General features: G+C 34.2%; 5 protein-coding genes and 1 long non-coding RNA gene across 9 annotated transcripts in view; 3 read left to right on the top strand and 3 right to left on the bottom strand.

Annotated features, from left to right (window-relative positions):
- The window catches only part of LOC149416728 (phenoloxidase-activating factor 3-like), a 19057-nt gene extending 7621 nt beyond the window's left edge, over positions 1–11436 (bottom strand). Inside the window, exons 1-4 of one of the 2 annotated variants that reach the window (XM_089640916.1) lie at positions 11081–11436; positions 9557–9717; positions 8071–8251; positions 616–915 (exon numbers count right to left, since the gene is read on the bottom strand). In XM_089640916.1, the coding sequence (XP_089497042.1) occupies positions 616–915; positions 8071–8251; positions 9557–9717; positions 11081–11135 (697 nt within the window). In that variant the 5' untranslated portion in view covers positions 11136–11436. Of the gene's footprint in view, positions 1–615; positions 916–8070; positions 8252–9556; positions 9721–11080 lie in introns of both variants that reach the window. The other variant, XM_089640915.1, reaches the window with a different exon arrangement.
- A 20739-nt stretch (positions 11437–32175) lies between these two features.
- On the top strand, positions 32176–33392 carry LOC149416727 (uncharacterized). The gene is made up of 3 exons (XR_016303381.1): positions 32176–32525; positions 32612–32683; positions 33021–33392. It is a non-coding gene; the product is annotated as an uncharacterized LOC149416727 (long non-coding RNA).
- A 26889-nt stretch (positions 33393–60281) lies between these two features.
- Positions 60282–110209, bottom strand: Cbs (Cystathionine beta-synthase). Of its 2 annotated transcripts, none has more exons than XM_089640914.1 (11): positions 109643–109795; positions 109083–109223; positions 103371–103477; positions 100710–100877; positions 94259–94440; positions 93364–93603; positions 89485–89617; positions 88593–88767; positions 83092–83226; positions 81018–81208; positions 60282–60855 (listed from the first exon to the last, which is right to left on the bottom strand). In XM_089640914.1, exons 2-11 carry the CDS (start codon positions 109211–109213, stop codon positions 60749–60751), a joined length of 1569 nt encoding a protein of 522 aa, XP_089497040.1. In that variant the 5' UTR covers positions 109214–109223; positions 109643–109795; the 3' UTR covers positions 60282–60748. The 2 variants fall into 2 exon arrangements, with proteins under 2 accessions (XP_089497040.1, XP_089497039.1); XM_089640913.1 differs by lacking the exon at positions 109643–109795 and adding an exon at positions 109997–110209 and having other exon boundaries at positions 60284–60855.
- A 7760-nt stretch (positions 110210–117969) lies between these two features.
- LOC149416723 (RNA helicase aquarius) lies at positions 117970–286313 on the bottom strand. Its single transcript, XM_089640622.1, has 27 exons — positions 286158–286313; positions 285714–285814; positions 284212–284368; positions 283235–283442; positions 281917–282109; positions 280931–281084; positions 155505–155618; positions 153563–153666; positions 151289–151400; positions 146215–146428; positions 145794–145842; positions 143057–143292; positions 141873–142090; positions 141429–141598; positions 141176–141307; positions 140325–140462; positions 139571–139662; positions 139037–139235; positions 136875–137064; positions 136408–136532; positions 134908–135068; positions 134231–134498; positions 130032–130203; positions 124177–124347; positions 122048–122245; positions 118937–119116; positions 117970–118212 (listed from the first exon to the last, which is right to left on the bottom strand). The coding sequence occupies exons 1-27, from the start codon at positions 286251–286253 to the stop codon at positions 117970–117972; spliced, it is 4395 nt and encodes a 1464-aa protein (XP_089496748.1). The 5' UTR covers positions 286254–286313.
- On the top strand, positions 168794–252466 carry LOC149416725 (G protein-coupled receptor Mth2-like). 2 transcript variants are annotated; one of them, XM_089640912.1, is made up of 9 exons: positions 168794–169056; positions 237589–238000; positions 239949–240161; positions 241181–241296; positions 242616–242694; positions 243959–244119; positions 246057–246201; positions 246368–246460; positions 246997–252466. In XM_089640912.1, the coding sequence occupies exons 2-9, from the start codon at positions 237597–237599 to the stop codon at positions 247199–247201; spliced, it is 1416 nt and encodes a 471-aa protein (XP_089497038.1). In that variant the 5' UTR covers positions 168794–169056; positions 237589–237596; the 3' UTR covers positions 247202–252466. The 2 variants fall into 2 exon arrangements, with proteins under 2 accessions (XP_089497038.1, XP_089497036.1); XM_089640910.1 differs by lacking the exon at positions 168794–169056 and adding an exon at positions 231652–231905.
- Positions 260947–276759, top strand: mthl5 (G-protein coupled receptor Mth-like 5). The gene is made up of 8 exons (XM_089640909.1): positions 260947–261378; positions 261829–261967; positions 263069–263267; positions 265556–265853; positions 268511–268589; positions 271425–271618; positions 272311–272446; positions 274193–276759. Exons 1-8 carry the CDS (start codon positions 261147–261149, stop codon positions 274449–274451), a joined length of 1536 nt encoding a protein of 511 aa, XP_089497035.1. The 5' UTR covers positions 260947–261146; the 3' UTR covers positions 274452–276759.
- Positions 286314–288358: the final 2045 nt, after the last annotated feature.

Here is a 288358-nt window from a genome sequence, read left to right as displayed (position 1 = left end):
CGTTAGGTATATGGAATCTATCAGCCTTTAATCCAATGTCATGCTCCAAGATCAAAGGTTTTATCTATCAAGCTTATGAACCTGTGATTGGGGATGCTTTCGTTAGGTATATGGAATCTATCAGCCTTTAATCCAATGTCATGCTCCAAGATCAAAGGTTTTATCTATCAAGCTTATGAACCTGTGATTGGGGATGCTTTCGTTAGGTATATGGAATCTATCAGCCTTAATAATCCAATGTCATGCTCCAAGATCAAAGGTTTTATCTATCAAGCTTATGAACCTGTGATTGGGGATGCTTTCGTTAGGTATATGGAATCTATCAGCCTTAATAATCCAATGTCATGCTCCAAGATCAAAGGTTTTATCTATCAAGCTGATGAACCTGTGATTGGGGATGCTTTCGTTAGGTCTATGGAATCTATCAGCCTTAATAATCCAATGTCATGCTCCAAGATCAAAAGTTTTATCTATCAAGCTTATGAACCTGTGATTGGGGATGCTTTCGTTAGGTATATGGAATCTAAAACTTTAATCATCTAATGTCGTGCCCTTAAAACCGAAAAAACCTTTTTCTGTCACTCGAATTTATCTGTGATGGGGGATGTTTCTTACTTTTCGTTAGGTCTATGGGATGTGTCAACCTTAACAATCCAATATCGTGCTCCAGATTCATGCCTTGTTGGGTCAAGCCGATGTATCCGGGGTGAGGAATGACCTTCTCGATGTAGAAGTCTTCTACCTCGGGAGCACAGTACTCCGGAGTGATGCAGTCCTTGTCTGAGGAGATATCATGCTCCCCCACCCTGACCCCCACTAGCTTCACCTTCTGTAGCTTCGTGATGCAGTGGGCGGCGGTGAGGATGTAACGATCGTTTATGATGGATCCGCCGCAGGAAAAGTCTCGAGTAAATTCTTTAATGAGAATAAAACCTTTTAGCTTTAAAGTAATATAAATACATCGTAAGAGCATGGCTTCACCACAGTTTGATAATGCCTTCGAAAGGCGAAACAGGTGTCGCGCACAATTATGTTTTCACAGCAGAACGTTTGATACATATCTATTTCTCAAATGTAATAATAATATTACTAACAACTGGAAATCTACAGATTAAACTTGATAAAAATAAATATATGAAACAATTTCCTTAACTTTTTCTCTGATTTCGTCAGTCACTAACGATACAGTAGGACCTGGGCGATCGTCATCTTCAAGGGACTCTCTTATTTGTTTATTTATTTATAAATATCGATTATTCGAGCCCATCTTTTTATTGTTGCAAGTATTCCAAAGTAAACTGTTAAGATTGCAACATTTGTAAATGTCACTCTATGACATTCACCAGAAATAAACATGTAATTAAGTCACTTTATTCACTCAACAACACACCTGTAATCTCTAAAACGGAATGTAAAGAAATTGGCGTTTACCTTTATAGTAAACTTATATTTAATAAGCAAATTGACTCAATCGTTCATAGGTAGTATAAAATGCTTGGTTTTGTCCTACGAATAAGTAAAGTTTTCAGCAATCCACGTAATGTTATATTTTCCATCAGTCAGAAGTCCAGGGTTTTCCAATAAGAGGTGTTATTTTGATATTCAAAGAAACTTTTCCCGTAAAAGATCAATGGTTTCGTTGCTTGTGTGGCACGTGCGCCATCTTGTTAAAAGTAAACGTTGTCCAGATCAATACCATCCAATTCCGGCCATGAAAAATCATTAATCATCTCTCGATAGCGAAATCCATTCACCGTAACTGTTGCTCCAGCCTCATTTTCGAAAAAGTAAGGTCCAATGACTCCGCCGGACCATAAACTGCACCAAACAGTCACACGTTGAAGATAGATAGGGTTTTCAACAATAACTCTTGGGTTTTCCGAGCCCCAGTTGCGACAATTTTGCTTGTTGACGAAACCAGCGAGGTGGAAATGGGCCTCATCACTCAAGATGATTTTTCGATGGAATTCCGGATCATTTTCACGCATTTCAAGGACCCAATCAGCAAAGACACGGTCAGAAAAACTCAACAAATTTTTATTAATAAAGTTATTTATTGTTTTTGTGTTTAATTCGTAGAACTCCATTTAATTTTTTAGAAATTTAATTTAGATTAAATTTGATAATATTATTATTAAATTCTGCAAGTGTTTTAGTTTTTTTATTATTGTGACAGCTGTTTCGGCTTACAAGGCCATTTTCAAACTGTGGCTAGTCCACATTGAGACGACGTATTTATACTATTTCAAATGTAAATTTTGAAGGTGCATACATTGATTTATTACTGGTTAAACCGGGCATTAGATTAAATTTACTTGAACAATTATAAATCAATAAACGAACGAATGACCCAAATTTAACACTAATTAATAAAGTACGGAAAATAATTTACTCACCACTTCTCAGTATTTTCACAAAACCACGGACGTATATAAGGGGGGGGTCTTGGGGGTCCGGACCCCCCCCATTGCACCGCGCCGATTGTAGAATACGATAGTTTCTTAAGTCCGCCACAGTGCGGGGAGCGGGGGAATGGGCAGTGCCCCCGCCGCGGCGCGCCGCCGCCGCCCGCGTTTCGGCCGCGCGCACCATACCAAGCTAGAATCTAGTTTAGTCTATTTTGTCTCTTCGCGTTGCGCAGTTGTCAGTTGTTTTAATACAGAAAGAAGTGTCGCATTTAAAAAGTATGAAACGATCAAATCAGGTATCTCTTTTGAGTTTTTTTTCTAAGAAAGAGAGACCAAATCCCAATGAACTTTTATCAAAAGACAATGTGGAATCCTGTCATATTGAAGAAGTAGGAATAAATAGAGCGGGGCCATCCACAGATACTGATGACGATGAAGTGAAGAAAGGTAAGTCTCTTGTTTATTTTATTAGGAAGGAACCCAGTTACTAGAATTTTAAAAACTTTTATCCTGCTCTTATTTTTATTCCCAGAGAATTTCTGTAAACAAATGTTTTTCCGTGAGCATAAAATATTTGACAAATGGTAATTTCAGTGTATATGCGACGTGTACCTAAGTGTTATAAAATCATTTCGCCTTTTAACAGAAAGAAATACAATTATATTTAACTAACAACTAACTGGTGCCCGCGACATTGTTCGCGTAGACTTAATTTTTAGTTGAAAATTCTTATTCTTAACATAACTTTTTAGTTTATGAACCGATTGGAATGAAACATAGACTAAAATGTTAAACAAAACCGCATACAAATCGATTAAGCCGTTTCTGAGATTAGCGTGGTCAAACGCACAGACAAACAGACAAAAATTTTAATACCTATTTTATTGACCTCAGTAACATAATTATAGTGCGTATGAATTGTTTTTTTTTTGTAAATATTTATGTACTTACAGAAACGGAACGCTTACGATTTAATTATAATATGGATTAGAGTATTAGAGTCACAAATTATTATTATTATTCTTACAATTAAATATGACCAAAAAGCTGTTTGAAGATGGGTATGTGCTGTTGTTTTGTTTTAGTCAAATATGTCTTTGTTACAGCCAGGATGGATTTGTGTTCGGCTACGTCCGCAGCCGCAGCCAGGACGGGTTATGATATTGCGCTCTACGTATGTCATCCTCCAAGCAATGACGAGGAAAAGCTGAGAGCATTAAAAGAGCTTTGGACCCCTCCGGATACATTTAAATTTCCAGTCACTATCACTGGTAAAAAGAAACTTTCTTTTCAACGCCATTGGACTACCAGGTACTCATGGCTTGTATATTCAAACGTCATGCAGGGAGCACTTTGCAAAGTATGTGTTTTATTTGGAAAAAAGCATGGCGGTCGTGGTCAGCAAGAACTTGGAGCCTTGGTTAGTAAGCCATTTACTTACTGGAAGAAAGCTTTAGAGAGCTTTGATCACCATGCAGATACTAAGTATCATAAATTTGCTGTTGAGCAGGCAGCAAATTTTGCAAGGATCATGGAAGGAAAAACGTTTGATGTTATAGAGTGCATGAATGCAGAAAACAGTAAAATTGCCGAAGAGAACAGAAAAAGATTGAAAGCCATTGTTGAAACAATTATTCTTTGTGGAAGGCAAGAAATAGCACTAAGAGGAAGTCGTGATTTTGGAGAAATTGGGATAAATGAACCCGAACATAATGATGGTAGTTTTAGAGCACTTCTTCGTTTTCGTGCGCGATCTGGCGATGAAGCACTTAAAAATCATTTACTAACACAAAACATTCACAGTAGAGCCATGTATACGTCACCAGGAATTCAAAATCAAGTGATTGAACTATGTGGTAGTGCTATTCAAGCGCAAGTACTTAATAGGGTCAAAGAGGCTGGTTTTTTTACTGTACTTGCTGATGAAACACAAGACATATCACGGCGAGAACAATTAGCGTTATGTTTACGATACGTACACTGCTCATCTGGGAAATCGGTTATACGGGAAGATTTTTTAGAATTCATCCACGTAGAAGATGTTTCAGCTCAAGCTTTGGCAACGACTATTATATCACATCTCTTATCATATAATTTGGATATGGATAAATGGATTGGTCAAGGCTATGATGGCGCTGCAGTGATGAGCGGCCGGTTACGGGGCGTAAGAACAATAATCGCAGAACAATACCCGAGAGCGCAATTCGTACACTGTGTTGCTCATGTTCTCAACTTAGTTTTAGCGCATTCATGTGAGATACCAATAATACGTAACTGTATCGGAACCATTAAGAGCGTAATAAACTTTTTCGCCTATCACCGCTTCGCGACGGACTTTTGAAGAAAATTGCGGATCAAATTAATTCATCTCATTCAACGCTTATCTCTCTTTGTGAGACACGATGGACCGAGAAACACGTGGCTGTCGAAAGATTTGCAGAAATGGTTCCCGTTATATGCGAAACACTTGGGGCACTTCAAGATGCTGCTAGTAGCGACGTCGCTACTCAAGCATACCATCTTCAAATCGCTATGGATAACAGCCAGTTTATTGTTTCTTTAGTTATACTGAGAAAAGTTTTTTCATATACAGCAAACCTTAACAAAGCAATGCAGAAAGTCAATGTCGATTTGACCAACATTTGCGAATATACAAAAAATGTAAAAACGACTTTACTAAATGTTCGGAACGAAAGTCAGTTCGCAATTCTTTTTGAGCAAGCACAGCAGATGAGTTCAAGCGATATAGTAATGCCAAGAATAACTGGAAGGCAAACCCTGCGCAATAATATTGCAGCAGAAACTGCCGAAATATACTACCGACGAAATGTGTTTTACCCTTTCATTGATCATGTTATTACAGAACTCGACGCTCGTTTTAAACCACATGAATCGACGATCGAAGGAATTCAAATGCTGCTACCTGAAAAAACCAGTAATGACTCCAGGATAAAAGAAAATCTTAACAAGATTACACAAACATTTCTGGGTGGGGAAAATAAAGGCACAATATTTCTGAGTGAATATGAGATATGGCACAATCACTGGAAATCTGTAGCACAAAAACCTGCAACTGTGATCGACACCATCGATAACTGCGATGATCAGTTTTTCCCTTTAATAAAAAAGCTTCTAATTATTTTAGCCACACTCCCAGTGTCCACTGCAACCCCTGAAAGATCTTTCTCTACATTAAAGAGGTTAAAAACTTACCTAAGAAATAAAATGGGCGACGAAAGACTTACTGGTCTGGCTTTAATGAGCGTACACCGAGATCTGGCGGTGCAACTTGATTCCGAAGAAATTATTAATCAGTTAGCAATTAAACGTAAAAGACTAAATGTATTACTTTAAAGTAGTGTCCGACCGAACTTTCGGTTTCGGTTTCGGCCTAGTTTCGGCCAAAAAACGAGTTTCGGCTTAGTTTCGGTTTCGGCCGCCATCCAGCCGAAACTACGGCCGAAACCGAAACTGAATTCGGGAGATTTCGTCCTGCGGTCGGACATGTTCGGTGCACTGAACTGCGAGCCACGAAAACACTTTTTATTTTCATTATATTCAAATAAGTATTATTGCATTAAAAATATTTTGTCATTGTAGGTAGGATGGTACTTTTTAATTTTAATTATATTGTGGTTCATTAAAAAGAGTGCCATACAAAATGACCAGAGTTTAGAGGAAATTATTTTGTTCTTAAAATGAAAGAGTATTTTTTGTTTAGTGTAGGTAGGTACCTAAAGAAATTAGTGCACCTAAAAAAGTAATTTTGTTTTCTACCTTTTATTTTATGTTATTCGTTAATAATGTTCACACAGGTAATACCTAGATACTGTTTATTTTTTTATATTATTTACGAAAAAGTTATAACTTATTTAAAAAAGCACAACCATTTATTTGAAATAAGGAATGATAATTTTTAATTAATAGTAGTTGTAAAACAATGAATCTCGTGTCAGTTTTTTTTTGTTTGAGAGAAAACTACATTTATTTTCATGTATAACTTGAATTTACAATATTTTGTTAGTGTTACTGTAGGTAGGTAGGTAATTTTTAATTTTAATTATATTGTAGTTCATTAAAAAGAGTGTCATAATAATACGACCAAAGCTTAAAAGAAATTATTTTGTTCTTAAGATGAAAGCTCTTCATTTAGCTTGAGAGAAAACGCTTATTTTTTTCATACATTAAGTATTATTTGCATTAAAAATATTTTGTTATTGTAGGTAGGATGATACTTTTTGATTTTAATTTTATAATTGTAGTTCATTAAAAAGAGTGCCTTACAATATGACCAAAGTTTAGAATAAATTATTTGGTTATGTGATTAAATAAAAGGTGTTTCAATTTTAAAACAAATTATTTGTTCTTAAGATGAAAGAGTATTTTTGTTTAGTGTACCTTAACAAATTAGGTATAAAAAAAAGTTATTTTGTTTTCCACCTTTTATTTTATGTTATTTCTTTTTTTATGTTATAAACGAAGCGATTTTATTTAAATAAGGAGCGATAATTATGTTATGTTTATTTTTAGTTCAAATATCAGAGACTGAATGATTTATATATATAATATTTAAAAATAAAGGCTGATTGATTAAGACTGACTATTTTTTTCACGAAAACATGACCTTATATATTTTTTTTTAATTTGCGGACCCCCCCCTTATCAAAGCTATATATATATGTGCACAAAACCCAAGCAGTATAATGCACCCAAATAATTCATAGCAATAAAGTCATTAGTAAATAATTAAGAACTCATTATCATTTACTGAGGGGAAAACATAGATTGGTTTAACCAACAATAGATCATGTCATCGGTTTAACCAGTAATAAATCAATGTATGCACCTTCAAAATTTACATTTGAAATAGTATAAATACGTCGTCTCAATGTGGACTAACCACAGTTTGAAAATGGCCTTGTAAGCCGAAACAGCTGTCACAATAATAAAAAACTAAAACACTTGCAGAACTTAATAATAATATTATCAAATTTAATCTAAATTAAATTTATAAAAAATTAATAAAGTTGTTTCTACTTGTCAAATGTCAAAAAATGACAGCTTCAAAAGTATCATCTACCGAAATAGCGGGCTATTCAAAATAACACCTCTTATTGGAAAACCATATACAATAGAATATGCTTCGCCAACTTGGAATCCACAATATAAACTGGATAACTTTGAATGTACATTTCAATCTTTGCACCAAATGCGCATTCATACACACTATCACACATATTCATATATATAAGCACACAAATTTGTTCAATGCGCATATAATCCGGTTATTACTAAATATATTACATAACAAAGGAAAAATATCATCTTTAATGTGTAATTATTTCATCACTGTAACCGATGTACTGTCTGTTTCTAAAATATAAAATAATAAAGATAACAAAATAATACCAATTGTTCAACGTCCTTCACAAGGAATTTAATCAATGAGCAGTAATAAAATTTAGGCATACCTACTCGTATAATCTGGAACGCGCGCAGAGTTCCACTGTGAATAGTTTTTACCAGTTTTGAAGTTGATGTATCAGCGATGCGAAAAATGCGTTCGAAAAGATTATATTGATAAATACAATTAACATATTTTTAAATCAATTGACTTTTACAACTATAGGCTCATTTTCCATCAGACTACCCATGTACCTACCTCCTTCCGTAGAAATAAGGGCCATCCACGTATATATCAGGGGGTCTGTTGTCTCGCCACCATGGATTCTGTTGGTCTGGAAAGTGGCACACTGCGATGGGTCCGGGAGAAGTTCAAGGTTGGGGTGGTCTTCCACGAATGGAGGAAGTTCCGAGTATACTTCTTCGTTGGGGCAACACACCTAGAAGTTGAAGGTATTTGGGTATAAATAACGTATCTGGGTCTAAAAATTGATGGAAATTTAAAATGGACCAATCATATTAGCTATTTAGATAATAAAATTAAAAAACAATTATTTTTTCAAAACTATCAGGAATGTGCTCATTAAAAAAGACTTAATCAAAATTTACATGGCTCTCTGCGAATCACTGTTAGAATACGGTATTATCGGATGGGGCAGTGCAAATAAAAATATACTAAATCCACTAATTAAAACTCAAAAAGCCATAATGAATTATACTGAAAGTTCCTGTAAGAACTAGCACTGACAAAATCTTCAACAATTTTAACATCATGTCAATTAAACAACTATATTCTAAAACTATACTCATTTACATTCATAAGTACAAAACCCAAGAAATAACAACAAACACGTACAATAGAAACACTAGATCTCATGGTCGAAAGCTTATCCAACAAATAACTACTAAAACAACTTTTGGGCAAAAAAGCTTCTTATATCATAGTATTAAACTCTACAATAAAATACCACTCTCACTCAAAACCTCAACATTATAACATTTAAATCTCAAATAAAAAGCTGGATACTTAATATAGGGAGATCTGAAATAGAAAATATACTGATATCAAACACAGACTAAAACCGAATCTAATAAACTGAACTATACAAAAAAAACACTATCTTACTTATTTGAAATTATATTAAAAAAAAATTATAATACATGATATATGTTTATAATTAAATTCATATGTTACTTTGTTGTAATATTAATTTCTTATAATTAAATTATAATATTTAAATGAAATACTCAGCACGGGAGATCCCAGTGAGGATATCATTATATTTATATGTTACCAATGAAACGAAGACAATAAATTATTATTATTATTTATAAATAGATATACCATAGATTATAAAAACTAAGACAGATATGGCACGAAATCGTGCCAACTGTCACTGAGCTATGACCAAACTGCACGTACTATCAAAGCGGCCTCTAAACATCCCCTAATATAATATTTGACCTGGGAGAGACATTAGATCCTCCTACGTGGAGCTAATATATAAAAAAGCAATATTTTAAACAATCGTATAATCTGTACGAGTGTATTTGAGATAAAGATGTCATAGTTCATAAGTAGTCGTTGTAACTCACAAGCATAGGTAAACACTGTTGACAACATTCCACCAACAATTTTCGGACAAAACTGTTATAAACTAAAGTGGGGCATACGAAGATAAAGGGTTTCATTTAATAATGCACACCGCGCCCTAAATTAAAGAAAATATTCATTTGAAACTTACAGTGGTACCTCTAGCCGTGCAGCGCCAATTGGCCAGAAATTCTTTCTTTTGTTGAATTGTGTTAAATTTGGTTTCGTCTAGAATTTTTGTTAATGCTGCGCATTGGTTCTGTGGCAGACAGGTTCCAACAATCCCTCTCTCAGTGACGCAGGCACCAACCCCTACTGAAATAATATACGTAAACATAAAACGCCACAAAAACACGAGCACAACACAAGACAACTTAAATATTACATTAAAAATTATAATGTATGTCACAATGTCCTCACTGGTCACTCAGCCTAGTAACTTCCCATACTGTGAAACAACATATTAACAACTCTTACGGTCGATTTTTTGTTTTTTTAAGGGAAAAGAAAAAATATTTATATCACCGGTGACAATAAAACCATCATTTTTTCAACTTCAAATATGTTTGGGAATCGCTTGTTAAAGTACGACGGATATGTCTCGTAACACCCCGTATAATACCTAGGCACAGGAGTATGCCGTTGAGCTAGATCTGAGATATACGTACATCAATATTGTAATATAATAATATACCAATACCTCCTTGGCTTGTGCAATAACTTGCACATCGAACAAACAAAAAGAGCAAAATGGGCGGTTTAATTATTTATTTATTTATTCATTTTCGGGAAATCGACAGTTTACATTATTATAATACATAAGTATAATATAGTAAAATAAAACCAATTATGGATTTCCTCCTTGTGACTTTACCTCTACTGAGACAGCATAATACGGAAAAATTATATATTTAAAAAAAATCTTTACACCTAATCTAAGCAATTTTTATTTGACCAGCAACTAACAGTAGAGAGGAACTCAACAATTTGTGAATCGCCGAGGGGGTAAAGAACTAGAGAGGTTGGTCCTACCGGTTTCGAATGTACCATACCCTGTTGATCTATTGCCGCCCGGGAACCATTGATTGGATAACAAAAACCTCTTCCATGTGGTTCACTACGTTTGGTGATTTAGTAGGGGTTCCTGGGTTCAACTGGCGAGGTGTGTTCGGGATGGACCGACTCACCAGCTGCGTGGCGTGTCAGATAGGGAGAGGCTTATTTGGGGAGAACCTGTGACTTCTTCAACTGGACTCTCTTGTTCCAGGGTCCTCCACTTTTTGATCCTGCGCTGCAAGCACAGCTAATGCTTCGGACACTAGAGGAACTTAAATATTCCTACGCATCGTTGGCAAATACTAAGTACTTACAGCTAGGGTTTGCAAATCCCGCACCTTTTTCAAATCCCGTGGGATTGGGGGACAGAATTTACAAACTCCTCAGGATTACATTTAAATTTTATAAAAAAGACATTGAATACTTTACTTTATCTACACGACTCTTTATTATATATTAGGTTAAATATTAACAATTTACCAGAAAACGGAGCATTCAACATCGGAAATAACCACAACCAATCCTTTGCATCCTTGGTGAGAAGGCTTCGCGAACAAGTAATTGTTTTATCACCAAAATATGCCTAGTAAAAAAAATTAAGGTCCATATAAAAACTTACCATAAAACGCAGCATTCAAAATCGGAAATAACCACAACCAATCCTTTACATCCATGGTAAGTAAGGCTTCGCGAACAAATAATTGAACTAGCGACCGATGGCGGCCATATGACGACTGATTTCAATTACCGAAGCCGAAAATACTTTTGGACAACCGGTTATTAGATAATTTCGTCTTTTTAATTCTCGGAAAAAATTCCTTCCTCGAAACCAGGAAAAATACGCTTTTAATTAAAGTAGGTTATAAAAAATTAAAATAAACATTTCGCTTCAAGCTTCCATCATAGCAGATTTCTACGCCTACATGAATTTGTCTCAACTAAACTCGATCAACAACTGTCTTGGCTACTGTCTTGATTTGATATTTACCAATATGCCTAGCGTTTGTGTGAGTGAAGCTACTGTATCATTATTACAAATTGATAATTATCATCTGATTGAGGAACAGCATGGCTTTAGATCTGCTAAATCTACCACTATAAACTTACTCCCCTTCACCAACACCATAGTCAACGGCCTTGAAGATACGAGTAAATCACACGTAGATGTTTTAAATACTGACTTTTCTAAAGTTTTTGACATAGTAAGCCTAGCTTCCAGCTATAGGCATACGAAACCCATTGCTGGCCTTCTTTAATTCTTATTTAAGCAATACAAAACAAAGAGTTGAAATAAATAACATCGATTGTATTATCATCGAAGTTACATCCGGCGTACCGCAGGGAGCACATCTAGCCCCGCTTCTTTTCAACTTGTTTATAAACGACATTATTAGTATTTTTTTCTCACACACGCTTTTGGCTTTTTGCTGATGACAATAAGATCCTAAAAATATTCAAAAATTACCATGACTGTCTTCTTTTCCAATCAGATATTGACTCATTCAATAACTGGTGTAAAATTAATTGCATGAAACTAAATGTCGATTAAGTGCAAAATTATGTCCTTCTACAGAACTAAAAGTCCGATTGTTTTCGTATACATACTAAATAATAAATGATTAACAACTGTTCAATCTATTAAATACCTTGGTGTCTCTCTTGACAGCAAGCTTTCTTTTCGGGAACATATAAATGTGATTGTCAATAAATCTCTCAAACTACTTGGCTTCATCACTAGAATCACTTCTGACTTCAAAAATATAGAAACCCTTAGAACCATAGACATATGAATATTAGTAGACCTGCCCTAAGTGATTAAAAGCGTATTATCCCCACTCCCCATACCGGTTCCATTGGAGCCGGCTGTGCTCGCGTATGGCCTCAAGTGAAATTTGAAAACGTGACGTCATCATTCTTGTGCGAACTATGGTCGAGGCATCATCGGTTCATTTTACGAAATAACACGGCAAAATGTTGACTTGTACTATGAAAACTTGTAAAAATAGATGTGAAAAAGAGAATAAACCCAATTGTCGTATTACATTCCATATATAAGCAGTGGCGGCTTAGGGTAGATTGGCACCCGGGGCGGTTTTGTATTGAGCACCCCTACTTAAAATAAAACACCGAATACTAAACATGCTTACGAGACTTTATTTTACTGAAATATTCGATGACATTATCAAAATTTATTTTCCTGTCTCTTTCAATTGATAAAATCGAAAGATTGGTTAGTCGCGCTTGGCTCATTGTGGATCTTAAATAAGATTTTATTAATTTTAACTTTGAAAAGCTTCTTTCACATGAAGCCACCGAAACACAGATTGTCAAAAAAAATCTTAGACACAGCGCTAAACTTGGAACTGACTCAGAATAGCCCCATTTTACAATGAATCTGAGGAGCTCCAATGTAGTCCATTGAACTGCTTCGTGGGCAGAAATGTTGGCGGCTTCTAAATGGCGCCTCAATCGTAATATCTCCAACACGATATCCTCTCCTGAAAATTCATCGTAAATTTTTAATAAATTTGGAACCATTCCACGAAGATCTCCTTCTGGTGATGTTACCAACGTTTTTGTCTGAACAACACTAAATGTAACCAGAATAAAATCCATTGCCCTGTAACGATGGTCTAGTTCTTTGTAAAATCTATCGTGACATTCTAACATTGCTCTCTGCAGCTCGTCTGGTAATGTAAGACCAGCATCTCGGGCCATTTCTCCGGGCATACGTTTACGAAATCTCCTCCTTCCTCTTTTTCCTTCAATCGGAATGTCAAAGTCCTCACATATTTTTGTTGCGTAGCAAATAGCCTTTTCCACTATTTGATTGCGTTGACTTTGAAGAAAAATTTTAAGGGCCTTAATCTTTATTACACACTTTTCTAATGATAGCCCAGATGTTTGAATATACTTTTGCGTCTGATTAACTTCTTCTAGTACTTCACACCAAAATGAAAGATAGCATAGAAAGCTGAAGTCACACAAAGCTGGTATGAGTGTTGATGCTGCTTCCCTTGTCTCAACGTTTTCTTTACTGGTGTTGGGATCACACATATCTTCGAGTTTTGATACAAGCTTCTCAAAATTATTCTTCAATGGTTTAACAGCGTCGTGATGAGCACTCCATCTTGTATCTGATAGCCGTTTAACGGACACGCCTACATTTTTCATTAATATTTCCCACCGATGTGTGGATGATGAAAAGAACGTGTAAACTCTTTCTACAGTTCCGAAAAAAGTTAAACTTGAAGAAACGCTACCAAACGAGTGCACTCCACATAGATTAAGCGAATGATTTGCACAAGGCGAAAACAAAGCTTTCGGGTTGCGTTCTTTGATTTTTGCTTGTACACCACCATGAATTCCTGCCATGGTTGCAGCATTATCATATCCTTGGGCTCGACATAGATGTATGTCTAAATTATCACTCCCCAGCTGTGTAAGGATATTTTCAGCAAGATCAACTGCAGTCTTTCCAGCTATAGGGAAAAAACCTAGAAATGATTCCTTCACTTCAACTTGATCGCCTTGAATATGAACATATCTGATCAACATGTGATATATCTGGAGTACTGTCAAAAATAATTCCAAAATATTTGGCTTTTTTTATGTCGTTCACAATTTTATCTTTCACTTCCTTCCCCAAAAGGTTTATGAACTCATTTTGAATGTTTTTGGACAAATATGAATCTACTCGTTTCTGGTTTATACAGGTGGCATGTTCAATTCTCAGCATGTGTTCTTTTAGCACTGGGTCATATTTCGACAGTAAATTAACTAATTCTAAGAAATTTCCTCTATTATCTGATGTAACTCCCTCTCTATGCCCTCTAAAAGATAGATTTTGGCGTGCCAGGAATATAATGACATCTAAAAGGCGGCTCAAAATATCACGCCACTTCTTTCTTTCTTGGTCAAACACCATTTGATGGTCATAGTCGATTGTTTTTCGCAACTTCAATCCATTTTCCAAAAGTTTCCATTTTTCAAAACAGGAGAGATGGTTCTCAGAATTTTCGTGTTCAGACACTTTAGGATTTAGTTTCCACCACGAATTAAACCCGTTGGCGAAACTCTGATAATTTTTTTCGGGATAAGTAAATAGTTTGCAACAAAAACAGTATAAACTGTTTTTTGTTAAAGAATATACCATCCATTTTCTGAGTACTTTTTCTCCATTTGGCAACGCTTTGTAAAACCATTCTGGATTGAAATGTCGGCTCTTTCCTTTTACATTATCTCCTGGCCTTACAACAGTATCTAAAAATGGGCCATCTCTATTTTGATAAGGTTCACTTCCCGTTTGAACAATTTCAACTCTCGAATCATCAGGTATCAGCATTGGCCAACTAGCAACATCAAAACGAGTGTCAAGTAGTTCCTTTTCAGTATGATCAACTTGCTCTAATTCTTCATTATTTTTTCTTTCTTCGTTTTCATTTTTTTGCCCTTCATCTTGGTCATATTCTCTTTGATCTTTTCTACTTTGTCTCTCAACTTGTATATTAGACTCCCTTTCTGGCTTTTTTCCAATCAAGGTATCTTGAAAAAGTCTTTCTGCCTCATCTGATTTGTCCAGATCTCTTTCGACAGTTTGCTGTGTACTATTAAATGACGAAGTTGAAGGTGCTACATACCTCAAAATGGATCCAGATAATGATTCGGCCGCAAGTTCTTTTGCTTTTTTTATTTTTCTTTGTTGGAATCCACTAAGTCTATTTCGCTTCATGTTGAAAGATTCTATAAAGGTTGAAAACAAATACATATTACTCTCATAATTAATTCACTAAAGTAAAATAATATTTTACCTATCTTGTTCAAATTATACTAAGAATAAATAGTTCAAGTGTTTATTTTTATACTGCCATTTTTTTATTTAGGTCTGAATTGTATAAATCATACTATCGTTAATACTTATGTTAGCCGGTCCACGCGGGCCAGACGCTCAGTCATTCGCGTGCCGTAAGAAGGAGGCCCAACATACATGTGGCGGCGGTGACCATTTACGAAAGTTTCAAAATCAACCCACCAATAAGTTTGCACTGATGCGCATTCAATTTTGAATAGTATTTGTACTAAGTACCAAATTTCAGAACCTGAGAAGAGCATAAAACTGAGGCTGTTAGTTTTTGTGGGTAGTTTTTTAAACTTAGGTACCTAAATTCAGGTAGAGACTCAAATTATTATTAGCCATAAAATTTTTCCACAATCGCGTCGATTTCTCATTTAAAGTTTAAACATAATACTTATCGGGATTTTCATAAGAAAATATTTACGGTGGCATCAATACCAAGTGACTTTTTAGTACTCACCACGAATTATTCTTCATTTATCTTTTATTTTCTTGAAAGGAACTTTTGCGTATCATTGACAACGTTAAACGAGACAGAAGTAAACAAAAAACCGACTGCACTGACTGACTGTTGCTGACTGACTGTGATTGTCTGACGCAAGGAGCGGCGCGGGAAGAGGGCGCGCTCTTCACCCCTTCCACCCTTGCAGTGAGCAGCGCAGCAGTCTTTATAGGGAGATTTTGTGCGCATTATGTAGGCGTCAGACTCAGCTATAAAATATAAAAGATGATCGCACGCCAAATATCGCTCTCCATACAATTCCATGAGACCTGTCACACCTAGCGCTTTTATGCGCAGATGAACCATAGACAGTACACATTTTACGCCGTAACCGCTCCTGAGGTGATATATGAAAAGTTATGCACCCCCCACTCCGCGGTGAACAGGGAAGGGCGTCATTTTAATTACGGAGCTGCCTAAACGGGCGGATGACAGCTGTCAATTCAGTACAAAGAAATGGTATTTCGTGGCAGCTCTCTAATTCGTCTGACTCTTTCCCCACCCATAGGAAGAAATATTTTATAGCGTCGTGTGACGGTAGAAAAGATAAGCGCTCGCGGTTCAAAAGATATCTGCTTATAGCTGTGTGTGACGCAGGTCTTATTTGGCTGCACAAGTGTGTTGTCGTTGTCACCCCTTGGTCCTTGGTACCCGGGGCGGACCGCCCCCCCTTTAAGCCGCCACTGGATAGAACTACTGGAACAACATTCCCTGCATGACAGGTGTTGTGAAGATGGTCGGTGGAAGGGGAGTAGTGACGATGTTTTTGATGATGACGATGTTGCAATATGATTATGTTAAAAAAATTGATTATCGTCAATTGTTAAAATGCTTCTTATATTCAGATTTATACTTTTAAGACGGTAAGAGTGACATTTGTGGTTGTTTAGTTTATTCAGATTATCAATAATTTTTTTTTATTTTTTTTTATAGTGAATACCTCACAAGAGTCCCAACTGCCCCCGTCTGGAGCCAGTGAGACTATGGCATCCCCAATTGGGGGATGTTGTGAGGCTGAAGGTAAGTGGGGAAGGGAAAGAGGAAGGTGGGGAAGTACCTGGCTATTCAGATCTAGTCACTAAACACGGCTAAAGCCATTTGGAGCAACGTTTCAATTCTGAATGGTGGTCTTACACCAGGGCGATACTGGTAGTATCTTCCACTCTGGAACGTGCCGCAAATATACTATATATTATTTTAATTAATTAATTGTGAAATAACACAAATTAATCAAATGAAATTTATTGGCGCACGCCGGGTTCGAACCCGCGACCTTCGGAATGGCAGTCCAATGCGTTACCACTGGACTATGCCGGCCGTCAGAATATTCAAGATACAATATTTACCAGATTGGTTAACAATATCACAAGGTAATTCAATCATAATTAAAAGTAAATTAAGTTTGGTGTAACAAAAAAGTGATGGAATAATATATGATTCAATACTACTTGCAGTTACATAGACAAATGTATATAAAAATTAAATAAGTAGAAAAAATATTGCAGAAAAATTGCAATTGTGAAAAGAATCACGGTCTAAAGTGAAATCAGTAAAAAAATCTTTATAAAGTTACAATTCTGGAAGAATCATCATTTTATTGGCACTTTTCAATACTTGGGTTCGAACTTAAAAAGCCATTTTTTCAGGCTCTATGGCGCAAAACAGCCATTAATTTTGGAATTAGGTTAAGAATCACGGTCTCAGTAGAAATCAGTTATAAAATCTGTATAAAGTTTCATTTCTGGAAAAATCATCATTTTATACACACTTTTAAACACTTGGGTTCGAACTTTAAAAGCCATCTTTTAAGCCTCTATGGCGCCGAATAAGCTGAAATTTTGGAATGGTGATCAGAATCTTAATATGAAGCGGAATAAGTATCAAAACCTGCAAAAAGTTACATTTCTGGAAAAATTTTCACACACACGGGCACAAATCAAGACTTGGGTTCGAACTTTAAAAGACATTTTTTCAGCTTTTATGGCGCCGAACAAACTGAAATTTCGGAATCGTGATCAAAATCTCATTCTGAAGCGAAATAAGTATGAAAACCAGCAAAAAGTTGAGTTTCTGGAAAAAAATTCACTCAAACGGGCACAAATCAAAGCTTGGGTTCGAACTTTAAAATACATTTTTTCAGGTTCCATGGTGCAAAACGGGCTAAAATTTTGGTATTGTGATAAGAATCACGGTCTGAAGCGAAATCAGTAACAAAATCATTATAAAGTTACAATTCTGTAAAAATCATCAATTTATTGGCACTTTTCGACACTTGGGTTCGAACTTTTAAAGCCATTATTTCAGGCTTCATGGCGCAAAACAGCCATTAATTTTGGAATTGTGTTAAGAATCACGGTTTCAGGCGAAATCAGTTATAAAATCTGTATAAAGTTTGGTATTGTAATAAGAATCACGGTCTGAAGCGAAATCAGTATTAAAATCATTATAAAGTGACAATTCTGGAAAAATAATCATTTTATTGGCACTTTTCGACACTTGGGTTCGAACCTTTAAAGCCATTATTTCAGGCTCCATGTTGCAAAACAGCCATTTATTTTGGAATTGTGTTAAGAATCATGGTCTCAGTCGAAATCAGTAACAAAATCATAATAAAGTTACATTTCTGGAAAAATCATCATTTTATACCCACTTTCAAACACTTGGGTTCGAACTTTCAAAGCCACTTTTTCAGCTTCTATGGCGCCGAATAAACTGAAATTTTGGAATCATGATCAAAATCTCATTCTGAAGCGAAATAAGTATGAAAACCAGCAAAAAGTTGAGTTTCTGGAAAAAAATTCACTCACACGGGCACAAATCAAGACTTGGGTTCGAACTTTAAAAGCCATTTTTTCAGGTTCCATGGTCTTAAACAGCCATTAATTTTGGAATTGTGTTAAGAATCACGGTCTCAGTCAAAATCAGTTATAAAATCTGTATATAGTTTCATTTCTGGAAAAATCATAATTGATACATACTTTTAAACACTTGGGTTCGAACTTTAAAAGCCAATTTTTAAGGTTCTAAAGTGCGAAACGGGCTAAAATTCTAGTACTGTGATAAGAATCACGGTCTGAAGCGATGTCAGTAACAAAATCATTATAAAGTTACAATTCTGGAAAAATCATCATTTTATTGGCACTTTTCGACACTTGGGTTCGAACTTTTAAAGTCATTATTTCAGGCTCCATGGCGCAAAACAGCAATTTATTTTGGAATTGTCTTCAGAATCACGGTCTCAGTCGAAATCAGTTATAAAATCTGTCTAAAGTTTCATTTCTGGAAAAATCTTCATTTTATACCCAATTTTCAACACTTGGGTTCGAATTTTAAAGCCATTTGTTCAGCCTCCATGGCACCGAACAAGCTGAAATTTCGGAATGGTGTTCATAATCTTAATATGAAGCGAAATAAGTATCAAAACCTGCAAAAAGTTGAATTTCTGGAAAAAATTTCACTCACACGGGCACACATCAAGACTTGAGTTCGAACTTAAAAAGCCATTTTTTCAGTTTCCATGGTGCGAAACGGGCTTAAATTTTGGTATTGTAATAAGAATCACGGTCTGATGCGAAATCAGTAACAAAATCATTATAAAGTTACATTTCTGGAAAAATCATCATTTTATACCCACATTCAAACACTTGGGTTCGAACTTTCAAAGCCACTTTTTCAGCTTCTATGGCGCCGAATAAACTGAAATTTCGGAATCATGATCAAAATTTCATTCTGAAGCGAAATAAGTATGAAAACCAGCAAAAAGTTGAGTTTCTGGAAAAAAATTCACCAATTGCCGAACAAGCTGAAATTTCGGAATGGTGATCAGAATCTCATTCTGAAGCGAAATAAGTATAAAAACCAGCAAAAAGTTGAGTTTCTGGAAAAAAATTCACTCACACGGGCACAAATCAAGACTTGGGTTCGAACATTAAAAGCCATTTTTTCAGCTTCCATGGTGCTAAACGGGCTAAAATGTTGGTATTGTAATAAGAATCACGGTCTGAAGCGACATCAGTAACAAAATCATTATAAAGTTACAATTCTGGAAAAATAATCATTTTATTGGCACTTTTCGACACTTGGGTTCGAACCTTTAAAGCCATTATTTCAGGCTCCATGTTGCAAAACAGCCATTTATTTTGGAATTGTGTTAAGAATCATGGTCTCAGTCGAAATCAGTAACAAAATCATTATAAAGTTACATTTCTGGAAAAATCATCATTGTATACCCACTTTCAAACACTTGGGTTCGAACTTTCAAAGCCACTTTTTCAGCTTCTATGGCGCCGAATAAACTGAAATTTTGGAATCATGATCAAAATCTCATTCTGAAGCGAAATAAGTATGAAAACCAGCAAAAAGTTGAGTTTCTGGAAAAAAATTCACTCACACGGGCACAAATCAAGACTTGGGTTCGAACTTTAAAAGCCATTTTTTCAGGTTCCATGGTCTTAAACAGCCATTAATTTTGGAATTGTGTTAAGAATCACGGTCTCAGTCAAAATCAGTTATAAAATCTGTATATAGTTTCATTTCTGGAAAAATCATCATTGATACACACTTTTAAACACTTGGGTTCGAACTTTAAAAGCCAATTTTTAAGGTTCTAAAGTGCGAAACGGGCTAAAATTCTAGTACTGTGATAAGAATCACGGTCTGAAGCGATGTCAGTAACAAAATAATTATAAAGTTACAATTCTGGAAAAATCATCTTATTATTGGCACTTTTCGACACTTGGGTTCGAACTTTTAAAGTCATTATTTCAGGCTCCATGGCGCAAAACAGCAATTTATTTTGGAATTGTCTTCAGAATCACGGTCTCAGTCGAAATCAGTTATAAAATCTGTCTAAAGTTTCATTTCTGGAAAAATCTTCATTTTATACCCAATTTTCAACACTTGGGTTCGAATTTTAAAGCCATTTGTTCAGCCTCCATGGCGCCGAACAAGCTGAAATTTCGGAATGGTGTTCATAATCTTAATATGAAGCGAAATAAGTATCAAAACCTGCAAAAAGTTGAATTTCTGGAAAAAATTTCACTCACACGGGCACACATCAAGACTTGAGTTCGAACTTAAAAAGCCATTTTTTCAGTTTCCATGGTGCGAAACGGGCTAAAATTTTGGTATTGTGATAAGAATCACGGTCTGAAGCGAAATCAGTAACAAAATCATTATAAAGTTACAATTCTGTAAAAATCATCATTTTATTGGCACTTTTCGACACTTGGGTTCGAACTTTTAAAGTCATTATTTCAGGCTCCATGGCGCAAAACAGCAATTTATTTTGGAATTGTGTTAAGAATCACGGTTTCAGGCGAAATCAGTTATTTATTTATTTATTTTATTTATTTATTAGATACAAATAATTACATACATATTAAGGAAGCTTTGGCTGTCTAACTAGGAAATTTTCCCGTTTTAGACAGCCAAATTGCCTCGTTTAGTTAACATTTGTACACGCTGCTCTTATGAATTATGTTTCCATACTTTACATTAATAGTTACTGAATTATGTTTCCATACTTTACATTAATAGTTGCGCTAGTAATATAGTCTATATACATATATATTTATCAAAGTAATCAAAATAAAAACTTTTTCAGACATATTTGTACACCCGAATATTAGTTTTTTTTTATGAAAACACCTGATAAATTTTATCAAGGTACATCTCATAATATGCAATTAAGGAACACTGTATCAGGGTACATGATAACATATTGGATTAATTCAATTTATAGTTACAATATAAGAAAAATATTAGGTGGGTTTCTTAATTTGATCGCTGTTACTGTGCTGTGTATTAATTTACATAATCAAGGTACATATAATATAATATACATAATCAAGAAAAATATAAACAAGGTACATGAAAACATATTGTATAAACATTATCAATCACAAAAATTATCAATCGCATTGTATAAATCAGATGCAAAGTAGGAATTTTTTATTTAACTGCCAATAACAATGAATAAATGTGAGTACAGAACATTTTTGTTTATCTGTTGGTCATCATAAGTTCGCTTTCGACTCTTCCTAAGTCTAGAAGCCAATAATAAACTAATTTACGCAGAATGCTTATGCTTTTCGATTTCCATAAATCGGGTAAGAGGTTGAATAATTTTGGACCAAGGTAATAGAATTGTCTTTGGGCAAAGGATGTCATAGTAGTAGGTGGAACAACTGGATTCCTCCTTGAATGTCTAGTGTCGTGATAATGATCAATGGAAGGGTAGTGGTGACGTTGTTTTTGAGTGTGTAATATAATTTTTTTTATGTATAGTTGCCTTACATCAAGAACTCGTATCTCTTCGAATAATACATCACTGGGGTACCTAAATGGTTTTTTTAGGATGACCCTTAGCAGTGATTTCTGTGCTTTTGCTAAGGGATCCAGTATTGTTTTGGTACATCCGCCCCATCCCAAAGATGCATATTCAAGTAATGAGTTACACAGAGCATAATATAAACATTTCAGATCTTTTATGCAGAGAATATTTCTAATGCCCAGGAAAAGATGAGTAAGTTTTCTGACTTTTGTGTAAATTGAGTCTATATGTAGGTCCCATCTCAGAAATTTGTCTATCATAATTCCTAGATATTTTATACTATCTACGCATTCTAGGGTGTTACAATTACAAGTAGTTAGGTTATTGCTGTGGTGTATAATAATTTTTTGTGTTTCTTTCGGTTGTCCCGCTTGAGTTGCACTGAAGCGGATGAATTTTGTTTTCTCCGTATTGAGTGTGAGTAGATTATTATCAAGCCATTGTTTAACACTGTTTATACCAGCTTCTGCTTTACTGTGAACTTCATTCCAGTTTTTACCTTCAAATAACAAGACCGTATCGTCTGCAAAGGTAATAATGTGGTCGGCAAGGGAACTGTTACATAGCTCATTAATATATATATATATTCAGCAAATATTAAATTTGGTGTACCTCAGGGAAGTACTCTAGGGCCAATTTTGTTTAATATATATATATATATATATATATATATATATATTAAACAAAATTGGCCCTAGAGTACTTCCCTGAGGTACACCAAATTTAATATTTGCTGAATCGCTTAGAGTATCATTAATGTTCACTCTTTGGCTTCTGTTTTCTAAATAACTAACCATCCACTTTAATAGTTGACCCTGTATTCCAACGCACTGTAGTTTTTTCAACAGAATTTTATGTGATATAGTGTCGAACGCTTTGGCTAAATCCAGGAATAGTGCAGTGCATTTAATTCCTCCATCGATATTATTAGAGATGATTTTTGTCAGGTTAGCGATAGCGTTTTCTGTGCTCAAACCTGGTCGGAAGCCGTATTGTCTATTAGAAAGAATGTTATTATCTTCCAGATATGTGCTAAGGCGATTTTTTACAATTTTTTCAATAATTTTCGAGACCGAATTTAGCAAAGAAACTGGCCGGTAAATATGTACATGCGATTTGTCACCATTTTTGTGAAGCAATATAACTACTGAATGTTTTAAATGATTGGGGAATATTCCTGATTTAAAGCTTAGATTCGAAATGAACGCGATCGGTATTGCGATTGAGGATTTAATAAGTTTTAACAGATTTGATGAGACTTTATCAGGACCACAAGCATTTGATGACTTAAGATCGTCAATTATTTTCATGACTTCGTTTGTCGTTGTTTGGATATTGTCTATTTTATGACCGAAATTAGAGGTAGTAAACTTAGTGAGATCAATTTCAGTAGTATTAAGTTTATCAATAATTTTTTTCGCAAGAGTTACTCCCACTGAAGTGAAATAATTATTGGCAAAATTTGCCATAATTTTTGGGTCTGAACAGTTTAAATTATTAATGTACAACGATTTAATTTCGGAAGATTTATTAATTTTTGTTTTAGATATATTACGAAAAGCTTCCCACAGACGTTTTGGCGTACAGTCATTTTCGTAAATAATTTTTTTATAATAATTTTCTTTGGTCGATTTAATTAAATGTTTACATAAATTCCTATACTTTTTATAATGAGCTTGTACTAAACTATTTTCAGGACATCTTTTCGCCTTTTCGTGTAATTGATTCCTTCTGTGAATAGATTTGACAAGGCCAGGGGAGATCCAAGGTGTGAGTTTTACTTGATTATTTGTTACTAGTGTGTTTAGATATATTATCAGGTTCTTCTATGAAGTTTTCAATTAAGCAAGCAAATTTTTCGTCCTACAAAAAGTTTTAAAAATCGTTATCTACATTGTGATTTTCATACAAAAACTAATTGTATCACATTCAAAAAGTGGATCGTTTTCCGATTATTAAATAATCAAAGTGTGAACACATCTACTATAACAGTGATTCTAAAAACAAAATCTTATTTGCGTGACAAGTGACATTTAAAGCCATAGACATAAACCTAATGAAATACTGTTCTGGCTGTCACTGAAACCAGAGACAATATTTTGAATTTGAATTGAAGTGGGGGCATTTTTGAACCCAACTTTCTTGTAAACTGTGAACAAAATGTCTAATACCCAAACACGTAGCAATAAATCAAACCTTGATAAAGAGGACAAACAAACTACGGATAAAATTTTTGATTATATCGACAAAAAGTTTGATTCTTTAAAAAAGGATATAATTCAAAAAATTGAATGTCAGAATACGGAATCTATAAAAAGTATTGAGTACATAAGTGCTCAATATGACGAAATTATTAAAAAATTGGATACAAATAATAACCAAAATAAATCAATCCAAAACGAACTTGAAAATATAAAAAAAGAGCAAGTGGGAAAAAACGCTACAATAAAAAAATGGAACTAAGACTAGATGAAATTGAATATACATCAAATCTGCACTACCTAGAAATTGCAGGAATTCCACAAAAAAATGGTGAACAACTGGAGGAAATTATAAAAAAAGTCGCATCTGCAGCTGGAGTTCAAATCAAACACGCTGATATAAACAATGTGACCAGAACTACAGACCGAAGACTTAATGCTCCGCCAAAAATCCTAGTAAAATTTACAGAAATTAAACTAAAAGAAATCCTTCTATCTAAAAAAAGAGAAATGGACCTTAATTTACTAAAGGATTTGACAAACGAAAAATTGTACATAGGTGAAGTAATAAGTCCCTACAAAAAAGAGTTGCTTTGGAAAGCAAAGCAACTAGCCAAAGAAAAAAATTATGAATTTGTTTGGATCAAAAATGGGAAAATAATGGTTCGTAAAGGTCATGATCAAAAAAATTTGTACGTAAATCATCTGGACGACCTCGATAAATTAATATAACAAATCACTTACTTGAACACACCAAACTGAAATACCTACTGAGAACATGGATAAGGAAACAATAACTACAAACAAACCAGATGAACTGCTAACTCTTAAAAAAAATTTTAATATATTAAATAAAAATATACGAAGTATCAACAAAAACTTCGATGAACTTCAAATACTAATTAAGAATCTAAAAATTAATCTTGATATAATTATCCTCACTGAGTGCTGGATAAAGGATAAATATTCACCCTTATATATTAATAATTACACCTCATATGCAACCAATTTGAATTAAACAAAAAATGATGGTGTGATAGTGTACATTAAAGATGACACTAAAACTGAAGTCAATGAAATAAAATTCCCAAATGCAAACTGTTTGAAAATCAAAGTGGGTGATGAAACCACTATATTAGCTCTGTATCGATCACCAGCTACAACTAATATTAATCAGTTTCTTGAAACGCTTTCTAATGAACTCAATCTTCTAAAAAACAAAAAAAATGTCTTCCTCATCGGAGATATAAATATTGACATACTAGAAAACGGTCATCCAAATAGAACTGATTATCTGCAAACACTGGCCGCCCACGGACTTGAAAGTTTGATAAATAAACCTACGCGTGTTACAAATGACAGCAAATCTTGCATCGACCACATATTCAGTAAGACTGTTAAACCAACCAACTCTATCATATTCACCTCTACTATAACCGACCACTATACAACAATTTTATCTATTACAAAAAAGAAAATACAAAGATCGCAGCCCTACCCAATTATCGTGCAGAAGACAGAAACCATATGGAATGAAGTAAAACAACAATTACTAAATACAAACTGGATAAACCTACTGGAGAACCTTGATACAAATAGTGCCTGGAGTAAATTCATTGAATATATAACTCATACCATCATGTCAAATACCAAATCAATAGAAAAAAAGATTTCACATAAAAATCAACATCTTAAACCATGGATAACCCAAAGCGTTATAAATTGCATTAGAAAAAGAGATGAATTACACAGGAAAGTTAGTTTAAATCCTTGTGATATTTTTATACAACGATATTATAAAAGATACAGAAATATTTGCAAAAATGTTGTACGCAATGTCAAAGAAAATTATTATAAGAAAAAAATAGACGAATGTAACAATGACCCACGCAAATTATGGAAGATCATTAATGAAATTACAAGTGCAAAATCATCCCATAACAAAAGCATAGATGAACTAACAATTGAAAATACCCAAATCTCTTTCGAAAAGCATCCGGACAAAATTCTCGAATACGTAAACGAATTTTTTACAAATATAGGGTCAAAATTGGCAAAGCAAATCAGACATCCAAAAACTAGCATTTTACCAGAAGAAAAGGAAAGTATGAACCAGATAGATAAATTAAAGTTAACTAATGTAACCAATACTGAAATCAGAAACGCAATTGTATCCCTCAATGTTAATAAATCATCGGGAAATGATATAATCTCAAATAAAACAATAAAACAACTCCAAAATGAACTGACCTTCCCTTTGACATACTTGGTCAATCTGTCTATATCTACAAATGTATTCCCCTCATGCCTTAAAAAAGCAACAGTTATACCTATACATAAAAGTGGTAACAAAAATGATATATATAACTACCGACCCATAAGTCTCTTAAGCTCCTTTTCAAAAATCTTGGAAACTGTAATGAAGAAGCAAATTGTTCATTTTCTTGAACAAAACAAATTATTATCACCATCCCAATATGGCTTTAGGGAAAATCTAAGCACCAATGATGCCATAGAAAATCTAACAAGCATAGCCATAAAAAACATAGATGAAGGGAAAAAGTGTTTGGCTTTATTCATAGATCTTCAAAAAGCTTTTGACACAATAGACCATAAAATATTACTAACTAAGCTTAAAAAAAATAGGAATGGCCGAAACAACAATGAACTTATTAGAGTCATATATAACAGGGCGAGAACAACAAGTACAAATTGGCAAACAAAAGAGCAAACTACTATCTTTAAACTATGGCGTCCCTCAAGGAAGTGTACTGGGACCGATCCTATTCATTATCTATATCAACGATTTAACTAACCTTACCATTAAAGGAAACATAATCAGTTTTGCTGATGATACTGTTTTATTATTTCAAGAAGAAAATTGGACGGATACATTTAATGAGGCTGAAAAGGGGCTTAGTGCACTTCAAAATTGGCTTAAAATCAACTCGCTTACCCTTAATATAAGCAAAACAAAATATATAACATTTTCAATAAACGCAAGGAGCCAACCAATAAAATCACTAGAACTAAAACTACACGAATGCCATGGAAATAATATACAATGTTACTGCCCCGTCATCGAAAAAACACAAAACATAAAATATCTCGGAGTAATAATCGACGAAAATCTTAGATGGGACCTACACATCAAAGGTATTACGGAAAACTCACAAGCCTATATATTTCTTTAAAAATCTAAGAAACGTATTAAATAAAAAGGATATGAAAAAGGTCTACTACGCATTATGTCATTCTCGAATTGAATATGGAATCATAGGATGGGGATCTGCTACACATACGTACCTACACAACCTGAATACGATTCAAAAAGGAATCATAAAGACCATATTGAAAGTACCAATTAGAACGCCTTCAATTGAAATATTCAATTCCTTTGACGTACCAAATGTACAGCAAATATATGCCAAAAATATATTATTGAAGCTCTTCAAAAATAACAAATCCTCTACTAGACTGTGTATGCATAACACTAGATCGAACAAAAATGATATAAAAAATATTCCAAGTTATAAAACCACATTCGGACAAAGAAACTATACATACTTTGCAACAAAACTCCATAACATCCTTCCCCAAGACATAAAACTAATAAAAAATCCTAATGAATACAAATCATTAATAAAAAGTGGGTGTGTCAAGCCTACGCAAGACAGAAGTGAAACTTCTAGTATTCCTCTCTCTCTATTTTCATTTCATCATCTCTATTTTCTCTCTTAGGTTAGTTTGAAAATTAGAGGTTAAATAATTCAACGACGAAGCATGGATTTGCTTTTTCTAATATTTTCTTATAGATGAATGACGTTCGATTAATGTATAGTTCCAAAAATTTTCAATTTATTCACAAGTATACAATATTACATAAATAACAATATTACAATTAAAAATTACAAAGAAATTACAATGACAATTTACCAATCATGTGCCATTTTCATTGTCAATTTCATGAATATCATTTCCTAATGTCGTGATAATTGGGTTATGGTAACTAAAGTGCGAGATATATACATGAGCACTTAAATCCTTAATGAATCGTGCAAAAACTGCATCGATTGTTGTCCCGTGTCGGGAGAGAACGTTCGTGAGCGGCTCCCCCACCTCAACAAGCGCATATGGTGAGAGAGGGACAGTGAACGGTGAGCGGTGGTGGGGGTACCCGCATTTTCGTGTCGATCCTGACTCGGTTTTACTCCGTCCCCGAAAATCCATTACGCGCCTAAAGAAGTTTCACTTCAAAATATGGCTGAAAGAGGTCAATGAAAAAACCCTAATGAAAACACTAAAAACGATATAGAAGACACTAAAAACGACATAGAAGACACTAAAAACGACATAGAAGACAAATAAACCATATTTAAATAACTTTAGTCCGCCTCGGCACAGGACCCCCTAGTGAGGAGGACTAAGAAATACAATATTTTATACTTAATTTCACCATTATATTTTGTATGTAACAATTATTTTATATAGTCGCTAAAATAAAAATAAAATAAAAAAATATATAAAAATATATGAATGTAATTTTGTGATTAATTCATTCATTGCTGAGTCAGTATCAATTTGGTCTAGAACGTTTTGCCAGTTTTCTGATCGCAAGTCTTCGACTAAGTTATTGTAATGTGTTCGAGGGACATATTTAATTTTAGCATCAGTGGGAGGTTTGTTTTTAAGACAGAGAGCTGTGGTGTAGTGGTCTGAAATTGTAGTGTGAAAAACAAATGAGTCGATTAGGTTAACATCTTTAACATTGATATGGTCTAGGCAAGATTTACTCATGCCCTGTTCTCGAGTAGGGCTGTTAATTGTCTGAATGAATCCATTTTCAGTAAGCAGGCATAAATAATCGTTATATTGACGGTGGTATTCAAGAATAGTATTAATATTGAGATCGCCTATGATGATTTGACGTTCTATTTTTTTTGAACTATTGATGATTGCTTGAAGTGAGCTCAAAAAAGTTTCGATGTTTTGGAAAGCGGGTGATCTGTAGATTGCAAAGATACATAAGTTGTTGTTCAAAACAATTTTCAGACAGTTTTCTTGTGATAATAAAATTTCATCTACTTGTGCTTGTATTCCGTCTCTGATGTAAACAACGATTCCACTTGATTTATTTAAACTTATGTTAGTGTGATATTCAGAGTAATTGTGTATAATTTTGGAGGTGTATTCTTTATTTATCCAACATTCCGACAAAATTATAGCATCGAATGAGTAATTAAATTGATCAAGAAATAATAAAAAATCATCGATTTTTGAAATGCTTCTGATATTCTGATGTATGATTTTTAGACTATATGAGCCCCAATTGTATTTGTTTAGATTATTTAGATCATAAATAACATTTGTGTTATAATTTATATCGGAATCATTATAATTATCATATGGTAAACGAAACATAGTTAGTATATTTTAAATAAGTGTAGTATTGCGTAAAATAGTTATTATATTTTAGATTAACGTGGTGCTGTGATAAACTTTCGCATAATATATAAGTTTTAATACAATATCTAATTTAGTTTTATTGACACCTAAAATTACTATGAAGCTGGTGATAATACAAGTTCCTAGCAGGTAGGTAAAGCAATAGACTTGATGAATCGGGAACAACGACTAAATATAATAGTAAACAAGCGAGACGAAATATACCTCGAGAGCGAAATTGGTACAATTTTATCACAGTGCTGACAATTTTGATTCATCGGAAATGAGAATAGCATTTGTTCCCGCCTCTTTTCTAATATATATGTTCCCTCCTTTAAGGGCCCACTATTCGAATTTCATCCAATTTCCGAGATATTTTTCTTAAAAGTTTGAAGTTTTTAAGCTCTTAAAAAAATATATGTTATTCTTTAAGACATACTTTAAGACATCTTTAAGACTTACATCTATTTGTTCCAAAAGCCGAAACGGTAATTATTTTAAATTCCCTCGATAGAAATAAATCGCAAAGTATGCTCCGAAAAATATTATTAACACTTTTATTTCTGTTATTTTACAAGTTATATGTATGAAAAAAATCACAATGCTTCTTTTAATGCTACTCAATAGACCCCAAAAGTAATTTTTGCTATTTTTGAAATACGCCGTGATTTATTAAACATTTTCACAACTGTCGCTTACGCCTATTGCTTTTAAATCATATTTATTATAGCGCGCTCGCTCCGACTTGAAGATTAACCTATCTTTATTTGAAAAGTTCATTCGCCAACTCGAGGGCTTTGGGGGCAGACGTGTCTTTCATCTACAGACGTGCGATTACGTGCAAATATTTGAATTTATAAAGATAATTTTTACGCGTGTAAAGTTTATGAGTTAATAAATATTGTTTTTTCAAAGATGGGAAATACACGAAAGATATCCCGTATTTCAAAGAAAAAATGTTATCTCATAAAATTATATCCTATCTAATAGGTGAGAAGAAAAAAATACAATTTTTGATTTATAAGCTTATATTTATTATAAACGATAATTTACTATAAAAATTAATAATTCATATTTTTATTTATGTATTGTGTAGTAAAAAGTTATTATTTTTTTTTTTCAGAATAGGTACTTTGGGAAATAAAACTAATTCCAATGCATTAGAAATTACGGGGTAAATTTTTATTAATTTAGTTTTCTTGTTGTCTTGTCTCTTTTCTTGTTCCTATACGATCGTGATTTATTTGCGAATTAACTTTCTACGTACACAAATACACACGTCACTTTACATCTGCTCCTTAGAGTAATATTACTCTAAGATCTGCTCTAATGATTCACAATGCAACGATGTCCGAAATATAATATAATATGTAATAATAATAAGGGCCACCTGTTTCAAATAACAATACTCGAACGTGGAATCCAGAAAAATAATGAACGGGCCAGCGAAAAAAGCTATTGAAAGTTCTGAAACTGTGGGGAATATAATTTAATAAAATAAAATACTTTTTTGTTTTAAAACCACGATATTTATTAATTTAAGAACCGACTGGTTTCGCTTTACTTAAGCATCATCAGGGTACAAATTAATACTAAACAAGAAGTACATAATGTTTGCATATATATAACAAAATATAGAGGGAGACAACATGATACAAATATAAGCAACACAAAGACGGTCATAAAATACATTAACATAAGTGCACAAGTAATGGAAAAACCGCTAGATAATTATGTAGACTAATGGGTTATACGAATAAATCGGGAGAAACAAAACATCAACTGGCAAGGTGGTAAGGAGGTAAGGAGAACTGGGAATTTTTTATGGGTTTATTGGAAACAGACTTAATATTGGACTACTTGATATGTCTAATTGATTATTAAGTATCTGACTTTTGGTTTTTACAGCTTTTTTAATTTCTAGTGCCTCTAAATTGTTTAGTCTGTTACCATGCCCGTTTTTATGTAAGATGTTAGCACCGGTGCTATGACAGAATGTATGATCTTTATCGATCAAATGATTTGCAAATTCGGAAAAACCGTTATTATTGAGGTTTTATTGATGTTTTGTTTTTCCCGATTTATTCGTATAACCCATTAGTCTACATAATTATCTAGCGGTTTTCCATTACTTGTACACTTATGTTAATGTATTTTATGACCGTCTTTGTGTTGCTTATATTTGTATCATGTTGTCTCCCTCTATAATATATTTGTATCATGTTGTCTCCCTCTATATTTTGTTATATATATGCACACATTATGTACTTCTTGTTTAGTATTAATTTGTACCCTGATGATGCTTAAGTAAAGCGAAACCGGTCGGTTCTTAAATTAATAAATATCGTGGTTTTAAAACAAAAAAGTATTTTATTTTATTAAATATGTCAAACCACAAAGTGATTGCTTTCTACAATAATATAATTTAGTTCAGTGATGTTATTTTTCATGTCGGAAGGAGGCCCTGAAGAAAATAATTTCTCTCAGAGCCTGTGTCATCTTTGAGAATGCTGTATAGAGGGTCTTTTTTGAGGAGGAGGGAGTGAACCTGTCCTGAATGTCAACTGTACAATTTCTACCCAGAATTAACTTAATTGTACGTTTTTTGACTAACCGTACCTTGGTGTTCTATTTTCAATAAACTCTTTAATTATGTTTCAGATGTGAAATCTATACTCCGCTACAGAATGTTTTGCCCAAGTCTTGTAAAGATGCAAAGGCACGGAGGTAATAATAAAATCATTTGAGCCCTTTACTGTTATTTAAAAGGTCACTTGAAGTGCAGTTATAATCAATGATTTTATTTTTTCTAGCTTCCACGAATAATCTGAAAAGGCATTATCTAAGGATTATACTCTTAAGGAGAATATAGAAAATGTAGAAAGGTGAAACGGATTTAAGATTTTCGATGAAATGATTGTGTTGTGAAATATTTATTTTGTTATTTATTACTTTATTTTTTTTTACAGTTTTACCGTACGCGGTCTTGTTGTAGAGTGGTATATCTAACTGTCTTGGAAAGTTTTTTTCTGAGCTTTAAGAGAAAGGTTTCTTAAAGATACTGGAGTTATTCTAGGGCTATGTTAGATTTTTAACATCGATCACCGTAATGCTTGCCTTCCTGAATAAATCTAATTTTATTTAATCATTAACGGCCAAGATATTTTTGACAATGGTGTGTTTTTATCTTTCTGTATTCCAATCATTTAGCTTTGCTTCTAGGGTTGTGCCCCAGTATTGCTTTTTGGAGACTGTAAACGGATCTCTCGGCATTTAATGAAACTGCAGCAGAACAAAGGCTGTTGCTATATTGACGTTCATGGTATGTTTTGCTCAGATTGACGATAAGGTTTCCAGATCCGCATTTCGCTCGAAGCATGTTTAGGGTAATAAGTTTATAGTTTAGGGTTCTTTCACCGTATTTATGGGAACATTTCAGAACCACCAATCTTTCATTTTGAGTGAATCTTGTGTTTGTGATTAAATTATATTTGACAATTTAAACAAATAATATTTAGAGAAGTTAAAAATAAAATTGAAAGTTCACTGAAAGCTTAAACTATTAAAAGTAGTAATTTCATAAAAATGTAAATAAATAGAGCTCCTTTCACATTTTAGAATGTAATTTTATGTTGCTTACATGTTTTATTACTCTTTATAATTATTGAATTGTTTAAATGAATAAATAAATAATTACAAAAAAGTCTTCTGATTTGTAAGTCCTCAGGAAGCACTAAGGATCTTTCTATCTATCTTTATAATATAATAAATTTGATGAGCACAAAAATGTAAACGTGTATATAATTGATATAAATGTACAAAAGTAGATATTACACGTGTATAAATATTATATTGCGCATATTATACAAGATGTCGGGGGTAAAGTGCACAAACTTCGGGAGGTGATTCTAATTGATAGTACAAGTAAAAAAGAAAAAAAAACTTTTTTTGGAATTCCAACGTTTTAAGATAGTTTTCGAGTAAAAAAGTTTAATTTTTTGTATAGAAAAAAAAAACAATTTCTTCTACGGAAAATAAATTTTTGTGGAAAAAATTTGGAAATTCGAATAATTTCCATTTCATTTTTACTTCTTCTAGCATTTAGAATAACCTCCTGAAGTTTGAGCACTTTACCCCCGGACACCCTATAAAGATAACCATATAAGAAAAACCTTATTGATGTAAAAATATATTTATTGATTTTATAAAAGTTATAAATTACTTTTATAAAAGTGATAATAGTATTTTAGTAAAGTAAAGTAATTTTTATGCCTATTCAAATAACTTTCGTAAATGTTTTTTGTAAAATTAAAAAAAAATAATAATTAATTAAATCCGTAATAAAACCCATATTTTGAGAACCATCTTCATTTCGACATCGTTATAATTCGCTCGGTGCTAACTAAAAATGGTTCTGTTTTTCTAAAATTGCAATAGATGTCGGTAATTTAATTTCGTTATTTAAATTATAATCCCCAAAATTATTCCTAATACGAATTCAGACACCTCTGTCGGATTCTTTTAACACTAAATATTGTTTATTTTGAGGGTGTTGCCCAAATCTAAATTCTTCACGCGGAAAGCGGGCCCTTAACCCACGCGAATCGAAACATACGTTCCTTGGCATATTGGCGTGTCTTAAACCAGAGCTGCTTTGATCGAAAGGTCAGTTGTTCGGAAACTTAGATAGGCGAGCGAGGACCGGCAATTCCAATGTTCAATGTGTTAAGTTTGTCTTCGGTATTTTGTTGATTTTTATTGTAATTTTTCACATCCGCTAGCAGTTGATCTCTAGCTAGATGCGTCTTTAATTTGATAATTATTTCTCTCTGATGATTCTGTTTATTATTTTTTTTAGCTGACCGATAGATAGAATCGATATCTTTAGTTTGAATCGAGGATTTTGTAGTCTGGCAGATGTTGAACATTACGTCTCGTAAATTCTCCCCGTTGATTTCAGGAATGCCTCTTATTTCGGCATTATTTGCTTTGAGGGCACGCTCCTGAAATTCTAGACCATTCTCCAGGACCGTAATTCTGGCTTCCAAAATGGCGTTCTTCTTCGTGAGCTCATCATTCCGTTGCTCCATGTTACGAAATCTGGCAAGAAAGTCCTCATACTGCGCACTTATGAATTGGATATTTTCTAGAATTTTATTATTTTGGTCCAAAATATCATTTTGTTTTTTTTCCAAATTAGTCGTTTTATAAATGACTAACTCTGGCAGTTCTTCTAGATTAGTTGATGGTTGGTAGGTGGGCGTTGTAGCTTTGTTGGTCACTTTTTTTTATGGTTCCAAAGTTGCGGTATCACTGGCGGTCTCCGTCAAAATAGTAGCACTTAAGGCGGCTGAACGAGTATCCTTTTTGCACTGCTTGCACTTCTGTTGGGTTCGCCTTTCTTGAGTAAATCGACGGTATGTATTCTCATTTATGCCTCCACAGGCTAAATGATAGGTGCCTTAACACGTCGCACACACAAATATTGAATCGTCTGAAAGGACGGCTTCTGGACATACTCTGCAGTGCATCTTGAATACTATATTTACTTTCCGCCTTATAACGACACTACGATGATAACCGAATTAGGTATATTGGTTGAACTTTATAAATTATAAAATAAATATAAAATCGCTTTTATTTTATTATTCTAGATTTGGTAAGATTCGATCCTAGGATCATCAAATGTCTGCACCAAATTTAGGTGACGTTTTAGACCACTGAACCAACCAATGCTTGCGGCGAACTGTGGTTTTAACGGCTTATAATATAACCGAGCACCTGTAAATTAAATAATTTACTGTTCTTTTCAATATTTTCAGTTCACTTTTGTAATATTATTATTTTTAAACACTATCACGGGACCAATAATTATGAACACTTAGATAATTAATTATATATCACCAACAGATTGAATTTCAAATTAAACTGGGAGATGATATGACAAATTCACTGTAAAATGACGCTGATCTGTCACCTCACTTCAATATTTGTTCTTTTTTAATCACTTAATAAAAGAATATAATTAATAATCTTAATAATCTGTGGTAAACACGGATAAAACTTATACTTTGTTTTATAAGCGTTTTAAACTTTATATTTTAATTGTTTTGTTCGGAGCGATTGATTTGCGTGTACGTTAGTTAGTAGGTAGATTGTTGATTGATTGAATTATTAAATCTGTATAAAGTTTCATTTCTGGAAAAATCTTCATTTTATACCCATCAACACTTGGGTTCGAACTTTAAAAGCCATATTTTAAGCCTCTATGGCGCCGAACAAGCTGAAATTTCGGAATGGTGATCAGAATTTCATTCTGAAGCGAAATAAGGATGAAAACCAGCAAAAAGTTGAGTTTCTGGAAAAAATTTCACTCACACGGGCACAAATCAAAGCTTGGGTTCGAACTTTAAAATACATTTTTTCAGGTTCCATGGTGCAAAACGGGCTAAAATTTTGGTATTGTGATAAGAATCACGGTCTGAAGCGAAATCAGTAACAAAATCATTATAAAGTTACAATTCTGTAAAAATCTTCATTTTATTTTTATTTTATTTTATTTATTAGCGTTATAAACAGTCTTTATACATGCATATTAGACAGTGATCAGAGTAGTTATGTCATTGACCAATAAAATAACGACAAAACAAACCATAACAGAAAAATACATAGCAACATACCTAATACAAACAATTTTGATAAAGTACATCAATTATCAAAAATGTATTAATCAAAGAAATATTTAAAAAAAAATCAATGAAATATTAAGTTTTTTGGTTAAATAAGATGCAGTATCACTTTTTTACGGATGCTGTGAATTTAGCTAGGTTCGTGTTAAACACATCGATGTTTGGGCATAATCTATTAAATGTGCTACAGCTTCTTCTTATAAATACATTTTCAAGGTAATTTGTTTTGCTTTTAGGTATATAAAATGTATCCAGAGATCGAGTAACTCTTTTTGGACATTTGAAATGAATATTTTGTAGTAAGTATGGACTATCAATATGGTTATGAAGTATCTTATAGAGCATCAATAGGTCTCTGATATCACGGCGTTGTTCAAGAGATTTAAGGTTTATAGGGACATCGTATTCATCATTTCGCACGCGATAAGAGACATATTTGATAAACTTTTTCTGAACTCTTTCTAGATGTGCTTTATAAGTAGAACAATGAGGGTTCCACACTGTCGAAGCGTTCTCCAGGTGGCTTCTGACGTAAGAGATGTAAAGAATCTTAAAAGTTTGTGGATTTTTGAAAACTGAACTTACCCTCAGTATAAATCCCAACATTTTCAAAGCCTTTGACGTGATATGCTCGACGTGAGATTGAAACATAAACTTACTGTCTAATAAAACTCCAAGATCTCGTATTACATTTACCCTGTTTAAAATATTGTTCTTAATTAAGTATGGATATAATATTGTGTTTTTCTTTCGAGAAAAAGAGATGACTCTACATTTATCTGCATTCAGAAGAAGACGATTTTCTAGACAATATACATTAACCAGAGAGTTCAGATCATTCTGGAGCTCCATACAATCCCTCTCAGACTTAATTATTTTGACAATCTTTTTTTCATCCGCATATAGATACAGCTGAGAGTTATGGATAGTTTTGTTGACATCATTTATAAAAATATTAAATAAAAGGGGACCAAGATGAGAACCTTGGGGAACTCCTGAGGTTACGGGGACGAAACTAGAGCAGAATCCTTGAACCGTTACAGCTTGAGTACGATTGTCGAGATAAGAGGCTAACCAACGTAGCAGGTCACCGTGAATACCCATTGCTTCGACTTTATCAATTAAGATGCTGTGTGGGATTTTATCAAAGGCTTTGGAGTAGTCTGTGAATACTACATCAACTTGATATCCGTTATCCATAGCAACAAGAACTGTGTCAACAAACTCACAAAATAATTTGAACAGGTTAATTAATTGGCGTTCTCTTAACAAACTTCATCTGAACATAAATAAGTGTTATTCAATAAAATTTTACAGAATAAATCAACCAATTATTCATTCATATAAACTCAATAACTCAATCCTTACCTCTGTCGAAGAAATTAATGACCTGGGGATAACTTTCGACGCTAAATTAAACTTTATATCGCATATAAATAATATTAATAATAAAGGAATGAAAATGCTAGGCTTCATTCTTCGAAATTCCAGAGGTTTCAAGAATATTTCAACATTAAAAATTTTGTATACATCCCTGGTTCGTAGTCAAGTCGAATATAACTCCTCGATCTGGTTCCCCCACTACAAATTACATTCAGATTCAATCGAAAAAATTCAACATAAATTCCTAAGACACATTAATTTTAAACTCGGTATTCCCATTGAAAATATAAATTATAATTACTTGATGAAAAATCTAAATTTATTAAAACTCTCAGATCGAAGAGTTATATCCGACTTAATATTTATGTTCAAAATTGTAAATGGTAGTATAGACAGTCCCGATTTTATTAACCTCATTGAGTTTCATATACCCACGAGAGCTACTCGTTCTAAAATTTTGTTTAAATGCAACAATATCAGGACTGAGTATTCCAAACACTCGCTTGTACCTAGGTTGCATGAAGTTAGTAATAGATACGCAGATGTGGCAGATCTATTTAACTGCACGCAAGGTAGGTACAAGAGGGCTATGCTATCAAATCTTTTCAATCAATATTAATTTAATCTAATTCTACCTTATTTGCACTATAGAAACTTATGTACTTGTATCTCTTGTTTACTTACTTACTTACTTACTCTCTAATGTCATTTCACAATCAAATGCCACATATATTTGTAATTCTTTTTTTTTTATATTTCTACGATTTTAACTGTGACATGTTATCATTGTTTATGGTATATTTATACCGTTGATATTAAATAAATAAATATCCGTTATCCATAGCAACAAGAACTGTGTCAACAAACTCACATAGATTAGTTTCTGTTGATTTTTTGGTGACAAAACCGTGTTGATTCGAAATTATGTGTGGTCGTATACAAGGGAAAATGATATCAAAAACTATTTTTTCAAAAAGTTTACCTATTACATTTAACTTAGAGATTGGTCTGTAATTTTCAATATTGTGCTTGTCTCCTTTTTTAAATATAGGCACAATGTATGAACTTTTCCATTCCTGTGGGAAAATGCCAGAAGACAGTGAAGTTTTGAATATTTGACTTAGTGGATAACATAGAACACTAGCGCAATTCTTTAAAAGTACATGGTGTATACCGTCAGGCCCACTGCCTTTGGTAGGGTCTAATGACTTTAGATATTTACAAACTAATTCAGCGTCTATATTAACATTAAAGGTTGAGAACGGAGGAGTTTGGATTATATGTGCGAGTTGTAGACGAGGTGCACGGGGCGGGGGATTCGAAAGAAGATTGGAAATGTACGTTAAATAAGTTACTTATATCTCCCCCACCCGATACATGCTTAGAACTAAGAAAAATATTGTTAGGAATTTCAGAGTTTTTTTGCTTAGATTTAACGAAGGTCCAAGAGTGTTTGGGATCGGTATTAATATGAATTTCAGCCAAATTAATGAAATTGTCATAGCACACTTTCTCCATACGCTTATGTCGTTCTCGGAGAAGAGAGAAAGTTTGATAGTCACAGTAAGGGTTATAAAATTTTGTATTTTTTGTGATATTTAAGTTTTTCTTTAATTACTTTTTTTAATGCAGGGCTGTACCATGGAGGATACCTGGAGTCTATGTTAATTGACCTAGATGGTACATGCGTGAGAATTACCTTGTTTAACTCTGAATAGAAAAGCGCCGTAATTGAGTCTACATTGCTGCTGTTTAGAGTCGTTTTCCAGTCGACGGCTGCTAAGGCGCTTTTAATCTGCCCGTAGTCAGCGCTATGATAGGAGCAATTTTATTGGCACTTTTCGACGCTTGGGTTCTAACTTTTAAAGCCATTATTTCAGGCTCCATGGCGCAAAACAGCCATAAATTTTGGAATTGTGTTAAGAATCACGGTTTCAGGCAAAATCAGTTATTAAATCTGTATAAATTTTCATTTCTGGAAAAATCTTCATTTTATACCCAATTTTCAAGACTTGGGTTCGAACTTTTAAAGCCATCTTTTAAGCCTCTATGGCGCCGAACAAGCTGAAATTTCGGAAGGGTGATCAGAATCTCATTCTGAAGCGAAATAAGGATGAAAACCAGCAAAAAGTTGAGTTTCTGGAAAAAATTTCACTCACACGGGCAAAAATCAAGACTTGGGTTCGAACTTTAAAAGCCATTTTTTCAGCTTCCATGGTGCTAAACGGGCTAAAATTTTGGAATTGTAATAAGAATCACGGTCTGAAGCGAAATCAGTAACAAAATCATTATAAAGTTACAATTCTGGAAAAATCATCATTTAATACACACTTTTAAACACTTGGGTTCGAACTTTAAAAGCCATTTTTTTCAGCCTCTATGGCGCCGAAAAAACTGAAATTTTGTAATGGTGATCAGAATCTTAATATGAAGCGGAATAAGTATCAAAACCTGCAAAAAGTTACATTTCTGGAAAAATTTTCACACACACGGGCACAAATCAAGACTTGGGTTCGAACTTTAAAATACATTTTTTCAGGTTCCATGTTGCAAAACGGGCTAAAATTTTGGTATTGTTATAAGAATCACGGTCTGAAGCGAAATCAGTATTCAAATCACTATAAAGTTACAATTCTGGAATAATAATAATTTGATTGGAACTTTTCGACACTTGGGTTCGAACTTTTAAAGCCATTATTTCAGGCTCCATGGCGCAAAACAGACATTAATTTTGGAATTGTGTTAAGAATCACGGTTTCAGGCGAAATCAGTTATTATATCTGTATAAATTTTCATTTCTGGAAAAATGTTCATTTTATACCCGATTTTAAACACTTGGGTTCGAACTTTAAAAGCCAATTTTTAAGGTTCTAAAGTGCGAAACGGGCTAAAATTCTAGTACTGTGATAAGAATCACGGTCTGAAGCGAAATCAGTAACAAAATCTATTTATTGTTATTAAGTTTAATTTGTAGAACTCCATTTTATTTTTTATTTTTTATATATTCAATAATATTATTATTTGGTTTATAAAAACAGTTTATTTTTAAACAAGTTCTGCTGTGTAATTATTATTACGCGTGACAGCTGTTTCGCCCTCTGAAGGCATTATCAAACTGTGGGTAGCCCACTTACAGACGATACATTTATATTATTTCTAGGATTCTATTTATTTATATTAATATTGATAACATCCCACTCGATTTATATTAATAACATCCCACTCGACAAGAAAGCATACGAGAAGGAAAAAAATACAATCCTAACTATTGCTAAAAATAATGGCTTCAAGGGTAGAGACATTGAAAAAATAATTAATAATAACAAACACAAAAATAACCTTAAATTAATTTACCCAGTGACTAATAATAAGACGAATAATAAATTCGGGTGTTTAGAATTCATCGGACAGACATCTAATAAAATTGCAAAAGTCCTCAAAAAGTGTGGCTTAGATATTGCCTTCCGCACAAATAACAACTTAGGATCATCTCTTAAAAACTCAAAAAGTAAGGTACTCAAATTACAAAATAGTGGCATTTATAAACTCCAGTGTGACGAATGCAACGCTGTTTATGTTGGACAAACGGGCCGGTCCTTTAACACTAGGTTCAAAGAACATATAAGATCTTTTAAAAATAATAATAAAATACAATCTCAATTTGCCAAACATCTCCTAGATGAAAATCACTCACTTAATGATAATAATAAACCAACTCCGTTACACGTACAAAATAAAGGCCGTAAACTGAACCTTTTAGAACAGTTAGAAATTAACAAAAACTCTAATAATCCGAAAGCTATTCTAATTAATGAACAAACAAATATAATTCGTTCACCCCTACTAGATATCTTCAAACCTAGTTCAAATATGAGTGCACTATGAAGTACTTAATTATGCTATTAAAATAACCCTATGAGTCATCGTTTGGGAATAACAAACATTAAGACATTCAGTCAAATTTAAACATTACACTAATTGGGGAAACTTTGCTGGGGTAATAACCATTAATAATTTCTAATATCTTACTCAAAAATCAATTTAGAAATCAGTAATTGAAATTAAAATACCTACCTAGAAATAATATAAATGTATCGTCTGTAAGTGGGCTACCCACAGTTTGATAATGCCTTCAGAGGGCGAAACAGCTGTCACGCGTAATAATAATTACACAGCAGAACTTGTTTAAAAATAAACTGTTTTTATAAACCAAATAATAATATTATTGAATATATAAAAAAAAAAAAAAAAAAAAAAAAAAGTAACAAAATCATTATAAAGTTACAGTTCTGTAAAAATCATCATTTTATTGGCACTTTTCGACACTTGGGTTCGAACTTTAAAGTCATTATTTCAGGCTCCATGGCGCAAAACAGCCATTAATTTTGGAATTGTGTTAAGAATCACGGTTTCAGGCGAAATCAGTTATTAAATCTGTATAAAGTTTCATTTCTGGAAAAATCTTCATTTTATACCCAATTTTCAACACTTGGGTTCGAATTTTAAAAGCCATCTTTTAAGCCTCTATGGCGCCGAACAAGCTGAAATTTCGGAATGGTGATCAGAATCTCATTCTGAAGCGAAATAAGGATGAAAACCAGCAATAAGTTGAGTTTCTGGAAAAAATTTCAATCACACGGGCACAAATCAAAGCTTGGGTTCGTTCTTTAAAATACATTTTTTCAGGTTCCATGGTGCAAAACGGGCTAAAATTTTGGTATTGTGATAAGAATCACGGTCTGAAGCGAAATCAGTAACAAAATCATTATAAAGTTACAGTTCTGTAAAAATCATCATTTTATTGGCACTTTTCGACACTTGGGTTCGAACTTTTAAAGCCATTTTTTCAGGCTCCATGGCGCAAAATTGCCATTAATTTTGGAATTATGTTACGAATCACGGTCTCATGCTAAATCAGTAATAAAATCTTTATAAAGTTAGAATTCTTGAAAAATCATTATTTTATTGGCACTTTTCAACACTTGGGTTTGAACTTTAAAAGCCATTTTTTCAGGCTCTATGGCGCCGATCAAGCTGAAATTTGAGAATAAAGATCAGAATCTTAATATGAATCGAAATAAGTATCAAAACCTGCAAAAAGTTGCATTTCTGGAAAAAACTTCACTCTCACGGGCACAAATCAATACTTGGGTTCAAACTTTAGAAGCCATTATTTCAGGTTCCATTTTGCAAAACGGGCTAAAATTTTGGAATTGTGATAAGAATCACGGTCTGAAGCGAAATCAGTAACAAAATCATTATAAAGTTACAATTCTGGAAAAATCATCATTTTATTGGCACTTTTCGACACTTGGGTTCGAACTTTTAAAGCCATTTTTTCAGGCTCCATGGCGCAAAATTGCCATTAATTTTGGAATTATGTTACGAATCACGGTCTCATGCTAAATCAGTAATAAAATCTTTATAAAGTTAGAATTCTTGAAAAATCATTATTTTATTGGCACTTTTCAACACTTGGGTTTGAACTTTAAAAGCCATTTTTTCAGGCTCTATGGCGCCGATCAAGCTGAAATTTCGGAATCGTGATCAGAATCACGGTCTTTTGCGAAATAAGTATCCAAATCGGTAATAACTTGTATTTCTTGGTTCGAACATTCAAAGCAATTTTTTCATTATATATCTGTCCTGCTTTAGTCCAAGCGCATCGATATTGTGTCTCAAATTGGATGAATTATAATAAATTTTGTAATCATAATTTCACGTTCATCAGTAGGTATTGTTTCTACCTACTAACCTTTTGAAAAAAACATTAATATCCATGTATAGTTATAGGAATTAAATCTTTACGTTTATTTATGATTTTCTAAGTTTGTGGTTATTCTTTGCTTTCTGGCATTTGTCAGAATTTAATGCATGTTTTCCGATAAAATCAATGAACGTTGCATTTACGTATCAAATAGTTTCATTATTATGTGTGTAAAGATATAAATTTTTGGTGTTTACTACAAATGTGAAACATAAAAATAGTTAACCGTTACAAGTTATAGGAATTAAATCTTTACGATTATTTATGATTTTCTAAGTTTGTGGTTATTCTTTGCTTTCTGGCATTTGTCAGAATTTAATGCATGTTTTCCGATAAAATCAATGAACGTTGCATTTACGTATCAAATAGTTTCATTATTATGTGTGTAAAGATATAAATTTTTGGTGTTTACTACAAATGTGAAACATAAAAATAGTTAACCGTTACAAGTTATTTATATGTAGATTATTTAATACATTCCGTAAAACGAGATACGGCAATAAATTTCAACAAAATGTGTATTTATTATAAATTTCGAATTGAATATTATGCTTCCTATTAGAGATTATTCAAATCATTTTGTTTTTATGGGATTAACTCACGCGGATTTGACCAAAATTACAAAATATCCGTTATTATTATTGGATTCTGTGTAGTTTCTGCGCTGGATGACTAAAATCTGTCACCTTCTCGTCTACTTGTTTATTATGAGAAAATGTTTTGCCTTTGAACGTATATGAATGAAAAGAATAAATAAAATAATTCATTCGTATTTTGTGAAATGAAAATGCCTTGTTTTGTTAATATCGCAAAAATATTGACAATTATTAATTACTTAATTATTTTTGACATCTTTAAAGTAAACATTAATCTGTATTATAATTTCGACTAATTATGCCATTATCTGATTTAGAGTAAAACTTTTGAATAAAAGTGTCATTATTTGATTCTGTAACATACATGCATCTCCTTAAAATGTCCGTCGGTTCGGTCGTTTGGCTTATGTGTATGAATATATATATATATATATATATATATATATAATTGAATATTTGGCAGTGAAATGTTCGTGACCTGAAAATAATTCCAGGAAAAATAAGCTGTGCAAATTTCATGACGCCAGAACTCATCGTCGCGATATCAGAGTCTTTGACGAGACACACAATTTCATTTCTGCTTAAGAACATTATTTGTAATTTGTGTACCTTCCTTACCTACCTGTGTACCTGTGTATGATTCTTAAATCAAATAAAATATGTGAAAGACCGTCTTCATTTCTATTAACCACTAAAGCGATTGTTGTCATATATATATATACCTATGATTCTTAAATCAAATAAACATGCAAACCTTAAATTATAGAACAGAGACCATTTGTCACGCGTTGCGTGCGTAGAACCAATGCGCACGTTGACCTGGGAACGTAGTAATGCGTGTATCGCATACTTTAAGTCATTGTGATTCTACCTTTACACACGCATAAAACGCTTCACTTCTTATTGGAAAAACTTAGACAATTTATTTTGTGGAGGTCTAAAAATAAACTAAAATCATTCGCTTTGCTGGAAACCGGTTCTACAGGTATGATCGATACGAAAGATTAACACACATATTCAAACAGTGCAGAGCCAAAACATATATCTATTATAATATAGCACGAAACCGATTAAAAATATAATGCCTGCTCTACACTCATGGAGATACATTTCGCCGAGACATCCAGCGAGAGTTTTTCTTTGTGTACTTCTACTTGTAGAGTGGTAGACATCTACTCAGTAACGCCCATAAGATCACCATTCAGAATCGAAAGGATGCTTAAAAAGGCTTTGTCCGTATTACAACATATAACCTACCTCTTCTCCAACTACATCCCTTCCCCACTCCTCTCAGTCTGACAATATTCACCGATTGGGGATTCCATAGTCTCACTGGCTCCGGAGAAGTTGAGACTGAATGAAAAAAACCCTTTTTTTTAATTTTTAATGATTTTATTTTCTGTAGAAATAACATTAATCAGGCGTTTTAAAGTTGTTTGGTTGGACAAAATGAGTTTATTTTCTGTAGAAATAACATTTGTCAGGCGTTTTAAAGTTGTTTGGTTGGACAAAATGAGTTTATTTTCTGTAGAAATAACATTTGTCAGGCGTTTTAAAGTTGTTTGGTTGAACTAAATGAGTTTATTTTCTGTAGAAATAATATTTGCCGGATGTTTTAACATTATTTGGTTGGACAAAATGAGTTTATTTTCTGTAGAAACAACATTTGTCGGGTGTGTTTAGATGGTTTGGTTGGACAAAAAAGTTTCGCGCAGAAATTGAAATATGTATGGTATGTCTTTATTACTGTTATTATTAGTACCCCTTTAAATGTGACATTTATTATTCACGTCCAAAACACCGACACCGAACGTGCCGCAGGCGATGCGATGCAGACTGTTTCATTTCTAACATGCCGATCAAATACTTTTAACCCACTTGTGGTGCATGTTTAACCTTATTATGATGAAAATCCCTTAATATAATATATACTTCTACGTACATAATTGTATTTTTTTTAATGTAATTTTTTTTTATATTATATTTATTCAATAAAAAAAATATCAAAATGTGATATACACATATATATTTCACTAGTAATAAGATAAAAGATTTTTTTTTTTTTTTTTTTTTTTTTATTGTGTTTATTTCTTGCTAGAGCAATCCCGATGAGTAACAGAACTCATTTTAGGACAGGAGGAACTTACAATTCATATGTAGGAGGTAGTAGGAACAATTTTACAACGGTATTTTGATATCAAATATAAGTTTCACATTCAATACAGCATAAAAATTAAAAATTAAAATAATGACACGTTAAGTAGAACAAACAACAATAGAAAACAAGTACAGAAAGAAAAAAAAACATGGATAAGATACAACAAGAAATGACAACACAGTTACATATTTTCATTTTTAAATGTAGTTAAAAAATATTCTTTTAAAGCATTGCTTTGCAATTTTTTATTGTGGTGGATGTGTTTGTACATATCTGGAAGCGAATTATATAGTGTATAGGCAATATAGTTCAGTGATTTTAACCCATATTTTGTAGTGTGTGTTTGAGGAATGCGGATTTTATTGTTATTTCGAGTATTGTGGTTGTGGATGTCTTGATTGTAAAGTGGCTTGATGTTGGTGTGAGTTGATTTTTGGGTAATTTGTAGGATCGTGCTTGTGATTTCATATTTAGGAAGGATTGTAATTGGAAGGATACCAGAAACTGAATAGATGTCCCTAACATGAGTGTCCCATGGAAGTTCAAACACATTTCTGAGAGCTCGGTTTTGAGCCACCTGCAGGTCAGCTATCAATTTCTTTGAGGCAAAACCCCAGATACAGCAGAGATAGGAAAGGTGTGAATGTACCATGGCATAGTATACTGAAGTTAGTAAAGGAATGGGTAGTAACCCTTGAAGCCTATATAGTACACCAGTTATAGGGGTAATTTTCTCTTTTATATGATTTATATGGAGATCCCACGTGAGTTGGGAATCTACGATCAGACCCAAATATTTTGTGTTCATTTTCTTTTCGAGGCAGTTGTCTCCAATTTTAATATCGAGGCTGAAATTTTTCTTGTTACCGAAAAGTATATAATGGGTTTTTTTTACGTTAAGAGTTAGTTTGTTTATTCTCAACCAGTTTGTGAGATGGGAAATATCAGCATTCATCTCCGTTTCAAGCTCCGCTAGGTTCAGTTTATTGTAAAAAATTACCGTATCGTCAGCATAAAGTTGTATAGTTCCTTTAATACCCCACTTTGTTATGTCATTCACGTAGATTAGGAATAGCAACGGTCCAAGAATTGATCCCTGTGGTACTCCACATGTTATTTTACCTAATTCACTCATTTCTCCTCCAAATTCTACTGCCGAAAAACGATTTGATAAATAAGATCGGAAAAGCTCCAGAGGTGTACCAACAATACCCAAATGCTTCAGTTTTTCGATCAATACGTTATGATCCACCGTGTCAAACGCCTTCTTTAGATCAATAAATATTGCCGCCGTAAAATCACCGTCATCTATATGTTTCTGCAGATTTGATATAAAATCGAAGGCTGCACATTTAGTGTTAGATCGTCGTCTGAAACCATATTGTTTTGACGTGAGAATTTTGTTGTTTTCGAGATATTTCAATAGTCTTTCTTTAATGACACTTTCAAAAATTTTAGAGATAGCTGGAAGTATAGAGATTGGACGATAATTTTGGACATTTTTTTTACATTCATCTTTATGTACAGGAATAATTTTTGCAATTTTTAGTTTATCTGGAAATATACCCTTTGATAAAGAGAGATTTATTAAGTAAACGAGGTCATCCACCAGTTCACCCTTGCAGTTTTTGAGAAGGAGAGAGGTTACACCATCGGAACCAGCTGCTGCTTTAGACTTAAGGTTAGATATGATCCGTAAGATTTCCTTTTTATTTGTCCTGATCATGTTAAAAGATTGTTTTGCTTGAGGTTCCGTGTAGATCGTATTTACATCAGTTTTTGAAGATTTTATGACTGATGCTAAACTTTCCCCAACTGAGAGAAAAAATGTGTTAAATGCAGTTGCAATCTCTTTTGGTCCCTTTACTTCTTTGTCATTTATGACTAGAGATTTACAAGCTATTGTTGGGTTTCGCGAGCTATTTGATAGAATGGAATTGATTGTTTTCCATGTTCGTTGTGGCTTATTAATGTTTTCATTAATCAATTTCGTATAATATTTAGATTTAATGTATCTTCTATAGTTGGTGACAGTATTACGAGCTTTATTTTTTTCTATTGTCAAAGGAATACTTTCTTGATTTTGTTTCCAAAGTTTAAATATACTATTTCGTTTTTTAATAAGTGTATCAAGTTCAGCATCAAACCATGGAGTATTGTTCAGTCTTTTGTCGCCTGTATTTGTTTTTACTTTTGTTTTGCTTGAATTTATAGCATTCTGGAGATAGTCAGCGAAATTATTATAATTTTTGTTTACATCATCAGACGAATGATCAAATTTACAAGTTTTAAGTGAAGTATTTAATTTTTGATAATTTATTTTGTAAGCATTTGTGAGGTTTATTGCGGATCTGTTATTGGAAAGGTTTTTCAAGGAATTTTCATAATCCAATATAAGTATATTGTGGTCACTAAGGGGATCATCAATGTTTGAAATTGTGCCGGAAACATTTGTCCTATTTGTAATGATGTGATCTATCAACGAGCTAGTGTTATTAGTTACCCTTGTGGGAAACATTGTGTTACATAGATAAAAGTTATATGATTTCAAGGTGTGAATATATCTTCGTGTAGTATCAGTGTCTTTTGAGATATCGATATTGAAATCTCCAAAAAGTAATGTGTCTTGTTTGTTATTGTTTAATATTATTTCGAAAGATTCAAAGAAATCTGTTATATTTGAGTTCGGCCTACGGTAAAAAACATACAAATTTAGAGGTTTAATACTTTTTGACGTGACTGTAATTCCTAGAAAGGTATTTTCGCTGCAGCATTTTTCGATCTTCTTACTGTTGAGTGTATTATGCATGTAGATGGCGACCCCTCCTCCTCGGTCCATCTCGCGGGAAGCAAATTATGATAAGAAGATATTATGATATGATTAATTTTTATTATTTTTCAATGTTCTCTCATAATAAGCAATTGCTTTGTGTGTATGGGATGAGGTATTATTTGTTTAGCTTCTTAGATTTTTATTTTATTTTTTAAATTTTTGTTTTTGTTTTTCTTTTATTTATTTACTTTTTTTTATTTAGTTTAGGTTTTCAGTATATTTTTTAATTGTGTTTTGAATTCTTTGAAACTATCATTTAGTGATCTTATATTTTCTGGCAATTTATTGAAGAAATTTGTTCCTAAGTATTTGTAGTTTTGTTGACCCAAAGTTTTTTTACAAATCGGAATTGGTAACATGTATTTTTGCCTGAGATTTGCTGTGTTTTTGAATGGTACGGTTTTGTTTAGGATATCATCTTTGTAAACTTGTAAGGTTGCGTGATACAGGAAAAGAGTATTTAATTTTCTGACTTTAAATTCTTTGAAAATGAGTTCGGATGAATATAAAAATGATTTCTTTAATATTATTCTAAATATTAGTTTTTGCGCAATGCAAATGTGAGTTTTATAAGCGCCCCTATTTTATAATATTTGTGCATTAATAAAAAAATATGTTCAAAATTTTTCATTTACGAACATTTTTGGTTTTTCACGGTGTGTACAATATTGCACAGGTTATCAGAAAAAAATATATTTAAAGATTCAAGAAAGTTTATTTCGTCTTTTGAACTATTTTTAACAACATGCACTGAGCTTTTTAAGTCAAAACTTTACTTATAATTAAATTTTAAATTACCAAAAACCTCTCCTTTTTCGATAAACTGATATGTGTTAAGAGCAATTCCTTCTTGGAAATCTTGTACATGGTGCCTTATAATAACAAAATAAAGCATTGTCGTGTAGGATTCAATAGTTGCCCCATTTTAAAAATAGTATTTTTTCAGTATAACGATACTGAAAAAATAAGGCAAAAAAATAAGCATAAAATTTAAGGTAAACGTGCCTTCAGAACTGCAAATTAATAATTCTAACTCAATTTTTTTTTTATCGTTTCGCTTAAACGAGCGGTTAATGCAACTGAGCTTATATATATTAGAACAGTATTAAGCACACCGATTAGGAATGAATTTTTAGAGTCTTTTTGTACTAAACTAAGCAGTGTGCGATTTGAAAACGGCGAGTAGACACCATCGCGTCAAATACACTCCCACGCTCGTGCTACATGCTGACAGTGTGGGGAAGGCATATAAGATGATGCCCATGAGAATTGGTTTTTCCCATGGCCTCACAGTATAACATCAAACTCTTGGTCGATAACATCTCAAAAAATAATTATTTTTTATGCTTTTCATCTCTAAAATGACTTATCGCCTATGTGGTGTGATTTTCGCCCTTGCAATTATTACCGCCCCTGCACAGAGCGGTGAGTTCGAACATTATTTTATTAATCGAGCGACGCTCTCTTCAAGGAATTCAATGTACTAGGTGTCCGACAGTGCTATATAAAAAGAAATGTAATCCATGTTCATAAAAATAAAAACAAAATGAAAACAGCCGAACACAAACATCAAACCAGAAGTAAGGGAAGAAATGACCTTTTCGTTCGAGCGGCTTATCAAAAAATATTCTCATATCTCGGTCCTAAAATATATAATAAAATCCCCTATCAGTTAAAACTGTGTGAATTGTCATCCTTCGGTCCAAGAGTGACAAAATGGTTGTTGGATCTAGGCAGGACTGATTCAGAAATGTTACTAAAAAATGTAATTTGATACTTATTTATCTTTTTATGTATCTTTTTATGTATCTTTTTATGTATCTTCGTTTTAACATACTTATTTTATCTAGTCTTAAATCCTATTTTCGTCTAGGATAACTTGAAACCTGTAAATTTGACTGTCCTAAAACGGGAATCCTTCCTAGTTGGACAGTCAATGTAATGTAAATGTAATGTAAATGTAATGTAAATGTAATGTAAATGTAATGTAAATGTAATGTAAATGTAATGTAAATGTAATGTAAATGTAATGTAAATGTAATGTAAATGTAATGTAAATGTAATGTAAATGTAATGGTAATGTAAATGTAATGTAAATGTAATGTAAATGTAATGTAAATGTAATGTAAATGTAATGTAAATGTAATGTAAATGTAATGTAAATGTAATGTAAATGTAATGTAAATGTAATGTAAATGTAATGTAAATGTAATGTAAATGTAATGTAAATGTAATGTAAATGTAATGTAAATGTAATGTAAATGTAATGTAAATGTAATGTAAATGTAATGTAAATGTAATGTAAATGTAATGTAAATGTAATGTAAATGTAATGTAAATGTAATGTAAATGTAATGTAAATGTAATGTAAATGTAATGTAAATGTAATGTAAATGTAATGTAAATGTAATGTAAATGTAATGTAAATGTAATGTAAATGTAATGTAAATGTAATGTAAATGTAATGTAAATGTAATGTAAATGTAATGTAAATGTAATGTAAATGTAATGTAAATGTAATGTAAATGTAATGTAAATGTAATGTAAATGTAATGTAAATGTAATGTAAATGTAATGTAAATGTAATCAATATTATAAAAAAAAGTTTGGTAATCAAACATCAACTCTTCGTGTTCTAATCTATTTCATTTTTTTGTTCTTTGTCTCCTTTTTTCTTTTTTTTCTTCCTTCTCTTTTTTATCTTTAGCTATACAAAATATGTATGTCAATTTATTTAAATCTTGTCTCTCCTAAGACTGGAATTTCTTTTAGTTGGACAGACAAAGCATTATTCAAATGTATATAATAACCTTTACAAAATAAATGAATTTGTTTGTTTACATATTACCTAGATTAATCCCATTAGAGGTACCCAGGCACTGACTGTTTTATATAACTTTTGTTTCAAATTTAAGGCTTAAGTGAATGATATTTTCTTAAAATTAAAGATTAGGGATGTATTTTGTTCGCAGGAGGAGTTTTATTTTTATTTTATATAAATATTAGGAAAATTCAAGGTTAAGTAAACAATTCTACTGATGTTGTACGAGTCGTATGTGAAATTTCAGTAAAGTTAGAACAATCTCCTTTTTTTATTTTACTTCGTGAAAAGATTATTTCAAATATGTTTATAATTCTTTTAACTATCCATTTCTACTTATGTTTGTTAGATTTGTCAAGACATTAAACTTCACATACCGATGTCAGCGCTTCATAACCAGTTCATAACTTATAATAATAAACTGTACACTGCGCGTTAACCTTTTTACGAATTAAAAAACGTACTACATTTTATTTGTCAGTTTGCATCGCGTTCATTCTTTTTTCGTCTGATACAAGTGCATCGTAGAAAAGTAAGATCTGATACTGAAATTAGCGTCTTTATGACTGGAAATAGGCTATACGTACCTAAATGATCTTCAGTCTCCTTCTCGTCATGTGGACTAGTTGTTTTTCCACAATAGTCGATCCCGGTTGATTAACTGCGTTGACCAATTCTTTTTCAAAAGTTTTCAAGTTTTAGATGTTACAAGTATAATTCTTTTACTTTTTAGATATACTAGGTGATTCCTGCGTTACACCCCTGGGGAGTCCGGGAACCTGCAGGTTTATAAGGACTTGTTATGAAAAGATGGCTTATCTGAGAAAATTGAACATCCCTTGGACGGAATCTGTTAAAAAGTTTATCCTAACCTCAAAATGTGAGATCGATCCGGCAACTGGACGATTTCCGGTAAATATGATTTTATTCTACTTGTATCAGTGATAATATACCGTTTTATAAGAAAGGCCTTCCTTATCTTCATCCTCATTGCTTGATGTCACATGATCAGAAGACTATCATATTTAAGCTTTTGTGTGCTTGTCAGGATCTCTGACGTGGAGACTACTTTATTTATATCGCTTGTACCACTTTTCATAGTATCAATCAGGGAATCATCCAAAAGACCTCAAACTCTCCAATCCTAAGATGACAAGCCTGCTTTAGTCTCACAAGATACTTCGACTTCAGAGCTAAACCCCACGCTTCAGGAAATTTGCATTTGGGTGTTCTTGGTTGTTTAGTTCCTCGATGGTTTCTTTTGGTCCATGTCTTGTATTTTTCCCGATCGAATGATCCATAGAAGCATCTCGGCACTTAGATTGCAGCCAAGATATTTCAACTCAATTTCTTCCAAAATACTGCTCAAAACCTCATCTCTTTCACCTGTGAGGTTTCATGCCTTTTATTCTTTCTTCATTTTACCCAAATTATCTGATGAATCAAAACATATTAACATTTGATTCGTTCGATATCCACCCCACCAACTGAAGATTATTACATTACCAACAATCCAAGTATATTTTTGACGGTTTTAAGAACAACCACTATCACTCCACAGATTTCAAATAAAATCATAACATTCACAAAATCATAATTTTTTTGTTATAGATTTGCTGTCCGGAAAAATTTGTTCCATTTGACGATTGGGAAGAATTTGTAAATTATGACGACTACGAGGAATCAATTGATTATCAAAGCGATGTAATCAATGACTCCAGTGTACCTGCTGTTCCCAATCTACCCATTGCGGTCAGAATATTAACCAAGAAAGTTATGGGATTATGATTGTACCAATTGGTTCTAATAGTCTATCATCTCTTCCCTGCCTGCCTGCAAAATTTGACCCTTAGCTGACAACTGATATGAGCTAAAATATTAATAAACCATATAAGCTAATTTTTATGGCAATTTTTGTGACTCAGAGGCACTGCTAAGTAATTTTTATGGCAATTTTTCTGACTCAGAGGCACTGCTAAGTAATTTTTATGGCAATTTTTCTGACTCAGAGGCACTGCTAAGTAATTTATATGGCAATTTTTGTGACTCAAAGGCACTGCTAAGTAATTTATATGGCAATTTTTGTGACTCAGAGGCACTGCTAATTAATTTATATGGCAATTTTTGTGACTCAGGGGCACTGCTAAGTAATTTACTTGTAATTGTAATTAGAATTTTCATTTTTAAACTGCTGTGAAAAGTTTCAATTTTAAAGTAACAGACAATAGTTCAACAATTTATTTAAAAAAATTATTATAAGTAATACTTTTTAGCCTGAAACAAAAATATAAATTGAAAAAAATGCCTCGTCGGCGGCATTTATTTTTTCTCGGAATATTTTTCAATTCATATTATTTTTTTAGGCTAATAATTATTGCTTATATAAATATTACTTTTGCAATTCTATTATCGTTTATGGATACTACCTTTTTAGTTGTATTCTGATTTTTTTCCCAAGAGTTTCCCCAGAATACAACAAAACCCATTAATTAATATAATATTTAAATAAAACAAGCTTACTCATTAGTCTCATTACTTATGTTTGAAATCTTCCTAGCAATACGAAAAATTGTAATAATGATTAAATACCTACATTTTGAAGAGAAATAATATACCTACTATGAAATTTTATTTACCAACTTTGTTTTTATATATTTCAGAAACCATTTTCAAAATATCTGACCTTCTCCTTTCTGCATTCTACATTTTATTTAATGTTTAATCTTCAATTTCTCTACTTTTCATGCACCGTTTCCAAACAATGTAATAATGCCACTGGCTTGAGGTTTACAGAAAGCTTGCTGTTTGTTTTTCTACTCTTCATGCATCGTTTCCTAACAATGTGATAATGCCACTGGCTTGAGGTGTTCAGTAAACATGCTGTTTGTTTTTCTACTCCTCATGCACCGTTTCCTAACAATGTGTTAATACCACTGGCTTGATGTGTGCAGTAAACAGGCTGTTTGTTTTTTTTAATGATGCTTTGATTTGATGATATTTTTATGTGGCATTAATTATTTGTAAATCTTGCAAAAAAACAATCTTAAAGAAGTGTTGTGTCTCTGCTTTACTTACAGATTACTGTGTTGGGAACTCTTTGATAAAGAAAAAGTTCTACTTGTAATTGTGTTTATTTACGTACAATAAATAGGTCTGGAGTTAGCTACACTGTTCATTATCCGAGGGTTGGTAATTCTCTGTTTCTAGAATCTTGTTGTCTGTCAATAATATCCCACAGGCAATTGCTACACCCTAGTGACATCTATCGGACTCTGAAGTAAGCTTTATGACTAATGCCATCTATCGCTTGAATACCCAACTTATTACCATACATCACAAGACGTATAGTTCCTCGGGAGATTAGTTTTTCTCTGTATATCTTGTCCTACACAAATGTGGAATATTGATTGCAATTCAAAAATTTATAACTTTTTTATAAGCGACTAGTGCATTTAGTTATCTACTAAGTGAATTGGGGTAATGCTCTCGACTATCAAGCTGGAGGTCGCGGGTTAAAATCCCAGCGTGCGCAAGCTAATTTTATTTTATTAATTTGTTTATTTCACAATTTATTCATTTAAAATAATATATAGTTTATTTGCGCACGTTCCAAAGTGGAAGATCCTCTCAGTATTGCCCTGGTGTAAGAACACCACTCAGAATTGAAATGTAGCTTAAAATGGCTTTGGCCGTGTTTGGTGAATTACCAGGTACTTCCCCATCTCCTTCCCCTCCCCACTACCTTCAGCTTCACAACATACCCCAATTGGGGATGCCATAGTCTCACTGGCTCCAGACAGATGGGAGCAGTTGGGACTCTTTTGCAGTTTCACGTTAAAAATCTCCCTTTAGGTTGAATTGCCCTTCTCACCCTCAGAACCTTATTTTATTAATTACGATTTATCTCTAAACTTGTATAAAAATATATTTGTATACTTTTATTTGACATTGAGCATTGTCTATTTACAAAATAATTTTCTTGTATACTTTTTTTAGCGCAGCAAAAAGCGTATAGTGTCCTTCGTACTAGGAATCCACATGTGTTATATTTTACTTAAGAGGAAGCTACATGTCGAAAATGTGTATATTCTTGGTATACCCTTATATCTTAGGTAATAGGCATTAAAATCGCTTCTACAAACGTTGAAGTTAAAAAAGTTAATCAATTGAAACTGTCACAGATAATCTTGGCTATAATACTGTATTTTTTAAGTTGTTTCCTTTATGTGTTCATACATTCCTATTGAAAAAATATATTTTTTAGTAGTTTGCATTTATATTTATAAATTGAGTAATTTATTTTTTAATTTGTATTCTATTCAAGTGAAACGATAGGAAAACCTTCAATTTATCTAAAGCATATTTTTTGGTATTCATAATGTACACCAATTCGTTATAAAGATTAATCAAAATAGTGATTTGGCATTAAGCTTCGCCTTAAGTGTTTAGCAATACATAATTGATTTAGCTTAAAAATTCTATAAATAAATTATTATCACATTCCATAGACCGGTTTTTTTAATATCAGGATTTTTCAAATATTAAAAGGCATATGTTAATCTCTAGAACTGAGAGAAACTTTATATTTGTCAACTTGTTAAAAATTGGACGTGCTACTAAAAATGATAATTTTTCATCGACATTAAAACAGTATTTTTTCCCTCTTAATCATTCTATCACTGTGCCGTGAGTACTACATTTAATCCTGCATTATTAATTTATTCAATTCGAAACTGACATTAATATTATATGATTTAATAATTGATAATTAAAAACTTTAGGTTATTTGCTCCAGTGAAGTGGCATAAACCTTAAGCTTTATTGCTGATTGGATTGTACGGCATGATACGTGTACGGTACCATTGTGTTCTGGGTTTCATATGACGTAGCAGAATATTGAAGAAAGTAAAGTAAAGTTAAGATACAGTAGTAAACGTTCAAAAGATTCAGAACAATTTAAATCAGCTCATTAGTCATCCCTGATTGACCACTCAAACAATTTCTGGTATTTTATGCCAAGTTTGCAAAAACGTTTTGAGCGATCGCTTGCCATAATATGTCAAATATATAGAACCTAAAAATATGGGATGAACGGCGAAAAATAGGTGGATACATTGGCTTTAAATAACCATAGTCATATTTTGAGGAATGATATTAATTAAATAATATGGTAAATGTATATATATGTGACACCAATTGCTCGAGTGGTTAAAGTCTGTTGGGTATATTCTGTTAGACCATGTGTACGTAGTTTCGTTATATCCATAACTTTACGTACAATGTTATTCTAATGAAGTTAACCTTTATATTTAAGAAAATTTTCCATGCAGAACTCCTCTGATGTCACCAGGATACAATACAGGATACAAATATTCGTGATTGCAAAAAATGATGGACTACCTTCAAACGAGGAGCATCACATGGACCAATAGCGTTCAAAGTTTTATAAATAATTCAAAATGCAATTTAATACTGGACGTAACACGGTAGCTATTTTTTTTTTAAATTTCCTCCACTCCATCTTAATTATTTTATCTATCACACTTTTTATACCATTTAGCCAGCACTGCAAACAACAATTTTGCTGCCACACAATGCAAATATGGTTAATTTTATCTCAGCTGAAATTACTTTTACTTAAAGATCTGCTGCCCGTACCAATTCAGAGCAGAGAGAAAATCAAAATCAAATATATGTACCAATGATCTCAAATGGTATTGGAAATATTTATCTTTATAACCAAGCTCAACGCGAAGAGTACATAGATCGGACAAGAAATCCAACATCTTGTGAAACTACCGGAAAGGAAAGTCAGAGACGTACAGAATAAAATAGAAAGAGTACAAACAATAAGGATGTAATAAAAAATTCCAGTATTTCACCGCAAAACTATAATAACAAGAAAGAATATGTAAATCATAAAGATTCAGGACAAACGAATAGTTTTAAAGAAGCCAGCACTGAAAACCATGGTCAAAATATTTTTAATTTACTTCCGGAATTGTATGGAAAGTTGGAAACTAATAGATATTAAAATGGAAATTCCGTAAACATCTTTGATTTACCCTGAATGGCTCTTTTGGTGTACAGTGATGATCCATGCATCTAAATATAAATATGTTTTTACTCTTGCCTTCTCGTATTCATTCATCGCATTAATTAAAGGATTATAACATATACATGTAACTTAAATGGCATAATAAGGAACATGGAATGACTGAAACACATCAAAATTTTCAGCTACACGCCAAATAACGCACTACTAAAGTACATTTTCAACAAGTTAAAAACACACTAGGTACTGAAGTATATTTTTCACTTGAAAAAACACAACATAATATGAATAGACCAGTTAGATAGCGTACGCATAAAACATAAAAACTCGTCGGCAGGCAAAAGTTTCAGACAAAGACCCCATTAATAGCAAGCAATAAAAGCATTTAACAATCATTTAACTGAATACAAAAGTTGACGGAAACATTTCACATTAAAATTTAAGATTTGTTGATTTATTAAGATAATACATCTATTTTCGACCGAGTTGCGCCGTCTCTTGGACTGGCAAGTAGCCAGGGCCTGGAGTCAACCGCACTACCAACCTCGCCAAATGCCGATCGGGTAGGACCGAAATTTAGGTAGGGGGGGGAGTTAAACTTCATTTGAGTATCACATAGAAACTTATTCTGATATTGTGTCCTACTCAACTGGACAGGGCAATGGATCTCCCTCATCCGCTACTGAGACCAAACCTCATCCCATGAACCCGGGCACTCCTGCCAAGTCACCAAATACAGCGAACCACCTGGGATGACCTACGGCAGAGGTGTTGGTTATCCAATAAATGGTAGAAAATTGGAACTGATGAATGTGTTAAGAAAAATGTCAAATCTTTTCAAATCCAGTCGAACAATGTCTATCCATAATTAGGTCTCATCGCTCTAGGTCTTGAGCGACAGCTACTTAAATTTAGTTTCTATTTTTTTATTTGAAATCGCACCAGAGTCCTAACAGCTCCCAACGATATGTTGTGAGGATGGAGGTAGTGAGGAGTGGAACGCAATAGGGAAAATTAAGGTGAGGAAGTACCTGGCGACCAGAGATGTCCTTTATTTCAAATAAATCCATTTCAAATGGAAATGCAAAATGGGTATTTTCCATTTTGCATTTTAAATGCTTTTCTAAAAACCATTTTGCATTTTGCATTTTAAATGCTTTTCTCAATGCATTTTCCATTTTAAATGCTTTTTTGCAACATTCTTCCTACTATCTCCACTCATCTTTTTTTCATAAGCCCCAAATATCAGTCGGTCCTCAACCTCGCTATGAGAGATAATTTACATTTGTCAAGTTGCTCCCTGGTAAGAGCCCTGGCAATTGAGTGATGCCATTACAAAAAATACTGAACACGGGGCCATGATGCTGTAATATTAAATGTTAGATAGCAGTTTCTATGTTTTTACGTTGGCAACATTAGTCCTGCGCAAATTTTTTGTGGTTTCATAATCTGTAGTCGTGGTGTTTTTGGATTTACCATCATGTAATATGTTTGTTCTACATTGATGTCCATTAATAAATGACAAAATTGTTTAAAAATTCTATAATTATTTTAATTGTTTGACCTGAGAAACCATTTTGCATTTTGAAAATAGGTATTTTGCATTTTGCATTTGAAATGGTTTTCTAAAAACCATTTTGCATTTTGCATTTTCAAATGGAAAAGTTTTGACCCATTTCCATTTTGCATTTCAAATGGTTTTGGGTACCCATTTTGCACATCTCTGCTGGCGACACAGATCTGTTCACCAAACACGGCCAAAGCCATTCCAAGCAACGTTTCTATTCTGAATGGTGGTCCTACACCAGTGCGAAACTGAGAGTAACCTCCACTGAACGCGCCGCAAATATACTATAGAGTATTTTGATAAATAGCACAAAATTAATCAAATAAAATTGACTTGTGCACGCCGGGATTCGAACCCTCGACCTCCAGCTTGCTAATCGAGAGCCTTACCCCTCGACCGCGGAGACCGTCAAATATAATATATAATAGTGTAGAGAGTAGTCTACATGTTGAGCAACTATTGTTTAATACTGAGAGTATGTTCCATTTGGAAACATTCAATGGTTGATAATAAAACAAAATGTTCATACAGGTTGTATATTTTAATATTTAAAACAGAATAAAATACAAAAATCACTTATAGCACTTGAATAAAATCAGAAAAAATTGCATACTTAAAAATAGATATTTATTTGTACCCCGTTAAATCCTCAAACTTGTACCATAAAAGAACGACAGTTTTCCAATTGAAAACTGAGATTTAATTCATTTATATTTGATTATGAAACATAGAATAAATAAAATATAACTATTGAATACAATATTTTCCTAAGACGTAAAATGAATGGAATGAAAATAACACAGAAGCTTGATTGCACTGTTAAAAAATAAATGTAACACTACTTATTTTAATAAAATAAGATGCTTAACACGTTTATTTCTGAATTTATGTAAAAAAAGACTCCATAATATTATCTTTTATATTAATATATACATTTTTAGTCATACCACATTACGTTTATTCAAAACACACATAAAAATATAAATCATACCATATTTTATCGGAATTTTTTTACTACAGAGATTATACAAGATTATCAAGGTCAAAAATACTTTGATAGGTGTGTGGTCCCAAAATATAATTATTTTCCATTTTTGATAACGAGATTTTCCATTTGAAGTCGATCGGTGCCAGAGATAAAAGTGAGCAGATCCATTGACGTCATAATTCCAACGGCTGATTCAAAACCTACGAAATATAAACAAAATTACATTGCATTATCAAAACATTGTACATACATGTATGTCACTAGCAAGGAGTATAGTCACACAAAAGTTTGGTCTCCAAATTATGAAGTTCATTCCCACACGATTGAAAAAATCCAAAATAAGTTAATAAGACATATAAATTTTAGAGTCTAGGCATTCCCAGAGAATGTCTAGATTACAGTTACCTACTTAAATCATTACATTTGTTAAAATTATTGAAACGAAGAATTATTTGCGATTTAATGTGTTTGTTTAAAAGATAAGTTATAAGACAGTAGCTACCATATTATTTTAACAATTCTTCTTCCACATCGCAATATTAACGCCTATGAGACGAATCCAAAATTAGGGAAACATATACTCTGATGTTGTAGATATATTTAATTCAACAATATTGCATTATAAGCTGGACTTAATATGTTTTTTGTCATTAAATGAGCTGATTTATGTGTAATTGTTTAACTTGAAACAGAAAGTTGTTCAATCAATTGAAAAGTATTTATTACTTATTTGTACCTACTGATATATATTATATTTCAGCATTATGAAAAATTTCGATTTGTGTTATGTTCGATAAATAAATAAATAATTTATGAAACTACATTACATTATGAAATTACTAGCTAAAGTGTCCCGGTGTTGTTCGAGGACTTATAAATGAAATTACTAGCTGACGTGTACTCGGTGTTGCTCGAGGACTTATAAATGAACTTACTAGCTGACGTGCACTAGGCATTGCTCGAGGACTTATAAATGAAATTACTAGCTGACGTGTACTCGGCATTGCTCGAGGACTTATAAATTAAATTACTAGCTGACGTGTACTCGGTGTTGCTCGAGGACTTATAAATGAAATTACTAGCTGACGTGTACTCGGCATTGCTCGAGGACTTATAAATGAAATTACTAGCTGACGTGTACTCGGTGTTGCTCGAGGACTTATAAATGAAATTACTAGCTGACGTGTACTCGGCATTGCTCGAGGACTTATAAATTAAATTACTAGCTGACGTGTACTCGGTGTTGCTCGAGGACTTATAAATGAAATTACTAGCTGACGTGTACTCGGCATTGCTCGAGGACTTATAAATGAAATTACTAGCTGACGTGTACTCGGTGTTGCTCGAGGACTTATAAATGAACTTACTAGCTGACGTGCACTAGGCATTGCTCGAGGACTTATAAATGAAATTACTAGCTGACGTGTACTCGGCATTGCTCGAGGACTTATAAATTAAATTACTAGCTGACGTGTACTCGGTGTTGCTCGAGGACTTGTTATGAAAATAACATACGATTATTACATTAAGTAAGAACCTGTCAAATCTGTGATTTATCTTGTCTATTGTTTATGCTCTGGCAACAAGGAACTTTAACAGGAAGTGAGAAAAAATTCAAGATGGCTTCACTTCCCGGCCGGTCAGACAAGAGAGAGGGTGTCCGGTCGGGGGGTCAATTATTATTTCTGGGGCTCTGAGGATCTGATCGAAAGATATTTCATGGATTCGTGATTAATACCGAAATGTTCAGTTTGTGATTCAAGTTTAGAAGTCTAATAATATTTCCCGCGAGTGGAATTCGCCCCGGGTGGCGTGGATAATGAAAACGTATTTCGCCATGTGTGGCCATGGAGGTAATCAGAGTTTATCCAAGTGATCGGTGATTATTTCTGCCGATAAACTGTTTTCGCCGTGTGCATTTTGATTCAGAGGATTATTAAGTTCCACCTTGCCTCGTGGAAGGGCAACTTACGGATTAACCGTCTACTCAGGGCTGGACCACACTGGGCCGTAGGCCAGCCACATTCTGATGCCGTCTACTCCTCTTGGCTGGACCACACTGGGCCGTAGGCCAGCCACATTCTGATGCCGTCTACTCCTCTTGGCTGGACCACACTGGGCCGTAGGCCAGCCACATTCTGATGCCGTCTACTCCTCTTGGCTGGACCACACTGGGCCGTAGGCCAGCCACATTCTGATGCCGTCTACTCCTACTGGCTGGACCACACTGGGCCGTCGGCCAGCCACATCCTGATGCTGCCGTCCTCTAGCTACATGGCTGATTCATCTACTCCGCCATTCGCGGCACTCAGTGTTCGTTCCTCATAACTAAATACGTTCTTATTATTTTAGACAGGGTAGATAGATTCTACGTTCTGGTCGATGGGGGTAAGTTTTCACCTTTTTTGTATTTCTCTGTGAAATTTATCAAATATAATTTGTTACGGCCAGTCCAAAGTTTATCCAGATTACTTTCATTCTACAACCTTGCAACTTCCTTTCAAACATCATGTAGATGGGATATATTTTTCCCCGCCCTGTATGTAAATTAATACATAACATGGCGCATCAACGTGGTTGGTTCGTATTTATTCTTATTATTTGGTTTTGAATCGAAGTTGCAAGCGTTTTAATAATCATTTGTATTTGTTTTTGTTGTTTCGACGTCTCACATAAAACATAACCTATAAATGTCATTAGGTGCCTAAATGTTAACAGTGCGAGCTTATCAAAGTGCCATCAGTGCAACCAACATAAATAACGATTTGTACGCATTATTATAATTTATTTTTATTTTACGGGCAATATTATTTTATTTTACGGGCAACACAATACTATGTGTCAACTTGACAGCTAGGAATGTCAAGCGTAAACAAACATCGCGATTTTGACAACAACTGTCAAAATAATAATACACTTTGAAAGTTTCGATAATTATGTTATGCAACCAATACTATACAGTGCTTATAAGTGCATTTAATTATATATTTGCCTCGCGGGAGTACAATATATTCATAGCTATCGTCATTAGCTAATTTATAATCATTTTGTATTCAATACTTGCGGTTTCATAAGTAAACTTCAAAATGTCGACAATAATAGACAACAACAATGAGAAAAGGAGATGTGTCATACTGAAACACATTCCTCAGGGAACAATATTTATTGTTATTTTTTGTAAATTATGGGGGCATCTACAATCGGAATGTAGGAAGAAGAGTCACAACAACTCTAAACCTAGGGTTGCTTCTTTAAAAATATGGAGATTCAAAAAAAAAAAAGGAAAAAAACTAAATGTGAGTCGCTCTGTTCACGCGCCTTCCTTTGCGCAGAGGAAGTGCGAGTGCAGAGTTGGCTCCGCTTGGTTAGACGGGTTCTTTCGGGCTCGAGTTCTGAGGTGGAGGTACCGCCGCCGAAGAAAAACGGAAAATTTAATTTTACTCTAGTTGATACTCGAGTATAATTTCTCATTAGAATAATAAGTTAAAATTTTGTAGATTATAAAATATACATATTTTTAAGTTCGTCCTTTACGGAAAATTAATTTTACTCCAGTTGATTACTCGAGTATAATTTCTCATTAAAATAATAAGTTAAAATTTTGTAGATTATAAAATATATATACAAATGTGAGATGCTTCGAAACACAAATACATTTATATTTCTGGTCACGATCAGTTCAACTTAGCTCATATTTATTTTTAAGTTTATTTTTATGTCAACTTGGATTATACGACGATATGAACCCGCATATCCTCTTGTATTCTAAGCTTAATATCATATGAACTGTGTTCATATACCTTTATATTGTATTACTTTAAGTAAAAACATATGGAGTTATTCGCCCAGTATTTCAAGATGTTCCGAGTTTAAATATATTGTGCTTACATAGGTCTCATTGCCCATTTGTCTATGTAAGTATCTTTACTATTACAAAAAATTCTTGTTAAGTTTCTATAAACAAGTTACTACTGAACTAATATTAATAAATTTATATAATATTAAAACTTCATCATTTGAAAAATGTAAATCAATCCTAAAAATAAATTAGTGATTGATTGGTTCCTGTGAGAACCTCGGTAATTAGTTACACTAATACTACAATTTACAAATTGAACCCTCGGGGACAAAAGACGAATACTTAATTGATTGGCACCATTTTTAACGATGGTTGTAGACTATTTATAGCACCATTTATTTACGATGGTCGCTAACAATTCTATTGGCACCATTTTTAACGATGGTTGTTTACTAAATAATGTGGCATCATTTTTGCGATGATTGTAAGACTATTCATAACACCATTCATTTACAATGGTTGGTTATATCCTGTATTTCATATACCAATGGTAAAATAAACTTATATGTTGTTTTCTATTGTATAACTGTCAGAAAAACTAAACCCACGAGACCAGTTTAGGGAGTTAGATAGGAATACTCTTCTATAGAGGAACTCTTCTTTTCCAAAATGGATTTAGAATCAGTGATAAAGTGCAGATGGTACACCATCTACGAGTGTAGCCTACTTTGGCTTATTTAAAAAAGTGAATCTGAACAGTGATGCTTTGTGCATATTTAATGTTTTGATGTATATTGATGTCATGCTTTAGTGATAATATTTGTATACTAATTTTAAGTTCTATTCTGTTATAGATGCTACGTCTACGGTAGTCCCAGACGAGAGTCAGAATACATCACCCAGCGTCGTACATGCTGCGGGTGATTACGGGCCCCGTTCACGTATCTTCTTACTGCTAATTGTGTACAATTTAAGGTCTTTATTTCTAAGTTCTGATTTTGTTATATCTAATACTCTGAACTTCAATTGGATGCGCCGCAGACTCATCCATCATGTCTTACGCATGATGGGCGCGACTGATTTTGTGACACACCCTTTTGCAAGCATACTATTACTTTTAGTACATTTCTGCTATATAACTCGTTTTTTTATGTTATTATATCATGTATGTTTTAGGAACCCATCAGACCAAGTTAGGGTATCTCTTAGCTCAGGCTTTTATTTTGTTCTCCTTGTGTTTGAGGGCAAACACGTTGGGGGCGACCGGGGTAATGTTATGAAAATAACATACGATTATTACATTAAGTAAGAACCTGTCAAATCTGTGATTTATCTTGTCTATTGTTTATGCTCTGGCAACAAGGAACTTTAACAGGAAGTGAGAAAAAATTCAAGATGGCTTCACTTCCCGGCCGGTCAGACAAGAGAGAGGGTGTCCGGTCGGGGGGTCAATTATTATTTCTGGGGCTCTGAGGATCTGATCGAAAGATATTTCATGGATTCGTGATTAATACCGAAATGTTCAGTTTGTGATTCAAGTTTAGAAGTCTAATAATATTTCCCGCGAGTGGAATTCGCCCCGGGTGGCGTGGATAATGAAAACGTATTTCGCCATGTGTGGCCATGGAGGTAATCAGAGTTTATCCAAGTGATCGGTGATTATTTCTGCCGATAAACTGTTTTCGCCGTGTGCATTTTGATTCAGAGGATTATTAAGTTCCACCTTGCCTCGTGGAAGGGCAACTTACGGATTAACCGTCTACTCAGGGCTGGACCACACTGGGCCGTAGGCCAGCCACATTCTGATGCCGTCTACTCCTCTTGGCTGGACCACACTGGGCCGTAGGCCAGCCACATTCTGATGCCGTCTACTCCTCTTGGCTGGACCACACTGGGCCGTAGGCCAGCCACATTCTGATGCCGTCTACTCCTCTTGGCTGGACCACACTGGGCCGTAGGCCAGCCACATTCTGATGCCGTCTACTCCTACTGGCTGGACCACACTGGGCCGTCGGCCAGCCACATCCTGATGCTGCCGTCCTCTAGCTACATGGCTGATTCATCTACTCCGCCATTCGCGGCACTCAGTGTTCGTTCCTCATAACTAAATACGTTCTTATTATTTTAGACAGGGTAGATAGATTCTACGTTCTGGTCGATGGGGGTAAGTTTTCACCTTTTTTGTATTTCTCTGTGAAATTTATCAAATATAATTTGTTACGGCCAGTCCAAAGTTTATCCAGATTACTTTCATTCTACAACCTTGCAACTTCCTTTCAAACATCATGTGGATGGGATATATTTTTCCCCGCCCTGAATGGAGAATTATGCTCTACCGTCGGTAGGTCGGTTTGGCGAGCTCTTTTCCAGTTCAACCACTAGAAGGGACTCTGGCGCGTTGGCCTTCAAAGACCAACAAAGTCAAACTTGGCCACCCACTATTCAATCATATTAACAGTCAATAATGTACTTAGAAAAACCACACACAATAACAGCCTATTAACACATCTATGGGCTAAGTAAGTATCGTAACATTGTGTCAAATACATATACATAACAGACTTATAAATGAAATTACTAGCTGACGTGTACTCGGTGTTGCTCGAGGACTTATAAATGAACTTACTAGCTGACGTGCACTAGGCATTGCTCGAGGACTTATAAATGAAATTACTAGCTGACGTGTACTCGGCATTGCTCGAGGACTTATAAATGAAATTACTAGCTGACGTGTACTCGGCATTGCTCGAGGACTTATAAATGAAATTACTAGCTGACGTGTACTCGGTGTTGCTCGAGGACTTATAAATGAACTTACTAGCTGACGTGCACTAGGCATTGCTCGAGGACTTATAAATGAAATTACTAGCTGACGTGTACTCGGCATTGCTCGAGGACTTATAAATGAAATTACTAGCTGACGTGTACTCGGTGTTGCTCGAGGACTTATAAATGAAATTACTAGCTGACGTGTACTCGGTGTTGCTCGAGGACTTATAAATGAACTTACTAGCTGACGTGTACTCGGCATTGCTCGAGGACTTATAAATTAAATTACTAGCTGACGTGTACTCGGAGTTGCTCGAGGACTTATAAATGAAATTACTAGCTGACGTGTACTCGGGGTTGCTCGAGGACTTATAAATGAAATTACTAGCTGACGTGTACTCGGCATTGCTCAAAGACTTATAAATTAAATTACTAGCTGACGTGTATTCGGTGTTGCTCGATGACTTATAAATTAAATTACTAGCTGACGTGTATTCGGTGTTGCTCGAGGACTAATAAATGAAATTACTAGCTGACGTGTACTCGGTGTTGCTCGAGGACTTATAAATGAAATTTCTAGCTGACGTGTTCTCAGCATTGCTCGAGGACTTATAAATTAAATTACTAGCTGACGTGTACTCGGTGTTGCTCGAGGACTTATAAATGAAATTACTAGCTGACGTGTACTCGGTGTTGCTCGAGGACTTATAAATTAAATTACTAGCTGACGTGTACTCGGTGTTGCTCGAGGACTTATAAATGAAATTACTAGCTGACGTGTACTCGGCATTGCTCGAGGACTTATAAATTAAATTACTAGCTGACGTGTATTCGGTGTTGCTCGATGACTTATAAATTAAATTACTAGCTGACGTGTATTCGGTGTTGCTCGAGGACTTATAAATGAAATTACTAGCTGACGTGTACTCGGTGTTGCTCGAGGACTTATAAATGAAATTTCTAGCTGACGTGTACTCGGCATTGCTGGAGGACTTATAAATTAAATTACTAGCTGACGTGTACTCGGTGTTGCTCGAGGACTTATAAATGAAATTACTAGCTGACGTGTACTCGGTGATGCTCGAGGACTTATAAATTAAATTACTAGCTGACGTGTACTCGGTGTTGCTCGAGGACATATAAATTAAATTACTAGCTGACGTGTACTCGGTGTTGCTCGAGGACTTATAAATGAACTTACTAGCTGACGTGTACTCGGCATTGCTCGAGGACTTATAAATTAAATTACTAGCTGACGTGTACTCGGTGTTGCTCGAGGACTTATAAATGAAATTACTAGCTGACGTGTACTCGGTGTTGCTCGAGGACTTATAAATGAAATTACTAGCTGACGTGTACTCGGTGTTGCTCGAGGACTTATAAATGAACTTACTAGCTGACGTGTACTCGGCATTGCTCGAGGACTTATAAATTAAATTACTAGCTGACGTGTACTCGGTGTTGCTCGAGGACTTATAAATGAAATTACTAGCTGACGTGTACTCGGTGATGCTCGAGGACTTATAAATTAAATTACTAGCTGACGTGTACTCGGTGTTGCTCGAGGACATATAAATTAAATTACTAGCTGACGTGTACTCGGTGTTGCTCGAGGACTTATAAATGAACTTACTAGCTGACGTGTACTCGGCATTGCTCGAGGACTTATAAATTAAATTACTAGCTGACGTGTACTCGGTGTTGCTCGAGGACTTATAAATGAAATTACTAGCTGACGTGTACTCGGTGTTGCTCGAGGACTTATAAATGAAATTACTAGCTGACGTGTACTCGGTGTTGCTCGAGGACTTATAAATGAAATTACTAGCTGACGTGTACTCGGTGTTGCTCGAGGACTTATAAATGAAATTACTAGCTGACGTGTACTCGGTGTTGCTCGAGGACTTATAAATGAAATTACTAGCTGACGTGTACTCGGTGTTGCTCGAGGACTTATAAATGAAATTACTAGTTGACGTGTACTCGGTGTTGCTCGAGGACTTATAAATGAAATTACTAGCTGACGTGTACTCGGCATTGCTCGAGGACTTATAAATTAAATTACTAGCTGACGTGTACTCGGTGTTGCTCGAGGACTTATAAATTAAATTACTAGCTGACGTGTACTCGGTGTTGCTCGAGGACTTATAAATGAAATTACTAGCTGACGTGTACTCGGTGTTGCTCGAGGACTTATAAATGAACTTACTAGCTGACGTGTACTCGGCATTGCTCGAGGACTTATAAATTAAATTACTAGCTGACGTGTACTCGGTGTTGCTCGAGGACTTATAAATGAAATTACTAGCTGACGTGTACTCGGTGTTGCTCGAGGACTTATAAATGAAATTACTAGCTGACGTGTACTCGGCATTGCTCGAGGACTTATAAATTAAATTACTAGCTGACGTGTACTCGGCATTGCTCGAGGACTTATAAATTAAATTACTAGCTGACGTGTACTCGGTGTTGCTCGAGGACTTATAAATGAAATTACTAGCTGACGTGTACTCGGTGTTGCTCGAGGACTTATAAATGAACTTACTAGCTGACGTGCACTAGGCATTGCTCGAGGACTTATAAATGAACTTACTAGCTGACGTGCACTAGGCATTGCTCGAGGACTTATAAATGAAATTACTAGCTGACGTGTACTCGGCATTGCTCGAGGACTTATAAATGAAATTACTAGCTGACGTGTACTCGGCATTGCTCGAGGACTTATAAATGAAATTACTAGCTGACGTGTACTCGGTGTTGCTCGAGGACTTATAAATGAACTTACTAGCTGACGTGCACTAGGCATTGCTCGAGGACTTATAAATGAAATTACTAGCTGACGTGTACTCGGCATTGCTCGAGGACTTATAAATGAAATTACTAGTTGACGTGTACTCGGCGTTGCTCGAGGACTTTTAAATGAAATTACTAGCTGACGTGTACTCGGTGTTGATCGAGGACTTATAAATGAAATTACTAGCTGACGTGTACTCGGTGTTGCTCGAGGACTTATAAATGAACTTACTAGCTGACGTGCACTAGGCATTGCTCGAGGACTTATAAATGAAATTACTAGCTGACGTGTACTCGGCATTGCTCGAGGACTTATAAATGAAATTACTAGCTGACGTGTACTCGGCATTGCTCGAGGACTTATAAATGAAATTACTAGCTGACGTGTACTCGGTGTTGCTCGAGGACTTATAAATGAACTTACTAGCTGACGTGCACTAGGCATTGCTCGAGGACTTATAAATGAAATTACTAGCTGACGTGTACTCGGCATTGCTCGAGGACTTATAAATGAAATTACTAGCTGACGTGTACTCGGTGTTGCTCGAGGACTTATAAATGAACTTACTAGCTGACGTGCACTAGGCATTGCTCGAGGACTTATAAATGAAATTACTAGCTGACGTGTACTCGGCATTGCTCGAGGACTTATAAATGAAATTACTAGCTGACGTGTACTCGGTGTTGCTCGAGGACTTATAAATGAAATTACTAGCTGACGTGTACTCGGTGTTGCTCGAGGACTTATAAATGAACTTACTAGCTGACGTGTACTCGGCATTGCTCGAGGACTTATAAATTAAATTACTAGCTGACGTGTACTCGGTGTTGCTCGAGGACTTATAAATGAACTTACTAGCTGACGTGTACTCGGCATTGCTCGAGGACTTATAAATTAAATTACTAGCTGACGTGTACTCGGTGTTGCTCGAGGACTTATAAATGAAATTACTAGCTGACGTGTACTCGGCATTGCTCGAGGACTTATAAATGAAATTACTAGCTGACGTGTACTCGGTGTTGCTCGAGGACTTATAAATGAACTTACTAGCTGACGTGCACTAGGCATTGCTCGAGGACTTATAAATGAAATTACTAGCTGACGTGTACTCGGCATTGCTCGAGGACTTATAAATGAAATTACTAGCTGACGTGTACTCGGTGTTGCTCGAGGACTTATAAATGAAATTACTAGCTGACGTGTACTCGGTTTTGCTCGAGGACTTATAAATGAACTTACTAGCTGACGTGTACTCGGCATTGCTCGAGGACTTATAAATTAAATTACTAGCTGACGTGTACTCGGCATTGCTCGAGGACTTATAAATGAAATTACTAGTTGACGTGTACTCGGCGTTGCTCGAGGACTTTTAAATGAAATTACTAGCTGACGTGTACTCGGTGTTGATCGAGGACTTATAAATGAAATTACTAGCTGACGTGTACTCGGTGTTGCTCGAGGACTTATAAATGAACTTACTAGCTGACGTGCACTAGGCATTGCTCGAGGACTTATAAATTAAATTACTAGCTGACGTGTACTCGGTGTTGCTCGAGGACTTATAAATGAAATTACTAGCTGACGTGTACTCGGTGTTGCTCGAGGACTTATAAATGAAATTACTAGCTGACGTGTACTCGGTGTTGCTCGAGGACTTATAAATGAAATTACTAGTTGACGTGTACTCGGTGTTGCTCGAGGACTTATAAATGAAATTACTAGCTGACGTGTACTCGGCATTGCTCGAGGACTTATAAATTAAATTACTAGCTGACGTGTACTCGGTGTTGCTCGAGGACTTATAAATGAACTTACTAGCTGACGTGCACTAGGCATTGCTCGAGGACTTATAAATGAAATTACTAGCTGACGTGTACTCGGCATTGCTCGAGGACTTATAAATGAAATTACTAGCTGACGTGTACTCGGCATTGCTCGAGGACTTATAAATGAAATTACTAGCTGACGTGTACTCGGTGTTGCTCGAGGACTTATAAATGAACTTACTAGCTGACGTGCACTAGGCATTGCTCGAGGACTTATAAATGAAATAACTAGCTGACGTGTACTCGGCATTGCTCGAGGACTTATAAATGAAATTACTAGCTGACGTGTACTCGGTGTTGCTCGAGGACTTATAAATGAACTTACTAGCTGACGTGCACTAGGCATTGCTCGAGGACTTATAAATGAAATTACTAGCTGACGTGTACTCGGCATTGCTCGAGGACTTATAAATGAAATTACTAGCTGACGTGTACTCGGTGTTGCTCGAGGACTTATAAATGAAATTACTAGCTGACGTGTACTCGGTGTTGCTCGAGGACTTATAAATGAACTTACTAGCTGACGTGTACTCGGCATTGCTCGAGGACTTATAAATTAAATTACTAGCTGACGTGTACTCGGTGTTGCTCGAGGACTTATAAATGAACTTACTAGCTGACGTGTACTCGGCATTGCTCGAGGACTTATAAATTAAATTACTAGCTGACGTGTACTCGGTGTTGCTCGAGGACTTATAAATGAAATTACTAGCTGACGTGTACTCGGTGTTGCTCGAGGACTTATAAATTAAATTACTAGCTGACGTGTACTCGGTGTTGCTCGAGGACTTATAAATTAAATTACTAGCTGACGTGTACTCGGTGTTGCTCGAGGACTTATAAATGAACTTACTAGCTGACGTGTACTCGGCATTGCTCGAGGACTTATAAATTAAATTACTAGCTGACGTGTACTCGGTGTTGATCGAGGACTTATAAATGAAATTACTAGCTGACGTGTACTCGGTGTTGCTCGAGGACTTATAAATGAACTTACTAGCTGACGTGCACTAGGCATTGCTCGAGGACTTATAAATGAAATTACTAGCTGACGTGTACTCGGCATTGCTCGAGGACTTATAAATGAAATTACTAGCTGACGTGTACTCGGCATTGCTCGAGGACTTATAAATGAAATTACTAGCTGACGTGTACTCGGTGTTGCTCGAGGACTTATAAATGAACTTACTAGCTGACGTGCACTAGGCATTGCTCGAGGACTTATAAATGAAATTACTAGCTGACGTGTACTCGGCATTGCTCGAGGACTTATAAATGAAATTACTAGCTGACGTGTACTCGGCGTTGCTCGAGGACTTATAAATGAAATTACTAGCTGACGTGTACTCGGTGTTGCTCGAGGACTTATAAATGAACTTACTAGCTGACGTGTACTCGGCATTGCTCGAGGACTTATAAATTAAATTACTAGCTGACGTGTACTCGGTGTTGCTCGAGGACTTATAAATGAAATTACTAGCTGACGTGTACTCGGTGTTGCTCGAGGACTTATAAATGAAATTACTAGCTGACGTGTACTCGGCATTGCACGAGGACTTATAAATTAAAATACTAGCTGACGTGTATTCGGTGTTGCTCGATGACTTATAAATTAAATTACTAGCTGACGTGTATTCGGTGTTGCTCGAGGACTTATAAATGAAATTACTAGCTGACGTGTACTCGGTGTTGCTCGAGGACTTATAAATGAAATTTCTAGCTGACGTGTACTCGGCATTGCTCGAGGACTTATAAATTAAATTACTAGCTGACGTGTACTCGGTGTTGCTCGAGGACTTATAAATGAAATTACTAGCTGACGTGTACTCGGTGTTGCTCGAGGACTTATAAATTAAATTACTAGCTGACGTGTACTCGGTGTTGCTCGAGGACTTATAAATTAAATTACTAGCTGACGTGTACTCGGTGTTGCTCGAGGACTTATAAATGAACTTACTAGCTGACGTGTACTCGGCATTGCTCGAGGACTTATAAATTAAATTACTAGCTGACGTGTACTCGGTGTTGCTCGAGGACTTATAAATGAAATTACTAGCTGACGTGTACTCGGTGTTGCTCGAGGACTTATAAATGAAATTACTAGCTGACGTGTACTCGGTGTTGCTCGAGGACTTATAAATGAAATTACTAGCTGACGTGTACTCGGCATTGCTCGAGGACTTATAAATTAAATTACTAGCTGACGTGTATTCGGTGTTGCTCGATGACTTATAAATTAAATTACTAGCTGACGTGTATTCGGTGTTGCTCGAGGACTTATAAATGAAATTACTAGCTGACGTGTACTCGGTGTTGCTCGAGGACTTATAAATGAAATTTCTAGCTGACGTGTACTCGGCATTGCTCGAGGACTTATAAATTAAATTACTAGCTGACGTGTACTCGGTGTTGCTCGAGGACTTATAAATGAAATTACTAGCTGACGTGTACTCGGTGTTGCTCGAGGACTTATAAATTAAATTACTAGCTGACGTGTACTCGGTGTTGCTCGAGGACTTATAAATTAAATTACTAGCTGACGTGTACTCGGTGTTGCTCGAGGACTTATAAATGAACTTACTAGCTGACGTGTACTCGGCATTGCTCGAGGACTTATAAATTAAATTACTAGCTGACGTGTACTCGGTGTTGCTCGAGGACTTATAAATGAAATTACTAGCTGACGTGTACTCGGTGTTGCTCGAGGACTTATAAATGAAATTACTAGCTGACGTGTACTCGGTGTTGCTCGAGGACTTATAAATTAAATTACTAGCTGACGTGTACTCGGCATTGCTCGAGGACTTATAAATTAAATTACTAGCTGACGTGTACTCGGCATTGCTCGAGGACTTATAAATTAAATTACTAGCTGACGTGTACTCGGTGTTGCTCGAGGACTTATAAATGAAATTACTAGCTGACGTGTACTCGGTGTTGCTCGAGGACTTATAAATGAAATTACTAGCTGACGTGTACTCGGCATTGCTCGAGGACTTATAAATTAAATTACTAGCTGACGTGTATTCGGTGTTGCTCGAGGACTTATAAATTAAATTACTAGCTGACGTGTATTCGGTGTTGCTCGAGGACTTATAAATGAAATTACTAGCTGACGTGTACTCGGTGTTGCTCGAGGACTTATAAATGAAATTTCTAGCTGACGTGTACTCGGCATTGCTCGAGGACTTATAAATTAAATTACTAGCTGACGTGTACTCGGTGTTGCTCGAGGACTTATAAATGAAATTACTAGCTGACGTGTACTCGGTGTTGCTCGAGGACTTATAAATTAAATTACTAGCTGACGTGTACTCGGTGTTGCTCGAGGACTTATAAATGAAATTACTAGCTGACGTGTACTCGGTGTTGCTCGAGGACTTATAAATGAACTTACTAGCTGACGTGTACTCGGCATTGCTCGAGGACTTATAAATTAAATTACTAGCTGACGTGTACTCGGTGTTGCTCGAGGACTTATAAATGAAATTACTAGCTGACGTGTACTCGGTGTTGCTCGAGGACTTATAAATGAAATTACTAGCTGACGTGTACTCGGTGTTGCTCGAGGACTTATAAATTAAATTACTAGCTGACGTGTACTCGGCATTGCTCGAGGACTTATAAATTAAATTACTAGCTGACGTGTACTCGGCATTGCTCGAGGACTTATAAATTAAATTACTAGCTGACGTGTACTCGGTGTTGCTCGAGGACTTATAAATGAAATTACTAGCTGACGTGTACTTGGTGTTGCTCGAGGACTTATAAATGAAATTACTAGCTGACGTGTACTCGGTGTTGCTCGAGGACTTATAAATGAAATTACTAGCTGACGTGTACTCGGTGTTGCTCGAGGACTTATAAATGAAATTACTAGTTGAAGTGTACTCGGCGTTGCTCGAGGACTTTTAAATGAAATTACTAGCTGACGTGTACTCGGCATTGCTCGAAGACTTATAAATGAAATTACTAGCTGACGTGTACTCGGTGTTGCTCGAGGACTTATAAATGAAATTACTAGCTGACGTGTACTCGGTGTTGCTCGAGGACTTATAAATGAAATTACTAGCTGACGTGTACTCGGTGTTGCTCGAGGACTTATAAATGAACTTACTAGCTGACGTGTACTCGGCATTGCTCGAGGACTTATAAATTAAATTACTAGCTGACGTGTACTCGGTGTTGCTCGAGGACTTATAAATGAAATTACTAGCTGACGTGTACTCGGTGTTGCTCGAGGACTTATAAATGAAATTACTAGCTGACGTGTACTCGGCATTGCTCGAGGACTTATAAATTAAATTACTAGCTGACGTGTACTCGGCATTGCTCGATGACTTATAAATTAAATTACTAGCTGACGTGTACTCGGTGTTGCTCGAGGACTTATAAATGAAATTACTAGCTGACGTGTACTCGGTGTTGCTCGAGGACTTATAAATGAACTTACTAGCTGACGTGCACTAGGCATTGCTCGAGGACTTATAAATGAAATTACTAGCTGACGTGTACTCGGTGTTGCTCGAGGACTTATAAATGAAATTACTAGCTGACGTGTACTCGGTGTTGCTTGAGGACTTATAAATGAACTTACTAGCTGACGTGCACTAGGCATTGCTCGAGGACTTATAAATGAAATTACTAGCTGACGTGTACTCGGCATTGCTCGAGGACTTATAAATTAAATTACTAGCTGACGTGTACTCGGTGTGGCTCGAGGACTTATAAATGAAATTACTAGCTGACGTGTACTCGGTGTTGCTCGAGGACTTATAAATGAACTTACTAGCTGACGTGCACTAGGGATTGCTCGAGGACTTATAAATGAAATTACTAGCTGACGTGTACTCGGTGTTGCTCGAGGACTTATAAATTAAATTACTAGCTGACGTGTACTCGGTGTTGCTCGAGGACTTATAAATGAACTTACTAGCTGACGTGCACTAGGCATTGCTCAAGGACTTATAAATGAAATTACTAGCTGACGTGTACTCGGCATTGCTCGAGGACTTATAAATGAAATTACTAGCTGACGTGTACTCGGCATTGCTCGAGGACTTATAAATGAAATTACTAGCTGACGTGTACTCGGCATTGCTCGAGGACTTATAAATGAAATTACTAGCTGACGTGTACTCGGTGTTGTTCGAGGACTTATAAATGAACTTACTAGCTGACGTGTACTCGGCATTGCTCGAGGACTTATAAATTAAATTACTAGCTGACGTGTACTCGGCATTGCTCGATGACTTATAAATTAAATTACTAGCTGACGTGTACTCGGTGTTGCTCGAGGACTTATAAATGAAATTACTAGCTGACGTGTACTCGGTGTTGCTCGAGGACTTATAAATGAAATTACTAGCTGACGTGTACTCGGTGTTGCTCGAGGACTTATAAATGAAATTACTAGCTGACGTGTACTCGGTGTTGCTCGAGGACTTATAAATGAACTTACTAGCTGACGTGTACTCTGCATTGCTCGAGGACTTATAAATTAAATTACTAGCTGACGTGTACTCGGTGTTGCTCGAGGACTTATAAATGAAATTACTAGCTGACGTGTACTCGGTGTTGCTCGAGGACTTATAAATGAAATTACTAGCTGACGTGTACTCGGTGTTGCTCGAGGACTTATAAATGAAATTACTAGCTGACGTGTACTCGGTGTTGCTCGAGGACTTATAAATGAACTTACTAGCTGACGTGTACTCGGCATTGCTCGAGGACTTATAAATTAAATTACTAGCTGACGTGTACTCGGTGTTGCTCGAGGACTTATAAATTAAATTACTAGCTGACGTGTACTCGGTGTTGCTCGAGGACTTATAAATGAAATTACTAGCTGACGTGTACTCGGTGTTGCTCGAGGACTTATAAATTAAATTACTAGCTGACGTGTACTCGGTGTTGCTCGAGGACTTATAAATTAAATTACTAGCTGACGTGTACTCGGTGTTGCTCGAGGACTTATAAATGAACTTACTAGCTGACGTGTACTCGGCATTGCTCGAGGACTTATAAATTAAATTACTAGCTGACGTGTACTCGGTGTTGCTCGAGGACTTATAAATGAAATTACTAGCTGACGTGTACTCGGTGTTGCTCGAGGACTTATAAATGAAATTACTAGCTGACGTGTACTCGGTGTTGCTCGAGGACTTATAAATTAAATTACTAGCTGACGTGTACTCGGCATTGCTCGAGGACTTATAAATTAAATTACTAGCTGACGTGTACTCGGCATTGCTCGAGGACTTATAAATTAAATTACTAGCTGACGTGTACTCGGTGTTGCTCGAGGACTTATAAATGAAATTACTAGCTGACGTGTACTCGGTGTTGCTCGAGGACTTATAAATGAAATTACTAGCTGACGTGTACTCGGTGTTGCTCGAGGACTTATAAATGAAATTACTAGCTGACGTGTACTCGGTGTTGCTCGAGGACTTATAAATGAAATTACTAGTTGACGTGTCCTCGGCGTTGCTCGAGGACTTTTAAATGAAATTACTAGCTGACGTGTACTCGGCATTGCTCGAAGACTTATAAATGAAATTACTAGCTGACGTGTACTCGGTGTTGCTCGAGGACTTATAAATGAAATTTCTAGCTGACGTGTACTCGGCATTGCTCGAGGACTTATAAATTAAATTACTAGCTGACGTGTACTCGGTGTTGCTCGAGGACTTATAAATGAAATTACTAGCTGACGTGTACTCGGTGTTGCTCGAGGACTTATAAATGAAATTACTAGCTGACGTGTACTCGGTGTTGCTCGAGGACTTATAAATTAAATTACTAGCTGACGTGTACTCGGTGTTGCTCGAGGACTTATAAATTAAATTACTAGCTGACGTGTACTCGGCATTGCTCGAGGACTTATAAATTAAATTACTAGCTGACGTGTACTCGGCATTGCTCGAGGACTTATAAATTAAATTACTAGCTGACGTGTACTCGGTGTTGCTCGAGGACTTATAAATGAAATTACTAGCTGACGTGTACTCGGTGTTGCTCGAGGACTTATAAATGAAATTACTAGCTGACGTGTACTCGGTGTTGCTCGAGGACTTATAAATGAAATTACTAGTTGACGTGTACTCGGCGTTGCTCGAGGACTTTTAAATGAAATTACTAGCTGACGTGTACTCGGCATTGCTCGAAGACTTATAAATGAAATTACTAGCTGACGTGTACTCGGTGTTGCTCGAGGACTTATAAATGAAATTACTAGCTGACGTGTACTCGGTGTTGCTCGAGGACTTATAAATGAAATTACTAGTTGACGTGTACTCGGCGTTGCTCGAGGACTTTTAAATGAAATTACTAGTTGACGTGTACTCGGCGTTGCTCGAGGACTTTTAAATGAAATTACTAGCTGATGTGTACTCGGCATTGCTCGAAGACTTATAAATGAAATTACTAGCTGACGTGTACTCGGTGTTGCTCGAGGACTTATAAATGAAATTACTAGCTGACGTGTACTCGGTGTTGCTCGAGGACTTATAAATGAAATTACTAGCTGACGTGTACTCGGTGTTGCTCGAGGACTTATAAATGAAATTACTAGTTGACGTGTACTCGGCGTTGCTCGAGGACTTTTAAATGAAATTACTAGCTGACGTGTACTCGGCGTTGTTCGAGGACTTATAAATGGTTTGCAGGTAAAGATTTGAGGTTGTGAGGCCTTTTCAAGATATACAACTCCGTAATACGCTGTTTTGATGTATCTCATAAGAGGTGACTGGGGATCTCATCAAAAAGTGATATAGAATCATGAAAAGTGATGAAACAACTAGGTTAAATAGGTTACATAGGTAACTATTTAACCTAGTTTTTGTTTCATCACTTTTAATGACTCTATATCACTTTTTAAAGGTGTGTTTATTTGTCATTTTAATGATATTTCATAAAATTAAAAAACCAAAAAAAAAAAAAAAATTCTAAACCTTATGAGGGTTCCATGATATTTCATGGAACCCTCATCAGGTTTAGCCAGCGTTAGCAATGTAAGCACCCGAAAATATTTTTTTTCTACTTGATTACAAAAATTAACTTTTTTCTATTTTCTATAAATGTAACATGCATGCATTATATATGAATCCTATAATTTCTATACCCGCTATATCCGATTTTTGAGTCCGAGTATGACATCTTGTTCACATTTTTGCGAGCAACAAGAGGAGCCTAAAATTTAGTTTCAAAACCCTCCTTATCACGACCAAAAACCATGTTAAAACTGCGAGTGAGAAACCAAATCCGCTATATCATACAGAAAGTTACTATCAAAACGCGCTATATCGGATTCAACCAATCACAAGCAGTTATTTTGGGAAAATACAATATGGCCGCCGCTCTGACGCCACGCTCGTGTGTCCAAATGATCTACACGTGTGTTTCTAAACCCGCCATGTCAGCTCAGTTGACTTTCAAAAGCCTCTATATCACGAAGTGAGTATCAAAATCCGGTTTATCCATTTTATTTATCGAAATTACTTAATTATTGCCAGACATATATAGAAAAATAAATGCTTTTCGAAATTTTATTACTCCAATTCATTATATAAAAAATTGTAATGCAATTACTTATGTACGCTAGAGATGTGACAGTTTTTTGCGGTTTTCTCCAAATCAATGAAAGTTGATATAGCGGGTATAGAAATTACACGACTCATATATAAAGCTTCCGGAAGAAACTCTTAAGATGATAGTGAAAACCCTATAAAAATCCGTTGCATAGTTTAGAAGAACTAAGCGCACAAACAGACAGACGCGGATAGCTACTTTGTTTTATACTATTTATAGATAGACAATGAACCTATCTAACCTAACTATTGAAATCAATATTATTTATGAAGGTATATTTTTGCAGTGGCGGGAATTGAATCTGCAATCCCTTGACTCGAAGTCAAATAGTGGGACCCTTACGCCATAGGGATTTGTTACTTCCTCTTCACTGTTGGGTTGTTTTCACACAAATTTTAATGTAACATTTTCATGAAATGGCTAATATTGTTTTTTGACATTTGAAAGGTCGCCGTTGTTATCAGCTGTAGTGTTGCTATGCGTGTCAGCTGTTCACAATTTGTTAAAGAGCTGAAATAGATGTTACATATGAATTTCTGAGAAACATCCCAACCTCGTTGATTTAAATAAAAAGTAACGCACCAGTTTTGTTGGTTGTGATCAAAATGAAGGGGTCCTTCTCCAAGAGGCGGGAAGCGTAGCCGAGGCTGTTATTGACGTCCACTTTCCTGAATGCCTTGAAGAGAGCGTTCTCAACGGGATCCGTCAACGCGACTTTCTTGACCAGAAGTCTGTTCATCAGGTGACTTTGGGTCACCGTTCCTTTGATCGCCCTGAAAAAAATAATCAATAGTTTATTATCAAATGCTTTTAACAATCCCAACTGCTTGCAAACGTTTGGAGCCAGTGGCACTATAGCATCATCAATTGGGGTATGTTGAGAGGCTGAAGGGAGTGAGGAAGGAAGAAGGGAGTGAGGAAGGAAGAAGGGAAGGAGATGGAGAAGAGGAAGGTGGGGAAGTACCTGGTTATTCAGATCTGGTCACTAAACACGGGTAAATCCATTTTAAACAACTTTTCGATTCTTGTGTAAATGTGAAATGTTGTGAGGATAACAGAAATGGTATGTTAGGAGGAGAATGGAAAGTAAACTAAGGAAAGAAATAGAAAAAAGTGGAACACACATAAATTAGCACCATAACATTTATTTATTTTAGTTTTAAAAAGCGGTGTTGCCATATTTAGAAGTTCCGATAGGCGGTGCAGTGAAAAATCCCATAAATATCAATAAAGACGACGGGGCTAAGCTCAATAGTTCTTGGTATCTGATAATTGACGGCTACACCAAAACTAAACGCAAAAAACAATCTTAAATTATAATGTATTGCCAGCACTTAGTGGATGAGTTGGCGACACGGTCTCATCTACTATTTCTTTCCCTATCGAGAAAATACAAGGCTTTTAGTTACATTATTGATTATAAATTACATAATATTTTGAAATACCTCAAGGATCACGATTTATGCCTCTATGTGTTTGAAGAAGCACCAAAATGAGTTTGTTGAAATGCACAATAGGTAGATCTGCAGAGTCTCTTTGGACGAGGAAATTCAAAATCATGATTGATATATTGTTGTGTATAAAGCTTCGGGCTTTCAGACACAGATGGCAGTGCTCTTAGTTTTAGCCTCCGACGACAGAGGGCGTCTCAGCTTTAGGTTAGGTTTGATTGGAATCCCACTGGAGACCGAATCTAGCGAGTACCGATAAAGGTTGACCAACGCGGTTATATTGTACACGCGATATTCTAAATAAACCAGTTAATAACAAGTAACCTATTTATTACTGAAAGAGGTATCTTCCATCCAAGGAGTGTTGGGAGTCTGTGGCAAGAAGTCCACGGCTGTATATCCTGAAGGATAGAACATCACATATATCATCTGTTATAGAGTTATAAAATAATGCATTTTAGTATCAATTTCATTAAAATTCAATTCGATTATTCACTTGGCGGCCGTTGTTGTTGATGTGAAAGTTTTTAGGTAAGAAAAGACGTCAAATTATCATTTGTTTTCACGTAATGGCTGTTAAAATACATTATTTTCCAATTTCAGTTACTGAAATAGTTGTTTCTCATTGTTACCTAATTTAAAATAAAATGTGCATATGAACCGTGTCCCACTTTTCTGTAAATTGACCAATTCCACTATTGATTTTATAAAATGTTTGCAAACTCCCGATTTTATTGCATCGACATTATAATGACCGTAAGCAAAAGAGAAATGTGCGTAAAACATATGTACGACAGAGAAAGGCATAGGCGAATGCTGCCCTCTTCCGCGCACACCGCCTGCCGCCTTTCGGGCCTAAATATCACCTATTGCGACGATTTCTGTATCAACTTCTGGTCAGCTTTAAAGCTTAGCGCCTACAATAAACCTACAGCTCATTGTAAAATTGGTTTCTGTAGGGTCTAGTTGGAGATCCGGAATTGCCAACCTCATGGGATTACAGAGCCTTACTATTACAGGAAGGCATCGCTTTCCAGGATAGTGCATATTTGGATATGTGTTTAGGCAATATTTTATAACAATCTTTGATGAAGAACACTGCATGCATAAATCTTTTGATTATTTCTAAGGGTAGAAAGCGTGCTTTGTCGAGGCTATTTACAAACACCAGACTCTAATTTTAATAAAGGTTTTATAAAGCTTACCCGCCAGCATCAACCACGGGAATGGCGTCCTGTCCACTGGTTTTCAAGATCTTCACAGCCTCCTGGCAAGGATCGCAGGGAAGTATGGAGCGGGGAACAGAGAGTCCCAGCTCAGAGATCTTTGAGTTCCACCACCTGAAAAAAAAATAAACATTGTAAACTAGAAATAGGAAATAGAGGTCCTAAACACATTGGAACTATCACCATCAGAGGGCCATCTCATGGAAACTGTAAGAAACATTTCCCGGGTTATTGTTTCAAACTTTTAAATGGATGGCGGAAGTATATATGTATACATAGGATCAGTGGCGGCTCGTGACTTTTGGGAATCGAATTTTCGAAAAAATCGTTTTCAGCTACAACATCAATGATGCAATTTTTTGTAATTATTAGCACTCTAGAACACCCATAGGAACTGCATAGGATGCAGAAGATTTTCATAGAATAAGTATTTTTGAAGGTGGAGTGGTTTGGAAGAGCTGTTCTAGTTGGTTCCAAACCAGGAGAGGATTGGCAAATTTGCCTCCAATATATGAGTCCAGTCAATGTAAGAGAACCTACTCGACACGCTAGGCATAAGGACTTATTTGAAAGGCACCGTTCACAAACAAATTATGAAGCAAAAGAGCCAATTCCTGCAGATTTTAGCTAACGAATATAAAAATGATAGTAAAAAATGATGGTAAAAGCTCCATGGGCGTATAAAAGAGTAAAAAAATAAAATAGGTCATGCCAAAGAAGTAACTTTGCAAGTATTTTCTATTCCAACAGAGGTTTATGTTAGCTAGTTCTGGCTTTAACCTTTCCGGGAGTAAGTTTCGTGATACTGGCCGTGCTCCCGGGAGTGAGTTTTTTTTTTTTAAATAAAAAAAATATTTTTTTGATTAAATGTATGCATAATGATAGTATCAATAACCCAAAAATGATTAAAAAAATCTTACTCACCATTTTCAGATTTTATAGCAAAAAAACCGGGATTGTTTTTTAGGAGTCACAAACCATTGGCACAGGAACAAAACGGTAAAAAAATGTATGCAACACAATTATTTTCACTTAGCACTATTATTGGAAAGTATATGGAGAAAATTTTAAACTATCTACATAAATTAGTATTTAATTAATACTGTTTTTTTGTATGGAAATCCATGAAACACGGATGTATACAAAGAGCAACGTCACACTCATAGCACATGTATCTTGTCTCTTTTCTTTGAGGTTTCCTTATTGATGTGTGCTTGCACACAAAACAACGACGTTGTGCTTTGCTGCCTTTGCACTCTGTTTGTGGAACTGGCTGTGGAAAATGCCTTTCTGTAAGCCTAATGGGATTGTCGTTTCCTCGCCTACCCCCTGATGATGATGCTCGTGGAGTGTGATATTTTTCAACCATCTGCGTGACAAGTTTCTCTTTAAATTCTTCAAATGTGGTTTCTTTGGATTTCACGGAGCGATACATGAAAAACGCATTGATTATTGATATTTCTAGTAGCCGGAAAAATACTTTCTTATACCATTTAATTGTTTTGCGGCCAGCTGCTCCTAATCCGAGAATTCGGTCTACATTATCAACACCTCCCATATTCTTTGTGTAATCCACTACAGCTTCAGGTTTATGTTTTTTAGCTCCTGTAGTGTAGTCAATTTTTGTGGTTTCCATCATATTATTGGCATGAATATTCGTCAACATCACAATATCCCGTTTATCTCGCCATTTCAATGCCATTAGGTTTTGCGAATTAAACGATATTACATCTCCTTTTTTAATTTTCATATCCAATTTAGGCATTTGCTTCCGATTGGTTCTTGCCGTCCCACAAGCATTAGTTTTATTTTCAAAAAGGCAGTCAAATAAAGCGGGTGAAGTATACCAGTTATCTACATACAGACGATGCCCACAGCCAAGATAATCTTTAAGCAAAGTCAAAACCACAGATCCCGATATTCCAACATTGGGATGACTTTGGATGTCTGATTCACCGCCGGTATAAATTATAATATCTAATACGTATCCCGTATTCACATCACAGCAAACAAAAAATTTTATTCCAAATCTGTGCCTTTTTGAGGGTATATAAATTTTAAAAGATAGCCTTCCTTTCCACAACACCAAACTTTCATCAATACACAAATTTTGGTAAGGATAAAAGGTTTCCTTCATTACTTTTCTCAGTGGGTCCAAAATGCTCCTAATCTTGAAAAGTCTGTCATTGTTGGAGCATTGACTTGCAAAATGGAGATTTCTCAGGATAAGTAAAAAACGATCCTGAGAAAATAATTTTTTGAAAAATGGTGTCTCTATTATGGGGTTATTGGTCCAATATTTCTTAATGCAATTTTTTCCAACAAGACTCATCAAAATTATGGTGGAAAGAAAAACGTACATTTCTTCCTCCGTAGTGTCAACCCATTTCTTTATTTTTGACCATGCGGATACGTTCTGGGATGCGGATTTTGAATAAATATTTGTTTCAGAAACAATTGTGTTCATAATGTCTTTGGTAAAAAACAGTTGGAAAAGTTGCATTTCGAGATAACTGTCCTTCAAATTAACGTGCGTTTTTATACCGGACTGAAAATCATCGAAGTTGTGCAGTGTTGGAATGAAATTTGTATCATTCCATATCCTGGCTTCTTCTCGTCTCCGTTTAGCACTTGGTTGGGATTCTACGGCAAAGGGTTCCTCGTCATCAGAAGAGGAATCATCGGAGAATAATGTCAGGTCATCGATGGTTTCGATATTTTCGTCTTCATTGTCACTGTTCATCAAAATATCAGTGATTTCATCATCTCGTAAATCCATCTTGAGTAGGTTTTTGAAGATTTTAATAGTATGATTTCGTTAGAAAAATCACCACAAATTAATATAACTTCTCGCTGAGAAACACAAATAACAATGAAAAAAGATTAAACACGTCGATCAAAATGCTTGAAAATTCACAAAACCACAAAAAAGTTATTTTAATACTGTTTTACACGAGGATACGTCACAAGAAAGGTTAGAGGTTGTAGGTTTTTGAAGATTTAAATAGTATGATTTCGTTAAGAAAAATCACCACAAATTAATATAATTTCTCGCTGACAAATACAAATAACAAGGAAAAAAGGTTAAACACGTCGATCAGAATGCTTAAAAATTCACAAAACACAAAAAAAGTTATTTTCATACTGTTTTACACAAGGATACGTCACAAGAAAGGTTAGAAGTTTCAAAACTATAAAAATTATGTGTTGACACAATCAGTGGCGGCCGGTGGTCAAAATATGTGGGGGTTCACCGGATTACAACATTAAGTCATAAAATAAATTAAATAAAGGTACATACCTATTTATAAAGAAGTTCTATTCTCTGTTCATTTTGTTTAGCAAAGACCTCTATCAATGCTTAACACTGATAGTGCGTTCAGTCTGTCCTGGCTCAACGTGTTAAAAGATTTTATTCTTTTTAACGTTGAGAAACATCTTTAGCTTTCAACTGAGGTCATTCCAAAGGTCACGAATGGTGCACAAAAGTTTTAGTAATTTCACAGTCTCGGGAAAGTCTTCTAATAAACAAGTACTATAAAAAAGTTGTAAAATTGATAAAGCGCCGTTAGCTTTTGAAAAATCGTCGCGGGCGTAAATTGCACAGAGTTTACCTTTTAGGTACTGAACTTTATTTAGGAAGTCATACGTTTTAAGCGTCACATTGAAATCATGTTCTGGGAAATTTGACCTGTATCGATTTTTATTAAATAGCTCACTATGGTGTTTACCTTAGGCACGGTAGCCTGAATCCAATTGCATTCTGATGTCAACTTTTCCTAAAACCTTTAAGCTCAAAACTTTTTGTAAATGTAAATGATAAGAATTATGTTTTTTGATTTTTTCAGAAAGGTGAGTTACATCAGTAACACCGCTGATTGTCCAAACTGAATCAACATCGTAAATTAAACACGTAAAACAAAATAAACTATTCAATTGATCACATGCACAGAGCTACAAGCTTTGTTATAACATTGTTTTGTTAAATGATCGAGTAAACTCCTTCGATCCAGATTTGCACTCTTATTTTATTATCAGTTCAGGTTTTAGGTGGACCGGCATTTTTTATTATCACTTTGTTTTCAAAACTCGACCTATTATTCTTAATGTATTCCACATTCAAACTCATTCTTAATTTATACGTTGAACAAACACAAAAGTAATCATAAATTAGTATAACATGCAATTGATATGCCTTATTAATAATTGATATACAAGATCGATATAACCTGCAATTAAACTTCAAAACTTTCTCAGAGTAAGAAAAGTTTTAAATTCAAGAGACAATGCCTGGCAACGGCGAGTACTGACTGAACTGATAATAAGTAATCTGACCATCACTCATCTCTTAATGACAAGTTTTATCCTGTATGCTTGTATCGAAGAAGCGTAACATTCGCTGAAAAATAGCAGATGGTAAATTGAAACAACGATATCGACAATAATATCAAACATACGCGTTTTAGTTTAACTTTCTACTGAATAAACCGTTCCTTCTGATGTGGTGGTAAAACTCCGAACGCCGTTCTTGATATGGTATTATTTGCAAAGAATAGTATGTAATGGTATGGACCCACGCTTTCGACTGTTCCACAGAATATGCGACAAAGCAGTTAAATTTTGGATCGCAATCGAAAACGAACTGCTACGAACATAGGCACAAGTCAAAGTCGGTCTGCAAGTTAAGCGCGCTTAATAAGTAGGTACCTTTTGAATGAGATATTATAACCGAACCGAGTTTCGTATTGTGATTAGCCATGTCGGAAATCTTGTTGGTTGTTCGGCGCTCGGGAGCACATATTAGCTGGCCGCCACTGGACACAATGCCATGCACTTCGCTATGAACTCATAATCTCACTAAAAACACAAAACACATTAAATTTAAACTGTATTGCCTAGATATACCAACAAACTATTAAAAATCCGCGAGCAAATCATCAAAACACGTGCGCGCCGAAATCAACGGTTGCAGATTTCTGTTTACGTTCGAATTTGTATGTGTGACGTCATCAAAAATGAATAACTGCCTATATCTCTGTCGATAATGAAGTTAAGTGTTTTAAAATGGTGTAAAGTTGTAGGAATAGGTCCACAGATGGCAGTACGATGCACATTTACAGCAAAGTGGCGCCAAATTTTAGTTTGCGATGCTTGACGTGAATGGCCGTCCATACTCCTTTGGCGAAAGCGCACGTTGACGTTCAATTCCGTCCATACTCCCGGACAGGTTAACCCCAAAGCTCAGAAAATAACAAAAACAAATACAATGAAACTCGCTTAAGAAGATTAGTTTATTCCATCCCTTGAAGACTGAATTTGAAAAATGGCCAAATTTATCCTGATCCTGAACTTTTTTCTGATCCCTTCGTTGAGATAATTTACGAAATGGTCGATAGCTTTGTAAGTAGGACGGGAGGATAGATTTTGGTACTCACAGCGGCCCTCTTCAGATGGTATGTAATTTTACTGGAAAACCTTACCAATGGTCCTGATGTACAGTTTCCTTCAGGTTGCGTGCCTCCAGCCAGTTGTCGGAGATGAACTTGGTCATGTAGTTTCTGACTCCATCAGGGAGTAGCACAACGCACTTCTGCCCCTTCTTCAGATCCTTGGCCACTTTTAGCGCCACCGCCATCGCTGTGCCACTGCTGCCGCCTGAATAAAAATAATTTATTAATTATTTGGTTGCTATGTAGTTCTTACCCATAAATAATCATGGGAGATAACTGGACTTGCATTGTACAATAAAGAATAGCATGTGCCTTCCATACAAATTTGAATGGAAACAAATGTTCCATTTAACCCGATAGGCCACTACTCTATCTCACTTACACTTGCCTGACATCATACATCTCCATCCCATTTGACTTTCGTACACACAGTTGAAAATTGTTGAAAAAACAGTGTGTTGAAAATTTAAGCCTCAATTAGGCAAATATTAGGATCACGAAACACGCCTACACTTCTTGTCCTATTCTTTATTCTATGACTTGCATAATAATTTCAAATTGGCATGCAAAAGTAAGCCATTTCAAACATAACATTACAAAAATTGTCTGCTAAAATATATTATAGGTAGGAACGGTTCCATGATATTTCATCAAAATGAAAATTCAACACACCTTTAAAAAGTGATATAGTCATTAAAAGTGATGAAACAAAAACTATGTTTAATAGTTACCTGTGTAACCTATTTAACCTAGTTTTTGTTTCATCACTTTTCATGACTTCAATAGTTACCTATGTAACCTATTTAACCTAGTTTTTGTTTCATCACTTTTCATGACTTTATTTCACGTTTTGGAGGTGTGTTGAATTGTCACTTTGATGACATACCCGGTCACCATCATTTAGAGTAGGTAATATTCTCACCGCAGAGCAGACCCTCTTCTCGGATTAGTCTCCTAGCCATGGGCAGAGCCTCCTTGTCGTTGGACTTCACCCATCTGTCAACGTTGGAGCGGTCCAACACCGTGGGGATGAAATCGTAGCCAATTCCTTCAACCTGAAATCATTAAACACAATCAAAACAAGAGAAAAAATATCTGATAAGCATTAAGTTTGGCATGTTTTAAATTCTGCCAAATGCCAATTCTCTGCCTGATTCAGCTTTCGATTTAATTGTGATCAGCTGTCAAGCATAATGGTCGTGCTGATATACTTAACGGCTAACCACAATTTGAGCAAACGGTGAAACGGTTCGATTATGGGGACCAATAAAGTCATAATAACACACGGCATCCTTTGTGTCATACATGTTGTAACATTGCATATGCTTTAGATTAAGCCATAAATAAACCACTCACTAGATCGATATCTTCGGACTTTTTGTATGAATCAAATTGTTCCTAAAAAACAATAGATAAGCCAATATATAGATAATAAAATTCTCATTCGGAGCCTACTTATTATACTATACACCAATGAAAAACTCTGAAAGTTTATTCCATAGACTTTCTACTATTTTGTTTAAAATATTCCCGTGGATCAAGCTGTAAACAAAATAGTCAACAAAGAATGACCGGATATAAAAGTAACAGCTGCAGCAACTGTTTGGTTGTGAGTGAGGTTATGAAAGCATTCCAGTTTTGACATTTCGAGAATTGATTTGTAGCGATGCGGGTCTCGTGATTTCAACAGCGACATGTATGTACTGTGCACGACAAGTTGTTTACGATGTGAGTACACAACATGGGTATCGGATACTTGCTTATCCCTGTGGAAGAAGGGCCTAAGTATACAGACTCCAAGGAAAAAAACTTCACAAAATATTTACATATTCGCACAAATCCATGTGTGGCTTGAGAGAATAATCCAGATTGTCTCATTAATAGTAAACAACTCGACCTGCCTATGTACTTGCGAGTTACTACCGAGAACTAATCGTAAACAACGCGACCTACCTACGACAATACGTTGCGAGTTGGTCTGGCACATTACGCCAACTCGCTAGAAGGTTCTAGCCTATCGCCTATGCGTAATAGCAGCGCCACCGAATGTTCCAGTAGGACCCAGTCTGAGCGAGTGTCTCCGTTTTACTTGCGATCCCGCCTACCTACTGTTGCCATCGGCTGGGCTGTATAAATAAGCCCGACGCAGCGAGCAGTTAGTATCCAGTATTCAGTCTTCGGTCTTCAGTCAACTACCTCCGCGCTAGAAACTTTGACCTAGATATCGCCTGCATTCCATAGTATTTCGCATAGTAAGCCCGTTGTTATTGTGATTTGTGAAACGATTTTAATTCAATAATAAACGCTGTATCTGAGTTAAACGAGACTTTTATTTTGTACACTAAGATAACCACACATGTATACATATTACTTTGGCTTTGATCTAAATTTGGTTATTTTATTTTATTTAGGAAACAAACAGTCATTTATATATTTTGCATAAACAGCAATTATTCCATTAATTCTAGTTGTTGATTCAATATTTGCACCTATACAATATATTTATAAATGACAAAGAATAAACATTATAAGGAATTACAAAATGTTATAAAAATAATTAAAGACAGTTAGTAGTACATAATACAGTTTTCGCATGATTATAATAAAAACAATAAAATAAACTAAGATGATATAAAACTGAAAAATTTTCATAGTATTTTTAATTTGCCTTTCCAAAAACTGCATTAAAAAAAATGTCTGTAATAAACATCATAGCTAAGTAGTTCTAAGAACAGTAGACCTCACGTCCAAAAAAGTATGTTTCTAATTTTCTCTTATTTAATAAATCATAACCAAAAGTTCCTCTGAAATCATAAGATTTGTAAATAGGTACTTGAAAACCTACCTACTTAATTATAAACCATAAACATTTTACGTAATATTTTTTCAAATAAAGAATTATACAATTTGTCGAAAGAAATGTCACCATCTCAATGATGGTTCTTTTTTTCAAACTTTCTTCATACCGGTAGGTACCATAATATTGAAAAGATTAGAATTGACAGCTCATAGTAAGAACCAGGTTCATGCAAACTCTGGCGGGTTAATAAATCCAACAAGGCCACCATCTTGAACCAGAACATAACAAACAAATTTACAGACAGGTGAAATGCCAAATGGTTGAGTGAAAACAGGACTGCGCTACGCTAATAATAATTATTAAACACTTCCATTATCATCTTTTACCATCTCAAAAAAATAACAAACCGTGAAAGGTAGCGCCTTAAAACTGTTTTCATTTTGGTTATTACGAAGTAACAGTCAATAGAATTTATCAATTGTTTGTTTGTGTGTATTTTCGTCAAAACCACAAATTGCCACAATAACAGCAAACAGGATATTAAAACTTTTTTCTTTTTTTAATTGAAGCCAACACAAATTTATCACTAAAAATAATTGGTCACTGGTCACGTAGCCAAACACTGAATCGAATAAAAATTAAAGAAGCCAGACCTTGAAAAAATAATATTGCTGGCTTTTTAACCCCTAGAGCAATTTTGGGAGATATTTCTCTCAGATGTCAAACACTCGTAGTTTTTGGGAGATATTTCTCCCAGCTTGACACAGACTCATAAAAGTTGTGCTATCTCATTTTGTATTATGGAGCGATATAAGATTTAAACAGTGTTAGAAAGAGAGAACACCACGCTTAGTATTTTCATTTAAAAGTTTACAAATAGACAAAAAATAGACAATAGATAATATAATAGATAATACAATAGACTGAAAAAATTATAATAATTCTATGAAACAAAATTTTGATTTGAAACATATCTGTCAATGGTTGCAATTTTTTTATATAAAAATAAGTTTTGTAATGCATCGTCTTAATGCACACATGTAGGAGCGTAGCGCTAGAGGGATGGATAATTTGTACATAATGGGTTGATGCATTTTTGCGCCCTAAGAAATTCAAACCCACAAACTCTTGACCAAAGTGAAACGCATAGACCACTATTGCGGCTTCAGAAACTAAAATACAGATAGACTAATTATTGAACAAGGAACATGTGATTCAGTAATCGTCAAAATTGACTTCCTCGATATAATCACAAGGGTCACCAATTATCTCCTGAATTCATTAATTGTAACACTATTACATAAGATAGTGTTATGGATCATTACATTTTAATCATTATGATAAGTACTATGTATGATAAGCATGATTTTGCTTTCAGTATTTATAAAATACATAGTTGAATGGAATTTTATTAAAATCTAAAGTCACAAAAATAAAATAAGAAATCATAACGCCACAGTAGGGTAAATTATAGTGACTTTACATCTACCGAAAATAACAACAACGTTTACTTTTCCCTACATTTATGTGAGACTGGTATCATTGTAAACTCAATAAATAAATAATGGCAAATATTTCATTCTCTCTCCAGTGGTCGCAGCCGCCGGTTTAGCCCTAAATCCCCTCTAACGTACGCGATCTACTTTTGTTGATAAAATTATTGTAACGTGAGTTTGTTAAAATAAAACTAAATTTAAAATATTCGAATTCTGATTCTACACATCGAGAGTAACCACGCAACCTTGGGTTCTGCAGATTGGAGAACCACAGAATCATCCAGCCAACAATCCATTTAAATTGGTGATAATTCACAATCCTCCAAAAGTTTTGCAAAGATTTTCCGTATGACCGAGTAACACGGTACACATCTTATTTCTTCACAGAGATGGCAGAGTCTGGACACCACAAAACTGGCATCATGACTTAGCATCCATTTCTCGGTTCATTCAAATTTATTCATACCCTTCCGTTGTTCCACGTGTAAAATGTGTAATAATTTACCTCGTAAAAGTCGACGTCGGTCTTATTGAGCTCCTCGGGCAAAGAAAGAATGGAGCCTTCGGGGTCAGCAGCCACGACTATGCAGGAGGGGCAGAGCTCTTTCATCTTCCTGCCGATGCCGGAGACAGTGCCGCCAGTGCCGGCGCCCACCACCACCATGTCCACGCATCCATCGAAGGCGTCCAGGATCTCAGAGGCGGTGCCGTCGTAGTGAGCCAAAGGATTACCGGGACTGCGGTACTGAAAGAGAATTTAAAAAATTCACTTATTGTAAAAAAATTAAACAGATTTAATTATTTATTTGTAGAGCCAGATGACATCTAAATTTGAGTCAAGTTTGCATCTAAGAAGTTGGGCGTACAGTACAGGGCCCACAGGTACTTTAATAGTACACAACTGTTGAATTTGGCAGCCACCTCTAGTCTGATTTATGCACGGTTGACATTTGTCACATGAGAACGGGACATTTCTACGACTCGTGGAACGATTTGTCGGCTTCTATGTTTTCTCCATCCTACAACATGGATCTCTTCAAGACCGCTCTCAGGCCCTTCTTTTTGGAGTGCTCCCATGGAAGCAACCCTGAGGCAGATCGAGAAAGCGGTAGATAGGCTGTGTTGAAAAAGATTGGAGTAGGATGGAAAAGACGAGATCTGGAGTTGAATGGCGAGGGACCACAGCCAGTGGATAGCATTTGTGGAGGAGGCCCCCACCCTGAAATTAGCACGGTAATGATGATGAAATCACCAACCGGACAAAACAGAACACGGTAAAATAATTCGTTAGGTTAGATTATGTGAAGTTAGGTTGGGTTAGGTTTTTCTTTTACTTCAGTGTTCTATTTTGTCATGGAACCGAAGAAATCAAACAGTTTAGATTATTGGTGTGATATTACCTGATTGAGGATGACAGAGTTGGGGATCTCATTATTGAGCCTGTGAGCCACCATGATGAGACTCTCCGGAGTGTTCCAGGCGGCCTCGGTGGGGGTGCGGATGATTTCAGCTCCTAGGGCCTTCAGGGTGTTCACTTTTTCGTCGGACATCTTCTCGGGCATGACGATGATGCATCTGTAACCTAAAAAAAAAATTTCATAAAAAAATGTACATGGTTCACAGACATATGAATATATAGACTAGAAATTAAAGGTGAGGGGTAAAATCAACTGTTGAAGAACGAAGGGGGTAAAGCTGACTGTGATTCGTCAATAAATCAATCTGACAGTATATAGGCATCTCGCATTATAATATCACCATTTAGTTCTTAAAAGTAAAATCTGCTTTTGAATGAATAGACATTTTTACATGGGAGCGAAAATTACTCGCCACGTTATGAACAAATTTGCGAAGTCCAAATTCGGCAAAAAAAAGTTTCTTCTATTTTCAGAGTCGAATATTTTGTTTACGTATTTAGTTAAGACACTTTTATAAGTGTTCATAATTTAGTTCCCAGTAACCAACGATGCGTACAAATATATCTCGATGTGATAGTAAATGTTTCTACAAACTGATCCATATTATACGATGTAATTACGCTTAAAATAATGCTTACATATGGAATGTAATATGACAATTGGGTTTATTCTCTTTTTCACATCTATTTTTACAAGTTTTCATAGCTAAGCCACCATTTTGCCGTGTTATTTCGTAAAATGCCTCGACCATAGCTCGACGCTAGTTCGAACAAGAATGATGACGTCACATTCTCAAGATTCACGGGAAGCCATACGCGAGCCCAGCCGGCTCCAATGGAACCGGTATGGGGAGTGGGGAATAATACGCTTTTAATCACTTAGGGCAGGTCTACTAATATTCATATGTCTATGACATGGTTACATTTCATTATTCATAAAATTATATTTTTGCAGTAAACATAACATTTTTTTAAATACATTCATTCTTCAGACTTTCAGGCATTTTATTATACATCTTTAACCCTTTATACATTAAGAAAATCTATGATTCTGTTATTTTTCATTTGTGTCAATCTAATTCTATTCACATTTCTGGTTTCATGAATATTTTTATTAAATACTATTTCAATGACATAACATATTTGCGAATGTTACCTCAGGTCAACCATTTTGTATGAACGTAACACACAGCCTTAAAATATAAGTGCAAATATACAGTGGTAGATGTACCAGAATTGAGGGCCTGAATGCAATAACAACTTATGATGTAAATTGTTGTTTTGTTTAAAAGGTGCTCCAAGTTTTTTGAAATGCTAAGATTCACTTGTAACTAGTGTTCTAACTACTACATATAGCTCCGTCTGTGTAAAACCTACAGAAGTAATATTTACACAGCAGATGAAGAAGAGAGATTGGAGATACTTGTAACTAGTGTTCAAATTATTACATATAGCTCCGTCTGTGTAAAACCTACAGAAGTAATATTTATACAGCAGATGAAGAAGAGAGATTGGAGATACTTATAACTTGTGTTCAAATTATTACATATAGCTCCGTCTGTGTAAAACCTACAGAAGTAATATTTATACAGCAGATGAAGAAGAGTGATTGGAGATACCAAAAAGGCGAAGGGTGCAAAAACAGCTTGTGCGTGTTTAATCTGTTATTGCATCCTCAGTTGAACAATTGCTTGAAATAGTCTTAGCCGTGTTTAGATCTGTAAAGCTAGGCACTTCCCAACCTTCTAACTCTTCCCCATCGTAATTGGAGATCCCATAGCCATACTCTTGTGCATTTTCAATGCGATGGCAAGAGATCCCACAATCATAGATATTATACCACAGAGGCTGCACAAATAAACTACTTAGAAAAACTATATAAATAAAAATGTAAATGTTCGTTTGTTCAAAATCTTACATCTACAAAAGTTCTTCACCGCTTGCTTTGAAATTTTGATACAACGTTGCATTTGAATACGCGTGTGTTTTTATATGCCTATATTATATAGATGTCACCTGTGACAGGCAAAAATATGTGCTATTGTTTCTTTATCTGCACAGACAGACTGATCCACAGCAACGCGTGGCGGGGTACAGCTAGTACATAAATACTTTTATCTGAGAACATAATATATTATGTTAGCATTTTTATCTTAATATTATAATATGAAAAAGTTATTAGTGCTTGAAAAAGTAAAACCACATAAAAAAAAAAAATGTACGAGACTATTATGTAGATTGGCATTAAAGATTAAGTTAGAAAGGTCACCGCTGCACTGAAAATGACCACATATTAGCTGTGCTTGAAAAATAAAATCTGATTAAAATTACATTAACTGTTGTTGTTCAGCCGCAAAATTTTCGCCTTGCGCCATCTGATTCATTTTTCATCATAACTTACTTGTTTTTTGCCGAATGAGGTTTTTGTAAATTGTACTGTTTAACCAGATAATGGGTTTATATATTTATAGAAATAATATATAATCTACCATAAGTAGTTTCCCCAGAAAAGCTAGTTATATTCATAGAAATGGTTTTTTAAAGGTATCCTTAAGAATAACGCTGGCGTTTAACCCATGGGGGCCGGCAAGAAATTTCAATAAATGAAAAGATTTTTTATTTATTGAAGTTTCTGAGTGAAGTGACATTTTCATTTTTGTCTTTAACTTAGGGTCCGTTCAAGTATTACGTAAGCAGATTTATTACAATTATTTACCCCCTCTTCCCCCCTTGTAACCAAAAGTAAGCAAAGCTCTTACCCCCCCCCCTCCCATGCTTACGTAAAAATTGGTACCTATATGCATTTTTCTGTTAATGTATTCCGTTTTTTTAAGCGAGTACCTAAACGTATTTATTATTTGTGGGAATCCCCGAATATGTATTCGGTTTTCAAACATAGACAATGTGTGGGTTGCCAATGTGTAAAAAAAAATAACTACTGCTGAGCAGTGCTGACGTAATCACTATCTCGACCCCCCCACCCCCCCATGTCATCAAAAATAAGCAAAGCAAAGACCCCCCTGCCCCCCTATAGTGCTTACATAATACTTGAACGGCCCCTTACCCAGTAGAGGTAATATCTGTAGGCAAAATGAATGTATTATGTCGACACTGCAAATGCAGTGCTCCGGCCCCTAGGAGTTAAGACTTTTAACATCTAGGGTCCGACCAACTACAATAGCAGTTCAGTGAAATCATGTACTACCTTCAGTGACTGCAACGTGCAGTGTGTAGAGCTAAGTTTTAGAAGTTTTTAACGCATTTCATTATTGTCCATGAAATTTAAAAAAATTTAAAGTTAATATTGCAGAATCCTGTCAATTATTTCAAATACAATTTTCAATATTATATTTGAGTTTGAGATAAAATATTCCTGTCTTCTAAGGGTTAATCTTATCCACGTTGCTGTTACATATGTGATCCTTCGACAGCTATCTCCGTATGCTGATGTCGCATATGTGATCCATGAAGTTTCACTAAATCCTATTCACTGTGTCAATACGTGCCGCGTGATCAAATAGATTACTTTGTAAAGGTCGGCATTGTAAAAGATAAAAAAACATTTAATGGCCGTATTTTTATGTTGATCGGTTGTTTAGATTTATGTAGATCTTTCCTATGAGTACAACAAACATGTGCAGTAAGTCAAAACTATGTGCTGGGTCAGATGAATCAAGCACGTTTTCAAATGAAATAACAAGTTGAATATAGGTGAAGTTTACAAAGCATTTTATCAGTAATGGTGACATTACAAATAAAGCAACATTATATTCTGCAACATTATATTCTGCAATATATAATAATTGCAATAAATATTTTATCAAATTGTACATGTAAACAATTCATAAATATGAATACGTATTATGTCAAACCATATTTCTCAGAACAGACATCTTCTACAAGTGAGGCAGGTAACATAAATATTTCATGTAAAAATAAAATCACAAACATCCGGGTTTCCAGCAATGAAATAATAATTTTAATTGCTTTCTATGAAAATATAAAAAAACAATTAATTTAAAAAACCAATTATGCATTTTATCAGCCTAAAATTTTAATAACACAATCAAAAATCTAAAAATACATACATTAGAAAATAGCCGTAAAATAAATGATTTAACCATAGACATATGAATATTAGTAGACATGCCCTAAGTGATTAAAAGCGTATTATCCCCACTCCCCATACCGGTTCCATTGGAGCCGGCTGGGCTCGCGTATGGCCTCAAGTGAAATTTGAAAACGTGACGTCATCATTCTTGTGCGAACTATGGTCGAGGCATCATCGGTTCATTTTACGAAATAACACGGCAAAATGTTGACTTGTGATATGAAAACTTGTAAAAATAGATGTGAAAAAGAGAATAAACCCAATTGTCGTATTACATTCCATAAGTAAGCATTATTTTACTTTTTTTTTTTTTTTTTTTTTATTATCAATATAAAGTTTCTTTTACAGGTTTTTTTTTTCGATGTCTGTCTCACTAGGATAAACCTGTGTCGAGACAGACGTATTTGATACATTAAAAATGTTTACATATTTTTTGATACATTAAATATTTCACTACATTAAATGACATTGTGAAAAAGATAGAAAATAATAAATAATAATAATAAATGATACATTTGTTAATCAGCATCTAGTTGGAGTACATACTTATGTAGGGATTTTTATAAAACAATTTATCATGGATCTGTCTTGGCTGATGATCCAAGATTTGATGTCTGTTTTATATTTCAGAAAAAAATCGTTCAGTCTAATGGCTAGTGGGAGAGCATTATATAGCCTTGTTGCAAAATATCTAAAGTTTCTCTGGCCAAAAGTTGTTTTAGCGAAAGGGATTTGTAAGAAATTATGTCCTTTTGTTCTAGTATCACGAGCAGTTTGGATATTGTCAAAAGTAGTTTTGTGTTTGAAGAGGTATGTTAGTATGTTTTTGGCATAAAGTTGCCTAATGTCCATAACACAGATTTTCCTAAAGATTTCATCCGAACTGCTTGTGATTGGTAGTTTGAGGATAATCTTTATTATAAGTTTCTGAGCTTTAGATATTGGATCAATGGCGGCAGCGTTTGCTCCTCCCCATGCTATGATACCATACTCTATTAAAGATTGACAAAGTGCATAGTAGATTGTTTTGAGCTGGCTTAGGTTGAGAAAGTTGCGAGTTTGTCTAAAAAAATAAATGAATTTTCTAAGTTTGTTTGCTGTAGAGGTTATATGTTCTTTCCACTTTAAATTGCTATCAAAAATAATACCTAAGTATTTAATTTTAGTTACCTGTTCTAAATAAGGGCAATCACATATTATCGGATTTGTCAGGTTGCAAGCACAAATTTTAATTTGATTTTCTGGGTTTCTTAAGGAAGGATTAATACTAAATTCAATGTATTTAGTTTTGGTCACATTCATTGTTAGTGTATTATTGTTTAACCATCTTTTAACCACAGTTATGCCCCTGTTAGCTTTTATGTATACATCATTCCAATTGCTTGATTTGAAGAGGAGAATCGTATCATCAGCGAAACTTACAATTTTGGCAACTTACTTTATTTTAAGCTTATTCACACCATATTATATGGATCAGTTTTAGAAACATATACTATCACATCACAATGTAGCGATTCTCAAGTGTGCTCATCGTTGTTTACTGGGGTAAGTAAATTATGAAACATTTGTAAAAGTGTCTTAACTAAATACTCTGAAACTAACTACGACTCTGCAAACATAACGTGGCGAGTAATTTGCGCTCCCATGTAAAAATGTCTATTCATTCAAAAGCAGATTTTACTTTTAAGAACTAAATGGTGATATTATAATGCGAGATGCCTATTTACTGTCAGATTGATTTTTTGACGAATCACAGTCAGCTTAACCCCCTTCGTTCTTCAACAGTTGATTTTACCCCTCGCCATTATCTTCTCGTCTATTAATTCCTATGTCTGTGGATTTAACCCTTTTATTCAAAATACTAAAAACTTTAATTTCAACTGCTGCGAACTCCTGCTCATAAACCTACACATACCCACAATAACAACACGACAAAATACACTATTCTACTGCAGCATACCCAAACGCAACTATATTGCCCATTTCTCTATACAGCGGCTTTACACTATGGGAAACCAATACTTAGGTAATATCGACTACTATAATTCGTACACTACTCTTAAACCTTCTGTTGTATTTTGGTAAATCTATTTGATAACTGTATTTTTATTTTTGTTTGTTGTATTTTTTACCTATTGTAATTTTATTTTTTCTTATGTTTCAAAATTATCTGTCATCTTAAAGTTGTACTACCTACATGTTAAATAAAGATTCCGAAATTAACAAAGACGGCAATGGACTGGACATGTAATGTGAGGCAAGCGGCAAGGGACGCAGTCAGTGGAGGACATTTGTGAAGGAGGTTCTAAAATGAATTGCTTACCTTTAACGGCGCTAGCTATGGCCAGTCCAATGCCTGTGTTTCCAGAAGTGGGTTCGATGATGACAGAACCAGGCTTGAGGATGCCCAGGGCCTCCGCATCCTCAATCATTCGGTAGCCAATGCGATCCTTCACAGAGCCTCCAGGATTGAAGAATTCGCATTTAGCATCTAAAATCCCATCAGACCAAATAAAATAATTTTATTAAATATTAGCACCTTGTGTTTTATGGAGTAAAGGACATAATTTATTAATACTTACTAACAATCAAATAATACTATAAAACTAGTAATTAGTAATTCTAACATTTAAGTAATCAACCATCACGCAGTTTCGCAGGGGTAGGCAGAGAGGATGGACTGCCACACAACCATCTCTTGGCGCACATTCCTTGCTTCATTCATAATCTTCTGTTATTCTTACTCTTGAAATGGCCAGACACAAGTATTTGATTCGTTCGATCGGGCCACATCTTCCTTGGGAATCTCCGACTCCTACCATTCACTTTCGCATCATAATAAAATCTCCTTATATTATTTATTCGATCATTCAGTCTACATGCCTAAACCATGTAAGAGTCCCTTTCCTAATCTTATTCATTATGCTTACATCAAATAAATGCAAAACGAACTCTAAGCAGAATTCTTGCCAGAACAGTTATACTATGCAATAATTACAATAGCGTATTATCCAAGGTGGATATTTTCAGTTGCGAACTTACCAAATACAAAAGGTCCATAAAATAATATTTCTCTGATGGTTTGTAAATAATTTTATGTCTATATTGTTTATATTTCTATTATGATTTGATTTATATCTACAACCTCTCTCCGTGGCTATAAATGTATTGATAAATGTTTTGTTTTGTAAATTTTTCATTTTATATAATCTTTTTTTTGTATAAATTTTTGAATTCATATTCCTTTCTTACAAATTTAATTTACTTATTCCTTATTATGCTGTCTCAGTAGAGGTAAAGTCACAAAGAGGAAATCCATAATTGGTTTTATTTTGGCTTCATAATACTTATATACAAACTGAAATAAATGTAAATTGTCGATCAAATCAGCAAATTTTTAACTCACTCATAAATGGTTATACCATATATACGTTTTTTTTTCTTAAAATTATTATGAAAATTAAGAATTCACTTTAAGACAGCACATCCCTCGGTCCAAATGAATTATATTTTATGAAACGGAAACCATTAAAGAATATAAGAAGCATTTATTGAATAACCTTGATTATTTCAGTAATAAACTGTGCAAATATCATATTTTAAAAAGTATGGAAGATTAAAGAAAATTCATGGCCAAACGCAATATTATTTATTTCTTATTAAATTCACGATGCCAACAAACATGACGTAATTGATAAACTAAAAAAACATGTTGTTCTAAAGTTTGACGTATGTCAAAACACTTAATCTACATGTTATGTAGATAATGTTACCATCGGGACCAATTTATTTAAAATATGAGATCAAGAAATATAATAATTAATAAATAGGTCCCAATGGTACGGTGGTTAAGACGCCTGTCCCGGTAAGGCAAGAGATCCTGGGTTCGATGTCTAGTTGTGAACGTTATTTTTTTTATTTTCTGTGTTTTGTTCTGTTTCATGCATCATTTATTAGTATGTATTATCTTCTTCTTCAATGATACATTACATGATGGGTATAACCTTAAAATATAAGTTAAAAGAAAAAGTTGTTCCTAAAATTAAATCAACCAAATAATGTATTAATTATACAGTAACCTCCTTACCCACAATCGCGGTGTAAATACAGGGTTTTCCAATAAGAGGTGTTATTTTGAATAGCCCGTTATTTCGGTAGATGTTACTTTTGAAGCTGTCATTTTTTGACATTTGACAAGTAGAAACTACGCCATTAATAAAAATGGAACAATACAAGCTTCAACAAAGCATTTAAATTATTAAAATTCACTTGAGTGAATCAAATGCAAATCATCTTGAGTGATGAGGCCCATTTCCACCTCGGTGGCTTTGTCAACAAGCAAAATTGTCGCATCTGGGGCTCGGAAAACCCAAGAGTTATTGTTGAAAAGCCTCTCTATCCTCAACGTGTTACTGTTTGGTGCGGTTTATGGTCCGGCGGAGTCATTGGACCTTACTTTTTCGAAAATGAGGCTGGAGCAACAGTTACGGTGAATGGATTGCGCTATCGAGAGATGATTAATGATTTTTTATGACCGGAATTGGATGGTATTGATCTGGACGTTTACTTTCAACAAGACGGCGCTACGTGCCACACAAGCAACGAAACCATTGATCTTTTACAATTGAATATCAAAATAACTCCTCTTATTGGAAAACCCTGTATATAGTGAAAAACTTGATTAATGTGTCTACCTCGTTGTAATACCATGGGGTATGGTTAAAATGGCTTTAAACTGGTAGTAGTAATAGTAAATCCAGCTTTGTTTTATTAAAAAAATAGTAAATCCAGTTTTGTTTTATTAAAAAAATTAGTCTTGGCGTATACGACGAAGGAGGTAAACAATCGGTTTCCTTGTACCGTCGTTGGGAAAGTGGTGGGGCCCCTCCGATGAACTTAAGACCGGATTAACTATACAAACGCTGAACCGGCGGTCAAGAACCTAATAAGTAAGACAGATATAATATTATGAAAATAATCTTACACATGTCGCATTGGATCCCAGCTAACTGAGGAATTTTATTCAGCTTCACCATGGGAGAGTTTCCAATGGCGTGAAGGATGTTGGGCATGACTTTGGGACGTGGTACACTGTAAACAAACAAAAAAATTGTAAAAACCATCAATTTTAGAGTTTAAGAATTCCAACTGCTCTGAATGGTCTGTAACCACTGAGCTTACGACATCCCCAATTATTTGTGGGGCTGACGGGAGTGGGTAAGTGAGGGAGATGGGGAAGAGGAAGATTGGGAAGTGCCTGACTATTCATTAAACATGGCTAAAGCCATTTCAAGCAACATTTCAAGGCTTAACGGTGATCTCTCACCGGGGCGATACTGAGAATATCTACAACTCTGTTTATCTTATAAAATAGCAGAAAGCATCAATTTAAACTGAATTTGAAACATGTTATGCTATGTTACAGCAATCTAACTGCTGAAATTTAATTCAATTTGCTATTCATTTAGATGAAAGTTACAAAATAATAATGTCGTAGAAAATTAATTTTATAAAATATATTACGATAAAACTATACTAACAGACCAAACGATTAGTTATAATAGACCCGATATAGTTTTACATGACAAAATTAAAAAAATAACTTATATAATTGATGTCGCTATTCCAAATTCCTGTAATATTCAAAAATCTGTTAATGAATAAATAAGAAAATAGGTACACAGATTTAGGAAATGAGATTAAAAAAATTTGGCATTCTCAGACTATAAAAATATTGCCATTTGTTATTTCGGCTACTGGCATTATACCTAGCTCTCTCATTAAAAATTTAGGCGTATTAGATCTATCAAAAAATTTATATATAAAAATGCAAATGTCAAAATATCATTTTAAATACATGTAAGATAATGAAACATTTTTTAAATATTTATGTTGAGGGATCAGTAGGATTTATAGGCCCTGTTAGGAGTTCTACCGAGCCGAACCCTCTGATATGAAAATATCTGGAGTCGGTGAATTATTTTCCTATTTGATCTCTGGTGAGTTGACGTGTTGTTCTTGTATTGTTTTGTATTTATTTTGCTTATATTATGCACTTGCATAATGTTGATTGACTAGATGATAATTTGTGGAAAAGTGTGTGGAAGGGTTTAGTTTTTCCTATGGGGAAGATTTAACCCGGACATAAAGTCTGAAAAATATTCTTTACCAAATAATTTAATAACACGGTTAGTTAACTATTCTCAGTTCTAACTGGGAAGCTAATGTATTAATACTAATTTAAAAATAATAAAGGTAAATCCTTGTTTTTACAAATTGTGTTTTTGTTTTTTTATAAAATAAGATAGTGACTTTGAGAGTGTAACGCTTAGCAGAGATTAATCCACTAAATAGATGACTAAACATTAAGGGCGACTTGCACCAACTATCGCAAATTTTATCTTAAATTGTATTTAACTAAACGTATTTAAGACCCTAAATACATTTAACTTAAATGCGTTTAGTTGCGTCTTGCACCACGCAGTTCGGTGGCAATTTTAGTTAAACGCGTTTAACGCGTCGGTAAAACAGTTACCGCGTGTTTACCGCCATTTACGCGTAAATAAAACAGCTACGATGTTTCATTTTACTTGAAGTGTCAAAATATTTTGTGATTGTGTGTGTGGTTTAATAGTGTGTTCATTTATTTTATGAAGAAAAAGTTAAAGCAAATAGACATAATGATGGAATAATACAAAAAGAGCTTCTGTTGTTGGAATTAAAAATAAAACAATTATCCGAGTAATTTTGTTTTTTTTTTTATTTCTTTTACATATTATATTGTTTTAAAGTATTATAAGAATGCTGTAGGTATGATTAGAAGTTTACAACCTTGCAAAGTACTCCTCGATAAGGAGTGTTAGCTCCAAGGGACGAGCACCTCATTTTGATGTCATTTCTTTACTGAGACGAAATATTCTTTGAAACTTCTTGGCACTGAGTGTTTCAAATAAATTTGTTCTCTTGTTTACTTTTCTGACTATATTATAATTTATTTAAGTTATTTATAATTTCAATAACATAATTTCTTCATGATCGTCAGAATACATATCCCAAATGTTCATTGTGAATACAAATTAAAATGAGATAGATTTTAAACACAATCAGAAATCGAAGAGATAACCTAAATATTTTTGACAGTACTGCTTTACGAGTAGGGCTAAACACGTTTAACTCAGTTAAACAGCCGCTTTTGGGTATTTAACTTTGACAGTTCTTTAAACGCATTTAACGAATTAAATTTTGTGGTGCAAGACGCCAAGTCGACTTAAATCAAATAATGTGTTTAAAATTATATTTAAATCAAATTTAACTTATGGTGCAAGCCGCCCTAAGTGTAACTTTGAGCCAAAATAATGCATAGGTGACACCAAAATTTATTACACAATTGGAAAAAGGAAATTAACCCACTTCCCGACTTTTGTTCATTTTGCAATGTTTTCTGTGTATTTTAAATGCTCTATACACATCTTATTTTTTAATTTTCCATAATAAAAAATACTCTTTTCTACATAAAATTATCTTTCCGGTTTTTAAAAATAAACATTACAATTTCTAAATAATAGAGTTTTAATACCTAATGTGAAAAATTTTGTCGAAAACCCTAACCACATATTTACTTCATTTTTTACTCCAATCGTAGAAAAATTGAAAGAACTCGATATTTCGAAAACACATTCACTTTTATCTTGTTCACATAATAAAAAATATTTTTTAAAGTTAAACCGATTGTTACGAAAGGGATGAGATATATGAATTATTAATTTTGTTTTTTTTATTAATAGCTCCAGTATAAATATTTGAGGCAAACTGGAAAGAATTATTATTTCTCTTTCTAACATCAATAACATACTTTTATAAAATATGGACGCCCGGTCATATATGACCCTAAAATGCTGGAGGGGTTAAGGTGAAGAGAAGATTATTCTAATGTATTTCCATTATGTATATTGTTATATTGTGATAATAAAAATTGTAAGGACAACCCAATTCAAATGTAAATATGATGTAAAGTGTTTCAACAATGGACGAGAACTTGAAACCGAGTGAACAGCAGTTCTTCAATTGTTCGCAAGGTTAAGGTCAGACTCCCTTATTGTAGAAGTTTCAAAATATTGTGGTAATTGGAAAATGGTTATGTAAATAAACATTTAATGTATAACTAGTGTAAACCAAATTTAATGGGTTTTTGCAGTATTATTATTTATCAAAATATATATCATCACGTGTATGCATTTCAACTGAATATGATACAGTTAAATCGGCTATTACTGCCGTAGATGCAAACAGTAAATATTAAAAAAATGCATGCAGAGAAAAAGGAAAAATAACTTTTTTCCGCAAGACATAAGATATTTTTTTCGTCTTTACAGATTGATACAGTGAAACTGTTACTGGAAAAAAAAACTTATTGTGTGAGGAAACCTTATAATTTAGAATAAATTGGGTCACTTTAAATAGTGTAACTCGTACATCGGTCGCGTACCGTTAGTCGCCGACGTCAGTTTCGTGATGATGCCACAGTGCTGCGCCGATGTCACCGGAGTACAGTCATCTTCAGTCAATTAAATTGTTTTAAATAATATCCTATTCATCAAGACTGGAAACAACGCCTCACACACTTCAAGATGCAAAATTTTAACTTAGCTTCACGATATTTGCATAAATTATGAATATTTTTATTTTTTTTAAAGAAAGACAAACATTCCCGGGTTACGAATAACTTGACAATATTTGAAAATCTCCTACTACCACCACAGTAAGCTGAAAATGTTGCTTGTGTTGTGATGGAGGACTTAGCCAGCCGATGAATTGAACACACTACGCCTGGGTGGGACCCAAACGCGATGTCAACTCGGCCACCGACCGGTCTTGGTATATATATAATATATTAATTATGAATTATTAAAGAATATTTCTCTGATGGTTTGTGAATCATGTTTATGTCTCTACTGTTTATATCTCTATTATGATTTGATTTATATCTACAACCTCTCCCTATGGCTATAAATGTATTGTTTTGTAAATTTTTCATTTTATATAATCTTTTGTTTTGTATAAATTTTTTAATTCATATTCCCTTCTCACAAATTTAAATAACTTATTCCATATTATGCTGTCTCAGTAGAGGTAAAGTCACTAGGAGGAAATCCATAATTGGTTTTATTTTACTATACAGGGTGTATCGGCACGTACCCGACAAACTTTAACCAGGTTTTCCTTAGCACATTTGGAGTAAAAAATGTTATGGGCACCACTTTGCTGTCCGGTAACATTTTTTTTTAATAAAAAATTTATCATTAATATTTTCACCACATGTCACCACTGTTTTATCCTTTTTCACAGTTTGAAAACCCATCTGGCAATATTTTATTCGAGTTTCGTTGAATAATATATGTACGTACCTACATTGGCGCGCTTTTACAATCACAACGAAATGGCATGGCACCATTCGTCTCATTTTTAACTATTATTATCTAGTGTGTATGAAAGAGCGAAGACGCTTTTTGATACACTTGCTAATAACAGCTGTTGAACACAAGAAACAATGCCAATGACAGTGACGGAGTGTGAAATTTTTTATAATTTTTTGTTTTTAATTGAAAAAAAATGTTACCGGACAGCAAAGTGTCCATAACATTTTTTACTCCAAATGTGCTAAGGAAAAGCTGGTTAAAGTTTGTCGGGTACGTGCCGATACACCCTGTATAATACTTATGTACAAACTGATTAAATGTAAACTGCCGATTTCCCCAAAATAAATAAATAAATAAATTACTAGACAAGTTCCAAAGAGATAATAAAATAGTAATAACTCAGTAATAAAATATGTAAATAAATAAGAAAAAAAATTATTATTCATTGAGTATTTTAAGTTGAAATCCAATTTAATGTTTTGTACTAAAAAGGCCGCGCAACCCTTCCTCTTACTATACTACCAGCAGCCTGTTTTGATATATGCAAAAAAAAACATACCCAAAAAGCATGTTTTATTTTATTTTGTGAAGGCAAAAATATTAAAATATTTTCTGATTATTTTCTAAAGAACTTAATTCGCCATATTATACAATAAAACCATATCCGAAAAGGGGTTCGTAATTAGGATATTTTGCACTTTAAAACAGTTTTTATAAGCCTGATACTTTTTTTCCGGGCTTATAAAAGGATTTATGAAAAATATGGTCGATTTTTTCGAAGGACAAAATGTGTTCCACTCGCAGTATTTAATTACACCATCTAAAATATTTCAAAGCAATCAAATTTTCAAACCAAAAACATGACTATTACTTCACAGTGCTTCAACTTAAGGCAAGTAAGGTACGTCTCTTATAGTACAAAAATATGGATAGTAATAATAATATTTGGCTAATTTATATAGCGCCATTTTGGTAAAAATCACCTCAAGGGCGCGGTACAAATATATTTATTAAATAATAAATACAGCTGTCTTACAACTAGGATTAAATTATAAGTCGTGACTTACATCTAAGACTTATTTCTAGTGACTTACGACTAAGGCTCATAACTACCGACTTAAAACTAGTGACTTACATCTAAGACTTATATCTAGTGACTTACGACTAAGACCTATAACTACTGTCTTAATGACATATATATTTACATATGTAGAAGCTTACAATACACCAAAAAATTCTTTCCGACTTTTGTATCATAATAATAATTATGGTAAACTTACGTTGGTAAGACACTGTGAGGATTAGGGCTCTGGGTTCCTTTCAGTTTCCAGGTGCATTTTGAAGGAGTTGCAGGACTAATAAATGGAATCCTATCGTAATTGCTGTTACCATTTCCAATGTTTTGGGCCATTTTTAACTAACTGAAAGTAAAATATCAATCAATTAAAACACAAAACTATTAGTAATTACTGGTTGAAATGAAACATTCGTCTCTATGGTCACTAAAACCTATACATGATGCCATGATGCGTACCGATAAACTGGTTTTAAGCCTTTGTAATGTTTCCTGCAGGTGTTTTTTTTAATTAATTTGTCGTTTTACGCAGTGTGGATATTATAATTTATTTGAAAATGAAAATATAACCACACGAAACTAACATATCAACAGAAAATCCGTTATTTCATTCATAAAAACTCTTTTATTTACACTACGGAATGTAATGAAATAAATCATTTTTGACAGTTCTGAAATATGACAAAAAACGAGACTAAAGTAATAATACGAACAGTAGCCGGCATTCTAAAATATTACCCGTAAAATACAGTATATTTTACAAACCTTTCTTGATTAACTGATAAGAGTGTTAAGTAAAGCGATTAAAAATAAAGAAAAATTATCCGCAAAGGCGGCAAATCAAAAGCACGTGTAGTGCGGCGTCAGATGTCAGATGTCAGAAAAATCCGAAAGATATATTACGACTTTACGACCATAAATTCATAAATACGTCACTCTCATTTTTTGATTTTTATGGTTGTAAAGGTTTACCGACGCACCACATGTTCTTGACTTACAAGAAAATAATAAAACTAAAAACGTAATATGATTGATTAGATAAGCATGTGCATATTAATTGCTATTTTTGTAAATGAGTTAGCTTATTTATTGTTATTCAAAAAGTACAAAATTATTTACCTTTTGAACCACAATTTTTTTTTTGTTATATCTCACTGAATGTTCTCCCGAGTTAAATGTTTCCTCGAATAAAGACGGAACGATATTGAATCAATCGCGGGATCTGACTGGTTCAGAATTTATTCACAGCGCGTGCTATCGACTCGGCTACGGCCTAGTTTTTAATGAATCTATTTGGGTATCTATAATTTATACTGAGGTCGTCAAAACCACAAAACCCTCGCGAAACTAACTGAGAAAATGAGTTCGTTGGTGAAATGGCAGCAAGTGTAGTTTATTATTGATTCACCATTCAAACGGATATTCCATGACATAATAATTACCGCGTCCAAAGCTTCTCAATAATTATTTTTTGCCACTAATATCACTTATTGGTAAATTACCATAATTTGATTCGTAGGTCCTGTTTTTTTATTATTTATATAAAGTAGGTACTTACGTGAACTCAAACATTTCCTATTTCCAAATTTCACCGTTATGTTACTCATTGATTTAGAATTTCCATTGTCCATTGATTTTGTACAATATCATTAGTTCCATAAGTATGAATTTGTATTATGAAAATCATTAAAAAAAGCATTTTAGATAAGCATATTAATAAATATTTTTATGTTTTGTTTTTTTTTGTAGATAAGAAAAGTGCATAAAATAAAAGTTATGTTTAGAACCCACCAGTACCCACTTTAAAATTACAGCTAACACTAATTTAACAATTAATATTGGCTGATGAAATTAGACGTAGGATAACATCATGGGCCTAAAAATCCCTGGACGGAGAAATTCGAGAACAATTCGAAGCCGCGAGGTGAGAGAGAAGATGTAATGAAATGCAAAACCTACTTATGTTTTTAACTACCCCGCAGCCAAGTGGAGGTGTAGGTAGTACCCAAAATTACTTTCCTCCTTATATCAGCATACTTGACTTATCATTTTAGTATTTTACGTATTTCTGCGCAAATACGTAAGTTACCGTTAATGATTGACTGAATAATTGGGATTTCTATAGTTTAACAACCCAAAAGACAGAAAAATGCATTGGGTCGTCGGAAGACCCACTTGATTACAAACGTCTTGTTTGGCATTTTGGCCTGTCAAGAGTTAATGACGTGTCCCATTACTTGTCTCATCAAATACTAAAATAATCATAAGCCGATATATCTATTTTATTTTCAATTTATTCTGTTCTATCTTTTTGTTTTTGATCATATATTTTTTGTATCTCTATATGGAATGTGTGGGACTGCACTAACCTCCCCACATACCGGAATAAACAGTTTATTATTATTATTACAACTGCATTAAAAAAATAAGTTCATTATGCACCACTTTGTAATCCAATCAGTTCAAAAGTAGTCATTCCAAAAGGCTGCCAGGCGATTTCCCTCACCCTAGATTTAGCTTCAATTCCATTCATACAAAATCGCACTAATTCTCTGTCCAGGGATTTTTTTAGGTGCATGGATTATATACACTATAAAAATGGTGAAATATGCACTAATAATGCCAACATATTTGGTTTTCGCTCAAATAAGAGCACTGCCGATGCTATTATTGCTGTTACAGACTTTCTTGTTTCAAATTTAGATAAGAGAAAAAATGCATTTCTATCTTCCTAGACCTCTCAAAAGCTTTTGATATCTCCCTTGACATTCTTATTAATAAACTAAATGCCATTGGTATAAGAGGGAAAGACCTACAATTTCTTCAAAGTTACTTAACTAATCGAACTCAAAGTGTCAAAATCGAAAACAAATTCAGCCAACCCCTCCCTATACCTACGGAGTTCCCCAAGGAAGCATCTTAGGCCCTACTTTGTTTCTCATCTACATAAACGATCTTTGTAACCTAATGATAGATGGAAATATTGTAAGTTTTGCTGACAATACTGTGCTACTCATTCAATCAGACATTTGGTTAAACGCATACAAAATCAATTAACTCTGTTAAAAAATGGCTAGATATTTACTCTCTTGAACTAAATACTTCCAAAACAAAATACATTACTTTTAGTATGAATATCGTTGGCCAACCTAATCAAGATGTTGAAATAAAAGTACATGAATGTTCTTGTACTCACAATACATTCTGTCAATGTCCTTGCCTAAATCGAACTGATCATATCAAATACCTTGTTCTTAAATTTGATCAATATCTTAAGTGGAATTACACATTGCCTACTTATCACGTTTAAACTTAGAAAACATATTTATTTCTTCAAAAACATTAGAAACATACTAGACTCAAAATCTATGAAAATTGTTTATTACTCTCTTTGTCAATCTATCATTGAGTATAGAATAATCGCATGGGGAGGTACAACACTATCAGCTATAGATTCATTATCGAAGGCACAAAAATTAATTATGAAAGTTATTCTTAAAGTTCCCTTAGAAACAAGTACCTACTGCAGATATATTCTACAAATTCCATGTATTAGATATTCGACAAATTTACACAAAAACTATCTTAACTCATCTAAAATAAAACAAATAGGTACATTTTATGAAAATACCCAAAATATTGTAAACACTAGGGACAAAACCAAAGAACTCATACAAACACAACATTTGGTCAAAGAAATTTCAAATACATTGCGTCTAAAATATACAATAACCTACATGAAAAAACAAGAAAATCGAATAATATTAACAAATACAAAATCCTGATCAAACAATGGATCATCGAAAAAGGTTGTGCAATAATTAATCACCTCACCATAATATAATCGTCTATCTCATTATTGTTACCACTACCTACCAACCTGAAAATTTTTGTCAAATTTTTTTGCTTTATTGAAAAATGTACTTTATTTTAATATTATAAAATATTTGTAAACTAGTCTGACTCGGCACAGGATTTCCTAGTGAGACAGGCAAAGCCAAAAAAAAATGTAAACCTTTTTATATAGATGCACATAATAAATAAATATGCACTACCAATGCCAGAATGTGCACTAACAGCTTCGACTAACTAACAATTCCCGAATTAGTATTTGGGATATTTTTGATTTCGTGGTGGTGGCGGAGGGGGGGGGGGGTGGCGGCATGCTCATTAGTAGCACGAAAGCATGCTGTTATTGAGAAATTGCTATTTAGTGGCATGTGTATGTAAAAATTTGCTAGTATTAAGCATGCTTTTTAATTTGGAAGACGGGTTTGGGTACTGCAGCCCCGGGAACCATTTATCGAATAACCAATAACCATACCTTTTACCTTGTCATAACTTCCTCTACTTCCTTTTCTTAAAAAAACCCGTGGGATGAATGTAAAAAATGCTACCCTAGGCACGGGAAGAAGAGACGTGTTCTCATCATATCTCAGGCTTGTTTATAAGCATGCTAGTATCAATTTGATCTCAGATCGCCATAGGAAACTGACACTGTCAAAGCTCTCAACTTGACCGAGAGCCTACATTTAAATAGCTCTTGTTGTGTGTTCAACTGTTTGCTTTGAGCACACTTATTCAGGAATGTGCTTAAAAAAGTATGCCTCACTCAACCAAATGCGTACAGTTATAGAGAATGCTTATTTATGAGCATGTGTGTCTGTACCTTTACTTTTATTTATTTATCTAATAGTATTATTATGCTGTTATGTAGCGGTTTGAATCGTAGGAAATAATACTAATAATCTAATGTGCTACACGCTAGTTCTTGCGATCGCCAAACCTAAATGCTCGCCATTAGCGTTCTAGCGGCGAAAGACAGAACTAATCACCCGGCCTTTTCCGATGCCGCCGGTCTCAGGACTCGAATCCGAATTCAAAAGAATATCCAGACTAACGTCTGGATAATCACCCTAAAATCATTACCTTTCGATAAGGAATATAGCATAAACTCCTGGCCGGATTTCTCACCCAACCCAACCTTGTTCACTCATGTTCCAACGCGCTCCCTGGGCAATGGCCGCCGCACATACGCATCACCGATAGAAGAAACTATGTAAGCTTGACCTTTCTACCCCCTATTCATGTGCTTTCGTAATCTCAGTGCCGATTTCGTAACTTAAATTCAGAGAGAGAGATCAAAATTAGATAGGATTAGACTTTGTGTCTGTAATGTTTACCATGCCCCATATGTATAAGATGTGTTATTTGTGAGGATCCCTTTGTATGTTGTACCGTAGCCCTTTGCTATAATATAACGTTGAAACCTAACTCTTTTGTCTTTAATGAACCCCTGTCTCGCTCTGAATGATGGTAGCAGAAGCTGATTGCTGACCCCACACGTTGAGTGAGAATCAACATCATACCTTTGTAGAGCTAGTCCGAGATAATGCTCAGCGACATATCACCTGATGCCAACTATGTCAATCGACTTACATTCTAAATCCTATGTACATCACACTGTATTATTGCACTGCCACCCATCGTGTGTGGCATGGGCATGGGGGCCTGTATTATTGTACTGGCACCCTTATACGGGGGCCTACTAATACTGCACTGGCGTCCAACATAGTCTTCTACTTATATTGCAATGCTTATCTCTGTATAGTTTCGGATTGTTGTAAACGGAAGTGACGCTCTCTGTTCTTTTAAAAAAGATCCTTTGAAGTTCTCATAGATTGGTCGACATCAAATTGCTCAGACACATTCTTCAGTCTAGTCAACGAACTGGAACAAATTAGTAGAAAGCTGAATTTTTGCAGGTGGATAGTATCTATTTCAGCGCGTATTTGAAAAGTCCCCACTCCTCCCCCGCTTGTAGGAATAAGGAATAATAATTAATATAGGAATATTGTTTACAATATAGTTTGCAATAACATTTATGGATAATTGGGAAAATGGCATTAAAATGATAAAATGCATGGGTTAAAAGAGTCACCCTCATGAAAACCAAAAAAATTTGGCATGCCGAAGGTTAATGATGTGTAGATCTAGCCCTGAGGTGACTTTGAAGTTGATAAGAAAATTTGCAATACAGTCACTGGGCTGTTAAAACCTGCAGTACAAAAATTATATTTTTTACTTCATAATGCAGGATTGCAAATATGACAATGATAAAAATTTTATTTGCATAATATGAAGGATTACTAGTATTTATTTATTATGAAACGTTGCTAGGAAGAACAACTCAGCATAAATACCCTAAAAATCAATCAAAATGATTACAGGACAGTTTTTTCACTACTCCGTAAACGAAGTATCTTTACCTCACCCATAGTCAGGTTTTTATATTCGTAGTAAGCAAGTACCCGGACTTTTTAAATGGCAACACCGAGATGGCTCATATGAAAATTATAGTAAGTTTGAAAAAATGTGTATTTTTTACTACGTGTTCAGTAATTAATGGTACTTTCCCAAAGACGACGACTACATCATATTCTAAGATAATTTTATGTTTAAACTTTTTTTATTATAAAAGGTTTGCAAGGAAACTAATCATATGGAAGGGTGATATTTTTTCTTATCTACGCAACGAAAAAGCCATTTATTAGATGTTAAATCAAAATCTAATTCGCTGATCAATACTACACATTTCTTTTTAATCGTTAACCCTGAAGGGTTAAAAAATATTTTATTTTTTTTTATGATTACTTAAGTAATCATAAAAAAAAAAAAATATTTTTGAATGATAAGTATTTACTGATTTATATTTACTTGTTCCCATTTTAGTCCCGTAATGGCATTTATGACGGTTGATATTATGGATCATAGTCAGGCCAGTCCTGAAGTAAACGGTCTGACGTAAATAAAATTTTGACACCCATAGGCCTAGCCTATTCGGATGATTTGATGTAGCGCCATTTTTATGAAAAATAATAGCAAGGGCGATGTGTTAGAGCAAGGCTGCCCAGTGCCCAACCTTTTTAACAGTTGGGGAAAATTGACGATTTAAAAGTCACTGGCGGGCCATTGACTACTGACGGTTTCTATTTTTGTTACCTATGCTTTTTAATGTCTTGTTTTATGCAACAAACAAAAAAACATATCGAAATTTTACTGTCGTTAATTGAAGAAATGTTTTAAATTTTTGCCACTTGGAAGCTATCGCATAGCGCAATACAGTTGTAACTCTGCAAATTCGCTGATTTCTTCTTGAAATAAAACTCTGAATTGACGTCTGTGAAGAGCTTTTGAATGTATGTAATTTATGCAGTGTACTACCGGCTCCATTATATCATTCAACTTTATGTCCTTTGCACACTACGCCTCCTGGTGGATGATGCAATGATACAAAATTATTTTTTGATCCAAGTAATTTTCAAATTGGCGGGTATTTTGAAAATGGTTCACGCGGGCCGTATATAATTCGTTCACGGGCCACAATGTGGCCCGTGGGCCTGCAGTTGGGCAGCCTTGTGTTAGAGTATATTCTAGCGTAGTCCGTAAGTGGTTAAGATTAGTTGGGGGAAGTGCATCTGTGAGGTATGTACACCTATTGGATTTTATGAGAAACTAAGCAATTTGTGACTTTGTGTGACATCTAGGAACATACTATAATATACTAAACCTGTCGCAGTTAACTAGTGCTACATGGATCTATGCGCGCACACTAATGCTACTCTGACAGCCACTTCATTTTCAAGGAATATTAACTCCCGTATATAGTAAAACCCTACTTATTTGCTTCTTTTTAATTATATCGCAAAACTGCAAAGCCGGCAAGTAAAATCCATTTTCCTTTAACATTTTCAGTATATCAATATTTTTCTGTGTTTATTATGATAAAGATATAACAGATAGATGTAATTCTCCCCCTTTTACTAAAATGATTATTTTAATTCTAGAATGCTCTCATAGTTCCCGCGCTAAGGCTAAATAAATAAATGTATAAACTTTTGTTAAAAACCATTTATTTCTGAAAATCACACCAAATTTATTTAAGTAGGTACCTACTTGATTTTAGAAATATTATCTGCTTGTTGAAAATGTCACTGCAATTCGAATAAATATTTCTTCTTCGTACAGACGAGGTCAGAATTCATATGAAATTCCAGACAGAAAAAGCTGTGAAAATGCAATTATGCCGGATCTCTCCACTCTTTGCGGCTTCGTGCAAACAGATTTTCTATTTTACAGAAAACTAAAAAAGGAAAAATAAATAAATTTATATGTTGATGAATTATTTATTACAAAATAAAATATTTTTCATTCTTACAAACATAAGTACAATAAGGCTTATGCTACTAATTAACTTTACAAAATATTTATTTATTTTTACAATGTTTCAGTAATTATTTATTATTTTTAAACAATAATCAAAGCCAATAATCGTTTTGAACATGTAAAAAAAAATTAATTATAAATGCTGCATCAAAATCTCAAACAATATAATACGAAACGATGAGCGGAATAGGAAATATTATTTTTCCATAAACTAAATTGATTTTTAATGGAGTTATTCTAAAGGATTAAATTTAAATTATTATTACATACACACAATATGGCTGTTTATAAAATACGAAAGGAGATTTTATTTGGTAAATAATTACAGTAACGCATAAATACAAAATTAAGGTTGGGGTGTTCTAAACTCTGTCAAATTTGATTGACAAACAAATACGAAAGAAAACACCCTAACCTAAGAATTTGTAATGCAGTCTGCCTCTTTTTCTACCCCTTTTTGTAGTAAGGGTTTCATAGACTTCACAAGTCGGACATTTCTTTTCAATAATAACACTATTTGTTTTATATTTGTACAGGCAGAACACTCAAATGATTCTGTTTTTTCTTTCATTTAATACGCACAAAGGTTGGAATCAAAATTTTGTACATACATATATTTTTGGTCAAATCTCATGAATTTCTTGGATACAGTTCCCAAGGTCAGAATTCATAAGAAAATTCTCTAGATAGATTTACTTGAAAGGGATTCCAAAATTGACATTTTGCTTTTTTTTTCTAAGCAAGCAAGAGAATTCCCGTGGCGAGATTTCTCAGAAAGATAAATTTACACAACGAGATTTCTCAGAAAGAGAATTTCATGTGATGAGATTTCTCAGAAAGATAATTTCATGTGGTGAGATTTGAGATCATGTCTCCATATCCTCAATCTCATTCCTGATCTCTGTGACCTGGAACTGCTGTGTCATCTCTTCTTCCTTGGACTTATTGTTGTTCTTCTTCTGCTTCTTGGGGCGGTGGTGGGGCTGCACGGGGGCGCTCTCCCCGTCGCTGTCGGAGTCTCTGTCGGCCCCCGGGTGCTGAGGTACGAAGCGCTGGGGCCCCCGCTGCAGCACGGCCTCTCCGGGAGCGGACCACGTCTTCTTGGAGGCCTAAAAAAATAATTATACAAGAATTAGCTAACCCTTGAAGTGCCAGCATAACAGCGTGACGTTAGGTTATGGTTGATCACAATTTGATCGAAATTATGGATTTCTGTGGCATGTGTGAAAAAATAACCATTTATTTAAAAAATAAATATAATATAATAATGTTGTTCTTGTATGGGTCAAAATAAGAATACAATAAATTCAAAGTTGGAATGATGATCAGCATAACAACAGTCCCCATTAAACGCCTATTCTCGGCCTGTTTCAGCTTTTGATCAAATTGTGATCAGCAGACGGGCTTGTTTTTAAAAGCTGATACAGGTCTAGAATCATAGTTTGAAAGGGGACCCTAATGTAAAAAAAATTTAATGGTGCTGATGATTCATTTGAAGATGCGAACAAAAAATTTTAAATGAATTAATTTAAATGGTAAAATGTTGTTCGATAACAAAAGTCATAAATTAAAAGACAGGATTCAAAGTTTTGTCTTTTTTAGTTTTATTTTATATTTCTGTACTTAGTTTTTGACACATATTGATAATTATTTTCTTTACCTCAAGCTCCTACCAACAAGCAAATCGAAATAGCTTAATCTTTACAACGCTGGCCGTTTAAACGCAATCTATAACATCACGCGGCACATTTTGATAAAATGTATGTGTTTTAGTGGAACTTCATGAATCACATATGTGGAATTTTCTTCTGCTAGAAAATAAATAAATAGTACCTCGCTCTTCATGGTGCGTACGCACTGAATGTAGTAGTCGTAGACGTACTGCGCCATGTGTGCCATGTCCATCATGACCAGGGGTGGTGAGGGCAGCAGGTGCAGTGGCGACTCCACCTGCCGCTTGGTTGGGTAGCGCTCCGGCACACACAGCTCCAGCTGCAGGGGTCTCGACATCAGCTGGAAGAGAGGTTACAATGAAGTTTCTGAATTGGGATTGCGGGATAGTAGTCAAGAAACTGTATTTAACACAATGAAGCACTCTGGCGAGCATGGCTCCAGTTACCTTGATATCAGTTAGAAGAGAGGTTACAATGAAGTTTCTGAATTGGGATTGCGGGATAGTAGTCAAGAAACTGTATTTAACACAATGAAGCACTCTGGCGAGCATGGCTCCAGTTACCTTGATATCAGTTAGAAGAGAGGTTACAATGAAGTTTCTGAATTGGGATTGCGGGATAGTAGTCAAGAAACTGTATTTAACACAATGAAGCACTCTGGCGAGCATGGCTCCAGTTACCTTGATATCAGTTAGAAGAGAGGTTACAATGAAGTTTCTGAATTGGGATTGCGGGATAGTAGTCAAGAAACTGTATTTAACACAATGAAGCACTCTGGCGAGCATGGCTCCAGCTACCTTGATATCAGTTGCAATAGAGGTTGCAATGACATTTCTGAATTGGGATTGCGGGATAGTAGTCAAGAAACTGTATTTAACACAATGAAGCACTCTGGCGAGCATGGCTCCAGCTACCTTGATATCAGTTGCAATAGAGGTTGCAATGACATTTCTGAATTGGGATTGCGGGATAGTAGTCAAGAAACTGTATTTAACACAATGAAGGACTCTAGCGAGCATGGCTCCAGCTACCTTGATATCAGTTGCAATAGAGGTTGCAATGACATTTCTGAATTGGAATTGCGGGATAGTATGGATCATTTTATATTTTTTTTAGGTACATAGTTAAATTGCAGGAAGTGTTATGTTTATCACCGTGAAAAATAATAATGCACAAAAAATATTAATCATGAAACCGTTTCGATTACCAGATTTTTTTATTAAAATTTAATTGAAATATATTAAGTATGCCATTATAGATTTCGTTAGTAATCAAATACTATAAATTTGATTACACGGCTTTCCTACGCCCCACTAGTTTTCCATCCTTTTTATATTAGCCTAACACACCTTTCTCTATCCATCTGTTACTATACTATAGTTAATAGTAACAACGGAGATGTGCCATGAACCCTTATTAATACGAAACCGCACGCTGAACAGTGTCGTCAATGCCATTCCCCATATCTCTGCAAATTGCATCTATATATACCAAACGCATAACTTTCATTGGCTCTGCTGCTTTGATAGTCTGTGCAGTTTGTTCGTAGCCCAGCGACTGTTAGCATGATTCCATGCCATGTCTCTCTTTGTTTCTATTATCTCTGTTATTTATTTACTGTTTCATACTTTGCATATTATTATAAATCAATTTTATGTATTGTTTCTTTACATGCGGTATCACTGTTTATATTTTAATTATTAACCTCACTAGGACTAGCCTGTGTTGAGGTTAATAATTTTACAAAATAACACAAAGTAATACAATGTATATTGAAAGAACAGTATTGTTGCATGAATAATGGGTACCTACTAAAGTGAAGGAATTTATTTCAATTCAAAGTAGTAAACATGTAGGGTGACCATGTGAAATAACATATTTTGCTAATAATTAAAAAAAACTGATTCTCAAAGTTATTTACATATTAAATTATTTGTGCCATCTGAGGAATTCCAACATATTCTTTCATGTTTGTCCTTTTAAATTGTGGCATAATATTTTGTGTACGTTTATTTTTTCATGCTTTTCCTTTTATAATGTAATTTTTTTTTCTCTCTTTCTTTCTTCTCTGTTTTTAAAATAATAGTACATTACATTTTTCTTGCAATTCAATATCAATGTATATCATGGTCACCCTACATGTTTACAACATTATACTGTAATGCAGTGGTCCCCAACCCCCGGTCCGCGGACCGGTACCGGTCCGTGGAGCAAATGGTACTAAAAACACTAATTCTGTTGAAAACGTCTTTACGCTAAGTAACCACCGACACAATACCGTTGAAGTAAAAAAAACTCCGTCTTATTAAAAACGTTCTAGAATATTAACATTTCATTTAACCACCCTCAGCGGGCTGCGGTAAAATTTTCAGACATTGACCGGCCCGGGCGACAAAAGGGTTCGAGACCACCGCTGTAATGAATAGGCTGATAGGTACCATGTAGGTATCCAATTCGTAGAAACTTCAATGTAACAATATTGTTCTCTTAATATATAATCTTTGTGCTATTTTTTATTTTGTAAAATTATTAACCTCAACACAGGTTCGTCCTAGTGAGGTTAAAAATTCTGACCTAAAAAAAGATACAATGTAAAGAAACAATAAACAAATTTAAAAGAACAAAGTTGAAAAAAACAATATATTTTTGAACATAACTACTACATACAACTTTCCACACTCGTTTTTTAAACATTTATAAATTTTTTGCAGCTGAATTAATATTTTGTGGTAAAGGACTAACTTCCATGATTCCTCCTTTAATTTGACACATGGATTTTAATTTTTCATTATCATTGGGAATTTTCTTTAATCTAAAGCTCATAAATTTCAGCAATATTGCACCATGATCTGCTATTAGTAATGAAGACAGCTCCCTGTGGTTCGTATTTAGATTTTCATAATATGATCGATACAGCTTGAAACGGTAGTTGAAACTCATGTAGTTGAAATTATGATTAGCTTCAAAACCATGAAAAGCCAAAAATGTTATTGCCAATATTATTCATGTAACTATCCTTTTACGATTTTTGACTCTTGCAAAAGTCTAATGGGGTGTTAATAAATGATAAAATATATAGATCACCTCTATCAGTGTATGTAAAAATAAATTAAATTATAACCGGTTAAAACTGAACAGTGCCAAAACAGAAACATGATTAATGGGTTACGTAAGGTTTTTTTCTATTTTCTCTTTTCTTCAATGCTTCGTTTTGGCATGGAACCAAAATATATAGCAGTTAAAAACAAAAATAATTAGTGAAATATTTTACCTGATGGAAGGTGGGCTGCAGTTCGAAGCAGTTCCTGAACAGGGCAGCTCGCGCGAACACGTACAGGCCGAGGCGGGCGCGGGACATGGCCACTACGAGGCGCCGTACGTCGCGCAGGTGACCCACCGCCAGGGTCCTCACCAGGGATACCAGCACATAGTCATTCTGCTGACCCTGGTACTTGTCCACCGTGGTCACCTGGGAATTGAAAATACATTTTTTATTATGATCTAACATTTAACCCTTTATCACCCGAATGGGGTCACTAGGGTCCCCCATATATCACGGAGCGATTATTTCTTAACATTCCCTTTGCCCTTTCTAATAACACTCAGATATTTATATAGTTATTGCGGACTGTTTTAACCAGACATTGCCCATCTTTTCTCAGCAGTCAATCATTAAGTAATGCAAAACGGTAACAGAGATAGTACAATATCGAGCATAACTCAAACACATAATATTATTGTAGCCCTTTTCAGTAAAATGTACCTTTTATGACCGCACTCGCGGCTTCTTTGCGGTGAAGTACTGATCGATTTTCGATAAGGTTTTCTAGGATTACACAAATTATAAAAACAACTCGTAATATATCCTACAAAACTCTCATTTGGGGGAAGTGTATTACCCCCTCCGGTGCTAGAGGGTTAATATATCTATTTTGGAAGAGCTAGTCATCCGCAATAGGTTATCAACTACTAATCTAATCCTGAGATTGGACATGTTACTTGCCAAACTGAGAACTCGAACCTGAAGAAGCTCATGGTCACTGGCAAAGTGGAATTGAGAGCAGGATCGCGAGGATTAGAGGAGCCTTGTCCACTAGGGATTTTGAAATGAGGGTCACGGTCTTCAGCTATGAGGAAGTGTTCTCAAACTTTTAAGATAATTTTATAGAAAATCGATTGTTAATTTGTTTGACTCACGGGTAAAGGGTCACGGTCTTCAGCAATGAGGAAGTGACTAGAAAAACACTTAATAAAAGTGTCTCTAATTTAAAAAAGTAAGACAAGGTTTCCAGGATTTCAATTAACCTGATAATTTACATTAGGATATTGGTCGGAAAATTCTGCAAACCGTCATTGATTCGCGAACCAGAGGCTCAATATCATCATTCTAGAAAAAAATATTTTTTGCTTATTGCACCATTTCAATTGAAAATGTTACAATGTCACGTTATTATCATATATATAATGGTTGGTTATCAACCCATAAAAGTGATGATAAGATAAAGGACCTGCGTCCGATATTCCGATATTCGGGAAACAATCAATGTTCGACTACCTAATAACAATCAGCTTAGTGTTTACACTCAAGCTTTTTATGATAGTCTAAACTAATGTTTGCCAGAAACCACAAGAAAATATACCATGTTTTTAACAACAAATTATTGACCCCTGGCAGGAGCAATAAACTGTTGTAATCTTTTAGGAAAAAATGCAAAACAAAGTTGATAACATCTTTTGATGATTATTTTTAAAAGATGCTTTAGTGTTATAACCAGTAGATATTATTTTCAGTTCACAACTCAAAATTAAAACAATTCTGGAAACGGTCAACTACCAATTAGAGATTAGATGTGAATATGTAGATAGATTTCGAAAACCTTTGTCTATCCTTCCGTGACCTCCGTGCGAAAGCAGCCAAACTGTCTAATCTATGATTTATCTAAACAGAAGGTTTGCAAGCTCTTGATACACAGAATGGGAATGCTGTGTTTTTTTTACAGGTATTCCAATGTAAGATGCTCCTAAGAAGTAGTTTTATTGATTCCTTTGGCCGTGGTACAGTCTGAAGACACCAAACACATGACCAACACTTATACAAAGTGTCGTTTTCCTCCTTTAAAACTAACTGTCACGCTGTTTTCGGTATGGGTAGGCAGAGAGGACGGACCGCCAAACAACTCGGTCTTGACACACACTCCTTGCCTCATTCACATTCATACATTTTCTCATACATACCCTTCTATTATTCTGACTCTTGACATGGCCCGACTGAAATATCTGATACACTTGATCGTACACCCCCCAGCACCCCCCAAGATGACAAAAACCTTGGTGAAAACCTCGATAGTATATTTTTTTAATTTGGCCATTGTCTAATTCAAAATGAATTGATTCAATTACCTTGTGTGGTCTCCCGATGAGAGGATTGTCGGCACACCTCATGTTGATGACATCTCTGATAAGATGCTTCTGTCCGTTGTAAGTTGTTAGAATGGAGATCTTCTCGGCAGGATAACCAATCAGTCGCATGTACATGAACACCGCCACAACGTATTCTGCTTCCGCCAGATTCTGAAACAACAAACAAATAATGTACCAATTAGACCACAGGGATATTATATAGACTGTCATCGAACTACGACCAAAGTGCATGGACGATCAAAGCGGCGGAGCCAATAAAAGTTATGGATTTGATGTGTAGGTAGAAATAAGGGCAGGGCGCTACTTTGCATAGATGCGATTTGCAGTAGTATGGGTTTAGTACGGATGCGATGTTAGCGACACTTTCATACTAATAATGGTTGATGGCCCATCTCCCTCATTTCTATTATCTATGCATCAAACCAAGCGTAGGAATTGCAGTGCTGGGGCTATTATTTGTGAGTAATAACAAAAGATATTTTTGAGAGAAAGACCCGTACAAAATATTTTAACATAACCAGTTACATTCCAATTTGATGGACACGTTTACGCATGAAACTTGGCAAGAATGGTAGAAAGTCGACAACTAATGAGGTTCCTATTTAATAAACCTATAGGACAGAGGCGTGTTGGGAGGACCAAGTTTAAGTGGTCGGAGTGTGAGGAGGCAAATACAGCATCCTTAGGCATAAGGAACTGGAATGAAATAGCAGGAGGCCAAGACCATCCAAGCCGGATCTATATAATGTACTAAATTTTGTAGTATTAGTCAAACAAATTAACAATTGATTTTTTATAAAATTATCTTAAAAGTTTGAGAACACTTGTTCGTCACTATCAGTTAATTGTATTCGATTGCACATTTCATGTTCAAAATACTAAATGACTCCTTGTTATTGATAAGTTGCATAGACATTATTATTGATTGTGGTTTGTCCGTACATAAGTATACATTTGTTATTTCTTGAGATAAGAAACATACACAGGTCAAAAACAACAATGTAGATTTGTTATGTTCCAATACCTGTACACATCGACCAACAAAGTATAGACAGGGCATGTAGATGTTAAAAATGACACCGAAACCAAAATTATTGGTTCCTAAAATTGGGTTATGAAAACATTTATCAAAAAAAAACATTGCATTATTTCGCAATCAAAAGATTAAAAGAAGCATTGCGTTTTACCTTTCGTTGGTCTGCAAGGACCAAATTTGTCTCCCAAGATATTATGCTTTCGAAGTGAGGCGATGGAATCAGATGGGGAGTTTGCTTATGAAATTGCCCATCGGTGGGCTGAATTATTCAACCGAATTTGATTATAAGTTGATATATCAATGCTTGTACTATTGCTTGGAGCAATATGTTCATATTGAAACGAATATTCACGTTCATATTGAAACGATATGCAGCAGGGCTTTGAGAATGCTTGGATTTGTGCTATGTAACTCCAGGCATTTCTGCAGCTCTGCCGTGGTTCGCTTGCTATATTTTAGCCTAGTACGTAGTATTTTGGAAAGTGGCTCAATAATATGGGGACCCGGGGATGCAACGTACACTTCTATGGTAGAGAAAGTACAAAAGAAGTTGCTACGTTATCTTTATCTTAGAGACTTCGGGTACTATCCCTATTTATACCCATCAGCCTTCCTTTCCGGAATGCTAGGTATCGACAGTCTTGTCAACAGGCGGAAAGTTGCGTTGCTGATGATGGCCTATAACTTGTTGAACGATCACATCAACAATCCAGAAATTTTGAATAAAATTTTATTTTACGTCCCTGATAACTTCGCAAAAGCGCGTAGACACAAACCATTCATTCTTCCGAGATGTAGGACTAACTTACCATTAGCAATGCCTCTCGGAAGAATGATAGGCCTTCTAAACTCACTAGCCTCTGACATCGACATTTTCCACCTGAGCATTATTAAATTTAAATCGCTAATTAGGCAATTATGATTGTATAATGTATCTTTGTTATTGGAATTTTTTATTCTGTAAATATACATTTAAAATATAAATAAATAAATAAATATGTATCATAATAATATACCTATGTTGGCCCCTCTGTGCCAGCTTTATCTTGCCTTTTTCTCTTGACAAGGACTGGTTTTCTGCAGTAATCGTTAGTAGATATGTGTCCTAATATACTGTGAGTATATGAGAGATTAAGATTATGTTCTTTATTTAAAAACCCATCTACTAATGGGACACTGACATCTCAGGATGCACATGTTGTTGGAAGTATAAAACACTGGGTGCATTTATGTGAAGAGGATGAAAAGACTCCAATTCACCTATGGTTCCAATGCCCGCCCTGATGGGAACAAGGCTCAGCTACCTGGGAAGACACATTGTGGAACCAGGAAACATAGCCAAATATCCAATGACATTCCTGGTGAACTTTATCAAAGGTTCCGGGTTACTATTAAAGGAATAAGGTAAAATGGGAGAAAGCACAATGGGCCCATGGGAACTATCCATAAACCATCTATGCCAGTGGTTCTTAACCTTGTTGGAGGTACTGACCCTCACCAGTTTCATATGTGCATTCACCAAACACTTCTTGCAAAAATAAAATATGATTTTTTCGAATTCAAAACATAGGTATATATTTATACAAAGGTGCACAAAATGAACAAAACCATTAAAACATGATTTTTACACAAAAATTATATATGTTATACATGTGATTATATATTGTACATATTCGTCCCACTACTTTCTTTTTTTGCTTGACACAGTTAGTACGAAGGGATTAAAATATTAAGAAAGGTATCACACGACGTACCATCACGACAGTTACAATTTGACTACTGGGCGCACCAAATTCCCTGCAGCACGTATAGGACATGCGATGTTGCGTGATCACCTACAGCCAATGATGGACAAGCGGGACGTGTCATAACAAATCATAAGAATCGGGGGTGTGTCTTGACCTCCGCCGAACCCACGAGACGGACTCACCGAACTTTTTATAAATAATAAAACCCACTGCTTATCAACACTGTCTCTAATGGCGGAGATAATTTGTTAAAAACCCTGTCTCTTCATCGGTTCCGGCTACTGTCGCAGTGACTATAAAATATGTATTGAGATATTTGTGACATCTAACGAGCAAATCTATAGTTTGATGGATTTATGATAAATTTTAAATTTGTTCTGTGAAGTTGTAAAAGCACAGTTCTACAAATTTTAATAAATAAAGACAGAATAACTACTTTCAATACCAATGAAATGGGTATACAAGAAACAAATTAATTAACCAAAAGCAATCCAACATCTCTACAACATTCATTGAGGACCCGCTGAGTAGATATGGATCTTTTCCAAGATCTGCTGAAATCAAGATGAATTTCTTTCAGAGGGAAAATAAAATGATCAATGTTCACAATTGAATCAAAAGCTAACAGGCCTGAGAATCAGCGTTTAGTGGGGAAAATGGTGCTGATTGTAAATCAAAGGTGACGGAGGTTGAGCATAGGGGGTATTACACCATCTCTGAATAAACTATTGAGCAACTACTCATCAATACACTTTCCCTTCAGTACTTTAAAAACTTTTGTTCAGTTTGCAATGTTTTCTGTGTATTTCAAAGGCGCTATATACATCTTATTTTTTAATTTTCCGTTAAAACAAGTACTGCTTTAGAAACTAGATAAAATTATCTTTCTGGTGTATACATTTAAAATAAACATTACTATTTCTAAATAGTTAAATTTTCATATCAAACGTGAAAAATGTTGTCAAAAACATTAACCACATTTTTTACTCCAATCATAAAATTGATAGAACTCGATATTTCGAAACACATTCGTTTTGTTTGGGGAATTCGTAAGAAAACTGTAACTTCACTTTTTTCTCATTTATATAACAAAAAATATGAAATAATTTTTAAAGTTAAACCGATTGTTAAGATAGTGGCGCGAAAAATTAATTATTCATTTTGGCTATTTTTAGGATTTTATTAATGGCATCCCATAGACATATGAATATTAGTAGACCTGCCCTAAGTGATTAAAAGCGTATTATCCCCACTCCCCATACCGGTTCCATTGGAGCCGGCTGGGCTCGCGTATGGCCTCAAGTGAAATTTGAAAACGTGACGTCATCATTCTTGGGCGAACTATGGTCGAGGCATCATCGGTTCATTTTACGAAATAACACAGTTGATTTTACCCCTCGCCATTATCTTCTCGTCTATTAATTCCTATGTCTGTGATGGCATCCCATAGACATATGAATATTAGTAGACCTGCCCTAAGTGATTAAAAGCGTATTATCCCCACTCCCCATACCGGTTCCATTGGAGCCGGCTGGGCTCGCGTATGGCCTCAAGTGAAATTTGAAAACGTGACGTCATCATTCTTGGGCGAACTATGGTCGAGGCATCATCGGTTCATTTTACGAAATAACACGGCAAAATGTTGACTTGTACTATGAACACTTGTAAAAATAGATCTGAAAAAGAGAATAAACCCAATTGTCGTATTACATTCCATATATAAGCATTATTTTACTTTATTTTAAGCATATTCACATCGTATAATATGAATCAGTTGTTACTATCACATCGAGAAACGTCTGGACGCGAAACACAAAGCTGGTTGGTTGCTGGGAAGTAAATTATGAACATTTATAAAAGTGTCTTAACTAAATACTTAAACGAAATATACGACTCTGAAAATAGAACCGAATTTTTTTGCCGAATTTGGACTTCGCAAATTTGTTCATAACGTGGCGAGTAATTTGCGCTCCCATGTAAAAATGTCTATTCATTCAAAAGCAGATTTTACTTTTAAGAAGTAAATGGTGATATTATAATGCGAGATGCCTATTTACTGTCAGATTGATTTATTGACGAATCACAGTCAGCTTCACTCCCTTCGTTCTCCAACAGTTGATTTTACCCCTCGCCATTATCTTCTCGTCTATTAATTCCTATGTCTGTGTGGCATCCAGTATAAATATTTGAAGCAAACTTTTTCTTTCTTTTTAACATCAAATAAATGACATATTTCTGCATGATAGAAAAAAAGATAAAAATACTTTTATAAAATATGGACACCTGGTCATATATGACCCTCAAACGCTGGAGGGGTTAATCATGGGATCAACATGAGGGTAAGCCGGCGACTGTTTCAAACCATCAACACGATCATCCTGATGAGTTAATCATAGGATTTAGTGCTGAGTAGTTTGAACAGAGAGGTAGCATTACTCAGCAGTGGTGAAACAGATAATATTGTGTGGTACCGCCAAAAGTTGGTAATTTGAGTTAGTGATGATTTTAATGTTCATGTATTATTATATATGTCTGGTATAAGTTTGAGTCCCCTCTTATGTCGTTAAATAGGTTTAAATTTTGTAACTTTATTTTTTTATAATTGATAGTCAAGAAAAATATTTTAAAAGCACAAAAATAAGCATGTCTGTTTAAGAAACAGCGCTCTAATGATTTTTTTTCAAATTAACATTTACATCAATTCCCAAAACCCTGATTTATAATGAAGATCAAACTTTAAAATTAAGTTTACTCCAAAACATGTTTTTGTTAGTTACAAACTTTTGCCAGTAACCCCACGATATATGCTATTTGATGAGTGGCGCCAATCGACAGTTATTTAGTTAGAATAAGACAAAATGGAAGGGAAAGTAGCAAAATGAAAGGTAGTAGAAGCAGAGAAAGATCATCGATGCATTGGAGTGATCAAATACATATCACTGACGTCAGGAACGTCTGTGTTCTTGGCTCTCCATGCAGTGAAGAGTGGAGGATCCTAGTCCACCAGGGAAATTGGAGTGAGGAAACGACTAAAGAATAAGACAAATTACCTGGTAGAAGTAAGGGCTGGGTTCGCTCTCGCCGACGCCGTTGAAGTCCTCCACGTTGACCAGCTGGAAGTCGTGGCAGAAGCCGGCATTGGCCACCCGGTACTCCGGCATGTTAAGGACGTGGCCCAGGTTACCCAGGAGCTTGTAGCGCCAGTTGTACAAGTTGCAGATGCTGGAACAAAACACAAACATCAATAACTTAATGATGACAAACTGCTTTGACAGTTTAGCAGGTGTTTATAGTGAAGAATAAAAAATACATATTGTGATGTTTGGTAATAAGTTGGGTTTTCAAGCGATAGATGGCAACAGTCATAAAGCTTACTTCAGAGTCCGACAGATGTCGCTAGAGTGTTGCAATTGCCTGTGGGATATTATTGCCAGACAACAAGCTTTTAGGAACAGAGAATTACCGACCCTCGGGTAATGAACAGTGTAGCTAAATCCAGACTTATTTATTGTAACGTAAATAAACGCAATTATAGTAAAGAACCTTTTACTTTTCACAAGAGTTCCCAACACTAAATCTGCAAGTAAAGCAGAGTTATAACACATATTTAACAATGTATACAGAATGTGGTAAAGTTCACTAACTTGGGGAAGTGATTCTAATATGACAAGGAAAAAATATTAATAACTTTTTTCGATATTCCAACATTCAGGTGAACTTTTCAGGTAAAATTGATCCGCTGTGCGCAACCGGCATTATTATTTTGCATTATTGCCAAATCTAGCGTCCGCGCCCACCTGCCTATTCCATTAGTCAGTGTTGAATTTGAATGCAAAGTAGTAGTCATGTCAATAACTTTTATTTTATTCACAAAGTAGATCTGATAACTAAATGTACTTAACCAGTGTTTAAAAAATTGATAATCAAAACTTGTTATATGTCTTTATCTAGTGTGTATTTAGTAAAACTATCTAATTTATATGAACATCTTTATTCAGTGCATGTTTTCTCCAAAGACTTACTTTTAACATTGTATTTATTTAGTTGTAGACCTACCTAACTGTTAAAATTGCACATACTTTTGTTATTTAATTACTGTGACAATGTTTGGCTTTACCCACAAAGAATGGGCAGACGGGCCACATGATGGAAGGTGGACATTTTGAAAATTTGTTAAATTAGTCAAATTTAATTATGTAGTTAAGTGATCAATAGTTATAAGATAATTTTATCGTTAAAAGCGGAGACAATGGAATACAAGGAAATATGCTGTCAAGCATTTTTATTATGGGACCTTACGTTGCCGATTTTGTTAATCAATACTACTGTACACATTCGCTTATGCTAAAGTGTCAGCCCATTTCCAAACCTACACATGAAACATGTCAATTTGGTTGGCACTAATACTAGAACAGATTCCCATGCATATGACCATGGATATGATGACAAATCGGTATAAAAATCGATATTTCAATCAAATTATTCAAGTTTAACAGATAAAATGGATTAGGTGTGATATGGAGACTGGACGCGTTTAGCATAACGACCCGTGTCGTTGTTTCATACCTACAATTAGGTAAAAAAAAAAATTCCATGCAGTTCTTTTGGTTTTGTCCAATAAATTTAGTCACAATAACATACGTAATATTTGTTTTTGTAGCAGATAGAACTCTTGTGCAACCATGCAACCATATGGAGCCAGTGATACTATGGCATACCCAATTAGGGTATATTGTGAGGCTGAAGGTGGAAGGGAAGGGAGGGAGGATGTGGAAGAGGGGGGAAGTACTTGGCTATTGAGATCTGGTTGTCAAACACGGCTAAAGCCATTTCAAGCAACGTTTCGATTCTGAATGATGGTCATTCATAAGGGCTATACTGTCTACCACTTTGGTCACAATTAATAATTTTACAATTTATTTATTTATTAAAAAAATAGTTTTTGACATAAAAAAACATAATCTGCACATCTCACTAGGGCATTCCTGTGTCAAGATGTGCAATAATAATGAGGGGTATTTTGTGCATCACTGAGTGCTCTACCTGTGTTGGGGCCTTTATTTTTCATTTTCATATATTTTTTTTTTATATGCCCATGGGGATTTTAGATTGGGTAGATTGAAATATTTACAATTTTTTTCCAGCAATGGTTGCAAAAAATAATTTCACTAATTTCCAGTAGTTTACAATTGGACAAACTAAAATGATCAGAAATAATATCTTTATATGATAAAATGTGTATTTGGTTAATTTGTTACATTAAAAATGTCTATATCATTGGTATATGTATATTTATTAGACGAGGAATTGGCGAGCTTGATACATAATTTTTTTGCGAATGGGGACATTGAAATAGTCCTTAGGCCAAGCATGTCGAGTAGGTAGTTTCATGGACTAGCTGAAGTCCCCGGCGTTGCCCGGGCTTTGCACTGAGTTTTTCGAAATCAGATGTAGAAAGTAATTTGTTTCTTATTTTGAATGTCAAGTCTGCCAAATTTCATGAATCTCAGAACAAAACTGCAGATTTGTTTAAAAAATCAAATAATTTTTTTTAAATCAATAAATTCATAATTAAGTGGTAGTTTGAATATACGAACAGCCCATGCAAAAAGTTTCATTATAAAATTAATTAATAATATTTTATAGTTTCCGGCTACAACAACATCAATACTTTGTATTTTTTCAATCATAGCAAACACAAAAATGTCGAGCTGCCACAGTGTAACTTGCGTAATCCGCTTTAACAAAGTTGTTCATTTTATCACTGTCGAAAATAGCTTCATTTCAGGACCTATGTTGTGACACTAGTTGATAGTTTTACTGCAGAACTTCTAAATCCCTCTTAAATGGAATGCAGGTAATTATAAAAAAGTAATAAATTTTATGACTTTCGGGGCATTCTCAGATATATTTCATCACTAGTTTTCGTTTGTGATCGATTCACAGCTGAACTTTTTAAATTTCTTAGTCGGGAAGCAGTTTAGCTAAAACTTCTTATGTGAGAGAAATCGTGTATTTTGCAGTTTTTAATGTATGGAATTTCAAGGGACCGAAAACATAACTATTTAAGCGTGAAACTTCTAAGTGGGAAGTTATTAAGCGAGTTTCACGGTACGTAAATTTTGGTTCCATAATATTTCATGAAAATGACAATTAAACACACCTTTAAAAAGTGATGAAAGAAGGGTCAATGCAGGTAATTCCGTTAATGGAGGACTGAACGCAGTTGGCGCTAACAAAAATTTGTCCAAAGAAACGAAGTTAGCAGTCCACAACGGAGTGCTGGTACCTACCTTGATGTATGGAAGTGAGGCATGGAACTGGCAAAGAAAGGATGAAAGTAGATTGAATGCTGTTGAAATGAGATCCCTGAGGCGTATGTGTGGTAAAACCATGTTTGATCGTGTGAGGAATGTGGAGATCCGCAAAGAGTGCAAGGCTGATGTAAGCGTAATGAGTAAGATTAAGAAAGGGACGCTTAGATGGTTTGGGCATGTAGAGCGAATGAGCGAAGATAGGAGTGTAAGGAGGATATATGATGCAAATGCGAATGGTAGCAGAAGTCGGGGACGCCCGAGGAAGACATGGCACGATCAAGTGAATCAGATACTCGAGTCGGGCCATGTCAAGAGTCAGAATAATAGAAGAGTATGTATGAGACGATGTATGAATGTGAATGAGGCAAGAATTGTGTGCCAAGACCGAGTTGTTTGGCGGTCCGCCCTCTCTGCCTACCCCTGTGGAGAAACGGCGTGATGGTTAGTTAGTTAGTTAAAAAGTGATATAGTCATTAAAAGTAATGAAACAAAAACTAGGTTAAATAGTTACCTATGTAACCTATTAACTATGTAACCTATATAACCTAGTTTTTTATCACTTTTTGTAGGTGTGTTGAACTGTCATTTTGATGAGATACCTGGTCACCATAAAATTTAATACATACATTAATGTAATTAAGACTTTTTACATAAATGGCATAATCACTCGAGCAATAGCTACCCAAATTTAGGTAGGTGACTTTATAAAATATAAAAAATTTTAAAAATGAATGATTTTTTTATAAAACATAAGAATGTGGGATATTGGTGAAATCTATTCATTGGCTTAAATTTGTTTCTGTATTAATATTTGGAGGTATGATATTAATTAAATGGAATGGCCAAATCGAAAACCGATCACCCGGAAATCTCCATTGCTCGAGTAGTTAAGTGCGTAAATAAAAAAATGAATATGTGGTAAAATGAATTACCTGGCCCTGGCTCTGCCCTGGGCGTCCAGATCAACAGTGGGCACTCCGAGGCGCACCATCCTGGTGAAGAGGCTCTGCTCCATGTTGGAATACTTCTGGAAAGCCATGTTCTTGATGACGGGCGGCAGCTGGTGGTGGTCTCCGATCATGATCCAGCGTTTGAGGCGCGAGAAGCCGTCCTGTGGGTTCTGCAGCAACAGCGGGATGAACGTCTCGATCTCCAGGATCTGGGCAGACTCTTCCATGAGGATGTTATCATACTTGAAACCTGAATTGATAAATTGTTATAAAAATTGGGATTATTAATTATCATTAATAATTAAAATTGATATTTGCATGTTAGCTAAAAAGCGCTCTTGACAAATCACAAATCCAACTTAACTTGTCCCTAACAAATGTAAACAAAATAAATACACATTTAAAATGTACAATTTATTATTAAAATAGTTTTCTGGTATAAAATTATTACAGGTAAGTACTTTAAGTACTAATTAAATTTATAGAAAAGAAATCTAGTAAAAAATATTATATTAAGGTAGGTACTTTACGGAGTTATCATTTAATCACTTCCAATTTTGAAAATGACACTTGAATTCAAAGCAAATCCGAGATATAGAATTCTTTGAACCAGAGTTACAGACAGACACACAACCGAAAAAAGTATTTTTGATGTTTACCCATGTCGACCAGTTCCTTCCTCTTGAGGGCAGCGTGTGTGCAAGTCATGGCAATGATCTTGGTCTCTTTAACGAGAAGGTATTTGGACCGATCCAGACCTGATCTGAGCAACTCAAAAGCCCTGAATTCGTCTAGTTCTTCAAATATCCGTTCAATGTACCTGTAAAAACCAATATTCCAAAATTAGCAAATGACAAAAAAAATTACGTTTTTTTATTTATTATTATTATTATTATTTTTAAAAAGAAAGACAAACATTCCCAGGTTACGAATAACCCAACAATGTTTGAAAATCTCCTACTACCACCACAGAAAGCCGAAAATGTTGCTTGTGTTGTGATGGAGGACTTAGCCAGCCGAGGAATCGAACACGCGACGCTCGGGTGAGAACCAAGCGCTATGCCCACTCAACCACTGACCGGTCATGTCACGTTGTTCTCTCACTAATCCGCTAGAATAGAACTTTCACAGAATTTCAATTTTAACTTTGAAATTTGATGAATTGTACAACAACCTGTTCTAACTTTCAGACAGTATGCCCAGTGCCCGTTGTGTTGATTCTGTAAACCAGTGTTGGTTTACAGAATTTGAACAATTCTTTTTCAAGTTCTGTAAAACTTCTATTCAAATCCTGTTATTACATATATCATCAGGGGTTAGTTGTTTCAAATAATTGAAATTAATGACTACAGAACTTCAATAGAACTTTCACAGAACTTGAAAATTTACTTTTAAATTTGATGAATTGTTCAAATTGTGTGAAAACAACTGGCACTAAGGATGATTGAACAATTCATAAAATTTCAGGGTCATTTTCATGTTCTGTGAATGTCCTATTCAAGTTCTGTTATTACGTAATTATAGGCCAATTACTTGATAGAACTGAAATAATAACAGAACTTAAAAAAATCTTTTACAGAACTTTAAAATTAACTTTGAAATTTTAATAATTGTTCAAAGTCGCCGAAACAACCCGTCCTAAGCCACTTAAAAAGTCTTCAATATGTCAACTCTTCCATTGAATTTTCTTAATCAGCGTTCATTAGCTCAGAAATCAATTTTTTATGAATATTCTCGTTAAAGAACAGCGCCTTTTGGCGTGAAATTTCAGCTATAACCGGAGAATACCGCTGACGCTCTTCCAAGAACCATGAAGAACGCTAGAGTATGGGCATGCGGCGGTCTTCTGAATTTGACATACGAATACTGGCAAATTATAAAGCTTGATTTTGAGTTTTTTTTTTTTTTTTTTTTTTTTTTGATTTTGAGCTTTCAAATAGTAAAAATAACTGGGAAAGTCATATAATCGAGCAGCGGATAACTGAGAGAGTACTGTATTTTCAACAACATTGGTATTTCATTTTAGAAACTAATAAAACATTATCCGGATAAACAGAACAATGAAAAAACAGAAAATAATTAGTTTAGGTTCTTCACTTTTCTTCAATATTCTGTTTTATCACTGTTCCGTTTTGTTAAGGAACCGAATAAAATATTACCTGAAGCATCCTTCAGCTATGCCCATGTCTTCGGCATAAGTCTTCCCTTTGAAGAGTGGTTTGGGGGCATTGTCGAAGAAACCGTGGAATGGAAAATCTGCGGCAATTTGGCTCACCGGTACTTCCTGCGAACAAAGCATTAAAATCGTTAACACACACTTATGAAAAGTCCTGATTTACATCCTGAGGAAAATCTATCAAATTAAATAAATACTTTGGTTGTGATTCAGGAAAGTAAATCAATGATAATTGGCAAAGGAGGAAACTAAAACAGAAAGTTTCTGATTTTTCTACAAACAAATGTGTGAACTCTGCTTCAAGTGAGGGTACTTATGAACCCCTCCAGCTATCAATATCGCAAGTATATAAGGAATTCTGCTTATTTATTTATTACTTATAAAACAGAACAGTGAGAAAACAGTTTGTCATGGCACCGCATGTCACGCTGACAGAGGACTATGTAGTACCTTTTGCTTGGTGTTCTTGCAGATGGAGAGGAACTTCTCCCAGCGCGCCACAACCTGGTAGAGGTAGAAATGTGCGGCAGTTTCGCACGTGGCTCCCACGTCTCCCACCTCCCCCAGGCTCTCCTGTAGGCGCTGCACGCTCTCCAGCAAAGCCAGGCGTTTCAGCAGGACGTAGTTCACACGACCATATCTGTAAACCAACATCATTAGCATTAAGTTCTTTTTCAAATAATATCTGTATAAATAAAATGTAACTAATATAACCTTGGTGATGTAATGGGAAGCTTTATCACTTAGAGCTATTTTTTATATAATCTCTTTTTTTGTAACACTTGTATACCCCTGGATTTTTGGTAAGGCAAGTACCGCACTACCGCGGCGGGCGATGTGTAGGTGTCGGGCGGGACGGGGGCTTAAACAGCCGTCACTAACTTGCAAGAATTGATAATTTTTACACCAATGTCGACCAGTGAAATACTTTGATTTAGATAACTTTTATGATTGCTTCAGAAGATTTGGTCAGGATAAAATAAATGCGTGCACACTAACTTTGACTATTGTTGTTGTATTTTGGTAGAACAAGGATTCCCACCTGACGAATGAATATATGGATATGGAAATGGATATTATAATAATAATGAATATATCTACAAATACATATTATGCTGAATGATTATTTTAGCAGTCAAAGAGATATATGGAAGGTTTAAAACACCCTTATTGTATGCCCACTTTTAGGCAAATTTGAATTATATATCTAGCGAGAAGCTACTAGCCCGGAACCTACCACTGGTGTCATCCAGTTAGCACTCGTAATATGCCACCGCCATTGGTCGAACCGTACGGTGCGAGAAGTTACCACGCGGCGTCTTGGCCGGCCGGGTACCTACCTGAATTTTCGATTCTGTAACACCCTTCTTTATAAAGGCCACACGAGCGCGACACGGGCAGTTCTTCTTACTAATTTAAACGTGCAATTCAATACAGCTCTATCAAATTTCTTAAGTGCCGCGATCATTTAATTACTGCATTAATTTTCATTGCTTTGTTGTGTATTACTTGTGTTTGTTATTTAAAAATTAGTCACGGCTGGGTTCTCACCGTCTACGAAATAAACTTCTATACAAAGGTTACAATTTTTTTTAAACAACGCTGAACACACCCAACATTCACAAATTATACTTTAAAATGTTAATGTTTTTAGATATTCTGTATAACACCGACACTATACAGGGTGTATCGTCACGTACCCGACAAACTTTAACCAGCTATTCCTTAGCACATTTGGAGTAAAAAATGTTATGGGCACTTTGCTGTACGGTAACATTTTTTTTAATAAAAAATTTATTATTCATATTTTCACCACATGTCACCAATGTTTTATCCTTTGTCAAAGTTTGAAAACCCATCTGGCAATGTTTTGTTCGAGTTTCGTTGAATAATGTACGTACATACCTACGTTGGCGCGCTTTTACAATCACAACGAAATGGCACGGCACCATTCGTCTCATTTTTAACTATTATTATTTAGTGTGTACGTAAGAGCGAGGACACTTTTTGACACACTTGCTAATAACAGCTGTTGAACCCGAGAAACAATGCAAATGACAGTGACGGAGTGTGGATTTTTTATTTATTTTTTGTTTTTAATGGAAAAAAAATGTTACCGGACAGCAAAGCGCCCATAACATTTTTCACTCCAAATGTGCTAAGGAATAGCTGGTTAAAGTTTGTCGGGTACTTGCCGATACACCCTGTATGTGCTAACCCATATCAAATGCTTTTTTCTCAAAACTAACTATTCTGGAAATACAATAAGTGTGCTTTAAATCACCGATATTGTATATTATCAAAGATCTTGTGATGAAAATAACATTGTAAACTAAAACAAGTAACCAAGTGAAATCCAGAAAGGGAAAACTGACGAGAATTTTTAGTGAAACGCAGAATTGAAACAGATTATCTACTCCTTTTCACCTCATTCCTGTTTGTGACATTTACACATTTTCTATGAAAATAAATGCATGTATTGCACTGAGGACAGAGTTTATTCGCACACATACATGTGCGCATCTTAAGATAACATTTTTCTCTTCCCACGGCAATTAATAAGATTCAAACTCTTGTATTGATGTACAAGAAATTATTACTGTTACCATTACCTGGAGAAATCTTTATCAGTATCAAGGGCCTCCTCTCCGTGTCCGAGACGCAGCAGATGCCTCTCGTCCACGTCCAGCGTCATGATCTTCTCAAACAGCTGGTTGAGCGCCTGGTTGGAGTGCGTCACGATCAGCGTCCGCTGCCACGGGAAGTTGTGGTACAGGTTGGAGATTATCTGCACGGCCACGTCGGTTTTACCTGGCGAACGGGAGAGGAATTTCATATTATAATTTCATGATAGGGATGATAAATTGAATCTATCCATATTTTGACACAATGTACGTGTTTTAGAAGAACTACATGCATCACTTATATGTGATATAGCGTACAGGGATAGCTGCCAATGGATCACACAAGCGATAGCCGCGTAGATAAGGTTAAAGTTTGGGAGTGCTTATAGCAGTATTTACAATCATGGCTCACATGAATTGTACAATGGATTCTCACATAATGTCAGCAAAAAGACCTACACGGATATGGAATGTTTTAGAAAATAAAATCAATTATATAATAAGAAATATATTATTAAATACCAGTTCCGGGAGGTCCCACAACCAACGTAAGTCCTGGCTGCATACCCGCACGGATTGCCTCTACTTGAGTTGGAGTGAACAGGATAGCATTTCTGAAATTACAAAATAAAACCATAATTTTGTAAACTTGTCAAATTCTACTGCATGCAAAGACTCTTTAAAACAAAAAACACTATATTTTAACTTACATATCTAACGGAGACAACTATTTCACATATTTGATTTGACAAAATAGATTTTTAGGGTTGAGTTTGTGTTATTTTAATAATTTATGCATATTTCCTAACCTTCAAACTTAACTTTGAGAAAAAATTGAATTTTACCATATCGCACCACATAAATAGTCTCGTCGTAATTACATAAATAAATAAAAATAAACATTAAAGCGCATTTTTACTATCTAACGTGCGTCGTCTGGCTTGTAAAATACTTTTACATAAATAAGATATTTGTTTTTTTTTCCTTTTTTACACTTCACAACAAGCTTTATTCAAAGTTAAAATTATTTTTATTTAGCGCCATCTATTGCTAATTTGACTAACAATTGGCAAGAGTACCGCATGTTAATTTGAAATTTCCCCCTTCCCTCATGTTTCTTTCCTCAAAATTAACTACAAGTCTCCTGGGAAATATTTGTATGAACACCTCCACGCCCTTCCTACCTTCGTGCATCCTACCCCATTTTCGTAAAATTGTACATAATTCAGTTATTTAATTTATTTTACATAGTATACATAATAAAGTAACAACATACTTTTTTGGTTCATTGAAGACGTAAGGTCCTCTACTTGGGGGCACATGGGGCTCCACTATAATACTTTTCTTTCCTTTGGCAGATGATTCACCTTCGCCATCCTCATCATTTTTGTGCAACACATCTTCAAAGGTTAATCTGAAAATATAAAAACACAAAAATTATCAAAATGTATGTTTTAACCTTTGGTTATAAATACTTGATATAGTAAAAAATCAGCATTTATCAGTTAACCACTCACGCGCCGAGACATTTACAAAAACAGACTTGATCCCTGGAGATTTCCATACATTTCGTTTGGGATTCGCCCTCTCTCATTCAAAAAATCTTAACTCTGAATATTGATATTGTTATGTCTCTGCTTTACTTGCAGATTTCTGTGTTGGGAACTCTTCGATAGAGTAAAAGGTTCTTTTACTATAATTATGTTTATTTACGTGACAATAAATAAGTCTGGATTTAGCTACACTGTTCATTACCCGAGGGTTGGTAATTCTCTGTTTCTGGAAGCTTGTTGTCTGACAATAATATCCCACAGGCAATTGCTACACTCTAGCGACATCTGTAAGACTCTGAAGTAAGCTTTCCGACTAGTGCCATCATCGCTTGAATACCCAACTTATAACCATACATCACAGATATGGAAACAGATAAACTGCTTTCCGTCGTTTAAAGCCATTGAATTTACATATATGTCATTATTAAACTTATTATTTTAGATTATCTAAAAAAATATATTTATTCACAAATACAATATATGACCTGGTACGGCATCGGTTGTGAACGAACCGGTTCGTGTAAAACGATGAATTGACCCAGCTCTAATACTTTTATTAAAATATTTGACTTACTTAAATGGCCGGACCAATTTTTTAGGATCGTCCGTGACAGCTTTGATTTGATATGTCGGGAAACTATTTCGCAAGTGATCCATATCCAAGAATGTGTCGTTAAAGTCCATAGCCGCAATCTCATTGGGCATTCTGAAATTAAAACAAAAAGGTTAAACAAACAAAAACAAATGGGAATAAGCATCATCAGGCTAGTACCTTCATCAGAAAGCAGTAACAAAAAAGCAAATTTGAGTAAAGAAAATAGGCTCACCTGGAGTAATGTGCCTGTCCGGGGTCTCCGTATCCGAGGATAATGTCGTGCAGCCAATCGGGGACGACACACTCGGTGTTCATCAGCTCTCGGATAGTCTCCAGCACGGCTTTGAAATTGTTCTCCTTCGGCTTACGGCGCATTATTACACTGAAGGACTCATAAACATCCTGAAATATTTTTAAAAAAATACAAAAAACCATTGAATCATAGAAATTATTATGAAGTCCACAAGGTGACTCCTGAGGCCCTAGAATGACTCACAGATGGATGTTCTCGTTCAACGCTCCACCATATGAGAGAAGAAGAAGTAGCAGTATTCAGAGGTGAGAAGAAGAGATCAAATTCCGCCACGATGAAGAAAATTAAAGAAACTCTTTGTAATTTCAAGGATATGCTCAGAACAGCTTGTGTTGGTTCCTGAAATAGTAGAAAAGTGCTCACCTCTTTTCCTTTGCTGGCCGCATCCAGGTCTTGTGCATACTGGTTGGGATCGAGGCAGACGCGGAAGGTACGCGTGTCGCCGGCGAGCTGAGGGCGTTCACCGATGCCGTCCTCAATGACGCGCCCTCCTGCATCCAACATGCCCTCCACCTCGCAGCCGCGCACACACACCACGCCAGTCTGCGAGAGGAACGGCTTCTGGTGGTTGTACTTGGTACCTGTATATAATAGTTATAAAGTGACGAAATAGATATCGGCAATAACTTTTTATTTAGCATGATTTTGTGCAAACCATTTAAAAAAAAAAAAATTTAATGTGAAACTGCACAAGAGTTCCAACTACTCCCAACCATCTGGAACCAGTGAGACTTAGGCATTCCCAATTGGGGTGCATTGTGCGGATGAAGGTAATGGGGTGGGGAAGGAGATGGGGAAGAGGAAAGTAGGGAAGTATCTGGCTATTTAAATCTGATCAAAGCCACGTCAAGCAATGTTTCAATTCTGAATGGTGGTCTTACACCATGGCGATACTGAGAGTACTTTCCACTCTGGAACGTGCCGCAAATATACTATATATTATTATATAGAAGTAAATTGTGAAATAACACAAATAAACCAAATAAAATTGAATTGCGCTGCCGCCGGCATTTGAACCCACCACCTCTGGCGCGCTAGTCGAGAGCCTTACCTCTCCACCACGGAAGCTGAGAAACATTATGCATTATTGGCACTTCTCAACCAAACTATGAACAAAACAATAAATACACAAAATGTGACCAAAAATATTTTGGATCAAAACTTTTGTTGACAGTTCATGTACTATTATATTGTTAATTTTGCTCATTTATGTGACAACTTGATATTTTAGAGAGGTGATTGAAACGCGATTTCTATTTCAGACTTCTCATTGACGGCGAATGATTCGAATTTTGAATGAAACTTTATTAAAAATATATATTTCCCATCTTCGGGGTGTTCCACTTTTGCCAAATGATGAAATTATAATTCATATGGCAACACAATTTCCGTTTATCTCACAACAATAAAATCCCAGGTGAGACCAAAAGTTTTTTCCAAGCTTCTGGAACAATTGATAGCGATCCGTGAGGCCCTAGAATAGTTTTCAGACCTGGATGTTCCTTTTTGACCCCCCACCATACGAAAGAAGAAGAAAAGTGACATACCAATGGGTTGCGTGGGTTTGATGGTGATCAGGAAGCAGACGTCCCTCTTGCGCAGGTTCTCCCACTCGGACTTAATGTCGCTCTTCACGGACAGGATGACGGTGACGTCGGCCCGCACGCGCGACGGCTTCTTCTCGCCGATGTTGGGCTTAGCCACTTCCACCACGGCGAAACCTGATATGGGTTGAGCCATGCGCGCCCAGCCACCAAAGAATATCCCACCATCTTCTGATTTCCTGGAAAATTTGAGATAAATAAATTTTGCTTCTCTAAGGCTCGGTTATAAGCTTTTAAAAAGATGAAAATTACTGAAGGTAGTTAGAAAGGGAGATATGTAAATACGAATGATAGAGGGAGCGCGCTAATATTTAAATATTATTATGTGTTGTGAAAATATTTTATAAATCACGACTTATTTAAAATAGAATAAAAATTTCTCGACAACTGAGTTAAATAGCATTTAAAGAAACGCTGTGAATTTTTTCATATCTGTAGTATGTTAAATAACAGAACCAAATGTGTTTTTTATAATTTTCCGAAAATAATGAGGATTTTTTTTTTCGCGGGAATTAGATATGTAATTACGTTTCGGTATCTGAGCAAAGATTATCTTCAAATTATATTTTTTTTTTAAAGTTTAAAAACTTAAAGTGTTTAAGGGACGTATGTTATATGTCGGTAGAAATTCGGAATGCTGGGTTTTAAGTTAGATTGTGATACAAAGACAGAGCAAACATTGTTATGTCCAATAGACTTAAGGCGATGCACTACGTCGTGTAATATTTTAAATTGAGCCGCTCTCAATAACAACCCTTACGTAGATGGCGATAAGGTTTAAATTCCCGCTTAACACCATCTGCCTGTTTTGATTTATGCAAGAAAAAAACATGGCCAAAAAGTGCCTTTTATTTTATTTTGTGGATGTTCAGGCATAAATATTGAATTTTTTTACAATCATTTTATAAATAACTTAATTTGCCACATTATACAATAAAATCATAGCCGAAAATGGGTTCGTAAGTAGCAGATTTTGAACTTTAAAGCAGTTTTCATAGGCCTTATACATTATTTTTTTCTGGGCTTATAAAAAGACTTATCTAAAAAATACTCGATTATTTCAAAGGCCAAGATGTATTCTACTAGCAGTATTTAATTAAAGTATCTGAAACATTTCTAGGCGACCAAATTTTCAAACCAAAAACACATGATTTTGCATTACTACATATGGCATCGCCTTAACTCAATCTAATATTCTGACTTAATTTAACAAGTTTTTAACCTCCTGTGTACTACGGTTGAAAGTCAGTGGAAACATGACAAATGAGGGTTTGAAATTATGTACATCTACGGACAAAAGTATGCTAGTATGCTGTCTAGACAAAAAATTATGTGATTATTATAAAATTATCTCCAGAAAATATCAGTTAACACATTCATTGACAATCACGCCCGTGGGAGTTGCAATATCAATCACAACGCGCTCACGGGCGATTGTTCTTTTTAGAATTTTTTTTCCTCAAACGACAAATATATTTCACATAAAACTAAATTCATATAACTTTTAATGAATTTAATCTGCGGAGTGAACTAAGTAATATTATTGCACTGTGATCGTTAACGTTAATCATATTGTTACCGTATGATTGTGAAAATAAGCATGAAAGAAATAACATGAGAGTTTAGGTAAAGCTAGTATCGGACTGTAAATTGCATTACAGCAGTCTTTCTCAAAGTGGTCGTTAACGCCCCCTTGTGCCAAAGAAAATTAGGGGGCGTTAAAGATATCTAGAATAGCGACGGCAGACAAATTCTATCTATAAAAATCCGACGGAATCTAGCTGAATTAAATGATAGTTTGTTTTACTTCCTTATAACAACTTTTTAACCGTCATTAGTTCCTCACTTATGGAAAACTGTATCGGACTATCCACCTTCAGTTTGTGCCGTGTTTGTGGCCATCGAAAGCATCCCCAAAGATGACAAAGGCCCTGAGGGAAATTATTTTCTTCAGGGCTTTCTTCTTCTTCTTTCGTATGGTGGGGGGGTCAGAGGGGACATCTAGGTCTGCGACCCAGTCTAGGGCCTCAGGCGTCGCCATGTGAACCTCATCAATCCCGCCGGGGAATGAATGGAGTGAGCTTTCGTTGACCACATGTTCAGTGGTCTGCACTGCACCACATTCACACATCGCCGACTCTTTAAGGCCCCATATGTGCATTATGTGGGCATAGCGGCTATGGGAACACCTTAACCTATTGATGGCGGACCAGGTTTTGCGAGGCAATGAGAACCCTGGCTGTCTATTAAAAAACGCGATTTTTACAACCCTGCATGAATTGACATGATTATCTTACTTGTTCTAACTTACTCACACCCAATATATCCTATCCATATAATAATGCATGTTTAAAAATTACATTTACAATAACTGTTTTTAAGATACGCAACAGATGGTAATGTAAAAAGGTAAGTTAAAAAATATGGGGGGCACTACATTTTTTTTTAAATCTTAGTGGGCCGTGGTCAAAATAACTTTGAGAACCTGTGCATTAGACCATCCTCTTGTATTTTTTAATTTAACTTACAGAGCGCCGTTTGACTCACTCGGTAAACACAATTATATGATTTGATTGTCAAACTTGTACATATCAAAAACAGATAGATCCAATAAGGAATACAAACAACATAATATAACTAATAATAACTATCTAGCTGCATAATAGAATCAAAAACTTACCAGGGAGAAAGTCTGCCAATGGCGTCTTCAATATCTTGACGAATTTCATCTGAAAGTTTAAAAAAAACAATTATTCAAGTGCGTGAAAATACAACAATTCATCCAGAGCAAATAACTTATGGCAAAGTGCAGTAATCCTTCAATATTCACAGGGGTTAGTTTAACGACCGTGGGAATGATCTCTAGTATAAAAGGGTCATGAGAGAACGAGAGGAAAGGACTATAAAAGAGTGTGAATGGTTGTCCAATGTCACGTCTTCATTAAATGTTACTCGAGATAATAGATTGTATTTACAGTATTTTAATATTGATGTTACAATTATTGTTGAAAGTTTGAACAGACATTACAATTAGGTTCCTGGAAAATCCACAAGGCAAAATGTCGGCCTGATTGTACAGACAATAGCAGAAGGTAACTCACAGGTGCTCTCCAGCCGGAAGAGGTTGAAGTTCCTGAGCAAATAGTCGTGCAGAGTGAGGAACTGCAGGTTGAGCTTGGGCAGCGCCAGACAGCCCTCGCCGCTGTAGTACTCGGTGGGTACGGCGCTCTCGTTCCACACCACCTCCTCCGTGGGGTAAAGCGGCATGGCGTTCAGCTCCTCCAGCTGAGAGATGCGGCGCGAATGGCGGGATATCTAAAACATTTGATTGATTTTTAGATTCATCAGCTGTGTTATGCTTCCTCCTCAGCCAACGTTTAGGGCAGCCTTGCAGTGTCCATTATCAGGGCGGATGTGACCATAGTACGGTAGATGATAAACATAATATGTAGTATGGTCACCATACAACATATTATATGAATCGTGGAGTTGCAAAACCAGCTCCGGAAAATTTTCTGTTGGTTTTGATACATTCCTAAAAAGTGTTAAATATGTACAATTAAAGTAAATGTAAAAGAAGTAGGGTAAATAATTCAGATAACATATTTGACATAAAATTTCGGAAATCAGATTTCCAAAATCTCCAAGGCGAGTATTGCAAAAAAAAAAGTAAAAGCCATACAGGCATTCAATGCATAAATATGCCTACAACGATGAATGGGGTTAAATTAAAATCTGAATATCATTTTTATAAATAAAAAGCTATGACTTCCCGCACCATGTTTTCTACGAAAGAAGCGCTGCTAATTTAGATATTAATATCATTTAAGTTATTTATGTTTTATACTTATTATATTACATATAATATTTATCTTAATATCTACACAATTTCTATAATTACTCATTCATACATTTCGATCCTCCCATTCAATCATCTTTCAATTTGTCATTACCATTCACATTATCAAAGCCTTTCTTTTAGATAGCCATTTTTGTAAATTTTTCAGATCAATGAGGAAATTGCAATGAGGAAAAATCACTTAAGGTTATTTTTGACACATTTATATTTCAATGGCTCATAAGGTGATTTGTGTGGGACTGTTTATCTGCCATTGATATTGTACTCATCTGAGTCTGCATATTCAATTTGAGATAAACATACTGGTGCTTACTGCAAAGTAATTAAAGTAAACAATCCTTTATTTGCTGGTCTATTAATGTTGGCAAATGACGTCAATCAAATAATCGCATTCCTAAATAATAATACACGAGGAACTGCACAGTTCATCATAAATCAAAAGCTATCCAATTACGATAATTATTACTACATATTAGGACACGGTCAAAACAATGACTTGATTTCTTGCTTTGCTAATGCTTAGCTTAGCTATTAACCTTTATGTTCCTGATGGTAAAAATCACGTTTCACCTGAAGTGGGGGTCACTGGCATTCACCATGTATCACTGAGTGATTATTTAGCTCTTTCCGCTTTAACCTGACATAGACCATTTTTGCCCAGCAGTAAATCATTGGCACTTTTATTTATTTATTTAGACGCCGTAAAAGGCTTTTACAATATACATGATTTATGTTTACAGTGGTTCACAGGAGCGAAACAGTATTATGTTAAACAGAATAATTACTGAGAAATTATGTTGAAAATTAAACAAGAATAACATCTGGTATACATAGGTACAATAGCATTTTTATTTTCAATCCGTACAGTAGTTTAGTATTGAGGTTATTGTTACCTTCAATATTGAATTTGGTTGAATTTGCTGAGAACTAAGAGTTAGCTCTATTGAAACAGGGCTGTCAGTAAGACATCTCATAACAATTTTGGGAAAAATTATAGTTTTGATTAAGTATATAAAATTATTAGATAACACTCTTCTGTCTGATATCTGATGTAAGTGCATAGTTTAGGTTCTGTGATAACTTATGAATAGAATGGTATTATGCCTAATAACATTGATAATTACGACAGAGGTATGTTATTATAGCCTTCTTATAACTATATTCCGTGCAGTTGAACACATCTACTACTTCTGAGAAAGCATTGCCAACTGCATGCAATCTAGGTATAAGCGAGTTTCTAAATGACTCAGTCCTGATATTGTTATTGAAATTAAAAAGAATTTTGGATCGAGTGGTTCTAGTGGGTATATGGAAGGTAATTAGGCTTAATATATCAGGGCTGTCTATAATACCATTGACAATTTTAAAAATAAAAGTTTTTTCAGTAATATGCACTTTTTATGAACACACACGCGCCTTGTTTGTGGTGAGGAAGGTGATGGGGATTGGGGGGGAGAGTAATTGCATCGGAATTGGATAACAGGTAGTTTTCTATGATTACCAAACTTAGAGAGCATATCGTCGTTGTTAAATCAAACCGGCATATGTGCAAAAATTGAGCTTTTGAGTTGTTGGTGTCAAAAAATTACTTTTTTCCCTTCTATTCTTATGTCGAACCGGCATATCGTATAGTTGAATAAAAATCCGTCGGATGGCGATGGGCCGATATGCATTTATGCGGGAATCGCCATTTTTTTAGCAGAAGACAGATCTATTCCGCAATACACCAGTTGCTTCAAAACCTTCAAGGGGAAAAGACGTCCATCATGTAAGTAAAACTGAATTATCTCACAAAAGTACATTTTTATTATTACCCAGATATGACTTATTGTATGACTTACTGGCAGATAATCCGGTTTGCACTTAACATAAGCGTTTATAGCAGCCTCAATTAAAACAAACCGGCATATATGCCAAAATGTCTTGTTTCCGGGAAAAATTTCTCCCAGTTAAAAAATAAACTAAAAGAGGTAAATTTAATAAGAGAACTTTAGCAAATAAGATGCGAAACTGCGGTGAGGAATACGAGTCTAAAACCCGTGGAAGAATGAATCAACTAAGCATGAAGCCTCCTTGCCACAACTGTAAACTCAAGTACACCGAAAAAAATTATGAAAACTATCGGAAAGAGATTTTTGGAATGTTTTGGGGAATGGGAGACTTGCAAAGACAAAGAAAATTCAATTCAAAAGATAGCACACAGGCAGTTGTTCCCAAGTATCAGAGGATTACATTGAATCGTAAAAGAGAAAGGTGCTCTAATCAATCATACTCCATAACGAAAGATGGAGAACAAATACCTATCGGACAGAGAAAAAACAGACAAAAGCACAGGTGTGCTAAGCTCGGAAATGAGAGGAAAGCATGGAAAGGATCGAAAATTGGATAAAGAACAAGTGAAGAGTTCAAGTAGAAAAAAATCCCAGAATTCCTAGTCATTACTGCAGATCTCAAAGTTCTCGGGAGTATAGATGGTGGAAAATCTATCGCCGAACTTCACAGAGATTATCTAAAAGAAAGAAAGGAGTCAAACCTTGCAGGAATCCGCTACTACCAGTACTTTTCAAGTAGCCAGGTTTTTCAAGTCATACAATCTTTCTTTTTTCACACCGAAGAAGTTATGTGTGATGTTTGTCTCATTTACCAAAACACGAAACAAAGTTAAAAGAGCACTCGGAAGTGGACCGATTTATTTTCCTTCCCAATACGCCATGGCCATGAAAACGGCAAAGAAAAGTGGCAAGCCTTACCTGGTTCATAGTTATGAGTCATAAGGACTTTTTTGATATAAAATATCTGAAGGACTCCCAAGTAATTTTACCTATTTTGGACGTTCGAATGTTTAAAGTAATTAAAGACGAAGGCAACTTTTACTTCAAAACATCCTACGGATCACATGCCTGTGAGGAGGCGAAGAAAAGGAATAAACGGGGCAATGGGAACGTGAATCCTGTTCTGATGCAAGCTTATTCCAAGAGACTTATCATTGATGAGAAGAAGAAAAATGGTATCCTAAAGTTAGTTACCGCCGGGATAATACTGTCAATTTATTTAAATGATTTCTTTAAACGATTGTGAAATTTTGAAGTTACCAGCAAAGGAAAAAGCAGTACATAATATGTTAATTGTTGTTTAAAAACAAATTGTGAAGCAATAAATTATTTTTTCATTGAAAACATTATCTTTTTTTTATACCTAAAACAGGTTTCAAAAGAAGAAGCCACTATTACACAAAAGCAAATATTACACTGATTTTAAAGCCATAATGGCATATATGCATATTTCTGTTAATTTAAGCAGTTTTAGATTTATTATTTTTCGGAATAACTTATTGAGTAAAACCTCAAATTATAATATTTAAATATTGAAGACAATATTAGTGATTTTTAAACGCAAATCTGAAACAGAAAAATCAGAAAAGGAAACGGTCACATCTGGGACTCGAACCCAGGACCCTTGTCTTTCCGGGACAATGCTCTACCAACTGCGCTAATGGGACCCTATCCTCATCGGTCACTTTTAACTGTATCATACTTCGAATAAGAACTACCAACGTTGTCTTCATTTTTTCACCGCACATTTTTATTGGCAACTATCTTTATGTATGATCGCAAGATTCAACCCGAACTAAATGCAATCCTAGACAGCGTCTTATAGATAAACCTATCTTATTGTTTTTATTTTTAATGTGCGACATCTATTGACTTTTTCTGCAAGTCTAGAAATGAATTATTATTTTTCGGAATAACTTATTGAGTAAAACCTCAAATTATAATATTTAAATATTGAAGACAATATTAGTGATTTTTAAACGCAAATCTGAAACAGAAAAATCAGAAAAGGAAACGGTCACATCTGGGACTCGAACCCAGGAGTATGATACAGTTAAAAGTGACCGATGAGGATAGGGTCCCATTAGCGCAGTTGGTAGAGCATTGTCCCGGAAAGACAAGGGTCCTGGGTTCGAGTCCCAGATGTGACCGTTTCCTTTTCTGATTTTTCTGTTTCAGATTTGCGTTTAAAAATCACTAATATTGTCTTCAATATTTAAGTTTTAGATTTATTTGCAACTACTACTTCAATAAGCAGTATTCGTCTAAATTTTATTAATGCGTTAAAAGGAAAATATTATATGCGAAATCTTTAAAGCGCTCTGGTGAAAAATATGCATTTTGCAGATATGCCGGTTTGATTTCACAGCGACGATATGATAAAATACAACATAGATATCGCAAAATTCTTCTTTGGGGGAAGTGTATTACCCCCGTCCGAAGCGGAAGGGTTAAAGGATGGTTTATTTATTTTATTATCATTACCAGTAATTCCCTGAGGAATTCTTGATCCACCCGATGCCATTCTGCTTCTTGTTCCGATCCTGGTAGAGGAACCAAGTTCAGATGTGTTGCAATAGCTCGCAGTTTCTCCACACTGGAAATAAACAAATCGTGTACTACAACTATTAATTTTTTATTTATTTATTTATATAACGCCCAGAGGGCTTTTACATGGTTGGTAGTATAATTTTAATTTGACAGATACTTTGAAACATAAAAAATAAGAATAAAATTACATTTGATAAAAGCTATGCAACAAGTCATACAAACAAAAGAAACAAAAACAGAAAATTACAGCTATTTGTAGGTTTACATGATGTGTTTAGGAGTATTGTTGAAATAAATGTTTTAAATGATCCACAAAACTTGCCAAGTCGGTATTGAATATGTCAACATCACCCATTTTTAAACCATTCTCGTCAATGCATGATTACCCGAATATACATCCCCGAAAATATTATTTCCCCAGAAATAGGGAATATTTCTGTGTTCTAAAATTATACCATTAGTCTGAAAATTATTATTTGTGTGTAATACTGATATCAAGAAAACAGAGTCAGCAAGTAAGTAGGTACCTAACGAGACATAAGTCTGCAATTTTAAAGTAGCGACAGAGTGAAAATAAATAAATTGTCAATTCAAAATTAGATGCAAAAGGGATACATTTTACAAGGAAAATTAATAGGTACTACTGTTATGTGGGTCATGATTTAAATGTTGCAGTTCATTTAGGTAGGCGACACATTACGCTATACGCATCATGGCTTGCCCTATTTCAGCATATCGCTAGCCATACACTACAAATGGGAATGTATGGCGAGCGATGTGTTGAAATAGACCATGCCACAAAAATGTAGCATGGTCTGTCACAGGCATTTTTGTTATAATTAAGTATAATTTGTAGAAGTCCATTTTAATTTTACGTTTTCCATAGTATTATTATGTATTTAATTTACAAAAGAAAAATTATTTATAAACAAGTGCTGTCGTGAAATTATCATTAAGTGTGCTAGAACTTGTTTATAAATAAACAGTTTTTTTCATAAATTGTATATATAATATTAATGAATACATAAAATAAAAAAACTAAATTTTGTTGCAGTTCGACTCAATAGGTTTTCCTCTTCTGATGGGTTGTATTTCTGTGAGTATTTCCAAGCCAATACAAATTAATAACAATAACAATATAAATTATTAAAAAAACATTTTCCTTATTGTGTATAATGGTGTTAGGCAAAAGAAGTGTTGTTCAAATATATAGGTATTTGAATTTGTTCGATTTTCAGTTAGGAATGAGTATTTATTTTTTTCTTTGATAATTTGAATAATTGAATTTTTTACAAACATAATATAGGAACTTTAAATTCTTCGAATACACATTCAGAGGGGAAGTCTGGAGGTTTTTTTAGAATAGGTTTTATTATGAGTTTTTGAGCAATTTCTATGGGAATCAGATTAGTTTTGTAAGCTGCTCCCCAACTCGGGGTTTAGAATCACAGGGGCCTATCTGCAAAAACCTAGTTTTAAGATAAACTCAAATAAAGATTGTAATGCTCTTATGCTCAACTGTACTTCTTAAACCGCTGTATGTATGAGATAGAGTTTTGTGTCAATAATAAATATGATTAAGTCATTACCGAAATGAAGCTTTACTTAAAACACCAGTTTTTGTAGTTAGGCCCCTGTGATCCTAAGCCCCCGAACTGATAATGGCATATTGTAAAAATGCGTAATATATTGCGTGTAGATTTTTCATTGATAAGAAATTTCTAATTCGTTAGAATGATTAAATTAGGGCAGATGTGATCATTCCATTTTAGGTTTTTATCAATGATTATTCCTAGACATGTGATTTTATCAGCTGTTTTCAGAATTAAATAGTGATTAGGATCGTATTGTGTGAGAGAATGATCATGAAAGATTATTTGAAGATTTGGAGGTATATTGTTGTGACATATTTCATATCAGGGATAAACCTTGGACAATAATCCACCCCTATAGAAACATATTGTTATCTGTCAGATAACGATATCTGCATAAAAAAAAAAATAATAATAATATAGTTGTTTTGACGCATCACCCATTGAAAAAAATTATTATTATTTCGATATTAGTGTTAACAAGAATTGTATTCACCATCATATCTTTACAAACGAATATGTGTAACTTCTTAGAAAACATTATTTTATTACACAGAATTTACATTCAATAATATTTTTTTTCTGAAAAAGATAAAAGAGAGAAATAAACACCCACCTCAAATTCCCAAAGTGCTTTTGCAAACTTTCTCTGGTGTCAACACTGGCCACATTGGCCAACGAAAACATCCTCAAATCTGGGAATTTCGCAAATGCGGCTTTCTGGAATTAATAAAAAACAAAATATCAATTGAGATAAATAAAATGCGTAATAGGGGATTTTGGCTCTAAGTACTGGAATGGCAGTTTGAAAAAATATATTGTTTCCGTTATGTATGTAAAGGCATTTTTTTCTTCAATTTATGGCTTTTACCACGCAAGAGTGTTCTTGAAACATTAAAAAAATAAGCTGTGAAAATCTGTGAAAAGTTGCAAAAATAAGTTAAGTAAATCCCTAAATTTAAAATGAGCGCTTCTCAACACCATTATTCTTATCAAGGTATAAAATTTTTTAATGCACTCCCATATAAAATAACATCTGAAAAAAATTATAAAGCCTTTAAATTACAAATAAAACAACTTCTTGATCAACCAAATAATAATTATAAATTTTAATTTGATTTTTTACATATCTACTGATAACAGGTACATATTAGTAGTAATTGATCAAATTCAAATTTTAATGGTACCTACATACTCAGTATATCATTAACTATTTCATAAAATTTATTAACTAAAAAAAATATATTTTTCTTCTTTTACCATATCCTCTAATATTATATCAGCATTCGAGCCACCAACAGATTATTGTCGCAACTTATTATGTACCTCCGCTTGCAATACTATCAGCTCTGTTTACTCCAAATGAATAAAATAACTACATGTACTTATACCACCTACTACCTACTTATTAATCGAAATGTAATAATATTATTTTATTTTATTTTTATTCTTAAATTAATGTTCAATGTAAATAAATATATTCTTATATTTATTTACATTTACTATCTATCTAATTTAGTAACATCTATTGTAGTCTATTTTAATTATCTATACTTTTGTTATCAAGCTTTATACATTTTGTTTATTTCTTACTTTGTAAATAAAAACTTTCTTTCTTTTCTTTACCCAATATAATATATTGTAATGGCACTACTCCCCAAATCAAACACGAGAAACGTTTTTCTCTCTTGAATTGGGTAGTTACGTTAAAAAGAAAACATTTTTATTGTAATTAGTTTTTTGTTGTAATTTAACATATTTATGTTTTTGTATAAAAGAAATATATTTTTAAATAAAAAAAAAAATAAAAAAAAGTTGTTTAAATTCATCGCCCAAAATTCGATCCTGATTTTCCCTCTTCAATTGCCATTTAAAAAAAATATCTTTTAACACCAAAAATGTATTTGTTGTGCCTTTCAATTAGTACTTGTTCATCAACAAGTGGATATCAATCTATTTGAAGCCAAAATTGGAAATTGAATAGATTCACATCTTTAATTTCCGTTAAAAAAACATCTTGAAAAGCAATTTTCGACCACAAAAAAATGTCGAAACAAATGGAATTCAGACTATCCTTGATACATATGGTATCAGTACTAGTATTAGCACTTACCCAAAGACTTTAACCAGCGATCTCTGAGCATATTTGTAGTAAAAATGAAGATGCCATTTTGCTCTCCGATGATATTTATTTTTAATAAAATTCAACAACAAAAAATTCTCATCACACGTCGTCACTGGGTAACAACACCTAGAACAACGGTGGTCTAGGTGCTGACAAGTGTCACGCATTTGTCAGCACCGCACACACGAAGGTGAGACAGAGCGCGTATCACGTGATATGTGTGGCAGTGTGATCAGTTGCTTATCAATATAATTTTTGTTTTTAATTGAAAAAATTATAATTTTTTCAAAGTCTTCCGTGTACGTGCTGATACAACCTGTAAAATGAACATAATTGCTATTCAGTCAAATAATGACAAAGTATAATTTAGTTTTAGTCAGGCCATGAATTTTTAAGGGTTGTAGGTGTAGCTCCAATGATGAAGATATTTTACCTGTAGGGATGTGATTCTCGAGTAGTGGTCCAGGGTCATGTCTCTGTCAGTGAGAGGATCTCCACTCTCGTCACTGATCTCGAACCTGGCGTAGAACTTCAGCATCTCCAGGAGCTGAGAATTAAAATAAAATAAAAATCAGGCGTTGAAAAATTGATCTAAATTATGACATGTTCAATCCCCCCTCCTATAACTCTTTCTATAACTTTCTGAAATAGGTGAGTTTCTTTCTGAATTCTAACACAGCATAGTAGAAATATAATATATATTTGCACAGCGCCCTTGGGGTGATTTTTCACAAAAAGGTCGCTATAAAAATCATCATAATATGATAATTATTATTTTTATTTTTCGGAATAACTTTATTGAGTAAAACCTCAAATTGTAATATTTAATTAATGAAGACAATATTAGTGATTTCTAAACGAAAATCTGAAACAGAAAAATCAGAAAAGGATACGGTCACATCTAGGACACGAACCCAGGACCCTTGTCTTTCCGGGACACCGCTCTACCACTGAGCTAATGGGACCCTATCCCCCTCGGTCACTTTTAACTGTATCATACTTCGAATAAGAACTACCAACATTGTCCACATCTCCATAATCTACAGATCTGTCCTGATGAAAAGCGCCAGGGGAATAAATTTATAGTAAGGAGAAGCATCGCTAATCGATTATAAAAAAAATATATAATTTTACTAAATTTATTAACGCCCTTTTTAGGGGCTTTTACATAGGATTAGGAACAATTATAATTTTTTCTTACTTTTTATATACAGGGTGTCCGGGGGTAAAGTGGACTAACTTCGGGGGGAGTGATTCTACGTGATTTTAGAAGTAGAAAAAACAAATAACTTTTTTCGAAATTCCATCGTTTTGGGGTAGTTTTTAGGTAAAAAAAGTTGAATTGTTTGTATGGGAAAATAAATATACTACCATGGAAAAATATTTTGGTATGGAAAGAAAAGTTGGAATTTCGAAAATATTATTAATATTTTTTACTTCACCGCCCGAAGTTAGTGCACTTTACACTCGGACACCTGTATATGTCCCAGTAACAATCTTTTGTATTTATTTAGTGATAAATTGAAGATGTCCACAGGACTGAGCGTAATTATTACCCTCCTAGTATTCTGGGCAATGAGGGTTACATAAATGTGGTAGTTAGTCCCAGAAAACTTATCAATGCAAGCAATTCTGAACTATCAAGTGCATCATTTAGAATTTTATATATAAATACTACGTCATTCAAAAGTCTTCCGTCCGACAATTTAAGCACTTTCAGATCATTTAAAAGAGTGTTGTATTTAAAAAATGGCTGGAATATCCATTTTAAAGGTAATAATTAATTTTGTATTCTTTCAAAAGCACGTATGGTATTGTAATGTAGGTTCGATACAGGAAAATAATTGTACTCAAGTTCACTTCTAACAAAGGCAAAATATAACAAATTATTATAAGCAGTAATTATTAGCCTGAAACTATAATAATAATTTGTTATCCTTTGAGCTTTGCATAAAATCTTGTCTACTAAACATATGTTTTCCTTTAAAAAAAAATAGTATTTGACAAGTCAAAATATTTCACCATTAAATGAATAAATAATAAATATATCTTAACAATACCTTTCCTACAAACATAAATTTGGTTCTTTTCAGGTGAAAAAAAATCAAAAAGCAATAAGTATTGATTGAAATGGGATGGTCCAATGCTCTGTAGGAAACTCGCTTGCACAGCGCGGGTGTAAACTGTGCACCCTAAAGTTTAAGTTTAGACTTACGGAATTCAATACTTCGTTTGTGTGAAAGCACTATGAAACAATACATGATTATTACTTCAATGGTGAAAGCCTACTTCATGGCGAAAGCCAGAGTTGTAGTGTGAAAGCCAGAGATGAAATACTAGTATTTATTAAATTATTTGGCGGTTAAAAATAAGCCGACGTAGCACAGTAGTCCCGTGCATCTGACCAGCAATCAGAAGGTGCGGGTTCAATCCCCGTCAGCGCCATTTATTTTTTCTCGAAAGATTTTTTCTATTTATATTTGTGTTTCAGGCTAATAATTATTGCTTATAATAATTTGTTATCCTTTGTGCTTTGCATAAAACCTTGTCTTGTAAACATATGTTTACCTTTAATAAAAAAATAATGCAATAAATAAATTAAGAGTAATAAGTAATAACCTAATATTGTTGAAAGTTCTAGATAACTTGGTTATAAATCCAAACATATGTTAGCCCTTGCGTAGTTAACATTTGAAAGATTTGATTGAAAAGTGATGCCTAATTCATATAATGTCTCAGGAACATTCTAATTTATTAAAGATCACAGAATGTTTACATCTCTACATTATTGTTTTGGTTGGTTTTTGGTGAGATATATAAATTACTTTATATAACAGATACTAATTGATATGGTTATTATCTTTATGTACCTAAAAAAATATGTTTATCGGCGTACATCCTGAATGTCAAAGATTGCCCAACTAATAATTTATGTTCCTGACCTTGTCGAACCCGAAAAAGAAGATATGTAAATACATTTTTGTTGATAATGGTAAATGTAAAACAAATTGCAATTACATTATAAAATGTTAAATTTTAATTTTACAAATTATTATGATTTATTTCTTAATTATTCATTATTTTCTTGTTTTATTATATAGTTTGGTGCAACGATCAATATTAACACATTGAGTCCTAAAGTCTTTTTGAATAATTTGAGTCACTAACAAATATTTAACAAAAAAATAACTAACTAACTTTCATGCCATTTTCTCCGCAGGGATAGGCAGAGAGGACGGACCTCCAAACAACTCGGTCTTAACACACACTTCTTGCCTCATTCACATTCATACACCGTCTCATACATACTCTTCTATTATTCTAACTCTCGACAAGGCCAAGATCAGATACTCGAATATCTTTTTTTAATTGGCAATTTTTTTGATACATACAGGTACATATATAATTATACAAAACATAAGGCAGTCATAAACATCTGATTCACTTGATCGTGTCATGTCTTTCTTGGGCGTCCCCGACTTCTGTTACCATTCGCATTTGACTCATATATTCTCCTTACACTCCTTTCTTCGCTCATTGGCTCTACATGCCCAAACCATCTAAGCGTCCCTTTATTAATCTTACGCATTACGCTTACATCAGCCTAAATAAAAATCATAAAATATTTTATAATTAGACAGGTTGTACAAGATGGCGAATAAATTGGCTGGACATTGAGTTTTATTATACTCAAAATATAAAATTTAAAAAAACCTGTGAAGAAAAAAATTTAATAACAAATATGAAGAATACATGCAGTGGCGTGCAGTAACTTTTTTCGAAATTCATTATTTTCCAAAATTAATAAATTGTTTCTTTCAGGAAAGTTATGTCTTATAAAAAAAGTTAACAATTTTAGTCTCATAAATTGCGAAAAACTTAAAAAAGTAACCTAACGCCACTGGCTCCGAGTTTCCGGGCATTATGCATCATTGTAAAGCAAATAACGTAGAAGTTAATTATTGCTAACATTATCGTCTGGCGACAGCTGTCAGAATTTACGTGATTGAGGTTAACATCTGCAAATAAATGCTACTTACTTATCTTGATCGTAGGGTTGCCAAAACACAGAAAAGCTGTTTGGGTGGGTAGTTAAAGGCATTATCTACATCTCTTTTAAATACAGTATTTGATAAGATTTGAGTGTTGTCCGTTTGATTAATAAAAAAATAAATATTTATATATATATATTTAATTTGTATATCCCGAGATTAATGCTAGATGTTAGGTTTGTATCAGAAAATACTCCATAGTGCCTCTAATTTAAGATTAATGAAATTATGGAGTGAGTAAATTAATACTTTGTCGATTTTTTATCAATATTAAAGTTGCTGAAAGAACACAACAAATGCGAACAACTAGAATTAACTCTACATTGAACTTTGTGGCGGTACGTACAAAAACTTCTTTTGGTCAAAGAATATATTTATATCAGGCACCACTTATTTTTAATATTCTTCCAAATCATATTAAGTCTACCAATTCCTTAGTCAAATTTAAAAAGTTAATTAAGATTTTAGTATTGACAGACGTTTGTCTTAATATTTTTTCATCCTTGTCCTTTCTTAAATAATAAGATTTTATTTTTTATTCCCATTTGCTAAAAACTGAATGTCACCCTATCTGTCTTTAATATCTACTTTGCTTCTTCTTTCGAATAATGATTAATGATTAGTTATTATTCAAATATTGTTACAATATACTGTCAAATTACCCATCTGGTAACACATCTAATACTTATTTTTTGTTTAATTTTGAAAAATTTTGTGTTTGTATGTAGAATTACTTTATGTTTGTGATTACTCTATGTTTGCTTCACTCAAATGTAAATTGTTAACCTCGATACAGGCTTAGTCCTAGTGAGGTTGATTTTTATGTGAAAAAAAAGATGAAATAAATAAATAAATTAAAATGAATGACAAAATAATATTTCGGCATTTTACGTCTGTAAATTGAAAAACAATCGCCATTTCTAAACTCCCATAATACAGTGTGACTTAGGCACTTCTAGCATAAACCCCAAATATACATAACATAATAGATTTCAGATTATTTATATTATATTATCGCGAAAAATATATTTTTTTTTAAATTTAAAACTTCTGACAGTGACGGACATATATATAATGGAGTAATAATGCCTATTAGTTCGATCATCTCCAGAAAATTTCCCACAAAAAAACTCAACACATAAATACGCTACAATGTTCACAGAAAACTGATCCCAAAAGCAAATAAAACTATATTTCAAAAAGTGCCACACTACATGCCCATTAATGTATATAACAACCTTCCACGTAGCATCAAACAAATAACCGACATACTCAAATTTAAATCATCACTAAAAACATTTCTTTTAAACAAATGTCACTACACTTTAAATGATTACATTACATAAATTAAATACCTGTTTATTTATTTTTTTATTTTTTATTTACATATATTTGTTAACATGTAATTGTTGGGTTTTTGTAATATAATGTGTATTTGTTGGGTTAGCTGGAAGAAATAGGATGTACCTATAAGCTATACCCTTTGTACTCTTGTATATTTTTGTGCGATAAATGTTTTTTTAAATTTGAATTTGAACAAGTAAAAATTATAGTTGTGTGTTTTTTATTTGTTTTAGCTAATTTTTTCCTACATAATATGATATTGTACTTCTGGCAACCAAACAAAAAGATACAGTCTAAGTTATTAGGTTGCAAATAGAAATATTCCAACAATTTTATTGACATCTAATAATATACAGCAAAACGGAACCGTTTACGCGTCCGTTGAACATTTACATTGACGAGACAATACTCTAAATAAAGCTAGAACCTTAACGCCGTTGGTGAAGCAGCCGTGCACAAAAATATGCGACGCACGGCCCTGGATTATTGGACAGACCTGCAGCTGAATTTTCCTCATTAAATCTCTAAAATAAAGAGGGAATCTTAAAGACATACGTGATGAAGTCGTGTAAAACAATTTTCAGTGCGCGGCCCGGCGTAATGGACGGACCTACGGCCGACTTTGCCCTGGCAGGCCTAGAAAATCGATCTTTCCGTGGGGTTGATTTTAATTATTTCTAAAGAACCTGTTACTAAAATCCGAAATGTTTCTAGATGGATCTCTCAATAAGTTACTAATTCATCGTCTGAAAATCTGTTGCTTACCGCTAATTTTATAGTTGAAAAACGTTTTATAAAATTTACAAACAAGAAAAAAAAGTTTCTTTTTATTGATCTTAAATATAAATAACTTATATTTGTAGGGAAGGGTCTACAAACATATGAGATTTTAGTAATACGTTCATCAGAAATCATTAAAATGTGAGCGTCGAGCAAACCCCCGTCATTAGCGTCTTATGTCGTCTTAATTTTAAAAGTCATTTGTTATACGTTGTAAGGTATTTAACCTTTATTTAACGAATAAAATCGACAGATAAATATATTTATGTTAAAGTAGCAGAGCCGCATAATCGAGTTATGGCATTTGATAGCTTAAGGCCCCGTAGTAACAATTCAAACATGGTTTGAAAGGGAGATATGTAAATACGAATATTAAAAAAAAAAACGATAATAACTAAGCGAAAATTGTGAAAATATTTAATAAAACACGACTCGTTTGAAATTGAGCAAACATCTCTCGACAAATGCTTTAGTTGCATTTAAAGATACACTGCGAATTTTCATGGCTATAGCATATTAAATAACTGAATAAAACATGTTTTTAATAAATTTCGCAGCTTATTTTGCGATTTTTTTCTATCGAGAGAATTTCATATAATTAACGTTTAGGAATAACAAATGTATAGATATTACCTTCAAATATAACTTTTTTGGAACTTAAAAATTTAAAGAGTTAAGGAGAAACTTGTTATAAATCGGTATAAATTAGGTATGCGGGGGATTAAGCCCTCGCTAGAATCATAGATTCCGCAACTCTTTTACTTGAATTTGATCGTTAACGTAGAGGACTGTTCAGATAAAAAACATTTTAAATAGGTAAAAGTGAAGAAATAACAATCAAAAGATATGGTTGTAACCCAGATAAGGACATATAATATTTACTACTAGTAAATAGACAGTTTACAACGTTGTTAGAAAATTTTATACAGAAGAGTAAATGGTTTTCCCAATAAATACAGTCACATGTCACATTGTATTTAATACTGTAAATTAATGATTATTATGGGATACAATAAACGCAAAAGTTGCTCTAAAGGGGGCGTCAGTCCTATCGTATTATTGAAATTTGATCCAGGTAGGTATATTTATCGTGAGTCAGTATCCATGATGTCTGCGTCTATCAATAATAATAATAATAATAATTGGATAATTTGATTAGAGTTTTTTGTGTGAAGAATCACCTCAAGAGCAATGTACAAATATGTAAAGTGAAAATATGAAAAATAATGTCTCATCTACACTCGTACGAGAATGTAGAGGTAGCACTAGGGCTCCATCGCCTCGGGTAAAAACATCTCGTTGATCGTTTTGGAGAGTCGCCCAGCCAAGAGTGTAGAGCAGGCATTATAAAATAATAAACAGCGTGCCCCGGAAATATAGTACGGAGTAATAGTGTATTGGCTCATACCAAAACTGGTCATGAAAGACGGAGTGGAAGGCCAAAGGGGCGAGGACGTGGGACATTTTTGTGGTTGAAGGACATTCGTCAATAGATAGGTGTTTGAGGTGTGGGGGAGTTTGACAGGATGGTCATCAACTTTCAAGAATATGACATCAAAGAATATATAGTAGAGAGGAGTTTGACAGGACGGTCATCAACTTTCAAGAATATGACACCAAAGAATATATAGTAGAGAGGAGTTTGACAGGATGGTCATCAACTTTCAAGAATAGGACACCAAAGATATAGTAGGTACGAATTTATGTTATATAACGCTTGTCCTTTCATTAATATGGCCAAGTGACACCGATTTTTGGAAAAAGGTGCTTTTTAAAAGTTACAAAGTTTTAACTATAAACCTTCTCAGTGTTTTACATTATCTAATTTTGGAAAAATTAATATAAATCTAAAAAATCACAAATTTTCTTCTGCTAATAGTAAATTATATGTACCTTACCTAAGAAAATTGTGTTATTATAATTAGGGAGTATTTCACCATACTCTTGATAGCTTATCCATAATTAGGGAGTATTTCACCATCCTCTTGATAGCTTATCCATAATTAGGTAGTATTTCACCATCCTCTTGATAGCTTATCCATAATTATGGAGTATTTCACCATCCTCTTGATATCTTATCCATAGTTAAGGAGTATTTCACCATCCTCTTAATAGCTTATCCATAATTAGGGAGTATTTAACCATCCTCTTGATGGCTTATCGATAATTAGGGAGAATTTTACCATCCTCTTGATAGCTTATCCATAATTAGGGAGTATTTCAGCATCCTATTGATAGCTTATCCATAATTAGGTAGTATTTCACCATCCTCTTGATAGCTTATCCATAATTAGGGAGTATTTCACCATACTCTTGATAGTTTATCCATAATTAGGGAGTATTTCAGCATACTCTTGATAGCTTATCCATAATTAATGAGTATTTCACCATCCTCTTGATGGCTTATCCATAATTAGGAAGTATTTCACCATACTCTTGATAGCTTATTCATAATTAGGGAGTATTTCACCATCCTCATGATAGCTTATCCATAATTAGGGAGTATTTCACCATCCTCTTGATAGCTTATCCATAATTAGGGAGTATTTCACCATCCTCTTGATAGCTTATCCATAGGACAACGTAAATTATAAATCTTAAGCCTAAGTATTAATCACCTTGCTCTATTTCTGAGAATTTGCAACTTATTTTGTTCTGACAAGTGGCAAGTGACACGTACTTTGCCTACTTTACCTACTTTGCCTGTGGTCAATACTAACCGTGAAACTATCCGTGACCGAGCAGTGCCTCAGTTTCAAATTACCATCCCCGCTAAAACTGGAGCAGTGATGGAGTACTTCTGTTGCCGTTTCTAAAATATATTAACAACCGCTGTGGCATAGCGGTAAATTTCAGGACTCCGGAACCGGCCTACAAAAAAATCCCCCCACACAGCATCCCGGACTATGACATAGGACCCGAGCGAAATTATTCTCATTGAACTTGGAAACTCCTGTGTGGATCTGACATGAAAAAATAAACATCTCATATTATCATCCTAAAGACCATCGTGTTAAAGCTAATGTCTCAAAAAGCTACGTTTGCGGATCCAGATTACTAACAATTATCATGTATTCCCTCCACGCAGCATCCCCAAAGATAACATGGACTCTAAGGCAAATTAATTTCGTGTGTGTAGTTAATATTAAAAAAAATCAACCTACACCAGTAACATTTAGGTACTTAAACATTTTTTGTGCACACAGCATAAGAGTCCCAACTGTTCGCAGCCAGTGGGACTATGGCAACCCCAATTGAAGTATACTGTAAAAGGGAAGATCGGAAAGGACCTGGCTATTCAGATTTAGTCACTAAACACGGCTAATGCAATTTCAAGCAACGCATCTATTTTAAACGGAGAAAACTCACTGACATGAAATATTGTTAGTTTGTGGTAAAATTATTTGTTTTCCTGTTAAAAATGGGACTGTATAACGAATGATTTGACAAATTTCATGACAAAACCATCAGTAAATCACGAATATGTTATTTATTCCGACAAGGACACATGTGTTCATATATATTCTGAATGACTAATATTTTATTAGGAAACGGTCATGCAGTCACATTTTAAAGAGTATAAAAAAAGCCGTACTCAATTTTCTCCGTGTGGTGATTTTTCAGCAGGGCGATACTTGGAAACGTCCATCACTTTGGATCTGAACACCACATAAATATAAAACCAATAATCATTGTCGTTGTCATTGGACTACCATGCGCAATTGTGCAATGAAGTGATCGGAAATCAATCAACAAACGTACGAAAGCACAATCGCCATTATTGATTCAATTTTACTGACGAAATTGCAAAATTATCAATCATCAAGAAAAATAATAAAATCATAACATAATACACAGAAAATTTTATTCTTTATAAGGTTTAGCAAGCGATAGAAATGTAGTTATCGAAAAAATATTTTTTACAACGTGATTATAAAACATCGACCTTTTTCTACTTTCTATAATTACAAAATGCATGTATTATACAGGGTGTCCGGAAACTCGTAGTACAAGCGGGAAACTGGTGAATCTACATCACATTTGGAGTCGATTTTGTAGTATATTTTTTTTTGATTTGAGCTTTCGTTATCGAGTAAATCGAGTTAGAAGTTGATTTTTTTTTTTTTAATCAAATTCTTATAAATTATTACTGAAGATCAAAGTACCCAACTAATTAAAACTATTTGAAAGTAAAACAAATGAAGAAACTCGGATTTGAAGCATTATTTTGAAATCACCCTTCATTTAATCCGGTGTAATCATAAAATATTTCTGCTCTGCAGGGTTAAAACATCTGTTGTTCAACCCTAAACACCAGAAAAAACTTTAACCCTAAAATAGCCGAAAAATATTTTTTTTTGGTTTTTTTTTTTTGTGAAAATGCTCAAATCAAAAAACTTTATGTTTATTTGGGTTCCCCATGTGGTGTAGATTCTCCTGTTTCCCGCTTGTACTACGAGTTTCCGGACACCGTGTATATGTAAACCTTCAGGAAGAAATTCTCTAAATGATAGTGAAAACCCTATGTCAATCCGTTGCGTAGTTTAGAAGAACTAAGCGCACAAACAGACAGACGTGGATGGTCACTTTATTTTATACTATTCAGAATTTTCATTACAGAGATATGGCGTTAAGTATTCCTCGAGCGTCCCCGACTTCTTCTGCCATTCAAATCACTATCTGGCACTAATGGCACTAATAAGAACAAACGTTAAAATTTTCAGCGGTATCGGTCGACTACTTTTCAAATTTTTATATAAATGTTAATATTAAGGTGGTGTAAAACAATGACGTTACAATAATTCAAGACTTGTCATTCTCTCACAAAATTAAGGAAAAGTGTGTCAAGTTAGAAACACTCTTTATGTTTCCAGTAAATTCTTAATTCAAACGATGTTCATGTAAGACAAAGATAGACTTTCAAAGAATATATGTGTACGAACGAAACAAATGATAGGACCGAGCGATGTTTTCACGAGTGTGACTGAGATGACAATATTATGAGACGACATCCTGCCAGTAGGTATTCCTTATTTGTTTTGGACGCACGCTATCTCACTTTCTCTAATGGCGCTGACAATCTTCAGGAAACAATGGAAATAATTATTTTTTTTATACGACTAAATAATTTTCGGGTATTTAAAATGAAGTGTTAGTCCTTGCTATTATTAGTGTTTGCCGAGTAATTAAAACACTTTCTCGTTACAAACGAGGGCATTTTGGAAGCCCTTTTAAGAAAATTAACTTACCTACGACATTACGTGACTCGTGAACGTTTTGTACTAAAATTACGAAATCGAAAGCAATACAATTGACGCACTTTTTGCTTGCCACTTTGAGAGTTCTACAGCGCGTCTACAACAAATGTAGATTAAATTGTAACTTCATTGGTGTATAATAGATATTTTCTATTTTAGCGTTTTTTTATTAAATACAATTATTATTAACAATGTTATAATTATGTAAATTCATAATTTTAAGCTAGCAATTTGATTCTTCAATTTATTTTTCTTTATTATTCCTAAATATTAAATTATGAGATATTCCCTAATTCTGCATTATTATTTAACGCTAGCCAAGGGGCATAATTTAATGAACATGCGAATTTTTGAATTTGTGAAATCTAAAAAAAAACCATTTACGTTACATTTATGTTACATCAAAATATAACAAAATCTACTTCACAGGTCAAAATTATAAATTTACAAAAAAACTTTAAATTATCGAGCTATGTATGCTATTTCTCCTTGTCTGTTTAAACCGTAAATAAACCGTTTAAACCAAGTGTCAAACTCGAATGTGAAGAACGAATTTCATAGAAAAAGTAAGTAGCTTGGTGTTGCCATAGTAATTTAAAAAAATTAAGACCAATTGAATAAATTTCTAAAATATTATGCTAAGCTGTATTATTGTATTGTCAAGCATAACTCTCATGTTATTATTATTTTAAGGCGATTATAATTTAATCAAAAGCGAATATCGACGTTTAACTGTGATCGTCCATATGTAAAAAACAAAATGGGTAGGAACCCTAAAATATAAAGTAGGTACCTTCCTACAGACCTTTTCACTAAGCATAACCAGTTTCGTGAGGGGGGCGAGTCGATACCGATGTAAGTATCTTTCTGTCAGACCGACAGAATCCTACCTACATATCGAATTAAAATATGCAAAATGCTGACCGGCCGAGTGGTCCAAAGCGTCGGATTTCCGACCAGGAGTCGCGGGTTCAATTCTCTGCTAGCTAAGCACTACACCGCTTCCCCTAGGATAAATAATCTGGAAGAAGACATCTAGACCGGTAGGAGTAGATGCGTTTTCTAGATGCGGCCATACATATAAGGTTTGAAGAGCCAATACAAGTAAAGCAACAAATTTAAATATAATAAAATAAATAATGGGCCTTTTACACGATACCTTTTTTTCATACCTATCCCCACATAGAAACTTTATCGGAACCCATGTAATCTTTGATTTATAATTACAAGATCATTATTTTCACACGTATGATTTCATACATAAAGTTGCCTTTAGAGAAGAAATAATATTTTTGGACGGTACAAAATCTTCAAAAAATGGCAACACCTTGAACGTAACCGTAGATTATGAAAGCATCTGTCAATATTTATTTACCTTTGCCTTTGCCGTCAACAAATTAAAAATAATAACAAAAATACACCCAAATTCACAATACCGAACAGTAATATACCACGGAGAAAAATGAGTAGGTATTGCTAATTTATTAAAAATCTATTCAAATTATTCGTAATCCGGTTAAAAACGTAATTGCAGGCCGTTTCCTGATAAACTTTTAGTCAATTCCTAATACATCGAAAGACGTGTCCCAACACCTGCATTTGCCTTAATAAACGATATGCTTAAATATTATGATTTTTATGAACACAGATTCAGATATCGTGATAATACATTACTATTTTACCAAAAGTTAAGGACAAGGAAACCTGCAGTCCATTTTTTAACCGGTCTACGAATAATTTGATGAGATTCTTAATAAATTAGCAAATACTATTTTTTATTCGTGTAGGAGACCCTGAAAAAAAATCCTTCAAGGCCTATGTCTTCTTTGGGGATGCTGTGTGGAGGGTCTTTTTAAGGAATTGATGGAGAGGCAGTTCTAGGAAGGAAACAGGAATCTGGGGGTCAATGTGTCCAGGATATGAATCCATCCCTGCCATCTTAAACTGAACGAAAATCGGTACCATAATAGAAAACGTTACTTTTGTTCATCTCGAATCCATATGAAAAGAACCTATACGGAACCTGACAAAAAAGCATCATGTAAATCGACCATAAAGTTTCTTAAGATCAACGTGCTTTGAACATAAACTTCGTCATCGCTTTTCGCTTAAACCTGCCGCCAAGCATGCGCTCGAAAAAACGACTTTTTAGTGCAGGGAACCGGTCATACTCAAGCGCGCCACTGGTTTTTACGGCCGATTCCCGCTTTAAACGCCGACAGACCGACTCGGCAACAAACTCAGAACTGAGAAATTCTATTCAGTAAAATTTTAGTGACAACGGGAGAGTTCGAGACAACAGACCGTCTCTGATCAGCGCGATTCGTGCATTCATTCTTGACTCAAAATTACTCAGTCGTGTTATTAAAAAAAAAAACGGTATTTAAGAGTATCTATCTCTAAAAGTAAATAATATTTTTTGTTGGAACTCAAAGTGTGAAATTAGTTTGACGTATGTGTGATAAGATATCAACAGTTCAAAGACATATTAATGTATTCTTGAACACAATCTCTAATATATTTATGCTTTTAAACTATCGCTGGAGCTAAGGTGAGATATTGTATAGTTAGGTAACAATCTTCAAAATAATAACATTAGTATTACGATGTTTATATTTGTGGTAAAATTAATTATATCGATCAGGTTTGTAGAGAGACATCAGAAAACGTGCCGCCAAATGCAAGATGCTGTTGTGATTGATTATCGATAGTAATAATATTTTTTTATTCCAGGATGTGGGGAGGTTAGTGCAATCCCACACGTCCCATTACATACTTTTACAATATAATTTTCTATTTTGGGAAATTTTTAATCAATTTAAACAAAATTTTACAAAACTGTAAAAGAGACAATTTTTGCTTTTTACGGTTTGTAAATGGGAGGGGAAAGAAATAGGAAGAGAACGGTATTTAGACGGTTAACAATGATACATAAATTACTGGAATTCCTTAATGAAGAATAAAGAAAATCTACAGATGACTTCAGTCAAATTTAAACAACACAATAATTGGGGAACCTTTAAAGGGTATTTTCATTTTGTTATTATTATAAACATCTGCTGCTCAGTGTCAGCTTAAATAAAAATAAATAAAAAAAAAACGAGAAAACCCATTATCACATTTAATTTGCCTTTTATTCGTTTTTTGGAATTGAAAAACTGTGCAATATATTTATACCAACGTCTTGTAGAAACCGAATCAAAATTGAAATACCTCCCGCTTTACAAATTTATATATGTAAAGTTAAACTACATTTATGGTAGTAAATTATTTGACAATGTGACATTAATCATAATTATACGTTGGAAGCACTGGCGCCAGCTTGGTGACAATAATAATTATAATAAACATCGTATTCCTAGGCGACCATCGATTAATAAAATTACATTACATATGAATATTTTACAATAATAGCAATACATAAAATCTAACTATTGCGCCGTTTCTCGCAGAGGTAGGCAGAACTCGGTATTGACACACACTCCATTGTTCATTCACAATCATACATCGTATTGTACATTCCCTTCTGTTATTTTGACTCAAGCATTATATTTTTTTTAAATAAAGTCAAACATTCCCGGGTTACAAATAACTTGACAATATTTGAAAATCTCCTATTTCCACAACAGTAAGCGGAAAATATTGCTCGTGTTGTGATGGAGGACTTAGCCAGCCGAGACAAACACGATGCCAACTCGGCCAGTGACCGGCCTATTGATCGTGCCATACATTCCTCGAGCGTCCCCGACTACATCTACCATTCACATAAGCGTAATAAATTCTCTTTAAACTCCCTTCATCGTTCATCCGCCACTAAGCATCACTTTCTTATTCGCGTAATGCTTACATCGTTTACGTTATTTGCAAATCCCCACGTTTTTCACAAGGTCATACCACACATACACCTCAGTGATCTCGTTTCTACATTTAGCATTCTGTTAATAATTCATAAAATCAATACATAAATATATACAGGGTGTCCGGGTGTAAAGTGCACAAACTTCTGTGATTCAACATGATTGTTTTTTTCATTAAAGAATATTATTTTTTCCACACACAAAATTATCATTTTTTACCTGAAAACTATCTTAAAACGTTGAAATTTCTAAAAAAATTATTTATCTTTTTAACTTGTAATAACTCTATCACGTAGAATCACATCCCGAAGTTAGTGCAATTTACCCCCGGACAAACTGTATTTTAACGCCATGGCACTTCGGTCTGATTGTCGTGTTGGTAGGTGTTAGATAGTGTTTTGCAGATTTCTTAAGGTACCCACGGTTGAAAATCAATATGAAATCAACAGGTAAATCTAGAAATATCGTCACTTCATATTGAAATACTGAAAGAAAAAAATAATGAAAAATAATAAGTTTCAACGTAAATTAAAAGTTTTCATATCTACTAATATTAATGTTTATACAATTATTTCATATTCTTAATTAAATTTTAATTTTCAATTTATTAATTATTGATATTTAAAAAAAAAATATTCAATGATTTATTTTAATTACCGTATTTTATAACGGGACAGTATTACATCAGCTGTTATGCAGCCCCGATGAAGGCTCAGATGTGCTTGGAAACAAATCGGTTTTAAATTATTGTATACAACTAGCTGATGTGTACACGGCGTTGCTAAGCTTTTCTCTACTTTCTATAAGCACATAATATGCATGTATTATATATATATAAAGTGAAATTTTCACTATGTATTATATATATATGGTGACCTGATAAATCATCAAAGTGATAATTCATCACATCTTTAAAAAGTTATATAAAGTCATGGAAAGTGATGAAACAAAAACTTTTAATAACTGGGTTAAGTAGGTTAGGTGAGGTTTAAATTTTTTTTTCATCCATTCTAATGACTTTATATCACTTTTTAAAGGTGTGTTCTATTGTCGATATTTTGATTTATCATGGAACCTATATTTATAGTGAAAACCTTAACAAAACCCGTCGCGTAGTTTAGAAGATAGCAGACAGACGCAGAAGGCGACTTTATTTTATAATATTTAGAGATAATAGAAAAGATAAGAAGATTTAATATTGTATTATCAATATAATAAAATAATAAATCTCGTGCAGCTAGTCACCTTCATCTCGTTTTGATGGTCGAGTGTGCAAAAGTTCAATCCCGAAAAAAAATACACTACGTCGTGTAATATTTTAAATCGAGCCGCTATCAATAACACCCCTTATGTAGATGGCGATAAGGTTTCAATTCCCGCTTAACACCATCCGTCTGTTTTGATTTATGCAAGAAAAAAACATGGCCAAAAAGTGCCTTTATTTTATTTTGTAGATGTTCAATCATAAATATTAATTTTTTTTCCGATCATTTTATAAATAACTTAATTTTCCACATTATACAACAAAATCATAACCGAAAATGGGTTCGTAAGTAGGAGATTTTGAATGTTAAAGCAGTTTTCATAAGCCTTATACATTATATTTTTCTGGGCTTATAAAAAGACTTAGAGTAGAAAAAATACTCGATTATTTCAAAGACCAAGATGTATTATACTCGCGGTATTTATTTAAAGCATCTGAAACATTTCTAGGCGACCAAATTTTCAAACCAAAAACACATGATTTTGCATTACTACGTAGTGCATCGCCTTAAAAACATAATATAATTTATTATATATAGATATATATGAAGTATCTACTTATTATGACTGTATTACTACTAGGAAAGTGTAAAGAGATTTATTATTGTTTTTACGACATTATTGTAGCATCTAGAATATCTAGAAAATATGAACAAGAGTGTTCACTTTATATTATCAATTAAAATAATAATTAAACAACAAAGTAACCACCTATTAGCACTTTCATTAATTATTTAATTTCTTGTATTCCTTATAAGTGTCTAAGCACTTGTAAGATACTATAAATAATAGAATATTATTTATCTTAGCTAAAAGATGTACCTATTTTATTGTCAACTTGTAACAGGCGTTATCTTTATGTGATAGACCTATACCATGACGGGCTTTTCTGTGGACCTTTTTAAGATAAACAATTCCGTAATACATTATTTTGATATATCTCATAAAGTTTATCCAGCGTTAACAAAGTTAGGGCCCGAAAATATTTTTTTAAGACTCGATTACAAAACATCGAATTTCTCTACTTTCTATAAATATAATATGAATGTATTATATATATAAACCTTCCGGAAGAAATTCTCTAATTCATAATGAAAACTATATCAAAATACGTTACGTAGTTTAGAATAAATAAGCCACAGACATACTCGGATAACAACTTTATTGTATAATATTTAGAGATAACAAATAGACAGATTGGAAAATATTCCCGAATGTACTATTTTTTTTGAATGCAACAGACTTTGGCTTTGAAATTGGTTCTTCATATTAAAATTTCTTCATGTTCGACTTTGATTGTTCGTTTTAAACAAACAAGATAAAACAACAAAACTCGATTTTGTACGTGTTTTTATAAATTTATGATTTTGATCTGTGAAGTTCAATCACAAAACTGGTTTTTATTTATTTTGTAAATAATTTTATAAGAAAGTAAAACAGTTAATCAAGTGAAACTGTCACAGATAATCTTAGCTGTAATAGTGAGTAGTTTATTATTTCATTTGTATTCTACCCAAGCGAAACGATAGGAAAACCTTCAATTTATCTAAAGCATATTTTTTGGTATTCATAATTTACACCAATTCGTTATAAAGATTAATCAAAATAGTGATTTGGCATTAAGCTTCGCCTTAACATCTATTATGTAACCGGACAATCAGGACAATAACAATTTAATACACATTTTAAAAGGGATATAAAGTCATGAAAAGTGATGAAAAAAACTAGGTTACGTTTTGGATGATTTTTATAGCGCCGCTTTTGTGAGATATCACCTCAGGGGCGCTTAAATATATTAGTCATTTATAAACTTGGATGGCTACGATAATTTTTTTTTTTTTTTTTTTCAAAAACCGCTTTCCTGAGTTGTCATGAAACCCATTTAATAAAGGACTATTTTGATACACATTTTTCAGTAATAATCAAAAATCGGCTTTTATAATCTTAACGTTGTTTGAAATGGTTCCATGATAACTCAACACAGTGACAATTCAACACACCCCTAAAAAGTGATATAAAATCATTAGAAACGATGAAAAAAATTAAACCTAACCTAACCTACTTAACTCAGTTAATAAAGTTTTTGTTTTATCACTTTCCAAGACTTTATATAACTTTTTAAAGATGTGATGAATTATCATTGTGATGATTTATTCGGTCACCGTTTGAAATGGTTTGGCCGTGTTTAAAATCGAGGAACTTCTCAATTATCCTCTTCCACATATCCTCTTCCTGGTGCAATAATTCCACCGGCTTCGGACAGTTTGCACTCTTTTGCAGTGTTATTATAAAAATTAAATAAATGTATTTATTCTGCGATACACAAAATTTCTTTTCTCTAGTCTGAAAAAAACCACTTTCTTTTTGAAGTGAAACTTCTTTAGGCGCGTAATGGATTTTCGATGGACGGAGTAAAACCGAGTCAGGATCGACACGAAAATGCGGGTACCCCCACCACCGCTCACCGTTCACTGTCCCTCTCTCACCATATGCGCTTGTTGAGGTGGGGGAGCCGCTCACGAACGTTCTCTCTCTTCTCTTCTTTCCTCTCTCTCAGACACCAGCGAACTGCGCCACGCCAAGCATCAGCTGCTTGGTTAGTATACTGCGTCGTGAGTGTAATACGAGTGAAATACGTAATTGATTGTGGTTCATACGGTTTAACAAAAGAAGTTTCACTTCTGTCTTTTTTTATCCCATTTCTAGATTTGTGTGATTACGTGGGCGTATATAAAGCTGATTGTATTATTAAGCGAGATAAATATTTCAGCTCAATTAAGATTGTCAAATTAAATAAACTTACATTACCCACTTTGACATTGAAATATTTTTTACTGTTCATTTATTACAGAATTACATTACTCGAAGCATGAGTTCTAAAATACACAAACTCGGTAAACAAAAATATTAATTCGCGTCGTGAAAGATTCCGCAACTCATAATATTATACAGTACGTTGACTCTTCAGAACTAAATACATAAAATTAAAACAAAAACGTTGTACAGCCGAGTTCTTAATTTAAAAGCAAAATGTAATTATTTTATTTTCAATTATTGAAGACAATATTAGCTATTGTTATAGTTGCCAATAAAAAAATGTGCGGTGAAAAAATGAAGACAATGTTGGTAGTTCTTATTCGGTTAAATGTGACCAAAGGGGATAGGGTCCCATTAGCTCAGTGGTAGAGCGGTGCCCCGTTTATAGATGTGATCGTATCCTTTTCTGATTTTTCTGTTTCACATTTTCGTTTAGAAATCGCTAATATTTTCTTCAATAATTAAATATTAAAATTTGAGGTTTTACTCAATAAAGTAATGCCAAAAAATAAATATTTTATTTTCGCTTTTGACTCAGGTCTACCTTACACATATGTGCAGGCAGCGAAAAAATGAACTAACGAAAAAAAAAGAACATTTGTAAACATGTTTGTATCTGCAACATCGATAGTTAAAAAAATCGTAGTAAAACGAGAAAAAAATGTGTTTTGTACAATCCAGACCGAAATTATAGACACGAACAAAAGAAAATACTGTGTCCCACGTTGCACGCCTGGTCTTAAATTAGCTGGGGTCAAGCAGGGTTAGTTAGTAACGTGTTAAAAAATAAAGGTCGTCATTGTAATTTTCATTCTTAACTCCCGGCTTAGACGAATAGGGGGTAATTATCGTTAAAATATTAAATGAAATATTAAATTAAATCACTTCTTCAATAATAGCAAAATTACTGTGTGGCGCATCGACCATCAATGGTGTGACGTCATTTCTTCATTAGTATGGTAAAGATACCTTTGGTTTTGAAACATGTTGATAATTTATATGAAATAGTGGTGTAAATAAAGTTTTTTTTATTTAAGTAAATCGTTTAGCAAAATATTTCATTTATTTAAAATCATCGAACTTATACAACTAATTTAATTGACATTTTACCATTTCGACAGAGTGGAAATATTATAATTAAACACCCACACTAAACCAGCCTTCAATTCCGATACACACGAACACTAAGCCAGTCTTTAATTCCGACATACACCAACACTATACCAGCCTTTAATTCTGACATACACCAGAACAAAATACGATCACTAAATCAAATAAATTATCATCGTCTACTCACACGACTAAATTTGGAATTAATTCCTTCACGTAGAGCTCACTTACTGATATAAACTACTATTAATTTATTTAAAAACTCGGTAAAAATATTCGTTTTCCTGTTAAAAACGGGATTGCAGGACTTTAACGAATGAATTGACAGAGTTCCTCACAAAACATCAATTAAAAACGAATGGTTTATGAGGACGGCGGAACAGTGTTGATATTGATATTGACAAACTGATATTGCTGCATTCCGTAATAGTATTTATTAGGAAAAGAACACGTATTCTCGATATATTCTGAATATATATCACGATATATCACTTTTTAACTCTTGACAGGCCAAGATGCCAAACAAAACGTCTGTAACCAAGTGGGTCTTCCGACGACCCCATGCATTTTTCTTACGGGCTTTTAAACTATAGAAATCCCAATTATTAATGGTACCTTATGTATTTGCGCAAAAATATGTAAAAAACTAAAATGATATGTCAATTATTTAAGCTAATATAAATAGGATAGTAATGTTGGGTACTACCTACTCCCCCACTCGGCTTCGGGGTAGTTAACAGGATCATTTTTCTTCGTGTTACAATACATCGTATGCACGCAATACAACGCATTACTTAGTAACCTAAAACATTGAGTAACAAACAAAAAACATTGGCAAAAGCTCTTAAAGGATGTTTTCTCAGCAGCTTTATTGACCAGTGACACAATCTTTCTTTAGAACTCTATAACTTCCGTAGGTAATTTATGAAAGATTTTTAAAATAACTATGGTAATATGGTTTTAAAATATGGTAATATGGTTTTAAAATAACTATAGGTCCGTCTAGCCTGTTTTAAAATCTATATACACTCTTCATTGAACTCCCTTTTAAATTCATATTCCTATATATAAATGTACACATAATTTCCCTTTAATTGTATAATTGGTATACGGGGCAACATATTGGCCTGGTTTAAGAGCTATCTTACTGGTAGACAGCAAATTGTTAAAATAAAATCCTCAGTCAGAAAAAAATAATGCAACAAGTGGAGTCCCACAGGGTTCACACCTGGGTCCAATATTGTTTATTTTGTTTACAAATGATATTACAAAAATATTTCATGTTATATTTATCTTACTTTTTGCTGATGACCTCCAATTTTTTAGAATTTTTAAAAATATTTATCATTGTAATATTCTTCAAGATAATATCAACAAATTGTTAATTTGGAGCAACGAAAACAGACTTTACTTAAATATCTCAAAATGTCAAACAGCAAGATTTTTTCGAATAAAAATCCAGTGATCTTTAATTACAAGATTGATAACAATACCCTTGAGACATTAACACAAATTAAAGACTTGGGCATCACTTTTCAATCAAATCTTTCAACCACATAACGGAAATGCCTAAGGGTACGTATACGTATACATACAACCGAAACGCCAACCGTACCACGAATTACGGGAAACGAACGTATCAACTGAAACCGGCATTTCGCGCCATTTGCGGTTGCTTCGTTTCTTTCCCATAAGTTGAAATTCAGTTCGGCAGTTCGGATCGCAGATGTATACGTAGCATCATAACAAAGGCTTACAAATGTTGGGATTTTTAACTAGGTTAACTAGAAATTTCAACAATATTAATTGTATTAAACTGTTATATTTTGCTTTTGTTATAAATCAACTTGAATACAATTCTCCAGTCTGGAACCCACATTACAAATATTCATGTACAAGTTTATGTACATGAATGTATTGAAAGAATACTAAATAAATTCTTTAAAAATTTTAAAATGGGTATTCCATCAATTTTGTTGAACAACAATGCTAAAAGTCGGGATTTATTTCAGTGCAGAAATTCTGGTACTAACTACCGTATGTATTCCTCTTCGTCCAGAATACTTATGGAGTGAAATAATTATACCGAGTCAGTGGACATCTTAAATTTATCACTTATCAAATACAAAATATCGTTACTGAGAGTTACCAGTTTAATTATGTATAATAAATAGGTACTGTATTAATATATAATTTTAACTATTCATATGTAAAAGCCCCTAAAAAGGCCGCTAATAAATAATGTTGTCTTGTGTTATGCGTTAGTAAAGTAATAAAAAATGTATTATAAATATTATTTTTCAATATATTATCACTTAAACAAATTAAACAAAAAAGTAATTCACGCACTTGCCAATGTTTGCTGAGAGCATTCTTTACCAAGAGTAAATACTTTTAACGAAAGAGTTTTTAAATTTTAAATATCGGATGCATTATTTCCACCAATTATCACCTTCTCTCCCACTCTAATTTATACATACCGACGTATTCTTCCGCAGATATAATTATATTGGTATTACATAAACAAACGAGACAAACTTTAACATAGTAGTGACCTACATAATAATCGTTGTGAATGCGATAATATTCAAGTACATATTGATAACGAAAATTTTAAAAAGATAAAATCTACAGAACAGTAAAAAAATGTACGATAAAATGAAACCAAAAATTTAAAGCAAACAAACAAACAAACCTTTCCTACAATGTCCACCGTCTAACTTATAGCCTTACAACTTATGATTTTAAAGGCTCGGTTTGGTTGTAATGTCGAGCTTAGCGCGGCTTAGAACATATTCCGTATATAGTCCGTAAGTCCGGATATCACCAATATTACACGTATTGTTTCTGCTATCGTGGTACGAGAACACGCCGTCAGATGGAATGCAGGAAAACACTTCTTCTTGTTGACATATAAATTTATTAATTCACAATATAATTGCAGAGGATCTTATTTTCCTCTGCTAAAACTTAAACTGAAAGAAATAAAGGTCTAGTTTCCTCTATTCTTCAGTTTTCCCTAGGTTTACATAAACCTAGTAATTATCTCACGGCTGACTGCCTAGGTACGCATGTACCTACCAGTTATAGCAACACTCTAATACTGTCTCCTGCCTAGGTACGTCTGTACCTACCAGTTATATGAATACTGCCCTTTTTCTGGGAGGTATCTGTATTTAAACTAAATTCTGAAGGACATTTTACCAAAATAAAGATGTTCCACCCGCTCGTTGGCAAACAACATTCTTAACATAAAATAAAATGCAATCAACTATTTTTAATGATACAGACGTGATTTAAACAATAGAAATATTTTAAAGGAATTATTTTAAGGGACATGAAACTTTATTTGGGGTTTTTATTACTATGGGACAGGGGTGGGAAAGGTATTGGCAAATATTTTTAGGCATAATGGTTTAACTAGGGTCATCATAAACATATAAAGCGAACAGCCCTATTTGAAAGCTGCCGCCGCTTGCAGTAAAATGTCACTAATTCTTAAATCATAAATGATACACAAACAAGACAATATGTTTATAAAAATACCAGGCCAATGAATTGTTTTATTGTAGGGTCGAATCTGCAAATGTGGGAAGCTACACTATCTTTAAAAATACGAATTGTGAGAACTGGCCAGAAGGTTAAATTTTACTGAGCAATATGTAATAGTCGCATTCTGGAAGATACATACCTCCTCCCGTGAAGGTACTTCACAAAATAGGCAAAGAATGCGACTGTTATCTTCATTAGGTACCTACTGCTTGTCTACGAAAATTACCAGTTAAATTTATTAAAATATCTGAAATACAAATATTTATGCTACTCTTAAAACTAGAAATTCCGTGGAATATGTAAATCTTATGACTAAAAATTGTGTAGTAGGTAATGTCTTAAAACTAGAAATTCCGTAAAAAATGTAAATCTTATGACTAAAAATTGTGTAGTAGGTAATGTCTTAAAACTAGAAATTCCGTAAAAAATGTAAATCTTATGACTAAAAATTGTGTAGTAGGTAATGTCTTAAAACTAGAAATTCCGTAAAAAATGTATATCTTATGACTAAATGATTGTAGTAGGTAATTTCGCATTCACCTCCACCCTTAAACCCGCCTTGAGCATGTATGTATGTAATATCTTGTATTAATTTCTTCGCACTTTCTAATGAATTTACACTATCTAAATAGTCGTCCATGTAATGTTTTGTTTTTATCGCTTTGACGGCCTGGGGATACTGAGATAAAAATTGATCCGCGTTTTTATTTTTTACGAATTGCGCCGAACAAGGTGATGATTTTGCGCCAAAAATTATAAGAAGGGAAGAAACCGCGTCACGCGTCTCTCCTTTTAACGTTTTTTTGTAATCTGTATAAATTTTCGCTGTCAGATACTTTTAAGAAGTCTGTGGTATGATGGTATATTGATTTGAACGCAATCCATTCAATTGGATTGCCGTTAAATGTGGGAAGATCATTAACTTTGGGCCTGGTATTATATAAAGACATTGCCTTACCAATTGATTCCGCGAGACGGTCTTCAGTTATAGCAGGTGTTGGTCCCTGGAATCGGCCCTGCGACTCTGGCCACTGTTGCCCGTCGCGTTGCTCTGCTAAGTTGAATGGCTGCTCTGATGTAGGCAGCTCCCAGTAGCTACTGCTTGGCTGCTGATGCTGCGTCGACTGCAGCTGAAGAGATTGCCCTACTAAGGGCTGCTGATGCGATGTTCCTCTGGGTGGGAGTAGCTCGTACCGCCCGCCCTGCTGCTGCTGCTCCAACCGCTGTCCCAAGTGCAGCGGAAGAGCCTGCTCTGTCCGAGGCTCCAATTGCGATGGGAGAGTCTGCCCTGCCAAGGGCTGCTGCTCTGAGGATCCTTTTGGTGGGAGTAATGTGTACCGCCCACCCTTGTTCTGCTCCAACCGCTGTTCCAATTGCAGCGGATGGGCCTGCTCTACCCGAGGCTCCATTTGCGACAGGAGAGTCTGGCTGGCCAAGGGCTGCTGCTCTGAGGATCCTTTTGGTGGGAGTATTGTGTACCGCCCACCCTTGTTCTGCTCCAACCGCTGTTCCAATTGCAGCGGATGAGCCTGCTCTACCCGAGGCTCCATTTGCGACGGGAGAGTCTGCCCTGCCAAGGGCTGTTGCTGTGCAGTTCTTGTGGGCGGTTGTAGTGATAACCGCCCATCATGGAGCAGTTCCTGTTGCTGCTCCATTTGATCTCGAAGAGGCTGTTCATCGTGATTTCCAAGTTCTGATGATGAACTGTGATGTGACTGGTCCACCCAGTCATTGACTCTATCTTCGAGAGTCCGTTGCGAAGTCCTTGATGCGGCTTCTAAAACGAGCGCCGCATGTTGCTCCTCTGCATCCAATATTGACATTGCTGCAGCCATCTTTGCTTCAGCCATCTCCGTAAGTAGGCGGGCCTTTTGTCTCGTGATGTGCACCTTGGTTGCTGAAGCTTTTATTTGAGCCTCCATCCAGCTGCTGCTGGTTCCCGCCTTGCTGCCGCAGACAGATGACGTCTTTGAGTGCTGTCCCGCTTCCATGATGCTGCTGTTCCCGATCCGGCTCGAAGGACCATATGTTTCTGCTATCGTGGTACGAGAACACGCCGTCAGATGGAATGCAGGAAAACACTTCTTCTTGTTGACATATAAATTTATTAATTCACAATATAATTGCAGAGGATCTTATTTTCCTCTGCTAAAACTTAAACTGAAAGAAATAAAGGTCTAGTTTCCTCTATTCTTCAGTTTTCCCTAGGTTTACATAAACCTAGTAATTATCTCACGGCTGACTGCCTAGGTACGCATGTACCTACCAGTTATAGCAACACTCTAATACTGTCTCCTGCCTAGGTACGTCTGTACCTACCAGTTATATGAATACTGCCCTTTTTCTGGGAGGTATCTGTATTTAAACTAAATTCTGAAGGACATTTTACCAAAATAAAGATGTTCCACCCGCTCGTTGGCAAACAACATTCTTAACATAAAATAAAATGCAATCAACTATTTTTAATGATACAGACGTGATTTAAACAATAGAAATATTTTAAAGGAATTATTTTAAGGGACATGAAACTTTATTTGGGGTTTTTATTACTATGGGACAGGGGTGGGAAAGGTATTGGCAAATATTTTTAGGCATAATGGTTTAACTAGGGTCATCATAAACATATAAAGCGAACAGCCCTATTTGAAAGCTGCCGCCGCTTGCAGTAAAATGTCACTAATTCTTAAATCATAAATGATACACAAACAAGACAATATGTTTATAAAAATACCAGGCCAATGAATTGTTTTATTGTAGGGTCGAATCTGCAAATGTGGGAAGCTACACTATCTTTAAAAATACGAATTGTGAGAACTGGCCAGAAGGTTAAATTTTACTGAGCAATATGTAATAGTCGCATTCTGGAAGATACACGTATTGTCTTGGAATTTAATAGAGCAACGTGTTTATTTTTCTCTGTAAAACCAAACTACTGTCTACGCGATCTACGCTGCCTAATGTCATCGCGAGATTGCGGATCTTTCAAAATTTCAAATGTTTTAGGCGGGTTTAATTTGCGAGTTGATTTTTTGATAAAGTTCCCCACTTCAAGCAGCAAGGTGCTATGCGAGGATACTGGAGTTAGTGCACTATCCATGAAATTATGATGAACAAACCGCCAAAAACAACTGTCATAAAGTTGAAAAATCCCTCTTATAATAAATATCTTATCAGACCATTTGTCTACTTTAGATTGATTATCAATTAATAACATCAACCACCATCACCACTCGATGAATATATATCAATGAATGTCCAGAGTGATAGAATTAGGCAATTTACGCAAATTTCGGCGAACATACGTAAACGTCATATTTGACATTTGTTACTGCTAGTGCCTCGGCGTCTAAAAGGGAAAATATTATGCGACTTACCAAGCCTTGACCGGCCGATTAGACCGCTTAACTTTAAGCACAATATTTGCAAAACTTAGACTCTTAATCGACGTTTGTTGTATAAATGAAAATAATTTTTTAAATCATAATGTTTTTAATGGAATTATTTATTGCGTAAAATTGACAAAACACTGCCATTGTGTAAGTTATGAATCCGAATAAAAATATACAGCATAATTCTCAGAGATTTGTCTTTCTGATTATAGTTTAAGGAATGTTTCACTGAGAAGTCGAGAAAGAAACACTCACTCACAAAATGCATTTTAAATGCGGAGAATTTCCAGGTCGACTATTTTAGGATCTCGGTGTAGTTTTCATCCCGAGATCAAAATGATCCTCTGAAAATTGAGAACGAATACTTACACCTAAGTTAATTCATCAAACATTCAATAATGATTGTAAAATTAGAACTGTCTGACATTGTAAATATAGAAAATAAAAAGGGCACTGTAATAACTTTACTAACTTTATTTGCAACCAGTATGATGACCTGATCACACGCTTTAAAGATTTGGAGGAGGGCCTCAAAGGTATAAAATTATTAAAAGAAGAGAATGAAAAAAAAAACACAAGAATCTCATCCCTGGAAAGCCGTCTTGCAGATCTAGAGCAAGTGAAGCTCTCCGACAGCTTGGAAATGGCGGGCGTGGAATTGCGGCCGGGAGAACAAGCCTCGGAAGCAGTACTTCGAGTAGCCAACTCACTGGGACTGCCCTTGCAACCACAAGATATACGCATGGTGACCAGGACTCAAGATCGAAGACAAAACACCCCAGACAAACTCCACATCACCTTCTATAATCAAAATACAAGGGAATCTATGCTCTCAAAAAAAAATGCGGCCAAAACCATAGACTCAAATTCTCCCATTTTCATCAGCGAGGTGCTCTCACCGTACTTTAAGGAACTTCTGTGGAAAACTAAGCAGACGGCTAAAGAAACCCACTACCAATACGTGTGGTTTAAATCAAATAAATTGCTTGTCCGCAAAGCAACTGGCGATAAAATCTTCCAAATAAAACACGAAAATGACCTAAAAAAAATGGGGAAACAAACTTAGACGACTTATCCACCTAAAGTAAATTAAATACATTGCTAATAATTTAATATGGCCGAATTACTAAATACTATCCACTCAACTAGCACTCACTCACATTATTCAACCAATAATACAAAACTATGCGATTCAATATTTAGCACCCCAGGCACCCTTACTCTATTAAACCAAAACATAAGATCCCTTAACAAAAACTACGACGAACTAGACATACTCTTGTCTTCCTTTAAAATAGACTTCAATATTATTATACTAACAGAATGCTGGATCCCAACCTCTTTTACTGTAAAACACAAAAATAACTACTCCTCATATTTCACAACAAAATACCAAAACCAAAATGATGGAGTTGTCGTTTACATAAAAGATAATCTTAACGTATCTGTCTCAGAATTCACCCTAGAAAACTCAAATTGTTTACAAATAATCGCTGACCCAGATACGTGCATACTCGCTATTTACAGATCACCTTCATCACACAACATTACGCCCTTTCTAACAGCTCTCAACACTCATATAAAAAAAATTACCCACTTCAAAAACATCATCGTAACTGGTGACCTCAACATAAATATACTTCCACAAGGCCATCCCCAGAATATCGAATACCAACTGATGCTCCTGGAACATGGCATAATAAGCGCCATCAACACTCCAACCAGAGTTACCAGAGACTCGGAATCATGCTTAGACCACATAATGATCAAATCCAAATACAAATTCTGTAGCGTAGTATTTGAATCCACAATCACAGACCACTACACAACAATGATAGGACTGACCACACAGACATTGAACCCAACAATTCAAAATAATATCACATAATTTGAAACTGACTACGTGAACCTAAAAAAATGCCTAGAAAAACAAACGTGGGAACACCTTAAAAAAATTAACAACACTGAAGAAGCCTGGAATTACTTAATAACATACCTACAAACCCTCATCACTCAAAACACCACAAAAACATTCAAATCTTTCACGCACCGCAAAATAAGACTAAAAAAATGGATTACTCAAAGCATAATAAATTGCATTAAAAAACGGGATAAACTACACAAACAAGTCACACGCAACCCAAATGATACTTTTCTGAACTCTTTCTATAAAAGGTACAGAAATACTTGTTCTCTAATTATACGAAAAGCCAAAGAATTATATTACAGAAACAAACTGATTACTGCTAACTTTGACCCGAAAAGCGTTTGGTCTATTCTGAGGGAAAGTACAAATACACAAAAAAACAAAGATGATGAAATAAAAAAAATACTTATCAACGACGAAGAAGTCGACTTCCACAAAAATCCTACACTTATCCTTAATTACATAAACAGACATTACACAAATATCGGAGCAAGCCTAGCCGAAAATATAAAACAAAAGTCGTCTAGTAACGATAATCAAGAACCTCAAAAAATTCCGACTCAGTGCAAACACAAAAATAGTGTCAGTCTTTTCAAATTACATAGAGTAACTCTGGAAGACACCAAAAAATTAATACATTCCCTAAAGAATAACACAACATCAGGTCCTGACGGAATAGACTCTAAAACAATAATAACACTAAGCGAACAACTACTTACTCCACTAACATACGTTATTAATCTTAGCCTGAAAGAAGGAATTTTTCCGAGCATCCTAAAAAAGGGTCTGGTTATTCCTATTCATAAATCAGGACCTAAAAATAATGTAAACAACTTCAGACCCATTACACTATTAAACACGTTGTCAAAAATTCTTGAAAAAGCAATAAAAGAACAGCTGCAACATTATCTGGAAAACATGCAAATACTCTCAGTTAACCAACACGGCTTTAGAAAAAATAGGAATACAGAAAACGCAATTGCCACTGTAACCGAGTTTATTACACATAATTTAGATGCCAAAAAAAAAGTAATTTCAATCTATTTGGACTTATCTAAAGCCTTCGATACAATTTCGCACAAACAACTTTTCAAGAAGCTAAAAAACATTGGCATTAATGGAGTAGAATTGGAATTAATGAAAAGTTTCATGTCTGACAGAACACAACAAGTCAAAATTGACAACAAGACAAGTGAACCACTTTTAATCACGTACGGAGTCCCACAGGGGAGTGTACTTGGCCCACTAATATTCCTCATATACATTAACGAATTATGTGACATTGAAATTGATGGTAAAATCGTGACCTTCGCTGACGATACAGTTCTTCTGTGTCAAGCAGCCACATGGAAAGATTTATTCACAACAGCTGAAAAAAGTTTGTCAATTGTCATAAAATGGCTCAACAGAAATACTCTTACCGTTAACACAGTCAAAACAAAATACATCACACATAGTATAACACAAAGAGGTCAACCTCCTTCTAACTTGAACTTGTTTTTGCATGACTGTAAACAAACATCATCCTATTGCCTATGCGAACACATCGAAAGGGTAAAACAAATAAAATACCTAGGAGTTATTATTGATACACACTTACAATGGACTGAACACATTAATTTTATCACTAATAAACTAAAACGAGTCTTGCACCTAATAAAATCCATCAAAAACATTTTTCCACTAACAATACTCAGATCAATATATTTTGCACTGTGTCAATCCATTGCCACTTATGGAATATTAGCTTGGGGAAGCGCTACAAACATAACAATTGACCCAATTCAAAAAGTTCAGAAGGCAATAATAAAACTCATACTGCAAGTACCATTCTACACAGACTCAAACAAAATTTTCAAAACTCTAGACGTCATGTCAATAAGACAACTTTACGCCAAAACTGCTCTCCTACATCTCATCCATAATAATCTTCATATTACAAATCAACCAAAAGCCATAATAAAAACCAGGTCATCAACAAATAAAACACTGAACATTCCGATAACACACACCACACACGGACAAAGACACTTTCAATACTACGCAACCAAACTTTTTAACAGTATGCCCATTACTTTGAAACAACTAATGACTACAAATACATCTACAAACTTTCTCAAAAAACATATCGTAGCCTGGATAAAAAATCAAGATATTCACTTTATTCAAAAGATTATAATTCCAAACCAAACATAACCAAAATATGATAAATAAAATTAAATATTATACACGTTCTTTAAGAATTATCCAAAAATTACATACACGCACATATATATGTGTGTTTTCATGTTTCAATATGTCTGTGAAAAAAAAATAAATAATAATAACTTTCTACCACAACACATAAATACCTGTCACACTTAATCACAAACACGTAAACACCTCAGCACAGGTTCTCCTAGTGAGGTGTTCACGTAACATACAATATCAACCACACACAGTTTTACCTACATCAACCTATGTTCTTTATTTTTTATACCTATTTTTCTGTACTACAATATAAACCACTGTAAAAAATTGTAAAATGTGTATTCAAGAATAGACATAAAATAAATAAATAAATAAATAGATTCAATTGCATAATGTAACCAAAAAGCACTATGGTACAGGTGCGTTTTTTCATATACAGTATGCAAGATGTTCAGAAATCAGTGGAACTGCTTTCCGAAAAGAGATGATTCCAAGGGAATTTAATATTATTATTGTATACGTTTCGTAAGCAAGAAGTGTTTTCTTGTATTTTGGAATGCATATAAATAAAAAAAGCAGTTAAATCAAAATACAAAAAAAAATTCGAAGACACACGCACATAAAAAACAATAAAAAATAGTTTTTTTTGTCAAAAGTTAACCATTAAATTCGCTGTCAAATTCGGGAGTCAAGCATAACCACACTATTTATATAAATATTGATATATTTGAGTGTCTGTGCGCTGCGGCGTGTATTTGATTTTTATACAAATCTACAGTTTTATTCCGAGATTGATCAAGTTGCACACTTGAACTTCAAAACAAGGGGAAGGTCACCGTCTATATTAGATTTCGAAAAACTCTGTTTAAGGCCCGATTAACGCCGGAGAGTTCAGCTAGTTTTACATTAATGTTCCAGAATAGACGTCATGTTTAGTTCAACTTGTAAATTTCTACATTTTATTGACAAACTGTACTTACTAATCTATCTAATTGAAACTGATTTTGTCAAAACTTCAGACAAGCGATAAATTACCTACCTATTAAAAAAGAATTACAAGAAAATTATTTTAATTCTATGTTTGAAAAGTTTATTTCTTTTGTTTAAATTTCTTAGAGTTAATCTTGACAGGTAAATTCAGATTTGAATTTTGAAGTTTGAATTTCAATTGCAGGAAGAATTTTGTGTGCACATCACATTTCGTTAGTTCTCGTGAGATATTATTTTTTCGTGTGTTTTCCAAAATGATTCTCTCTCAGTGTACAAGAGTATCACTGAAACGCCAAGTTCTCCTGACCTTCAAAACGTCTTTGTTGATTTGAATATTAAATTACCTTCTTTTTGCAAATAAAACATATAAATAATTTATAATTCGTAGTTATAACATGCATACACGGTCGTAAATACTTCAGACGTGATACATTTGCAAATTTATTCTGCAGACAGAAACCAGTTTACTGTGGACTTTTTTCCAAAGTTGAAAGCGTAGGTATCATAATTCCAATGGCGGTTTTCTTTAAAAGAGTGTATGCGCAGTGAACTGCCAAACAGTAGCAAAGACGATAAAGACAGACACGTATAATGCTACATTTTGAGCAGCGCGCGACTTAAACTCAACAAAAAAAAAAACAAAAGAAACATTTGAGATTTTAGTAACACATTTATCAGAAATAATTAAAATAAACCCTACGGAAAGATCGATTTTCTGGGCGTGCTAGGGCAAAGTCGACCGTAGGTCGGTCCATTGTACTGGGCCGCACGCCGAGTATTGTTTTTACACGACTTCTTCACTTACGTCGTTAAGATTCCCACTTTATTTTAGAGAGTTGACAGGGCAAATTCAACCGCAGGTCTGTCAATTTTGAATTATTTTTATTTATAAAAAAACATTATTTGCCTCCGGATCATTGTTGTTCAAAAGAAGAGATTTACCTTTTGAATGGACTACCATTTAGGTTACTAAACCTTGAAAAACTACATATATCTATCCAATCTCAATGCATAAAAATTCAACCTGCGTATGTTTGCGCTCGCAACTCGAAAAGTAGTCGCCCGATATCGTTGAAAATTTGTTCTTATTACTGCCATGAGTGTTTAGAGAATTGTTGGAATGGTAGAAATAAGTAACAGTAACATTGTGGTATACAGTGGTGAATGGTGGAAGAAGTTGGAGCCGCCCGAGAAATACATTATAAATTGCGAAACATTACAGGGTCTACTAGTGATTTATAAAAATAAAAGACACTTTATAATCGAACAAAAAATGTAGCACCATTCATTAAATTGATAGCCAATCGAATAATATGTGTGTATGAAAGAAAAATCTAACTCCAAGAACACCCTTGAAGGGTGAAAGCCAGAAATAATGTAAAAAAAATATATATTTGATTAATACTTGAATAATTTTACGCACTACGGAGAAATACAATTTCAAATCACGCACCCATGCACCGACAACCGAAATTAGTATAACAAATTATTATAAGCAATAATTAGTTGCCTGAAATATCAATACGAATCCCGAGTAAAAATATTTTCAATTTGTTTTGTTATTTCATATAATAATGTCTTATCCTTTGTGCTATGCATAAAACCTTGTCTTATAAACATTATTTTTCCCCTGTACCGCGAACATTAAGAAATTATAACATTATACATGGCTCTAATATTGAAATAAACATTTTTAATGACCAATTTAAACACTTCAAAAAAAACGTATTACCTTTAATCATATTAAGCTGATATTGTGATGAAGCCCTTTATTTAAAGAGAAGCAACATTGTACCTACCTAATCAGTGTCTCACCAGTACAGGTGTGACAATAACAAATCGTTTATGAACATATTTGTATTTACCTTTTACCCATCCGTAGTTGTTATTTACTTCTGCATATTTAGCTTATTCATTTTGTTACTATTTTTGTTATTATTATGTATTTAAACATCCATGTATGTAAATTTTTGGGCACCATGCCTGTTTTATGTGCTTAAATGAAAATAAATAAATAATTAGTTTATCATTAAAGAAATAACGAAATTAGTAGGTTTAATTAGTTTTGGTTTAACAGATTACCTACTTAAACTGTTTTATGTGGTGTTATTTTGGTGTAACAGCTATTAAATGGTGTTTTATGTCGTGTTGCATTGCTTTTTACAGACGCACTGACAGATTTATCTCACGAGAAACATAAGAACTTGTGTACACAAAAAGAGAGTTTACAACGTCAGAAATAAAATGTTATCTATAAGATTTATGATTTCAGTTTGTATTCTTGCGATTTAAATCTTTCTCTTCTTATGATGCCTTATATCAGTGTGATATCTGTTTGTTTGAAGAAAACGAATGGGTGGTTAAATATACACGAAGCAACAAACAGAATTTTGTGTAAATAAAGCTAAGCTTGGTTTTTATCGTGATACCTTTACTACTGGGCTACCCTGGATTCTTTAGATAGATGTTGATTTTATCATTCTTTTTCACAAATCTTTCTTAATTATTTAAATAGCTCATACTCAGCTGAAAATAGTTTCGTTGATCTAAAAATTTCACACCGATACCGTGCAAATTTCATGACGCCAGCGTTCGCCGTTCAAGAGTTATTTGCTGCTTCTTAAAACAGATATTTGCTTTATAGTTAAGATATCACACCTGCCAATAGTTTCAAATAAGAGTTGAGGGAGGGTGTTGAATTATCTACAGGGTTTTCCAATAAGAGGTGTTATTTTGATATTCAATCGTAAAAGATCAATGGTTTCGTTGCTTGTGTGGCACGTAGCGCCGTCTTGTTGAAATTAAACGTTGTCCAGATCAATACCATCCAATTCCGGCCATAAAAAATCATTAATTCCTTAATTAATATTCAAAATAACACCTCTTATTGGAAAACCCTATATATATCTATCTCCTAAGGATAACCCCTAGCAACGGCGGGAACGCGTCAGCTAGTAAACAATAAACCATTAAGGCGGCGATACACATGCCTGTAAAATGGAACAGTAGCTTGCATGCATGTTAATGGCATGTACAAGTTACTGGCGCAATGAGAATACACATGCAAGTTAAACTTGCATGCAAGTTGCGTCCTTGCATGCCTGTATTTGCAAGACGTATACACATGCCAGTCACTAGATAGTACGTATCTCAAATCACTCTGAGACTGAGTAGTCTCAAGCTTTTTGGCAATGGAAAACATTCGAAGTGAATTAAATATCATCGTATTGCAATTGGCAGTACAATGTGTGGCTAATTTAATGAGAGACTGAGCTACTGGCATGCCCGTACCTGTCACGACGTTCACACATGCCGGTTTCATAGCCCCCCTCGTCCCCTCCCTCAACTTGCATGCCAGTAAATCAAATGTTGTGCAATCTACTTGCAAGGCAGGTACAGGCATGCAAGTTAGCGTATACACATGATAGTAGCTGGCATGTGCAAGGAGCTTGCATGCAAGTGTGCCAGCTACAGGCATGTGTATTCCCGGCTTATTCTTCTTAAATTATTGAATTGGTGACAATAGTGAAAATAGTTATTTTTCCAATAAAGTTATTTTTAGCCGTTTCAGAGTAAACTCTAATTTCTTAAAATAGATCTTATATGTCGTTAATCAAGTATTTTATTTTAATAGTAATAATAATGTTGGTTTAATTCCATATAAAATAATACATATAGATGAATTACAGTATATAAAATTGAGTATTGTATACAAACTGTAACATATTTAGCACTTTATTTGGTGTACACACAGTTGCCTTAAGTATTGGTGTTGTGAATTGTGATATAAATAGTTTTAGTTCATCGTTGTTGATTACAAAATTACAACATTTATTATCTCTCGATAGCGCAATCCATTCACCGTAACTGTTGCTCCAGCCTCATTTTCGAAAAAGTAAGGCTGGCCGCATACATACGTTTTTCGTATTCGATTTCCGAATTCGTTTTCCGTATTCGGACATCCGAATGCACGGAATCAGTAGAAAATACATTAACTGCCGCACACGTTCGTTTTAGTTCCGAACGGAACAAATTCCTTACGCACGTTCCGAATTCGAGCCGGCGCGTTCGGAGAAACCGAATGGAAAAAACCTAATGACGTCATGTGGAACGCAGCTATTGCATACAGTTTGTTTGTGCCGACGCAAACGTACGGAAATTTCCGTTCGTAATTCAGTGTTGCCAACGGATCTTGACCTAATATCGCCGTTTCTCATACATAAGGTAGCGTAAAGTAGCCGAATTTGCTGTTAGGTGGGACATGTTTAAAATTGATGTTTTTACGTGAAAATAAAAAAATTTCGTGGGGGGGGGGGTGGCTAGAGAATTTCAAAAAAATAAAATTTGTCCCCAGAAAATAAAAAAAATTCATGGGGAGGGTGGCTAGAGAATTTCAAGAAAATATAAAATTTGTCCCCAGAAAAATAAATTTCATGAGGGAGGGGGTGGCTAGAGAATTTCGGGACATGTTTAAAATTGATGTTTTTGAAGTAGCTTAATTGGCGACCAGTCGCCTTTTAGATTTTTTCGGCGCCGATTCTCGCTCTGAGTAGCCTAAATGGCGATATATCGCCCTTGTTGGCAACACTGGTACTGACGTTTATTCATTCCGAATGAAGAAAAACGAACGTTTGCGCTAGTCTCACGGAATTCCGAATACGGAAAACGAATTCGGAAATCGAATACGGAAAACGTATGTATGCGGCCAGCCTAAGGTCCAATGACTCCGCCGGACCATAAACCGCACCAAACAGTCACACGTCGAGGATAGAGAGGCTTTTCAACAATAACTCTTGGGTTTTCCGAGCCTCAGATGCGACAATTTTGCAAGTTGACGAAGCCACCGAGGTGGAAATGGGCCTCATCACTCAAGATGATTTGCATTTGATTCGCTCAAGTGAATTTTAATAATTTCAATGCGTTGTTGAAGCGTGTATCGTTCCATTTTTATTAATGGCGTAGTTTCTACTTCAAATGTCAAAAAAAGACAGCTTCAAAAGTAACATCTACCGAAATAGCGGGCTATTCAAAATAACTCCTCTTATTGGAAAACCCTGTATTATGTTATTAAAAATAAAATAAAGGTGCAAAATTACCTCAAAAAGTTCTTTAAAATGAATAGATAAACCTTCTTTATACAAATTTAACACTAATGTAATATTGTTTGCTGCGATTCGTAGAGGAACCTTTCAAAAAGGTTTAGACTTTTTTTTTCTAGCCGTAAACAGCAATACTGCAATGGACTTTCGAATCGAACTCAAGTAATGTAATAAAAGCTCAAGTAATGTAAATAAAAGCTCAATTAATGTAAATAAAGCGCAAGTAATGTAAATAAAAGCTAAAGTAATGTAAATAAAATCTCAATTAATGTAAATAAAAGCTCAAGTAATGTAAATAAAAGCTGAAGTAATGTAAATAAAGCGCAAGTAATGTAAATAAAAGCTCAAGTAATGTAAATAAAAGCTCAATTAATGTAAATAAAAGCTCAATTTATGTAAATAAACGCTTAGTAATGTAAATAAAAGCTCAGGATATTTTTGTTTATTTTTCAACGACACATTTACGAAATTTGGGATCCCCAATAATTGATGTTTCGGAGCGTTAATGATTTATAGAGCCAATCGTCAGTAATGGGTTATTTTCACAAACCACGAATACCATTAAAAATGAGTGGAAGATTTAAAACTTATTTTGCTAATTTTTATCAACGTAATAAAAATGCGTAATTTTAATATTTTCATTAATAATTATTGATTTTAAAAACATTCTAAAACCGCACATTTCGAAACGGTTTCAGCTGGGTACAAGGCCAATAATAATACTTGGATGACTTGTTAACGCCGTTTTTGTGCAAAAACACCTCAATGTATTGCAACCCCACCGAATTCACCAACACGTCGTTTTGGCGGCGAATCGAAAATGGCACATTTTATATCGTTGTAGAAAAGGCATCCATCAACATAAAAATATCTTAATCATCGTGATTGTTTTCTTATATTTTTCAAGAATAAAAAAACAGCGCAAATATCCTTTGCATCTTGTTCGTAGTGCTAGGCAGTAGATGTATATGTTCTAGAGTAGGTAAGTACTCGTATACGTCCAGCATACCTTCTACAAAAAGTCACCGACCGCCACTGATACTTTTTAATTAGGTACTAATAGAAAAACACGACAAGACACGACGTGGGCAGTTAGCAGGTTAATTTAAAAAAAAACACTACAATCATTAATTTGATAAACCCGACCTCAATCATTTAAATACTTCACGTCAAGGGCAAATATTTTCATGCTTTATTTTTTGCTTGACATCACTAGTTCCACTGCCCGGAGCAAGTGGGATTACGGCATCCCCATTAAACGGGGAATGTTGTTTTGGCCTGAGGGAAGGTGATCTAGTAAAAATAACATAGTTAAAGCCACTTAAAACTATATTAATATTATGAACAGTGGCCTCAACGCAAATGTACTAAATGTATAATATATTTCAATGATGTTTTAAGTAGGTTAATCTCAAAATGTAACTAACCCAGAATAATCATTATTAACCTTTTGTACTCCAAATTATTTTTTTATATGGTATACCAGCTACTCTATAGAGTTTGATGTAAAAATATGTGGAAAATTGCAGAAAAGAAAGTTACAAAAAAACTGTCTTTTGGTAAGGCAGTAAATAAAAATTATATATTTATTATCATATAAGATTGTTATTAAAAGAAAAATTTGCATATTCTAATCTTTATAATTTTTTAACGTGTGGTATTTTAGAAAGCAGTCGCCCAAATGCATACGTGGCTTGTTAGGACACGTGTTACAGTACTCACTGGTTTCCCGTCTGCCACCTTTTACTGCCCTTTTCGAGCAGACCACACAGCCCCGCTTGGGAACTTTTCTTAAAATATGGAGTTATCCATTGAGCCTGGTTTCTGATGGAGTAATGCGTATTTATTGTTTTGTATGAAAAACAAAGCAAAAAGCACTACCAATCGTAAGTGGCTACTGTATACAACTGAATAGAATCATGTGTATACCTGTAAAATGACCCTTTTATTTTTTAAACAATAAAATGTATACCCATTGTTTATGTCGCCGCTGCGGCGCCATCGGAGATGATAGAACGTTTCCAATGTCGCCGTGGCGGCGACAACGGAGTACAAAGAGTTAAACATCACTGACAGTTGATGATAATATTATACTGTTACTATTTCATGGATGGATTCTTTCGAGTTAACAAATCAGTAATTTCGTGGTTTAACATTTCCTTGCCGGTGCTGTCAACTGAGTGAACATCAAATTCCCTAAATAAGTATACAAGATATCATTATAATGAATTTCACGACGAATCATGTCAGTATCAAAATAAATAATATTTTTATTTTGCACCTTTCCGGATTTTTTAATATTTTGAACCAGTGTCTAGGCTAGGGATGGAATTTACAGTCGACGATGTAACAAGTGTAGTTTTGTGAATCCAAAAATATATTGATATAAAATAAGTTCTCCGCTGGCCACCTGCAAAGTTACCCTTGTCAAGCTGTGTGTATTATTTGCTTGGGTAATAATAACTCTCAAGAATATTTAATATGTACAGAGTCAAGTACTCCTACGCCCTACGAGTCATTGTCTTTAAGGTGCCTACCAGGTAAACTGCACATATATTTATTTTGCAATACAATGTAATGGTTTGGAAAGAACTTTAAGTGGAATCCAGGTCGTATTGATTTATTCGTGAGACAGGCAGTTGTATGAACCGCACATTACTGTTAAGGCGAAGTACAAAGAAGTAACGCAAAATCACGTGTTTTTGGTTTGATAATTTGAACGCTAAGAAATATTATAGATATTTTAAATTAATTGACATTGACTTACTGAACTTCTGTCCCTTATTAACTTTAACATACCTTTGAGACGTACACGACATACAGTACTATTCCACACGCTTAATTATAAAACAAATGCAGCATCTAATTCGCCAATTAACCGAGCTCTTCATACTCTAAATAATATTTGTCTTAACTCTAACATTGACATTTTTTTGGATTCACTGCCCAAATTCAAACGTGGCATCATGTCAATAATTTAAACTATTCAATGCGCATACATACAGACATTACACACGTCACACACACACACACCTATAAACTACACAAGTCACCTGGTAATTAAGGAATAAACATACCACTTAGCAGATATTACAAGGAAACATATCATAGGTACACAACATGAAATATCTTATGCCTGTATATTGTTTCATCTCTGTAAATCATGTACTGTTTGTTTCTATAATATAAAATAAATATAAAAATTAAATTAAAATACTGCTAGTAAAATACATCTTGGACCTTGGAATGATCGACCCTTTTTAAAGCCCAGAAAAAAGTATCAGGCCTATAAAAACTGCTACAAAGTCCCCTACTTACGAACCCCTTTTCGGTTACGGTTTTATTCTATAATGTGGTAAATTAATTACATCATGATCGTAAAACATTTAAATATTTGTGCCTGAACTTAAATAAAACACACTTTGGTGGTGTTTTTTGCTTGCATACATCAAAACAGGGGGCTGATGTTGGGAATTTAAACCTTATCGCCATCTACATAAGGAGTGTTATTGTTAGCGGCCAAGGTAAAGAAGTTTATTCACTCACTAGGTATTCCTGACTGTACGTTCTCCGGACAAATTTACGATAATCTTGATTTTGATATTTTTTGCAAAAATCTCAGAAAACCTTCATTAACTTATATAACAATAAATAACTTCAAAATGTTGCATCACTGATGTAAATAACATTTTTAGTTATTGTAAATTGTTTAATTAGAATATTTTTATACAATTCCTTTTTAAATATCTGAGCCTACAAGGTTTCCGGAAACTCGTAGTATCCGTCAAATGTGAAGTTGATTCTCCAGTTTTCTGCTTCTACTACGAGCTTCGTAAATATAAAATGACACCGACCGTAGTGATTTGTGACAATCAAAATTTTTGTATTTTCTAAATTGTTTGTGATTAATGGCTTGGATTATCGATTTCATCATACACGGAGAAAAATTAGCTGATTTATTAAAAATCTCTTCAAATTATTTGCAATCCCGTTTTCGCTTCCTGATATATTTTTAGTAAATTCGTAATAATATCGTAACATGTGTTCATGCACCTGCGTTTGTCTTAATAATATATAATGACGAAATGCGAAAATGTTAGGAATTTTATGAACACTTTTTGTCGTGACAATTCATTGGTATTTTTAATAAAAGTTTATCAGGAAACCTATCAATTCATTTGTTAACGGCCTTCGATTCCGTTTTAACCGGATAACGAATAATTTCAGAAGATTCTCATAAATTAATAATATTTTTTTATTTGTTTTCTCCGTGTAGATTATGAAAAAAGAATGGATTTGATCGCTAGTATGGTGTGTTGTCAAAATTTCTCTAGCCGCTTCATAAACGAAGTATTGAATTCACAAAGTCTATGTCTAAACGTAAGCTGAGATAGTTACTAATCATTTCAGTCCGATGACCTGTTATTTAAGTTAAAACACCTGACTAATTTTTATTAATTAATCATAAAGTTTTGATTTTATTACCAATTATTTATTATTACGTTACATGTCAGAAACCCATATAACATACAATTATTAAACATTAATCAAAACATGTTTAGCTGTTACGTAATTGATTATTTTTGCAACATGACAGCATAATCTGCAACATTGAAATTATTTTTTCAAACGACAAAATTAACATAGAATAAATATCATTTCTAAACTCAGTAAACCGGAAAGCGGCAGAGGTGGAAAACATTTTATTTTGCTATTTTAAATTATTTAAATAATTATATATATAAAGCACATTTTTAATCCCACTCGTCCCATAATATACACATTGATTGTATAATAGGGAGACCGGATAAATCATCAAAATAATAATTCATCACATCTTTAAAAAGTTATATAAAGTCATGGAAAGTGATGAAACAAAAACTTTATGAACTGGGTTAAGTAGGTTAGGTTAGGTTTAAATTTTTTTTTCATCGTTTCTAATGACTTTATATCACTTTTTAAAAGTGTGTTGAATTGTCATTGTGTTGCTTTATCATGGAACCGTATAATAGATATGTGAATATAACGAATTTTTTAAAAATATTTATAACTTATAAATGTGAAAATGCATGGAGAAAACTTACTGGTATAAAATATTGCTAATTTATCAAAAATCTGGTCTAATTATTCGTATTCCTATTAAAAACGTGACTGCAGGCCTACAACGAATGAATTGGCAGATTTCCTAACAAAATCAGTGAAACGCGAATGTGTTATGAGGAAGGCGGAACACGTGTTCATAAAAATACTAATATTGTTGCATTTCGTCATAACATTTATCAGTAAAAGGACACCTGCATGAACACGTGTTCCGATATGTTCTGAATAGACTCATTTTAAAGCATGAAATGTATTGCCATAACAGGATTTCAATAAATCAGCCACTCACTTTTCTCTGTGTGGTTGTGAAAAGTTAAATGTATGGTACACCCAGAAAATAAGCTATAGTGCCAATATAATATTGAATAATTGAATGTAGGTGCTAACGGGCTAGCTATGAAAAATAGGTTTGCAACTCCATTATCCATTCATGGATATGATTTCTTAAAGAGACAGGTTCTAGCCACCTCTTCCTAAGCGTCGTCCAACCTCTTTCATCCACACCATTGTATTCTCTTGATTCTATTTGTCACCCTTTGTAATAATCACCCTTTACCTTTAGTTACCTTCCATTGCATTTCGTTACCTTTGATTACCTTTTGTTGCATTTCATTACCTTTCGTTACCTTTCATTAGCTTTCAATACCTTTCATTACCTTTCGTCACCTTTCACTAACTTTCGTTACCTTTCATTAGCTTTCGTTACCTTTCAATTCCTTTCGTTATCTTTCATCGCCTTTCGTTACCTTTTTATTAACTTTCATTATATTTCAATACCTTTCGTCATCTTTCACTAACTTTCGTTACCTTTCATTAGCTTTCGTTACCTTTCATTACCTTTCAATACCTTTCGTCACCTTTCATTACCTTTCATAACCTTTCATTACCTTTCAATGACTTTCGTCACCTTTCACTAACTTTCATTACCTTTCATTAGCGTTCGTTACCTTTCAGTACCTATTCGTTACCTTTCATAGCCTTTCGTTACCTTTTATAAACTTTCATTACCTTTCATAACCTTTCGTCACCTTTCGTATCGTTTATTCCTTATCCCCCCTATTTATTTCAATTTCCCCCCTATTTGTTTCAAAATACAAAGGGCTAATCCGTGCGCGTAATTTTTTTACTTATAAATATTACACGATATTAAAACAATAATGGATGCTGTGCTTAGATATGGGTTAATTATATGGGGCGTTTCACCACATCCCGAACTATAATACCTTATCGCCGGCATAGTTTACCATAAAATATAAAAGCCGGCTTTATTAATTTCGTGATAAACTACATAGGTGGTTATTTCGGGATACACGTTATTATTATTGTATCCGTTTAATCGTAATTTGAGTCCCACACACCTCGTAATAATAACACAGCTTGTTTGACGACAGCATGGTGTTCATGACCACATCGTTATCGGTTACAAAACAAACCAAAAAAACAGATTAAATAATATTATACATACAAAGAAAATACTCAGTCATTCCAGTTCATTCATAACACTGATCCATCGCTCAAATAGATAAATAAATGTTATTATTAATTTTTATCATCAAAAATTATTAGTTTGAAACACCCATACAAATTGAAAAAAACTTCGGAGAAAAAATAAATGCCGCCGACGGGAATTGAACCCGCAGCCTTCTTATTGCCAATCAGCTCGATATTAGTATTGTTAAAAGTTTTCATGTCGTCTGCCAAGCACCGTGTAATATTTTAACATTCTTTCCCACACTGCATACATTACAAACGTGTATTAATTTAGCATTTCTGTTGACCAGATGTATGATCACATTAGCAAGTAATGTCTCTTACATACTTAAAGTACCAGACAACAATAAAAGCTAAGAAAAATGTGATCAAAAACATGCTGAATTAATTACGCAGCAACTAAGTAAAGATATCCAAGAGAACGAATATATTCAAAAATAAATACATGTGATTATTATTGTGATATCGTTTTTTTATTTGGAGTTATTTATTGTGAATGTGGAAGTGGTGAAGCTGATATACAAGAAGATACTGTAAATTAGTATTAGTAGGTCTTTGGTAGATACAAACTTTACACAATTTAAAAATTAACATTGCCAAGAAAAATACCTATTTATTAAGTGGAATATTTGAATCAATGTGCGAATTTCAAAATTGTCAACGAAGCCAAAAGCTCATAAGTAAAAAAAGCTATTTGCTTACATTGTATACAGTGTAGTGGAAGTTAAACGTGATAGTCGTGCGAATTAAATTAAGAATTTATTGATGCTTTTCGTGGACAATTTGTAAAACGCCGTACAAATTTACAATAATTTTAAATTAATCATATAATCTTCATTTAATTGTTGTAAGTCCTGAAAAGTGCAAAATTTTTGCGAAAGAAATTAAGAACATGAACAATTTATTGAAAATTTTCGTGATTATTCGTAGAACGCCGTAAAAATTTACAACAATTTTTAATTGATCATATAATCTTCATTTAATTGTTGTAAATCCTGAAGTTATATATAAAAAATCGTGGGAAATAAATTAAAAACATTTAATTGATGCATTGCGTGAATAATTTATAGAACGCCGTACAAATTCAAAATAATTTAAAATTAATCATAAATATATAATCTTCATGTAATAGTTGTAAGTCCTGAAGTAAAGTATTGCTGATTGCTTAATATTCGGTCATTTAATGTGGTAGCTTATATTTAAATTAAAGAAGATTGCTTTTTCCAATAAATAAAATATTTTTGAAAATAAGAACATTACAATTTATTGATGATATTTCGTGATTCATTTGTGGGACATCATAAAAATTCATAATAAATCTAAATTAATCATTTAATGGTTTAATAATAATAATCATTTAATGGTTTTAAATACTGAAGTAAAGTGTGAAGAATATAAACAATTTATTATCATTTTTCAGAACGCCGTACAAATTCATAATAAATTTAAATTAATCGCATATTAATGTTTAACATAAAATTCTTCTGCTAGGTAATATTTTTAAGCATATACTATACTTTTCACTATTTTTAATCTTTATGTAAAGTGGACTTGTCAGCTTTGTCAGTCACGCATCAACATTAAAAATATTGCATGCATTCAAAATAAGTACATTTTTATTCATATTAATTTATAAAAAAATAGAAACATAATCCAGCTAAACAAAAAAAAACGCAGACATCACAGCGGGTCAAAACAAAATAAGAAAAGGCGATTTTTTGCACAAACGACTTTGAAAATAATTACCACAACGAGGCAATTGATACGTTACGCCACGAGTATTTATCGTCAACAACAAAACAGATTTCAACATAGCTGTGGTAATATGTGATATCTTTGACATTGGAATGACAAAAAATACACAATTTATTTTTCCACTTAAGACGAGACAATAACCTAAAATAAAGCCGGAATCTTAACGAAGTGAAGCAGCCGTGCACAAAAATATGCGACGTGTGGTCCTGGTGTATTAGACAGACCTGCAGTTGAATTTTCCCTATCAAATCTCAAAAATAAAGTGGGAATCTTATTGACGTAAGTGATGAAGTCGTGTAAAAACAATTTTCGGCGCGCGGCCCGGCGTAATGTATAGACCTACGGTTGACTTTGCCCTGGCAGGCCTAGAAAATCGATCTTTCCGTTGGGTTTATTTTAATTATTTAATTTTAATTTCAGTTGCGAGGCAACATTCCCTCATCCCTTTCCTCCCCCATCCCGCTACAGTGCCAAAACCTGTCTCCCACTCCCGTATACTGAAAAACACATATATTCTTGTATAATACATAATATAGGTGTATTACATTTGTTCTACTTCCATTTTATACTTGTTACATAGTTTGTCTTTTAAATTTGTTACTTAGTTCTGCTTTTTATATTCTAGTCTACATTCACTAAATACTTAGTTGTATATCATCAAATCAACCATCTGTGGACATTTAAAATTGGTCTGTTTCTTTTGAATCCTCCTTTGTATATTGAATTAATATTAAGACTGTTAATGTTCCTTAAAACAATTAAATGAACGTATTACTAAAATCTCAAATGATCTAGAGCGATTCCTGGGGAAGTTACAAATTCATCGTCTAGAAAAATAAAATCTGGTGCTTACGGCTAATTTTTTAATAATAATAATAATAATTGGATGACTTGTATAGCGCCGTTTTTGTGCAAAATCACCTCAAGGGCGCTGTACAAACTTACCTTTTTAAGCTGACTTGTTATGGATCTTAGTTCCAGAGTTTAGTTTAAAAACGTTTTATAAAATTTTGAAACCGTTTTACCTTAAATATTTTTATGGTAAGGCAGTGTATTTATTAATCTTAAATATAAATAACTTACATCCATGGGGATCCCTCTAGAAACATTTGAGACTTTAGTAATATGTTCATCAGAAATAATTCAAATGTGAGTATCGAGCAAACCCCCGTTATTAGTGTCTTATGTCGTCTTAAGGTCCGATGGAAGATTTGGCCTATTAACATTATTTTACACTCAACATAGATAATATTTGTTATTCCTAAAAAAAAAATAACATTTCGAATTGAATTGACGTTTTTATATAAAAATCCTGACATAAATGCCAGATTCGGATAATAAATAAAATAAAATCTTTAAAAATCTAGTAAAAATAAATACCACTTTCGTGGCGCAAAAATGGCGGTTGCAGATGGGGTTTAGCATAATAATACTGCAAGATAGGTATTAACATAAACTATATTTATATTAAACGCTGCGTTGTAAGTTGTAAAAGAATGAAGCAGTTTCATGGTAGATAAAGCAATCATAATCGAACTATTCATATTATTTAGTTCACGAGCTGATCCATATGTCCGATATGCATCGATAGCGGCCATGTGTTTTCAGAAAGCGTCCGATCAACTTATACAAATCGTGCTATTATGAGTATGATAACCTAACAACCAAGCAGCCGTGCGGGCAGATTTTTTTTCAAAAACAAACGCGATTAAGGCTCCTTTATAAGCTTTCAAAAAGAAGAAGATCACTGAAGATGGTTTGAAGGTGAGATATTTAAATAAGAATGATAGAGGGAAGCGAGCTAATATATACTTAAAAAAAAACTATTGTAATGAATAGGCGAAGTATAAAAATTAAACAGTGAGTTAACTAGCGCTTAAAAAAAACTATTTTTTCATAAAACATGTTAAATAACCGAACCTGTTATTGATAATTTTCAAAGCATACTTTGCGATTTTTCTTTCTACCGAAAGAATTTCATGTAATTACTTTTGAACTCGGCATCTGAATATAGGTTATTTTAAGAGTTTAAAAACTAAAACGTGTTCAAGGGAAGTACGTTATAATACATCGGTAGAAATTATGGAATGTGGGGGGTTAAAAACGGTTCCATGCTAACTCAACACAGTGACTATTCAACACACATTCAAAAAGTGATATAAAGTCATTAAAAACGATGAAAAAAAACATTTTTTTAACCTAACCTAACCTACTTAACCCATCACTTTCCATGACTTTATATAACTTTTTAAAGATGTGATGAATTATCATTTTGATGATTTATCCGGTAACCGTTAAAAATGTTTACAAAAAATCAAAATGATGCTCATAGTTGACTGGCCTTTATTAACTATCCCGCAGTCAAGTGGGGGAGTAGGTGGTATCCAAAATTACTATCCTCCTTATATTAGCTTAAATACTTGACATATCATTTTAGGTATTCCTGCGCAAATACGTAAGTTTCCATTAATAATTGACTGAATAATTAAGATTTCTATAGTTTAAAAGCCCACAATACAGAAAAATGCATGGGGTCGTTGGAAGACCCACATGGTTGCAGAGGTTTTGTTTAGCATCTTGGCCTGTCAAGAGTTAACACGATGAGAATTTGAATGTCGATGAGATGACAAAAAACTTTCATTACCTAACATAGTTCACAATAAATACAGATTTCCGTGAAGTTGAAAAATCATTTTTAAGATAGCACAAATCTTTCCTAATCTAACCTAGTTTATTATTGTATCAGCTGTCCGAGAAGTTGAACAATTTTTCAAGCGCACACCATACTCTGAATATTTCATATTGCCAAATCAACTTACAATAGTAAACACGAAAATAATAAAAACCGGAATATCTCTAGACAAATATCGAATTCATGATTTTCGTAGTTTTAAAATATAAAATTTATAGATAACCCTGAAAAAACATGTTTGATTACTAATTTTACCTGTATTCTAAGAATAATTTAACCCACACAAGTCAGCTAATCTTAAAATATCAAGATGACATAGCGAAGGCACCTTGCAAGGACATGTAAAGCGTGACAAAATAATATTCGATGATGCAAGATGCAACGCATTCGACGCGATGCACTAACGCGATGCGATTCTCTAAGTAAGTTGCAATTACTGTGATAAAATAGAAATAGGTTTACCATACCCACCTGAACCGAATGGTAAGAAAAACACAAGACTTTATTTCCTTCGAATCTATTTGAGAAAATATTATTAATTACAATTTCTTCTTCTTTATAATTAGCCTTCTGATGTCCATTATTGGTTGGTAACCGGACAACTAAAATATATGTTAAAAATATACTATTACTATTAAAAATACCGAATCCTTTAAAATTGGGCGTATCAAATCACAATGACTTAAAATATATTCCAAGTCATAAAACCACATTCGGACGAAGAAACTATATTTATTTTACGACAAAACTCCAGAACATCCTTCCCCCAGATATAAAGCGAATAGAAAATTTTAATGATTACAATTCAAGAATAAAAATCTGTCCGAAAGAGATTAATGAATAAACGCAGAGAAAAACCCTAAAAACGACACAGAAAACAAATCTTAATTTAATCTGCCTCAGCACAGGTCACCCTAGTGAGGAGGACTAAGAAATACAATTTAGTATACACATATACACCATCATATGTTGTATGTACAATGCTTTAATAATCGCTATAATAAAAAAAATAATAATAATAAAACTCAGAACAGAAGTGATGTAAAGTGTTCAAAAAACCAGGTTAATATGGTTAGATTAGGTTTATTTATTATTGGATACTTTTTTTCCATCATTTTTAATAACATTATATCGCTTTTCAAAGTTGTGTTGATTTGGCATTGTACTGAGTTATTATGGAACCGTTTTTTAAGCACTACGAAGTAGTAGTTTACAGGCGCCAACAAACAAATTCATCTTAATACTTTGAAGCATAACTTCCAAAAAGTTTATTCGTATAAACTTTTGGCAAGTTATTATTATAATTTATGTTGACTTATCATAAGGCTTCTGACATTCAGCTTTGTAGATAGGTCTCCCTCAAAGCCTATTCTTGTTTATAGTTATTTCAGGTCATTAGATCACCAACTAATATATCTTAAATTACATACCAGAAATTTGTTTGTGATATTACATTTAAAATTTAAGCTTAGCGGTTATATAGACCTATAGATAGTTCAAAATTAATACTCAAACGTCGTGCTATGACTGCAGTCTCAGCACCGTCATATTTCAAAGCACCTCAGAAATATGCAATGGGCCATGTGTTCAGAAATAATATAGTGCAAGCTGCGCTGCACGGCATTTGAAATGCAATTAAATAAATGACTCCACTTTAATTGCATACCTGAGAAATGCTGGAAAATGAGATCAGCAACGACTTAGTTATTAGAAGGACAAAGGAACAGTTTACAAGATGCTTTTTTTCATATCGATCCCATGTGGAAAATACATCGAGACCCATACTAAAAAATCGTTGCTTCACACGATCATCATTTTCATACTTACGATTTCAGACAGATGCTTGCCTTTACAGAATAAATAATACTCTGCGACGGTACTAAATCGTGCAATTATCAAACATGGCAACACCTTCAACATAACCGAATATTGCATGAAAGCATCTGTCATTTGTCTAGTGAAATTCAAAATATCAAACAGTAAAACACGTTCTCAATCAGTAATAAACACACAGTATTTTTTTAATCAATACTTTAAAAATGAAACGAATTAAATTTGCAACATTTCCACATAATATAGCTACGTAAAACAATGACAGATGAAAATATTAAATAATGTCCGCCATCTTAAATTGTACGAAAATCGGTTCCAAAATTGAAAAATTCCTTTTTTCATTCCTAATCCAAATGAAAAGACAGTCCATACGGAGAGTGGACAAAAAAAGCATCGTGTAAAACTTCCATAAGTTTGAATATTGTGCTTTCGTTTTCGAGTAGATTTAACACCCTTAAACGTAGAATGAGCTCCCGCACGAACCAACGCTATTAAAAAATAATAAACGTTCAATTAATTGAGCTCATAAGAAGAAGATGGTGTGAATATATATTTTTTAAATCTAATAAATAGGCGCAAAAGAAAATATTTAAAAAAAATCTATGAAAATACTGTGAAAAAAAGAAACACTGTGATTTGTTTCATACTTATAACAGAACAGATTTATTCATAATTTATGGAGCATACTTTGCGATTTTTTTTCTATCGAGGGAATTCATGTAATTCATCACATCTTTAAAAAGTTATATAAAGTCATGGAAAGTGATGAAACAAAAACTTTATTAACTGGGTTAAGTAGGTTAGGTTAGGTTAATTTTTTTTTCGTCGTTTTTAATGACTTTATATCACTTTTTAAAGGTGTGTTGAATAGTCACTGTGTTGAGTTAGCATGGAACCGTTTTATTATATACGCCTACCGGTTTCGGATCAACCGATCCATCCTCAGGACAAAATATACGAACTTAACATTAGCCAGACGAGGAATTAAACACACTACGCCTGGGTGGGACCCAAACGCTAAGTCAACTCAGCCACCGACCGGTCAACAACAACATGTATTAAAGAAGTGTTGAAGTGGGGGGGGATGGTGGCGTGACTAGGGATTAGTGGAGGGTGGGTGGAGGAGAACTTCAACTCTCAGTAATATTATTATGTTCACCATTGTTTTGTAATGTTAGTATATTTTGCCCTGAGGAAGGAACGGTTGTTCCGAAACCGGTAGTCGTGTACAAAAACTAGTGTTAAATTTCAAGAAAAGTATATTCGTATTATTTCGGTAGAAATTCGGAATGCGGGATCTTCAGAGTGGATTATCTAGTACATTTTATATCGATGGCTTGGAAAGTGTCATGAATGAGCGTGGGCGCAACAGAAACTGCATGAGCCCCAGCTGGATTACAATATGACACTTATCGTAATAACGTAATTGATGAGTGTTTACGTAATTATTCAGGAGTGGCCAATCGCTGCTCTCATTCCAGGATATAACATTTTGCATAATACATCTCATTATATTGCCTTCGACGAATAATTTATTAATGCCGTATGTCATCACAGGTAAATGAGATCACAAAGGTTTTTTTTAAATAAACAATAAAAAAGGCATTAAAATATGACGATGTTTAATTATTTTTTTATAAACGAATGAAGCTCGTTTTTTACTTGCTTGATTCAGAAATGTCAGACTGAAAAGTTGACCAAGAGGACTTCACGGCGAACGTACCTTTTAATTTTCTTCGTAATGAATGACCTTACATATTTTACTGTGGCTTAGCGATGTTTTGGTCAGTCTGGGCACTTGCATATAAGGATAATTGCAAGTACAAGTACAAGATATAAAGTTGAGTGAAGAGGGTGGTTAAATACCTTCAAAAGCTCTATTCATAGGATTATCAGATCAGATAAGTTAGTCGAGTTATCTACCTATTGCGAAATTTATTTATTATTATTGATTGATTTAGAAAACCTATCGATATAATGGTGGAATACTCACTATATAAACTAGCGTATGTGAATGATGTTAACGTTTTTACAGTGATAATAAGAATTCGTATTGTGAAGCTTGATATTTGTGAAGGTTGTCTATTTATTATCTTTGTTGTCAACTCATATTATGAAGATTCGATATGATAACGGTATGAATTCGTGTCTTGAAATGTTGTTATTAAGATTAAACGCGACGCTCGTTGTAATCTACGTGTTCGTAGATGGCGTTCGTTAATTTATTTTATTAAAATGCGCTTTATGTAAGGTATTGTTTTACAAGCTACCTAAATAATCGCCCTCAATATGTCAAAATAAACAATGTATGTAGCGATGAAGATACATCTAATTATGGAATCCCACAAGGTACGGTACTGGGTCCAATATTATTCATCTTATATGTAAACGGGATATTTTCTCAAACACTTCAAGGTAATATAACCTCTTATGCTGACGATACAGTCATCATTGAAAATGACGATACATGGGAATTAGTAAAACTAAAAGCAACAGAAGACATAAACACTCTAAGTCTGGCCTTTCTTGAAAGAATTGAGTTTTTTACGGACAAAACTGTTTATTCATATTGCGTAAGTACGGGCGCAAACAAATAATTTGTCTTAATATTGTAAAGCAATAACTTTAAAAAAAACTTATTTTAATAAAATAAATTAATTAACGCTATCTACGAACATGTAGATTATAATGAACGTCGCGTTTAACATTAAAGGTGATGCTATCCATTCATCTGTTGAATTACTTTAGTATCCTCTCAAATTGTTTCAATGATTATTTGTACTCGACAAAAACAAAAAACAATAGTAACATGGTATTACATTAGTTGTTCAGTGATCAACTGTTGATTTTGACAACCACCTCTGGTTTGGAGCCCATAAATATTTAAAACCCACTCTGCGCAGAAACGGGCGGCTCGTTTGATAGGTTCCTCTATTTTAACAAATGGATTTAGAGTAGAGGCGTCAGGTGGAAATGCTGTCCTTGTTCTACTGGTATTTTAATAAAAGATGCTCCGAAGAACTAGCATCCCTTCTCGGCACCGGTGCATAGTCGGGAAATACGATAACCAAAATACACGGTTGACATTTTTCACATGAGAACTGGTCGATTCTACGCCTTGTTCTTCTACAGCTCGGCTGTGGAACAATTTGCCGGCGTCTGTGTTTCATCCCTCCAACAACATGGGTCTCTTCAAGACCCATGTTCAATGCTCACCCTTTCCGCTAATCAAAAATACCCTCCACACATCATCTCATAAGATGACATAGGCCCTGAGGCAAATTGTCCTCTGGGCCTCCTGTGTGAAGCTAATGTTAATAAATTGCTAGTCAACAGTCAGTGTTAATCCTTGCCAGAATTTCCGGAACTTTTCCCAACGCCACTGCATTCTAACAAACGTTAAAAACACAATAATATCATTGTCATAATCACTATTACAAAATGATGGATCGACCAAGATAAAAAACTTTATGAAGTGCGATATTTAATATTCCGGTTTTAAAGTCGTTATTTAGTCAACAGGGTCAGAGGAAAACACCAAAACAAAACAGTCATAAATTTATTAGTTGGCATTATTACCAACATAAAATATGGAATAAAAAAATTTTTTTCGCAGCTGACAAGTAATTTAAAGTTTGAACTTAGCAGAAATATTTGAACTGCCTTCATTCACGTTGAAAAATCACATATAAAAAGCGGAACACGTCATTGCCAAAATCGTAGGATCATTATCCAGTTAAGTGAACGACCGTAACGAAAAATCAAAAATCTTTATGACAAATGTAATAAAATGAGTTTTTTTTTTAGAAACCCTTATGCTGGTTTCGCATTCCACACGCAACCAGATTAACAGAGCTGCCTGACATACCCCCTTTATCGTTAGATATTTTTTTATACAAAACTCGAGGCAGTTAACTCACTGCGTTAGGGGGTGGTGAGGGGTGTAAAGAATGAGAGGCTTCGAGAATAACGAATAACGTAGATAAGTAATTCCGGGCCTTGCGTTTTTCGGAGAATTCCACGAATAACTTAATTTTACTAATCCGGGAATGATGTGGCTTTTACTCGAGTGCTACACGCGTTTTATGGCTGGCGATACTGATTGCCCGCCTTGTGAGATTTATGGCTACCTGCCATTTCCTGGTCACTTCAATTTATGGCGTGTCGAAACACCGTGCAATGTCCATCATTAGGGTTATCTAAAAATAAAGATAGTAATAGACCAAAAGATAACGGTTGGGAAATTACTTATTGATTTAATCAAACGTCTACAAAAGATAGCGGAAGCAGAGCGGTTCCTTGGTATGTTGCACTTCTTATATGTCTACACATAACTTACACCATCTATGTCCAAGTCACAATTTCCGCTGGGTCATTATACCTTTGCACTATCGATGCACGCGCCAAGCGCCGTGAAGGCAAGTGTATTTCTAATAACATTGATCAAGCGTAATCCAATGTGTCTGGAATAGATTCGTTTATGAATAATAATTTACAATGTTAGCGCTACCACATTCGCACATTGGCACTCGTGCGCAATGAATTTAAACGGTTTCGCGATATTTCCAGTGACAAATTACGTGTCCTTTACTCTCGAGATTATTTTGCGGACGCTGACCGAGCACAAATAATGTAACATAGAAAATGAATTACAGTACCCCACTAATTAAATTGATTCACCTGTATTATAAAATATGTACATTTTAAAAGTGAAATGCAATGCTTGCAATTTCAGTCTCGAATCACCTCTGTCGGGAAGTTGACTTGAATCAGGAGTGTGTCTCCTGATTCAGTTTTGTAATATTGCGCTTTATATTTTCCTAAAATATTTTTTTTATAATAATAAAGCAGGTTAACCGGGGCCACCGTTTCCACTTTAACAGAGTTTCGTGTCGGTATAGAAATATGTGTGTTTCACAACGACATAGCATTGGTAATCATACTTTGATACATCAATGTTTTTTCGATTACAATAAGTTTTAGAAAGATCAAAATTCAGGGTACTTGGTACCTGTATTTCTTAAAAAAACAACAGGTGGAACGTAAGAAATTCACCCTGAAAGTATTTTTTATTTCGTAATGAAAAATTTGTCGATTTGTCCGAAAACGAAAAATACACCTGTTCATCATCAACATTTCCGATTCATCAGCGGTTGATTTCAAGGCTGACCATATGAGTATCAATTTGCTCCACCTCTCCTCGTCAGGTCTTGGATCTACCAGGGTTTCTGAAACCTACTCCTTTATCCAGCACTCTTCACGTCTTTGTTCTGAAGGTGAGTAATGTTCCCAGCCTAACACCACTTGAATTGATCCATCTATCTTTCGTTTTTGGGCAAGTATTATTTTCGAGTATTAATTTTCCAGGTCAAGCAAATTTCGGAGCACGAGTTGACGACCTGGGGTGTGACTGTCATCGACCCCTGACCTGCCCCAGAGGCGGTTTGTTCTTCTCACTAATTATGGTCGACACCAAAGTTCAAGTACAGGGGGCGACGGGGCGACTGATAGCTGGGCGAATGAAAGAACCGTTCATACCATCTTATTCGGCCCTCCTTTCACTCTTCTATCAATCGTCTTTCATTCATCGCAGTTGAAGCTTTACCGTATCGTTAATTATTGCCATACCGCGAAGAGGGTACTGAGAGAGCAATGTTCAGAGATGATACTATAAGTATTTATATGTATTCTGAGTTCATCGATGTATGGTGACGCCCGTTCCACTCCGGATTCAGGAATGCAGAGTACCACTGTGCATTGTTCCGCTTGACAATCAGAGAGGAATTTCGTATACATTTTTCTTTAGTTAAAACCTCGAACCAGTCATCGGTCATTTAAGATGGAAATTTCGTTTAATTTGAAACGCCAATTCCAAGAGACAGGGGTGTAGCAAAGTTGCAGAACAATATCGCGAAGACCAATAAAACAATGGGATTCATACATAAGAACACAATCAGAATATTTTATTTTAAATTCATACCCTGTCGCATTCCGAAAAAACTTCATTTATAATATATATTCACTATATGATTTAATAAGTTTGCATTGACAAAAATACTCCTTCATCGCGCAATATTTGTGAAAAATCAATTAAAAGTTATAAATTGCTTTGAAACTATGATTAAATTGACTTTTTTATCAAATACATATTTTGTTAATTTAATAATTATATCAAAAATAAATTTAATTTTTTTAATGGAGTTCTACGAATTAAACCCAAAAACAATGAATAAATAAATAATAGTATTTTCACACATTTACAACTGTAACTGGCTGAAATGGGTTCAGATTGCGTAATTAACTGTCAAGAATGAAAAAAATAATACAAGATCCAAATTTCATCCAGATTAGATTCTGAGATATAGATTACAGGAGGCGTTGTAGAATAAACAAAAAGCTATATACATAATTAGATTAATTACAGATGTCGCCATCTGTGAAAAGGTTCAAATTTGAGGGGATTACATGTCAAAACCAAAAAGCTTAAAATGAGAATTAAAGATTTAAATTAGCATATGAGTAAAAAAAAACATTTATTACAGAAGACGAAAAGAGCTGAGGTATAAATGATATTATCAAAGAGTTTTAGCATTATAAAAGACAGAGGTCGTATTCACCATTCATATTTTAATATATATTATGCATATCAATGTTTTTAACTTCCTTTCAGTGACAAGGTATAATATTTGGAAGTGGGCCATCGCCCACAGGTGACCCAAATATTTAGAAAAATTCTGCCAATCAGAATTGATGCCAATTGAACTTCCAGTCATCACAATAATAAATTATTATTAGATGATTTTTATGATAAATGAATCAAGTAACTACCGAATTCAGTTGATCTAGTTATCAGGTGCGAGAACATGACAATGGCACATTATTTATAAGTTGACCACTTTAAAAATGCAAGTGAAATTATTGAATGATTTTCCAACGGTATTTCTTTGATATATCAATGTTCAAGCACCTACAATTAGAACGCAATAGATTATGTTTACATAGAAGCAAACACGCTATGATGTCATAATTAAAATTAAATACAATAACTATGTTTTAATGCCAATATTCATTCATATTTTAGACGCCAACAAGTTAAGGTTTAGTCCAAGTTTCGTTAGGAAAATAGGACTATACATATGGTAATAGTAAAAAAACCCATAGATTTGTCGTAGCCGGTTTCACAATAAATAGTATACTTGAAACGGCCTCCAGCGGATAAACTTTTTCATCTTGATTAACATACTGACATGATTTTTGGGCTTATTTGCAGTCGGGAGACACTCGAGACAAATGCTTGCTCAAAATTCGTACACGTTTGGCATTTTCAAGACGATATTTGATTTTTTTAGCTCGTATGTGAAACTATTTACCCTTGGAGATCCAGTATTACTCCTCCAGAAATGACATAATTTCTTACGTTTCATTGAGGTTTCCCGTGCGGCCTTCTCTTTAAACTTAAATTAAAAACCCATAATTATGCCGTGATGTGTATTTGGAAAAAGCACAAAAAAAATCAAAAGCGAGTATGTACATGTATTCAAATATGAAACATAAAAGCTTAACCCAAAATCATAGGAAAGGACCAACACGAACGCTTTCCGCTAAATAATTTCGAGTACAATAATAATATAATTAGATCTGCGAAAATCGTGCAGTTTCCACTTGTATCGTTAACAATAAGAACAAGGAACTTACAAACATTATCAGAATAAAAGAAACGTATAATGTTTGTGAGAAATCGCCCAGTGACATGCGAGACTCGAAGCACGGTAGAGAAATGATATTAAATAATAAGTTCAAATAAAAAAAATGTGCAGTTTAGGCTTGTTATGGGGTGTGTGTGTGTGTGTTTTCTTTTACATTTTTGGATATTATTTTATCAGGAACATTTATGGGTTAATAATATTCCTTACATTTAAAAAAAAACAATTAGGTAATAACATAACCCAGTAACAAAGTTCACACCATCCACAAATAATAAATAAATAAAGTAAATAATTATATACACTAGGAGAAATATTTTAAAATACACAAAATATGCAAGTAACTTAGGTACAAACGGTGTGCCAATTTTGGGGGTAGGATATAAGAAAAAAACGTAAGAAATTAAAAAAAAAATTAAACTGAAAATAACCAGACGTAAAGCCAAAAAATATATTTTTTTTATTTCAATACCAAAATATAAATAAGAAATATTGTAACCATTTTTTTTAATAATGAATTTAAGTTAGTTAAATAAATAGTTTAATTAAATTTAACACATTTTTTTACTTATTAATAACAATTCTGCCTAATTACGGCAATAAGTTGTTATGACACATTACAACTTTTCTGATCGGTTGAGATTTGAACGCAAAAGTTTTTATGTCCACGGCTCTAAATAAATATTACATAAATAACATTGCTTTCGTTCGAAAAAGGTTGTTATCTATTGCAAACAACAGATCGCAGATCAGCGGGATCGATAATTTTAAGATGTCTTGTGATAAAAATTTTCTGTAATAATTTGTTACATAACAAAGGGGAGGCGAATCATGGTTTGGTTTCACGCCCTGTATCCCTCGTATGCCCCCCACCCTCTCAAAGTAATTTAGACATACCTACTTACAACTTGCTCATCTAAGATATCAATAACATGTCTCTCTGGTTTCAATCCTGGGATTGGTTTGCAGCAATTTCATCTAATCTCCTCTTCCATTCTTCCCTGTCTTGTGCGGCTCTTTTGACTTCTGCATATGATGAGCAGCGCACGTCCACCAGCAGGTCCTCCAGGTACTCTCGGCGTGGGCGTCCCCTAGAGTTGGTCCCCTCGGTCATACCCTCCATTATGACATGCAAGAGGCCTTCTTGTCGTATAACATGGCCGATCCATCTTGCACGCCTTTCGGACAAGGTCCTGAGCAGGTGCCTTCCTCCTTCGATTCTTTGGAGAACCTCCTCATTTGTAATATGGTCTCTCTAGGAAATTCCTAACAGTCTTCTATAGGACCACATCTCAAAATCCTCTAGTCTCCGTTTATCTCTTTCGGATAGGCACCATGTTTCGCAGCCGTACATCAAGATACTCCATACATAGGTCTTGATGAGGAGTATTCTCAGTTTTAGGTCTATATTATTCGATTCTATTATTTTCGACCTTTTATTGAATACAAGTTAAAAAATAACATGTATATCTATAATATTTACTCTGTGAAAGAAGATACCAGGTTATCTATGAAGTTTTTATGATAGTCATCAACAGAATAACTCTGATTATTTTCTATGTTGATGTCAGACAATAATAATTAATTAATAGTTCAAGTACTATGATAATAATATATTAACATGCTATGCTTTAAAATAAACATAAAACTCTTGCAATCTATGCTTTTAAAATCAACATAATGTCAAGCAGACGACGCAGCACGCAAACCTTAGCGATTAAATTTAAAATTTAAATTCTTTAATTTAATTTTCAAGGCGGCTTCGCCCAAGAACTCGCCAACTTTCCTTTCAAATTTAAACCACTATCGAAATGAAAAGTATGACGTCAGCAACATCCATTACTTTAGGGTTTTTAATAGGCAAGACCATCCAACATTCTGCTAGATTTATAACACTCTTCGCGGCGTATCTGATTGGAACGCTCGCTGGATTCAAGCCGATATTGTTAGAGTTGACTATACCAATATCACGCTACGTAAATACATCACGTAATAGCCGCAAGAAGATAAATCGGATTGTATTACAAAAGAAAATAAAAAGATTATTTATCTGTGATCAAGTCTGCAGTATAAACAGTAAAAAAATAGGCATATTGATTGGCAAACATCTCAGTTCGAGTTGATTAGTCGATGAAGTGAGTCGCAAGGAATTATTCAGAACTCTGCATTTATTTAAGAAACTAAACAATTTCCTACCTCTTAAATGCTAAGCAAACACTTGGCAGTACAATGTTTACTGTTCAGGGTTGTGCCAACGTGAGTTATTTAGATGTAAACAGCGATTTTACGAGCAAACTAGAGGGAATAACTATGCGTATTCGATCATATTATCTCCGAATAAGGTTGTCTCGTACAACGAATTGCTGAGGACAACCCTTTTTTAATTTTTGGAAAATATCGAACAAAAGTCTGTAACATTCCCTTTCGGACACATCTGCCCTCTGATAGACACTGCAGAGGAAGGAGGAAGGAGGAAGGAGGTAGCGCAACACGGAATAATACACCAAAAATATCGCGATAATACGGCAGTGAAAATCTTAAATCATAGCCACCTGAAAATAAACGGATATATTTTTATAATTAAATGATAGTTCTCCATATCCAATACCATTATAGCATTAATTTATAAATAGGTTAACTAGAAATTTCAATAAGTGTATTAAACTACTAAATTTTGCTTTTGTTAGAAGTCAACTTGAATACAATTCTCCCGTCTGGAACCCACATTACAAATTACTATATCCATGTACAAGCATGTAGAAAGAATACTAAAAAAAACTTCTGTTTTCTATGTTTTAAAATGGGTATTCCAGCAATTTTGTTGAACTACAATACTTTTTTAAATTAAATGAATATGCTTAAATTGTCTGACAGAAGGATTTTCACTGACTTATTATTTCTATGTAAAATTCTAAATGACACATTTGAGTGGCCAAAATTGCTTGCATTGTTAAGCTTTTGGATTCCACTGCGTAATACTAGAAGTCGGGATTTATTGCAGTGCAGAAATTTTGGTACTAACTACCATGTGTAATCCTCATTGCCCAGAATAATTATGGAGGTAAATAATCACCGAGTCAGTGGACATCTTTAATTTATCACTTAACAAAAAATACAAAAGATTGTTACTGAGGTAGTATTGTTATGTATACAAAATATGTAGGTACTGTATTAATATATAAGTTTTACTATTTATATGTAAAAGCCCCTAAAAAGGGCGTTAGTAAAGTAATAAATAAATAAGCAAACGAGAAAAATTATCGCCTCCTTAATATAGGCAAAATACCTAGCGTAACTCTGCGTCTATGGGAGTTTACAACACATAACAAATCATTTAAAGTTTCCGGGAGATATGTACCGAAAATAATATATAACTCAACCATATACATTCATATTGTCTACCAGTGTTGACGTATTTTGACAGCTGCTTCAATTTACCTAGCTTTAACAATCATAATACTAAAAAATCAAACTAAAAAAGTGGTTAACTCGTCTAATCAGGATAGTGCGCGTTGGGACAGTGAATTTTTTATCCCACAAATTATCTCGCTAAGGCGGAATACTCGTCATTATTCTGGTGTTTGTACCACAAAATACAATTCAGCGCAAAAGTGACTCGATCATTATATAAACACAAAAAACCTATCCCAAAGGCATTTTTAGCGTCACAAAGGCTCTGCCATCTCTCATACAAGAAACAAGCATTGTGTCGTTTTTTTCTTTTTGTGTGAAACTTCGAAAAACTACCTTTAAAATGAATACACTATGCTCCATCTGTAAAAAAAACATTGACACCCCGTCAGACTTCATCTCATGTTGTATCTGCGACGATAACTACCACTTCATTTGTGCCGATATCGCAGAGACCTCACGGCGAGGAACTAAGATTTTACAGTGGCGCTGCAAATTTTGCACAAAAACACAAAAAAACTCCAAAAAAAAATACGTCGGAAAAAAATCTAGAGCTGACATCTATCGAGAAACCTAATAAACAACCTTCATCAACACCAAAATCTACAATTGCCGCCTCATCATACGCCAGTGTGAACTTACCACCTACAACCACAGATGGCACTAGTAATCTGACAATCGATCTATTTTTAACTGAATTCGCAAATTTCAAAGACTCAGTTAATGAATCTGTTGGAAAAAAATACGATGCAATCCTGCTCCAAAATAATGAAATATTAAAAACCATTCAAAACATATCTCAACAGCAAGAAGATTTAAAATATCGAATAAATAATTTGGAAAAACTACATGAACAAGTAAACTCAGCCTTAAATTCAAGACTTGAAGACTAAAGACTAAAAATAAAGAAAATGAAATAAAAATTTGTCTCTTGACAGAACGAAATGAAGACCTAGAAAAAAGAATAATAGCGATCGAGATTGACCAAGAAAACAGGAACAGACGAATCAACAATACTTGTTTGGAACTTCGAGGGCTTCCAGAATTCAAAGAGGAAACATCACAAACCTTAAAAGACATTATATTCAACACCAGTAAAATAGTAGACTGCCAACTAAATACAAATGATATTTATAATATATATAGAGTATCACAAAGAAACAAAAATATTCCTCCAACAGTTAAACCTAGGTCAGTGGTAATTAATTTTAATTCAATACCGTTAAAAGAGGAGCTCCTTAATGCTATAAAAAAATATAACAGGTCTTGCGAAAAGATTGGAGACAAACTAAACACGGGAACAATCGGATTGTCTGGCCCCATTACACCCATATACGTCTCAGAACTCCTCACGTCTAAAGGCAAACGGCTTTGGTATCTAGCTCGCCAACGTGCGACGGAATGTAAATATAGGTACGTCTGGACGAAAGCAGGTCTAATCTACATGAAAAAAGATGACTCTTCTCGACCTATATTAATAGACTCAGAACAAGCTATACCGAAGCTCTGACTACCTGCTCTTTATTCTGATTATCGTGATAAAACTACTGACTACCGCTTTATATCGCCATTTCATACTCTATTACATAACAGCACTATATTATATGAACACCTAGGTTTTTGCATAACTCTAATTTGTACTGGAACAATTTTAATCCTAATTTTAATTTTAATCTTTATTCTCTCTAGAATGGTAACTACACTTATTATAAGATTATTATTTGATTTATTAGTAATATTACTAATAATTCGGCAAAAGAGAACTCTAATCAACATATCTTATATAACCCAGATATTACTTATTTTTCATACTTATACTACTTTTTACTGTCTTTTGAAAGAGAAAATGCCACACACTAACTACATACGTTATTTATTTCCTGGATTTTATTTCAGATATTATTTCTTACTCATATATATTTTATTTTTCCTAATTACATCATTTTGTTTACAGTTTTGTCGCTACATATTTCGTACTACAAGTATTTATATGATAATAAAATACTGTTTTAAAACTTTACCCAGAAAACAACAATTAATTTTTGAATTCTAATGGTAATAAACGATCTTCAACATGAAATCGATAGTATCTTAGTGCCAAATACTGAAATAATTTTTGAAAACATTAACAAAATTATGCAATTTAATTGGGAATCTAATAGGATTAATATTGTTCATCAAAATATTAGAACGATGGGAAACTTGGATGATTTTCTTATATTTTTGGAAGAAATAAAAGCTGTGGTAAAGTTCCATATACTAATTCTCACTGAATGCAGGTTAAATGATTCATACATAGCCAAACAAATTTCAGGCTATAACGAATACCATACAACATCGCATATTAACCAAAATAGCGGAGTAGTAGTATATATCGACAACACATTAAATTCCTTAGTACAAGAAATAAACATCAATCAGTGTAATTGTTTAAAAATCAACATTAATGAAAATTTAGGTATCCTAGCTATCTACCGATCACCATCGTTCAATGACATCCAAGATTTCCTGGAAAATCTTATTGGTGAGTTAAAAAAAACTAAGGATTATGCACAATATGTACTGATCGGGGACATGAATATAAATACTATAGGAGAAGTATTGCATAGGCAGTCCGACGACTACTTATGTGCTATGGCTGAAAGTAACTTTATTTCCAATATTAATTCTCCAACTAGGGTACAAGGTAGCTCAAGCTCATGTTTGGATCATATATATACCAGAAATATAACAAATTCAAATGCATTTGTAATACATAATACAATCACTGATCATTACACCACTGCAATCAGTATCCCAAACTCAACACCCAAAAAACATAAAATTAATCACAAACAGATTATCGATTATGAGGCTTTATTAAATGATCTTAATAATAAAAATTGGAAATATGTTTATAAAGAGACTGAAGTTAACAATGCTCTAAACTATTTTATTAATGAAATCGATACATTCATAACAAAACACACAATAACTAAACGCATTCCATATAGTAAAATACATCTCACACCATGGATTACCAACGGCATTGTTAAATCTATACACAAAAGAAATCACCTTCATAAAATAGCTAAACGAGACCCATTGAACGATACTAAACAGCAAAACTATTACCGATACCGTAATATTTGCAAAACCGTTATTCGCAAATGTAAAGAGCGTTATTATAAATTCTTACTTGATAAGGATAATTCCAGCAAAAACATGTGGAATGTTGTCAGAGACATAACTAAAAGTAAAAGAAATACCAATGCATCTGTAACTGAATTAAATACCGGAAATTTGATTATAACTGACAATCAATCAATTGCATGTCATACTAATCAATATTTTGCATCTGTTGGATCAAATCTAGCAAAAAATTTTTTATTAGAAACCCAGAAAACGGAAGACTCTTTAGCATCGACAATTGAAACAAAGGAACAATCTTTTTCATTTAATATTAAACCAACTACTGTAGAAGAAGTCTTAAAAATAATCAACAGCCTTAATACTACACATGCAAAGGGTCCAGATAGTCTAAATACACAAATACTAAAAAAAATTAAAAATCAGATTTCTGCTCCGCTATCATATATTTACAACTTAAGTTTTGCATCAGGAATATTTCCTGATCACTTCAAAAAATCAATAATTGTCCCAATTCACAAAAGTGGACCTAAATCTCTTGTAGAAAACTATAGGCCAATATCACTATTAAGCGCGATATCCAAAGTCATTGAAAAGCTTTTCAAAACTAGGTTAAACGAATATGTGGAGAAACATAACATTCTAAGTCCTAACCAATACGGCTTTCGGTCGGGTAAGGGAACGGATGATGCCATCGCATGTCTCACTGAAACTATTGCAGGGAATATGAACCGTGGCAAGAAAACTATTGCCCTTTTCCTGGACCTGGCCAAGGCATTTGACACTATATCTCATAAAATTCTTTTACAGAGACTTAGAAACATAGGAATAAAGGAAAAAGCTTTTCAATGGATAGAAAGTTATATATCTAATAGATTTCAACAAACCAGAATTAACGAAGCTATTAGCACTTCACTAAAATACACTTTTGGGGTACCACAAGGAAGTACACTTGGGCCCCTTCTCTTTATTATATACATAAACGAACTTTGTAACCAACACATTGGTGGCAAAATTATCACGTTCGCTGACGATACAGTTATTTTGTTTGAAGGAGATGATTGGAAAGAAACACACCACCTTGCGAACACAGGTATAAACAGAGTAAAACAGTGGCTGGACAGTAATTTGCTTACACTAAACATACAAAAAACAAAATATCTCACATTTAGCGCTACCCTTGCAGGTCAACCCAAAACACCTCATCACCTCACAATACATAATATTAAGTGTAGCCTTGGAAATAATAACCATACTTGTAAATGCGAAACCCTTGAATGTGTTAAATCTGTTAAATATTTAGGTATAATAGTGGATAACCATCTTAAATGGAAACAACAAATTGAAAACACAGCTAATAAAGTGCGCAAGCTTATTTATATATTTATAGCATTGCGGGAAATTATAAAAACTCAAGACATTAAAAAAATATACTACGGGCTCTGTAACTCAGTCATAACCTACGGTTGCATTGGATGGGGTGGAACAGAATTAACAATATTATACCCGCTACTGAAGGCACAGAAATCCATTCTACGCGTCATTATGAAGAAACCCTTCAGATACTCGAGCGACGCTCTCTTCAAGGAGTTTAATGTGCTTGATGTTCGACAGTGTTACATAAAAAAAATAACAATCTGCGTCCACAAAAATAAAAACAAAACGATAACAGTCGATCATAATCATCAAACCAGAAGTAAGAGCAGAAACGACCTTTCTATTCCAACTAGTAATACTGCGGCTTATCAAAAAGTTTTCTCATACCTGGGACCAAAAATATACAACAAAATCCCCTATCAATTTAAACTGTGTGAATTATCAGCCTTCGGTACTAAAATTACTAAATGGTTATTAGACTTAGGTAGGACAGATTCCGAAAAATTATTAAAAAATGTAGTCTGAGTTGATTTCTTCGATTTTGTATTTTGTATTTACCTAAAAAATATTTTCTTTCTTACATTTATATGTTATATTTTAATTTTATTTTTATATTTTACATGTACCTACCTGGAATTATGTACACTCAACCTGCCAATTTGACTGTCCTAAAACGGGAAACTTCCTAGTTGGACAGTCAAAGCTTCCTTTTATATTTGTATATCTTGTATGTAATAAATGTAAAAATAAATAAATAAATAAATATAATATGTTTATGGTTGAGGAAGCATTAAAATGATATTATCTCCCGAGCAATATTCCAGAAGTTCTTTCCTTAGCAGGTGAATTGTGGGGTGAATGAGACCAGAGAGATATGATGATATCAAATCTGCAGATATAGATAATAGAGGTCTTGAGGTAATGGTTGAAGTTCCAGAGGAAATGATTACTTTTGAGATTCAATTTTAATAACTTCATTTTAAAGAATAAATGTATATATTTTATTATTTTTTAATTTCTTCTGAAAGCTTATCACTTTGTGGTGGCATTATTTATTTTACTAAAACAGAAATAATTTTGCTTACATCACTTTATTATATATAGCCTCCTACATTTTTCATGAACGAAGTTCACCTTATCAGGAGTAAATATAAAATATATACTTACACTGTAAGTGATGTAAACAAAGTTATTTGTGTTTTAATAAAATATAAATATAATATTCAATTAAATACAGTAAAGACAATGTCAATAATGAACAGAAGAACAGCATGAACATGGAGGAACAGCTTGTTCGTGTTTAAATACTTTTCTAATAATCGTAGGAAGTTTCCTAGTTTTAAGTACGATACGCAAAAAAGGGGTCGCGTAAGAAATTGATTATGAGTAAAAAAGTGCTTATTTCGAAATGCATGAACGCAAAAAAGGTTGACGCTAACGGATTTTTATTTATACCAAAGGACTGGGATTATAACATGGCCTAAACGTATACATCCTTAATTTTTAACTATGTGAATTATTTTTTTTCAATCACTTACACAATTTTATTTTCCATAGAATATCCGCGCTACCGTGTAATACAGTTCACCAGTATTTGTATTGATTTCCCGGCCTACCACGCAAGGAAACAGCCGGCTCTGATAACAAAAAACATCCAAATAAGGCATGATAGCGTATCTCACATCAATGCCCTTCACACAAAAATACTACAAAAATATACATATAACTTACTTAGGTCTCAAATGTCTTAAATACTGAGTGCAGCAAAACAAACAGTGCAGTGTTGAAGGGCCGGTACATCCTGTGTGGTGGGGGTAGGAACCTGGAAGGGGTCTCATTGTGTTAGGAAGGTCGTGACGTTTTCAGTCATTACCATGGTTTGGTCCCGACAACAACCGGGTTTCGCCATCCGCACGTTTCATTAAAATGGCCGTTCTTTCGTCGCCACCCAGCGGGCCTTCCGGCTGCAATTCGCGACTTCTTCCTGTGGGGCTATCTGAAGGAAACTGTTAAACATCGGCCTCACTCCTCAAAATCGCCGTTATACCCGTCAAGATGTGTAAAAATGCGACCGAAAAAATAAAAATAAATCGCCTTCATCAACCTGTATCGCTGCTGGGGGCCATCATCTTTCTGATGTAATCTTCAGGAGTTGATGCATAAAACGGAATGATTTGACGAATAAAATTTCTCTAAGTTGCACACGTGTAAGTTTTTTTTAATAGCCCTTCAAAGCTGCACTGTCTGTTTTGCCGCACCCTATATGTGTTTTGTGGTGATTTTTAACGATTTTTTTTGAGATTCGTTTAACGATATCGTTATTTAAATGAAAATATAAACTGTAACCAAATAAAACTGTTTATGGCTCCGGGAAAAATCATAAAGTATTCGCGTTTTATTGCAAAAATAACGAGCCGGAAACGATCAAACTTTTGATGCTGGTCGGAATTATTATTCTAATTTCAGATCGATTTAATCGATTATTTCATAGGCGAACCAGTCTATTCCCGGCGACCGATAACATGCTTGAACTTAGCTACTTACCTTACACTTTCTTAGTTGCTTGCCGTTTTAGCCTGTAGTCCCAATGGTTCGGTAAGGGTGAGGAATCAAAATAAACCGAAGACCCTGCGCAGAAAAGTAAATTTCGCAACGGTTTACAGCGCAGTCATTGGAGGACTTTTCTGCGCGTAGTCTTCGGATTATATCTATTACTTACTCTTACCAATCCAATGGAACGACAGGCTAACTTATTTCATTCTTACGCGCCGGTTCAGCGTCGGTACAGTTAAGCCGGCCTTAAGCACGATTTAAGTCCGTTTTAAGGCGATATAAGACTCTAATAACGGGGGTTTGCTCGACGCACATATTTTAATTATTTCTGATGAACGTATTACTAAAATCAAAAATGTTTCTAGAAGGATCCTTACGGAGGTAAGTTGTTTATATTTAAGATTTATAAAAACAGGACCTAAAAATAAAAATATTTTATGTAAAACGGTTTCAAAATTTGATAAAAAAGGTTTTTTTACCATAAAATTACCGGGAAGCACCAGATTTTAGTTTTTTAGACGACTAATTAGTAACTTCCCGAGGAAGACACAACTTCATCACTTATATCGTTAAGATTCCCACTACATTTTAGAGATTTGATATGGCAAATTCAACCGCAGATCTGTCCAATACACCAATATTTTTGTGCACGGCTGCTTCACTTAGGTCGTTAAGATTCTGGCTTTTTTTATGGTGTTATTTCGTCTTAACCGCACCTAAGTCGTGGTAATATGTTAAGATATTTACTCTTCCTACCTTACGCTCTGCGTAATATTTACACCGCGATTATAAGTAAGCAGGGGGGCTTGGGAAATGACAAATACTGTTATATAATAGGTATATCCGTAGCGAAAACATTTCAATGTTATGATTCATTGTCATTGGATCAGCTGGTCACTCGAAGCACGTCAGAATGGTATGAATAATCTTATTATTTAAATGGTTTGTTTAATAATGACACAGGGTTTAGAATCAGAACGACAGTTGTGATCACATTGTCATGGGTTGCGGTTAAAGTTGACTAATCAAAAAGCGACAAAGTTTTTAATCCCTCATTTGAATGTTACTTTATACGGCAAAAAATATATTCCATACGAGTAGTTAATTGTTTTCAAATGTGTACTGTAGATACTAAAACGTGTTTCTTTTCTTTGCAAATGTGATACATACTCATAAAACGTAGTTTTATAGGATGATACCATGCATAAACAAATAATATCATAGCACTTAAAACAATCCTCATAAAACACGTGCTGTACCTTGCATTATGATATCGTAGTAAATGGCAATTATATAGATTATAAAGAATAGTGGTATTAATACTGTTCCCTGAGGAGCTCCAAGTTTCACAGGTTAATAAACTACCTTCTATTGTAGAGGTATATCGGTGGGCATAATCGACATCCATTACGAAATGATTTATCATTTTAAGAAATAAAAGATTTGACATATCCGAGGGTTTACTATACTGTGGAAGGATTCCACATTTAACAAGAGCGGAGTCTGTCACTTATAGTTATAAGTTATAACTATTTACCCGAGTGTCTAGATAAGTACAATTAATAACATGACTTTTCCATAGTTATTCTAATATTGACACTAGAAATGATTACATAGCGTGATAAGCTAGTAAATAAATTATGTAATATAATGTCAACTCCTAGAGCTTTGAAGTACCTTGTGACTATTTCTTGAAAAAACTCCATGTCGTCATTAAAGTGGTTTTTAGTCACCAGATTTGCTGTAACTTCAGAATGCGTGGAACAATGTTTTTTTAACATTATTGCTGCATTTGCATAATCTGCGGGCAATCATATTAGACACTATGCGGAGACTTCTCCTTTGTCGTTCGATATCGCCATGGTCCGATAGGTCTTGATTAATAATGTGCCCCAAGTTACTTTACGTTCGTACATATATTTATTCTTGCCACTTTAACGTGTACGGGGAGCATCGTACTCGTTTCGGGATTTTTCCGTGGTGGAACGTAATGACTGTTTTGAGTGCCGATAAAATTAACCGCTGTTTAATTGTATTTACGTTATGCAATCTTAACTTCTAGAACTTTCTAGTACCTTATGAATATTTCTCGAAGCAACTCCATAACGTCATTTAGGTGATTTTTAGTCACCAGATGATCAGATGATATATGTATATTAGGTATCGTTTTCCCTATCTTCTGATAGGGGATAATGACTGTTTTGAGTTCCGATAAAATTAACCGCTGTTTAATTGTATTTACGTTATAAAATGTTAGCTTATAGAACCTTCTAGTACCTTATGACTATTTCTCGCAGTAACTCTGTATCGTCATTTAAGTGATTTTAGTCACCAGGTTCAGATGATATATCTTAGGTATCGTTTTCCCTATCTTCTGATAGGGGATAATGAGTGTTTTGAGTTCCGATAAAATTAACCGCTGTTTAATTGTATTTACGTTATAAAATGTTAACTCATAGAACCTTCTAGTACCTTATGACTATTTCTCGAAGTAACTCCATAACGTCATTTAAGAGATTTTTAGTCACCAGATGATCAGATGATATATGTATATTAGGTATCGTTTTCCCTATCTTCTGATAGGGGATAATGACTGTTTTGAGTTCCGATAAAATTAACCGCTGTTTAATTGTACTTACATGCCAGATAGCGCAAATGAGAGGTGAATTAATGCGATATAAATTTAGAAGTGATCTAGAAAAGGACAATATATTGACCCTCAACTTAATGGGGAATTAATTAGAACCTCATGTAGGTAACTTAATTATTCAGAAAAGGCTACCAAACTTTAATAACATAATAGCTGACGTGTAACCGGTGTTGCTCGGACACTTCTATACTTTCTATAAATATAATATTAATGTGTTTTATATATATATATATATATTTAAAAAAACCGCCACCTCCTGGAATTTGTAGGTCCCCATAACGTCTCTAATTTTAGTACTGGACATTTACTGAGCTAATACAGAACATCCCAAGGTTCTATAGTTTCCGGAAAAGCCAAACTTTTTCATCATTTTTAATGATGTAATTTATAAAAAGATCATTTTTAATGATGTTATTTATAAAAAAAATTGTTTTCTTCAAGAAATGATAATTGGCACACGACTTGCACGTATATCGAAAGAAATAAAAGAGTCTGTGTTTTTATTATTTAAAAATATATTAACTACTTAGATGGACTAAGCGCACAAACAGACAGACGCTGATAACGAAGTTCGCTGGGGAATATGAATCTAACGAAAGATATTTAGGTAGGTACGAATAAGAAAATCTATTCTTGTCACGGCGCCTTTATTGCTGACATGTTTATCATCTGACACTTCGTAAATAATAACGTTATTCTTTGAGACAATGGAACATGTGTAGATGGATTGTGGATAGCATACAAATACGATTGGTCCATTGAATGACAATCAACATTGCTAAATTACATACCAGACCTGTATAAAATAATATAATTTCCAATACATAGATAGAAACAAATTTAATTTTGAATACCATGATGAGATGAATAACTACCATTGGTTAACCCTAAGGACCAGTTGTTTCGCAGAAATTTACAAGTGACAAAGTCATCAATTGGCCATTCAGCGCCATTTCGTTTTTTTTAAGTTGAAAGGTTCCGTTAAATACCTATTCTAAGTCTGTTTCAGCTTTTGAACAACTGTGATCAGCAGAAGAGGACAACTATCATGTTGTTAGGCTTGTGAGCTTGTTACAATTTGAAAGCTAAACGCACCTGGTATTAGTGATTAAAACGGGGGACCTTTCAAGAAAAAGAAGTATGTTTCAAATTCCAAAAAACGAACTTGAGCTGTCAAGGTCATTTTATGACAATGTTTCATTTGAATTTCTGTGAAACAACCCGTCCTTAGATAGTGTGCCAGCTAAAATGCCGAGCGGCCTGTTATGCGCCGGCTAACGTCAATTTTCCTAATAACGTAATAACTTACTTGCTTTTTGCAAATTGCAGACAAAGACGAGTTTTGACCATACTTTTCCATTAGACTGACTCATGATTCATGAATCACAATAAGTAATCATTATCATTAATATGGGCGTTTGCAGAATATTTCTCAAGAAAAATAACCACCTACGTCATTCCAATTCACGAAACATCATTCATATGGACATTCATTCATCGATTCGTTTTCTGTCATACTAAAACGTACCGATTAACGGCTTTGGTAGCGTAGAATAGTGAAACATGTGATTCTTCATTGAAGAAAAATAAAAGATAGGTAGGTAATATACGTTTTAAACAAACTAATAAAATGGAAAGTATCAATTACCTGTTAGTATTTGTTAAGAGTTCTTAGAATGTCGTTCGACTTACCGATCATTGGGTTGGTTAAAAGGTATATTTCAAGTTACTTTACGTCAAGATAAGAAATTTAACAGATAAGAATTTGTAAACTTACGTCAAAGAAGACATTATGACGGCTTAGGAAATTCCCAAATTAGGAAAACCCAAACAAATTCATACAAAATACACCTTTAATAAGGTGAGGTTTGTAAATATGTATAAATACTATAAATATGAGGTGATTGAAATGAGAAATGATAAAGGGCTATTGTCCACTTTATGTATAGGTACTACCTAATGGTATGTATACACTTGCGAACCGAGCCACGAATTACGGGAAAGGAACGAAGCAACCGCAAATGGCGCGAACAAATGGCGACAGTTCGGCTCGCGTATTTATACGTAGCATAATACCAATTACCAACCGATATTTGCAGCGTGCACTTCATCTCTCGTTATTAGATTAGCAATACTAAATCCTGTCCTTACCTTAGATAATTATTTGAATGTTTGTATGTATTCTTTTTGGTTTGACTCTTACCTACTGACTATTTTATTTTCTAATTTTATTTTTATTGTTTTTAGGCCTCAGAGGGTTATTTTTTATTAGTAAGAAGAAAAAATTATCGCAAAAACAATTGTTTATTTTTTATTAAATAACAATGCATAAATATAAAGATAATATCATAATAATGGATTTCAATCCAAGCAAAACAGCCAAAACGGAATCTGTCGTTATACTTACGGTATTTGTCGCTGGAATAAAGATTGCAACAGAGCAACAAAAAAAATAGACGCTAACTAACTAACTAACTAACCATCACGCCGTTTTCCCGCAGGTGTAGGCAGAGAGGACGGACCGCCAAACAACTCGGTCTTGCCTCATTCACATTCATACAGCACACACTCCTTGCCTCATTTACATTCATACATCGTCTCATACATACTCTTCTATTGTTCTGACTCTTGACATGGCCCGACTCAAGTATCTGATTCACTTGGTCGTGCCATGTCTTCCTCGGGCGTCCCCGACTTCTGCTACCATTCACATTTGCATCGTATATTCTCCTTACACTCCTTTCTTCGCTCATTCGCTCTACATGCCCAAACCCATAAGGAATATCCTTCACAACCGATTCGCAAAATACGGAGCTATACTGAGGAGGAACAATGGATTTGAAAAGGTTAACTCTGAACTGAAAAGTCCTAGAAACCTTTTTGTTAGTGGTCTAACCACATCATAATAATTATTATATTCCTAAGACAGTAACCATATAGAAAGGATAAATAAATAAATTGAGATAAATACGCACAAACACATATATCATTATAAATGCCGATTTACATTCTCTTTTGATATTTTTCTTTTAGTGTTATAATTATATTTTAATTTTTAATATTTATTTTTATTTTAAATTTATCTTTATTTTAATGTTGTTTTTCTTTTTTTTTAAATGTATAAATTCTTAAATTATAAAATGGGGGCCTCAGCACGGGTAAACAACCCAGTGAGGCCAACATTACTGAATTGAAATATGAAATATTGTAAAAAAAAATGTATCAACAATAAAAAAAAAAATAAAAATAAAAAAAAAGATAAGTAAATTAAAATTTAAAAAAAAAAAACTAACTAGCGCCTATTTATAATTTATTGTAGTCGTTGTATAAGTATAAATATTTATCAAAAAGACACGCAAGATTTTTTATGTAGCTGACCTCTAATGAGATAAATGTGTGTTTTCTATGAAAATATCTAATAGCATATCACCGCCGACCTCATATTGACAATGACATGTGTGAGAAGCATTAATAATCATGTAAATAATATAAACATGTCCGTTTCGATGGTCCAAATATTTTAAAATATATTTCAAGATAAGCTATGGGTCTTTACAAAAATGCCGAAGTAAAAAAAACAGCTATGGGTCTTTACAAAAAAGCCAAAGTAAAAAAAAAGCTATGGGTCTTCACAAAAATTCCGAAGTAAAAAAAAAGCTATGGGTCTTCACAAAAATTCCGAAGTAAAAAAAAAGCTATGGGTCTTCACAAAAATTCCGAAGTAAAAAAAAAAGCTATGGGTCTTCACAAAAATTCCGAAGTAAAAAAAAAAGCTATGGGTCTTTACAAAAATGCCGAAGTAAAAAAAAACTTTAATTTTATTGAAACTTTAGAACTCTCAAAAATGCGACATTATTCAAATAACGTTGATTCAGAGAATTACTGAAATACAAAAATAAAAATAAAATAATTATCTTAAAAAGTGACATATTAAATACAAATAATATTAACCAGTAACTCAACCTTGGCAAGGCTCCGTAGTAAGCACTCAAAAAGTTGAAGAAGACGGTTTGTAAGGGAGATATGAAAATACGAATGTTAGAGGGAGCGCACTATATATATAAACGATAATATTTAAGCGAAAATTGTGAAAATATTTAGTAAAACACGACTCATTTTAAATATAGAAAAAATCTCTCGACAAATTCCTAAGTTGCATTTAGACATACTGAGATTTTTTTCATACTTATAACATGTAAAATAACAGAACAAAATGTAATTTTTATAAATTGCTATTTTTCTTATATAATTACCGTTTTGACTGTACAAATGTATGAATATTATCTTCGAAAACAACATACATTTAAGGTGTTTAATTTTTGAAATTAGGAATGCGGGGCTTACAACATTAATATTAACCACAGAATCATTAACAAACCTCTCACTAAATCGATATCTTTGGGCTTTTTGTATGAAAAAAATTGATGCAAATAAACCATAGATATGCCAATACATAGACAGCAAAATTCTCATTCGGAGCCTACTTATTATACTATACACCAATGAAAAACTCTGAAAGTTTATTTCATAGACAGTATTTCATTGGTATGAAACAAATTGTTCTAAAGAAAACATAGATATGCCAATATATAGACAGCAAAATTCTCATTCGGAGCCTACTTATTATACTATACACCAATGAAAAACTCTGAAAGTTTATTTCATAGACAGTATTTCATTGGTATGAAACAAATTGTTCTAAAAAAAACATAGATATGCCAATATATAGACAGCAAAATTCTCATTCGGAGCCTACTTATTATACTATACACCAATGAAAAACTCTGAAAGTTTATTCCATAGACTTAAAGAGTTTTTCATTTGTGGATATAGTTAGGCAATCATATGATGTCACAATATTTCAGTTCCAATTTTCGATCGGATTTATACCCCTTGCATAGAATGCTACAGCCACGTCCGGAAGGTTGAACGATTTTTTTTAGTTAAAATAAACAATTAGAAGCAATACGAGCAACGGGTGGAATAAAGGCGAAGTAGGGGAAATTAAGATTATATCCTAAGGAAGTAACCTTATTAATTTCTTCAGTGAGAATAATTATTGATTTTGTTAGTAGAAGCCGACGAAAGAATCTTTTAAAAATAAGTGAAATTACACCAAGAAAGTCGAGAAGAAAAAACTGATAGTAATCTCATAAAACCCATGTGACAACGAAATCGTGTACACTACTACGTCAAAACGTGAATTTACGCAAGATAACGTTTTCAGTTTTCACTCTTTTCAGTAGCGCGCTAGCATTTGTGACGGAAGCTCGTCTATTGACGAAAAGTTAGACTGCAAAAAAAAAACATCGCGAATAATACACAGTGAAAAAAAAGCATCCAGAATATAATATTGATATAAGAATACCAGCAAAAAATAATGTTTTAAGTTTAGCAAGTTATTTTTTACTAGTGCAAAAATAGATATGTTTTAACATCTCTTTAAACGCGACTATTACAAAAGTTTCACAACAAATGTATATCCAGAAATAATTGAAACTAAATTGCGTATGTAAGTAGTCATATTATTTTGTTTAATTCGCTACAAAAATATCGTAAAATACGCACTTCAAAATATCTCACCACAAACCGCACGAAAGAATTTTCATTTTTTTAATAGATAAAAATGTTCTACGTATATTGTGTGTGCATATTTAATTTTTTTAAATATTATTATCAATGGCCACGCGGTGGACAGACCAAAAAAATACTAAATTTACCGCAAACACTTTTAACATATCAAAATCAGGTAAATTTAATGGGTATTAAAGTCCCTGCATCTAATAAAGCGACCACAGCGTGTGTATAACTACTACTGTAAACAAGTAGTTCGTTGTCGTCAAATAATAATCAAACAATTCAAATTAAATAAACAATAAAATAAAGTTTACAGCTCCATCGTGTGTAGAGTTTGAATGTGATTATTTGTTACTATTTTAATTATAATATTGGGTGCGTTTTTCTTTTGGCTATCTGTCTTTGAATACAATCGTTCCTCTCAGTAAGTATAATTATATATGGTCTTAAATCTGTGCGTTTCTGCAGGTTGATGATCGGTCAATTCTCATAAATTATCAAAGAATACCCACAGAATATGGAGATAAATGATGGTATATCAATATTCATTTAGTGTGATAGAACTTTATATGTGATGATTGTCCATAACTTATCTATGTTTAGGTACATTTGCTCTCCTAATGTTAAAACTTGTACCATATAAAGTCTTTGAAAGATCGACCCAAAATTAGTTTTTCGTAGATTTTTTATGTGGCCTTCTCAAAAATATTCCATCCCCTTTAACTGCATATTCATTATCGGTTAAGAGTTTTACAGGGATTGAATTTGAACCTTGCTTCGATATGAACCTTGCTTTTTACCCCTGGCTCTATCCCACTGACTTTCTTTTGGGTATGCTCGGAATGAACTATTTACGAGTCAGGAGGGATGTGCGCATTGCTACACATTTCTTTAGACTGATTCGTGGACGGTTTGAAAACTCGGTCATCATGGAGAGCATTCATTTCTATGTTCCCTATGGTTAACATAGACTATTTTATCTCCCGGCCTGCAGAACTAACTTGCCAATGGTCATGCCTGTGGGGAGAGCAATCTTGCTGTTGAACAGAATCAATTCAGATATCATTTTTAGAATCAAAGAAGCTTCCTTTAAAAGGCAAGCTCTATTATTATATTATTATTAGTTGATATACGCACTGTTAATATTAATCTAAGAATTTTTATTACAAAAATATTTTAAAAACGCATTGAAATTAACAATTTTGTAATGTTTTTGAAATGAATAAACAGAATTGAATTGAATTAAATGTCCTTTGAGACTTTTAAACTTCTGTTATTTAGTGTTATAATTACCAAGATATTTATTTTAATTTAACGTATGTAAAATTATTATCGTCACAACTGTTTCGGCTTCATTGTCATTTTCAAACTGTATTTCAAAATAAAGCTTATACGAACCGAAGCTTTAATTGGGGTTTTGCAGTATGTTAAAATATCTGATAAATATGAAAATATGTGGCCTGGTTGTTTGTTTTGTTGCTTGTTCGTGTGTCTTCTAGAAGGTTCTTCTGACAGATTGAAAATAACTCCTTAACTTCCATTATATACATATTTCAAATAACGTACACTTTCTCCCTTTCAAGGCACGTAAATCAAGTGTTATGATATGTATAAGACACTTGTGTAAGTTAGGACTACATCCAAATCGCCAACGTCACACTTCGCTTGAATCTAAAATCAATAAAGACGAGAATACATTTTGACTGCATAATGTGTTGTTTTTTCACACTCGGGTTTCTGCCAAATCTATAACTAAATGCCAGTCATGATATCTTTACAAATAATATCATTCAAATATGAAACAGGAATTTTTAAAATTGCATTAATAAAATTATAACAAGTTAACAAGAAGCTAACTAAGAGGTCATTAACCAAAAGTAAATACTAAGTGTAGAGTTCAAAAGTTGATTATTTTTATGTTTATTGTTTCTTTGTTGTTCTACTTAATAGAACAAATTTAATGACATTCGTTAACCTAATCTCTAAATAGTATAAAGTAAGCTATCCTTATCTTATCCTTATCCGCGTCTGTCTGTTCGAAAACAGAGAAAAGTCGACATTTAGTAAGTCAAAAAAAAATTCGTGCGCTTACATTTCTGATGCTGGCTAAAACTTATGAGAATCATCAAAATAATGTACTGCAATTTTTTTTGTTTTTGTTTTTAAGAAAAGGCCTACAGAAAAGACCGCGATGGTATATGTCCATCGGTAACCGGATATAACATCACAATGATAATTCATCACATCTTTAAAAAGTTATATAAAGTCATGGAAAGTGATGAAACAAAAACTTTATTAACTGGGTTATGTAGGTTAGGTAAAGTTAAAAAAAAATTCATCGTTTCTAATGACTTTATATCACTTTTTAAAAGTGTGTTGAATTGTCACTGTGTTGAGTTATCATATGTCTATCTCCTAAAGATAACCCGGCAACAGCAACGCCGGGTACATGTCAGCCAGTTAAAGATAACAATCAATATCACAATCAGATTCAATCAAAATTATCTTCCTTGAAACATTTAAAAGGATAAAGGAACATACCATGTTGAGGTGTCAGCCAGTTAAAGATAACAATCAATATCACAACCAGATTCAATCAAAATTATCTTCCTTGAAACATTTAAAAGGATAAAGGAACATACCATGTTGAGGTGTCAGCCAGTTAAAGATAACAATCAATATCACAACCAGATTCAATCAAAATTATCTTCCTTGAAACATTTAAAAGGATAAAGGAACATACCATGTTGAGGTGTCAGCCAGTTAAAGATAACAATCAATATCACAACCAGATTCAATCAAAATTATCTTCCTTGAAACATTTAAAAGGATAAAGGAACATACCATGTTGAGGTGTCAGCCAGTTAAAGATAACAATCAATATCACAATCAGATTCAATCAAAATTATCTTCCTTGAAACATTTAAAAGGATAAAGGAACATACCATGTTGAGGTGTCAGCCAGTTAAAGATAACAATCAATATCACAACCAGATTCAATCAAAATTATCTTCCTTGAAACATTTAAAAGGATAAAGGAACATACCATGTTGAGGTGTCAGCCAGTTAAAGATAACAATCAATATCACAACCAGATTCAATCAAAATTATCTTCCTTGAAACATTTAAAAGGATAAAGGAACATACCATGTTGAGGTGTCAGCCAGTTAAAGATAACAATCAATATCACAACCAGATTCAATCAAAATTATCTTCCTTGAAACATTTAAAAGGATAAAGGAACATACCATGTTGAGGTGTCAGCCAGTTAAAGATAACAATCAATATCACAATCAGATTCAATCAAAATTATCTTCCTTGAAACATTTAAAAGGATAAAGGAACATACCATGTTGAGGTGTCAGCCAGTTAAAGATAACAATCAATATCACAACCAGATTCAATCAAAATTATCTTCCTTGAAACATTTAAAAGGATAAAGGAACATACCATGTTGAGGTGTCAGCCAGTTAAAGATAACAATCAATATCACAACCAGATTCAATCAAAATTATCTTCCTTGAAACATTTAAAAGGATAAAGGAACATACCATGTTGAGGTGTCAGCCAGTTAAAGATAACAATCAATATCACAACCAGATTCAATCAAAATTATCTTCCTTGAAACATTTAAAAGGATAAAGGAACATACCATGTTGAGGTGTCAGCCAGTTAAAGATAACAATCAATATCACAACCAGATTCAATCAAAATTATCTTCCTTGAAACATTTAAAAGGATAAAGGAACATACCATGTTGAGGTGTCAGCCAGTTAAAGATAACAATCAATATCACAACCAGATTCAATCAAAATTATCTTCCTTGAAACATTTAAAAGGATAAAGGAACATACCATGTTGAGGTGTCAGCCAGTTAAAGATAACAATCAATATCACAACCAGATTCAATCAAAATTATCTTCCTTGAAACATTTAAAAGGTTAAAGGAACATACCATGTTGAGGTGTAAATTTAGTCTGAAACACGAATAAAGTTAGGATTGTTCGATTAATTGTTTTAAACATAGGGTAACCACTATCGTGTACACCGTATACCTTACCTATAAATTAGGTGTAAATACATAACATTACGTATTGGGTTTTTCAGATGTAGATAAGGCACACAAAGGTAGTGATATATATATACACTTTTGATTCAACTTCAAATTACTAATTATAATTACTCACACCGCTGTTTTCTTATCTCTTTTTTTGTTTACAATTATTCCTTCCGTAAAGTCGGTAACCCAACCGTCATTGGATTATTTCCTGTTAAGCTGAATAATCAAGTTATTTATATTAATTCATACGAACTGACATTCATTCACATTCTCTGATCTTCCCAAAAAATTCACAAAATTATTTTTAAAATCAAAATTAATCAAAGGGATCAATTAACACAATGTAATTCAACACCTCTGTCATTGGTAAGCCCAAGTGGTTTTCTACGTTTGGTGCGTAGCAGGAGTGCCCGGGTACGTGGATTGAGATTTGTCCAGGTCTTGGCGGTTGAGGGAGATTTTTGACCTCTCCAGTCGGACTGTCTTGATCCATCGCCTTGATCCATCGCCTTGCACCGCAGTGGGAGGGATGAATTCATACGTCTGTCACTTTTGGACACACTGACCCCTGACTAAAGAGACCCTCCACGCATCATCCCCAAAGATCACTTAGTATATACTCTTGTATGAAATAAATGCAATACAAATTTCACCACCTTGATTTTGTAGCCCATCAATTTTCCACACAAGGAGACTTTAAAAATTAATACTTTCGGAGAGAGAATTCAGTTTCCACGGCCGTAATTACGTAATTACAAATCATAGTTTATATAAAATAAAACATAAAAATTTTAAATAAATAAAATAATATGCAAAATAATCATTTTGGTATTCCAATTCTGTGTAATCGAGAATCAATCGAAAAAAGATAATTGACGTCATATTGTGTATCGTGCATGCTATTATGTTGGTACATGAAATTAGTCGTATTGTGTAAATGTCAAATAGACAGATGAAAAAAAAATAGTTCCTGTTTACTTTACTACTCAGAACTCATACTGGTTTAAGGAAATGCAAATATTTCTAATGTAGGTTACTTTTTCATGCATATTTCCATATTAATATGCGACGGAAGAATGGAGGCGATGAGAGGGGGGAGAAAAATTTAGAAAGAAATTGCTTAAAATTATTATATTACTATACATGCATTTGACAAAAAAATGCAAATGGTGATGCAAATCAGCAAAATCCACAATAAATATATTGTCTTTTAATTAATTCCCGAAGAACTTCTATCTATCTGTAGTCTGGTCCAATTCCGTAACATTCGTAAGCCAATCCAACGTTTTCCTTCAATACTTTGTTTCTTGATAACTTTAGCGAGATATTTCAAATCTCATGATATTGTCGAAACGTGTAAAAATTTAGGCTTCAATTTATAATGGAAACAAAATTAAATAATTTATTATCAAATTCAATGTAAAATCTGCATCCCGATATCATATGTTTCTATCCCGGGACTAAAAAACAATTTACTATCAAATTCAATGTAAAATCTGCACCCCGATATCATATGTTTCTACACCGGGACTAAAAAAAATAATCTTTTTTTTTGCAGTTTCCAACATGAGACGCTTGCTGTGGGCGCTCCTCGCCCTGCTGGCACTGCCGTGCGCGCTACCCATTGGAGTGTCTACCCCCACAGAGGAGCCAGATCCCATCGAGCGACCCACACCTATCGAGGTGCCCCCCTCTGCGGCCTGCTGCCCCGGCCACAACGTGCTGCTGAACGGACGCTGCATGGACTACGAGCTGCAGTGGCTGACGGAGCAGGACCGCCTTGCGGTCGAGTCCGCGCTTCCCAACGCCATCTCCGCGGAGCCCGTCGCCCGGAGGCGCGTGCAGATATCATGCGAAGAGGGCATGTATCTCATCGAACCGTGGAGAGAGTCCTTCGGGGATGAACTGCACATCGATCAGGAAGACAGGCTGTCCTTCGGGGATGACGGAGTGCTCGGAGAGAAGGGAAAGTGAGTAATATGTAGTATGAAAACCGTAGTCGCCAACAAACCATCTTCACAGGAGAGATAATTATCATCTTTGGGAATTACGAATACTTTCGAATGATTTATGGTATAAGAATATTAATGGTCTTAAGAAATACATAAGGTGGTCAATTTTCCACAATTGAGCTGCTGAGCACAGAAACGAGTCATAAAGACGACAGCAAAACATTTGGCATATCTCTCGACTGTGCACCAGGATCGAAAGGGTTAATGGCGTTAGTTATTCAGATTTTTTTAGTTGAATTATCGGTAGGACGATCTCAGCATTTAGTGTGTAAAAATATTCTAAAATGCATTGATTCTATTGGAAACAAAAATCCAAATTAAAATAAAATCTCATTTAAAGACTGAACTAAATTAGCTTAGGTACATAAGGTCCAATTTTTGTCTTCATATTTTTACTTATGTACTTTTAACGTTTAACTATCCCGCAGCCAAGTGGGGAAGTAGGTAGTACCCAAAATTACTATCCTCCTTGTATTAGCTTAAATACTTGACATATCGTTTTAGTATTTTACGTATTCCTGCGCAAATAAATAAGTTACAATTAATAATTGACTGATTAATTGGGATTTATATAGTTTAAAAATCCATAAGACAGAAAAATGCATGGGGTCGTCGGATGACCCACTTGGTTACAGACGTTTTGTTTGGCACTTGGCGTGTCAAGAGTTAACACAAAGGTGCCAAGTTGAGGGAAGATGCGGTAGAACGCTGCTAAAGGAAGAACGTACGAGAAATTTTGAGACCTTTACGACCTGTATAAAATCCATAAATATTATAAAGAATTAATAAAACTTGTCGATACTCATAAATTGCTAGGAAAAAATAGCCACGGACAAGGACAAATCAAATAACGATTGTGCATTCATAAGCAAGTCATACACGGATTTAAAAAATTCCATACGGCACATTTATATAATTCTGAAAAAAGGCCATGTTCATGTTCATCTATTGGAAAATACTCCCGGAAATAAACGCAAGTAATTCCGCACTTGTTCCTAACACAACTGCGTACGTAAAACGGATACTACGGTTGGAAACGATAACGAAGTCATACAATTGACGTAGGTGGAAGACATTTAATAATGATTTAGAGACGCAAAAGTATACTCAGGATATGGAGGAATGCGTTCGTCCAATTAAACATTACACAAATAACCCACATTATAACTATTACGAGTGTCCTGTTTGAACCACATAGTTTAAAATTACATTTTTTTAATAGGGAATACTATTATAAAGTTTCCATTGCACCTCCCGCTTTTTGATTCCACAACCCAATAACTAATTTAAAGTTTTAACAGAAAGTAACACAAATTAAAATCATTATCAAAGATGCAAAAAGGGGATTGCGGAATAGAAAAAGGGACCATCATTATTGCTAATGTGCAAACTTATGTGAATGTATTATTTACTCATGAGGTGGTTTAACAAGATGCCAATAATAAATAATATCGGTTTATAGTTTCTAATCCATTACCGACGATCTGCATCCAAAATAATAAAAAAATTAGAATATAGGATGTGGTTTAAAACAACAACAACAACAAGACATATTAAAACAGTTTCAATCACATTCGTATGTTTACCGCGGCATTCTGAAATATTAAACAATATTTTTGATGCCTTTTGTGTAGTTAAAGGAATGAACAACATTTTTTTTGTTTTTCACCACTCCAGCAAAAATGGTAATTAGAAAAGAACCAAACTGAAGCCTTAAGGTAATCCCGGTGGGATGCTAATCAGATTTTCGAATGTTGGAAAGAATGCATAGCAGAAGCCGGATATTAGGAGAGTGGATTCTGACTATCCAAAACTGTACAAAAAAATCACAGCAGAATCACCAAAAACTCAGGACCATAAAAAATTGTCAAAGTACGATCGAATTTCAAGTATGAATTTCTTGCAGGTTCTGTATAGCCGACAAGATTGAGGTGAACAAATCCCTGGACATCAGGACCATTGACGTGTTGTCCATGCCGAGGAACCAGATTGCCTTGGTCTGCTTCGTGACCGCTGAGGAGACATTCCTTACTGCGACCGTATCAGGGACACTGGCACTGGTATCGGTTGGTTTCCTGGTGCTAACGCTGCTGGTATACACAATTGTACCAGAATTAAGGTATTAACCATTTTCATTTTATCACCACCACCAATTATTATTACTAATCTATGCTTTCCCATTGCGGTTATACCAATCAAATCGGCAATTTTCCTTATCGTTTGATATTTAACATTATCACTTTGTGGTTACATTGTGCTATAAAACAAATACAAAATTGAAACCAATATTTTTAATATACTTTTTAGCATATTAAAATAAATATTTGCCAGTGAAATATATCTACAGGTAAAAACCACGGTTGGATAAATTGAGATGAGGAAGCGGTTTCAATTAAAATAATATGTTATATTTCTTGATTTGTTTTACTCGATCTATTGCATACCGAATGTGGCCAGAGTTAATTATTAATGAATTAATCGCCAAAAATATCGTTAATATGCAAGAATTATTAACGCACGGCAAGGTGTCTATCACAATCTAATTATAATTATCTCCAATCTAATTGAGCAATTGTTTAGCACACAAAAATAGATGCACTTAAATTGTATCAATTCGATAAGATTTTATTTATTATTCGATAAGATAATTTTCATTTCACAATTAGATTAAATACAATAGGAGATTAAATACAATAGGAGATTGACAAATCTTTAGTTTCGTAGAATCGATATATTTTGTACCTAATCATCAAAGACAACATAAAAAATCAATAGGATGAATCATTGATCTTTATGTTGTCTTTAATGATGTATAGAATGTTTATCGAATGTACGCACATGTTTTGAATAGACAGGATTAAAAAAACAATCGATTCACAAATTCTCTACTACTGAGAAAATGTTTGAAGTCAACAAACTTCGTCAGAGGGGTTTTTTGAGTTATTGAGAACACAATTCTGGTAATTTAAATGATAATTCCGTGTACCTATTCTAAATCTCTTCTGAAATTGCACTTTTTATATCACTAAACATTCACTAACCCCACAATTTATCTGTCCGTTTTCGCCTCTCCTTGAAAATCTAACAATGTTTCTATCCCAAATTGGTTACAATATGAAAATGTTTTCTTGTTTTCAGAGATCTCCAAGGCAAATGTATGATGTGCACAGCTCTGTGCCTTGGCTTTGGTTTCTTCCACCTCTCGATGGCCCAGTTATTCCTCATAAGAGATGACACATTTTGCGTTGTCAACGGTAAACACCATTTTTTTAACAATACAAATCAGAAGATTGCGATCATCGTACCCCAAATCCCAATGAACAATTGGTTTATCTCTTCAGTGACAAATTCCAATAAAGTGGGAGATTTGGTGTTAAGCCCGATTCTCTACAAAGTAATTCTACTCTATAAGTCTTTTAAAGCAACGGAATTTTCGATATCTTCATGATGTACACAATTTGACAGGATCGTACATACAAGAATCGTACCCAGGGTTTTTTCCGAGGTTTATAAATGTAGACTTTTAAAAATGTAAGAAACTGCAGTTAGCTTCGGGTGATATTTTTATCGGTTGTTTGAAAGAAAAAATAGTAGTAAGTAGTAAACAAACCCTTCGTCTTTTCGAAAACCCACTTTATGAAAAACTTTATGCGCAGTGCACTACTATACTAACACCTATATTTTATCAATTTTTATAAAGAAGAGAGTCTATAGCGGGCAGCGAGGTGCTTGATTTTTGTACAAATCTACAATTTCATTCCGAGATTGATGAAATTTTGCACACTTGACATTCAAAACAAGAGGAAGGTCACTGTCTACATGAGATTTCTAAAAACCACCCCCATTCACATTTCCCAATCCTAAAGCAGAATTTCGACGAAATTATGAAATCTTGGTGAAATTTTGAACACTTGACGTTCAAAACAAGTGGAGAGTTAGGAGAGAAAGGGAAGCGAAAAGTGATTTTGAATGTTTTTTCCGGGTAGCTTAACTGTTGGTAAAGTATTCCGTTTGCGTCAGTCAAAAATAAATAGCTTTGTGTAGTAGCATTCAAATCATACATTCTTGGAACCAATGCCGACATGTTGTTTTGGTACCAAGGTATTTCGAGTGCCACGCGTATTTAGAAAATTACCAGTAAATATTATTCGCGAATGTGTACGAAAACACATCGCGAAAGCTGTGATTTATAATTTATAAATTTACAGCTTTTAGTAATCTGATGAATTCATTGTATAATACGTAGCACGTGCAAGATTAAAATAATAATATCGAATTCTGAAAATACTTGATAAAGTGCTTGAAATGTAGTTGATTAAACACGAACGTCCTTGAAATGACCTTACACGAATTCGAAAAACAATATTTTGAAACCGTCTTCCAAGATTAACGAAATTGAGTACCTACGTAATCTTTAAATATTTCAAACAAGGCACAAACTATGAAATAATTCGTTAGATTCGTAAGAAGAAATTTCGGGATTTTTCTCAGTTTTCCTCAGTATTTTCACGAGAAATACCTTATTTATTACTAAAGAAGTACTTAATTAATTGTTCCCAATGTCATTTTTTAGGATTCCTCATATTTTTCTGGATGCTGGGCGCTTTTGTCTGGATGAACGTGGTCTCCATCAACGTAATGAGGGCTGCCGTGTAAGTTAAAAGCCTATTTTAATATAATTCAACCATCTGAATAAACAAATAGAAAACCTACAAGAATAATGGGTAAATATTTCCTACTTCGCAAAAATTATTCAAATAACACTTCGTTTCAATTTATAATCCGATGACACATGGGAAACGGTTACAATTTAGGACAATGAACAATTCATCAATTCAAAGTTAATTTTTAAGTTTTATGAATGTTCTTTTCAAATTATGTTATTGTTACAGTTCTGTGAAACAACTGGACCATAATGGAATAATAACGGAAACTAAACAGAACTTTAACATTGAAATTGCATTAATCGTTTAAATTATGTAAAACAACTCGCCATTATATTTCCATGGTGGGTTTAGCGATAGGGTTTTTCAGAAGTAGGCTTTTAATAACCAGCATATCAGGCTACGGGGTATAAATAAAGATGATTTTACGATAATGAAGCACGTCAAACGTAACGGAATACGAAGAATTGAAGACGCAATCAGCCCGATAGAATGATAGGTTCTATAGGCTGACATAGCATGTGCAAAGAGGAAGCTACAAGCCAAAAATGTGCATATTCTTGGTATACCTTATATTGCAGGTAATAGGCTTTAAAATCGCTAGAAACGTTCGATTTCGGTGGCACAAAAGAGTTACAACAACAACAAAAAGTTTCTCTTTAATACACCTACCTACTCTTGTATACTTGAACGGATTATTATTATTGCATGTGCGTTCGATATACGAGATGCATAAAATATAAATTTATCGAATCGAATTAATCGATTCCTACCAGTATAGAACTTCATACCACTTAACCGCTATTAATGTGAAACAGTGCCTGTCGTAGATAGTTGTTTTGCATAAAATGTAATCGATAAAACATATAAAATGAATTTTTTGATTTACAAACCAAATATAATAAAATAACTTCTATCCAGACTTTATGTAGTGTACATAAAAGTAATAGTAAATTGATATCGGTTAAAAGCATGGATAATAGAACCAAAGCGAGATAATATGGCACGGAAGCGTGATTGTCGCCGAGCTACGACCAAACTGCACGGAGTATCAAAGCGGCAAAGCCAATGAAAGTTATGTTTGGAGCGCCACTGATCGTACAAGTAGATGCGATTTGCAGTTGTGTGGACGACACTTTAGTACCCGAAGTTTCGTACTAATGGTTTACCCATCTCTTTAGGGAAAATTTAATACGATTACTTAGACAAATATTTTTATTTTTTTAAATAATGTTTGAATATATTTCTTTAGTTTCCGGACCTCGAACAAGTCGGACACGAAGACCTTCTGGGCCTACAGTGCCTACGGCTGGGGCTTCCCCCTCATCTTCCTGATAGCTGGTGTGATCGCAGAGTACACAGAGGGAGACCACCACAAACCGGGAATCGGGAAGAACTCCTGCTGGTTCAGTGGTCAGTACCTAACCTAACCCAAGGTTTCTTTCCTATTAATAAACCCACATAACTTAATCTAGCTTTTCTTCCCTTTTTCAATATTATAAAACACACAAATCATACGTGAGAATAAAACGATGAGTTAACCTTTTCGTACCGGAAGGTAAAAATTTAAGGTAAGTTCTGAAGGGGTCGCTAGGGTCCCCCATTTTTATTTTAACAATAATTCACTTCCCTTTTTGCCAAAATTAAAGAAAAACTTATCGAGTCGATTCTACACTGATCCCAAATGTAGTAACTCTGAACTAACCTATCTTTTCATAGTTAAAACCGCACGAATCCCACGTGAGAATTGACATACATAATGCGACAGTAATTCACTTTCTCTTTTCTTGAAATTAAAGGGCAACCTATTGCTTTGACTTTGCACTAATCCTAAGCTTAGTTACTCTGACATAACCTAACCTAACGTTTCTTCACCTTATCAATAATAAAATAAAATCCACGTGACAATTGGCGTAAATAAATATTTCACGAGTTTAACGATAGTTAATTTCCTCTTTTCCCGGAATTAAAGAGCAACCATTTCAATTAAGCACTTATCTTAGCCGCATTTCTAGGTGAGGTGGATGTGCCACTTCCAGGAAGCAAACAAGTATGACAAGAATATATTTTTCATATTAATTTCAGTGTCATATTATTTGCGTTAATTATGTTGACGGTTGTAAATTAAACCGTAAAAGATAAAATTACGAACGTACCTATTAGCACGTAGACAGAAAATAGAAATAAAATTAAACTATAACTTTATAAACAGCATCCTATATTAATTTGAAATCCAACGGTTTGGATAAAATGACATCTCCATTGGGACAGGTTATTAATATACCCCTCGTAAAATTTTCCACCTGCAAGTCAATTAATTGATAAAAGCCAACCGTGAAGTTATTTTACTCGTCAATTTTTGTATGTATGTACAGAGTATCTACGACCCAAAAACAATTTTCAGAACACTTCAGAGAAGGAGAATTAGTGATCTTACTTTCTCGTGTTGTTACTTTTTGAGTGTTGGTTCCAACAAGACTTTTAATTAAATCATTGAAGAAGAAGATAATACTAATAAATCTAAACGAAACCAGAAACAAGACACAGAAAATAAAAAAAAGGTAATGGCTGCAACTGGGAATCGAACCAGGATCTCTGCCTCACCAGGACAACGCCTTTAACCACTCGGCCATTGTGACCTGACTTTACGTTATTTTTTGTAGATCAGAATTAACAATATTATCCTCAACTATATGTTCGGCTGCTATAATGTTACTGATGAGATGAAGACAGAGATCCTGGGGGTTCTATTCCCAGTTGCAACCGTATCTCTAGTATCTTCTTCTTGAGTGATTAAATAACACATTGATGCGTATATCATTACTATACAATTCTGTAAATTTATTATCTGTTCGTGCTATATTGTGGCTTAAAATTGCGAGTCAGCATACATCTCAATCTGAACATAATAAAATAGGGACAAATATTCATAATACAAGACTAATTGCAAACGATGGACTTGTAGTTCCCAGATACCTGAATAAATACGGTCAAAGAACTCTAGAATGCCTCGTTCCAATAATTTACAACATGTTACCAAACTCAATAAAAAGCTGTGAATTGACTCACAGAAGGAAATGTATGTTAAAAAAATGTGATGTGAAAGAATTTTTTTGTACTAATGTAATTATGGGTATATTTTATGTACTTGTTAAAATTGTATGTGTATTTAAAGAGTAATTGTTAAAATAACCCGTTGACAAACTGATATCAATCAATTTAACGGGACTTAATAGTAAAAACCTGTATTTTTGAAAGTTAAAAAATTTAAAAAATAGATAAAAAAAACCTTCAAAATTCATTAAAAAATGTATTAAAATAAAATAAAATCTTTTTTATATTTATTCCAGGTAAGGTAGAAACGTGGATCTACTTCTACGGCCCGGTGGCTGTACTTATTCTATGTAATATTTTCCTGTTCATCATGACCTCAATTCACTTGTGGAAGCAGACGAACTACGAAAATGTCACCAAAATGAAGAGCCTACGATACAAGTAAACAAATTTTTATAATTTTTAAAATATAAATAACCAACAACCTATTCGTTTAAAGTAATTCTGGCAACATTGAGCAATATCACATTAATTTATTTTCTTCCTACAAAATTAATACCAATTTTTTTTTTGAATTCTGAAATACAATAGTAATTTTATTTTCTAGGTTTCTTCTATACTTGAAAATATTCCTGGTGATGGGATTATCATGGATTTTCGAAATCATAAGTTTCGTCCACGACACGAGACACATAGTTTGGTAAGTTATTTTTAACGTTAATTTCATAAACCATAAATATATTTTATTCATGTACACAACAGAGGGTTAACATAAAAAATAACTTACAAATAATAAATATCAACAGTCCAACAACTGTGCATGTAATATGTAAACATAAAACAATAATTATGTAAAACAAACACAAACAAGATTCAATAAAGTTTGAGTAAAGTGAAGTCTAACAATAGATTCACAATTATTTTTTAAAGTTCTGGGGTCTATCGTCTATCACTAAATATGTCCGGAATCTTGCCACTACAATGGATGTACGACACATTCGCACAAGATTTTGGGAGAATATTAAGTTGATCCTTTGGAAAGGAATATGGAAAGTTTCGGAGTTTCTTAGAAGACGGTGATTGATATGTATTTTCGGCATAAACACAATAAAGCATTTATCATCTTAGATTACAACATATTTGAGTCTCCGGATTGAAGATAGGTAGCGCCCTACTGCCGTAGGGGTTTAAGGCTTTTTTTACTGTTTATTATAACTTATATATTTGTGTATCCAGGTTGATGATCGACACTTTCAACTGCCTCCAAGGCCTGGTGTTCTTCCTGGTGCTGGTGCTGCTAAGGAAGCGGGCCCTGCGAGGGCTGGCAGCCCGGGGGCTCCGCATGCCCTGCTGCCGCCTGGCCCACACGGGCCCCGACGAAGAGTGCGAAGAGATCGTCATACACGAGGAGGAGGCCCCTGCTCTGACCACCTTCTCTTAGTGCTACACCATCTGCGGGGCACCCGCGAGGGGTGGCGTTTCCAGTCATGGTAATTCCACCCCCCCGGTGCCCCACAGACACGAACAAGAAACAAACTTCGATACGTTTCTCTGACATGTCGCTGACTTTTGGTAATGCCGCCCCCCGGTGTCCCACAGAAACGAACAAGAAACCAACTCCGATACGTTTCTCTGACATTTCGCTGACTTCTGGTAATGCCGCCCCCGGTGCTCCACAGAAACGAACGAGAAACCAACTTCGATATTTCTCTGACATTGCGCTGACTTATAAGTCAGCGGTAGTAACCAATAATTTTCTGGCGCTATCTTGAATGGCTTCACTAGCTCTTTTCGTGATGTCGGCTTCTTTAGCCCTTTTCATCGCGTCGATTAGTTTCTCTAACGCAAACTGACATACTGAAAAGCTTCACTGGCTCTTTTAATAATGTTGATTGGTTCTGTGGCGCCATCTTTCATGTTGAAAGGCTTCTTAAGCTCTTTTCGTCATATCGATTGGTTTCTCTGAAGCAATATGTCGTATTGGAAGGCTTCATAGCTCTTCTCTGAAGTATTCGTCGTATCGATGGGTTTTTCTGATAGGTGCTTTTGCGGCCAACCGCGGTCAGTTACTACATAAGAATTAGATGCTTTCAAAGTGCCATAGAACGAAAATATAATAATTAAAAATAATTTTAAGCCATCGAATTCAAATTCTGTTTCGGGAAACGGAAGAATTCAATATGTAAAATGAAAGTGTTAAATGAACAGTGGACAGACACCACAGAGTTAATGTGAACGGAAAACTAATCATTCTAAGATTTTATTAATGAAACTAACCGCATATCAATAACATTATTATAATATTACGACAAATGTGTCTTTTTGACATACTGTATTAAACGAATATTAAATATTAGGAATTAAACACAGCACGCAAGCCTCGGAACAGATAAAATAAAAGATGTGCAAAATACTAAGCTTTTAAAGAAATTCACTACCGTCTCTTTACATAAGAGATTTGGGTTTTAGACTATAGGCATCCAAATACAGCACTATTCGCTGCACTGCTATCCATGTAATTTAAGAATTCCGAATAAATAATGATGTACAAAGATCGAGAGTCCATTTTTCAATATGATCGATATTGAGTAAGGACTCCAACAATGAATAAATAACACGGATATTCTGTAATAGGATCTATTCATTCAAAATTACACTAAATAATACAATACTCTATATTTTAAAAAAATTGCTACATTCAGGAGATACTTAGCAAGTGAAAATTTAATGAGAATTTAGCTTGGCCTGTATTACTATTCTAGTATTTTATCTGTTCTAGAGGCCACTCGCAATCACGGTCGCAAGTACATACATTGGTCGACATTCTTATTCTTGAGTCTCGTCGAAGGTATATACTTACATACGACAAACGTCAAAAGTCATTCCACTCGAACAACGAGTGGGTCGAACCACTCGTTCTTCGATTGGAATGACTTCGTCGAGAATCGAGGCCTGGGATACAAAAATAAGAATTTTAATATGAATGTTAAATTATTTTCTAGTCAATGAATTAAGGAACATTTCTCAATAAGTTAAACTTTTATAACGTTGACTAATACCCAAACCAATATAAAATAAACAACAATAGTTTAGAGCAAAAGTAGATTTGAATTAACTGTATAATATAAAAGTCTATATTTTGAGCCAGCAAATTCTTGTATAAAAATAAGAGTCTAGGCACCAAAGATTTAGGACTTGTGCATAATTTTATAAATTCCACAAATTAATCTAAATAATAATATTTTGATGTAATTTAAGATAAGTGATTAAGTGTGTAATTAATAAAGAATAGGAGATCTGATTATTATTGTTAATCTAAAATTAAAGTTGTTATGACTTACTTTTATTACGTTTCAATACAATATTATATTATGTAATAACAGTCATGATGTTTTGAAAATGCATAGTACAAAGTGTTGATGTCATATTAATAGTTATAATAAAGAACGTTAGCATTATATTATTAGATTATAAATATTAATGAATATGTACATTATAAAGCCTGTCAATCATAGACATTTAAATTGATAGATCTAACATGAAATCTTGGTATCATTTTGACGAGCTGGAGGCAAACCACGTGACCATATTTTGGCACCAGTAGGGTTCGATAATGCTTTGAATAAACTACGATATCAGAGTCGTACTTTGGCCGCCGAAAAGCGCACATCGAAATAACCATACCCTGCGCAGAAATGTAAAATTCACTAAGCAAGGCAAAAGTTTTGCAGCGTAGTACATAGTGGAACTTTTTTAATCAAGATCTGAATGTTCGTTTTTAAACGAACCGCCTGGAATCTAAAAATGAGTGAGGTTGGTAAATTAAAACACATTTTAAAAGTGTCTTAACTAAACAGTGTAACAAAATATTCAATTTTGGAAACAAATCCGAACTTTTGTTTACCCGATTTGGGTTTGTAGTTATTTTTTGCGCGCCATTGTAAAAAGAACTAGTAATTCGTAGGCAGATTTTATTTTCGAGGACTGAATGATAATATTTCGATACGAGTTACCTGTATACTGACAGATTCATTTACTGACAGATTACAGAAAGGAAACGCCCCCTCCCACGCTCTGCGCAACTTGGTTTGTTCCCCTTTCCCTGATTGGCTGGTCTTTCATTCTTTGAATGTCTACCCTGTCAACCGTGAATGTCGTCAAAATGATATTTTTTTAAGATTAATGGCGGCTAAATGTTTCCGATATCCTGTTAAATAAATTTCTAAAATTAACTCTATATTTTTTTGCTAAGTAATATGGAGGTGCACTCCGAGTGTGCCCCTAAGGATGCGGGGTAGCACCCCAAGGGGAGAACTTTGGGATGAGCCAGAAGCCTAGTGGCTGTGACCTAATAAAGCTGGAGAAGGACCAAGAAGTAAAAAATGATGATTCTTTTAAAAAAATATAATAATGCCAACCCGATTCGCAAATTATGATTACAGTGCGTAGATCTGTGGTACAATGGTTAATATACCTGCTTGTTACTTTATAAGTTCTGGGTTCGATTCCGGGCAAAATAAAAATTATATAACTTGGTTCCCAAATGAGCTTTTCGTGTTATAAGAAAGATCATTATAAATTGTAACAAAATGGAGATCAGTTTACAGAACCAAGGATTCGCAAAAAAGATTGAGAATAATATGTACGTAAAGTCTGTCTAACTAACCTAACCATGGCGCGGTTTCTCCGCAGAGATAAGCAGAGGATGGACCGCCAGACAACTCGGTCTTGGCATACACTCTTTGCTTCATTCGCATGAATACATCGTCTCATACATACTCTTCTGTTATTGTGACTCCTGATTTATTATGGCCCGACTCAATTCTTGATTCAATTGATCGTGCCATGTCTTCCTCGAGCGTCCCTGACTTCATACACATCATGTCATCTTCTTACACTTCCCTTTTCGTCCATCCGATCCGCATGCCAAACCACCTAAGCGTCCCATTCTTCGTTATCCATAACACTTACATCAGCGTTGCAAAAATTTTTCGGATGTACACATTTTTAACACGGTAATACATGGTTTTACATAAGTATTTGATTTACTTGATCTTGTTATCTACCTGTCTCCGACTTCTACCATTCACTTCCATGTCATATAATCTCTTTAACCAGTGGGACGCCGATGGGTCTCTGGAGAACACGCGAGCATCTATTATTATCCTTTTTTTTATAATTTGCGATGCAATTTTGACTTTGATGTTTCTAAAAATGTATGAAAAAAATACAGCATCGTTTGGGCTAATAAAACTTTTGATTCCACTAATATTTTTCTGTTTTATACTCCGGCCTTCAACAGGTTAAACTCATTTCTTCGTTCACCAGCTCCGCATGGAGCATTCTGAATTGACATGACCTGACTCAAGTATTTGGTTCACTCGATCGTGCCATGTCTTCCTGGGAAAATTATGCACGCGAGTCAGTCTTCAGAGATAATATTACTTTAATTCAATTTAATAATTCACAGAATAGATTATAATAACATGTGAAGTCAGTCAACATTATCAACAAATATAACTTTTTTAAATTTCATACACTAAGGACAGGGTTGTTACGGAGAATTTGAACAATTCTTCAAATTTCAAAGTTAATTTTCAAGTTCTGTGAACGATTTTTTAAAGTTCTGTTATTATTTCAGTTCTGTCAAGCATCTACTCTATAATGATATAATAACAGAACTTGAATAGGACTTTCACAGAACCCGAAGATGAACGTTGAAATTTGATGAATTATTCAAATTCTCTGAAACAACCCTTCCTTAATAGTATTTAATATCTTATTTTATTACGAAATTTGAAAAAAATGTGTAGAAAATTGCGTTATTAATTATTAATAATAATAGTTCAATGGGTTGAGACGGTTTATTGTCAAATTGTTGCCCTCTTGAACTATTCAATTAAACTCTAAATTATATTACGTATTCTGTAGTACAATATACTAGATAAGGTGTAAAACGAAAAACTGTTGATTTTAAAGATGCACTATTTAATTCAAGTGTCGCCATTATGCACGAAGTGTTATGAATTGGTAATATAATAAATCTAACAGAATATATTATAATATAATGCACTGTCAATGAAAAAATTAACGTAACACTTTATTATTCAGTCGAAACAATCAATGTTGGGTTCCCCGCCTTGTCTGTTGTACGGTCTATTTCACATAACGATAGTTAAAGTCGATCCAACTTTAGAAAATCGCTTAGAAAGCCTGTTTTCACCGAAGTAAATGAGCTGTAATCTCTAAGTTCATTGCATAACAATGAAATGCTTTCTCCGTAGGTAATTAATTGAGAAATATTATCAATTTAGCTCATTTTAGTCAAACGTGCATTATATAGCCACCCGGTGCGTCGAGAACATTTCAGACCTGTAGGTAGAAACGCCAAATGCTCGCATTGTGTCTAGAGTGTTCCCGCTACAATGCGTTTTGCATTGGCGATCATTCCAGAAAATTCTCGTAGCATCGCTACACAATAAAGACACGTTTGTCCATTTTAGCGATGACCCAATTAGTGTTGGGTGGGACCATTGGATGTCTAAGGGCAGGAACGTGATTTCAGAGTTTGTATGAGGTACTCAAATACTGAAATGAGGTGTTGAGGTCACAACAGTTGGGTGGTTAGTCTTGGGTGGTTAGTCTTAGGTGGTATTCACATTTAAAGATAACCCTCATCCGCTTTCATCCCCTATAACTACAACAGGAATACTGTACGGGACGGCACTGTAGTCGCCGGCCGCACAGACGATATAGCGGGAGTGGCCGGCTGGCCGCTTCGACGCCTTGGAAGGGAAGGTCGGGAAAAAGTAGGGAGAATGTTGAAAAATGGAAAAAAAGGGGGAAAATATGGGGAAAATAAAAAATGGGGGAAAATTAGGAAAGGGAAAAATGGGGAAAAATATGGGGGGAAATGGGGAAAAAATATAGGGAAGGGAGAAATGGGGAAAATGTGGGAGAAAGGTATAAGGCAGGGGGGAGGAAGGTAGGGGGGAACCTGCGCCCTGACTAGGGACGCTTCGACTATTGTGAAAGTTTCTTCTTGATGAACACCAGGGAGCCGGGAGAAAGAAGAAGGCCAGGTTGCAGTGAAGGTCCAGGGCAGAAGAGGCTTGAAGAAGGCAGTCAGGGCAGTCCAGGAGAGATGTTGATCGTTCGATGGTTGCTGGCTCTCTGCCGAATTGCGCAAGTTTCCTGCCTTTTAAAGGACAAACGGGCTTAGCTCTCCCTTTGTTAGCGAGAAATTCCGAGAATTTATTTTGGGTTCCCGGAATTTTCATAGGGAAGAGCGCCGCTGTTACGCAACTCGGTTGGGGACGATTTTGACTAGGTCCCTGACTGTTTCTTCATTCCACTTTGCCCGGGTCATTTTTATTTAAATACATTTTGTGAGTTTGCACATATTAAAGAGAGAAAATATATTTAAAAGGCAGCTTTGCACAATATTCAAATTGTGCAAATTTACATATTAAAGAGAGAAAATAGCTTTGCACAATATTCAATTTTGTGCAAACGGCAAGTTTTGTAAAGGAAACTGCGTTTGCACAATTTCAAATTTCATGCAAATTTAAATATCAAAGGGAGTTGGTATCTAAAAGGGGAGATTTGCACAATATTCAATTTTGTGCAAACGGCAAGTTTTGTAAAGGAAACTGCGTCTGCACAATTTAAAATTTCATGCAAATCTTCCATGTTTTGTACAAATTTATTATGATAGGTATTTTAATTTATAAGAGGGTGTTGGGGGGTCAAGCCTTTGTTTTTTGTCTATAATGATGACTGCTTGACCCCGTGATTTTATTTATTAGTCAATTTTGTAGATAAGATTACAGATTTTTTAAACAGATGCAGATAAGATTACAGATTTTATACAAGTTTTTTGAGATGATTTTGTTGCATAAATTCGAATATGCGCAGAGGTGAGTTTGTAAAGGAACTGCCTCTGCGTAAATTCAGATTTATGCAAATTAATCTAAGTCGGTGGAAGTACGTCCGGTACAAATACAATTTATTGTTTGAGGTAGTTTTGAGTCCCTCATTCAAGATGCACTACAAATGTCACGTCAATATCTGATTTTAGGTAAGTAGACTGGTTCGACTTTAGTAGAGCACATCATAATTTCAAGGCACCGCCTTCTTCTTTTATTCGTGAATGTTTTAAATAGAGTTTACTAAACTATTGTTATTTAGAATTATATATTTCATAACCTAGAAACGCGACAGTTTTCTGGAAAGACAGATAATAGAAATAAAGAGAGAATTGTCACCAAGTTGCGACAAAACTGCACGGACAATCAAAGCGGCAGAGCCAATGAAAGTTGTGCGGTTGGTGTGTAAGTGGGAACAGAGATAGGGCCACTATGCGAAGATGCTATTGATTTGCAGTAGGATGGGATGGAACGATGTTGGTGACACTTTTGTGCAGGCGGCAATAGTAAAATACATGGCTCATCTCCCTTGTTTCTATTATCTTTGAAAAGGGGGGAGGGAGTAACAGCAACACGAAAATAAATTTCATTGTATATCAATTTACTAGACATTATAACCGAACGTGTTAACTATTATCCTAAGTTAATCCATTTTCATATGAAATCTTCAGCGATTAAAGCTGTTGATAGATCCCATATGGCTTGCGGGCGTAAAACAGACAAAAACCATTCTTCCTGAAGATTATTTATTGATCCATTTGGAATGAATGATTGCCAAGAAAAAATGTTCGGATCTTATTTGATTTAAATCTGAAATTTAACAAGCGCATTGTCCTAATTCACGTAAAACTGTCCGTTTTTTTATAAAACTAGTTTAGGTTGGGATAGTTTCGGTTAGCATAAACAAAATAATTATGTTGTGTGCCTGCATTGAAATAAAAATAAATAAAATAAACTATCAGCTGTGAGAATAATAAGTAACAGAAACAGATATGTTTCTATGAATAAGAAATTATAAACAAAATATTCAGAAATTGATAAACTATATTTTATATTATAAATAGTTGAACATAGTACTTGTTTATACATTAGGAGATATTAATTGTAGTGCCATATTAATTATTAAAAATATTATAATGCCTCTTTGGAAAATAAAATATATTAAACTTACAAAAATATATTATTATATTTTCTTAGATGTGTGGTAGGTAACCCTAATGATTAGGGTGACCAGAGAACACAGATCCTTAATCCTCTCATATCTTTTCCAGGTTTTCCATTGCAGTTTTGACAGGTTGTCAAACAATTTCTAACCGATATTTTGAAGAAAACTAAGTCCCAAGATTTGATAGATACTATACAGAAAAGTGGGACACTTTTAATACGCACTTAAAAACTCACTTTGAATCAGTTTAATAATAATGAGAAGTAAGTATTTCAGTTTCCAGAAAAGGAAAATACATTTTAACAGTTATTTCGAAATAAAATCGATTGTTTACCGGCGGCCATTGTGATTGCTGTGAAAGTTTTAAGGTTGGTTTTTCTTTCACCCAAAATATGAACCGATGAACCTGAAATATAGTCGTACTTTGGGTTGAATTTTTAAAACATTTTTTAACTAGCTTAAAAATACTACTTAAGGCGATTTAACCAGCGGACGAGAATTCAAATTTCGTTAAAAGACGATCTCGCGATCGGACGTTTTTTTAGACCGAGACAGAAATACCGAATTCATTCCGCTGCGAGCCGTACACTCGCGCGGCTGTGAAAACTACAGCATGGTTCCGATGAAATAACAATTATTGTTGTTTAATTCTTGGTTGTAGCTTTCTTCCTTATAAGTAGTTACATACATATTTGTAAATTATACGTCGGAGTGCGTAAACATAAATAAATACAAATGCAGTTTGTTGACATGGTAGATATAAAATATGTAGGTATATAAATATACATTTAAAAAAAAATTCAAATATTTGTTTAATTTGTTTTTTTTTTTAAATATTTTACACGAGTTTTCCAAAGGTGAGTAAAAATCTTTTGTTTTACTTATTTATTCGTTTGTCCGAAAGGTATTACCGGTAAGTTTTATTTCTAATACTTATCTTCAAAGTATTACTTGATTTGATATGTATGACATTGAAAAGAGGGTTTATTCCTTACAACTGAAGTAGTTTATATATTAAAACTAGGTTTTATTTCCAACTATTTTCTACGGTACCTACCTACATATGTAGTTATGCGATTGCATAATATTGTATCGCTTTCATGTATTTGTTTTCATGATTAACGGAGCGACCTGACTCGTCTAATTTTCGAAATGTTATTAAATTCACGAGTAAAAATCATAGGTTTGTATGTCAAAAATAACCTTGTTTTTTTCCTAAAACAAGAAGCTCAATTCACAATATGACATTATGAAACTGACAAGTAACACAAAAAACATTAAATATGTTGAATTATACCAATGTAATAGTGAATTGGACAATAAAATAGAAATTATGAACAAAAAATGATTTGAATCGCACATCACGAATCGAAATTCATTTGGTTCGTGTCACTTTTTGACTACCAATCACAAACAGTTTCACGTACTTTGGCATAAGTTTTAACATTTATACATGAAAAAACGATAACAGACATAAACTCCTGTCCATAGTTGATTCTTTTCCCTGGAAATTAAACAACACAAAATTATCGCCAAATGTTATAAAAAATATGTGCTTATTCTGACTGATTCTTTCGAACGACCCTGTAGCATATAAGTACGAACAATGTACACGGATAATTAAATATCACTAACCTTTGTTTTTTCTGAAAATATATCTCCCACGTACGTTTTTGATGTCGTAATTTGTGCTATCTAATAAAACTTTTTTTCGAGGGTATTTTCCTCCTCATTTTTAAGCGAGGAATTTCTTTAAAATGTTATCAAGTAGACTGGCGTGGAATAGACGTCCGCTCGCCGCCCTGTCGCAGCGGGGAATGATAAAATTTCGGCTTGCGCCGGGGCAAGACACAAACAACAAACGCGAATCGAAATTAATTACTATTACAGTGAAACCTCTATCTATCGTTCCTCGAATAATCGTTTTCCCGGATGTATCATTTATTTCTTCTAGTCCTAATTCATTTCATACAAAAATAGATCGCATCGATCGTTTCTATGTCCACCATTTTCCCGCATTCATCGTAGGAATTACGTTGCGTATTTGATATTTTTGGTCTGTGTTTAAACGGCGCCAGACGGCACTCGTTACGATGCGCGAAAATTTTGAGAGAGAAAGAGAAAGAATAACAGTTTGTCGCCGCCATCAGTCGCTAGTTGTCGTCAGTTGTCGCTAGATACCCGAACTTAGTGGAGTGTTTGCAGTTATCCTTTTTGGGCTTTTAAACTATTTTCGAAATGAGCCGTTTGATGAAAAAAGTACGTACTCTTCAAGAAAGATTGAAAATTATCGAAGAGGTGGAAAAAAACCCCGCAGAAAAACGCATCGATATAGCCAAGCGTTTAGGAATCGCGGCATCCACGTTAAATTCTATTTTCTTGAAAAAAAAACGAAATTCGGGAGCAAATTCAAAAGTGCGGAAAATCTTCGAAAACTAGAAAAACCAGTAAAGAATCAAAGTTTAGCGAACTGGAGAAAATTCTTATCTCTTGGTACCAAATTTGACAAATTTTAACAATTTTGTTACTTTCGACGACAATATTCCTACTTGTGGGATAGAAACTATCGAAAGCTTGTGTGACGCAAGATTGACGGAGACAACAAAAGAGGTCGATATTGATGAAGAGGAGCCCCTGCCTGTACCTTCATTTTCAGAAGCATGCACCCTCTTTGAAAGATTGAAAACTTTCTACTACGCACACTCAATAACTGATGCCGAAAAAGCTGGAAATATACTGTTGACTTGCGGAAATAAAACAGTAAAAAAACAAATGTCCATGAAAGATTATGTATTTACAATGCAATAAACTTTAAAAAAAAATTGGTTCTGTTTAGCTTTGTATTTTTTTAAATAAATACATTTATTTACATCTAAAACTTATTTTCTTCTTATAATTTTAATCTACCAACGGTTATGCAGATTGGGAGGACGGTATCTTTACTGGATCGTATCTCCTTGATTTTGTCCTCTTAATCCCGCATTTATTGTTTTCCCGCATTCATCGTTTATTTCGATAGGTCCCTTTAAAACCAATAGATAGAGGTTTCACTGTATATGCTTTAAGAATATATTTTTTGGTCATAAATTATTTCTAATGTTTCAATTATGTCTTGGTAAATTATTTTTCTAAAAAAATCTGAACTATACCAATTTGTAAGACCATAAATAAATAGTCCAATTGAGGGATTTTCGTCACAAAACGCGTGCTCGGATTTATTTATTAGTAATTTTATTTGAAATAAAAACAAAATTCTTATGCATACATATGATAGATAATTTATTGATTGTTTATACATTATTATTCAATGATTTGAAATATTTGTTGTATAATACAACTTCACCTTTGAAAATGCAACAAATCTGCGCATCGTCCAACGGTAACACTTTATTATGATATGAAAATAATATTATTTTTCAAAATTTTACATCTTACTTTACAAGATAAAATAACGATCTTTCGAAATCAATTTGTGTTTTTTTCTAGAAAAGTGTCCATACGTCTAAAAGTGGCCTCAAAAATGCAAAATTTCAGGTCAAGTCTACCTATTTCGCCTTAATATTATTATGTCAAAACATGGCGGGAAGAAAACACGTCAAATTATACATTTTTTACGAAATAGCTTTTAGAATGCATGATTTTCATTATCGGTTACAGAAATAATTGTTTCTCATTGTTGTCTAATTGATACAGAATGTTATTAAAATAAAATGTGCCTATTAACCGTATTTCTATATTTTACCCAATTTTTTTCTTCTAGATGGAAATTTTGATCAGCTGCTGTACAAAGAAAGGTACGTAAAAATAATATCACATTGATCCTAGCTCCTAGCATGTGATCCGAACATGGCCGATGTGAAACAAAGGCAGGAAATTTTAAATACATACTATTAGTGTCAACCATTATTTTTTTCATCAATTTTATGAACTCTAAACCACCTGTTTCTATATAAGTTTTAATAAACTAATACAATGAAGAAATAGCATGTGCGTGCATCACATCGTGAAAATAAAAAGCCAATGCCTAAACAGTAATAATAATTTTTAAAAATACTCACGTTTAAATCAAACATGTTTTTTAAAGTTATGTTGTGTATCTAGTAATATTTGCATTTATCATAGATCGAGAGTATTCTTTTAATGGGCCGCCATGTTGGTTTTTAAAATTAGGCGGCAAATTACGCATAATTACATGAAGTATGTCGATGACAAAAATGATTTGGAACTCATCTGCATAGGCAACGCCCAAACTGAGTGATATTGTCATCTATTCGATTACTATGCGTGTTCAACGGTCATAATAATGGCAATTCCGATCTATGGTGATGTATTCGGTAGGTATGACAAGATATATGAGATAAACATGACTCATAATGTTGTGTCGATAGGAAAATTCAAAGAATTCAGAACGGCGCCAAAGGTGCGTGCGCATAGTAAAAAAACGAAGAACACCATTGGTTGATAATAATGTTGCCAGTTTATCGCCGCAAAACGCTATTTGCGGTTAAAAATAATGTTGTGTACGAAATCAAGTTGTACCGCTCGCCGCTCCGGGCTGCCGCGCAGTCTCGCAATTCGCAATGGACTGCGCTATAAACCGCTACCAGTAAATTACCTATAGCCCCTCCACAGTGAAAACGGGGAGGCGAGGTGAGCGCGTCGAGGACACTCGGCTTTTTCCACTTCGGCTCGGTCCAAGCATTACATCTGGCTTATTTTTTATAGCACTTACAGGCCAGTATTTCAGAATGCTCGGGTATTTTATGAGTCGGGTTGGGTAGTATGGAACCTACCCCATAGCAACTTGACGAACCTAAATATCTAGCTTGATCCTTGAAATGGCATTCTCCCGCGACCTTTTACTCCTTAGGGGGTATTTCACTATGTCGGGCTAAATATCTGACTAGCTATCCGTTGGCTGGATTTAAAGATCAGAATAACTTCGTTATTCAACGGCGACCGTTTCACCATTGTTTCTAGCTTCCGGATAGATAACACTCGAAATAGTCTGGCAACATCGCAAAATGTTTGCAGTTACTCCATCTACTGCCACGGCTGTCATGCGTCACAGTCCGCACACCGCGAAGTGTGCATTTGTTTGGTTATGTTATGTTGATTATCAGGTCATTTTAGATAGATTCGTGTCGAATTAATACATTGTTTCTTATTTTGAACACAATCAAATAATTCAGGATGGATCATACAAGCATTCAAATTCATTCTACAAAATTCGACTCACTTCTCAGCTGTTAAACTCGGAATGTTTTGACGCCATCTTTGATTCGAGGAATAGCGCCTAACGTGAAGTTCGAGCACTGATTAGTCAAATCTAACTTTAACCCGAGCGTTAGCGTTATTCAGATATAGTGAAAACGAAAAAATGACTATTCCTCGGATTAGTGCTTGGTCAGAACATAATCAGAGATAGTGAAATACCCCCTAAGTATACGAAGGGTAAAATGCCGATCGCCCGCCGTACACCGGCTGATACTATTTTCTTAATAAATAAGTGCTTTTTTTCATTATTTATTTTTTAAATTTGTACCGTCTTCCAGACATTTTATAAATATGTTTATGAAATAAGATATTTTAAGTTGTTTATTAAAAAATTGAAATATATATAAAGTGAGGTGAACCAGCGAATCCACAGTGGATTCGTCACACTACGTTTATAAACGTCATAAATCCACGGTGGATTTGTTGGCACATTAAGGGTTAAAAAGTAACTGAAATACTGGCCCCTAAATATTCAAATCACGTGGTCCTATTAATTAAATTCTTTTTATTTTATCATAATTTAATTTCGAATACGAGCGTACTGCTGAAACATTTGTTAATTATATTTCTCGTTTTCGCTATTTTGTCTGACAAATTTTCCAATGATTATATCATTTTACTTAAAAACAGTGTTTATACTTTTACTAAAGTATTAGCACTATCGGAAACAAAAAAAAACAGAATTATTTTCGTTCAGAAAAATCTTCAACGGGATGTCGGAAATATTTTAGAAGTCTACTTTCCATTTGCCCATGAGTGGTTTATTTATGGCTATATAGCAACACTGCAACAGGAATGAAGTTGGCAGCACAGCTCGCAAGTTGCGAACTGCAACAAAAACCACTCAAAACAGGAATTGTCAGATACATAAATGGAGAGTTGTTTTTCAGTTAGTTTTGAATATTTTGAAAAATCCAGCTTTCACCAGTTTGCCACTTGTGTAGAAATGAAGAAGCTATGATTTTGAGATTTCTGGACGCTCAAATTTACAGTATACGCAACTTTGTAATGCAATAATGGTTGTGTTCAAGATGGAACAGGGAAGAATGAAGTTTATATTGTGCCTTATCCTCGCAGTGAAGTGTTTTACAGAAACCGCTGACGGTGAAACAATAGGTGACAAACAAAGTGACCAAGACTTGAACGAAATAGCCGAAAGGCAGAACGTAATAAAAGTTAACAAATGCTGCGAAAAAAATGAGGTTATGGTGGACAAAAGGTGTACCCATATCAGCGAAACTAATACAAGTATGTGAAAATATTGAATTACTCTTGTTTTTTGCGATTAAGATATCCGTAACATATAATATTACACACTCTGACATATCGGTTAAATGAGGAAAATAAAATTACGAAGTTATGAACTTAAATAAGTCGAATAAATTAAACTTAAAATACAAACTGTCAAAATACTTTTAAGTTTGCGCGTTTTTTGAATATATTATTCATACTTGGCAATTAACCAACATAGTTAACTGGATAGACAACTGTAAAGCTAAAACAAATTTAAGATTTAGTAAATGGAGACACACTTTAGACGGTTTTTTCACTTCAGTCGTAACTAATCGAATATAATCGAAACTAGAATCATTGTTTTTATTCATCGCACCATAGCCGTCACCGTGTCGACTAGTACTAATTATTTAAAACGTTTATTTCAATTTTAATAATACTAATATATTATTATGATAATTTCAGCATTGTGGATTCCAGTATTTACAAATGAAAACGGACTAGACAATGTCCAAGTGAAAGCATTTGAATTTGTGATAGGACAACCCGCTTGTGACAACACACAAATATGGCCAGTTTACCATTTCCACGATTCAGAGGATAAGTAAGTTGCAAATATAATTAGATTTTTTTTACATTTAAATTAATATTTTACCTGTTAACCAGGCGTGCCGTATAACGTAAACAGTATCGGGTACGGGTAGGACATATGAATACGTCCTTGAAATATATGTTGTGCCCTGGAACGAGCGGGACGTATATTTCCGAGCATATCACACGGAAATTGAGTTTTGAATTTTTACACATTTTAATTTTTTAACTCAATGTTTCTATTTGATTTGTGTGCTTTTGTTTATTGTTGTGTAATTATTAGCTTTTTTATATATTTTGTAAAATTTCTAATTTTTTAATTCTGTGTTTCCATTTTTATAATGAATAAATAAAAAAAATAATAATATGAAATTAAGTCTTCCGGGCGTGATATACTGACACGTCCTAGTGATAAAATTCGCGCCCGTTATATGCTGAATAATTCAAAACGGAACTCCCCGGTTAACAGGTTAATACTCCAAAGATACTGATGGAAATGGCACTACATTAAAAACTGACCCAATAACCTAGAAATTCTAAATAATACCATAATTCACCGTTAGTGGCTGAGTTGTCAAATGCGTCTGGGTTCAGAATCCTCTGCTAGCTAAATCCTCCGTCATTGCACAAACAACATTTTCCGCTTATAATGATAATAGCAGGAAATTTTCAAATTTTATCAGGTTATTCATAACCCGGGAATGTTTCTTACTTTAAAAAATAAAATAAGTTAGATAAACATGCTTTGTTCATGTCAGAATCAAAAAACTTCCAGCATTGTTTACGAATGTTTATTAATGACAAAGCCAATAGGTGTTGCAAAATGCAAACATTGCTCGGCAAAATCTCCAGTCTGCAACTCCCTTGTGAACACACTCAGATTCCACAGAAAATCAGAACAGCAATAAAAAGGCATTAAAAAGCCCTGTACTATTAGCGCTCACTGGGTAGAAAAGACTACGCACAGTTTAAATAAATGTTAAATTGTAATCAAATTTTTGTAATGAAAAATAAAACATTGTACTGAAAGAATTTGATCTTGAACAGTGCAGTGCATATGATTGTAAAAAAAGTCTGTTATTGTTTATACATTGGATTAATGTTGTTTTTGCAGATTAGTCCTATTGCCGAGTGGTAAGCTCCGCCACTACATCCACCATGAAAGGCATCTGGAGAGTCTGGCGGAGAAGCTTGGGATTGGGATCATCTCTCCACTGGGCCGACTAAACGATCCCGTACACTTGGAGGAGGAAAAAGTCGACAAAGAACCACATTTTTACGATTACGATCAGGGAAAATACTGCATGGAAAAGGTATAATATTATTTTTCCTCGTATATTGATCTTAATGTTCAGTTATATATATTTTAACCTTATCGACGTGGCTGTCGCATAATAAGTATTCGATGAAGTTTCACCAAAACACATACTGCCCACTTGAAGTGAAATAGTACAAAACTGCGCTATACAAAAATGCAATTGCCACATGATGTAGTCCTGGGTCGATCATCAGCTACCCGACCACAAACCGGATTAAAAATGATTCGGTCATTTGGTCGACGATCTGTCAGCTGTCGGCACCCGTAATGGGCGTGGCAAGCAACCATAGATGTATAAATTTTGTAGACCAGGATATCGTTGTCGCAACAGAAATAGAGATGATAAGTTCGTAGCTAGTATTCAAATCAATTAGCATACTGATAAGCCGTCTTTCCACCAGAAACCAGTTCCAAAAGTAACTGTATAAAGAATATGTTCCAAGTGATCCATGTATTCGTCTCCCATTCCGTATCTATTTCGAGACGCCTGGTCTACACAATTTATACTTCTATGACCTACCTATGTCAAACATCAACATGGCCATCTATGACGATGTGATCGACCCGGCTCCTGTATAATGATTGATGGACGCAGGACTAGCGTGATGGTATAGATTGCGTTGAAACGGCCAGCATTGCAAGTTAAATATAAATTATGAAATAATATTATCGGCTGTATATTACGAATCATGAAAAAAAGACGATCCGCTAACCGTGGCGACTGCTTGAGTTTTTCAGCTGTATAATGGTATTGGCTATTCACAATAGTCCCACTGATGGAAACTTTTGTTACAATTGTGAGCCCAAAACTAAAGCAATATCTTGGGGAGAAAGGAATAGAGGATGGGAATGAGAAAAGATATAGGAAGGTTCAAAGCATTACGCATTATCACTAATTTAGCGGATACAGATCAGTCCCGCGCAAACCTGAATTAACTGAAATCTTTTCACCAAAAGTGTAGGATGAAAAATTGTTGCTTTATTTAACGAAATTTTACTTTTGTCAAGTGAATAAACTCTCATCGGTAGTGCCATTGTGGATGATATTATGAATTGAAATTATAACAATGATTTGTTTAAAGTATTGCGAATCTGATTGTCATTATTATCGGCTCTTCAATAAATACATACAAACATACATTATTTATAGGTATCACTCATTGTTAATTTTTGTATGAGCTAATCATTTATTTCTCACTTTCATAATATGTATTCTAATGATAATATGTAAATGCCCATTAAAACGGGTGTAATTTATTAATGAATGTTATAATATTCTAGCCATTGATGGGTAAATTCCCGGGAATATATTTTTCTAGAATTTTCATCTAAATGGTGAAATCCACAGACTGACCAATGAGGTTGCCTCCTACAAAGAAATTCCATGTTATTTACAAACGTAACATATTAACTAGAGCATGCTGAGCTTTTAGAATTTTACCAAATACATAGTACCTCAGATATAGGTAGTCAAAGTGTCGATATATTGGGGCCAGCCAATAAGCGTGTGAAGTCGCGGTGCATACAACAACTGGCGCAGCAGTACTGCAGCACCGTCATTCCAATTACTAATTGTGTCTCGAGTGACCTCACGAGACAAGATTGTACACGTTTTATTCAAGTTCACTTTAAAAGCTATCAATTTTGACTTGAATAACTTTCTTAACCTTTCAGCCTAATGTGTTCGCTTTTGGGGACAACTCATATGGTCTCATAGAAATCGTTGTAACTTCCTTTCTGTTGTGGTGAGAAATATGATCTAATTAGTGTTAGAAAGAGAAAACACCACACTTTATATTAAAATGTAGAAATTAACGACAGAAGATTAAAAAGTGCACCTTTATGAAACCATTTTGTGAATTTAATGAATTATTTTTATATGAAATGACAAAAAAGTTAGGTGACTTTACCATTTGTCTAATGAAATAAGTTTGTGTATTTATATATTTTTTCATAATCAGTAATTTTAGTTAAACGTGAAGTAAGCGATTTTAATTAATTTTTATTTATCCAAAAATATATGTTTTTTTTTCTATTAATAAAACACCTTTCTAAAACAGTATTTAGTTTTCCGATATGTTCATGTCCATTTATTTGGATTTTATTACGAAGCAGAAATACTCCGACCGACTCAAGCTGACAAAATATGGCTAAGGCTTGAAGAGTTCCTGTCAAAATCAATCAATCCTGACCTTAGGGAATTAGGTCGGGGAATATTCCCAGGTGTACATCACCAATTCTAGCCGAGGAAAACCTGTGAACATAACACAATTTTTCTTTCAGTTTATAATGACGAGTAAAAACCAAACCGCCCAGTACGCGCTCGTCTGTTCACCGGAAATGAATCTGAATTGGAGTCAAACCGATTTTCTGATGAGGAAACTGATAAACCCGCTATTTCACATCGTCGCCATAATCTGCTTCCTGGTGGTGTCCATCATTTACTTCGTTCTCCCAACCCTGAGGGATCTGAACGGCAACATTGTCACCACCATCAACATCTGCCTCATCCTCAGTCAAGCGTCCGACCTCGTCAGGATATTCACGCAGTTCAGCAGTCACGTCAGCTTTATGGTCGCAGGTAAATTATATGATTTATGTAACTTATTCCGTAAATAATACAAACAAGGTATATGGACCTTGAAGCATTATCAGTATGAAACTGCGCGCACTAAAGTGTCGCCAACATCATTCTCTCATACTATTGCAGATCGCATTTACGCACAACGGCGCCTCGGCTTGGTTTGTACCTAGACACCACATCATATGCATAACTTTTATTGACTCCGTCGCTTCGATAGTCCGCGCAGTTTGGCCGTAACTTGGCATCAGTCGGCAAACTTCCATGCCATATCTTCCCTTTGTTTCTATTATCCACTCAAGTGATTGCTACCATGATTTGGGTAGCACTGCTGATGATTTGTATGTATTTTTGGAATGAGCGTGGTCGAATCTAAAACTGGAATCTCTATCACTCAAGGTGTCTTATTTTTAAATACGCTATTGTGGTTATCTACGAACTATTTAAAAAAATGTTTAAACCAAATTAAATACGTTGAAGCGTCCATCCGGGGTGAAAATACTTTCAGTATTCCCTAGTTGCCTTTGAAGATCTTCAATGCCAGTAAAACAAACACCTTAATTATATTGCAGTTGAAATGGCTCGACCAATGTGCTAGGTGACAAATTTTAAAGTGACCTCTTTCTGTGACTCAAAAGGCAATGTCGGCAGTTACGTTGAAGTGATTATTTAGCTGTATGTTATCTATGTCAAGATCTGATTAGTCGGGTACTTCCCAACTTTCCTTTTCAAACTTCTCGTCAACAACTGATGCGAGCTGCTGCAAACTGATTGAACTGGAATACAACTATGATTGAACTGGAATGCAACTGTAATTGAACTGGAATGCAAATATGATTGAACTGGAATACAACTGTGATTTAACTGGAATGCAAATGTGATTGAGATATCCTGTGTACCTATTTTTTAAATTAAACTATTTGAATTTCGAATTTGTTTTCTTGAATGAATGAAATATCTTGGAAGTGGAAATTAACCCACTTCCCGATGTCCGATCATGCTGAAAGTCATGGTACCATCCAATTAAATTAATTAATTTTTTTCAACTAATAAACGGTCACTTATCTAATAATGAGATACTGGCCCAATTAAATTTTTTTGTACCAGAGTCTCACTCTCGAGGACGTCATCACAATCTTCTATATAGTAGAGCAAGCCGCACTAATTTATTTATGAACTCACCTGTGGGGAGAGCTACGTGCTTTTTGAATGCGGTAGATAAAAAAGTAGATTTATTTTTTGTGTCCTATAGCGCATTTGCGAGATTTTTGGCATTGCATATACACTGCATAAATGGTACAATTATAACGTCTTAGGCTATATTACCTGTAATTGTTATAAATAAATGTACAAATTATATATAAATTATACAGGGTGTATCGGCACGTACCCGACAAACTTTAACCAGCTATTCCTTAGCATATTTGGAGTAAAAAATCTTATGTGTACTTTGCTGTCCGGTAACGTTTTTTTTAATAAAAAAATTATTATTCATATTTTCACCACATGTCACCACTGTTTTATCCTTTGTCAAAGTTTGAAAACCCATCTGGCAATATTTTATTCGAATTCCGTTGAATAATGTACGTGTGTACCCTAGGCGCGCTTTTACAATCACAACGAAATGGCACGGCACCATTCGTCTCATTTTTAACTATTATTATTTAGTGTGTGCGAAAGAGCGAAGACGCTTTTCGACATACTTGCTTATAACAGCTGTTGAACACGAAAAGCAATGCCAATGACAGTGATGTAGTGTGGAAATTTTTAATTTTTTTATATTTAATTGAAAAAAAAAAAATGCTACCGGACAGCAAAGTGCCCATAACATTTTTTACTCCAAATGTGCTAAGGAATAGCTGGTTAAAGTTTGTCGGGTACGTGCCGATACACCCTGTATATATATATATATTAGAATTTGGCTTAATTGATAGCGCAGTTCACTCATTTTAGTCAGTTCCTGGAGTAAAGGGAAGGTTCAGTCCTTTATAAAAGGGATTTTAAAAGTTGGCAGCAGTTCCCGCCACTGGTGATGCATATGTCTGTTAGACTGGGTTTTTCGAAAACTACGATTTTTTTTCCCCTTCTTCGATTCAAGCTGTGATTTCGAGTAGCTGCCTGATTACAAAACCCTGAACGAAAATCCATCCTGCGACGGGACATGTTCTGCAGTATTGGCGCGAAACCGGTCTGTTGGACTGAAAAAATCACGGTGTCCCAGAGGCCGGTGTCACCAACTATATAAGACAACTTCGCATCACCACTGGCAGGTTAAGAGCCAGTCCCTGGGGAGGAAAGTTCAATCCTCAGTCAGACAAAAAAATATATTTTAAATTGGCTACTAATCAGCCCAAGCGATGGTACAACTAGGCAGAAAATTGAAAATAGATGCACTATAATATAACTATGACGTATTAAACACATATTAAAATGAGTGAAACAGAAAAATTGTTGGTTTGAATTACAATAGCTATTTTAATGACAAAAGAATATATTTACGGTAACCCAATCAACGCACATCTGTTGTTAACAGTCTATTAGCATAAAACAGTGGGCCGCTAAATAAATTAGCCACACACTGAACTGTTATGCAAATGAAGAGCAAAAAGCATTGCAAATGCCTATTTACTAATATTTGTGTTTTTTCTTACTCACAGATGCAATCCTGTACGTCAGTTTGCTTGCCGCCTTCTTTTGGCTCAACAGCATGGGATATTACATATGGAAAACTTTCAGGTAAATGTAATCCAAAATTAAAAAGTTAATGAAACAGCTAAAGTGACCATCGCTGATCAAATACTGAAACGGGCTGATAGTCGGCGATTACGTCAAAAATTCGATTTAATCAAATGGTACAAAATGAAACAGCTGACCACTGCAGTTAAAAATTTGGTCTAAAGCTAAAACGGGCCGACTATTAGCGATTAAGTCGAAATATCGCTAACCGTCTATTTGATCGTCAATGAAATATGAAGGAAATTGAAATGCCCCAACCCTGATCTTCAGTATAAAACAATGATACATTACGTGACATATGAAACAACAATTTATTATTTATTAAATATGTATTTTGTGGTTTAAAAAATCAATGGAGAAAAAATGTTATCAAGACCAGGAGTCGAACACCACTCAAAACCACTGAGCACCGGTAACCCACCTCAATTTACAAATACGTATACCTTTTTAATGTTGCCATATTCTTCCAATATTCAAACACGTGCTAAATATTACAACATCTAATCATACTTTTCAAAAAGTTTATTTAACCTTCGACATGCCAAGATGCAAAACAAAACTTGTATTACCATGAGGGGTCACTGAGATGAGTTATCATTATGTATAGGTAGAGATGGCAAAATTTCGTTTTAACTAAAAACGCGAAAAAATATTTATGGTTCGAAAAGAGGGCATTTATAAGATTTCTTTGCGTTTCGAGGCATTTTAAAGTGTTTCCAGTGATTTCTATTTCGCGAATTAACGCGAAAAACGTGATTTTGGCTGTATTTCAGCTAAATTATTCTATTTAGCGAAATAGGCGCGAATTTCCCGAAAATACCGGGTATTGACTGACAGGCGTACGAGAATGAAGGAGCCCACTATTGAAACGTGCGCAATGCTATCATTCAATCAGTAAAGTGCCTTTTCCATTGTTTTTTGTATTTACCTGTATTTCAAATATGCCTACTTTATTTCATTTTTGGAAGCCTGTCCTACCTCTTTTTACAATTTTGTTACTATTTTATGTGTAAATATTTAATATTTTTAATTTATACTGTACACTGAATTTAAACGCTTTCCGAGAATATAGCGTATTCGAGAAGTCAAAGAACCATACAAATTGGAGAAGCTGATACAGTAATATTTAGTCCAGTACAACTAAAGAAGAATTGAGAAAAATGCATAAGGAAGGTAGTTTCATGTGAATGTGCAGGGAAAAGTATTATGCATACTTTATTTCATTTTTGGAAGCCTTTCCTACGATTTTTTATAATTTTGTTACTATTTTATGTGTAAATATTTAATAGGCTGTAGGCTAAAATTGCTTTTTGACATTACACAATTTGTGCGAAATAAATTACGCCTATTGATGTTAATCGCAATCTGCATTTTTTGTGTTTGTGTTCGACCCGTACTTAGAGTTTCCTTCCTTATTAATTTAATATTAAAATTAATAATTATTAATACAATCTTTCACATGGAAATACTTGCAAATGAAGGTTAAACATATATTTTACCAAAAATACTTAAAATATGCTCTAAAAACATTAAAAAAATACGTTTTTTTCTATTTTGCTACAAAACGCTAAATTATGCCTCAAAATGCTATAAAACGCTAAATTTCCAATTGTTAATGCTAAAAAATCTGAAAATTAATGCTAAATTTTGCCATCTCTATGTATAGGGTTATGTAGGAGTACAAAAAAAAAACAATAAGTAAATTCACTAATTAAGCTGATGTTGATACATGAAGGACAAAAATTTTGGTTACCTCTATTGACAACGGGAAGGTAAAAAAGAACCTGATTTCAAAGTTAACTAAAACTTTTTTGTTTTTAAATTAACCCATAAAAAAACAGAAGATTTTGTTACTATAGAACACCTTTTTTATAGATGATTTTTTTTTTTTTAATCCTTTGACTGAGGATTGAACCTTCGTTCTCAGAGACTGGAGTAGACCGTGCTAACTGAAACAAGTCCCGATTGGGTAGGACCGACATTTATTTCTTATTTCAGAAACGATATATTATTATTATATTAACTGCTGTAATTAATTAATCCAATTACAGAGAAATGCGTATATACAGGGTGTATCGGCACGTACCCGACAAACTTTAACCAGCTATTTCCTTAGCATATTTGGAGTAAAAAATCTTATGTGCACTTTGCTGTCCGGTAACGTTTTTTTTTAATAAAAAATTTATTATTCATATTTTCACCACATGTCACCACTGTTTTATCCTTTGTCAAAGTTTGAAAACCCATCTGGCAATATTTTATTCGAATTCCGTTGAATAATGCACGTGTGTACCTATATTGGCGCACTTTTACAAAAACAAGAAATGGCACGGCACCATTCGTCTCATTTTTAACTATTATTATTAAATGTGTGCGAAAGAGCGAAGACGCTTTTCGACATACTTGCTTATAACAGCTGTTGGACACGAAAAGCAATGCCAATGACAGTGATGTAGTGTGGAAATTTTTAATTTTTGTGTTTTTAATTGAAAAAAAATGCTACCGGACAGCAAAGTGCCCATAACATTTTTTACTCCAAATGTGATAAGGAATAGCTGGTTAAAGTTTGTCGGGTTAGTGCCAATACACCCTGTATACGGATGTGTACGCGTGATTGCCACCAAAAGTTGACAGAATGCATTGCCATGGACAACGAGTCTATCTGCCGAATTTCAGTTCGATTGTCGGGAAGTGGATGTCGCACGTGTGACACAATGGGATATATTGCGATGTAAAGGTTAACATATATGTCTAAATGTGCAAGCAATAACCCAAACTTTTTGAACTGTAGTTTACAAAATATGTACCTAACATTTTAATATGGATGTGTTGTAGATCGCGAAACGTGTTTTTACGCGTGACGGACGGGCGCAAGTACTGCTACTACTCGTGCTACGCATGGGGCTGCACCCTGCTCATGGCCCTGCTGGCCTTCTTCGCACACTTCATGCTGGACACGGACGCGCCCAGGAAGAAAGGGCGCCACGGGGCCAACTCCTTCATCACCAACGGGGACCAGGAGACCATAGGTGAGTTAACCAACTAACTGACAATCACACCAGATAATATGATTTTAGATTTTCACGCCAAAAGTATTATTATGAATTTTTTTTGGGTTAGTATACCTCGTCGCGCTTGCTCCTTCTTTAGCCAACATTTCGGACAGCGTTACAGTGTCCGTCATCGGGGTAGATATGTAGATTATGTTGAGTATAAATAATAGGGAACACATGTTCATAAAAATCCTAATGCCTCTTATCTCTAAATAGTAAAATAATGTCGCTATCCGCGTCTGTCTGTTTGTGCGGTTAGTTCTTCTAAGCTATGCTACGGAACTTTATAGGGTTTTCACTATCATTCAGAGATTTTTTCTGGAAGGTTAATGTATATAATACATGCATATTATATTTATAGAAAGAACAGAAAAGTTGATGTTTTGTAATCAAGTCAAAAAAAAAACATTTCGGACGCTTGCTTTGCTAACGCTGGCTAAACCTTATGAGACACATCAAAATAATGTACTACAGAATTGTATATCTTAAAAAGGCCTACAGAAAAGTCCACGATGGTATATGTCTATCTCATAAGGACAATCCCCCGCTATGACGGGTACACTTCAGCTAGTTACTGAATAATTTTCAACATACGGCATTGGATTATAGTATTTGAGGATTTAACTGAATTATTTGTTTGATTTTAATCTGACTGTGATTTAATTCAGGTTGGTTGGGGATAGCAGTTTTCTTCACGCCTATCGCCTTCACTGTAATCATCAACATCTTCTTCTATGTGACAACGCTCAAAGTCATCAACCGAATGAACACCTACGGCAGGATACACCATAAGTTGAAGCACAAGTAAGTTTATTACATTTTAAACAGCATTTTCAGAGGATCTTATGCAATTGTCAAATTTTCTCATCAGTGCATACATACGAAGAGGGGTATTAAAAAAAAACCGAACTGATGTTGCCAGGTGCTGGGCGTGTTTTTTGTAATACCGGGCTCGGCCGGTAGGACTGAATACAGTACCTTTCCCCAGTCAGTATGCCAAGTGCTGCGCTGGAGTAGTTGTCCTTTCGGCTGGTGTAAATTTTTCGGTAACAGTTGTTTTGTGAGCTCATTGTTTTTTTTATGGCTGATTTTCGTGAACCATCTGATTTGGTTCACCAAACACAGGACACAACAAATCTTTTCTTGTGTTGGAATTTTTTTTAGTAAATAAGTGTCATCAAGAAATCGATGCGCGGGAGTGATTTTGAGTTTGCAACTGTTTATTTTAACGGAAATCGCTAGAAAAAATTACAAGAGCGAGAAACAACAATTGAACAAGTTGTATCATAAATAACAATAATAAAAGTTATTTAAAGCGTGCTTTAGTTTAACACTAGTAACATGTAAAAAAATTGTTTTTTTGTAAATTTAAGGTTAACCGCGCCACCTAAAGATGTCATCGCAGGTCAATAAAATTGTGTTTTTTCTCATATAATTTAGGGTCACTGGTTAAACTTAGAAGGATTTTGAAATTCAAAAATAAAAAAAAATCACTCGCTACTACTGTGTATCCTCTTCTGAGACAAGAGTAAAAAAAATATAGAATTAAAAAAATCATTATTGCTTTATTTTTCAAACACAATGTTTTTAGTGTATTTTTCACTTATTTAGAGTATATTTCAAGGTTTTTTAACCGCTTCTGTGCCAAGAGCGAGTTAACTCGCATTCTTGGCCTGCTGTGCACAGCTACACTTCTACCTACTGGCATTTAAAAGGTTAATGAATATTAATTATGTTCCCTAGTTCTATGTAAACCAAATCTTTAGTTACAACATGTTCCATAGACAGATGGACACATATTGTCAGTTCACCTCCAAGTCATCAAGTGACTTTTGTCAAAACTAAGTTACAAGTCTCAATCTACCTATTTTGTCATTCTTTATCCTGTAGCCATTATCATTGTTGATACAAAATGTCTAAGATATTTTTATTTTACTCTTGATAGTGGTATAATGTGTGGAAATGCACGTAAAATACGCCTATAAACCATTAAAACATTTTGGTGACTTCTTATGAGACCAAAAATATTACTATTTATTGTTAAATGAAGTTTTCAAAAAATCACTAAGCGCAGTTTTATTATTTTTCTCCTATTAATATGAACCAAACAAAAAGTTAAATTTCCAAATAAAAGCAGTTGTAATCAATCAACAAAGTCGCTATCCGCATCTGTCTGTTTAATCGCTTAGTTCTTCTAAACTACGTAACCATGTAGATAATTTCTTCCGAAAGGTTTTTATATATTTACACATATTATATGTACTTATAGAAAGTATAGAAAAGTCAATGTTTTGCAATTATGTCAAATATTTTGGGCGCTTACATTGCTAACGTTGACTAAACCTTATGAGATCATCACAACCTCAAAACGTTACACCAAACCATTCATAATTCCACATACATAAACCATTCAAACAAAGCCACTAGCCGTTATACGTCAGCTAGTAGACGGATAAAATTGCATTTAAAAAAATTAACCTATTATTTTTGCTTAGATATAACTGAAAAGGTTTTAAATTTGCCGATATTTTTAAAATATGTCTTTTCCAGTTTCGACATGTTTCTCCTGCTGTTCCTGATTATGACAACGTCCTGGCTGTTCCTGCTCTTGTCCTGGATGGGCTTTGACGGTATTATGTATGCGCACATCATCATCAACTCCCTGGTGGGCCCGCTCGTGCTCTACGTTTGCGTCTTCCGACAGAAACACGTCACGTTTCTGCTACGTAAAAGTTGCTGTTACAACGAGCCCGTGCCGACGAGCGAGTGGGGTGACGAAATGACACAAATGAACGGCAGCTCTTATTAAAAACAAAAAAAAACTGTTTCGACAATGTTTTTATTATTTAATTTATTCGTAAGTACTGATTGAATTATTGTACTCAAAATTTATGAATCTTTATTTACCCATATGAAATTTTATCTTGTAATTTTTATTAATTTATGTATTTTTGAATCTGAAAGCGATAATTTTACCAAAGGATTTTGATAATATCAATATTATAGATCTTAATAATATATTTGGGCAATCATTTCTATTTAATTATTTATCAAAAATGATTTTTTATAACACTTTTGATTTATACAATTAGAAGCCTTAATTATTTTTTTTTAACTTGATCTGCATTTAATTTAATTATAAATATTAAAAATAGTTGGAAATATTTGAAATTAATTAATATTAGTTTTGATTGAATACTAAAAAAGTGTGCCTTTCCTGTAATACACTCAATCGATTGTATAAAAAGGAGTTTACAATTTTTTGCGAGACTTGAAGTGTTAAATTTATACGTCCCTCGTGAATCTAAACGACATGTTTTACTTTTGTGACAATTATTCCATCCAATATAAAGTTAGTACATTTTGGCAGCAATATTGAAAAAGACATTTCTATCAAAATATGTACAGACTATTTCCGAACTGATACTTATTGCCCTCCTGGGGATATTATAAATCCCCATATTGTATGTGTATTGAAAAATAAAAGACATCTATAATATTATTATGTATTAAAGCAATAATGTTTTTTATTATTGTAATATAATTGTAACTTACTCTTTGTATTTTCGGTGATAATTTTTATACTTTTACAAAATTTAACTATCAAATAACTTCTTTTACAATTAATTATTCAGGAATACAAGTATAATTTATTTTAACTCTCAATGGGAGCTTTTATAATTTCTATGGTTACAGCACTGAAACGGCACAAAAAAAAACATAAGACCTACATTATTTATCACAATAAAGCTGCATCTCTTTCTTACACATATATGTGTGTATGAAAGAGTTAGGCCCATTGTCCACACAGTCGTCTTTTGTAGGATGAATGTAACCTACAAATGAAGATAGGCGTATTTTGCATATTTGTTATGTCCACGCTGCTTCATGCAATAGTCAGTCACGTTACAAAACATCTCAGTTTTCTTTCAACTAGCATCGAGAAAGCACGTCTTTTGTTGTGAAAATGTCAAGTGATGACGATGAAGTGGTTATAGCATACAATTTTATTAGAAGACGACAAAACAGGCGAAGAAAGTACTGGATTCATCCATACATTGAAATAAATATAAATTGTAGATTGTTTGTTGCTGCCAGAGAGTTATCAGAAGATGATTCTGTATTTAAATCATTTTACCGAATGACTAAACATACGTACACAAAATTTAGTCTCTACGTTGGACCACTGATACAAAGACAAAATACTGCAATGCGGTCGGTCGAGTAGTGACATGTTGCCGCGCGCACCGCATTACAAACGCATTACGAGCGGCTGACGCGACGTTGCCGCTTTGTGGACACAGATTTCATTGTTTCTACGCAAGATGCAAGCATTCATCTTGCAATCGTCAATTGACGAAAGCGTGCGTATGACGTGCGGTTACGTGGACAATGGGACTTAACCAATCAGTATCATATATCTCCCTCACACGTATTAATGAAAGAGTTAACCAATCAGTATCATATATCTCCCTCACACATATTAATGAAATGATACACTGTTGACGTTGCCGTAGGAATGATAAAAGCGCTCAATCTCTGGAAAAGGGTTCTAATAATTATATATTCCAACAAATGCTAAACATTTGGTCTTATTGAAGCCACATTCTGACGGTAGTCAAATGTTCAGTGAAGAGATTTTTATGGTGAAATGAGTTTTATCAGTTACTTAACAAATCGGAACACTCCTGATCATAATATTTATGAAAAATGATATAAAATCATTAAAAGTGGTGGAAAAATAAATATATTTTTTGATGTCAATACCACACAAACTGCTCAAAACCGCATGGAGTCAGTGAGACTATGGCATTCCCAATTGGGGTATGTTTTGAGCTGAAAGGTAGTGGGGAGGGGAAGAGAAAGGTGGGGGAGTACTAGCCAAAAAAATAATCCTAGTTTTTTTTTTTCGTCAAATTTCATGATTTTATATCACTTTTCAATAGGTTCTGATTTGTCCGGTTACTTTTTTTTCGTTAATTTTCAACCGGAGAGCTGAATATCAAGTTTTTTTTTTCAAATTAAAATAATTTGTAAATCTTAAATTTGTTTCGCATGCCCAGTCTGTTGCAGCTAGCAACTTCCATGTGGACAAGCCCATCAGATTCATAGAAAATCAAGTTTGGCAAAATTTACGTCAAAGTCTCCTTTTCTGAATTCAGCTTCAAAGTCAAATATGACGGCAGCTCAATGTTAATAAGGATCTGAACGACAAATTAACAATTTTCCTGTGATAAGTAACTTTCCACAGATCACAACGACACATTCCATATTTATTAAGCCAACTGGCATTCCGGATGTTTTACCGTGGGTGCTGGTTTTCACACCATGACAAAATAGGCACCGTTTAACACTATTTTCATATCTTATCCACTCTCACATCCATCCATTAATATTAAGACAACTAATATACTATAATAGAGCTGTTACGTCCAATTTAAACTTGTAATAAGTAAATTTGCTGGTTTGCACGTTGTGACGCTGTGCGGTCATTTTTTACACATTAAACTAAGTGCATATATTATCGCCTGTGAAAAGTAGAAGGGAATAATAACCCACGTACCCAAAATTTTACCATTTCTCCTGTTTGTTGGTTTGACAACTACCTAGTTTAAAAATGTGGCTCGTTCCCTTCATCCTTGCGGCGGATCGTACCATACCCTTTTAATGTTGTCATATTCTTCCAATATTCTAACACACATGCTAAACATTATAAAATCTTATCATACTTTTCATTAACCTTCGACATGCCAAGATGTAAAAAAAAAACCATGAGGGGTCACTGAGATACCCCACGTGTTTTATCATTGTGTACAAGGTTATGTAGGAGAAAAAAAAACCAATACAGTAAATTCACTAATTAGCTAATGAGTCGATACATGACATTAGATTTTTTGGCAATATCTGGCTTATCTCCTTTTACGTTATTCCGCTACATTCCTTTGACCTAGTGACAATATTTTAAATAAAAGCAAGTTTACTTAATTAAAAAACATTTTGTATCATATTTAATGGAATTTGAGGGTTCTTTCCTTTTGCCAGGGCGTGTGCCAGTGAGGGTTATTCCCTTCTGCCTTGTCAGCTAATATAATATATTATTATTACGTTTATGAATAATAGCTAATGTCCGGGGAGGATAGATTTTTATAAAAGCCTTAAAATACAATATGTAGTTGCGTGTGATAGCAGATTAAAGAAAGAAAGTGTGAATAATTTTAATGGTGCTTTTGAAAAATAATTATATTCCGCACCGCCAAAATATTTATGTAGAATATATGATTTTAAATACATTTTTATTTTATACTAGCTGTACCCCGCCACGCTGTTGCTGTGGCCCAGTCTGTCTGTGCAGATCGAGAAACACTAGCGCGTGTTGCTTTTATGTCCAACAGATGGCGACGTTTTAAATAAAAGCATATTTTTACCTGTCACAGGTGACAGGTAAAAATATAATATAATATAGTTATATTAAAACACATGCGTATTCGAATGCAATGTTATGTCAAAATTTCAAAGCAATCTTTGAAAAACTTTTGGAGATTTAAGATTTTGAACAAACAAACATTTACATTTTTATTTATGTAGAAGATAATAGTACAAAGTGTAATAAATGCTTTTATTTTAAGGCTTGAACATTTTTTAATCAAGTAAAAATATTGCATTTCTCGAGAAGCAATAATTTTAGAAAAGACACGATTCTGTACTTTGGGTTTTATTATTAATAACAATTACTAACACCATACATGTATTGTTAAAGTAAAAATTAACTGGTTTGTGTTTGATAAAAGACATTAACTATAAGCTATACGAATATGTATATTTGTGAACTAGTGGCCTTTTTATCATTGTGGAGCCTTTTCGCATTCTTACTGCGTTTAATGTTATAAATATCCTGCATTGTTTTTATCAATAAAAATTAATCATTAACAAAACCATCTTTGATTTATTCTTACCTATGTGGATTTGGAAGGGTATCATAATATTAACTTGTGTAATATACATTCGCACTTGAAGTGAAATGACACTAAACTGCGCTATACCTAAATGCCATGCCATAATTATTGTATTTTCCAAGTAAAGAATAGTAAGTACGTTGACAGATGGCTGAATTTAGAAATTCAAATTGTAAAACTTGTTAGTTGTACAATTTCGTTAGTGAGTTAGCGAGTTTGTTTACGTCCTCAAAACATAGTGGCAACGAACGGGTTAACGGAGAATTGAATACAGTTACTGCTATGGTAAGTAAAAACACAGTTTTGTTTAAAAACTAACCTTTTAGCATAGGTATTTACAATTGGCGTAATGTGCTGATTTTTTTGCCAAAACACTTGTAAACACTTACAGCCTTACTAAAAAAAATCACTTCACAACCGTTAAACGGTGTTTTTGTTACACATTGTATTAAGAATGTAAAAGTTTAGACTCGAGTTGGTACTAAAAAAAAACCTTTAAATCTGGCAACATTGCATTTAGCAACAACTCCACGCATGCGCAATATGAGATTTTACCGCCGTTATCGAGGGTGACAGCTATTTATATATCTTCTTGTAAAATCTTCATAAATCGTCTTTTTTTCTTCATAAAATGGTCAATTTACTATCATGTTCGAATAATTCAATTCATTTAAACTTATTTGTGTTATTTTTTGTCAGTTTTAGTCAAGTAATTATACAATTCAACATTGTAAAATATAATTTCGTTTTATGTCAAAAAGTGGGATAAATGATTATACCAATATTCAAATTGAATTGTATGGTCTATATCAGGGCTTCCCAAACTTTTTTCAACTGTGACGCCCTTGGGAAGTTGCCATATTTTTGCGACGCCCCCCCCCCCCCCCCCCAAAAATTTATTTTTGATCTGTACTTATTCTTAATTACTGCAACTGCAGAGAAACCTGTCTCAAACCTCTGTCCTGATGTCGCAAACGGTAATAAAACCCTTAACGCTGCAGTGCTGATGGAACGATATTCTTGATAAACTGAGCTCCAAAATTCAAGTAGCTTATCCTTATTATATTGCAGCTTAAGGCTGGAGTCAAAGGACAATTCTATTAACTGTTCTTCTTCTGCTGTCGAAAGTGTTGATAGTGAGGTTGACTGGAAAGGGTTTCTAACCCAGTCATATTGCTCCAGATTTTCGGAAAAATATTTTTCAAAATGTTCGCTCAAAGATGACAAGTGCTGTGTAAATATTATTTTTAAAGAAGGATCGAGAATTTTTTAGGTTTACAGCGCAGTTCACTGTGAGACTTTTCTGCGCGGCGACTTGAAGTGGCGCGGGACGTTCGTTCCGAAGTGTGCGTGTGGAAGACGCTATAAAGATTGCCTCACGACGCCCCTGGGATGATCCCGCGGCGCCCCGGGGCGTCGCGACTCACAGTTAGGGAGACTCTATATTTTATGAGAACTTCATTGAAGTGATGTTTTTTACAACATAAATGCTTACTGCATGTGTTGGTACCCATCTATCTAAGAAATAAACGTATTAAGATGTTCCAAGCAATGTGTTCAAAATTTCAGTTTTTTCCTGAATCTGGTAATAAAAAGCTAGTTCAAATTTTTTTTCCAAGAGAGTTGTGTGGTACTAGCAACGGATTTCTTATCCCCTTAGTCTTATATGTTCGATTTTGGGAACAGCTTATATAGTCTCATAGAAATTGTTGTCTCTTACTATCGTGGTGAGAAATATGATATAAAAGGTCTTAGAAAGAGAAAACACCACACTTTATATTCAAATCTAGAAGTTAACCACAAATAAATTAAAATGTACACCTCTATAAAACCAAAGGTTCCGACCGCAAATTGAGACACTTAAAGAAACTTTGTAAATTGTTTATTTATTATTTTTATACGATACAACAAAAGGTGACATATTTAAAATGCATTTGCCTAATAAAACGTATATGTGTGTGTGTTTTTTTTTCTTCATAATCAATAATTTTAGGTCAGTGTTTAAATGAAAAAACGTATGGTGTGTCATTTTTTATGTTTGCATTCAAAATTTTAATACATATTTCACACAGAAATATTGGATTCATTTTGATTTTGTAACAAAGCAGAAATGTAATGCACCTTCTGATAGAATATGCCATAGATGCCCGAGTTACATAATGAACGACCGATAAAACAGAAAAATCAATAATAAATTATGTGTCAAAATAACAGATCTATTGAGAAAAACGAATTTGTTGAAAACAATGGATTTGTTGAAAAATAACTGATATGTAATTGTACAAATAAACCCGAGATCTCCACACAATCATAAGAACTTGATTAAGGGACTCACCTGTCCGAAGAGGCCCCCCTCAGGGCGCTGCAGCAGGCTGGACAGCTGGCAGCGCACCACGAGGTGGCAGTCGTCCATCACGGCGTTGAAGAAGCGGCGAGTCGGCAGCAATGCTTCTAGGTCTATCATCAGCTCCAGGAAGCGCTCGCAGTATCTGCCAAAATCATAGATTGTAAATTATTGATATACCTAAGTAGAACCCTGTTAATTTGAACTTCGATAATTTGAAAAACGTGTAATTTTGTCCGTTCGTGCCGTTTTCTTTTTTCACCTTAAGGGCACGTGTAGTGGATGTACAGGGAACAGCCTCCGTGGTCGAGGGGTAAGGCCCTCGACTTCCAACCCGAAACGAGTCCCCAGTTTAATTAGTATTACAATCATCATTTATATTACACATTTAATTTCTGATTAGTAAAATAATAAGAAATAGAATTGCCTATTTATCTTTGTCTGAATGGCTTTCTAGAAACTTAGGTGCATATGTAAGTACCTGTCAGCTTTTTCTCCGGGTTTTGTAATAATGTCCGAAAAATGAATATCTGAAAACCCGTCAAATAAATTAAATAATTATTTTCTCTATACTCTTGTGTCTTTTGTGGTCAGCATGCCACACCGAAAAGGCTTACAGGTTCCCCACCTGATTAAAAATAATATAAGTTATATTTGTGGCACGTTCCAGAGTGGAAGATACTCTCATTATCGTCCTGGTGTTATACTACCATTCAGAATTGAAACGTTGCCTAAAATGGCTTTAACCACATTTGGTGACCAGATCTGTATAGCCAGGTACTTCCCCACCTTCCTCTTCACCATCCTTTTCCTTTCACCACTACCTTCAGCCTCACAATATATCCCCCAATTGGGGATGCCATAGTCTCACTGGCTTCAGGCAGTTGGAAGCGTTTGGATCTATTTGAGGTATTCACATAAAAAAAAAATTTAATTTAAAAAATTTAATCTTCACAAATCTAATGAAGTGTTGTTACCTTATTTTATTAACATCCACATTCCCTTCCAGGGGTATTGCCTCCAGTATAGTCATGAATTTAATCATCAGCTTCTGAAGGAAGGTTCTCTCCCACATCAGTTTCTCCTGCTGGTCCGGCTTGTCTTTTTTTTGAATAGCTCGCCAGTATTTGCGCCATTTTGGTACGGTGCGGAACTCCTGCTCTCGTCGTCCTGAAATCAAAATAAAGCGCAAATTAAAGATTATAATTCAGTGAAAAACCAACTTGAAAAAATATTCCGATTTCAACACAATTTTAGGTTTCAAGAAACAGTGTAATAAATATGTTTAATGATTAGATCTGAATTGCCCGTACTTCCCAACCTTCCTCTTAGCTTTCTACCTCCTCTCCCCGACTTCTTTAAATAGGTTTAACATAGTTCCACTGACTCTTAGGGCCAGTTATTTCACAGAATTTGAATAGTTCATCAAATTTCAAATTAATTTTCCTGTTCAGTGAAAGTTCTGTTTTCTGTTTTGAAATTTGATTAATTATTCAAATTATGTGAAAGAACTGTTACGTTTTTTCATTGCACATTGTAATATATACTAAAATACCTAGCATAACTCAAAAGTGGATGGTTAAAGATGTCCGGGATGTCTGCGGAAGACATGGCATTATCAAGTGAATCCTTCATGACCCAACTCAAGACCCCTTGAGTTGGGTCATGACAAAAGTCAGAATAACAAAAGGGTATGTGTTTGGTTTTGAAATGAGTATACTCATAGTTCCTACCGGGATGTCATTTATCCAGTTCCTACATATCCCTAACCCATCACCTTGCTAGAAAAGTATTTGAAATTTAGAACAGTGGCTGTTGAACATAATAAAATTCAAGTGCATTTGTTTCGAAAACTGAAGTATTGGGACTACTGTGGAAGCAACTTGTTGTTTTTTGTGTACTTTCAGGGCCCTTGAGGTGATTTTGTGTACTTTCAGCGCACTTGAGGTGATTTTTCACAAAAACGGCACTATATAAATTAGCCAAATATTATTATTAATCTCATTAAAAAGTAAAAAGAAGGAAATTAACTATATTGAAGGTGCATAATATCGTTTTAAGTACTCGTTTTGTTGCGGTGATAATTACCGCGAGGTATCTCGGTGGAACTCACTATATTGGGATTGTGTTGTGAGCTCCTTCGCAGAGATGCAGTAGTAAGTGATTGGTTATCATGTTTTCCTTCCTTCCGTACATTTTTCATTCCTGCTCGTACTTATCGCTCAATGAATTGGTGTTTGCAAACGGTGTGATGGTAAGTTAGTTTTTCTGAATAAAGAGGTCAGTTCCACCCACCTTGCTGCAGACTGACCCACATGCTGAGTGAGACTAGCCGCTTGACCTGGTCGCGGCACAGTGCGACCTCCATGCTCCCACAGCAGCGGTTGAACAGCAGCAGCTGCGCTGTCTGCTCGCGGATGTCGCGCTGTGAACCCTCCTCTAGGCACGACTTCAGCAGCTGCGCAAAAAAGCCGCCAAAGTGCTCCGAGCGCTTCTGCAGAGCCTGGAATGTTAATAAATTAAATTTAAAACTAGTGCATCACAATATTTCCCGATGGCATCATGATATTTGTGTTTTTTTATATGAATGAGCCCTTGGGGTGATTTTGCACAAAAACGGCGATATACAAATCATCCAAATATTATTATTATTATTATTAAGAATCAATCAAGATCAATTGGGATGAGTTGTGAAGCTTAAGAGAGTGGAGAGACGAAATAAGATTTTATTTGTAAATACACGCAAATTCCTTATTATTATTATTGTTTATTACAAATAAAACAATTGTTTCCCGTCCAAAGATTTTATGCGTCGTTAGAGAATATGCAACGACAACTAGAGTATAGGTCTGGGTGGGCAACTACCAAATTACGAAGTCACTGCGATAAAACAACACACAAATCAGCAGTAACTACAAGTATCAACAACAATCAACACAGCACTGACTTAATTACTTGACACCTCAAAATCCGTCAGGCTTCCAGGCCTGTATTCTATTCAGCCTTGAGGTAGTATTCGACGCAACTTTTGAATATGAAAACATATATTTTTTTAATGTCTATCTTTGTCATACGTGAACAATGTTTGAATTAAGAATTTATATGAAACATAAGAGTGTTTCTTACTTGCAACATTTTATCATAATTTTGTGAGACCATAGCAAGTCTAGATATATTGTAATTTCATTGGATTGAACGCATTACTAGTTTGTATGAATATTGATGGTATTAACCAGCTCTTTATAAAGTAAATAGAGTAAAATAAGAATTACCTGCCACAGCGGAACTCTTTCCCTGAACTTCTCGTTCAGCATCACCACGATGGACATCATGTGGGAGTAGGACGACTTATCAGTGGTGTAGTTGGGCCACAGGTAGTTTTCCAAATACTGGGAAAATTCTAACATCATGATACGGCGGGTTGAAAAACTGAAAGATTAAACAACAAATTTGTTACATGGTTATATAATGGTAAACTTTTATTAAATATGTCGATATTTGAGGTGAATTTATTAATTTGTATGAAGGCGAGAAATAGGTGCGTGTGTGTGAGGTAGACCCAAAATTATTGTTGTAGAATAATATGTTTGCCTGGTTGCTCGATTTGGTACTTTAAGGTGGGCGAGATACAAGAGTTCACAACAGTCTAGTTTGGAATCATGGAATGAAAAATTTATACACCGGTCAATGGCCGAGTTGGTATCGCGTTTGGGTTCCACCCAGGCGCAGTGTGTTCAATTCCTCAGCTGACTAAGTCCTCCATCACAACACAAGAAACATTTTCAGCTTACTGTGGTGGTAGTAGGAAATTTTCAAACATTGTCAGGTTATTCGTAACCAAGGAATGTTTGTCTTTCTTGTTAAATGTTAATGTTCGTTTGTTCAAAATCTTAAATCTCTGAAAGTTCTTCACAGATTGCTTTGAAAGTTTGACACAACGTTGCATTCCAATACGCATGTGTTTTTATATAACTATATTATATAGATGTCATCTATGACAAGTAAAAAAATTTTTTTTTTAAATAACGCCATCTGTTGGACTGTAAAAGCAACATGCGTTGTTATTTCTCTATCTGCACAGACAGACTGAGCCACAGCAATGTGTGGCGGGGTACAGCTAGTTTTACATAAAAAAGTTGAGTAATTTATTTTTCTTCTATTTTATAGGGTATGCATTTAGTAAGAATGTATACTTTATTTTTTTAACAGGTATGTGAAGTTTGAAGTTAATAAATCGTAAAAATTTGTGCTGCACACATTCAATATTTCTTATATGAATTTGATAGTACGGAGACCACACTATTGAATTGTATTCTAACAAGTTGCGTACTAGCAACGAATTTACAATTTTTATAACTTCCAATGAATCGAAGTCTGTGATAATTTTGATAATAAATCACAATGTATTCATGCCTTTATTAGTTATTTGTTGAATGCGAATTACAAATTTTAATTGGGTGTCAAACATAACTTCAAAATCTCTAATTTGTTAGCTATACACCAATTGCATAATTTGTCAATGTTTGACTGAAAGATTAGGCGGTCGCTATATTAGATATTTCTTTGTATAATTTGATGTCATCGGCAGAAAAGATATTTAAATAATTTGTGTGTATTATGAAGTAAACGGAGTAAGAAAACTTTAAACAATTCCTTTTTAGTAAACCTTTGTTTAAGTCTTCGGGAAAGGAGAAGTTTTTACTTAAATATTTGCACAGTTTTTATTTCTTACCATAACCAAAAAATTAATATAGTGGTTGAATTAATTACTTACTTTGAACCGCAAATCTCTTGTACATATATATCCTCAATGACTTGGGGATCAAAGGGCTGGTGGTTGCCTTGGGTATTGGGAGCCCAAAACTGATTTGCCAGCTGTAAAAAAAAAATGTTATTGTTCTGTACTTCAATTGCTCACAGAAGCGTGAAAATAGTGAAGGGGGGTTATTTGATGAGATACTTTAACGGGTTCCGCCCATAAATAAAACGTACACAGTAGCTTGAAGGTAATGTGGAACATTGTTAGCAACATATTTATGTTATGGATAATGCTATCAGGATGTCATTTATCCCTTAACAAACCAAGTACAAAAATATAAAAAAAAGGCGCAATATAAATCATTATTTGAACAAATTGTTCTACAATTGATTTCTATATAAAATAATATTATAAACGTTACAAAACGATTTTAGGTTATAATTTATCAGAAGTTGTTACTTGGGTTATCCGGTCAGAATTAATTTGTGAAACTGTTGGTGGTGGCAGTTTTTTACTGTCCACTCCCGAAGGAAGAACATCGGGATCCATATCCATTACACTTGTTAATTAACTAATAAACAAAACAAGAAACAGTGCCGACGAAAATGACATTAGCCGCTGTCGCTAAGTCATAGACAATATAAGATTTTAAAACCATAGGCTAAATTGAAAATAAAGACGTTATCTTGATTTTTCTCATACTCTCGGCACAGAATAAATGCCACCACATTCGCGTGCAGAATTATATATGCATGAAAAAACGTTCACTACTGGGAACTTTTCTACCCTTTCAATAAAAATCCTCTCCAAACAGTATCCCCAATGATGACATAGGCCCTGAGGGTAACTTCTGTGTGGAGTTAATGTAAATTAAACCCTTTTGATTTTTTTAAATATTTTATTAGCGTGTAAAACTTTCAATGTTGCCCTTTTTTACCACTGCCACAATTATTATAAACTTGCGTAGAACCACAAACAATAAGAATTTAAAAAAAATATTAAATAAAAAACAAAGGTGTAATTTTTTTTATAAAATTGCCAAGGCCGAGAATAAAGCCCCAATCAACTAATTGTAATGCAACTATGATGACCATTGCAACACAATCTATTGTAAGAATTACCGTATAAGTGCATTGTAATATCTTTTGAAAATGACAGAGATTTTTTATTACTTTTAGAATGTAACGTACACGAAATTCAAAATGTAAGTATTGTAGATTGGCACCATCATGTATTAAGTTTTATTAGTTTATTATTTATACAAAAATACAATACATAAATCCCTACCCTTACCATCGCTCGAAATATAAATTAATGAATTCTAAGCAATGGTTTTACTTTATTTTGTGCTATTTAAAATAAAGCCACCCTGTCAAATATTCTTTGAGTTTTTATTATAAACTAATATTACATCAACTTACTTTACTACTTATAGTACAAAGTGTAACTATGATCAATATTTATTAAAAGCTACAACTATTGGCTTTGGTATTATATAGCTTTATCGGCTCTGGACGGAGCTATGAAAGAACAAATTGAAGCCACGGGGTGAGGGGGAAGATGTATGAAAAATGCCTTCACCTACTTACATTTTTTAATCGCACTTATGTTTTGTCAGGGGCTTTTTAGGTTCATGTTTCGCAATATTTGCAACGTTGTATGTTAGAAATATTGTTTCTGAAACGTATCTACTAATCCTTCAAGCCGGTGTTTCTATGGTTTAACTTCAAACCGCTGTCACACGCTGTCATATTGTCGCTGTCATTGCTGTCAAAAACTGGTCGAATTCCTTGAATGTCAGATTGGCTTGTGTTGTGAAGCGAAACGATATATTTTCTATTCTCAACCGTAATACATAACAATAATAATACTAAAACGGTACATATGCTATTTTTTTATAAGGTATCAAGATACCTACATGCTGATTTCCCGTCAACAGACTTTTTTTAAATTCTACCCAACTTTATCCGAACAGACTTGCCTTCTTTCATCCTCAATCATTAATCATATCATTTTAATTCTTGACATGACCTCCCATTGAAGTATTTGATAGGCTAGAATGTGCAAAGCCTTTATAGGATATCACTAAAAACGTTGCTTGTATTCCACCTGTCGTCTAGTGGTGCTGCCTAGAGGGGGATTGTTGCACTAATGTCGGCTACCTTTTTCTAGCTCCTAAGTTTTCCTATCTCGCTAGGTGAAACATTGTATGGATTATTCCATTGAAAATAGCATTAAAATTTCAGAATTGCTTGTCCCGTTTAATATGAATACGTCAAACACGAAAAAAAACATTGCCGAAACTGTCTAAACACATGAACTTTTAAAACTTTGAGTGATAAAAAATGGAACATTAATGTATCTTTTACCGTCTCCCCTGTGTAAATAGTAATTAATTAGAATCAAAGTGTTGATTAAATTTTTTTTTTGTATTAACCTTTCCGGAAGTGAGTTATTTAATGCTGGCCGTCATAGACATATAATATTTATATGTCTGTGCTGGCCGTGCTCTGGGGAGTGAGTTTTTTTAATTTTTAATTTTATGATAGTATGCAAAATAAATAACAGCCGATATCTCTGTCGATAATGATGTAAAATGTTTAAAATTGGTGTAAAGTTACAGGATCATACTCCTATGCGACGGATTCAACAGCTAGGAA

This window comes from Hesperophylax consimilis, chromosome 16 (genome assembly GCF_061612785.1).
Source record: "Hesperophylax consimilis isolate HC1 chromosome 16, BYU_Hcon_1.0, whole genome shotgun sequence".
Lineage (NCBI taxonomy): Eukaryota > Metazoa > Arthropoda > Insecta > Trichoptera > Limnephilidae > Hesperophylax > Hesperophylax consimilis.
Note: the sequence above shows the minus strand (reverse complement) of the source record. Positions and strands in the feature narration are given on the sequence as shown.

Bases quoted from the DNA above. Each gene is read 5' to 3' on its own strand.
- Cbs (XM_089640913.1), bottom strand. From the start codon at position 109,213: ATGGCCCAAAACATTGGAAATGGTAACAGCAATTACGATAGGATTCCA. The intron at 81,209-83,091 runs GTAAGCTTTATA...TATTTTTTTCAG, and splicing joins CCCGTGGTTGATGCTGGCGG to GGCGATCAAAGGAACGGTGA. The intron at 60,856-81,017 runs GTGCGTTACTTT...TATATTTCGTAG, and splicing joins GATCACAACCAACAAAACTG to GTTTTGAATCAGCCGTTGGA.
- LOC149416725 (XM_089640912.1), top strand. From the start codon at position 237,597: ATGAGACGCTTGCTGTGGGCGCTCCTCGCCCTGCTGGCACTGCCGTGC. The intron at 238,001-239,948 runs GTGAGTAATATG...AATTTCTTGCAG, and splicing joins GTGCTCGGAGAGAAGGGAAA to GTTCTGTATAGCCGACAAGA. The intron at 244,120-246,056 runs GTCAGTACCTAA...TATTTATTCCAG, and splicing joins GAACTCCTGCTGGTTCAGTG to GTAAGGTAGAAACGTGGATC.
- mthl5 (XM_089640909.1), top strand. From the start codon at position 261,147: ATGGTTGTGTTCAAGATGGAACAGGGAAGAATGAAGTTTATATTGTGC. The intron at 261,968-263,068 runs GTAAGTTGCAAA...TTGTTTTTGCAG, and splicing joins TTCCACGATTCAGAGGATAA to ATTAGTCCTATTGCCGAGTG. The intron at 271,619-272,310 runs GTGAGTTAACCA...GATTTAATTCAG, and splicing joins CGGGGACCAGGAGACCATAG to GTTGGTTGGGGATAGCAGTT.
- LOC149416723 (XM_089640622.1), bottom strand. From the start codon at position 286,253: ATGGATATGGATCCCGATGTTCTTCCTTCGGGAGTGGACAGTAAAAAA. The intron at 140,463-141,175 runs GTAAGTCAAATA...TTATATTTTCAG, and splicing joins AAATTGGTCCGGCCATTTAA to ATTAACCTTTGAAGATGTGT. The intron at 137,065-139,036 runs GTAATGGTAACA...GTTGGTTTACAG, and splicing joins ACTGATAAAGATTTCTCCAG to ATATGGTCGTGTGAACTACG.